Source organism: Arvicanthis niloticus, chromosome 16 (genome assembly GCF_011762505.2).
Source record: "Arvicanthis niloticus isolate mArvNil1 chromosome 16, mArvNil1.pat.X, whole genome shotgun sequence".
Classification (NCBI taxonomy): Eukaryota; Metazoa; Chordata; class Mammalia; order Rodentia; family Muridae; genus Arvicanthis; species Arvicanthis niloticus.
Window position 1 is genome coordinate 54,102,621 of NC_047673.1, and position 228,045 is coordinate 54,330,665.

The window sequence follows — 228,045 nt, forward strand, 5'->3', positions numbered from 1 at the left end:
TTCTCCCAGCCTCTACTTTCAGCTTCCCTTCTATTCTACTATTTCTATGTGTGTAACTTTTACTCTCTTCTTGCAATAGCCTGTCTACCATTAATCTACCCCGCAGAAATTCTACATCTGTCCAGCTGTGTGCTGGGGAAGGATTAATAGTTATCTGGTGGGAAACAACTTGATTTCAGAGCTTTTGCTGCACTGCATTATGTAAATTTTTACCATGGCAAATATAAAATCACCAATATGAAATTATCAAAACCCCTGCTAAGAAATATGCTAGAGCAAGCGACTACACAGAGCAATGATGGGCATAGGGTCTACATTCTCCTTCATTTAAAGAGACACGACTTAATTGCCTTCTATCGGAATGTAGGCAGGACTTAGTAACTCACATAATAATAATAAACAGAAATGATGAACATAATAAAGCAGAAATGATGGGAATTAGTATTGAAGATTTAGATCAGTGGTTAATTATTTATCTAGCACACGTAAAGCCCTGAGTTATGCCCTCAAGAACTGCAAAAAATAAAGTCAAAAGACATGAGGGCATATATCTCCCTAGATTACAAGATGACTGCTGTTTCCATCTTATTTGTCTCCCCCACCCTTCTCCTCCCTCCCCTCCCTTCCCCACCACCATGTACGTGTTCTTATATCACTTATTCTACGGGAATTGGCTCCAGGTTGTAGTGAGCTCCATACTGGAAAAACCAAAACAAAACTGAGATATGTTATCGGTTGTTTATCACTGTAACAAAATACCTGAAATTAACCATTTGAAAGAAAAATATGTACATTTGACTCACCATTTCAGGGATACAGTACTAGGTCATCTATATCCATGCTTTGGTCTAGGGCAGGGCAGCAACATGATGGTGAGCAAGTGTGCTGAAGGGAAGCTGTTCATCTAAGGTGGCCAAGAAGCAGAGAGAAGCAAGGGACCAAGGACCCACACTCACTTTTTACAACTACTTTCTATCCCCACAAAGCTCTGAAGTCATCACTAGATTAGTCTATTCATAACATTACTGTTCTCATTATCAATACTTGAAAGACCGCACCCCCCCCCAACCTATGCAGCCCGCATACATCAGAGGCCCAGCCTTCTTTTGTAGGGAACTTGATATTCATGACATGAAGTCTCCAGAGGACACTGAAAACAACCGACATCCTCTATCCCACAGTCACTGAATAATTGAGGACAACCAACAACTAACCATGTAATTAGGCTTTGATGTAAATTTCTCAGCCCAGCTTCCCAGGACTCCATCTCTGATGTCCGTTATAGTGTTGCCAGTAAGAAGGCAGAATAAGAACTCCTACATCCCATTTTCCCACAGAAACACATATTTAACTACATTACCAATCTAGGAGTGAGTTAAGAGGCTAATGTGTCCCAGGCAAGCATGAAGTCAAGGTTAGCCACACTGAAACAGGCAATAGCTTTACTCATTTTTAATCCCAACCCCAAACCCTCAAAGTTTAGAGGAAACTAAACATTACAACTTCTCCCTGGGATGAAAGGGAATGAAATACTCAGGGGCAGGGAGGCAGCTCCTGTCTTGCCTCACGCAAAGTGGTGTCAGAAAAGGTACAGGTCAGATGCCCAGGAAAACTAGAGGAAGTGAGCACCTTCCTGTATCTTGAAAAACTGTAACATTTGAAGAAAGTGAGAAATAGAGGATTTTCTCCAGGAGAGCAGGAGGGGATTGTGGCTGGGATGCCCCAGCCTCTCATGGGGGGCTCCTTAAGGTGCTGGTTTCTATGTCACTTCCTGTAGAACACTACTTCCTATATCACCTCTTTTAAAGCTCTGACAAAACTCTTCTAATCAGACCCCAGAGTAAACAAGAGATAACTGACTTTAACCAAACAGACAACAACAAAAAATAAAAAATCCCAAATAAAACATAACTAGGAATAAAGGCCCAGAATTGTATTTTTACCATGACTGATTTCTGAAGTTCTTTCCCAGTCAAGGCAGGCCTTGCAGTCCCAGAGAGGAGAGTGTTTCTTCAAAGGGATGTTTTTATCAACAGGGTCTCATGTAACATCCCAGATTAGCCTCAACACCTCTATATGGCTAGAAATGACCATGAACTCCTGCCTCTACTTCCTGAGATATGAGAAGGCAGGCATATACACCATGGTGCTGTGCAGAAGGGCAGGAGATCCGCATGGTCAAACGCAGAACCAGAGAAACCAGGAATGTTAAACTTGAAGGCTTCTCTCTTCAGTAGAAGGGTTTTACATCTATTTTTCCACCAAGCAGCCTAGAGTGAATGCTGTTACTAGCCTGGTACTCTTTGCTATTTGGTAGAGCCAGACCTCACCCGAATCCCCCAGAATCTTGAGCACTGTTTCTCAGTCAATAGACCCTATTCTTGCAGAAGAGGTCACAGGCACTTTGCAAAAGACATGTACTTTGTAAAGAGTTTCAAAGTAGTAATGTGTAGTAAGCTCTGTTGTGATAATTGTCACAAGGAAGTCTTTATTTATTCAAAGCTTCTCTGTGCTTAAATATGCCAAAAATAAACAGCTCAGGGTTAGACTCTCGAAGACTGACTCTTCAGCTAAGTTATGGTGAACTGAATTTCCTTCTTACCTCTTGTGGTTCATTTCTCTTTCAGCAGTAGAGCTTTTCAGACAGACAGACAGACAGACAGACAGACACACACACACACACACACACACACACACACACACACACACACAACACAACACAGTGCTGGGGATTGAGTCCAGGGCTAGGTAAGCAATCTACCACCTGAGATATATCCAAGCCCGTCTTTTCAGATATGAATACTTCACTGCAAAGATGCTAGAAATTTGAAGAGTCAAGGAAACAAGGCACGATTAAAGAATGAGATTATATTTTCACTAACACTGCAGAAATGGAGAACTTTAAGTGATAATGTTAATAAAGCTTGATAACTTATAAGAGAAACAAAACCAGAAAAACAATACATAAATGAAATGAGACAAATAATTTAAAAGAAACAAACAAATTCTGAAGCTAAATCGTACAGTAGTAACTTGACCAAAAAAAACTTACCAGAAGGGTTCAACAATAAACTTGATCAAACAGAAGAATTGGTGAGCTCAAAGAATGTTTATTTGAACATATCAAATATCAAAATGAGAAGAAGGAAAGAAAATGTTATAGTCTAAGAAAGTTATTGGACACCATTTTGCAAACCAAAGTAACTGTTGTAGGTGTCCAGAGAAAAATGGAAAAACAAAGGGTGAAAGGGGTTTTTCATTTTGTTTTATTTTGTTTCATTTTGTTTTGTTTCGTTTTGTTTTGTTTTGTTTTGCTTTGTTTTGTTTGAGACAGGGTCTCTCTGTTTAGTTCTGACTGTCCTGGAATTTGCTGTATAGACCAGGCTGACGTTAAACTTACAGAGATCTGTCTGTCTCTGCTGGCTGGGTGATAGGATTAAAGGCATGCACCACCTTGTCTGGCAGGATTTCCTTTTATTGTTATATATGTGTGAATGCCTGGGAGTGTATGCCACATTTGGGCAGGTACCTGTAGAGACAAGAAGAGAACATTGGGTCCTCTGGAGCTGGAGTTACACACGGGTGTACTCCATCTCTCCAGGCCCCCCCCAAAAAAAAATTTGTTGTCTTTGTTATTTTTACTTGTATGTATATGTCTGCATGTGGGTATGTGCTTGTGAGTACGGGTGCCTGAAAACACCCAGCGGCATCAGGCTCTTCTGAATCTGGAATTCCAGGTGGTTGTGAGACACCCATTGTGAGTGATGGGAATTGAACCTCGGTGCTCTACAAAAACAGTATGTGTTCTAATCACTGATCCATCTTTCCGGCACCAGAAAAGACTTTTCAAAAAGAAATAACAGCTAAAAATTTTCCAACTCTAGGGGAAAACACATCTAATTTACAACACTGAAAAACTTCCAAATAGGATGAATCATAAGTTTTCACTGTATACATTAATCCCACTATCAAAAACCAAAGATAAAGAGGATAAAAAAGATGGCTGATGCCTTTAATCCCAGAACTCTAGAAACAGATGCAACAGATCTCTGTGAGTTTTGTGGCCAGCCTAGTCTACATAGTGAGTCTCAATATATGTGTATGAATGTGTGGACATGTATGTATATGTGTGTGTGTGTGTGTGTGTGTGTGTGTGTGTGTGTGTATGTGTGTATGTATTACTCAATATATGTGTGCAATTATATGTACATCAGCTTAAAATAACCTATTATGTTTTCATGATGCTGTAGGTCTCAAAGGAACCATAAAAAGACAAAGACCTACAGTAGGTAAAACTAAGAGCAAAAGGGAAATAATCATATAATTATAAAAACCAACAAAGGACAGTAGAAAAAAGAGGAGCACATAAACTGCAGGAAGCAGAAGACAGAAGTAAGTAGTAAAGAAATCCTTACCCATTAACCATTCAAACAAAATGACATGGTTTGAATGAGATTGGCCTTCACAGGCTCATGTATTTGAATGCTTAATCACCAGGGAATGGCATTATTTGAACAGATTAAAAGGATTAAGAGGTGCAGCCTTGTTGGAGATAGTATGTCACTGGGAGTATGCTTTGTAATTTCTAAAGCACATGCCAAGCCCAGAGTCTCTCTGCCTATAGATCAGGATATAGCTCTCAGCTACTGTTCCAATGTCTGTCTGCCTGTATGCCACCGTGCTCCCCACCATGATGATAATAGACTTAAACCTCTGAAACGGTGAGCAAGCTTCCAGTTACATGTTTTCTCTTATAATATAGTTGCCTTGGTCACAGTGTCTCTTAACAGAGATAGAAGAGTGACTAAAACAAATGTAAATGAATTAGATTCTTCAAAAGAAAGAATGAGTGAAAGAAAAGAAAGAAAGAGACTGAATGGACGATGAAGTCACTAAGGGATATTTTGATACAGTAGTCCCACAATACCACCCCCTGCTGAGAGACATACTGAATGACTGCTGTTGTTTTGCTAAACGGGCTGCCTTCTAAACACTTCTATTTATAGCCATGGGTTAGCTCTGCTCTCAGCCATTGTCAGAGTATAACCATGAACATTGGGGTCTCACCTGTAGGGTTTTAGCCACATTAATAAAAGAAATTTTTTATTTGTTTAATGTGTATGCGTGTTTTGTTTGCACATATGTCTGTGCATCATATGTTTGCCTGATGCCCAAGGAGGCAAGCAAAGGGCAGCAGATCCCCTGGGACTAGAGTTATAGATGCCTGTGAGGTCTATGTAGATGTTGGGAATTGAAACTAGGTCCTCTGGAAGAGCAGACAGTGCTCTGAATAGCTGATGGCTCTACGTAAGTTCCTAAGGCATAAGAGACCCTAGAGCACTGCCTGAACCCCAGATATCTACCAAAAAACAAGGCAGAGTACGGCCGCTCCCTACCCAAATCAGGCTTTGGCCTACTCAACTCCATAGAAACAAAGGCCACGTCATGATAAAAACCAGTTAGACTTCTGTTTCCCTGCCAGACAAGACAACTGACTTTCAGAAATCAGACTAGAAGTCGGCTAATCTAGCTGATACGACTGAAAGGACTGAGACACCTCATCCCTTGTCCTCCTCCCACCCCCACTCCAGCTATATAAGCTAGCCCTGCTATTTCCTGTCCTCCGAATCAGTCTCCCGAATCAGTCTCCCCGGTCGTTCACACATCCGGTACTCACCACCGCCAACTGTCTGAGGCCCTGCTCCCCAGCTCCTCCGAATCCCGAGACCACATGATACACAAAGGCCGATCACGGACAGGGGACCCACATATCTATCCAGCACCCAAATAAAATACTTTAAAAATGGGCTCAAAAAGAAACTCACAATCAATTTCATCAGAGTTTGAGAGGAAAAGCAAGAAGGTCAGGAAAGCTGTCAGTGTTGGAGGCCGCTGAAAGAAGGGAGATGAACAAGAGGAAGAGAGAAAGTCAGGCTTTTGTTCTGTTGTTGTGATGGTCCAAGAAAGCCGGCATGTTTAGCAATGGAGGTTGGCAAAACGATTCATGGATAAGGGGAGGGGAAATAGTGAGGAAGCCTGAAGCATCAGAAAAAGCATATTCAGGCTTTTAACCACTATCAAAACGAGGGTGGGCGTGGGAGGGGCGTGGTGGATAGAGAAGTGGGCGGGGTTACTCTTTGAATAAGAACTCATGAAAGCCGGCAGGCTACTTGGCAGAAGTATTATAAGTGGCCGTATGGAAAGGGGCCTTCTGGAAAACATAAATATATTATCTTCATTAAGAGGATAATTATTCTTTCCATCTTCTTAGCATGCCTTGGAGTAAATCAGCTTTCTTAGGGGGTGGAGAAAACTCCTGATTAGATGATCGACAGGCCGAGCTGAAGTAACTATTAAAGGAGTAGACAACCTTATGTCATGTTCCAGTCTTTGAAACAGAGCCATTAGCCATTACATTCAGAGCCTCTGAAATGTATCTGAGGTCGAGATTTCATTCTTTTAATCAGAAAACCTGGGGGGGAAGGGGGCGTGTTTTCCTCTCTAGTGTTAGCAAAGAGGGATGTAGGGTTCCAAGCTGATCTATGGAGATGTCCTTTGTCCTTTTCTAACAATCTAACAAGAGAAGCTTTTCTTGGTAGTGGGCATGAGTTAGTTAATTAACATAGAGATCCATAAGTGGTCAAAGTATCAAGAATGAGTGACTGTTGAATGGGACGTTGGTCACTGATGTCATCTCCCTCCAACGCCCAGGGAATATGGAAACATGGGCGGAAAGACTGTAGGTGCAGAGAATGGGGAGCTAGGAGCTAGGCTGTGAAATGCAGTCTTCTGGCTGCTGCACATATGAACTCACAGCAGCCGTCACTTCCTGCACAGGACCTGAGCAAGATAGGGCCTGTCCACACATCACCGTGAGAGCAGCTCCACACCTAGGAGCCACTGGTAGTTAATAGTTGCTGGGGAATGAGGATGTCATTTCTTTTAGTGGTATAACCAGCAGTCACTTTTCCATCTCTAGTAAAGATGCTCATGCAAGCAACCCTAAGTAAACTCAGTCAGAAAGAAAGAAGGAAGGAAGGAAGGAAAGAAAGAAAGAAGTCACAAACATAAGATGGGAACTTGATGAGAATAGTTTCTTTAGGTGAAAGAGGGGTAAGAAAATATAAGGAGGGACTATGATCAAAATTCAATATCAACATCTAGTGAGCCATTAAAAATAATACTTTAAAAATGAAGGAGCAATCCTTAGAAAGCTGAAATGATTATGAGTAAATACACACACATACATGTTTACACATAAGCCCAATGCCCAAGCATCAAAATGATCTAATTAGAAATAGATAGGAACACAATAATAATTGGATATTTCAACATTCCACTCCCCCAGTTTATGAAACACCCAGACATAAAACGAATGCCAAAGAGGCACTTGAACAACACTGTAGAGAAAATGGTGTGTGTGTGTGTGTGTGTGTGTGTGTGTGTGTGTGTCCCTTCCCTCATAATGTCTTTATCCCTTCTTAAAATTTGAAAAGGAGGATTCAGGGCTGTAAGAATAGAAAAAATACTTTACCCTGGTCAAAAGAATGAGTCTGAGTTCTACCAGGGGCACTGAGTGGAGACCTGACATTCTTTGCTCCCAAAACACTATGTAACTAGTATTTCTTCTGTTAAGAGTTAAGCCATCCAGACCTGTCAGTTAACTGGCCAGAATCCTGCTCCTCAGGGAAGTTGAGTCATCTGAAAACATACTAGAGGGATGGAAAGAATAATTGACCCCTTAATGAGGTAAGGTACTTAATCCCTGCCCCGAAGAAGTCCCTTCATATGGTTACTGGCAGATTACCACTCCTAAGTTTGCCTGCTTTTCTGAATTCTAACTCAAGCAGTGTAATGTGTTCTTTTCGCCACTTTTGTTCTGTTCTTTGAATACCGGCCCAAATGGGGTTAGTCTAGTAAATGAATACAGTCAGGCTGTCAACTTCTCGCTGCTTCTCTAAAGCCCCCTCCCATGCAGCTGCTTACCAACCTTCAGTGCTCAATGTGCCTGTTCTCATGAGCCCTAACTCAAGACATGGCTATGTGTTTTCCTCAAATCCATCTGCCTTCTTCCAGAAGTCACCAAGTTTAGCTTGTCTGCTCTGTTGTTTTTTGTTTTTTGTTTTTTTTTTTTTTTCAAACTTCAATGGAATGGTTCTTCCTGAGGCTGCTTTTAAATTATTTTATTTACAAAGCTAAAGACCCACAAAAGCAAACTCCTGTTCCCCAGTAACACTCAGACACACATACACACACACACACTTACATACACATATGCATACTTACACACACACATACAGGCACACACTCAGATACACATACACACACAGGAAAGAGAGAGAGAGAGAGAGACTCACCATCAAACAACAAAAGCATACACATTTTTTTTTCAAGTGCACATGGAACATGTTCAAGAATTGATTGCTTATTAGCTCACTAAAGATGTCTCAGTAAATCTAGGAAGATTAAAATCATGCCACATAAATTTTCTAACCACAATGGAATGTAACTAAAATAAATAGAAAGAAACCTGGAAACTCACAAATATGTAAAAACTGTACAACACTTGTAAACATGTGGGTCAAAAAGACAACCATGCCTAATTTACATGGTCTGGGGATCAAACATCAGGCTTCATATATACACAACACTCTCCCATCTGAACTACATCCCATGAAAAAAATTCTGGCAAAATTCAGTGCTATTTATGATTTTAAAAAAAGCTTTTGGCAAACTAAATACAGAAGACTTCACCCCATAATAATCCTGTAAAGTTCATAGCTGATCTTATACCCAACAGGAAAAAAATGAAAGTCTTTCCTCTAAAATCTGAAACAAGACTAGAATGTCCAAGTTCATTAGCTGGTGTAGCGCTGGAGCTGAAAGCCAGTGCCCTGGTTGACATGAAGAGAAAGAAACCAACATCATCTGAAAAGGGAAAGAAGAAGTAAAGTGCAGAGGACATGACCTGACCCACAGAAAATCTTAAAGACAGAATGAAAACTGCTAGTCTACTAAACGAGTACAGTCAGGTTACAGGAAACACAAGCGACCTCCAGAAACCAGTTGTGTTTCTGAATATAAACAGCAAGCTACTAAGAGAGACGTGGTAAATATAATCCTACTTACAATAGCTTCAAAAAAGAATAAAATATGAAGGAATCAACTTAACCAGAGGACTAAAAGTCTAGCACTCCAAAAATCACAAGTCACTGGTGAAAGAAATTGAAGAAGACACAAATAAAATAGGCATCGTGTGCTGATTTCGCATGAGAAAGGATTGCTTAGATGACCATACCACTCAAAGCAACCTACAGATTAAATGTGAGGGATATCAATTACCTGATCAACGGCATTTTATAGAAATCAAAAAAAAAAAAAAGTCTAACATTTATAAGGAACCACAAGAGACCTGCAGTAAGCAATGCAAGTCAGAGCAAGAAATTGTTTTAAAAGCATCACTTCTTGGTTTCAAAAATCTATAAAAAGTGAGCAATTAAAGCCATGATGGCTCGGTGAGATTGCTCCAAGGGCAAAGGAGCTTGCTACCTGAATACGTAAGCCTGATAAAGTAAATTAAATCCTTAGAACCCAGGAAAGGTGGAAGAAGAGAACAGACTATACATGAATGACCTTTGACCTTCACATATACTCCATTACAGGTGCTTATAGAGAAGGGAAAGGGGACAGCAGGAGGAAATGGTTTAAAATAATTCTACTAATATATTAAATTTATATATAAAATGCAGCATGGAACACTAAAACAGCAACAACTGTTTTAGCAAACAACTGTGTAGGGTCGGGTCTGATGCTAAGGTTTTGTTGCCCAATTGGTTCTTAATCTGTCACTAAAGAAAGCCTTGGAGCCAATTGCTGGGTGGAAGGGATAGGCAGGACTTCTGAGTCCCTGGAGGCAAGCAAGAAGACAGCAAGCAAAGAGAGGAGAATTTGCAATGCTTTGGAAAGACCTGGCAGCCACATGAGGTCTCAGGAGGAGCTGTGGGCTGTGGCCACTTCTATAGACAGGTGGTCAGAGATGTTTAGCCAGTACTAGATTCAACTGACCAACTAAAGTTGGGGCAGGTGGGAGGAGCGGAGCTAAGAGTAATGATAAGGGCACATTTTTCCAGGCAGGAGATAGTAGCACCTAGCAATTGTGCAAAGAAGGCAAGTTGAAAATGGACAACTGTTCGTTGTCTTTTATCTGTGGATTAAAGGGAAGCTGTGAGTGTCTGGTAGTGTAGAAATTCGGTTAAACTTAATTTTTAGTTAAAGTTAATTTTTAACTGCCCCAGGACACATCCTGGGAGAAACATATTCCTTAGTCCCAGAACACCTGCTGGATTACCCTGCTGGATTAACATTCAGAGGAAAAGCAGATTAACATTCCTCAGACCACAGGGGAGAGAACCGACCTGTGGGTGAGAAAGGCCCAGAGCATGTAGACACATTCCACAGGACAGACCAATCCTTGCCACCTACAGACAACAAGGGAGGTCCTTGCCACCTCATTCCCCAAAGACCAATCAGTTTAAAAGTCACACTGTTCTGCCAATCATATTGTGCCTAGTCACTGTTTCTCTAGTCCACCCCTTAAACTGTATAAAAACTGCTCTTAACCTCAACTCGGGGTTCTTCTTACCTGCATGTGAGAGAACCCCAGTGCTCTGGATTATTATTATCATTAAACCTCATGTTATTGTAGCGAATTGTGTCCGTGAGTGTCTCTGGGGGAGTGTGTTGTCCCCTGGTTTGGATCTTAGAGTCCAACAGTAGCGTGGCCTTAGCCCAGAGCTAACCTGGAGTAGCACAAAACTACACACAAAAGGCCCTGAGGATATATTTCAAGGGTGAGGTGTTGGCTGAGCATGCACAAAGCCCCAAGTTGAACCCCGGCACCAGAAAAACAAAAGTAAAACAAGACAATCTACACAGCAGCAAAATCCTCAAACACAGAGACTACTGAACCTAATAAAAATCCCAGAATGAATCCACATGCATGGTCAACTGATTCCATTCAGCAAACAGTACTGGGGAAGTAGTTGGATCGTTGTTTTATAAAATACTCCCAAATTAATTCAAAGTGGGTTAAAAGATTTAAGTGTAAGACCGGGAACTGGATAGAGAGGTGACAGGTGTAATCCACAGAAAAATGCCTTTGATGAGCCGGACCAGCATGACTGACTACACAGCCAGCAAAAATGAATAACAGCACCACAGAAAGCCTCTAATAGTGCCTTGCACAGCTCACATAGTGCAAGATAGGAAATAGAGAGTTCCTGGGGGTTAAATGACAAAAGTCTGATGGAAACCAGGCCACAGAGTCCCATAGTCATCTCTCCACCTCTGCCTCTTTTGCAGAACCTTGGAACAAAGTAGGCTCCATTGTCTCAATGCTTCCTAAACAAACTCCCAAGAACATCTTGACCTAGCTTGGTTTATTTTCTACTCCCTGCCTGTCATCTCCCTATTCTTGTAGAGAGCTTCTTTAGGTATCTAATATACCCATGCTTTTTATTAATGACAGATTCCTGCATGGTTCTTCCTGATAGACCCACTAATTTCTTAGAAACTGGTAGCTGTCATTTTTCTCACAGCGGGGGTGACCCTAATGGAAATTGCCTCTAACAGCCTCTCGATACTAGGGGGTTCCGGGACTTCCCAAACGTCTATCTCTTAGAGATTTTACTAGTTCTCTAATTAATTAGCTATAGGCTTCCTCTCCCTAACACCTGTGTGAGGCCATTTAGACACATTAGGAGATGTTTGTGCACTGAATAAATATCCAAGTTCTTTAAGAGCTCAAGCCAGGTCCCTTAGCTGAAATCTGGTCCTCTGCTCTTTAAACTAACCCTCGATGGTTGAGGAAGGATTTGTTGCAGGATGGGGTGATGGGGTGGAGTAGGGTGTTTGGCTTTAAGGAATGTTTGTCCAGATTCTTTAGGCTGCAATCATTTCTTTAATTAAGGAGAACAGCTGGTGACAATGGACACAGGCAGATCTAGAGGAGTATTTTTCTGAGCTCACCCACCTACTTCCCTTCACACAGAAACACATTCTGTAACTTAGGGGAACCTGCAAGTCCTTGGCTTTGAAATCCTATGTGGGCAAACCAGTCAGATCTTGCTCTGTTGCAACCAAAATAAATAGAAATGGCTTACACACTAAGAAGGAGTAGAAGAAGGGAGGAAATAAAGATTCAGGTTATTATCTTGAAGATGAGAAAACCTTTATTTTTAATTTGTTCCTCACATCCCTTGGACAGGATTAGATGGTAATCTGCCAATTCTAAGCCGGGGACATTTCAGATTGTAAACAAAACTGCAGGACAGGGCTTGCTGACACATTGAAGGGAACTACTGTATTTACAAGTATGGTCTCAGCCTGGCCACCATCTTGTTACCATGAAACTGAACTCATGGTTTCTGGCCAGCTTGAGCATGGCAAGCATGGCTCTGGCAGCCTTACCCTCCCCTCCCATGCCCTCTGCCTGACTAAAATCCTTTAAAATTTAAAGGTATATTCCCTTATTTGGTCAACCCCTCCTCCTCCTGAGGCTGACTGCCATGACCCAGTTATCAAAGTATTGAAGTCAAATAATCAAAAGTTCCCTTTGGCTTACCTAATTAATATGCCCAATTAAAATGAAATACCTCAATGACTGCCTTCTCTGTATCCAGAGACAGTCCTTTGTCCCCTTTGTCTTCCTCCTCTTCAGGACAAATACTGCCCCCACCCAACACTTGTCCTCTATCTCCTGTCTTTGTCCCCATCTCTACTTTCTGTCTCTGTGAGGCAAATAAATCTTCTTTATGTTGAGAACTTGGTCTTGGGGGTCCTGAGCCAATACTTTTCCTCTTAGTGTCCAGAGAAAGTCTCAATCTGCACAGGAATTCTTTCTAAAGTTCGAGTTTAGTGGAGCAATCATGCATAACCAGAGAAAAATTCCTATCTGAATAGTAGCATAAATAAATAGTAAATTTTAAAGATCAAAAGATTAACTGTGGGTAAATTAAATTCTCTGGGGGAACTGACAACTAGACTGTCTAGTTCCATAGCTATTTGACTTTTTCAATCCGGTATAGAACTCCTTACAACAGAAAATCACTTTTGTTTTTTGGAAAAAAAGTGCAAAAGAGGAGAGAGGAATGGGAGGAGAGAGGGGACAAGATTCTTACGAACTAAAACGAGAAACATGGTGGTGGCTCACATCATTAATTAAAGTAGCACTCTGGAGACAAAGGCAGAGGCAGGTGGATTTCTAAATTTGAGTCCAGCCTGGTCTATAGAGCAAGCTCCAGGATAGCCAGGACTACACAGAGAAATGCTGTTTCAAAAAACAAAACAAAGGAAAGAAAAACAGAACTATAAAATGATGAAATATCATTTGAATGTAAAGTTTCCAATGAAATTAAAAAACACAACTAAAATGCTTTTTTTCTTAGCAAAACTGCTGTGTGCACTGTGTATATCTTAAATCTGCATGCCTATTTGGTAATCATATCAAGCCATTAAGTAATTAATTTTTGAGATAGGATCGCACACATTGGTCTAAAATTGCTCCTCCTTTTTTTTTTTTTTTTTTTTTTTTTTAAGTTTACTTGTGTGTGAGGCTTAGCTACTGTTCTATTGCTGTGAAGAGACACCATAACCAAGGCAACTCTTATAAAGAAGTCAATTAATTGGGGGCTGAATTGCAGTTTTATAGGGTTAGTCTGTGATCACTGATCATTACAGCAGGAAGCAGACAGGCATGGTGTTAGAGCACTTGCTGAGAGGCTTTACATCCTGGTCCACAGGAAAAAGAGAGGAGACACTGGGCCTGGCATGGGCTTTTGAAACCTCAAAGCCCACCCCACCCCCCCAGTGACACACCTCCTCCCAAAAGACCATACCTCTTAATTCTTTCCAAACTGTTCCACTTACAGAACCAGACATGAGCCCATGGAGGCCACTCTAATTCAAACTCTTTTGTGTTGGGGCGTGTGTGTGTGTGTGTGTGTGTGTGCACGCATGCGTGTGCATGTGCCTGTTGAGATCAGAGAATAACCCGCAGGGATTGATTCTCTCCTTTTACCAAGTGGGTACTGGGAGTGCCATTATCCACTGAGCCATCTCAAAAGCCCCAAAATCTTACATTTTAAGTCAGCATGAACTACATAGTAAGACTCTCTCTTTAAAAAAATCAAGTCCAACAAAGAAATAATGATGAATGTTGACTGTTGCCTTGGTTGGATTAGGAAATACATGGGTGAAATAGCCCACTCTAGATGTACTTGGTGTGATTCTGGTGTGTCTGTGAGGAGATTTCTGGAGACCATTAACAAGGGGGATGGCGAGGCTATCCCTGAATGTGATGGCAACATTTCATAAACTGGGGACTGGATGAATAAGGGGACCAGATGAGCTCATGGTGCACAAACACACATGAAGTAAAACTCCTTTACACGTAAGCAAATCTTTAAAAAGAAAAAATAAAGAAGATAAAATCCTGGCTTTCAGAGGAAAAAAAAAAAAGGATGTTGCTATATATCATGGGTTGGCCTAGAACTTGTCATCCACCTGCCTCAGCCTCAGCCTCAGGAGTGCTGGAACTATAGGCATGTATCAGAACACCCAGCTTTTGTCAACTATTCTCCAGGGTAGAATCAAAGCTATATATTGTGGCTTTGTATTTTAGCCTTCTCATCTATTAATTCATGTAACTTCGACACAGTTTTAGCTGAGTTGAATAATGTCTACTCTGTCTGAACATATTTGGGAATATGAATCTTTTGAAGATTTATTTTTATTTATGCGTGTCCTAGTTTTCTTTCTGTTGCTGTTATAAAACAGTCTGACCAAAAGGAACCTGGGGAGAAAAAGCTATATTTGGCTTATACTTCCAGGTTACAATCATTGAGGAAGTCAGAGGAGGAACTTCAGGCAGGAACCCCAAGGGGAAAACCCCAGAAAGAGCATTTGCTTGCTGCCTCTTAGTGGCTCAAGATCAGCTAGCTCTCTACAGGCCAGGACCTTCCTAGGGATGGTGCTGCCCAGAGTAGACTAGTTCCTCCTACATTCAATCAAGACAATCCTTTATAATCACAGCTGCAGGCCCATCTGATCTGGGAAAACCCTCAGATGTGATGCCCTCTGAAGAGTAGGCTGTTATCAAGTTAACAACTGAGACCAACTAGAGTAGTGTGTGCTTATGTGTATGGGTTCCCTTGGAGGCCAGAAGAAAGGCCTCAGAGCCCTAAAACCTGGAGTTGCAGTTTGAGCTGTCTGGTGTGGGTACCTGAAACCAAACATGGGCCCTCTGGAAGAGCAGAATGCTCTCTTTACGGAGCCATCTCCCCAGCCCTGAAATTATGAGTTTGTCACTTGCTGGGAAATTATCTTAGAATGTTCTTTTTCAAACATCACACTTTTTATAAAGTAGCTGCTGAGATGGGCTGTTGTATGCACACCTATAATCCCAGCTACTTAGGAGTCTGAAGCAGGAAGAGGTTAAATTTGAGGCCACTCGGGCCAACAGAGCAAGACTGTTTCAAAGACAAGACAAAAAAGGTAGAATATAGCTCAGTGGGGGTGTTTGTCTATCACAAGAGGCTCTGCCATTTAATTCCCAGTACTGGCAACATTAATTCATTAATTAAAAGTAATCTGAGATATTCAGACAGTGACACTCTTCAGTGTAGTAAGTGATTGAAGCAGGTACATGAGCATCTTCTGAAGTAAGAAGACTTCCCCTGGGACCATCACCTCTAGACATTTCATCCAGCACAGAGAACTGCAGTTAGGAAATAAGAATATGCCTCTTTAAAAGCCACATCCTAACTCAGGGGATGGGAAGTACTCAGAGAATACTAGCTCAGATTGTGTAGGTTGGTGGAATTGCTGTCGTAGATTGCTTGTGTAGCATGCACCAGTACTTAGCTTTGAACCACAGCATTGAGCAGAGAGGGAAAAAAAAAAAAAGTGAATGGCACACACCAACTTATTTAAGCATTCTTACCCACATTTCTAACAGGAAAAGTTGCTTTCCTCCCAGGTTTATATATTCCACAGGCATTAAAGTAAAAGTCAAATATTAAAAAGAAACTTTACAGGTGATCTCATATAACCAAACAGCACAGAACAAGTTTATGTCCTGCCCCAAACTGCTTTGAAGTAAAAGACAAATGAGCACTCACAAGCACATGTGAGCACACATGAGCACACAGGAGGCAGATGTAGAAGAAAAGTTTGAAACAAATGTGCCCAAGCATAGTGTGGTGGTTCATGTTTACAACTTCAGCAGCTGGGAGGCTAAGACAAGAGGATTACCAGCAAGGCCATCCTGGGCTAGATAGTAAGAACCTCTGCAAAACCATGCCTAGTCGATCATGGTCATAGCCTGTAACTCCAGCATTGGAAAGCTGAAGCTGGATTAGATTCAAGGCAAACCTAAGGACTGAGATGTAGCCAGTGGCCTAGAACATATATTTTTATACCTGTGTGGAAAACCACTGAAGGCCAGCAAGCTGTTCCCTAGGTCAATGGAGTCCCCCACAGATCAGTCACCTTAGGACACAGTGAAACCACCAGCAAAGCTCAGCAAGGAAAAAAAAAAGGAACCATTCCTTTATTGTAAAATGTACTTTAATGATTTCTGTGCTTTTCCTTATAAGAATAAAAGATGACAGCTAATCTTCGACGCTAAAAACCAGAGGATCAGACAAAAATCACATTTATTTCACCAGCTTCAGGTGCAAATAGAGAAGTGAATTCACAAAGCTCAAGGTACAACTTCAATGATCACCTGACACACAAAGACGAGGGGGTGGACAGCAGAAGTGGGGCTTCTCAATTTAAAAACACCACAAGTAACTTGAAAATCTTTAGGCTATAATATTCTATGTACATCAAGTAGGAAATGAGCCAATTTACAAGATGCCAATAAAATTACTACAATCAAACAATCCTTCACAGAAAGAAAAGTCCTGAACTGGTCAACCCCAGACCAGAGTGGGGTTTCAGTCACTCGCTCACCAGCTGATATATTTACTTTGTGATATTTTCATTTCAGGTAAATCCTAAAACACACTGTATCTTAAACTAGAAGGCAAACATTATTGTTGAGAATTTTCTGAACTGACCAGTGTATGCAAAAGGCTTAGAAGGCAACATCAACTTCAGCCTCGGGTGGCATGAAGTGGTGAGCTGGACATTAATACTTCTTCCAGTTCCTGAAACCTTTTGGTGAGGGTAGCCATATGGCCTTTAAAACCTCCTAATGAAAACTGTACTTAAATATATATGTCCATCTGTTTCCACATATACAGATCTTGAATGTAAAGTAGAAAAGTTCTGGAAGACAGTTAAAGGTCGTTAATGTTCTTCTTATCACTTAGCAGCCAAGTCACGGGCTTATTTCTGCTCCCCAGAAGCAATGTTAGTTGCCAGCTACAGTTGATCATGGCATAGAGCTGGGTATTCACTCAGACTTTTTCCCAAGCTTCGTCTTTTCCAGGTAGGCATGATACTGGGCATCTGTCCCAAAGATTCTGTCCCACCATGTGAAGGTGGAGGCGTAATTCCCAATGAAGTTCATGTGGTGGAAATCGTGGTGCCGAGCACCCGCATAAAAAGGGATGAAGTTCAGTGGGTTGAGAGGAAAATAATAACCACTGAAATGCAAAAGATACAGGTTATTCACGAGACACATGTTGAATGAATGGTATTTTCATTAATAGTCACATGCTCATTAACAAGAAACATTCTTCTTTACCCAAATCATTTAATTCCTCATATGCTTACAAAAGAAAAAAACTGGGCAGGGTGTAGTGTCAGACACTCTATTCCCAAGTTTTTGGGAGGCTGAACAGAAGGTATCTACATGTACCCAGGCTGCATTACAAGTGAATTCCAGGTCAGCATGGGCTTTGAGGCCCCAGCTGGAAAGACAACAATAACAACAACACAAAAATACAGGAGAAAGTACATGTTAGGAAAATTTGACCACCTTAAAAGATACATGGAAATCTGACAGCAGGAAATGAAAGGGTGACCTCCATAATGCTACTTGTGTTAAGAAAAGGTTGTGTGAAATTAGCATCAAGTATTTTTAAAATTAAAATGCTACTGTTCTGTTTAAGTTGGGAGAATAAAAGACTTTAAAAAGAATCTTGTTTGGTCTACTCTCTTTAATCTTAGTATCTAAAATTGTCTATAACTCTTTATCTGGTCTCCAATTTGTGGAAAGAAAGAATCTGAGATATGTACATATTACAAGAAGTGGTTTCCCTAAGTGCAGGCTTCGCCAGCCCTACCCAGAGACCAGCAACAACCTGATATGACAGGGGCTCCAGGCTTCCACACACTCTTGGGACTGAGTCACTGCAGCAGCACTTAGCACGCTGCTTGACAAGACAAGCTGGACGTCACTATCACTTAGTGAATGGGAACAGATCAGTCTATAAAAATATCTATTACTTGAACTTTTATTCAGCAATTATGATCCTCTTAAAAAAAAAAAAGAGAGAGAGAGAGAGACATGGCTAGTGCTTAAAGTGTTTGTCATGCAGGCCTGAGGATTGGAGCTCAAATCTCCAGAAACCCACATAAAAACTGGGTGGCCTGTCTGTAATTTAAGCCTCAAAAGGCAGGGATGGGATAGCCCCAGATGCAAGCTGGTTATTAGCAAGACTGTCCAGTTCTGGGTTTGACTGAGAAACCCTGCCTTGGAAGAGTGATCATGTTTACACATACCCCACCCCCCCACACACACACATAATAACATGCATAGACACACACAAGCACACCAACACACAGAGAAAACAGAAAAATGTCTTTTACCTGAACAAAAGCATCACTTACCTGTGCACATCGATGGTTTCTAGCAAACGAATGGTCACCCATGCCCACAGAAGAATGACGTGATCACACAGAAGCACAATTCCAATGAAAAATCCAGCCCCGAGAATCAGGGTTTCCAAAGGATGTGCATACTCTGCTTCCATTCCAAATGGAGCCTAAAACACAGAGCAAGGATTTCTTACTGTACTGTGATCGTTAATTCATGTGCTAAAACACAGAGCAAGGATTCCTTACTATACTGTGATCGTTAATTCATGTGTCAGCTTCCTAGTGTCCAACTGCGCTGTGATGTGCTTAATGTCTGTACCAGCAGATTTTATTCCCCACTTAGCTAGTCTGAGGACTTAAGAGCAAGAAAGAGACTTCCCAAGAAAGAAGGGATTCACATACAGCTACAGAGACCATCCCTCACTTTCCAGCTTTTTTCTCTGCAACACTTGGGCCTCATACTGAAAAATCATTTTTTTTTTCTTTTTGAGACAGGATCTATATAGCTGAACTTGGTCTAGAACTCATGATGCCCCTGCATTAGCTTAAGTGTTGTGATTATAGGTACATACTTACAGACTTCAAATAAACCTATGTTCATATTAGCTTTGTGTTGATGTTCTCTGGAGAAGCCTAATGTGTTCAATTTTTACACACAATTTTATAAAATTATATTGTTTCTATAAGTAATGATGGTAATCCAGATATATATATCAGTTCTCAGCAAATTTCTAATCAAAAGATCTATTGACATGAATGTCTTAGTATTATCTCTTACCTAGCTTCAACTCTAATTAAACACTTATTTACTATTTGCGTGTGTGCTCATGTGCACTGAGGTCAAAGGACAGGCCTTAGGAGTCAGTTTCCTCTCATCACCTTGTGGGATTCAGGGATCAAACTCAAGTCATTGGGCCCTTAGCTCTTAATATTTAACTTATGAATCTGCAGCTACTCTACCACAAGGGAGCACCTATACATGCACATTCAGGAGGCCATCCTTAATCATGATTGTGGTTTCCCAGGTTACATTTACCCCAGATTGACTATTGTCGTAAAGTATTAAGTGGGAACACTTAAAATGTTTTAAGTTGCGCACTGTTCTGTGTAACGTCCTGCCAGCCTCAGCCCTCCCAATGAGAATCACTCTTTTGCCCAGTGTTTATATCCTGGATACACTGTCTGCCCAGTAATTACTTTTAGCTGTCTTAGTTACTAGTATGGTACCTTATCCATGGTTTTAGGTATCCTCTGAGACCTAGATGAAAGCAGCTTTGACTTAAAACATAAATAATCCATTCTGAAAATGTACTTCAACTGAGTAGTTGCTATTGTTTATTGATGTCATTTATTTAAACCTAGTATTACTATGCCCACTACCAACCTGCCAGGCATCTAGCTGTATCAGGACAGCCATCTGAACATCCTGATGAGAACCTCAACTATTTGTGTAAGTCTTTAAAGTCTCGATTTACCATGAATTTATATGTAGCTCTACCTTTAATCATATGTATGTGTGCATGTGTGCACATGAAAACAGGAGCCTGTGATTATGAGTGGCCTGATACAGGTGCTAGGAATTGAGCTCAGATTGTCTACAAGATGGGCTCTTAACCACTCAGTTCTCTCTCCAGGTCCTACCATGACAGTCTGACACTGAAGAAACTGTTAGGCATGGTTCTGTATGTGCATGTCCATCATGTGATGCCAATAGGAAAGGAAATAAAGGAAGCCAAGAGCTGGCTCAGGGGCTAAAGATGCTTGCTGTGCAAGCCTGCAGTTGTTTTTGATTTCTAGAGCCTGCATCAAAGGTAGAAGGGAGAGGGCTGGAGAAATGGGCTGGTGGTTAAAAGCACTTGTTGCTCTTACAAGGACACAGGTTCCCAGGATTCATAACACCCTCTTCTGGCTCTGAGAGCATTTGAACACGGGGTGAACACACATATACTCAGGTACATAAAGATATTTTATAAATAAATTTAACATTTAATATATTAATCAAATGTGATATTAATTAAATATGATATTATATATACATACATATACATATATATCTTTTTTAAGGAGTTGACTCCACAAAGTTGTTCTCTGACTCTATATGTATCTTACCCACATCATGTGTGTGCATGCACGCATGCACACACACACACACACACACACAAACTCAAAAAAACCAAGGACATGAGACATAATATCACTGATAGCTCTTAAACTGTACAAACAATAAACCAGGTTTTTCCACCTCAGTAGACAAAGCCTGAACTGTGACGCTAACATACCTGAAACTCGTGATGGATTTTATGAATGTATTTATAAATCCTCTTGTGGTGAAGGAGTCTGTGCAGGAAGTAGTGCCAGGTATCCTCAATGACTGCACAGCCCAGACACCTTGCCAAAGTTAAATACCTGTGAGAGGCAAACTGGAGTGAGTACAGAGTAACCACGACCTAGGCTGCTGCTCAGACATTAAATACACCCAATACCCAGCTTGCTCGAACTGCACATATTAACCATCAACTTCTCCCAGCTTCTAGAGAGCTAAGCTGGGTGTGCTGGCTTGCACCTTTAAATCCAGCCCTTGGGAGGCAGAGCCAGGGAGACCTCCCTCTATGAGTCTGAGGTCAACCTGGCCTACACAGTGAGCTCCAAGGCAGCCAGGGCCACACAGTGAGACTTGGTCTCAAAGAAACAATACTGGTAGGCAAGGCTACATGTTTCAACATGAAAGTGGGGGTAAGGAGTGTGACCCCATTTCCATTTATGTCGTCAATGACCTGGGTACAAAATCAGTTTAAAAACCAATCTGAAGTTAACAGTAAAGCCACTGCTTTTTCTATCACAGAAATACTTAATTTAAATAAAGTGATAAAAAATAACTTATTATACAAATATGCCCAATCATCTTATTTAAATACTGAAATGTTTAGTAGTAGGAAGCCTTTGCAATCCCCTCGTAATTATCTCCAGATTACTCATAATATCTAACAATGTACACACTGTGTAACTGTTATACTGTTGTTTAGCAAATAACAAGAAAAAGCATGGACAAAGTTCAGAAAAGATTCAACTGCTTCATTTCATTGATTTTCATTTTTTTGAGACAAGGTCTCACTGTATCCCAGGCAGGCTATGGACTAGCTATGTGGCCCAGGAGGAGCCTGCAGCTTCAGGCCTGCCCACCCTTCACCTCCTGAGTGCTGGGACCGCAGGTGTGCTGCCACATCCTGTTTAAAAGAGTTATTTCAAAAAGTGTACCTCGGTTCTGGTACATGAATATCCAGTTACATCAGAACATAATAAATTCCAGGGTATTAACTAAATGAAGAAGATAAACATTAAGCAAAATGTAATTAAAAACTAAAACATGAATGAATATGAATGTCAAATTATCACTGACATACCATCTTGGCATTCTTTCCCAATCATAAGGAATACTGAAAAACTCTGTAAAATAGTATGTTCCACAAATCAGAGGCAATTGGATAAAAAAATGATTAAATAGAATTCCTTTCAAACACTTCCACTGGCCTTCGAAGGTTTCTGGTTTATCCTATAGAGAAAAAAAAAATCAAAGTAGTCAGCTATCAATAATTCAGTTGAACAAGTAGAAATAAGTTCTTAAAATTTTCTCTCATATACATAATCCCTCAGTTCTGTGCTGTGTTCAGGTTTTACTACAGTGGCAAGTGATCTTAACAGACACTACAATTACTTTAAACAGGTGTAAAAAATGTTAATAACAAGTATGGTGATAGGTACCTAAAACTAACATAACAACTAGCTATCCAGGCTTTGCTGGAACACTTAAAAGAAGTTTCGAAAGAAGTAAAGTTACATTCTGTTTCCATTGAGTGCCCCACAGAAAGCCTCACCAGCAGTAGCTGGAAGCCTTCCTTACAAGGGCAGCTCACTGCATCCAAGTGCTCAGTGGTATTCATCTGCAGAAATAAGTACCATCTGTATACACATGATGGCAGAGCTGTGAGTTGTGAACACTCCAGAGATGTTCCCTGACAATGATGTTCACAGTGAAGACAAAAAGGGAGGTGAGCATCTGTTCTTAAAATCTCAAGAACCCCCAACATGTGAACACACATTGGTTTTGGTGAACACACACACACACACACAAAATACAAACAATAAAATATATACGAAAAAAAACAAAAACAAAAACAAAATGAATCAACCTATAGGCCTGGGCTCGAATACTGAAGTAACTAAGCAGCGACGATGCTCACAGTGACACCAGCTTCCTTAGCAGTAAAACAAGTGACGGCACACAATGGCTCAGATGGCGGTGGCATCTCTACTCTAAGGAATCTTTGACCCCGCTCCAAACCTCAAGTCTGGGACCACAAAAGGTAACCTGAAAGCTCAGGCTTCTCTGTGACAGCGCCTTTGGTTTCCCGGCTAGACTCTGAATCTCAGGTAGCCTGATGTAGAAAAACAACAAAGCTTGGGCCACCCATGGGGTGGGAAGGGAATAGCAGAAAATAGCACCTAGTACATGTGAGGCCCTGGGCTCCCTTAGTGTGAGAGAATAATCAACTACTATTATTCTATTGTTACGATGAATTTCATATATATATATATATATATATATATATATATATACACACACACACATATATATACACACACACAAACACATATGTCTGTGTATGTTATGTATGTATGTATGTATGTATGTATGTATGTATTGTGGTGAGGGGGAGGTGTGCAAAATCTTTTGAGCAAGCCTCTTATGTATCTTATGGCCTCAAACTTCCTCTAAGTAGCAGAGAATAGCCTTGACCCTGATCCTCCTGCCTCTACCCAAGCACTAGGATACCATGTATAGCCACACTTGTTGTGGAGGCAAGGGCAATTTTTTAAATTAAAAAAAAAAGTGTTCTAAGTGTTAATTTAATTCTTGACTGTGTTATCTTGAACTTTCTAAAGCACTGAAGAAAAGACATGAATCATTTTGTATATGTTTTAATCACAGCCTGTGGTGCACAATTCACAAACAGAAGCAGCCTCCACCATTTTTCTTTTTCTTTTTGGTGTTTTCACTTAATTAATTGTGCTGTGGGGTGTGAGGATACAAACAAGGGTCTGTCTGCCTTCCTTTTTATTCCTTTATTTTACTTTACTTTGCTTTATTCTGTATCATTGTTACTTTTAAAATAAGGTCTCACTATGTAGCCTTGATTGACCTAGAACTTAGTTGACTACCCTCAAACTCCTTGAGATTCCCTTGCCTCTACGAGGCTCCAGGTCTTGCTCAGGCTAGGATGTTGATGGCCTTGAAACTTTAAAAAATGGCACGGAGTACTGACTTACGGCCATTCTATTCAGCCTTTCATTAAGTGTAACCAATTAGGATGTGGGTTTCGTGGCTTCTGTGTGTGTGCTGATGCTGAACTGTAACCCACAGCCTTTATGAGCCAGGCTAGCACTCCTACGTGGACTACATCCCCAGCCCAGTTTATTCTTTGTCTTGCCACACTTCCTTTTAATGCCATCCACACACCCTGAGCTAAAACAGCTTTTCTCTGGAAAGGGTACCGCCACCTATGACCAGGCAGTCAGCTATAGAGGGCAGCAGAGGAAGAAAGGATGCTTCAGCTTGGTAGCCACACAGTGACTCAGCCTTACTTCTCAATGAGTCAGTGGTGACACGCAATGGCCATAGTCACTTCAGAGACTCAGAATTCATGGCAATCTAACTGAGTTGTTTCTCAGCTCTCTCATCAAAAGCACCTTGGAAGTGTTCAGATGTTGACAAAGGCTGGCAGGAGCCTCTGGACTGCTCTCTTTCTCATTCCCTTTCCCTATTCTCCTCTTGGCCTAGAGTCCTAGGCACCCTGACGCCTAGGTCAGCTTCAGAGGAACCTGTGTGAGCCCTTCCTTAGGATGACTCACTAGGAGGGGCCACAAAGCCAAGACACTGATGAAACATGACCTGCATACCCAGCAAAGCAGACAAACACTCAGCACCTACATTTCGCCACTGCTGTGTGCCCTTGAGTTTAGCTGGTTATGACTGATTAGATTAGCCAAGGATGGCATTAAAACAAAAGTCAGAAGATCCCAAGTTGAAGGCCACCTGGGATATACACGAGATGTTTCTCAAAACAAGAACTAATATTGAAGTATCAAATGCTGATAAGTCCTTTCTGTCTCTATACTTGTCCAAATTCATCTCTATACTTGTCCAAACCATGCTAAGCAAATGGCCTATATGTTAGTAACAGTGCATTCTGGTATCTTTGTTTAAAACTAAGACAAAGTACAGTGCATACCTAAGTATCTTATCATGCATACAGTGGTCCTACAAGATACATCTAATACACTGAAACAAATATGAAGACACAGAGGATATAACCCCCTCATGTGGGACCATACAAAAGCCGCTGACACTCCTATGGTGTATATATGGAATCTTTGCATATTAACGGCCATTTAGATCTGCTGAGAGTATGGGAGGAGGGAGAGATGCAGCAGAACAGCCACTGCCCCATGCACATGTCCTTCCCCCCAAACAGTTTCTTTCTTTTTTTTTTTAAATGAGAATTGGGGTACACAGGTGGGGCTTAAAAAAAAAAAAAAAAAAAAACCAGGTGTGCTGATGTTTAAATCCAGGGCCTTGACCATGTTTAAATACATACACTGCACCTGCCAGCTAGTTTGAAAATTAGAATTTATAAACCCCAATGAGATAAGCCTTACAGCTTCTAAAGCCCACTTTTTACAGACAATTCTTTGAAACACCATCAATTATGATCTACAGTTATTTTGTGTTGCAGACCGTCAACTAGCAGAAAAGGCATGAGCACTTTCAAAAGTAGCGTAAGCACACACTGACGCTCACACAACTAAGAAACTTAAAACACCAGGATGTCTCATAAAGCAGTTTAATTTGGGCTAGTTAGTGAAATAATAGCCACGCACTACTGAGTTAAATAAAACATATTATGAAAATTAACTTCCTTACTCCCTTATTACCATCTTACGCTATCTATGTAAGTGGTTGCATTATATTTCTACTGGATAGTACTGTTGTGTCTCTCAAAGCTCAATGTTCTTGAAAAACAGCATCAATTACAGTATTTCACAGGTCCATCAGACTCACCTTTTGAATCTTGTACTTTCTCATGTAAGGTATAAACTGGAAGAGAAATCCAGGTAAAGAGAACAAGAAATAGATGACTTCGTGAACTATCAGGGAGCCCCAGGTTGCAATCTGGAACTTTGTATAGTTATCCAACATGTAGACCCAGGCATTCTTAAAGGGCTCCTGCAGAGGATTCGCAGGCAGCAGCGAGTCCACATACTCCACAGCCAGGGATGCGGAGCTGAAGATGCCAACACTGTTGTTTGTGGCCATTTTCAGATCTCTTCGAGGAGTCTTCTATTCCTGGAGTAAGTAAACAGATACACACAGCACTGAAGTTCTGAAAACCAGCATAAAGAGTCTACTGAGTGCTAACACCATCTCTACTTGTAGACATTACATTAAAAACTAAGTGTTCCTTTCTACCACAATATCTCAAACAACAGTGGGAAGGGAATTAAAAGCTATATTTAAAGAGATTTTCAGTCTGTAGTCTCTATGGAAAAACTTAATTTCATCAAACATTAGGCTTGGGCTGTCAAGATGGCTCAGTGGGCACTTGCTGCTCAAGTTTTATCCCTGGAACCCAAGTGAAGATAGAGAGAAAGCCCACTCCACAAAACTGTCCTCTGACTTAAACACACATGCACACACACACACATGAGCACACATATGCATGCAAACAACTTAAAACCAAAAAGAAACCGAGAAGTTTGCCCAATGTGACTACGTAAAAGTTCTGGCAGGAACAAAAACGCCACTGGGAAACAAGGCCAGAGATCAAACGTGAAAGCATCCCAACACGTGATAAAAAGGGGACACAGTGTGCTTTAGAGAAACCTAGTGGAAAAATATCAGAGGCCATTCACAGGCAGGCAGTTCATAGAACAATGAAGATAAATGGTCCACTACAGCAAACAGGCTGTTGGGGCGGCGGGATTGGCTCACAGGACCAGCTTCAGGCTCCCTGCTCCCTCATAAACACAGCAGAGGCATCTGTGACCCCAGCACTCACACTGAGGAACTCTAGGCTCAGTGAGAGCCATCTGAAAAAATAAGGTACTGAGCAAACTGAGCCAGTGTTGACCTTTAGCCTCCCCCTGGGCACTCACAGGCAGGCAAGCCCACACAAACCAAGAAACTTTCTTCCCTCAAAGGAGGAACTTTTGCCAAAATGGCAAACCTATTAATATTTCAGCAACACCCATTGCTCAGGCCTGGTGTACACAGGGGTATCATCTACACTGTTGGCTTGGGACAAATCAGTTTATCATTTGCCAAAAAACCTAAAAAACCAAAAACGAAACCAGCAGTGTTGATGTAATCCAGAAATAACTCTATCTTTTAACTCACATGAAGAAGACAGACATGCTAAACTTTAAAGAAGCATAGCTTCTAACTAACAACAGAGTAAGGAGAATGTTCACGTCCATAAGCAAGAGATGAGTTACACAGATGTTGTTAAATCCTTCCACAGGCAATAATGCAGCTGTTAATAAGAATGAGGGAGCTAAGCAGGATGCTCACATCTGTAATGCCAGTGGTGAGAGCCTGAGGCAGGAGGATTACTGACAGTCCAAGGTGAGCCTGAACTACATAGGAAACAAACAAACAAACAAACAAAATGATAACTTGCACAGCCCGTGAGAAACTGTTTATGCACAATCCTGCCCTCCCAGTACTTCAGCAACCAGCTATGCACAGCATCTGTCACTGAAACCTCGCTCTCCTCATTCTAAAATGCAAGCAGTTATACGTTCATTCTTTGATTTAAAAAATTTTATTCTTATTTTATGTGTACTGGTGTTCCAATTGCATGTATATCTGAGTAGATCCTGGAGTTACAGGAAGTTGTGAGGAGCCACGTGTGTGCTGGGAATTAAACCCAGGTCCTCTGGAAGAGCAGTCAGTGCTCTTAACCACTGAGCCATCTCTCCAGCCCCATACTTTTATTTTGAAAAGAAGAGGAAAAAAAAAGGAGGGGCTGGAGATATGGATTGGTGGTGAGTAACACATAGGCTCTGACTGGACCTGAGCTTGGTTCTGGGCATCCACCTTGGGTGGCTCACAACTGTCTCTAACTCCAGCTCCAAGGGATCAGATTCCCTCGTCTGGACCTCCAGGTACCTGCAGTTCCATGTATGATGTTGGGCCTTCCAACTGCCCACCCTACATAAAAGTAATCAAAATTAAATTAAAACCAATACACACTTACAGAATAGCATGTACAGGAAGAGCGAATATGACTATATAAGACAGAAGCCCCTGGTTTTTATATAAATCCTGTACGTTCTCTGTACCCAGTATATAGACACACACAAAAAACATACTGGAGAAAACTTTATATAGTGGTGATCTGTGAAGTGACAGAAGGAACTTTTCCCTGTTATATTTTCTATATAATTTTCCTTCCTTTTCCCTTTCTTCCCTTTCCCTTTCCCCTTCCCCTTCCAAGACAGGGTTTCTCTGTGTAGCCCTGGCTGTCTTGGAACTCACTTTGCAAACCAGGCTGGCCTTGAACTCATAAATCCATCTGCCTCTTGCTTCTGAGTTCTTAGATTAAAGGTACCATACCCAGCTCAATTTTAATCTCTTAAAGGAGAATATGTGGTACCTATTTAATAAATGTTAGCCTAACCAGTCACCAATCAAACATGATGAATTTCATTTTAAATCTCACTTTTGTGAAAATATCTCTGCAGTTTGTCATTTCTGAACTGATGTCCCATTCCATAAAGACACAAAGCTAGACAAGAAATGTACTTTAGGGCTCAGCTGGTAAAGTGCATGGCTAGCATGCACAAAGCCCTGGGCTCCACTTCTAATATCACACTAACTAGGTATAGTATATATGCAATCCAGAACTCGGGAAGTAGAGGCAGGAGGAACAGAGGTACAAGATGAGTCATAGCTATAACATATCAAGTTCAATGCCAGCCAAGAATACAGGACATATATCTCAAAAAACAATAGTGCTTTTATAGCCTTAGAAGACTTAACAAGACACCCTTTTAGAATGCTCTACCACTTCTACACCAGATCTCTTATCCTAGGCTATGTGACAGATGCTAGGAAGGTAAATCACCTTCTCTCAGACTTCCAAACTCACTCCTGTCCCACCTGTTATCCTCCTGTACCTGCTGGCCTCACAATCAGTCTTCATTCTTTTCAACAAAAGCCTTACTATGCTTTGTGCTGTGCTATGTTGTTTTGTTTTTCTAGACAGGGTTTCTCTGTGTAGCCCTAGTTGTCCTGAAACCCACTCAGTGGAACAGGCTGGCCTTGAACTCAGAGATCCACCTGCCTCTGCCTCCCTACTTCCTAAGTTTGAGTCTTACCAAGGACATGACTCTCCTTTATCCTTTTCCATTTCATATCCTTCATGGTCACAGGAAGTCTACTTCCTTCATTCTAAAAATACAGGCATGAGACGGGATACCAGGTCAGCAGTGAAGAGAAATTGCCCTTACGAAGGACCCAGGTTCAGTTCCCAGCACTTACACAGTAGCTCACAACCATATGACTCCAGTTCCAAGGGATCTGGCACTTTCTTCTCACACTAAGGGTACCAAGCTTCCACAGACAGAGATGCAGGCAAAACACTCGGTATCCATAACACAGGCCATTTTTAATTAATAGTAATAAAATAAAAACATATTTGAATCTGCTTTTCGAGAGAAAAACTTGCCTATCCCATCATTCACGAGGCTGAAATAGAAAGATGGTGAGTTTCAACTTGGCTTGAGTGAGATACTGTCTAGGAAAAAGGAGGGCAGGGGAGAGTAAAGGAAGGGAGATGAGGGGAGGGAAAAGAAGATGAGAGGAGGGGGGAGAAAAGAATTCCTAATCTGTCATCTTTTCCAGGCCACCTCACCCTTCTTACAATGAAAGTCCAGATTACAATGGCCACCCTCCTCCACCCACATGGGTCTCTTATCACTGAGCTCCCCACCCACATGAGGATCTTGTCAACCATCTACTGCAAAGTTATAAAATGCAAGACTATCATTCCAATCTTCATTTTTCCTGAGGTCATTACCAAATTTGACAATGACCAAATGAACACCCACTTCCTAGCTACATGCCCTTTGTAAAATGATAAACCCTGAGCCATAACTTAATCAAAAACAAATACTCAACAATAATTTGTCAAGAAACCCACCAAAATAGCACATTTTAAGTATTAAACATAAGACCCGGCACACAGCACCTAAAATAAGCTAACAGTTATTGACCACCTTCTGCATTCCCGGTATATGCTGTCATTTGAAGCTAAACCCTTGCCTCACTGTGAAATAGAGGAACTTCTATGATCCTTGGTTTTCAAATGATGAGCTGAGGTTTAGAGTGAATAAGTAACCTGTCCAAAGTTGCATAGACACTGAGTGGGGGAGGACAGCTTACCCAGGCCTCCTCAAACTGTGTGAAGAGCCCCTACTCACACTGATACCGTAGTCTCACTTCCCATTGTTTTCTATTCCCATCAGTATGCTCAACTTATTATTAAAAAAAAAAAAATCACAAAGTGCCCCTGGTGTCAAATCCAATACAATATTCTTTAGAACTTAACTTCATTTGACCAATCTGGATGGTGATAACTCTCTCTCTCTCAAGATGAAGGCTTTAGTTCAAGTTGGGCTTAAACTATGCAACTAAGGATGACCTTGAACTTCTGATCCACTGAGGGTTGAGATTACTTGGGTTCACCCACACACCCAGCAACAATCAAGATTGGACATTTCTCCACTTGACATTTTTCCTAGTCTCATGGAATTCACATAGATCCCTCTAACAATTATCTGTCTATGATGTGTTGTCCGTGAGCTCCCCCTGCCCCCACTCCTGGAGGTCCCATAGCATCACAAACCAAAGTGACATGGAGGATACAAGGGAAATTACGCCGCTGTGAGGACAGAGGGGCACAGTGTTTCCAGGCAGAAGCACTTTCTACACTGAAACCTGGAGATGACACTGAAGAGACCAGATTACAACAGAGTGCCCCGGTTTAAGAACCTGCTGTTACCTATCATCTGTAACTCCTATCCTGATGGAGGTTTTGATTATCCAAAGGCTGCTGGCCATCTCCACTCATAGACAGTCTGGCTTTGGGTCAAACTTCAATGCAACCTATTAAGTGCATCAGGTGCCCCTCCCAAATACACTTTCATGCCTAACTTGAACTTCATCACCTCCAGAGAAAGTGTCTAGTCTCTTAACTCGGCATCTTCGACTAAGACTCCCAACTTCCACTCAGTGTTGAGACAGAGTTTAGTTACCCAGAGTTCACGTTCTGTAATGAGGAGAGGAAAACGGGCATGTAGTTAAATAAAGCATCAGACTGAGAAAGTGATCAACAGGACAGGGAAAAGCAGGCTTTGTTGAAATGAATATCCTGCCTCCTCAGCTTTGACCAGCCTGCTTGCCTGGAAATCTGATCTGAATCAGGTAGACTATATCCTCATATTAAAAAAAAAAAAAAAAAAAAAAAAAAAGGATGAAAGAAATGAAGAAATGTATCCGTAGGTTAATTTAAAGCCTGGCTGACAATCCCAGTCCCTCTTTTGGCACTGCAGCTTAGAGAAGCCTTAGACAGACTGTCATGATCCATCTAAACATAAGTTAAACCTTCATAGTTCAAGCGTAGTTCTCCTACAGGTGAAGACTAGACCTCTCATCCCGTCTCTTTCACGGAACTACATCCTTCAGTACCTCTGGGACATCTTCCCAGATCCACAAACACAGAGCACACCTTACGTCCCCCACGTGGTGGTAGTCTTTTTGCTGAAAGTTTTTAAGACTCAAGTCAATGATCCAGACTCCAGATGACTGCAAACTCTTTAAAGGACAGGAAGTGTGTTAGCATTCCAGTTCCATCACTTGAGAACCTAGCCTCCCTGCCCAGAGTCTTGCACAGCCCGGCTCCTTCCCACCGCATCCTCACCGGCCTTAGAGGGACCCCACCTGGCCGGTCCCCATCTCTGCCACCCTCCACCCGGCTTTGGCTAGAGAGCTCCTTACCTGACGTCCCGCGATTGACAGCGGTCTAGGCGCAAGACCAGACAGGTGCAGCGGCCTTCTCACTACCTCTGCCGGCTCGGGGGCAGGGCCCGGAGGCGGTGCCCGGGCCCTCCTGCCGTAATTGGCCCGCTCCACTCCTGCCCTGCCCTCGCCGTACAGCGATTGGTCTGTGCCGAGGCCTGGCCGCGTGTGACTCACGTCAACGAATACCTGGCGACGCTGGCCATTGGTTGAGCGGATGGAGTGAGGATAGTGAGACCCGTGCGGCTAGCCAATCGTCGGCGCGGCAGCGCTGCTGGAGGCGGGGCGCCGCAGGAGCGCGTGACGGCGTGACGGGGCGGGGCAACCGCGCGCCCGGCGTCGCCTTGGCAACCAAACTGCGGGTTCCTAGGCTGCCCAGTGCTCTGGACGCGCTGGGTAGCATCTTGCTACCCACTTTGGCTTGGCTTCATCCAGAACCCGAGGGAAAAAAAATAGTATAAATGTTTTAAAGACTGATTTGAGGTTTTGGTCTTGCTTTCCTGTGGCTTATTCTGGATTTCGATCTACCTTGGGACAGGTCTCATGTACAGTCTGGCCTCTGAACTAGATATGTAACCTACGGATGGCCTTGACCTCTAATCCTCCTGCCTTGTATCATCCATCCTGCATGCCACGTCCTTTAATAAGTAAAGCTTTTTTAAAGTTTTGTTTTTTTATTACATCTCGTGTGTGTGTGTGTGTTGACAAGGGGAGTTGGTTCTCCCCTTCTACTTTGTGGTTCTGAGAATTAACCTCAGATGCTCAGGCTTATGCTCATTGAGTGTAATCTCTGCACTTGGACCAAAGGGTAGTAGTGCAATGTACATCCTGCAATAGCTCTAAGGGATATAGTTCCCAGCATTCCCATGTTGTAGATGAGAGAACAAAGCTCAGAGAGGCTTGGGGCAGGGGCATGATTCTGCTGAGGCCTTGGCAAGGCAGCTCAGTGGTAGAGTTTTTGCTTAGCATTGTAGGGGGCTGGGATTCCACGGGTGAGTGAAAATTGGTTCTAAGTCAAGGGAGTTCTCTGCTCCCTGGGGTGGACCTAACTCAGCAAATGAGTTAAGAATACCCAAGCCTGTGTAAGTTTAGTTGCTGTGTGAGCGCCTAAAGACAAGAGAGCTTAGACTATAGCTCTAGGCTCCTTTTACACCACTGAAAAAGCACATCTAGAGATGATGTGATAACAGGAAGCTAATCTTTTCCTTAAAGAAGGTGTCAAAAAAAAAAAAAAAAAAAAAAAACAAAAAAAAACAAAAAAAAAAAAGGCCCAATCCAATGTGGTGGTGTAACCCAGGTAACTTAGCAGGTAGAGCCAGGAGGATCAGAAATCCAAGATCAGCTTTGCCTACTCAACATGTTCAAGGCCAATCAGGCTACATGAGAAGGCCCTGTCTCAAAGCAAGAAAAAGCCCCCAAACAAAACTAAATAAGTAAACCAGAAATGGTGGTATATGCCTGCAATCCCAGTGTTTGGGATGCTGAAGCAGGAGGATTGTTCTGAGTATGAGGTCAGCCTGGGGTATATAACATGATTTTTATCTTTAAAATGGCTTTTTTTTTTTTGGAAGACTAGGCCTCAAATGCAGCTCTGGCTAGCCTTGAACAGATATCCACCTGCGTCTGCCACATGAGTGGTAGAATTAAGGGCACGCACTACCACAATCATTTAATAAAAAAAATTGCAAGAAGGCATCATTTAGGCTACCCTTGCTCCCTACTTGAAAAGTATACATTTTCATTGAAGTGCACACTGTGTGAAGGCCATCTTAGAGTTTCTAAAGAAAGGATGTCATTGTTCCCTTCCTGCCTGGAACGGACAGTCGTCCCTCCCCTTCAACTCTGGTCTCATCTTCTGGACAAATTCCATTGATAGGGGTTTCTGGTGAATCCAGTGTACTTGGTACTCATGGCTAAGGATTCCATACCTTTAGAACACATTTTCTTTGTAAAGTATTGGAGGCAGGCAGGTAGGTCACCTCAAAGGGAAAGAATGTGTCTCTGGTGAGGTTAAGGTCAGTTGTTAGGCCTGAGTCAGGTGAATTGTGTTTCATAGAGAAAGTGGGGTTCCCTAAGCATTTCTCCCTCCAGCTATTAAGGGTAAGCTGAGCTGCTCTCCCAGAACCAAGTCTTTCCACAGGGCAGTCTGAGACTGGTGATTGGCTGTAACTCTTAACCTCAGTTCAGGACTTCTTTGCTTGGCTATTCCAGCTCCAGAGCTCCTGCCTCCTATTGTCTGAGGCTGTGCACATGACTATGCTGTTGCTGAACTCTTCCCTGCCCCAGTCTGTGGTTCTGTGAAGTACAGAAAGGACCAGAACTGTGGGGTCAGACTGAGCAGGTTTGCCATATTTTTAATGGTAGACACCTCAGCAAGTATATCCACTCATCAAATTCAGCAGGCTGGGAGGTAGAGCCCTGCCTCGCATGTATGAGATGTTGAGGATCAAGCCACAGGTCAAAAAGAGCTCAGGAAACATTGGTTATGGATTGAGATTTAGCATTAAACTCCAGAAGAACCGTATGTATCCCTGTACTGTTCCCAAACCTTGGAAGTGTATGGCTGGACAGAAGTGGGAGATGGTAGCCCAATTGGATTATTCTCCTGCAGCAAAAGATGGACACAGGGAAATACAACCTATCTAGGGCTTCAGGCACAAAACATGCACTTGTGTTTTCAAATCCTCTGAAATTGTGACATAACATTACTGGCTGTCTTAATTTTGTCATAATAAAGTGAGAGTCAAAGCCTAAGAAATTCCTTAAAACTCACAACTGGCAAACATAGTCTGGGACATAAACCTGGGTCTGCGCGTTCAACACACTGGAGACTTCCCTTTACACAGTGGAGGAGCCTAGGCTTAGAGTCTTAAGAAACCCGATTCCAAAGTAGGCTTCTATTCAGCCATGTAACCTTCGCTCCAAAACGAAGCACCAGCAGCCATGAAAGTCTGCAGAAGGCCAAGTGCTTAAGAGCAAACTGAAATAAGGCACCCTTTGCACATAATCACGTAGTACAGTGTTACACAATACACAGCAGAGGGTCAGGGCCTTGCAATAAACAACCAAGTTGTCTGGAAGCACATACACTACTGACCTCAACCTTAGACCTCTCTGCTTTTAGCCAACAAGTAAATTCAAGATAAACAGGCAGTACAGATTCCTCAAGAAACAAGTATGCAGGACTATCCTTACACTTTACTCAAGCCCCGACTGCTTCCTTTTCTTTTTAAATATTTTTTTGAAATTACCTCATTTCCTTCTTTCCTACCTCCTTGCAGCCCCTTCCATCGACTCCCTTTTGTTTTCTCTCAAGTTCATAGCCTTTAAAAAAAACTGCTGTTAGATATATATTCATAAATAGAAAAATACAACCCACTCAGTCTGTATAATGTTGTTTGTGTACATGTCTTTAGAGATGAGCATCTGGTATTGAAAACCCAATAGGGTGGGGGATGGGGATTCTTTGAGGAAGACTATTTCTCTTGATCTCCACATTCCTTAGTTACCTATAGTTCTTTGTCTAGGTTGAGGCCTCCTAAGCTTTCCCTGTGTCATGACAGCATGTCTGTTGGTGTCATCTTTATTGTTCAGGTCTTGTGTAGGCAGCCACGGTGATGAGATCTCATGGGTCTTTTCTGACTCTTAAGAGACATAATCGTACAGCAAACTCCCTGTTCTTGAAGCTCATACAATCTTTCCACCCACTTCTGCAATGATCCCCCAGCCTCAGCTGCAGGAATTCTGTTATAGATACATCTGTTGGGACTAAGCGCCATATCTCACTTTCTGGATTTTGATCAGTTGTGGTTTTCAGTAATGGTCTCTTCCAGTTGGGAAGCAAAGTTTCTTTGCTGAGGGGGTGAAAACCACTTACTTCAGGGAGGAGGCTGCTTTCAAATTTCTATGAGCTTCTCTGCCTCAACTTCTGAACTCTTTCTTACACAGTAAGAGAACACCGGGGGAATTCTTCTGTATGTCAAGAGAAAAGCAAAACAATGAACTATCAGATATATTTCAAACTGGGAAGATGAAGTTTGCAACGGGGATGGAGGCATGTCCAAAGTCACCTACTATCAGTTAGGAATCCAGCAACTTACAAACCTTGGCAAGCAAGCTAGAACCAGAAAGCCAAGACAACTAGAACCAGAAATTCAAAACAAAGGGCTGTTTGACCTCCAAGAGTTAATCTGTTATTCTAATAGACTGAGACTAAATAGGAAACACATTAAAGTTATAGGTGTAACTTTGATAGACTCAGAGTTTAGAAGCATAGCACACAGAATGTACTTGGTCTTGGTCCCATCCCTGTTACTGTTCCTAAAGCCATTCTTCATAAAGTCTGATTACTCAGAGAGCAAAGGTTGCTAACTCCTCAGTTTAAGCTAGTAAGACTTAGGGTGTGGCATCTTCGATCCCCAGGAAGATATCAGTCACCAGATTGATTGGATGATCTTCTCGGTCCTACCCACACAGGAAAGGAGACTATTAAGCAAGCCCGGTTAGAAAGGTTGAAACAGTGCTGGCTCTGAGAATGACAGCTCCCTGCCTTACCTCAGAAACATCTCAATCTATATGTTTTGCAATATCTAAAGCCAAACCAGAATATAAGCTGTGAGTACTGGCACAAACTTCCAGTCCCAGCAGAGGAGGCAGAGGTAGGTGGATCTCTTAAGTTTACCACGTCTACATAGGACAGCTAAGGCTATATTTGAGACCCTGTCTGGCAAAAACAAAACAAAACAAACAAACATGTGATGCAAACCAGAATGCGTCTTCCCAAGTTGTGAGCTATCTAAGCAAATAGGGGTCACCCAAAGAGGGAGTGTCACCGCTGTCTGCTTCTAGTCAGTTGGGAAGAATTATCAGTGTTGACATCTGAAGTCAGGGTGGGGAGGCTGAGCTGTCAGTCTTGTGGGATCTGACACTTTCTCCTGATTGGGTAAAACTGAACTACTGGCTACCCAGGAAATAATCTTTGAAGAACTGCTGTGTGTGAGGGCCCTCCACACACATGTAGTCACAGGAATATTCCATGTCGTAATAAGAGAGAGAACTGTTCCTTCTTCACTCTAGGAACTGACAGGGAAAGAGAATGTCTGCCTTCTCTTGGTGCTGCTATTAGACATGGCTGAGTGCCAGATTCATTAGACCCCTGGCATGTTTGCTAATAATGGCTACGCTGGAAGGCTGTGCTAATGTGGAAACTCATGTTTCAAGTGAGCATAGGCCCTTTCTGATTAAATTCTATCTCCATTTGTAATGGAGACTTCAACTGTGTGATGTGGGCCTGTTGAAATGGGAACAGTTTGTATTAACTACAGAGAAATGTAACACGTGTTTCTTCCCTAAGTCTAACTTTTGCTGGCAGTATGAGCCAGCCCTTTGGAGTCCTCTGCTGACAACCACAAGCTTGTTTCTTCCTCCAATTGCAGCCTTTCTGCTGTCCCCAGTACTCCACCCACTCCCCACCCTTCAGTTCTTTGTGTTTATTATCAAAGCCATAGATCCTCAGTCGCTTCACAGCTGTTTTCCTCCTTCAAGACTACTTGCTGTTTCTTTTAAAATCTGTATTGATCCTAAAGAATGAGGAAATATGAAAAAGTTTAAATTTAGTCAATCTGTTACTTTGATGGCTGAAGTCAATTTTTTTTTCCCCCAAGAATAACTCCCAGCGGTATTGGTTATTGCTATAATAGATTAAGTGTATAGGTTACTTTAATAAAAAATTAAAATACAGATTTGTTCCAAACATGAAAAAGAGCTGTACTGATTTATGAAGAACCCAAGGTCTGCAAAAGGAACGGGCAAAAAGTCACACTGGTAAAACCAAAGAGATTGTGAAACAAATAATATACAAACTTTTATTCAAAGATAATTCAAGAAAGACACATGTTGGTCATCTTTAAAGAGATTAATCGAAGATCTCAGAAAAACTATCTGCTCAATATACATGATTAGTCACGGAAAGCTTTCTCTTCCATTAATAGCAGCTAAATTTATACACACAAAAAAATTCTTAAGACCATGCAAATTCAGTTGAATTCCACACATTCATTATATTCATCAAAAAACCTGCAGGTATGTTCATGCCAAAAGTGTTACTTTAAGAAAAAAAATTAAAAACACACACCAAAACATGGTCAAGATTAAACTAAAGAAAATAATAAATAAGCATAATTTATATTTTATTTTAAAAAGTTTGGCATCACACATATTAAGGTGTGTTACGCCATGTTCATTCATTCCTCAGAAGTGGCGTTTTAAAGTGTTAAGCATTGTTAAATATCAAAAAATACAACTCTGTTTTACAATGTAGTACTGGCATAATTCAAAGTACTGTGCCAATTATAAATAGATAATCAAACATCTTTTCAAACATATTTAAAGGAAAGCATATAGACACACATTTATATGCACACAATTTATTATAGTCATGTAATCAAAGATATTTATAAAAGCAAACAGTTTCACCCCTCAACAGTGTCTTATACTTACATAGATTTTAATTTGTCCCAAAGATTCTCTGTTCCCAGGAGATTTTTCAGGAGAAAGAATAAAGATAAAACTTAATTTTACAAGAACACACATTAACTTTATTCTCTTTCACAAAATAATCCGTAGTCATTCGAGGCTGCTAAGAACTAGTTTTTATGAAAGCGACTGTTGTGTGAAGACCACAGTGGAGGGACTGCAGTCTGGGTCTCTTGTAACGTCAGTCAGCTGCTGCTCGGCGCAGAGAAAGCCTACACAGTGCTTCTACCAAAAGTAATCTTCAGTATCCGAGGCCTCTGAAGGCAGATGGTCTCGTCTTCTGCTGAGACGTAAAGTGTGGCTCCAGGTGGAGTCTAGGCTCTCAGTCCCTTCAGAAATACTTGTTGACGCCTGGTTCTCATGGAATGATACGCTGAAAATGTCCTGCAGGCTCATAATGGTTTATCAATAACTGTGACCCCTGCATGAAGAAACCAAGAGATAAGACACGTCACAGGCGACAGACACTCTGTACTGCTACAGCCACAGGCAGAGGCCAAGTGCCTTCCTCCACCGAGCAGAGCCATGTTTTAAAACTCAAGATTGTTTTATGTGTGACTGTTTTGACTGCATGTATGTCTGCGTACCATATGTGTGCCCAGTGAACTCGGAAGTCAGAGAAGGGCATGGATCTCAGAGTGCTGGGTTAGAGATAATTGTGAACCACAATATGATTGCTGGGGACGAAACCTGGGTCCCACGAAAGCCCAACAAGCTCACTCAATGGTTGCACCATCTTCCAGCCTTCACCATTTTCTATCTTTCTGTTCAAAAAGAAAAAAAGAAAAAAAAGAAAGAAAGAAAGAAAGAAAGAAAGAAAAAAAAAAGCATTTTTTTTTTTAAACAAAACAAAAAACAAACCAACCAGAACAACCTTATCCTCATCATTTAATTCTATGTATATGTGTGTGCCTGCTTATGGGTCTGTGCACATATGCATACAGGTGCCCACAATTCTGGAAGAGTTTCTTGGTTGTCCTGGAGCTGGAGGTTCTGTGTAAAAGCAGTAAATACTCTTAATCCTGCCACGAGGAGTACTACTTCAACACATACAGCTGTGACGAGCCATCTCTCTTGCCCTAGCACCATTTCAACATACACAACTGCAAAAGTTCCACTGAGGCCTGAATAAATTCTACATCAGACTACCTGGCCTAGAACTTTCTTTTTCCCTATGAAGTTATTATTGGAGAGAATTTGTTTTAGTCAGAAAATAAAAATTGCACCTGATACTTGAAGGGTCAGCAAGCACGCTGGAGGGAGGACATGTTCCTCATCTTGGTCGTCGTGGTGACCGTCTTGTGGGCATGTATGAGTATCAATAGAAAGATACACTAAAATGCACAGTGGTTCTTCCATGTCAGTTATAACTCAATGAAGTTGTTTGAAATGTTTTCCTAACACTTCATCATTTTATTCTGTGATCCTGCTATATAGTTATCTGGAAGTGTCATTTTGGAAGGTGGATAGACAGCAGTGACGATCAATTAGTAAAAATTAACTTTCCCCTCAATATTATATTAACTATACTAACATTCTAATACTTTAAAAATAATCATCAAAATTAGTTAACATATAAAACGTAAAGTTTTACTGTTTGTTTTTGTGTTGGGTTTTAGCTTTTCAGGACAGGGTTTCCCTGTGTAGCTCTGGCTCTCTTGGAACTCTCTGTAGACCAGGCTGGCCTTGAACTCACAGAGATCTGCCTGTCTCTGCCTCCTGGGTACTGGGATTAAAGGTATGTACCACCACACCAGCCGATAAGATGTAGTCTTAAAGACATCATTATATTAAAGATTATTACAATTTCTCAATAATTCTCTTATTGAGAGAATGGACCAGAAATCCCATAATTCAACCACTGATATAGTAAAGTGAGGCATTCTACTGTGCGTCAAGGGCAATGAATAGAGCTGGTCCCACTTGTTCTTTTTATGGGGTGAAGAAGGTGTATGTGTCACAACAGACACATAGAGATAAGAAAACCACCCATGGGAGTAATTTTGTCCCTTTCATCATGTAGGTCCCAGGGACTGAACTCAGGTCAGGAAGCGTGGCAAGGGACTTTGCTCACTGAGTCCTCTTGTGAGCCCCTGAGCTACACTTTCTGTTAAGGAATTAAAGCCTTACTGCAGAGTGAACAGCTCACCATCATATACGGTATTTAGTCATTAAACTTTATTAAGTACATTTGAGCTATAGACTAGGGATTTTAAGTATTACACAATGAAAATGCCAGTGCTTCATGTGAACACACACATCCAAGGCACAACTATTTAAGCAAACGACATAGAAGATTTTCCTCTTACAGGAAAACTGATGGCAGCTGTATGCCAGGAGACAGAGAATGGAGTAGCCTTACCTGCGTAGCTTCTCCCCGTGCTCATACAAGAGGATACAACTGTCCATTTATCTGTGGTGGGGTTATAATACTCTACCGATGCCAAGTTACAGGAACCGTCATCTCCTCCAACAACATACAAGAGACCATTAACTGCACAGACACCTTAAAAAATTATGCAGAGAGAAAACAATTACTTACAACCCCCAAGTGAGTACAATGCAACCCACACATGACACAAGAGTTCATACTGACCTTTACTTTGATAGGCCCTAAGTGAAGTTTATAGCTCTGGAATTTCTCAAGATCAACAAACCTCATAACACAGAGAACACAACAAGGTATGTGGACAGCATGACCCTGCTCTGAGCCAAGTTATTTTTCTGTATCAATGTCTGGCAGGCACATTACAGCAACAATATGAAATAGCTGGTGGGCAGGAAACAAAATGGCTACAGTTGTGCTAGGGGGGCAGGCCTCAACAGAGGCAGAGGAGGGGATGATGGTATGTAAGACCTCCTCTATAAACAGTAGCACATGTGCAAAGCTCCTACTGTGTGCCATGACTACAGTAGCTGCTTTAGAGATGACGGATTCACTTAGTCACCACAACAACTGTACATATAGGTTAGGGAGTATTTCTACCTTCATTTAAAAAAAGGAAGGTAAGAAGGATAGAAGAGAAAGATGGAAAGAGGAAAAAAACAGGTCAAAGTGGTAATATTTTCTAGATTGGCTTTTTAGGGAATTATAAGAAAACATTTATTAACAGAAGGTTGAAATGAGCTACCTAGCACAGTGGTAGATCAGTTGCCTGGAAGGTAAAAAACTACTCATAATTTCAAGTTTTAGGCTGGATGGTTAAGCTGTCTTGTTTCCTTTAAAGGGAGCTGCAGCTGCAGTTCGGTAGCAGAGGGTTGCTGAGCACATTATGATGTGCTGGATTTAATGGCGGATGCTGTAATCCTAGCTCTCCACAGGCACAGGCAGGAAGACGTTAAGTTGAAGGGCAACCAACCTGGGCAATGTACTGAATCCCTGTCTTTAAAGAGGTGGCGGGCCAGACAGTGGTGGCACGTGCCTTTAATTGTAGTACTTAGGAGGCAGGGGCAGGTGGAACTCTGTGAGTTTGAGGCTAGCCTGCTATACACAAAGTTTTAGGACAGTCAGAGTTACACAGAGAAACCCTGTCTGGAACAAACAAACCAACACCAAAATGAAACAAACAAAAGGAGACATTAGCTATTAAATAAATAAGTAAATAAATAAATAGGTAGTTACTAGAATAACTTTTTTTGTTTGTCAAAGTTCAAAATCTTCTAGAGTAACTTGTAAAATATAGATCTCTACCAATGAACAACATAAACTGTCTTTAACACCCCCAAGAGAGAATACTAATTTTATTTTATTTTTTTGGAGACAGGATTTCACTTTGCCTTGAACTCATTATGTAGCCAAGTGGTTTTAACTACTGACTCTTGCCTCCACCTTGTAGCAGGATTACAGGCCTGTGCCATCACACCCAAATTCCTTTCTGTTTCTTTCTGAGATAAGGTCTCACTCTGTGGCCCAAATGGGCAAAACTCACTCTGTAGCTCAGACTGAACTCAGTCATGGTAACCCGGTCCTGAGTTCTGGGACTACCCCATGAGCCGTCATGCCTGCCTTACATATTTGACTTAGTTTGACTGTAAGAAGGAACCAAACTGAAGCCATTTTAAATAAAACTTCCATTTTGAACAGGAGTCAAATAAAGTTTAAGTTCCCGAGACCTCCTGGGTAACTGACATCCTACGTGGCAGAGAGAGACATGTACATGTGTAACTGACATCCTAGTTGGCAAGTTGAGACATGAAGGCCAGGCAAATGACCCTACCACAGTTGAATAACCAGACCAATGGGAACAAGGTAAGTATACCACAAAGAAATGTTCCTAAGGAAGTCCCCTACACCTAAATCCTGATTGGTGAGAAAAGGTACCTATAACTTGGCACAAATGTTTGTGGTTTTTGGGCTTAAAAACTCTGTACCATCCTGGCTCTGGGGTTGCAGTTCACCTCCTGTGTGTGTTTTGCAACCCTGATCCATCAGTAGCAGCCTGAGTATAGTAAGTTTCTGTCATCTGCTTAGATATTTACTAAGATGATCATTGGAAGACTGTGCTGTTGTCCCTGACTGGTCAGTTCTTGCTGCATAATTCAAATAAAGGTCTTGCTTTGCTAGACTCTTGTGACTGCTTGGGTTGTTCTGGATTTTGTGGACCCCAATATGACAAACACTATACATTGAACATTTCTCCAAAATAATATTGATCTGTATAATATTAATGGCTGCATACATTTCCATGTATGTAAACCCTGTTTATCTAATCTTCTCTTGCTGGTACTTATTTAAAATGAGTAACACAAAGAACCTATATATTTAAATATTCATAAAATTATTCACTATATTTTTAAAAGAAAACTTGGGAGGTAAACACTATATTCAACTTAATTTTGTTTGGGGCTGGAGAGATGGCTCAGCAGCTGAGAGCACTGGCTGCTCTTCTAGGGGACATGGTGTTCAATTCCCAACACCTACAAGGCAGCTGTCATAACAAGTGTGTAACTCCAGTTCAGTTCCGGGAACCATATGCACTCTTCTGGCCTCTACAGGTGCCAGACATACCAAGGGTGTATAGGCATACATGCAGGCAAAACATCCACACACATAAAACAGCAAACTTTCTGTTGTCAACTGGCTTCTTTTTCAGTTAAGAACCTAAGCTGGGCGTGGCAGCACACACCTAACTCCCAGCACGTGGATAGAAAAATAACAAATCCAGGCTAACCTGCTCTGGAGTGAGACCCAGTCTCAAACACACAAATGTCTGAACTTTTCAAATTATTCAAAATGCATATTCAAAACTACACTAAAATGGAGCAAACATTCTCTCTCTTTTGCTCAGTCTCTCAACTATTTTACTACTGTAGTCCTTTAACAAGAATCAAACTCACAGTCTCCAAACCACTCAGAGTACTCAAGAGCAGAAGCTCCTGAAGGCCCACATATGAACACAAATCCATGCTAACTCACTGGCAGACAGGTGATGGTTTGAAAACCAAATGGGTCCAGGATGGTCCAGTGAGTTCACGGCTATGCTGGCTCAGCTCCTACACAGAGCTATGACAGACACACAGGTGAAGGGCATCCCGCTGCAGAGTAGGTTGGTTTCCACATCCACCTGAACTCAGCGAGCCACTATCCTTTCCAAAGTTATGGAAATTAGTTAATTTAGGGTTGATTAACATTAAGCTAATGTCCTGAGTCACAGCAGTCCTTTAGGCAGTTGGGAACAAAGCATTCTGCCAAAAGAACAGACTTTGCTCAAGCACTTGACAGGTCTAGTCTGTTTGGTTTACTTTTCGTAACCAAACATGCATGGAGAACCGATCACAGGTGCCCTAAGTGTTACAAGGCTGCTTATTGTCATAGTCAGGAATTCCCACCTCCCTCCGTGTCATAATTTTACTTTTTTCTCCATTCTGTTTTTGTTAGTATCTAAGCAATATGTCCCTATGTAGTCTAGGGTTAGCCCAGAACCTGTTGTGTCACTCAGAGTACCTTTAAGGAAAGACTGTTTGGTGACATCTCCCCAGATCTGGGATTACAGGTGTGTGCCACTGTGTCTGGATTTTTTATCCAATTTTAGTATCATAGTTTACAGTATTTAGGATAACTTTTGGAATATGGTTTGTAAGTTGGTTGCTAGCCTAAACTTCTGGTTCGTGGATGAGGCCTTTATCCTAGATGAAGTAAAGACAGTCTGTACAGAGCTTATCAGATGGACATTTCAGAGGATCAGAAACAGAATAAAGGTTACCCATCATTTCTAATCCCTAGTCTTTATACCCTTGATCAAGCACTTTCTCTACCAAAGGCCCAGGCTTGTGGGGCCTGCAATGCTTCTAGATTATCTCCTGCTGGAAGACTTTTAATATCTTACCATATCGGGTAAAGTACATGGCTGACTAGTTAATTATAAATTCTGCTCTGCTACCGATAGTCCTTACTGTACTGTACTTTGTGTTCCCTTCTGGCCACAAAGAGAAACCAAGAGAACATTTTTAGGTAGCCCAACTAACAACCTAATTCTATGATACACAGAAACCTTGAGAGACACCAAGAGCTCAGACTATAAGGACAGGCAGGAGAAGGCTAACATTTCTCTCCCAAGAAGCTCTTGAGTACAGTCATACACCACATAGCTGTAACAGAAGAGATGAAGCCACGAGAGCAGAGCAGAGATGGAAAAGTCCTATCTTCCAGTGATGCCACAGCCTAGGACAGCTAACCTGACACTGTAGCAAGTGTATCAGGCAATGTTGATGTAAACATACCTGTCCAACTGGTCTCTGTGTAAAAACACCGCAAGCAGCGTTACAAATGGCATATGACACTTCACAGTAAATAACCATGCTACTTGTCGTATGTATTTTCTAGTTCTTTTGAAGAATATCCTTCTACTTATCAAAGAGACATTTACTGTAAAGCAGCGTGCTGTTACTCAGGCAGCAGCCCAACTGCCTACTGTGTTTTTTATTGCATCAAGGGACTACATGTGGTAATTGGCCTATCACATCTTGGATTGTGTCACTGTGATATTCACATTGTGAAACACACATGCAGTTAAACCCTTTTTCGAAATGTGCATCTTGTCTGTAGAAGACTTGTGATTGTAGTTCTCTGACCTTGAAGAGCTCTGTATTCTTAAACTTATTTTTTGTTGTTACTACAGGTTTCTCTATGAACCCTAAGCTATATTAAATAAGGGCAAGCTCTTCAGACTTTCCCTCCAGTTTCAGATAATAATTTGCTTTGTTTATAAAAAGTATTGTTAAGTGATCCAGACTGACTGGAACCCAGGATCCTCTTGCCTCTACCTCCCAGTGCTGGTACAGATGTGCACCATCATACTCGGATCAGGTAGCTTTTACCTGTTGTTGATATTTACCCAACTGGGTAATTTCACTAAGAACTGAGCTCACCAGTATGAGTTATGTGTTAGGCACTTGTCTTAGGGTTTCTATTGCTGCGACAAAACACCATGACCAAAAAGCAAGTTGGGGAGAAAACGGTTTATTAGGCTTGACACTTCAGACCACAATCTATCACTGGAGGAAGTCAGGACAGGGACTCAAACAGGGCAGAAACCTGGAGGCAGGAGCTGATGCACAGGCCATGGAAGACACTGCTTACTGGCTTGCTTCCCATGGCTTGCTCAAACAAGGGAACCCAGGACCATCAGCCCAGGGATGGACCTACCCACCAAGGGCTGGGCCCTCTCCCATTGATCACTAATTGAGAAAATGCCTTACAGCTGGATCTCATGGAAGCAATTTCTCAACTGAGGCTCCTTCCTCTCTGATGACTCCAACTTGTGTTAACATACAAAACCAGGCAGTACAGTACTCAAAAGTGAATGAATTCAAGTACCAAATAAACAGGGTTCAACTATCAGCCAATCAGTCTACAAACAATCACCAAATGATGGTAGACTATATATGGTCTCTAAAGTATCTCTCTCTCTCACGTGCCCATACACATAGACACATACAGAGACACACACAGCTAAAGATGACCGTGAACTTCTGATCTTCCTGCTTCTGCTTCCATAGACTGCTTAGATTAAAAGCGTTTACCACCGTGCCTGACTTATATGGCCCTACTGATTGAACTCTGGGCCTCACAAATGCTAGGCAAGCATTCTACCAAGTAGACTCTTCTATGTGTTTGTTCTGAGATAGTCGTATTCTGTAGCCCAGGCTAGCTTGGAACCCTCTATGTACCTTCAAACTCATTAAAATCTTCCTGCCTCAGCACCCCAAATGTTAGGATTGTAGGCATAAGCCAACATATCTGGTTTGTTAAATTCATAAAAAATTATGTTGGTGCTGGGGACCAACCCCGGGTCTTACACATGAGAAGCACGCCCTCTGCCTCTGCCGCTGAGCTGTGTTCCAGCCCTAGGTATTTACTTTAAAGCTTCTTAGATAAGTTTTGCAATGGAAGTGCTCAAAGTCTATCAAGAAACGGGATAAATAACAAAAACAAACAACAATGGAAACACACAGTCAAACTAGGAAAACATCAGCTAACTGCAGTATGGACAGCACAATCTTGGGCTTAATAGATACCTGCATTTCTTCTGCACATGTTCATATCTGCAACCTGTCTCCAGGCGTTTGTGGTGGGGTCATATACTTCAACACTTTTTCGTACTAAAGGGCCATCATGACCTCCTACAGCATATAATAAGTTGTTTAACACGCCAACACCTGGAAAACAAAACCAAGCAAATTATAGTAGAGCCAGGTAGGCAGGAAAGTTGCGGTGCAGTACAGTTGATGCAGATGCCCTGGGATGCAAACCTCTAGTCCTAACTCTCACTAAAAGGTGACAGGGAGGCTCAGCACTGCAGAAATGGAAGGGACTGGACTGGCAAGACCTCAGTAAGAAGCCCTATCCTAACACCAGAAGAGAGTCAAGGAGAAGCAACCGATGGCAAGCCCTTTAAGAAACTCCTTTTACAAACTACGTTCTCCAAAGCACTCAGTATGTAAAGGCGTCTGATTGGAAAGGAAAGACCATGAAAAACTCTTCCTCACTGAACAAATGATAAAACAACATTAGGTAAGGAAAGCAGTGAAGCTTTTAGTCTGTGAAGAACGTACAGAAGTGTGGCTTCTCACTGCCGCTTAGCCCGCTTAATAGAACCAGGAAGCAGCACACATTTTCAGTCCCCACATGCACATATCCATCTGTCAGTCCACCTCAGATGCTGCCCGGGGCTTCCAGTTACCTGCTCCGCTCCGTCTGGTGCTCATTTCTGCTATGTAAGTCCACTCGTTTGCGGTAGCATTATAGCATTCTACTGTGCTAAGACACTGGCGCGAAGCTCCATCGTAACCCCCCACAGCATAGAGCAAACCTGGACGTGGAACCACAAAGAAAGCCAAATAAGCAACCTATTTTCCTCTTATATACTATTATAACCTATTATATACAAATATAAGATATTAGTATATGTTGCTCTGTGGTAACGGTGCTTCCCCTTAAAGTATTTCTAATTTGCATGATATGTGTTAGTCTTGACAAGTGCTAGCAGGTGGAATGATCAAATCCTATTACAAAGAGTGCACAGAACAAAGGATGTGATTTTTACATATCTTATGCTTCCATCAGTGATCTGACAGACAGCACAGGAGCAGTGCACTGTGACTGTAGATAACAGCTGATCCATGAACAATATCTCACAAAACAGGAATACCAGTTGGGGAAGGGAGTTAAACCAAGAGTCAGTAGCAGGGGGCTAGACAGATGGCCCAACAGTTCGAGCACTGCCTACTCCTCTAATGGACCCATGTTCAATTCCTAGCATCCACAGGGCAGCTCACAACAGTGTTCAACTTCAGTTCTAGGGGATATGGCACCTTCTTCTGGCATCCATGGATACATACATGCACATGGTACACAAAACATACATGAAGGCAAAATACCCATATACATTTTAAAAAAGAGACAGTAGCAGAATGTAATACAGAATGCAATGACATATCTGACGAGAAAAAGCTATGACGTACTAACACTACATCATGGATAAAGTAGTAATCTACACCACGGATGACATTAAAAACAACATGCTAAGTGAGACAAGCCAGTCATAAACATGCTGTATGATTTCACTCACAAAAATGTCTAGGAATATACATGGTGATTGGAAGTAGCAGTTACTGGGGACTGGGGAGAAGAGGGGATAGCTAGGGAAGCAGGAATGGTTTTATTGGGTAACAAAATGTCCTTCAATGACTTGTGGTGACAGAGACATATGGAACTGTTTGAATCAAATGGAAAGCTTTTATGACATTTCAATTATGTTTTATGAAAGTCACTTTAAAAGAGGTTTTGTTTATTAATATGTATTTGTGAATGTGGATGTCAACAGAAGCCACTGGAGGCCCCTACAGCGGTAGCTACAGGCAGCTGTAAGCAGCCTACCATGGATGCTAGGAGTCTAATTTGGCTTCTCTGAAAGAACAGGATATGGTCTTAACCACTAAGACATCTCTCTAGCCCATCAAGAACTACTTTTCGAGGTATACAGGAAGCTGGGTCTGGTGGCACATGCCTTTAACCCTGGCACTCTGGAGAAGGCAGGCGATCTTTGAGTTTAAGTGCAGCCTTGTCTACATATCTACATAGTGAGTTCCAGAGCAGCCAGGGCTACACAGTGACACTCTGTCTTTAAAAAGGGGGGGCAGGGGGAGAGGGGAGGCATAGAGAATTTTACCACCAGTGAGGAGGAAATGGACAAACATAAATCTGAGGGTGAAAAAAAATCACACTGAAGAAATAAGACAAAGCTTTCCTCAGCTGTGGGCAAAGGGATAGAAACTAACTAAGCCACTAACCGCCTCCTGGGTGTTAAGGGCTCTCATCCAGATATAGACATCTGGAAGTGTAATGACCTGAATTGTTTTCGCAACAATTATCATAAGAACAGATGAAAAGGCTGGGTGCCACTTAGGGAATAGAGCACTTGTCTAGTGTCTGAGTCCAATTCCCAGTTAACATTAAAAAAAAAAAAACTTTAGTTGACAGTCTTCTATAAGTCACACACAGAGAGGAAGGGAGGAAGAAAAAGGGCGGGGTGAGGAAGTAGGTAGAAAGGGCTTGCTTACACAGTTTTTATACAAATGAGCTCATTTAAAAAGAAAACGATTACAATGTATAACCATTGCTTTTCCTCCATCCATTCATAAACCAGTTCTGAAATTCCAGATGAAGCACTCTCAGCAGCCCAGCAGCCCAGAGCACCTGCAAGTGTTCATCTGTTGGAACTGCCAGACCTACCTCCAACAACGCCGACACCCACACTGCTCCTCCTGGTGTTCATCGGAGCAACATGAAACCACTCATTAGATTTTATGTTGTATGCTTCCACAGACGATAAACCTGTGACAAAGGAGAATACCCTTCATTTCCTCTTCCAAGAAGACACCGTTGTTCTTATATATATATATCACTAGGGGAAATAACGTCAGGCATTTTATAATGGATTAAAATTAAAAAAAAAAAAAAAAAAAAAGAACATGAGAGAACCTGCTGATTACATGGTAGGGGCGGCTTCTCTGCTAGAACATGAGAGAACACGCTGATTACATCTACTAACTCAGGCTGTTGCCATTTATAAGGTTTTTAAACATGGAAGTCTGATGGATATTAATACATCAGATATATAGATCTATACACACACATATATAATCTGCACTGTCACAACTTTTTAAAACAGTTATTTAGGTGTTTCTATGACCCTACATAAAAGTTATTTGTGTGTGTGCATTGCTTTGTGCATGTAAGTGCAGTCAGTACCTTTTCAGGCCAGAAGAGGGTGCTGGGTATTCCAGAGCTGGAGTTGGAGCTGGAGTTGTAAATCAAACTCTGATGCTTTCAAAGAGCAGCAAATACTCTTAACCACATCCATCCAGTCTTTACTCATATCTCTTAGAGAAATTTTGAATTTAAGGTTCTGAGACAAGTTCTCAGTCTGGAGCCAATGCTACCCTCAAACTTACAATCTTTCTGCTTGCAAATTTCACCTCACTGGCCTTAAAAAAAAAATTCTTGGTGTCATTTTAAAACTTCTCTAAAATAACTGCTAAAAACACTGAAGTATGTGCTAATGTTTCTATAATGTCTACCATAAACGTGGCTACCATATCAGTGACACATCACAGCAGTGCAGGAGAGAGGAAATTACCTGTGCTGCCATCAAAGCCCCCCACTGCATACAGCAACCCATTCAGCACAGCTGCTCCCAGCGTGCTTCTGCGGTCTCGCATGTTCGCCACACTGGTCCACTGGTCTTTCACAGGGTCATAGGAGTCTACAGTGCGGACTCTTAGTGAGCCATTGAAGCCGCCAACAGCAAAGACAAGCCCGGCCATATAGACCATCCCTGCCAAGGAAGAAATCAATTCAGGATGAATATGCCATCCAACAGCTACCCTGATCTCAAAGCAGGCTGCAATCGAGAAAGCCTACAGTGTTTGTTAGGACATAAAACTCGTAAGAGTTTTAAATGCTGAATCAGTCTTGAAAATTTCTCTTCATTGGTAAGAAACATAAAATCAGAAGTGCACTATGAGGTGTGTACTAGGAACCCACTGTTGCACAGATTCCTGTAGATAACGATTAATAAGTTTAATGTCCAACTGAAAACAAGTGGGGCAGTTTTCGGTGGTAAGGTGCTCGCCTGGCCTTGCAACTCAAAAACAAAACTAGTATGACAAGAGTAGCACTGCTGAGGGAGGGGGGAAGAGAAACAGAGAGGGGAGGAAGGAGGGGGGAGAGATGAAGGGTGAAAGGGAGGGAAGGAGGGGGAAGGAAGAGAGGGGGAGGGAAGGAGGAAGACTGAGAGGGGGAAGGGAGGGAGACAAGAGAGAAGAGTATATATGTGATAGTGTACGTGTGTGGGGGTGTGTTGTGTGTATGAGACTGTGTATGAGTGTAAGAAAAAGTATACATGTAAATGTGTCGGAGAGTGTATGTGTGTGTGAGAGTGTATCTAAGAGTATGTGTGTGTGTGAATGTGTATGTGTGTGTGTGAGAGAGAATGTATCTGAGAGTATGTGTGTGTAAGTGTATCTGAGAGTGTGTGTGTGTGTGTGTGTGTGTGTGAGAGAGAGAGAGAGAGAGAGAGAGAGAGAGAGAGAGAATGTATGTGTGTGCATGCAGGATCACACTCCTAGCCCTTCAGTCTTACAGAATAAAGTGACTCTGGGTATGTTAGCTGGAAACAATCCCCAGGATGTGCTGTGGGATGCTACCATCCTGGAGAAACACTACACTTAGAGCTGCTTTTATAAAGGGAGATGAGAACAATGGGTCTGTATTTCAGCTCCAGTGGGGACTGAAGATTTGCACCTGCTTCTTTTGAGTCACTCTGGCTACATAACATCTGCTTCAGCATGTGTATAAATCAAGTGTCAGAACAGAAGCAACTCTTGCTTATAGCTTAGTTGGACACTTCCTAGAACTAAAGGGCCAACGTTAAAGAGTTTTCTCTTGATATTTCATTAAGGTAACTAGGAAATCAGGAAGCAAATCGCCAGCCCTGCCAGTTTGTCCTACAAAGTCGGAACCATGCCCGGAGGTAAGGACAGGGCAGCAGCCAGGCATAATGGAAGACACAGGTAATCCTAGCACTTGGGAGGCAGAGGCAGACAGATAGGAAATTCAAGGCCAGCCTGGGCTACACAGTCACAGAGAGCCTGTCTTTAAAAAAAAAAAAAAAAAAAAAAAGAATAAAAATAAAAAGAGCTGCTATCCTTTCCACAGAATGCGTTGAGTTAGGCGTCTAAACAACATCCTTCTCCTCCATCTTTTTTTCTTTAAACGGGGTTCTCATGCAGTCCAGGCTGGCCTTGACCTCACTGTGTAGTTAAGGATGACCTTGAACTCCTCATCCTCCTGCCTCCACCTCTGGAGAGCTGGGATTAAAATCACAGCCTACCATGCCTGACTTTCTACTAGACCTCTTTTCCTAATGACTGAAATAAGGCCTGGGAGCTCCTAAAGACCCAGCTCACCTGCCCTGCACCTCCTGGAAGGCAGCTCCGCAACCTGGTGCCATCGTTCCTCTTTGAAGTCGTAGCATTCCACGCTTCGGATAGCCTTTGGTGCCTGGCCCCCGACCACCACCATCAACTAAAAGGGAACAAATATAAGTGCTTGAACCAGTGGTATCACCTACTCAAGAGACTGACCTACAGAGACCCGAGACTGGATTGTGCCGGGCACCACAAGCTGGAAGAAAACGCCTCTCTAACCAACACATCAGTGATGCCAGCAAGGGGCATGTGTTAGAACAATTCTATCATCTAGAACATTTGGTTTAAAAATACAGCTTTCAGAAATGTAAAGAGACTTCTGACCACTCAAGCAAAAGCAGAATTTAAAGCAAAACAGTAGGGAACCAGCAGTGGCAGGGCTGCAGAGTGTCGTGGGGCTTGCTGTAAACCAGATCCTGGTTCTACAGCGATCAGAGGCAAGGCTGACAGGGCACAGGAGACGGAAGCAAAGTGTGTCACCAGGCGGCAAGTGTAAGGACAGTAAAGGATTCGAAGATGGAAAAATCATTTTAAAAAGGGAACCTGGAGTAGATGAGAATACAGAACCACGTACTTTGCTGATGCTCCATAAATAAACCATCATCAGAACATAACGGAGCCATCAAGCTCATACCGACCATGAGCATCAGTCTAGCGCTGGAGATAAACAAGCGCTGTGGAGTCACCCGACAGCTGACTGCCCAAGTCCTCGTCTACACCTTTGTCTGTCTAGAAGTATGCTCGGGACTACACAGGACACGGTTTCTACACACCAGCAGCTTAGAATCCTAAGGAACTAACTCCCAGGACAGAATTCAAGACCAATATGCAATTATATACAGTTGAATAACTATATGACAGTAACTGCTATTGGGGACCAGATAAAGGGGAGTGACCACAACTCAGCGAAAGCCTTCTAAGGAGCTGGAAAGATGACAGAACATAGAAACTTCTGTGTTTGTCATTTGCCATACACATGGGCACTTTCTGGTAATGGGGAATAAAAAAATGGTGACATCAGGACAGTGTCACAGTTAATGAGGTCTTGAATGAAAAACTATAAAGAACGAGCAGGGATTTGAGGGGAAGATGAGACCATGACAAGGGAAATGAATGTTGAAAATAAAAAGTCAAAACAGACCCAGTGTGGAGACACATGTGGCCTGTGGCCCTGGCGGCGTGATCACCTACTTGTACCTAACACTACAGGAAGGTGTGAACATAGAATGTGATTCCAGATTCACAGTAAACCCCAAGTCTCAAAACAAACAAACAAAAAAACCAAAAAACACAGCACAAGTTACCGAGTAAAACCGAAACCCTTAGACATATTAGGCTTAGTATAGACCAATGGTGTGAATATCTCAGGCTATTCCTCTAGCTCTGACTTCAAATAAATATGAATTAAAGAAACTCAATGCGCCCTATTAAGAAAAGGTCAGGCAAACAGTGAGAACAGTAGGAGGAAGACTGTAAAAGCAGTCTTGCATGGCACACACGCCCAGCCTGTGCATCCAGATGTGTGCTCACATCTCAAAGCTCGGTCTGACAATGACACAGTGTGGAAAGTGATGTATCCAGTGAAGATCAATTCAACCATCAAACCTCAGAACAGAATGTAGATACCTTAAAGACTGTGTTCTTAACTCTAATTATGTGCATAAGTGTGTGTTTGTGCATGCTGAGTACAGTGTCTGCAGAAGCCAAAGGACAGGAGTTCTGGGAACCACACTCAGGTCCTCTGCAAGTGCAGTGCACACTCTTGAACACTGAGTCATCTATCCAGCCCCAGAATGTTTTAAAATTCCCACATTGATTGACAGATTTCTCAATTCTCAAACTGAAATTCATTCTTTCCACACTGAAATGAGAACAGAGGAGAAAGCATGTCATACTACAGAGGACAGGAGCATCTTCAATTTGTGTCTCCGAGAAAGACAAAGTGGGATAGAAAATGGTACTCCAACACAGTACAAGCAGAAAGGATGCATTGGAGAGGAGAGAGCGGAAGATACTGAGAAACTCAAGTGTTGCAATCAGCAAAAGGGCTGTCATAGCCTAGACTGCCGTGACTGGTAACATTAGGGGACGCCAAGAGGAAGAAAAGGAAGTAAATTTATCCTAAATGCAGGTTGCTTAGACTTCCTTCACCCAGAAATACATCAAAAGGGAGGGGTTAACAGAGATAAGAAAGCACAGTAGCAGAACATATATGGTAGGGCTGGAGAGATGGCTCAGTGATTAGGGGTATGCACTGCTCTAGTTCAGTTCCCTGCAACCAGGCTGGGTGGCTCCCAAGTGCCTGTGACTCCAGCTCCAGAGAATCCAATACCCTTCTCTGGATTTCCTGTGTACCTTCATGCACATGCATATTAGTACATACAGACACATAAATAAAAATAAAAAATAAACCTACAGGGCAAAATAGATAGCTCAGTGGTTAATAGCATCGTCTGCTCTTCCAGAGGTCCTGAGTTCAATTCCCAACAACCACATGATCGCTCATAACCATCTATAATGGGATCCGATGCCCTCTTCTGGTGTGTCTGAAGATGCTACAGTATACTCATATATATAAAAAATAAATAAATCTAAAAAAAAAAAAAAACCTAAAAACCACAGTTTCTTGTTATGATATCCAAATGTAAAAATGCTTCACAGAATCTCTGCATAGTTTATACAGAATACAAAAGTCATGTGTGAGACGAACAAGCCAATGTGTAATTAGTGAGTGTAGTCAGTAACATAAGAAAACCCACTTCAGTGGGGATATATGAACTTATGGTAATTTCCTCAGCATCACGACTGTGCTTTATTCTATTCGACCCTTAGAGATTATGATAAAGATAACATGACTTTAAGATACATATGTATACAACTTTAATCCCACTTCATTCTAACCTACCTCCTTAGAATAAACCCTGAATATAACCACTGCAAAGTGATAAATGGTATCATAGGAAAACTTCCTACACAAGTATCTTTTCTAAAACCTGTGTGCACAAGCAAAAATACAAGAAAGGACGATGCATACAAAAGGTGCATACTCAATGCTGCAGTGATGCTCAAACTGCCGGCCACATTTGGGACTCTTCAACAAGGGAAATCCCAAGGAAGCTAAACACCAGAGAGCCTCCATGAATCCATACATATACCGCAAAAAGAGCTAACACATGGAAAACTCTAGAAGGATGGAACGGTGGGAAAGGCAGCCCATACCAATGAGGCCCAGGAGACAACTTAACTGACTAGATGGCTTACACTGTACAAAGAGAAAATAAAACACTTGACAGGATTTTACCAAGAGTTCCTTAGTGCTGCAAAATTGCTATGTTTAGCCTGGAAATTAGGTGAAATTAAGCTGAATTCATCTTTATTTATTCGAAAGGCCTCTCTGCAGTATAGCTAAAAATGCCAGAAGAAAGAGCATGAGCTAAAGAGGCCTATATTTTTTCCCCTCACAGACATGAAATATTTAAGAAGTATTTAAGTTAAGCGGGGGTGTTGAGGTGGTTCAGCAAGGAGAGGGGCTTGCCACCAAACCTGAGGATGTGAGTTCAACCTCCAGAACCCACTCAGGGGAAGAAGAGAACAGACTCCCAAGTCATCCTCTAATATCCACATGTGCGCGCGCGCACACACACACACACACACACACACACACACACACACACACACACCTTAGGAAGGCCAGCGAGCATGAATGAAATAATAACTTGGGGGGCTCTAGAGATGGCTCAGTGGGTAAGAATACTAGATGCTCTTCTAGAAACCCCAAGTTAGGTTCCCAGCACCCACATGGCAGTTCACAACCATCTGTAACACCAGTTTCAGCACACGCATGCGCAGAATTAGGCTGGAAAGGTAGCTTAGTGATTAAGAGCACTTACTGCTCTTTCAAAGGCACACAATTCCGATCCCAGCACCCACAGTGGGTGGCTCACAAACACTTGTAACTCTAGATCCAAGGAATCTAATACCTTCTTCTGACCCTCATGTGCACACATATACCACATAAATAAAACAATAAAATAAATCTTAATAATAATCGGAAAATGTTTTATAAAAGGTTAAATGAGCTGAACAATCCATATCTTAACATGAAGGCAACAGAAATTAAGTCATATATTCTATGATGCTCTCTTGGGCACTATCCTTAAGGTGTAGCCAATGGAGACTAGATCACATATTCTATGATGCATTCTTAGGCACACTGCCCTTGCAGAAAAACCGAAATAGTCATGGAAATTCAGGTGATCAAACACATTAACAGCGCACTGTGGGCCTTCGGATGGGGCAAGCACAACTGTGAACAATAGGTCCTACTTTAGGAAGGTTCATGGGTGTCCTCAGCCGGGTCCGAACGCTCTTCATTAACATGCGCTGCTCAGTGGGCAGCAAGTGGTACTTCATGGCTTCAATGAGGTAATCTTTGCACGCACTGCTGTTCTTCACCAACGCTTCCTCTTCAACCCTCTGTGGGAAGAGAGCAGACAAACCCTGTGAGTGGGTAACTGTGGGACTGTGAAAAGTGGTAGAGCACTGACTACAGATGGCTGGAGACCCTGCAAGGGATGGAATACATTTCACCACGCTCCCAAACTCTAGGCTCCTGACCTGCAGTTTAAGACCTCCATTGATCAGTAGGGCAACGCCCCTACATCCCCTCCACAGGTGACTACAGGCCTCAGACCCTCGAGAGATTTCCAGATTAATGAGATACATAAAGGCCAGAGGACGTAGCCAATTAAGAATTCCTTCCCAGACCCTCCTTTCTCCTATTTAACTCAGATCTGCCCCAACTGGTGGTGGTGGGGGGGGGGTGCAGCCAGATTCATCTATGTTTGCCATGACAATAAACCTTTTAGAGCCATGGACTTCCTCGTGTCTTTGGGGCCTGATGTGGAGAACCATGGAGGGGGCCTTAGAACTACTGAGCCGCTGCTTAATCTCCCGCAGAGGACTTTTCTATGATCCAGCCACGGACATACCGAGAGTCTCAACCCACAGGGCACTGTCGGGGTTTCCCTCCCCCTTGTTCCTCTCTCGGCTGCGGGGCCAGCCCATAGCCCCCACAGTCTCTGTTCTTCCGTGGCCTCTCAGCAGTGTCTGGGAGCCCCAGGACACAGACCACTGGCCTGCAGGTCAGCCATCAGCCAGGAGACCACCACTCAAAAGCCCTGCCCCCGCAGGACCTCAGACTGAGTGAGATCTCCCCGCGCCCTGGCAGAGCCCCATAGCAGAGCCCCATAGTGTCCGCCCCACGCTGGAATGAACTCAGTCAAAATCCTGCGCTTCTGCTCCCTGGAGCCGGCAGGAACCCAACTCCGCCCAACAGGACCCACACCTGCCCACACAAGCCCGCTCGAGAGCGCAAGCTAACCACCCCGCAGGTAACAGCTAGTATAGGAGAAGGCAGCTATGGAAACAGAAGAGAAAAAAATACAGTGGTAACTGTCCTGTCCATCCTGACTTCTGCTCACGCATTTGGCTACAGAGAAAAACAGCAATGAAAGCAAAGAGCTTCAATCTCAGCAAGAGAGAATGGAACTCTATGGACAACAGTCATGTCCACCCATTCCTTACATTTAAAGAAGCCAAAGAGTTGACAAGAAAGGAAAGAAAAACAAAAGGGGAAACTTGGGGGAAAGGTGGGGCCTGGGGATTTGGGGACTTAACCTTGGAGTTCACCCCCCACAGTGTCCCCACAAACATAAGTGATTACAGAGATGCAGAGACTTCGCTCTGGGCTATTCAGAAGTGCTGATAACAGCTTCAACTAGGCAAGGCTATTAGTTCCTGACAGTCTCTTCCAACACAGGAGGGCATATGAAAAGAGACCTAAAACACTTTCAAATGTTATACGTATGGGGTTTTGTTTTGTTTTTTGCTCTGGCAATGTTTGACCTTGGTACTGAGCTTTCTGCTCTTTTTCTTTTCTCCCCCCCCCCCTTTAAATATTATAGCAACCATGTTAAATAACAAGGTTCCAGTAAACCTTCAAATGCTGAAACCTACTCTGCTCACCAACAATATCTCCTTACAAGTTTCAATTTCAGAAACTCATGCTCAGATGTTCCTGGAAGATTGTTAATAAACAATGAAAAGTAAATTTAAAACACCCTGCTCTTCTTCACCTTAGAAATAAAGAAACCATATATATGTCCCTGTGAAATTATGAGGCAGAATTAAATAGCAATTGGTCAGATCTCAAGTCCATTCCCATTGTAAAATAGGAAGAAAGGAAGGAAGATGGTAGTGCGGGGTAAGCTCAGGCACATTTATTTACACACACTCAGAGGATCACAAATGCTACCTCAGAAAGTTCCAGTACTTTCCTGAATCGGAAAGAGGGTGGAAGCCAATTTCTAGAAACAGGCAATGGGCTGGGGTGGGGGGCAGCTGCCACAGTGCTAGGTGCCTTAACTGTCCTCATTCCTACATTCAGAGATTTCATCCTGCAGCCCTCTTCACTGTGGGACGGGTTTGTACATGCTGGTGGCCAGCAAGCAGGTACAGCACATACACTTACCTGCACCAAGTACTCCCGAGGAAGCAGGGGTAACCGGACATGCTCCATGAGTCGAGCCATGAACTCCTGCCTTACGTCCTTATCATGGTTTACCCAGGCTATTACTGCTTCAAATACCTTAAAGGGAGAAAGAAAATGAGCCGTATGCCAATCAGATGTGTTTCCTATGTCTGCTTGCATACATCCACAATCTGATGGAACACGTTGCACACACAGCATTGCTACCACTAAACTCCACGGAGCAAACCTTCTCACTTGCCACACACAAAGGTTATTTACTCTCTTTTCTTCTCTTTCTTTTGATATATGAAGTTTAGTGAGTACTTCATTAAGTGCCTTGGTTTGCTCAATAATCACTTTCCATTACGTATTTCCTAAGCATTTCACCAAGCTCATCATAAATCTTACTGCACTTGGACGGTAGCAGTGATGAATGATATCCATACCTTCCTTCGCTGTGCACCTAGTCCTCATTATAGACTTATGCTCCTTTAAAATAAACACCCACAATAATAAAGCACAGTTAGTTTGTTTTCTACTGCCATGACAAAAAAACGTCACGACCAAGGCAACTTATAAAAGACAACGTTTAGTTTGAGACTCATTGTTCCAGAGGGTTAGAGTTCAAGTCCGTGACATCAAGGTGCATGGCTGCAGGCAGGCAGGGAAGCATGGTGCTGCAGCAGTAGCTGGCCAAAGGGGCACATCTCCAACCTCAAGTAAGGCAGAGAGGACTCACTTGAAGCCTCAAAGAACCACCTCCAGGGACACGCCTCCTCCTACAAGGCCACACCTCCTAATCTTCCCCAAACATTTCCACCAGCTGGGGAGCAAGTATTCAAAAATACATGGGTCTATGGGGACCATACTTATTCATGTACTGATTAATCACCGCTTATGTGGCTGGCTTTAGAATCTTTCCTGGGAGTGCCTATGAAGTTGTTTTCACAGACCAAAAACAAACAAAACAAAACCAACCTGAGTGTAGGGGGAACCACCTATCTTAAGTGCAGATGATGCCTTTGTATAGACTGGGAACCTAGTTGCAGTAAGGAGAACTGCAGCAGGGTGCCAGTGTCCCCATTTCTCTGCTTCCTTGCCCCCGTGACACGAAACTGCTGCTCCGCCATGGTCTCCTGCTATGAGAGCCTGACCGCTCTGATACACACTAACTCAAACAAATCTTTTCTCCTTTATGAGGTTTCTGTCAGGTCAGAGCAACACAGAGCTAACAAATAAATGCACCCTTATAAATAACTCATGTTTGAAATTCTCTTTGGTTTTATTAACAAGTTTTGGATCATACACTTATAAATCAACAGTTTATAAAGTGGGTTAACACTCCTTTATCCCAACAGAACACATTTAGATACTGTATTCTGAACCCCTTTACAAACTTAACAGAAAGAGCATTACTATGCAACATATTCCTCTGAGAGAACTAATACACTAATTAAAAGGCACTGTCAAAGATCAAGTGGCCATAGGTGTGTGGGTTCATTTCTGGGTCTTCAATTCTATTCCACTGATCTTCCTTCCTGTCTCTGTACCAATACCATGCAGTTTTTATCATTATTGCTCTGTAGTGCAGCTTGAGGTCAGGAATGGTGACTGCCCCAGTGGGGGAACATCCTCACAGAAGCAGGGAAGGGGGTTTGGGGGGAGGAGGGAAGACCGAGAAAGGGGATCATATTTGAAATGTAAATAAAGAAAATATCCAATAAAAAAAAAAGAAGAAAAAAAAGAGGCAGTGTCTTTCTACATAACCTCTTCCCAGACTGATGGATACACTTCCTGATAATCTTTTAAAGGCTGAGGGACTGTATGGCAATATGCAAATGGGTTACTGGAAACAAAAACAGGTTATTTTGATATAGCACAAAACTAAAAATAGTGTGCATTCTAATTATCACCTTTAATGTATCTGTCACCCAGGACATATTAAATGCTTCTGTATGCCAGGTGCCAACTATGGAGAAGTGAGGAGCTGGCAGTCTGTCAGATGTATCCACCGCAGCTCTGCTCTGTCAGCTCCACGCCCCTGCTTCCCCAACCCTGCTTCCCTACAGCAGGCTATAACCTCAACATTTTCCTATTTGGTCTTCAGGCCACAGGAGGGCTCCAGCTCACCATCACCTTGAGAGCTAGCTCTGCAGCTGCTCCCTCTAAGACCTATCTCCAAGGACTCACACCGCCCTGCAGTTCATTTGCACTTTCCCTATGCAAACAACAGGACGTGTACAGAAGAAGCCACTCTGTGACCTCTGAAGGTGGGAGGATCAGAAGAGGCAAGCAACTTTCACCTCAGCCCCTTGAACTGCCATGTATGCCACATAAGAAGTGTGGTTACCTGCAGTATTTACCACACAATGAAAATCTACAGCAAGTGACAAGAGAGGGAGAAGATATACAGGGATTTGGAGACAGATCCCCAAGCCTGACATGTCATGAAGGAGTTACTCCAGACATTCCAGACTCACAGGACACTACATGATAAAGAAGGGAAGCCTTACATCTTTGATCCAATAGAATCAGGCTAAATACTGTTATCTGGACCAGTCTAACTGAAGTCTTGGATGCTATGGCACAGAAACAGGCTCCACTGACCACTGAAGTGTACACATGGTAAGTTGGTGTTGAGTATCCATTACATTTCAGAGTGGCTCATTGGATATCAGTACAAAACCAAAGCCGTCCTCATGACCTTTCTCTAATGGTATCCATCTCCACTTCAAGCCTGGAAGCAGCTCTTCAACAGCACAAGAAAAGTCCTGGTATTTAACCCAGCTGCAGACATTCGTGGCACTCTCTTCCCGTTTCATTTCCTGTTACTCTGGGCGGCATACTCTAACGCCAGCCATCCCTGAGCAACCATACTCTCTCTCACAGCCTTTCCATCTGTGTAGTCTGTTCCCGTGCTCTGAAATGCTGTTCCCACCATTTCCATGTCTCTGACAAGATCATTTTTAAAGGTGTGGATCCTACATCTAAACCAACATGAATTCCACTCCTCACCCCAAACCAAATGCTCCTACTGTGCCCCACGAAGAGCTCTGTGATCCCATAGTTGCTCCACTGGTTTCCCACTCGTTTATAACTAGAAGAGTCTACTTGGTCAGTCTCAAATCCAGGGCCCTGTGACAGTGACGGGTGTGCTCAGTCCTCATCTATTACATCAGCAGGAGTGTCACCCTTCTTTAAGCAGCTAAGACTGTACACATCACAGTTCTGCATATTTTTGTCACATTTTAAATCATAGAGAGAACACTTCTTTTTATCCTCACATGAGATGGATGCCCTGAGAAATAGAACCAGACTCCCTACAACTTTAAATGTGAACTACATGTACCATTTCTATGAGCTTTATTCATTGTTGCTGTTTCAGGTTTTTTGTTCTTGTTGTTTTGAGATATGGTCTCTCAACGGCCAGGTGGCCTTGGCTGTGCTGGGGCTACATAGACCAGGCTGGCTTTGAACCCACAAAGATTCTCCCATCTCTGCCTCCTAAATGTTGGGACTAAAGTTGTACACTACAATGCCTAGCTATGTAAGCTTTTGTCTCCAATTCTCACGAGCTACAAACTGCCCAGAGAAAATAGCTGAGAGACGCTTGTGTCTCCAACCATATGAAAGGTTCAGGAATGTGGCCTCAGAAAAAGCAACTGCATGGGAGGGAGGGAGGGAGGGAGGGAGGCTGACCGTAGAGGTGACATATATGTTTCAAAGAGCAACTTAAAAGGATGATAACATTCAATGATGTTCAGTCTAGAACTACTGCAACCTTAATGCAGAGTGTTCTTAGAGACTGGAGACATGACTCTGCAGTCAAGAGCACCTTCTGTCACAAAGGATCTGAGACCAGTTCCTAGCACCCAACTTGGGTGGACAATTGCTTTTAACTTCAGTTCCAGGGGATCCAACTCCCACTTCTAAGTCTCCCTCTGTACACACACACACACACACAAAACCCATCCACTAACATAGATACACATACATAAACAATAAAAATAACAATTTTTAAAAATTTAAAGAAAGGTCTTTCAACTTACAAGACAGCAAAACTAATGGGCTTTTGTCGTTTGTGTTTCTGTCAAATACTGTTAGGCATCTAGCTGTAGAAAGAACCCATTCTTCCAAAGGTACTTGGTTTAAATCCTTTGATATGTACAAACTTTTGCTATAGGGGTCAAATACATTTCTTATAGGTGCCTGAGGCTTCTATTCACACAGGAGCACAACTTATGAAAAAAACTGAAATGAAGTAAGAAAACACTAGTCTGGGGAAATATATCAGTTGTGTCTTTGCAAGCATCAGTACCAGACTTGGATCCTTGGAATCCTTTTGACCTATGTCAACATAGTTAAGACATGGTGGCATGCCATTGTAATCTCAGCAGTGGGAGATTCCTGGCCCGCCTGCTCAGCCTACTAGAGAATTCCAGGCCAATGAGGACTCTTAACTCAACATGGACAATACAGTGTCCTCTGTTCTACACACGTTTCCTGACTACCTGACCTCCCAAAGAAAAAGAAAGACAGGAAACTACCCAGCACCACAGAAGGAAGTGGGGAGAAGATGGAGGGGAGAGAAGACGAAAAGGAGAAGAGGCAAAGGGGGAAAAAAGGTGTCACTTGCCTTCTCCTCTGAGGAAATGGTGAGTTTATCACTTGAGATCAAGCTGCACACCTGCTCGATGCCGAGGTTGAGAAACTCTTCACTAAGTACCACATCTGCAAAATGTTGTTCTGTTGGGGAGCCAGAGAGAGAAGTCATCAGTCATTCCATCATTACACAAACCAAAAGGAGATATCTCTTCATTAACCTGAGAGGAAGGAAACCAATGGCCTCTCTTCTGGGCAAGAACCAATACGAAGGCTGCCTTCATGGACACTCACTGGACAGAACCGCATTAGGTGCACATTAAACAGCTATGTTGTAGCACGGCACATTTTATATTTAAATCTATAAAACCTTTGGTCACACAAAGCATGTGGTGGTGTAAATCCACATCTTTGAATATAGTATGGAAAACATTAGAACATTATGATCTGAGGAAACTGAAAACTAAACAAAATGCCTTAAATGCTGCTCAATATGAAAACGTGGGCAACAGTTACAAAAAATTAGTTCATTACAGTGAAACAAAAGCAAAGGTTTACAAGAAATCTAAATTCTGTATTATACCTCAAGTCCTTCCCAAAAAGCTGGTAAAACTGGTAATTCTTAAAATACCCAAATCCTCTCCTTGATTATGCTTATTTTTGAGAGGGTCAGGGAGCAACATAATGACATGACTTTATTAACATAATTAATGATTTTAAAGTTTATAAAGGATGCATTTGGTACAAAACATCTTTTTCTGCAAGCCCACCTCCCGCTCACAAAGTATGAGCTGGAGACAGAAGACTTCGGCCTGGTCTCTGCACTAAGGCACTCCAAGTTTGCCTCAGCTTTACCGTGTGCCGGCGTGTACAATATGGGGTGATTATAAGATCCCCTAACTATGGCTCCCACACAGTCAAGGCTCAGAAAGATGCTAACATAATAATGGTACGAATGGTCTGAACAGGTGTGAATATACTCTTAGTTTATAAAACATAAGGAACTATGTGTGGAGGAGGCTGAGAACTCTAACGAGGCCTGTTAGCCCTGGGACCTCCAAATGCTAAGCATGTGCCAGAAAGTCTACATTATCTCCAGCGTGGCCTTCACAATTGCCTATACTCAAACAGTACGTTTGAAAGGCTTTTCTATGGTGAAATAAAAGGTTCCTTTCAAGATGTATTTCAGGGTACCCTAAAGAAAATTATTAGCTTCCTCTTTAGAATATTTTAAAAAAAATATGATGTGTACTTCCACAAGCCTCCTGAATACCTATTCACTTCATAAAAGGCTCCTCACCAGAGGACTCTGAACGTAATGAGAAACTCGTGGGGTAATTACAAAATGATTGGATTTACAAAAATCCTACAGACACAGTGCTTTTCAAAGTCAGTGTCTGGGTTAGGCAAGTAAGATATAACACTGAAATAAACATGAAAATAAAGACTGAATTTCCTTTGTAAATGGGGGGGGGGAACCCTCAGCCCCAGAAATTGTTCACAAAAACTGACTCTGGCAAAGAAACCATGTGATTCAGTGGAGGAAGGGTAAACTTTTCCCAGAAAGATACTAAGACAAAAGTGGCCATCCACACATGAAAAACAATCTTGTTAAAGACCGTATATTTTTCACAAAAATTAACCCAAAATGGATCACACAACTGCCTTAGAAGCACAAAACGTCAGGAGAAAACCTAGTGGGCACCAGCCCTGTGATGACTACCCTTACTCGGCTGAGGAATCAAGACATAGGAAGGAAACAATTAATACGTTGGACTTCATTAACACTAAGTCTTTGACCCTGAAAAACTGTGCTATGAAATAAAGAGGTAAGTTGTAACTTAAAGAGAAAATTATATAAAACATTTATCTTACGAAAGACCATTATGTAAATCATGGAACTCTTAAAACTCAACAAGAAGAAAATAACCCCTGTTTTCAAATGGGCAAGAGATCTAAATAGATACTTCCTCAAAGATTACATAAAGGTAGAAAATAAGAACATCAAAAGACACTATCATCTTGTCCCACCATGAACTACAGCACCCTACAGATCCGCACATCTGTTAGAACAACTGAAACTCAGGCCACAGAGGCTTCATAGCGAGACCTGGTCTCCAAACAAAAATCCCCAAACACTGACAACATGAAAAACAGGTGACAGAAACTCTTGTTACTCTGCCTTCAGAAAGGAAAATGGAAAAAAACAAACAAACAAACAAACAAACCCGTGGAACATCAGGTAGAAGCCTTGGCCACTCCAGTCTTACGCCAGACGTTGATCTCCAGAACCCACATCTATGACAGCAGAACACCACGGAAAGATGGGCGGTGTAGACAGGAGCACGCAAAGGCTCCCGGGCCTGCTAGCTGGAGCAGGCATCCAGCAGAAACAGAACACCTTGCCTCAAATACAAGGTAGAAGGAGAGAACTGACTCTCCGGTTGTCCTCGGGCCCCTATATGTAACATGGCAGAGCATGCCCCAATAGGAATAATATTCACAGCCCCCACACAGTGATTACAACAGCTGAATAAACCTCCACTGTATATATGAACCACATTTTCAATATTTATTATTCATCTGCTGATGGATATCTAGGCTGATTTCATTCCTGGCTATTATGATAAGAACAGTGTTGAGCAGAGACGAGCAGTACCTCTGGTAAGGTATGAAATCCTTGGAGATATGGCTAGGAGTGTGATATCGGGTCATACAGTAGATCTGACTGTAGCTTCTTGAGAAGCCTCTATACTGATCTTCACAGTGGCTGCTAGTATATACGCCCACTAACAGTGAATGAGGGTTCCTTTTTCACTACATCTTTGTATTTAGCTATAAAGAAAAGTGAAACTATTGCATTCTATTAAGTGCAATAAATCAGGATCAGAAAGACAAATAGTGTGTGTCCTCTCTCATACACACACACACACACACACACACACACGTGTATGTATGTATGTATGTATGTGCATGTATGTATATATACTTATTATATAGGAGTAAATGCCAAGAAACTGCAAGGGGCCAGGAGATGGGGAAGAGGCAGAAAGGGAGATATGAAACTGGAAGAGATGGGTGTCCTACAGGTAGAAGGATACAGCAGGGCTGGGGAAAGAAACGGGCAAAGGCGCTGGTTGTGGGAGGAGTCATGCAAAGCTAGAACTATGAAAATGACAAAGGAAAGGGCTACTTTGTACACTAACTAAACATTTAAAAACAACAACAACAAGATTTACAGCAGTTATAAAAGGTGTATCACACAAAATGGAATCACTTCTATCATAGGTAAACCAAAGTAAACCAAAGTGGCTCGGGGACAAACCACTAGAGCTACAACGACTTCTCCAAATCAAATTGAACGAAGGGCCTGGCGCATACCAGGCAAGCACTACTGAGCCATAGCCCCAGCCCTCACTGCACTTTGTATTTTGACACAGCCTCTCACTAAGTTGCCCAGAATGGCCTTGAATTCACTTTGTAGCCCAGGCTGGTCTTGAGATTGCAATTCCCATATAGCAGCAATCACGGGCCTGGCTCATTCAAAAGACCATGACTCAGCTAGCCAACCATAAAGAAATAAAAGACTCTTAAGTACATATTACTAAGCAAAGGAAGACAATCTGAACAGCTATAGAGCTGTACAATTACAAGAAGATCCCCTAGAAAAGGCAAAACTAGAGAGAAAGTAGTGCCCATGTCTGACATGGAAGGGTGGGGGTGAATGGAGGATTTTCAGGACAGGGCAACTATCCTGTTATGGTGGGTAGGTATGTGCCTTACACATTTATCAGAACCTACACAATGTACAACGCAAAGAATGAATACTAGCATGCATTATAGACATTGTTCTTTAGAGATTATTTTCCCCTTCCCTTTCTTCTCTCCAGACTCTCCCATATACCTTCCCCAGTGTCCTTCAAATTCATGGCCTCTGTTCTCATTAGCTGTTACTACATATATACTTGTATATATTCCTGAATATTACCTATTCAATCCGTACAATGCTACCTGGATATCTGTCTCCTGAATTGACCATTTGGCAATGCACAATCAATTGATGAGTTCTTCCCTGGGGAAGGCCACCACTCCCATTCTTGGCTTTCCTTAGTTGCCCATAGTTCTTTGTTTATGGTTGAGGCCCTAAAGGCTTTTCTCTGTCCACTTTAGCATGATGGACTACAGACTTTTAATAATGTCCATACTGGCCTGTCAGCTGTAAGAAATATCCTACGGTGTTTATAACAGGAAACCAAGTGGAACAGAGGAACTAAAGAAATGTATGGTAAATGCATTTTCCTCTAGTATTTTCTGTAAACCTAAATTTTTCTAAAACTAAAATCACTTTAAAAAGAAGAATGTATTAATAAACAACATGAATGATAAATTTACAGTTAAATTTGACGTTGGCCAAAAGTTAATTGCAAAAAAAAGGTATCAAATTGGTATTGGAAAACTACAAAATGGAGATCCAGGGGTATAGTGTTTAGAGAATGGTTGTCTGGAACACTCACCCAGTGGGGTTTGGAATGAAAGAACAGACCACGCTCCTTTCTGTTTCTAAAAACACCACCCTCCAGTTCTTTGGCCTCACCAGATGTTTATGCAATAAATAAAATAAATAAATAACTCTGAAGATTTTCCTTTTTAAAAAAAATTATCCATTTCTCTCTCTCTCTCTCTCTCTCTCTCTCTCTCTCTCTCTCTCTCTCTCTCTCTGTGTGTGTGTGTGTGTGTGTGTGTGTGTGTGTGTGTGGTATATATATATATATATGAGGTGTGTGTGTGATGTGTATACATGATACATATGTGTGTGTGTATGTGTCACACAGCATAGTACTTGAGAGCTCACGGTCCACAGGATGTCCTCTGAGTCCACATTCTTGCTGTGACATGTCTCCACCCCATACAAAGTAAATAAAGAAATGTCAAAAAGGAAAAGAAGGCAGGAAAGCAGAACAAACTGGTGTGGTGGCACACACACTTGAGGGGCTAAGGCAGGTGTATGAAGAACCCAAGGCCACAGTGAGTGCTACAGAAGCCTAGGCAACATGGCAAGGCTCTGTGTCAAAAAAGCATTAACGGAGGCTGAAGAGATGGCTCAGCAACTAAGAGCCCTGGATGTTCTGGCAACACATGGTAACGTCCCTTGCAACTGCTGGAAACTGGAAATAAAGGAGTTACATCAACAACCACTTGACAATGGAACGTCACTTAGCTTTGTGTTTGAGACAGGGTCTCACCTCAGACTTACTACGCAGCCAAGGATGGCCTTGATCTCCTGATCTCCTTTTTCTGTATTCCTCTGTATGTTCTGGGATTGCAGGTGTGTACCACAACACCTGACAAATGATGAAATATTCTTAATTAATTGCTGATGCAAAACATGTCTGAATCATGTACTCATCTGGGTGGGTATGCTAGTATCACAGTGGCGATCCCTCCAACTCTAAGCTGAGTGAGACAGCACCACTTGTGCCAGGTATGGTGACAAGTACATTCAATCCTGACACTAAGAAGACAGAAGGAAAAAGGTGAGTTTGATGCCATGACTACATCATAAGAACCTGTCTAAATAATAATAAACAAACAAACAAACCTATTTTTTTTTTTATTATGAGCTAGAATCCTGAGAAAAACAGACCAGTGTCCCACAATGGGTAAGATCCATTATGAGGAATCGTTGCATATTGCATATACAGTCATAATACCACATACACAGTTATGTGGACCTGTGAGCTACATTACCCAATGCATGTGTGGGCCCTAGGATGCCTGCAGGAGTGTCCAACCTCTTGACACTGCTACACGATGTTATCATCTACAAAGTTAACATAGAAGTAAAATTTTTAACAAAACACACATGCACACATACAATCTCATGTTTTAAGTAAGTTTACAATGTTTGAGGTGGACACAATCATAGTTATCCTTGGGAGCATACAGCCTGCAGACAGGTAGGACACATCTTGGGGTAAGAAAAAAGACTATTTGTGTGAAAGTACCTATGCATATTCTCTTTGAAAATGAAGCAAAAGGCTATCGAGATGGCTTAGCAGTGAAGAGTGCTTGCTGTACACTCGTGAGAACAACACTTAGGTCCAATGACCCACATAACAAGCCATGCAGACTATGAATGCTGAACCCCAGGTCCGAGGGTAGGGCGGGAGACAGGTGAATTGCTGGGGTTAGCTGGCTTTCAGGCCAGCCAAGAAAATTGAAGCTCCCGGTTCAGGGACAGATTCTTCAAAGGCAGGAGTGGGAAGCAAACGAGGAGAGCTTAAAGCCTTCTTCTGTCTCCATGAATGTACATATGCACCATAGGCACACCCACTCCTATACATGGGCACACACACTCACGCACATACACACACAAATAAATAAAATGTGCCGGGCAGTGGTGGCACACGCCTTTAATCCCAGCAACTTGGGAGGCAAAGGCAGGCAGATTTCTTAGTTCGAGGCCAGCCTGGTCTATTGAGTGAGTTCCAGGACAGCCAAGGCTATACAGAGAAACCCTGTCTCAAACAAAACAAAACAAAACAAAACCAAAAAACAAAAACAAAACAAAAAATAAAATAAAAAAAAATAAATAAAATGTAATGCTTTACACAAATCTGAAGGCCTGCTTCTAATTGCCAGAACCCACATAAACGTGAAGGGGAGAAACTACTCCAGAGTCATCCTGCAACCTCCACATGCACCAACACCTACAGACATCACACATACAGGACAACAATAAATAAAACATTTTAAATAAAGCCAATCTTACAGTTTTCAGGGACAAATGTTCCATTTCACATTTGTTAAAGAAAAACAAGGGATCTCAACCATTTAAGGGCAGAAGGAGCTGTACAAGCTGTTGTGGAAACATGCACCATCCAAACATCTCCAGAGGGAACTGCTTGGCCTTCGCAGCTTTGATTGAAATGAACCACACTTAAAGTTTATATGAGACTCTCACCAAAGGGCAAGCTACTTCCCTAACATACATACATACATACATACATACATACATACATATTTATACTGATTATGTGTGTATATATATATATATATATATATATATTCTCCAATGTATCTAATCATAGCAATTTCTCAATGCCATTATATATAAAAACACATCTGGATAGAAACCATAGGAAGATAGGAAGGTTAACTGCCCGCCTGTTGTTTTATGTGTTTTTGATCCAAATGATTTATTTCTGGTACTCAGATCATGACATGAAGGGTTCTCACATTACAACTACTACTAATAAAATAAAAATGATATGACTGAACCTCTCCAGCTTCAACCCACAAAACCATGCAGCCCAAAGTGTCTTACAAACCTCCACTGTGAGCCTGTGTGTGAGTATGACAGTGTGTGTGTGTGTTCAAGTGTGAATGTATGTGAGTGTACATGTGTGTGAGTGTATGCGTGTATGTATGTGTGTGAGTATACATGTGCACACACATGCATGTGCATGTGTATGTGTGAGAGACACTGCAGGTTAGAGGAGACATGGACAGCTCTACAAAAATCAGCTCTCAAATCTCCTCTCACAAACATACTTGGCCACTTGGGCAATGACATACTTCAAGTTCCCCACTGCCATATTGTGCAGTGTGTGTAGAAGATGACGGGGCTCAAATCTGGAGACTTGAACTTATGAGGAACACTGATTTTAATTATTTTAAAGTTCACCAGTAAGCGTTGTTTAAAATATAGTATAGCCATGCAATGGAATATTCTCTACATGTTAAAGGGGAAGCTCACAATATAAAAACAGCCTTAGGAAATAAGGCAAAGTTCAGTATATATAACATACTAGGTACATACACAATGTTACATATGCCATATATGCTAGCCACATACAGAAGAGAGACATATGTATATGATAATATGCATAAAAGTAACTAATAAAATCTTGCAAGTAACAGGAAATAGTATGAACAAATCTCATATGCAATGAGTTTGTATCTAGAACAACAACCTAAACATCATATAACATGATTAAAAAATAGACATATCTCCAAAAACCATACACAAATGCCCAATAAAATTATAAAAACACAATAGCATAACTCATCAGCAGAGAAATGGAAATCAAAACCACAGACAGCTCCTCAATATCCTGTGTTCTCTTCATGTCTTGAGGGTTCTACTGATGCCAAGTCTAAATTAGTTGACTATTCTTCTCTTTCTCTTTTAAAAGAAATTCTCTCTCTCTCTCTCTCTCTCTCTCTCTCTCTCTCTCTCTCTCTGTGTGTGTGTGTGTGTGTGTGTGTGTGTGTGTGTGTGTGCGCGCGCGCGCACGCATGCGTGTGCCACTGAGCACAGAACTTTATGGAGCCTATTCTGTCTGCAACCTTTACACGTGTCCCAGAGATCGACTTAGGTTGTCAAGTTTGCCCAGCAAGTAAGTGCTTTATCTGGTGGGTCACTTCCCCAACTCCCCCCTTATGATTAATTGTGATGAAATGTACCACTTTAACTATCTTCTAAGGTACTGGTCAGTAATGTCACAAGCTCACATTGATGGAAAACACATCCTAGAACTTTCTCATCCTGCAGATATATGAATGGCCTGCTTGTCTCTCCCATCCCACCTTCTCTCCAACTCCTAGCTTGGATTGACAAATCTTGATTCTTGATCTTTTTTCTCAGTAGTGCTATAGGAAACATAATATTGACTGGCACAAGAAATTTTTAAAAAGTCTCCAGAGGCACCTGTGATCATGTGCACACACCCACATCCAAACATGCACCTACACATAATCTTATAAAATAATAAAGTATTTCTTAAAGTGCTATGTTTTCGTAAAGCTCTGGGTTATCTGGCCCTTGTTCGTAACTCTGTTACCAACACAAGCTATCACCCATCACTTCGGATCCTTTCACTCACATATTACCCAGTCACTTACAACACAGCTTTACTGACACATTAGTAGTTACTCTGCCTGGGACAGTTTACTACTGGCCACTCAATAAAGCCTAAGGGCATCTAATAATGAAGTTGCTTTTTTTTTCCTCTCTGAGCCAAGAAGATAATGGTCATAACAAATACTTGCCAACCATATGGATTATGCCATTAGTATATAATACATATTAGATATATATATATTGCATTATACATTACACAACACGCATATACTTGAGTGTATGTGTGTGAAAGAGCTTGCCCTTACTAAAGAGGTCAAAGTTTCCTCTTATGTCTCTCTAGCAAAAGACATGAGCTTAATGATAAAAAAAAAAAAAAGAAAGAAAGGCAGGCAAGACACAGCATGTGTGTGAGAATGTGCTAGCACCTGGATCTAGAAACAGCCCAGTCCATCAGCCAGAGCATTCTGGGGAAAGTAAGTACCTACTTCATCTTTATATTCCTAATTCATAAAATAACTGCATAGCTGCCATGGACCCTACACATGGTAACCCTAAGGCTTTAATTTTCAATCTCTAGGAAGAAAAAATAAACAAACAAACCTCACACACTCACTGCTGCCAGTTCCATTAACACAGAGGGCTGAAAACAGCTAACTCATCTCAGCTAGAAAAACTGCTAGCAAAGCAGAGCTTTCGGGTAGTTTAATAAGACATAAGTGAGGGCCATGATGGGAGTGAGGATGCTGAAAATGATTAATTCTCTTAAGAAGCACCATTCAGAAATGTAAGCTGAGTACTTGTGTGTTTTCCAGAAGACCTCTGCATCAATAAATGAACACCGCGCAGACCCTTGAATGCCAGCTTCAGTATGCACAGGACACAGTCAAGCCGCTAACGCCATTATTTAAATCACACACTCCATACAGTGTTTCTTTTGCGAGGGCAGCATTTGAATCATAGTTTATTCCCATAGACATTTACACCAAGCAGGGCTGCTTGCCTAATTATGGGAGGATAGACACAAAAATTTAACTAAGTTAAACTTTTTGCAGAATAAAATCTTGTAGAACTGCTTTTGGTCGGGGTGGTGGTGCAGAGAGAATGCACTAGAGCGACACTAGGGCCGCAGCCGCCATTCCCGGGTTGGTGAACGCTCTGTCCATGCTCCTCAGCCCCAGGGCCAGTGCTCACGCTTCTCCTTTTGACAGGGTGCAGAACCAAGGCTGGTGACAAGACAAAGCAGTCAAGAGGCTGAATGACTTCCCAATGAGCTGGAGCGAGTGGCCTCAAGGACCTCTGCCGGTGACATGCAGTCGTAGAGGAACACCACATCAAGACAAAGAAAAGCGTGTATAAAATATTGAGACATCTCAAACAATAGCCTTGGACAGACATAGTGGAGGCATGGGAAGGCCTGGGGAAGGGTGAGCACTGGCCCTGGGGCTGAGAAGTTCGCACAGACAACAGTGAAAGGCTGAGTGTTCACCAGCCCGGGAATGGTGGTGGAGACCTACAGTGACACTTTGTGGTGAGTCAGGTGGGGTATATAGTCCGATGAAGACTCCAAAGCTTTTCTCCCCTTGTTTTTGCATAAAATCATGAAATTCAACTGGCAAGGAAGGCTTTTAAAAGTTCATATTTCAATTTATAATTAAAATCCAATTTCCAAAGTATCTTTTTCACTAAAATTGTTAAAATGCATCCGAGCTGACGAGCTACACTTCCAGCTTCTTTGAATCTCTGGCTTGCTTTCAAAAGCAGCTTTAATCCAGGCAGTGGTAGAGCACTCCTTTAATCCCAGCACTTGGGAGGCAGAGGCAGGTGGATTTCTGAGTTCAAGGCCAGGCTGGTCTACAGAGTGAGTTTCAGGACAGCCAGGGCTACACAGAGAAACCCTGTCTTGAGGGGGGCCAGGGAAGTAGCTTTAAGACAAAGGTCTCATTGAGTTGGGAAATTTTTAAAATATACATATCACCTAAAAAACATGAGAAGACTGCCTCTAGCCAGCATAATCCTAGTAAGTCAGTAGGCAGAAGTCATGGTAAATGCTTCACTTAACAATTTTATTATTATGATTAATCCTTATCAATTATATCAATTAGTGGATTTTAGTGTGACTTCTTTTAAAAATATTTGATTGATTGATTGATTGATTGATTGACTGACTGATTGACTGACTGACTATATGGGGGTGCCATAGCACACACATGGATGTCAGAGGACAGCTTGGGGAAGTTGGTTCTCTACTTCCACCATGTGAGGCTTAGATTCCACCAGCCATAATGGTAAGTGTCCTTACCCACTGAGCCATCTCACCACTTAGTCCATTCCTTTCCTTGTCGTTTGTGACAGGATCTTCTGGAGTCAAGGCTGGCCTTGAACTCCCTATGTAGTTAAGGATAAACTATGATAACTATTTCAAAACAACAAGACTTTCTATGTGCATACCTCTCTATGGAGTTTGCATAAAAGGTAAGAAAAGAAGATTACAGTTGAAAGATTCTCTACCGTTGAGAGCTCTTCCAGTTGGATTATAAGCACTGTTCTATTTTTTTGTATATTTGTATCTTTTCACAGTAAAGGATGTTTTAAAATGTTACCTATAAACCTAAGAAACTCAAGCAAATGTAAATTTCAGAAGCAAACATAAATGCAACACAATCTTTACGACGAGACTCTGAATTAAAATATAGCACGCTAAAAATGAAGAATCCATGCTTCTGTGTAATTTTATAGAAAATGTCATTTTTTTCTTCTCAAAAAAAAAAATCTGTACAATCGTGAAGGACTCTACAGAGTAAAGACGTAGACGTTTCCACTCTGAGAGAATTTTGTTTTCCCAGAGTCTGCAGTATGCCAAAAGAAATCTATGACTTTCAATAAGAGAAAAACGTAATAGAACCCACAAGTCTCCTGAGAGCACAGCTAAGTGGTGCGCTGGTCTCCCCCTCGGAGCAGCACAGCCGCTCTGGTGCAGCACAGGCCCCGTCTCCGCTCTATTTTTTAATCTTTTGCATCCATCTTGCTTTACTCCCCTATGCGACCCCTCTCCACATTAAGAACCAACATTTATCAAGTGCAGTGTCAACAAGAAGCGACTGGGGGACACAAGCTAAATAATGATCGCTTTATACACATTAAAAAAAAAAAAAAACAAACCTGGCCCAGCCACCCTAATTAAATCACTTAAAACATACACACCCATCTAGCTAATGGAGACTGCATTTATAAGGAGTATTTTCTATTTGGCTGGAGAACAACGCTATTGACACAAGAACACATCGGCAAATTCAAAGCAGCACGTTATGGAAAAGGTTTTCTGGCCATCAGTCTGTTAGGGTCCTTCCTCCATTTACTTAAGTATAGGTTTTAAAAGCTCATCCCCAAATCAGTTCCTGGCCAGCAGGTGGCCCAAAGAAACCCATATGGCTCAATTCTATCAGGCCTGTTTTGAAGAGCAGTGGTAGAGCAGGGTATTGTGGCTCTGTCTGAAATCCCAGGACAAGGACACGGGTGGGTATCAGAAGCTCAAGGCCAGTCTGCACTACATTAAATTAAAGGGAACAGTACCAGTAAAGCAGTCGTGGCCAAGCACATATGCAAAGTTATGCCTGCAACTGAAGCTCCCTCAGCAGCTGAAGTAGAAGCATCCTAAGCAGGAGATCGCACGTCTGACGTGAGCTACATGAGCACAAGGCACCGCTAGCCCACTTAGTGGGAGGATCTCAGTAAAAGTAAAAATAACGGGATGTGGCTGAGGGAGACAACTTGCCTAGCACAAGGTCCTGGGTTCAATTCCCAATACTGGAAGAAAAAGAGCGGGCAGGGCTGGAGAGGTGGATTGGCAGTGAGAAGCACTTGCTGTTCTTCCAGAACTCAGGTTCGACTCCCCCGGCACTCATACTGCAGTTCCCAACCAACTATAACTCCAGTTCCAGGGCATCTGATGTCTTCTGCTGGCCTTCACTGGCACTGCATACATGCGGTGCACAGATATATGTGCAGGCAAGACACCACACATCAAAACATAGAATAAATGAAGGCACTTGCCACCTAGGAGTAGTACCAAGGGCTTGCAAGCCCAGCGCTCTGGAAGCTGGAGCAGGAGACGGGTTGCAGTTTGAAGACAGACACAGTCTCAAACAAAGAGAGATGAGTCTGCAGGAGCAGAGTGAACCACAGTTTCTGTCAGGTGTTTCCAGAAAGACGGATGCCTCCTGATGATCGCTTTAACATGCATTTTTAAATGTTTACAAACTCAAAGAAAGAATACAAATTCCCTCTGTGACCCCTAGCTCCATCCAAAGGCCTAACACCAACCTCTCAGACCACACACCAGCCACGGGTGTCACCCTGCTGATACCAAAGGCGGTCATGGCACCCGCATCTACAGAGAGGCCATAATTGGGTCCTACCTTTCCAGTCTATCCCCACACATCAAGATCTCAATACTTAGAAGATTTTTAGGCCACAAAACTGTTTCCATGGATACAGTGGAAAAGGTATAAAACATCACAAAGGCAAAATAATTTAATTATACATGCATACATTCTCTCACACGCCTATGCATTTCAAAGAATACTTAAGGATCCAATATTTATATGAAGAAGCTATTTTTATCATCCAGCCCCAATAACTTGTATTTTGATTTACTTTTTGAGACTAGGTCTCACATATGTCGAGTTGGCCTTGAGCTATAATGTATAAGATGGCCTTAAACTCATGATCCTCCCTCCCCAGCCTCCCAAGTGCCGCGGTTACAGATGTCCATCCCAGTCCCAGTTTATGTGATGCCAGAGAATCAAACCCAGGGCTCCACACTACTAAGCAAGCGAGCACTCTACCACCGACATCCCCAGCCCTATCGTTGCTTCTAAATTCAGAATTTTAAGAATTTATGTTTCAATTTTGCAGTTCTATCAATCTGAAAATTTAAACATAATTTTACACCGTGCAGCTCCAGAAGCCCGACGTGACTTTCCACTGTGGAGCCACAGAGCTCTCAGGGGCTTGATTCTCAACAGTCTCCAATTCCGTTAAGATCCGTTATACTTGCCTGCATACGTGTTGGCCTTGTTCAGGAGGTCTGTGCATGCGTGCATATCAGCAAAAGCCCGGATTCCTAGGCAGTTGACAGGGTGAAGCTGGGACTCTAAAAACTCACAGCATGTCCGCTTCACATCCTGCAGCTGCAGCAGGCCAGCTGCTGGGAGAAGGACCTGCAACACAAGTGACACAGTTAGGCATCTGGGCAGCCACCCTCCCCTGGCCGTCTCTATGCACGGTAGGTCCAGCCACAGATGACAGCTCGCCTCTACAGCCACATACCCCACACAAACGAATGAATGAATTATTGTGAAAATGGTGGCAATTCTTCCTGTTCTCCAGAATTTCCACAGACTCTTTCGAGGCTCTCCCAGTCACCTACGGACATCACGCAGGATTCTCTAAATGGTTCACTTGGATTTTTAAGCTTTTACTTGGAAGTGTATGCACATGTGCTATGTGTGAGGTTCGTGTGTGCCACAGCCTTTGTGTGTATATCAAAGGGCAAACTTGGTGTTTGTCACTTCTCTCGTCCACCTTGACACGGATTCCAGGGATGGAATTTTGGCAGCATGGCTTGCCAGGCAAGCATCTTTACATGCTGATCCATCTCTCCAGCCCTCTTTTAATTTTTAAAACACAAATTATTAAGATGCTAGGGGGTGCTATGGTTCAACAAAAAAGCTTTGTTCCCTTAGTGTAAGGAACCACTGACTTCTGGGATTAGCAGAGGAATGGGCCAGAGATACATAACGCAAGAAGACTGTATTCATAGAAGGCTCAAAGTTTTACTGCTTGACTAATGTAAAAACCTACTTTGCCTGGACTGAAGTAGGGTGGATATGCATGAAACAATTTCAACACAAGTCTCAAGTTACAAGCAGACAATTTCTCTAGAATATAATATGTATGCTAAGAATACATAAAAGATAACTGCCTGATAATGTTTAAATGTGTATTTGTGTTTAAGTAACTCCAAGCAATATAATACTAATCACAAGTTAACTATAATCACTGTGATATGACCACCATCACTTCCGTCCCTTTCAAATAGGTCAAAAGTGCAAATATTTTTCTCTGCAAACGAATTAGGATGCTGTCATCTTAAACACCACATTTGAAAGTCAAAATAAGAAGAAAAAATTATTTTAAAAGTCATGAAATTCCTGCTGTTCTTATGAAGTCCACCTCCCCTGTCCCCCACGTCAACTATTAGAATGAACAGTCGATTTTAAAAGAGAGCACATCAGCATGAAAAACAACCTTCTAAGTTCCTCCAGGGACTCTGGAAAGGCTGGGATGCAGCTCAATGTAGAATGTGTGGGGAAAAAACAGTATTACTTTAATATGCATTACACTGCAGACCAAGACAGAAACAATTCATGATATCTCTTGTGATTTTCCATGTACAGGTAATAAGATGAATGTGGAGAAAAAGAACATGTTTCTTTTGGGGGGGAGGGGATCACAAGTTACCCTTACTTTCCTACATGAAGCATGGAGGCTTTCACTCCAGGATGTGGAGGTTGTGTCGTGTGTGTGTGTGTGTGTGTGTGTGCATGCACACGCACACACATGTATATCAATGCTATACACAAGCAGTAGCAACTATAAAAACTAACACTAAGATGTTTAATCGTGATTCAGGCCCAGTCTATTAACTACCATATTCTCTGAAAACAGAAAGAACATCTATGGTGGTCACAGCCAAACCCGCACCGTGCACAGAGTGTAGTTCATTGTGTGCAGAGTCCTGCACTGTGTGCAGAGTGTAGTTCACTGTGTGCTGAGTCCCGCACTATGTGCAGAGTCCCGCACTGTGTGCAGAGTGTAGTTCACTGTGTGCTGAGTCCCGCACTGTGTGCAGAGTGTAGTTCACTGTGTGCAGAGTCCCGCACTGTGTGCAGAGTGTAGCTCACTGTGTGCAGAGTCCCGCACTGTGTGCAGAGTGTAGCTCACTGTGTGCAGAGTCCCGCACTGTGTGCAGAGTGTAGCTCACTGTGTGCAGAGTCCCGCACTGTGTGCAGAGTCCCTCACTGTACGCAGAGTGTAGTTCACTGCGTTAAGAGAATGACTCTCGTGGAAGGCTTTAATTGGCTGATCACGTTCACATTGAAAAGATTTTCTATGCTTGGTATAATTGTGCTCTGAAGCAACGTAAAACACCTTCCAAGACACTCAACAGCACAGCTATTTAATTTAGAGAACATACGTAGTTTACAAAGCGGTCTTCGGTGTAATATTCATCCTCTGGAATTTATACAAATAAACTGTAACGATCACCCATCTAACCGGCTTTTCCCCAGCAATGACAATTCCACGGTACTGATAGCACAGCAGACAAAAGGGAAAGGTGGCTGAGAAGAAAGAAACCAGCTTGCTTACACACTGGGGTACAGGCCCAGGGAACTGACCAAAGAACAGATTGTTTATTTCAACCAAAACTGCCAAGGCACATATCCTCTGACTCAGCAACTGAGTCCGCTGACTCACTAACATGTTCACAGGCTCCTCTGTAGAAGCCCACTTCAGCGTGATTGTGGGTAAAAGCAGAAGTTGGAGGTGGGGGCCTGAACCACACAGAGACTGCTTAAATAACTATTACCATCCTTCAGTGGAACACCTTGCACAGAAAAAATATACAAATGTACAGTGACTATAATATATTCTCAAGTGAAAAAAAAAAACCAGTAAGCATTAGATCTACTTTAACAGTCATCACACACACACAGACACACACACACACACACACACACACACACACCCCTCCAAGAAAGCAATGCAAGTTTTAAAACTTTTGTGCATGTACACAGTGGCCACAAGAGCTCTCTTTTACCTTTCTCAGCCCGTCACTTTGGGTTGGGGTCTCTTCCTAAATCTGAGGCTCTCACTTTCTTGGTTAGTCTATAAGCTATCAAGTCTAACACTCCTCTCTGTCACCCTCCTTCAGGCCAGGGTTACAGTCAGACACTAGATGTCAGCTTGTTATGTGGGTACCAGAATCTGTCCTCCCAAGCTCATGAATGCAAAACGAGCCTTTGCAACTGCTGAGCCCTCTCTTAGCCCCTCAATTTTTATTTATCTGCTTTACTAGTTTTAATGTAATTTATTAAGAAGTTCAGAGCTAGCCCATTAGAAGACTGAAAATCATTAAAATTATAAAAGTGTAAGTCTACACAAGTGTTTGAAAGCAGAGGTAGAAGGGTTCTTTTGAGGATAGACTACCTGGATATATTTTATGGATAGAACAATGAATTCATTGTTTTTACAGGCTTGAAAAACATATGTTGAACATGTGTGTCAATTCTATAAAATATTTATTACTGTTTTTATCTTGCGAGTAAATCCTTACTTAGTTTTGTGATGTAACTTTACTAGGACCAAACTGAAAGAACTCATAATTATGTAATTACATGCAGCCTCAAAACAAACAAAAAATTACTATCCCAGCTTGTCAACATGACATCGAGTGACCACCAGTCAGTCACTCATGACATCAACAGTAAAAGTAGCTATGTCTACATCAACCACCTACCTACAATTAAACAGCTGGTTAAAACAAAACAAAATATATCAAAGGAACCACACCCCATTACCAGAACCACTCAGTTAGCAGAGAGCCTGGGGCCATACACCTTAGGCTCGAATCAACAAAGCTTCCAGTCTGTTTTACAAAGAATCCAAACTCAGGAGAGGATAAAGAAAATGTCAAAGTCATACGGCCGTGCCATGGGAAGCTGGGAACAGAATACATTTTGGTTTACCATTCCAGGACTTTCAGTCCCATCTCTAGGTACAGAATGGAAGCGTTTGCATAATTTCTAAATATCCCACACTATCCTTTTCATCACAGTGCTAAACACTGCCACTTCAATAAAATTATTCTTAAAGTAGCTTCTATTTACTGGAGTACCAGGGCAGGCAGAGAGCTGGCAGCCAATAACGGCTCATTATCCTCAGTATATAGAAGTTAAGACAGAGCCTTGGAGAAGCAGTGTACCTCACCTAAGGCCATACACATGATATGGAGACAAGAGAAGCCTGTTCTGTGAGTAGTATGGGGTAACTATTTCAGATAGCACGTACACATTCTGTGTTCAAGGTTCACAATGTCAATCAGGGGCTGGAGAGAAGGCTCTGGTTTAAAAGTGCTTGCTCTTCTAGAGGACTGGAATTCAGTCTCCAGCACCCATGGTAGGTAGCTCACAATGGTTCCAGGGATCCAACACTTTTCTGGTCCACATATGCAAATACACACACACACACACACACACACACACACACACTCCTTAAAAATTAAAAGTGCTGTGCACCAATGTGGCTCAATAGGTTACTGAATTGAGAAAACAGATACAAACTTCAGAGGGCCTAGGAAATGGGGATGGATCTAGGAGTAGTTAGGAGCACTGTAGGCAATATGGTCAAGATACATTATATAAAACTCTCAAAGAGTCAATAAGGTATTATATTAAAAATATAAACTAAGGAGAGTGCATCTAAATGTTACCTTCTTATTTAATTAAATAATATAAGCACTCTTACATAAGTCCATTTAAGCAAAGAGTAAGCCAACGTAGAGAAAAGAATTAAAAAATGTATTAGGATTCATAATTCTGAACATGGCAGAATCCTGACAATGACATGCAAAGGGTCATACTGTGGAAAAGACTGGTTTCTGAGATAAAATCTATTGTCTCATTTTTCAATATTCAGTGTGATTACGTCAATAAAAGGGTACCTGGGCTATTATAACCCCGGGGCTTATCTTCTTCTGTGTCAGGTAAAGTGTACTATTAGTTTCAGACAGGAAGCACCCAGAAGTAAAACAGGAGGTTTCTTTCTTTAATCTTTTGAGGCAGGATCTCACTGCACCATAGCAGCCTCGAGCTTGTCTTCCTTCCATCCTGAGAGGCAGGATCCCAAGTGTGTGGTACCTTGAATACCTTAGAAGTAATGTTCAGATCTGCCATAAGTCATACAACTATCTAGTCATGGCCAGGCATGGTACAGATGCCTTTAATCCCAATACTCAGGAGACAGAAGTAGGCAGACCTCTGATTTCCAGGCCAGCCAGAGCTACATAGTGAGACACTATCTCAAAGAAAATGCACAAAACTTACTAAAAGATCCAACAGATAGATTTATGTTTCTAAAATTTGTTTTTAACTTTCTAGATAGGTGGTTCTCAACCTTTCTAATGCTTCCACCCTTTAATTCAGTCCCTCAGGTGCTGACCCTTCTCCCTGAACCATAAAATTACTTTGTTGCTACTATATAACTGTAACTTTGCTACTGTTATAAATGGTGATACAAGTATCTGATAAGCATGAGAGCTGAAATTTGACCCTCAATGAGGTTGTGACCCACAGGTTGAGAACCACTGGCCTAGATTTAAGAAGCAGTGGAACAATGGTTTGGGGATTTTTGTTTGGTTTGGTTTGGTTTGGTTTTGGTTTGTTTTGGTTTGGTTATGGACAATTGGGCTCAAATGGAAAACCTCATCCACACTAGAAAATAAATGCTCTACTGATCGCCAGCCCCAGTCCTCACACCTCATACGGAAAGTGGAATTACACTGACAAAATAACCTCCCAGACATCTCTCGTTTATCTAACAGAAAATTTCCATTTACTCCCACTTCGGTGGTGTTAGCCCTGAGACTGAGAAAAAATAATCCAAAAGCATCAGAAGATCCTTGGTACATTCTGCAACATCAAAGAGAGCAACTGTGACTTCCCGCAGATCTGAGTGACAGGACAGAGAGAGTGACTACATCTCATGGGCTGTGGATCCAGGGGAAGGCCACACTCTGCAAACCAAGACATCTCACCTGGGTGTGTGAACCTCAGAGAGAAATGTAGAGTGAGTAAAGCCTGTCCCTTCCTACAGCTTCTCCTTCTGTGCCATTCTGTCAGTACTGAGCCCCTCCACTGGAGCCCTGACACCGTCACTGCCAGCTCTTTCCTTCACAGTTCCGAACTGCATTTATACAGCGTGAACCGAATTATTCTTCTGCATTGGTCCCTGGTTGGTTGTCTATCTCCTTAGGGAGTGTGAATTCTATGGCAGTAAGATCAAATCAGTTTCATCTATGCTGGACTCTCAGGTCCTAGATGAATATCCATGCACCCCAGAAATCAATCAACTAGAATGGAAATCAATTTGTTACTTATATTTGCACGTAACATTTCTTTGGTCCTACCTCAAAATCCTTTCAACCTGACCTCTTACTTAAGCCACCACCATAGTGACCAGCTCCAGAGCTGACTGATTGCCTTCATGAGGATATCACAGAGCACCTATCCTGAGCTCTGCCACACTCCTAGCTAACATATCACAATAAACTAATTTCTAAGCAGAATATACAGTATGGTATCCTTTTTAAAAAAAAAAAAAATGATTTTATTTATTTTTGAGACAGGGTTTTACTGGCTGCCTGGAGCTCACGATTTAGACCAGGCTGGCCTTGGACTAAAAGCCAAGGAACTCATGTTGGCTCACTGCCTGAGTGAGCCAATGTGCCGGGATTCTATTTTTTAGTTATGCATATATGCATGTCTATGTGTGGCCACACACATGTAACAGCAGGTGTGTGGAGTTCAAAAGAGCGTGTTAGCCAAATTACACCAGCACTGGGGATTGAACTTGTGTCATCTGGAAAAGCAGCAAATGCTCAGCCACTGAGCCATCTTTCTGGGTCCTGTCTTTTCCCTCTGTGTGTGTGTGTGTGTGTGTGTGTGTGTGTGTGTGTGTGTGTGTTTAAACACAAAGATGGGTTTAGAAGGAATTACCACAAACTATCTCCAGTTAGTGGCAGTATAGAAGTTTTCTATTTATTTATAAAGTTTTCTTACTATTCTAATAGCTGTGCATTTGAGTGGTCACCTATTACTTTTAGAAAAGGCAGAAGCAAGTGAAAGAACGCCTTCTGTACCTTGAGAACTCTAGCCAACAAGGAGAGTACTGGAAGCCTTGATGAAGTGAAGCCTTGATGAAGTGCACTTCCCTGTGTGAACTTTGGCCACACCTTCAACCGAATGCCCATCTTTGCCCTGACACCTGAGTATCACAGGTTCTCCATCACAGGGCAGTGTCTTAGTTAGCATTTTTATTGCTGTAAAGAGACACCATAACCATGGCAACTCTTGTAAAAGAAAACATTTAATTGGGACTGGGTTACAGTTTCAGAGATTTAGTCCATTATCATCATAGCCAGAAGACAACAGCATGCAGGCAGACATTGTGCTGGAGACAGAGCTGAGAGTTCTACGTCGGGATTGGTAAACATCAGAAAGTGAACTGGCTTGAGCTTCTGAGCCTTCAAAGTCCACCAGCTAGTCAGACACCTCCTCCAACAAAGCTGTATCTTCTCCAAAGCCACACCTCCTAACAGTGCCTCCCTAAGGGCCTGTAGGAGGCATCTTTATTCAAGCCACCACAGGCATCATTCTGGAGAGGATCCTCTCCACAGTGTTCTTGTAATCGGCAGCATCTTACATGTTTGGGAAAAGATGAAGTAGAAGATCATGGCAGCTAATCAAATAAGCCTAACTTAAAGTGCTATCATTTTAGAAATAGCATTTTTTTTTCTCTTAGGTATGCTAATTTCAAACACATCAAGACAAATTAAAGCCTATACTCAACTATACTTCAGGAGAGGCATTCCATAATGAATAAAGAAGGCGGAGGCAGGGAGCACTGATTAGCAAAGACAAGAAGAACGCTAGACAAGGAAGCCCGAGCCGAACAATTAGCAGCCCTCTGCCACTTTCCGCAGCTGCACACTTTAAAGTAAGATGCTTTCAGCCCGGCTCACACTGACAAGACAAATTACATGCGCAGTGCTTTGCTCAGACAAGTACACTTCTTCTGGCTGACTATCGGACTCTGTAGTGTGTTTCCAGTTTGGGCGTTCACTCCACCGTGGGGGGAATAATTTATATAGTGTGTCGTTTAGATGGTTAGCCATTAGCAGTCTGTTTATGAAGAAAAAATTACAAAAGGTTCTGAGTATCTTTTATACAGTATCTATAATATTATAGTATATTTATATAGTATCTGTATACTATATATCGATATAGTATAATCTTAGATATAGACTATAGATAGTCCAATACCTAAGAAAACATGGATGTAAAATTGACAGCTCAGCTCGACACTGTAAACTCAGAAATGTGATACGAAAGTGTAGGCTTTTATTAATGTGCCGACACTTTTATGTTTATTTCAGAAGCAATGACCTGGAAGCAAACAAGAAAACAGCTGCCCAAGGGTGCAAACAGAGAGATGACATTATCACCACACTTGAAGATGCTGTAAGACTCTCCTTGTGAGGCTTTGGAAAAATAACTCAGTGGACAAAGAATCTGCCACATAATCAGGAGGCCTTGAGTTTAATCCCCTAGAAACCACAATTTAAAAGACAAACAGACCAAAGCCAAGAGCAGGGCACCCACCTCTCATCGCAGCACTGGGGAGGCAGAGACAAGAGACTCCTAGTTTGTTGGCTAGTTTACTTGGATTGGTGAGCTCAAGGTTCAGTGAAAGACTGTCTCAAATAAACAACTAACAACTAGATAAATAAATAAGATGAAAAATGATTAAGAAAGACACCCAACATGTTGACTTTTGACTTCTATACACACTTACAGGTGTGCATACATGAAGGGGGACACACACATACATTAAAAAACAACGCATTATGAAATAAAAATCAGTGTGTTTCAGCAGCATTCTGAAATCTGCACTCAGTTCCCAGATCCTAAGTCATTCTGGGGGGTTGTTTTTTCAACTCGCCGCTCATTTACAGACAAGATGGTTCTAAGCCCCAGCACCACTGAGCAGCACTACCACCTGACTGCTGAGACCTCAGTGGGTACATGAAAGAAACAGGAAGCCTGTGCTTCCTCTCTGGGATGCAGGACTACACCCCCATGAAGTTTACAAACAGGAAGTATTTGTTTCTGGCTCCCTGCCAGCATCTTAGTCACACTTCTTCCTCAGACCTGACGCCTGGCAACCAGGAAGCAGCCTTCTGCTCTAAGCACCCACCCATAACCTGCCACCCCTAAACACACCTACCTTGACTCCCTCCGCCCAACATACCCTTACTGTGGCTTGTGATATTTACCAGAAGCAGGGTTCAAAAGTCTTTTTCAATTAGTTCACATCATAGCTAATACTACAAACACCTCCAGATCAAGTTTTGCCAGAGACATTTAAAGTTTTAAGAGAGATAAGAGTCTTTAATGGGATATACCAGTGGTTGATGGACTTTCCAGTGGAACAACTGGGAGCTGGGAAGAAAAACCGAGAGGCAGCGTAGTCTTCAGGCCTGAAAGACCCATCCCACTCTAAGTATCCTCTTTGTAGCTGATATTTCCACCCTTTGCAACCCAAGACTTCCCTGACAGTGGCCCAACAATGCAGACAACACTTAGCTTGCTTGCAGCATTGCTGAAAACATATCCACCACTTAACACAGAGCCTGGCGGCCCGTGATCACTAACACTATCTGTAATACAAGGTTTTCTGTTTTCGGGAACAAGGGATTCAATCCCATGACAAAGAAGCACTAGGATCTGTTCTCTTCATTCACAAGATGAGACTGTTTCATGCACTTAGAGTTTCTTTTCTGATCAAATATTCTTAAAAGGAAACCCATCATTACCCATAATTAATATATGTTAGTAACACCCCTCCCTCAGTCCCTGTAACCCAGAGGCTATGCTCAATTAACAACTGTTGATAAAGGAAAAATCAGTTTTCTCCCAGAGAATCTGACTGGATATAAAAACCAGTTACAGGCAGGCCCCACACCTAGTAGGAGATGACGAGCAAGTATACAAAGATGGAAAACAAAAAAGCAGGGCACTGACAGACAGTCTCTCCTGTTCTGAATCAATAAAGAAACCAGCTAACTTAATGCCTCTGCTAATGTGGCCTTAGTTTTATGACATGATATTTCCCAGACCCAGTTGGAGCCCAGCTGCCCCTCCCACCACAACCCCAGTACTACTGCCTTCCAAGAGGTCTTCGAACTCCAAACTCCACAGCCATGGACAGACTGAGGTTGGGAGTGAGGAGTTGTAGATATTAACACCAGACTGTCACTGTGTTCCTAAAAGCTTCAGGGACATGAAGACTGAGAAGAATATAGAGTAGACACAATGCCACAGTACTCCAAGCACTCTGGCCTTGAATCTAGAACTATTCCACAGTAGCTATGTGATCCTGGAAAACCTCCAAGTCCTCCCGTGCCACAATTTTCTCATTTGTAAAACATTCCTCTGTCCAGGATGTTGTAGAAACTCAATGGGGTCCACGCTTCACCAAGTGGCTGAGATACGGGACCCAGGCAGCCCCTTGCTTTAGAAAAAGTCTTTCATCCTACTACCCCTTCTGGAAATTACTGTACTTTTGTCTCGTTGGCATCAGTGCTGCCTTCATATGTTGTCACTACAAATGAGAAAACATAAATATCGATAATCCTAGTGTTCAGGAGCTGAAGCAGGAGAATCACAAGGTTGAGGTCGGCCTGAGTAACAGTCCAAGATCCTACCTGAACACAAGATGAAAACACACATGGATAAAGCCTCTAAAGTTACCTGTGCCTTGCTTTGGTTTGTTTGTATATGTTGCTTTTGTTTTTGAGACAGGGTCATGCCATCTGGCCCACAATGGCCTCTGCCTCCAGCACACTGGGAACATGGTCATGTGCCCCCACAGTCAAATTTACCTTCTGTGTCTTTCAAAATCCTTCCTTTGCATACCTTTAGAACCTCTCAAATAACTAAAACTAGACCACCACTAAGTTCCTCTCCACCTTCCCAGAACACAATTTAGGGCTTTAAATGTTGCGTTCATAAAGTACGTCTGCCAGACAGGAGGCTCGGAGTTTGATCGCCAGTGCCACACAAAACTGGGCAAGGTGGAGCACATCTCACAGGAAGAGGAGAAGGAGGATGAGAAGTTAAAGGCTATCTTAAACTACACAGCGAGTTCAAAATCAGCCTGTCACAAATAAACCAACAAAATGACACCAGCTAAATGAGATTGGCAAGCTGAAGAACCAATTCAATGTCTAAAATGGAAAACAGAAAGCATTAAGTACCCTCAGGAGACCTCAAAATCTGCCTTTAAAACCTTAAAAGGCATGTTCAAGTTGCTCAAAAGACACTGGTAAGAGGTGTCTTCAATGAAGAACTAAGGATAGTCTTGCCTCTCAAAGGTGGAGCACAGGCACCTTTACAACTGTGGATAACAACTGCAAATTAAATGCCACATATAATTGTCAGAATAATTTATCTCCATGGCCTCGCTCTGTGGCAATCATTTCCTACACCAGGGGAAGTAATTCAGAGAGTTCCTTGGGGGCACTGACTGCTTCATTACTCCTCCCTTCTTCCTGATCTTTCTTCTCTTCCCCTTCTCCTTGACCTTTCTCCTACACCTGCATCTTCCTCTTTCCCCTCCTCCTCCTTCCCCCTCTTCTTCCTCCCCATTTTCCTCCCCCTCCCACTCTTCTTCCTCCTCTGCTTCCTTTTCTTCTCCTCTTCCTCTTCCTCCTTTTCCTCCTCTTCCTCTTTTTTTCCCTTTTTCTGGAACACATGAGTTCCACATGTAGCCCTGGATAGCCTGGAACTCATGTGTACAAAGCCGGGCTGGCCTCATACTCGGGGATCTGCCTGCCCATGCCCTCTAAGTACTGGTGCAAACCTACACCATCATGCATGGCTTCATCTCCTTTCTAAATCACACACAATTTTTTCTAATGGGAATCTTGAAAGTTTTAAAGAGGGCTAATCTTTTTTGTTGTTTTATATCCTTAGAAACAACACTAAATCAAAACAGGTACATAGATACATATAAACAATATAATCTTAACACTTGAAGAACTATGTTAGGGGCTGGTGAGATAAATCAGTTGGTAAAGTTCTTGCATTATAAACATGAGGACTAAGTTCCTCCCCCAGAACCCACATAAAAATGCCAGAGCCCGGAATGGCGGCACATGCTTTTAAGGGCTGCATGCAGGAGGCAGAGGCAGGTGGAACTCTGTGATAAGGTCAGCCTGGTCTATATAGTGAGGTCCAGGACAGCCAGGATTGCAAAGAGAGATCCTGTCTCAAAAAAGCAAAACAAACCAAAAAATGCCAGGCTCAGTACATGTGCTCATTAACCCAGTGCTGTGGAGTTGATGAGAAGGCTGAGACAGGAGGATGCTTGGGACTCAGCAGCCAGCTCTCCTGGCCTGTCTATTCTAGCCTATGAGCTCCAGGCCAATGAGACAACATGTCTCACTCAGGAGACAGATAGTGTTCCTAAGGATGACATATGAAGTAGTCTGTTGGCCTCCACAGTCACGCTCCAGAGCTTCCACACTTGTCTCTCTCTCACACACACACACACATAAAAAAAAAAAAAAAGGAGGGGAAATAGCTACTTGACAGCTGCATGTTGTTTTTCATAAGAAATTACATCTGTCTCCGAACCCTCTCTGCATTAAATATTCATACAATCACCTCCATACTTTGTGCCTCAAAGCTAATGTGAGACATAAAAAAAGATAGTAAAATTAAATTATTGCTAGAAAAAAATAGAAAGAAAGATACATAGCAAAGCACCTAAGGGGCGGGGGGAATCAAGTAAGATTGTACTTTATAGGAAATTAAATCCACCCATCTTACTGAAAGCTTGGCTGACCCCAACACATGATTAACTGCAGCGTATTTGTTAAGCTCAGCGTGGCCCATCAGGCTTTCTAGGTCTTTTTATAACACCCCAAACTGTTAACAGGCATGCCTTCAACACACCATATCATAGTCAATATATATAAAGGTTCTATTGGCAGGAAAGACGGAACAGGTTGTGGAAAAACCACCTAAATGAAGCTCACAAATGCTCCAGTGTGGGATAGAAGGCGCGTGCGCGCACGCGCGCGCACACACACACACACACACACACACACACACACACCGCAACCACATCCCATGCTTCTGCTTACAAAAAGTTCAAAACAGCTAAAACTATTCTCATAGAAATCACATCTGTGGACTGGGAACGGGTGGAACCTTTATTGGAAAGATGTCGAAGGTTCTGCATGTTCAGTATCTTGAAATCACTGTGGGTCATAAGTATCTGCACTGACTAAAACTCTGCAAACTACACAGTTAAATTCTGAATCACACCTCACTAAGGAAAAGGCAGCGAGCCCTTAAAATCCACACTGAGATCTGAGGAGGTAGCTCAGTGGGACAGCTGCATACAATAGGCCCTTTATGATCATCATCAAAAAACAAAACAGAAAGTACTCACTGGAGATTAGCCAGAAGTTAGTGGGTGGCATTCATGAGCCATACTACCTGATTTATTTTTAATGGAAAATTGTAACCCTGTCTGGTTGAATCCAAAATTTAAAATAAATCAAAACAAAAACATCAAATGTAGTTTTTTTTTACCTTCATATTCACAAACATCATTTAAAACATTAACTGGGGTTGGAAAGATGACTCACCGGGTAAAATGCTGCTGTGCAAACGTGAGGATCTGGATTCAGATCCGTAGCACCCACAATAAGAAGCTGGGTATACACTATAATCTAAGCACTGGGAAGAGAAGTCAGAAAGATCTAGGGGTTACCCAGACAGTCTGGCCAATTGGTGAACATCAGGTTCAATAAGAAACCCTCTTCTACAATGGAGGAGTGAGAGAGAAGACTGAAGGAGCTGAAAGGGTTTGCGGCCCCATGGGAAGAGCAAAAATGCCAACCAACCAGAGCTCCCAGGGTTTAAACCACCGGCCGGGGAGCAAATAGGGAGGGGCCTATGGCCCCAGCTGTATATGTAGGAGAGGATGGCGGTGTCAGGCATAGGTGGGTGAGGAAGTCCTTGGTCCAGTGAAGGCTGGATGCCTCAGTGTGGGGGAAATCCTAGGTGGGAGGTGGGAGTGGGAGGGTGGGTAGGGGCATATTCTCATAGAAGCAGAAGGAGGGGGAGTCAGATAGGGGGTTCCTGGGTGGTGGGGAAGGGGAAAGGGGATTATATCTGAAATGTAAATAAAATGCCCAATAAAAAAAGAAAAAAAAAAAAAAAACCTGCTCTATAAAATAAGACAGAAAGCCATAAAGGAAGACCTCAGTGTCAACCTCTGGCCTCTATATACACCACAGGCACATGCACACATACCACACACACACACACACACACACACACACACACCATCTATATCCACCACAGGCACATGCACACACCACACACACACACACACACACACACACACACACCAGGCACATGCACACATACCACACACACACACACACACACACACACACACACACACACACCATCTATATCCACCACAGGCACATGCACACACACACACACATACCACACACACACACACACACACACACACACACACAGAGCACACCACACCATCTATATACACCACAGGCACATGCACACACACATACCACACACACACACACACACACACACACACCATCTATATCCACCACAGGCACATGCACACACCACACACACACACACACACACACACACACACACACACACCACACCACTAACATCATGAATGCATATTAGTGATGGGTTCAGGTTTTCACAATACAGATTCCAGAATCAAACAGATTAGATGAAGCATAGGAATTTTCATCAAAGTTCACAAGATCAGATTAATTTTAAAATGTGTACAGCAATAATGCTAGGCTTTACAAAAATTTGTCTGATCTCAAACTTAACATGCCAGTTCCACAAATAATTGAATTTCAGGCCCTCCTAGCCACCAAGCTTGTTTGGAGAGACAAACTGTGGGTAACGGCAACTACATTGGTGCAAACATTGCTATCCACAGGCTCCATACCTGGACAACAGGAAGCAAATATCAAAGACCATGAAAGGCTCTGTCTGCTGAGGCTTTTACTGCTATATTGTCATTATTGTTCAAATGATTACAAGATTGTTATCATTTGCAATGTCCTAATCAGGGCAAAGTCACTTTTGTCCCCTTAGATAAATGTCTTTTATGTACCACATGAAGCTATTGAGTATGGCAGTCTCACAATGATTCAGCCAGGAGGACATCTTGAAAGATTATGTGCTTTAATGACACAAAGCCACAACAGGGAGTTAATTACCAAAGCTTCCAAAACACCCAGCTGTGCCCCAGACAAGCACCCAGCACACATCAAGGCTTAAACCCACCTAGTTCTATAAAATGTAATTATGCTAAGGCTTCATGTTCCTCCAACTAGCTGGTGACAACAGCTTTCCAGAGCAAATTTCAATAAGCTTTTTATGTGCTCTATACTTCTAACTTATATGGAATAAGACACAACTTATTCGGAATGACCGGAAAGAGCATGTTCTAGCTGCACAAATATTCAGCCAAAATCAAACTTCCACAGAGTAAAACACAACATTGAATAAATTAAATAAATGAATAAATAAATAAATAAAGCTTTTCTGCCTTTGGATAATACTAAAACTACATGTGTGCCATCTTTATACAATGGACAAAACATGTTAGAAGATAAGTGAATATTGGCATATCAGGTAACCCATGTCAATGACACAACCTCATTGATAAGCAGCTATAATGGTTGGCTAGAAGCAAGCATTAGCTCTGAGGGTTTATTCCAAGGGATTTTTCCGTATGATTTTTTTCAAGCTTTCAATTATGGTTTCTAGGCACATCATCTAACAAGGGATGGATTTTCTATCACACAGTAAAACAAAACATAAGAAGAAGGCAGTAGCCCTCCACATGCTGTGCTGGGAGAAATACTACTTTTTCTCCAGTCATTATGTGTCAAATCAAAGGAATAGGTTGTTATAAATCAAATATACAACCTGGTACAACAACTACTCAGAGTTTTATCTCAACACTAAGTCAAACTCAAAAAGACTCACTGTTTACAGAGACCTTTTTAAACAAATTAACAACAACAATAAATGAAACAAAGACAATAAACTATTAAGAATATAAGGTGTCAAAAAGGCCATGTCCCACCCAGTGATGCCAGGTAATCACAATGAGTCCTTCACTTTCCTCAGCCTTGTCTTTTTATTGATGGCCACTTCTTATTCCTCCTCAACGTTCATGATGCTTTTTTAATATTTTTGCAAGCTTTAACTAGTGTGTTTTACATTATTTCTCTGATGTGGCAAGACATTATTGGCTTCACTTAATGGCTGAGAAGACAGAAAGGTTAATGCCCTACTCAAATCTATTCTTGAAGCTAATGGTAATTCAGGACTTAAGCTGTAAATGATCATATGATAATTGGCCAGGGTCCATTGGCCCATGGAGTTTTCTTACAGAGAGCCACTCCAAGGGCTTATCATTATTTTCTGAGCTGTTCAACTATCATTTAAACACGCAGCTTTATACTCTTAAGTGATGATGCCCTAAGAGGCCACCAAGGACACTTAACAATACTGCTCACTGGATGCTCTTGTTCACCTAACAGCTAAGTCTCCATTGAACTTCCACTCCACTGTACTTAAGCAACTTCTAAACATAACCCCAGAGTGAAGCAAGAAAGGTCACCCTACTGAGATGACCAAAGGGTCCTGGTATGGGAGCAGACCTGAAAAGGGACTTTTCAGTAACCACAAAACATAACCAAGGGGTTGGAGACACAGTTCAATTATAAGTGCTCACCTAATACGCTCCTGAGGTTAAGGGTTCAATCCTCAGCATTAGTGATCAGGGAGAGGCCAGGCCATAATCAAGTACATGGTATTTTTTAATAGTTTAAATCTCCATATTATTAAATATCCACATGGAATATCAGAAGAACTCAAAATCCCAGGGCCCCCTTGGTTGAGAATCACTACCTTGGTGATCTACCGTAGCTGGTTGAGTTAGCAAACTACATCCACAAATGCCCAGAGAGAAAAAGCATAATTACCAACCTGGTAAACAAGTAAGCAGGTTATGTGAGGAGCAATTGTATGCTACGGTCTTTCAAGTTCAGCCTGGGAAAGGGAGAGGCACTGGGCTTCACGGTGAACACTCAGTACACGTACTGTGTGAAGCTCATGGGCAGAGGGGATAGTTCAATAGGGCTCTCCTCGCTTCTGTATCTTTGACAAAATATCTCTCCTCCCTGGGATCCGTGCTCCCCACCTGATGCTCTCATTACAAATCCCACCACAAAACTAACTATAATTCTGCACATTACATAATACAGACATATATTACACTTCATGGAAATGCTTGCGAGCCTACTGAAAGTAAGGTTAACTGAAGCTCATGTATTCATCTTTTAATTCTGACTGAGCTGATCTACTCTCCAAGAGCCCAATGGACCCCAAAGGGGCTAATGAAACAGTTTCTAACCTACAAAGCCACAAAACAGACTGAGGACTCAAGGTCCAGCCATCAAGAAACAGACTGATGACATCACTCTGATGTCATCCTCAGTGTTTCCCCATCTCAAGCAGTCCCCTGCATGCCTGTTCACTGAAAGAAAATGTCCTCCCTGGATTACTACTGAGTATTCATGCTGCCCTGCTGGTCAAGCAGCCACACAGCATATTAAGCACCTCCATATTAGAAATGTACCCAGAAGAATGCAGTCTGGAGGGGCTGGAGAGACAGACCTGAAGACATTGCCACCAAGGCTAGTGATAAAATCCCTGGGCCCCACATGATGAAAGGTGGAAACGGATGTCAAAAAACTGTCCTCTGACCATATGTGCACTGTGCCATGCACACACACATATACACATACAAACAATAAACAATAATGCAATAATGCAGTCTTGAATAAAACAGGAAACATAAAATATACCCAAAGAATAATGTGTTTATGCAGAGTTAGTAAAAATTCAGTCATGGACCTACTATTTATTAAATTTTTCCTCCCATACCCCAGGTAAACCCACACACGTAAGACTTTTACATTACAATTTGCAACTCAAAAGTTTCATAGAACATGGAAACTTTCTAGACCCTATTTCCCAATCTACTTAATAGGCTTGAGATAGTCTTTAGAGGTGAATAGAACTTTCTAGTTTCTTATGATGAGTTACTGAAATTATCCCACTAATTGGTTACTATCCACACCTAAAAGACAGCAGTGTTTCATGACAGGCAGCCGTCAATCCCCACCAGTATTTCCTTCCTCCTAAACCCAGTTTCCTTGAATCTCACATCCTCCCATGCTCCGTATGGGATTATCTGATGACATAAGTCACTGCTACTCATCTACCAATGGGTTATAAAACCTAAACCATGGTTTTCCTCTACAACACAACTTCTGACAGGGTTTGAAAGTATACAGATCCAGATAGAGGGAAAACACAATCAAATAACATTTTTAAAGTGGGCCGCTGCAACTGGAGATCGCACAACCAAGCCCCCCCCCCTTCTCTCAAATATGACAGTTATGACTGCAAATCTCCAGTGAGCTCTCAGCATGCTATTTCTACTTACTGTGCTTCGTAAGCAAATTCACGTTTGCCCTTTCTACAACGATGACTTAGCAATGCTAGTCTCTACCACTGTCTACATCTTCATCTGGGCTGGTAACTTCCCACCACCCCCATCTTCATAAACACGGGCAGGCTGACAGGAAGGACATCTAGCCTTGGATCTAACCACCATCCAAGCCACTAACTTACTTAAACCTCTAAGTATGTCTGCATTCCCTCTGGTTCAAAGGTGGAACATTTTCCCTGTCCCATCCCAGGTAAATCCAAATCCGTGTCCTTTGTTTCAGATCTTAACTTTCTTTAGCTTTGCCAAACCTTCCCAACCACACCCTTTTCTCACCCTCTGTTCTCACCATCCTTGGCTTCTCTGTGGGTCCCTCTGACTGTTGTAGAAACTTGCTCTACAACACTGACATTAAGGAACACTCCCTCCGTTACCCTCCTCATCCCTTCAACCAGCACATTTCTCTTGGATTTCGGAGCAAAATGCTTTAGATGAGCAGTCTGTGATCTCCACGAGCTCCTCAACCCACTCCAATCAAGTTCTCATTCTTAACATCACATCCAAAGAGATTTTCAGGGTCATTATCGACTAGTATGACCCTGTCATTCACTGCCACCCCCAAGAACATTCTGTGTATAGTAAGTACTAATCAGACAAGACACCAGATTATCAGCATAAAGCAAGACTGTGTGAAGTAAACTGCACAGTAATAACACTCACCCTGAGCATGCTGCCCCACTCAATGTCAATTCACTCTCCACGTTCCTGGCCTGTAACAAACACCCATGTCCCCTCCTCAGATGACTCGCCTCTCTAAAGCTAGCATGCACCTAGCTCCCTCTACATACCTGGCTTCTCATATGCTCGTGCAAACTACAGAATACTCCAGACTACCACTGGTTGCCTTGCATTCTTTTCTGTTCTTCCATTCTCTATGCAGTCACTTTAACATAGCACCTAGGGGCTCAATCTGTGAAATACAACCCTTTCCCAGCACAGAATCAAAACCCTGATCAGCATCACTCAAGAACACTTCAGCAGTCAAAGTGAGTATTACCAAAAAGAATCTCCAATCCCCACTACCCCAAAATGTACCTCCATCCCATGACTTCACCATCTGTCTACTCCACTGTTCACACTATTCCTGGTAAATCTTTATCACACCCTCAAAGCAAACACCAATATCACTGGCCTTACCTCCAAGCATCTCCCAAATCTAACCCTGATTCTGTACTTCACATCAAGCCCTGTTCTTTCAGGTGGCCTACGTCAGCAGGTATTTAAATGACCTCCTAGGCTCGAGATGGTACTCTTGCCACATAGTGGACTACAACTGTCCATAACTCTAGACCCAGGGGAGCAGACACTCTCTTCTAACCTCCTTGGGCATCAGGCATGCATGTAGTACATAGACATACATGCACACAAACACTTAGATACATAAATAAAAATAAATGCATTTTAAAAATAAAAATAAATTACTTCTCAATTTTCATGACTATATCTACAATCCATCTTCCATGTAATAACTAGAAGAAGGCAGTAATATCTAACATCCTATAAATGAAATAAACCTTTCCTCCTGACTGAAGTGATCACTTCATCTGGATCTATTTACCTTTCCAGTATCAGCTTTCTCTATTCTGTCTATAATATATTCTCCTCAAACAATAATCTCATGTTGGACATGGTGGCACACACTTTTAATTCCAACACTCAGAGGCAGAGGTCAGCCTGGTTTACACAGTGAATTCTGAGACAGCCAACAGCTATGTAGAGAGACTCTTTCCCCAAAACACAAAACAAACAAGCAATAAAATAAAATAAAACAAACAAAAAAATTAATCACCTTTTACTTCTTGAGCCTTAAACATGCCAAGCTTCCTTCCATCATGCATCGCTCTACCTGACGTTCCTTCTGCTGGAGACAGTCTCTGACTTCACCTCTGTATAAGTCCTTATTTCTCTTGACTCTGCTTTCAGTTCAGGCGAGCCCTCCTCAGAGCTTGGTAGTAATATAAAAACTGCCTGGTTCATCTGAGGGCTTATTGTTTGCCTTGCCTCTCCCCTCCTCTACAGCAACATAAAGACTTTCCAGACTGGGACCTTGTCTCCCTGTCTGACATTGAGTTGTTCATGGAGAGAAAACTGCTTAGCACATAACAAGTACTCCAAAAATGTTTAACAAATGATCAACTGAAAACTGGGATTCATCAAATCAATTCTGGCAGTGGAAAAACAAATGTGGGAGGTCATCAGCTCAGACTTCAGAAAGGCAAGGTGCAAGCCATGTGCAGGCAACAGTGGTAGTTACCAACCCTAACCCAACAGATAACCTGCCCCGTCCACATTCAAATTTTAAAACCCTCATGTCCTCCAGTGCACTGAAGTCCTATTTAGCCAGGAACCAATCCTGCCCAAGATCGCCAAGTTAACTAAACTCCAGATGTGCTTTTACCGTCTGGTCTGTCATGAACTCAGCTGTCCTATACATGAGTGTGCTCCCCTAAGCACACTATGCTTATTACTCAAAAGCCTCACATGCTACATCCCACATCTTGGGCTCGATCTCCACGCCCCCTACAGGAATAGGCATGCCACAATCCCAAACATACTTGACGTTTTATGGAAATCACTTATCCCTTAACCAAATCTCTTTATAGATAAACTAGAAGCGAATATAGACACTATAGGATTGAAGCCATATTCACACAACAGTACCCCATGATGGGCCAGAAACTACCGTCTGCCTGAGAAGTATAAACATATCACCACACCCACACTACCACCTCTCCCTTTCCACATCCACCATCTTTCTACCATCACCATTGCCTCCACCTACTACCTCCTCGTTCATCTCCTCAACAACCACTTCTACCATTACTACCAAGAGCACCAGCAGCAGCAACATCACCATCATCATCACCAGTCTTCTCTATCACCACAATCACTACCAACAAAATCTCCTCCACCATCATCATCAACACCACCTCCTCTACTAACATCACGATCAATATCGCCTCTGCCATCATCACCAACTCTATTAGCAATATCAGTCCTCTATCGTCACCACCGCCTCTAGCACCACTACCACCACCATCACAAACACCACCTCCTCTAGCAACACCATTATCAGTATTACCCTCTCCATCATCACCAACACCTCCTTCTACCATCACCATTATTGTGTATCCCCTCCTCCATCACCCTCACTAATATCACCACCTTGTCTCCACAATCACACTTTTTCCTTATATCATCACCAGCACCATTACAAGTACCACCTCCTCCACCACCACAATCATCCCTTACTGCCACTGTGATCATCCACCACCACCACTTTTTCTACCACCATCATTACCACAAGACTCGTAACATCATGCCCCCATAATATGTCATTCAAGTGTGAATTCGCCAGTTGCTCCTATTTTAAGTTTAGACTGCATGTTGCTGTAACTTTAAACAGAAGTCCCATAAGTCAGTGTTCCTACTCCTCCCCTAGTCATTTAAGTCTCAACTGATCTTGAACAGATTTTTACTAGTCTATTTGCATAAGCAAGTCACCCAACAAGTTTCACAAGCTCTTACAGTGGAAAGAATAGCATTATCCCCCCAAAATAAGTAAGTTAAGTAAACTGGCCACAGGACAGTTAAATCCCATCCAAAGGAATTTAAACACCGCCATGTTTTGTTCTTCATTTTTTGTAGCTCCAGGACTGTGTGCTTAGTAGCATATCCATCAATGTCTGGTGAAATGACTGTGTTTCATTCCTGTTTAAAATTTTGAAGATGAAAAAACACATATGTGTATGGGTATTTTGTCTGCACATATGCCTGTGCACCATGTGTGGGCAGTGCCCATGGAGGCCAGAAGAAAGTGGCACATCCCCTAGCACTGGAGTTACAGATGGTTTTGGCTGCCATGTGGGTGTCACGAACAGAACCCAGTCCTCTGAAGAAACAGTCAGTGCTCCTAACCTCTCCAGCCTTTAACAGAGGTGTCTCAAATGTCCATTTTTAATGATTGGGCATGGTGAAATATGTCTTTAATTCTAGCACTCAGAAGGGAGACTTAGGTGGATCTCTATGAATTTAAGGCCTATCTGGTTTATATAAGAGTCCAGGACAGGAAAGGCTACATAATATGATTTTGTCTCAAAAAAATAACAGTTCATTATTAAGACAAAATCTATCTAAAGAGAATTTTATTTCAATGTCTATGCATATAAGAAACGTACAAAACAAAAGCCCCATAACCAAGCCTCAAGCGATCTGTTCACAGATTAACCCAGACTTCCCCTGCCCTCGGTAAAGTGCATCCTGTACATGGTTACATACTGCTGTTCCTCCAGCTAAGCTACACTTCAATAGCTTGTACATGTTGGGTTTCCTCCCCTGTTTACAACAACTGAAATAACATAATTTAAATATATACATATAATCAAGAGACATGTGAACATAAAAAGCACAGTTTCTATGAAAACACTCTTGATTGACTCAGAGTGACTAGATCAGTGTGTGAGGATGAAGGAAAGAATGAAATCAGAAGCCTGAGCAACAGGAACTAAATAGCTCAAAGACCACACTGAGACTTCTTTGTAAGTGCCCCAGTTCTCACACTGAACACAGAAGACATGAAGTCAGGAGGGCACTGCACTGGGGTGACAGGAGCGGAGTTCGAGGCAGGGGACCACAGAGGATATGATCATATTTCATTGTATACGTGAGTGGAATTCTCAAGAGTAAGGGAAGTATTTAAGCTGGAAAATTACAGTTGATGTTGTTTATGCTGTGGCTCTGCAGAGAAACATGGAGGTCTCCAATCTGCTGAGTGCATTTAGTTTTAAAAGACTGATATACAGTCTTCTATCTACACATTTTGCTCAAAATAAAATTCTGATCAAGGTATGTTTTAACAATGCATTGACTTTAATGGCCTTTTATTGATTTAAGTAACTTACTTAAATTTTTTAAAAAATATTTTGAAAGATTTATTTTCATTTTTCGTGTTTGCCAGGATGTACATGTGTGTACCATAGGCCTACCTGGTACCCACAGAGACCAGAAGAGACTATCAGATGCCCTGGAACTGGACAGCAGTGCTCTTCCTGCTGAGCTATTTCTTTATTCCCTCCAATGCTTCAATTGCCAACAGACCTGGTAAAACACGAGTCCTTGTGCTGCCCCCGCCACCTATAAACCACATTTGTAGCACTTCAAATCCAATCTAGTCTATACCAACAAAATAGGCACATCACGGTGAACTTTCCACCGCACTGCGATCCCACAGAACATTAATGTGTTTGTTACTGAGACCTGATTTTAAAGCTCTCATGAAAAATGCTTATTTTCAATTCTGCTCCATTTCTTGAAGAAATGAGATATTCTCATCCCAGACAATTCCTACTGATGCAACATGTAAGTTTCATGACTTGCTTAAGATTCATCCATTTGAAACTATCAAACGGCTCTTTAAATCCCCCCACCCCCCACCCCCATGTGAGCATTCTAATACAACCGGAGCCTGTAGGTGCAAGCCTGAAGCATTGGTGTGTGAATGAGCACTTGTTTATACCAGCACTATTTATTATCATCCTTTGTCTTTCACACCTCAGTTTTATTTTTGATTTTCACACTTACATTAGGTGAAAAACACCTACTTTTAGCAAGCCAAACATACCCCGAAGCTGAAAAGTCAAAATGTATGGAAGAAAATTACAAATTTAACAAAGGAAAAAATGGCAAAAGAACTTGAAATGTTTTAGTCTCCAAATAATTGCCAACACCTATCTCTGGTAACTTTGGAAAATAGGAAATTTTCTTTTCTGTTATAGTTTCTTTTCCCTTTGGTGATACGCAGATCTAATCCAGGATCTTGTATATTAGAACTATATATCCCCAGTCAATATTTTCAATTTACAAATTTTCAATTTATAAAAATATCTTTATAGGGACTAGGGAAATGATTCAATAGGTAAAACATTTGGTGCACTAACATGAGGACTTGTTTGATCGCTAGCATCCGTGGGAAAAGAAGAAAGGAGAGAGGGAGAGAAGAAAGGAAAAAGACAGACAGACAGACAGACAGAGCGAGCCATCTATATGTGCGGTATAGTACAATCCATATATAACTCCAGAAGCAATACCAGAATGGCCTCTGGGGCGGGCTGGCCACACACGCTGGTCAAATCAGTAAGTTCCAGGTTCAGTGAGACTGTCAGTAACTAGTAATTCCTGGTGTGCAAGCATGAGAAAAGGAGTTTGGATCCCAAGATCCATGTAGGAAGCCAGGAATGTCCCACGTATTTCTAGAAGACCAGCACTGAGAAGGGTGGGTAGTGGGTTGCTGGATCCCTCCCTCCCTCCTTCCTGTTTTCTTTCTCTATGCAAGTTCCAAGTTCTGGGAGAAACCACATCTCAAAAGAATAAGGTAGAGAGTGCTATACAAAGATACCCAATGCCTGCCTCTGGTCTGTGTGAGTACACACACACACACACACACACACACACAAACACACACACACACTATGAAGATCAATAAAGACATCAATACTGACCACTGGCGCACACACACACAAAAGTGTACGTGACCACTGGCGCACACACACACAAAAGTGTACACATACATGTGTACACACACAAATAAAATAAAATCCCTTTATATGCAGGATGGTGTTGAACACATTATTTAAGATTTCTGAGCCTATTTTTCAATTGCAAAATAGATTAATATATGTCTTATATAACACTAAAAACATCACACATATATACAATGCATACATGGTTGAAGATATACCTGATTGAAACTTCTGCACTAATAATACTCATACACACAAGCATATACCTACTGTTTTCTATTTTTTGAGACAGGGTCTTACTATGCACCCTCCACCCCACATCAGAGGCACAAAGGTCCCTTATGCCCACAGATCACTAGGGAAACCAACCAGCAATGTTAAACACTCGGGGGTGGGGAGTGGAGGGTGAGGGTGGTTCTCCTCAGTAGAGGAGATGAAATTCCTGTTTTCCCATGCAGAAGGCTGGGCATGGATATTATTTAGAACTTGAAGACCTTTTTGGTATCTCTGGAGGCAGACCTAGATTCCGCAGAATGCTTATCCCAGACTCTTCCTCCCTGTTGAACCCTATCCCCTCTAGCACAGCTGCAGCCATTTTGTTCCATGCCCACCAGCTACTTCATATTGCTGCTATAGTATACCTGTCAGCCACTGACACAGAAAAATAACTTGGCTCAGAGCAGGGTCTTATATTCTGTATGTTATGAGGTTTGTTAGGCCTAAGAAATTCAACAACCAAAAGCTCCACCTAGGACCAATCAGAATAAAGGTCAGTTAGAGCTGTTTTGTCTAGCTAGCCAAATAGCTTGAGTCAGAGCTGACCACCCGGCAGCACTTCCTGCACCTGCACATGAGCTCATTGTGGATTTTTTCTGTATAAGCCAGCCCTGAGAAATGTTTGGAGCTGTAGCCTCAGCCCCCAAATTCTGAGCTTTGGCCCTGATGGTCAGTCTTAGAGTACGTGTTCACTAAACCATCCCTGTCTGACTGAGATCAGTGTTTATGTGGTTTGTGGGCTATTCCTGAACACCTGCACTTCCTAGATCTTATCTTTAGTCCCAGTTAGACTCATCCTTAGGGGAGATGTAACGTGTACTTTATGGTCTGATGACCTCTATGATATCCTGATCAGAGGCCACAACGATTCTCTGCCTCTTAGCTATGGAAGGCTTCATGGTCACATGCACTTTGTAAAGGAGTTTCTGAGTAGGCTTTTTTGTACACCTGGAATAGGAATGACTGTTACCTGGAATCTTTTCCCCATGTTTACTGTGTTTTAAATATGCTCACAATGAACTTCAAGGAGCATTGGACTCCTTGAAGTCTGATTCAAGTTGACGAAGTCAACCTGAACAAGGTTTTCCTTCTCATCGCTTCTCAGATCACTGTCCACACTGACACCTGTAGGGTCCCCCTCACCCCTTGGAAGCCTTGAACTCATGACCCTCCCAGTTAGCCTCCCTCCTGCAGCAGGTCTCAACCTGTGGGTTGCATATCAGATATCTTGCATATCAGATATTTCTATTACAATTCATAACAGTAACAAAATTACAGTTATGAAGTGGTAACAAAATAGTCTTATGGCTGGGGGTCCCCACAACATCAGGAACTGAATCAAAGGGTCCCTGCAATAGGAAGGTTGAGAACTGCTTATGCTAAGTGGCGCAGCCATGTATCCTACGCCACGTCACAGGCATGCGCCACAATGCTGGGCTTGCTAAGAGTTCTTAAAGCAGTGAGGAAGGAGAAAAGCCTCCACAGACCTTCTGAAAATACACAAAAGTTCACGCATGTTCTCCTGCACCGCCCTTGGGAGACACTTAGAGGCTCTGAGGTGTCTGTGACTCGCAGATATTTAAAAGCCTGCCTAACAGCAGGCTGCAGGCTTGTCTCTATTTCCTATATTTATAATATTTACAAAGTCTGCTAAAGAAGGAGTCTACAAATGCAGACATGTCATGGCACATTTCAGCCAGTAAGAGGAAGGCAGAAATTTGAAGTAAGGTGAAATATCATTTCTCTTTACTCTCTCCTTAAAAATCCAAATTACTCCAAGTTCATTTAGCTCAAATTATTTGCCAACTTTGAAATATATGAAACAAAAGTACCAAACTAAAGCTTTAAAATATCTAACACCACCTCCAAAGACAAAACAAAACAAAACAAACAAACAAAACAAAACCCAAGGGCTGGAGAGATGGCTCAGTGGTTAAGAGCACTGTCTGCTCTTCCAGAGGTCCTGAGTTCAACTCCCAGTGCCCACCAGCACCCACACTATAGCTTACAATGCTCTGTGATTACCATTTCAGAGGACCTGGCATCCTCTTCTGGCCTTCATGGGTGCTACATAGAGCACAGTTACATACATGCAGGAGATACACCATATTCATAAAAATAATAAAAGTCTTGGAAATTAAAAAAAAAAAAAAAAAAAAAAAAAAACCAAAAACCACAGTAATACTAGGTGGAGTTGGGGAGGGGGAACCCAAATCAAGGAAACTTGAACTAGCCCTATTGCTTATATAATACAGAAGAGACTCTTCCTTCTCTGGAGTGAAATCTTCAAACTACTCATTCCCCCATTCTGACTTAGTTAACAACCTTCACCTCAAATGGCTATCATGGTGTCTTAAGTGTGTGCAATAAGGAGACAGTGGGGAAGGGAACTCAAGCTAGAAGTCAGAAGAAACAGGGTAGAAAGTCTTCTTCTGTCCCTCAGCTGACTGAAAGACAGCTGGCCCACAGCATCCTAAAGCAGAGTCTTCCATGAAACACACAATCCCAGAGACACCAGGATTCTCCTCAGTAGAAGAACACAGTGCTCGGATGTCTCACCATGTAACCACTTACTCCTTCAGAGTAACCGTCCTGAGACCACCAGACACCCCCATAGCACTGCCCCTTTCCTTAGAACACGCTGGACTGGACAGACAAAAATAATCAAAACACAGTGAAGAGAAGCTTCACACACACTCAACTATAAAGCCTTATTCCAGGGCTCACTGAAACCTACCTGTTACAAAAAGGGAGGCTTGCTTTCATGAGTTTTATTTCCAAGTGTCCTTCCAAGACACGGCCTTTTCTGTTGGTTATAAGGATTTTATAAACTGGATACCCCTAAACTAAAGAGATACCCCTTCCACTCTAAAGAGAAGCTATATGGAATGGCACCAGGCCTCCCAGTGCAACTCTTAGAGTGTACTATAGCAACTGAGCAATGCACACAGAAGGCCAGCCATCATGACAAGTGGCTGGAATGTGACAGTTATTAAAAAGTCAGTGACTAATGTATTAAGGCTGGAATGTGACAGTTATTAAAAAGAACCTTAGCGGTGTCCTCACTCCTATCAGGCAATGTTCCTACTATAAGAACTGCTACAAACGACAGGAAGGACTGGACTCACGTTTAGACTCTCGGGCCCACACATCATTAGCAGATTCCCTCCACATGGCCATTATGCATCAGAGAAATCTGCAATCTCTTTGCTAGGTATAAAGTATAATGACATCATGCACATCAATAAAGAAAAAGCACAACAACAATACAAGATACTGTCTTATTGAAAACAATGCCTCCAGAGCCCAACAACAGCGCTAACACATTCCTTCACAGTGAAACAAACATTCACCTGAACTTTAGAGGATGGCTTAGTGGGTAAAGTGGTGGCTACACAAGCATAAAGACTTGGGTTCAAATCCCCAGAACCCACATAAAGCCAAGTATAGTAGTATGCTTTTGTAGTCTTGGAGTTCTTACAGCAGAGACAGGAGACTTCCTAGAAACTTGTTGGCCAGCTAACCTGAGGTAATGTGGAACAACAGAGTGGGAGGCAAGAAACGATGGCCAACGTTGTCCTTTGATCTCTATGTGTTTACTATGGCATGTATGCTCCCTCACACAGATAGATAGATAGATAGATAAATAAATAAATAAATGTTAGTTCTTTAAGCATAATGATCCAATCACCCTTAGTCACAACTCTTAAACTGATGGTGCATTTTTCTAACATCCTACCTCATACAGGAATTTCCAGAGAAGTTAAGAGGAGAGTTAAAAGAGCCCCCAGGAGGCTGAGCACCCTCCAGCTGGCATTTCACAGCAAGCAGAGAGCATGTGACATGCTACAGGCTTCACTTGAACATGAGGTAGCACATTCCAGCTGCTCAGAGGTACAAAATATGAAACTCATATCTTAATTTGTACAAGTAGAATTTAGAAACTGTTTCTTAAGAGTTTGGCTCTAGGGGCTGAAGAGATGGCTCAGCAGTTAAGAGTGCTTGCTTATTCTTCCAGAAAAACCAAAGCTTGGTTCTTGACACCTGTGTTGAGTACCTCACAAGCATCTGGAAATCCAGCTCCAGGGATCACAAGCACTTGTGGCACAGACTCACACAAACACTGACAGATGAATTAATCTTTTATAAAAAAGCTCTAAGTTCTCTTGGTTGCCGTTAAAACACAGTACACCTACTGAAAGGACTATAAATAAATTCCAACATTTAAATGTTGATAGGGCATCTCCACCCAGAGTTAAAAGATGCATGTATTCTTTGCTCAACCAATTCTACTTTCAGGAGTTTAGCCTGTAGAACTCTTGCACACAAAGATTAAGATGCCCATTCAGTGCAGCAATCCATAAAAGTGGAACATTATGCATACCCATTACCATATGAGACACCATACAAAAGAACAAGCCATTCTGTCCAGTGGGAAAAAAAGCAAAGTTTCCGGACAAATACAGAAAAAAAACACTCAAAATTTCAATTCTGTGCATGCCTGTCCTGCACTCACTCACTTGAATCAATGAATGGGTAATGGGCTGAAAGGACCTGTCTCAAGCAAAGAACAGCAGCTATCCTTCTCAGAAAGGAGAATATGGATATGGGGGCGAGGGAAAGTCACAGAGAAGGGCCTGTCCTAGTCTCTGTTCTATCTCTGTGAAGATACACCATGAGTGTGATGGTTAGAATATGCTTGGCCAAGGAAGTGGGATTATTAGGAGGTGTGGCCTTGTTGAAGTAGGTGTTGCCTTGTTGGAGTGGGTGTGGCCTTGTTGGAGTAGGTGTGTCACTGTGGGTGTGGGCTATAAGACCTTCACCCTAGCTGCCTGGAATCCAGTATTCTGCTAGCAGCCATCAGTTGAAGATGTAGAACTCTCAGCTCCTCCTGCACCATGCCTGCCTGGATGCTGCCATGTTCCTGCCTTGATGATAATGGACTGAACCTCTGAACCTGTAATCCAACCCCAATTAAATGTTGTCCTTATAAGAGGTGCCTTGGTCATGGTGTCTGTTCACAGCAGTAAAACCCTAAGACAATAAGTAGCATGCCAACTGTTATCAAAGAAAAGTATTTAACTGGGGCCTGCACACAGGTTCAGTGGTTTAGTCCATTATTGGCACAATGGGAGTGACATGAAGGCAGACACAACACTGGAGAAGAAGCTGAGACCGACCTACATCCTGATCTTCAGGCTTAGAGAGTGCCACTGGGCCTGGCTTGGGTTTTTGAAACCCCAATGATATACTTCCTCCAACAAGGCCAGACCTCCTCATCCTTCTAATCTTTTCAAACAGTTCCACCCACCGGAGACTAAGCATTCACCTATGTGAGCCTATGGGACCATTCTCATTCAGCCAGCACAGGCCGGTTTAAGAGAGTTTCCTTTCTGTGTTTGCCTGCAACATCCTTCTATGCCACCTAAAACATTTACATGTTTATTTAACAAGCATCTATAAAACACTTGTTCTCCACAGAAAAGATGAGCTACATCAAATTTTGACTAAAGTCCAGACTTATCTAAAGAGAATACGCAATTAATAAAGAATTAGAAAATGTTGGTAGTCAGAAATATTCTTTGTAGACTTTAATCTTCAAAGGAATAAAGAAAAACTGTGGGCCGCACGAAGCAGGAATTATAGAGAATGACAGTGTTGTCACAAAGAAAAAAGCATTACTCAGAGAAAGGATGTGTCTCAGATCTGCAAAGATATAAAAAGCACCGAAATCAGAAATGCCATTAAAAAAACGAAATCATCCCAAGTACCTCTCAGAAATAAAATTTCTACAATGAATCTTTTTACTTTGGCACAAACTGCATGCTGTGTGGGAATGTGGTTTGCATCAGAAAGAACAGGGCGGCGTCACGCGTGGGCCTTACCTGTACATTCTCCTCTGTGACCTGGATCTCTGCAGTGTAAACATAGTCTATCAGCATCCTCAGGGTCCAGCCGTCCACCTCTTTTATTCGAACTCTCTTAGCTCGGCTCTCGCTCATCTCACCTAGAACACCGAAGGGTGGGGTGAAGTTACATCAGGAGGCCGCTGCGGAAAGGCCGACACCAGACAAGCTGGTCCGTCTTCCGGCCACTCACACCATCAGACAGGCAACAGGATCTGCCATGTTTTGCAGGCCTCAGCCACTCCCCTAAAAGCTGCCTTGAGCAAACTATGAACTGTACTTCTGTTAGGCTCGCTGACCCTGAAGATAACCCTGCGGGAGTGAAGACTCCCTGCACCCAGCTGTAGGAACCGCTGTCTGTGCTGAGCAGGGTCCCTTCATGAATTCCTCTCTGGTAGATTGGTTATTTTAAAGACAGGGTTCTTCTGGCTATCCTGACCAGGATAGCCTTGATCTCAGAGAACTGCCTGCGTCTGCCTCCCAAGTTCTGGGATTAAAGGCATATGTACACCAGCATAATCTGGCTGGGGTTTTATTTTTTTAAAAATTTTTTTCTATGATTTTTGTGTGTGAGCACGCACGTGTGGGCGCGTGCGTGCGTGCGTGCGTGCACGCGCGCGCGTGCGTGTGTGTGTGTGTGTGTGTGTGTGTGTGTGTGTGTGTGAGAAAAGGGCACCAGATAGACACCCTGGAGCTGTATTTACTGGCAGCTTTGAGCCACCTAATGTGGGTATAGTGACCAGAATGCAGGTCCTTTAGAAGAACCGCATGCGACACCACCGCCATCCTTAGCTGTCTGCAACGGCTGTGTGTTCAAAGAACTGAGTCAGCATCATTCCTGCAAAGAGCGCCTGCCCAGGGCCTGGCCAGACACGAGCACTCTGCTTCTTAGTGAGAAGTCACAGTTCTCACAGAGGAACACAGTAAAAAGCGAAGTCTACAACCTGCTGAGGTTAGTCAATGGCCAAGGGTTATTACAGAGATCATCAGTATAAGCTCAGCTCTTACTTGCCATCTGCAGTTTCCTCAAGTCATTTCAACACCAGTATGAGCCGCTATAGTCTAGAGCCCTTTGTATCTCAGCCTGAGAAAGAGTGGTACAAGCCCTTCTTCCCAGGACTCAAATATGGACAGAAACTGAGGTAGAAGGAGAGAAAAAACAATGATGTCCCCACACCCTGGGGACTTTGTGAGGACAGGAAGCAGGTATGCACAACAGGACAAGACAAAACATCGTAGGATGCAAGGAGACACAGTTAAGTAGTGAGGAGGATAAACCTTAACTACCTAGCCAGGCAGGCCTGGTGCTACAAGCATGTGACTAGCCACTCAGGGGACTGAGGCCAGAAGATCACAAATCCAAGGCCTGTCTGAGTGACAGTAAGTTCAAAGCCAGCCTGGGAAATTTAGTGATACACTGTCTGAAAATAAAAAGTAAAAGGGAACACTGCAGCCTCAGTTTCCAGTATTGAAAGAGACGGACAGTGTGTCTGTCTGTCTCTCTCTCTCTCTCTCTCTCTCTCTCTCTCTCTCTTTCTCTCTCATTCTCTCTCTCCCTCCCTCCCTCCCTCCCTCCCTCCCTCCCTCCCTCCCACCCTCTCTCTCTCTGTGTTATAAACTAAAAAGCTACCCGAAGAAAAAACAACCTGCAGCAGAAGGTTTCATTCTAGAATTCACTAGGGTTTAAGGGTAAACTCTGGAACTCTTGGGAAGCTGTGCCACAGCCTCTCGCCTTCACTCGAATCCTGCATCTCACAAAGTAACAGTGGACCCAAGATTTCTGTTCCAGACATAGTATGGTTGTCCATACTATGTGTCCGTACCATAAACTATCAGAAGGCCTATGGGAATCTACAAGCCCTGAGTGGGGTAGATAGTGCTAATCACAGCAACTTCACTGTGTGTTCCGCTGGAGAAGGCCTGAACTATGTCAAACTGTGCCCTGTCACTGCCCAAGGAAAAAATGTCCATCTGGAGTACAAAAGAGGTCATTTTGCGAGAAGGAAGGGAATCCTATTGTTTCTGTGCTCCCACCTTTAAGCGGAATGATGAATAAGGAAAATCAATTCACCTGCATATACAGTGCCTTCCCCTATGCACTCCTCCTCTCCCTGGCTCAGGGATCTCTGGGGTCAGTACAATTTGAAGGGCTTTAAATTGCCAAAGTTAAGACACTCATCCCTAAAGAGTGTGAGTGTGAGCGTGTGTGTGTGTGTGTATGTGTGTGAGAAACAGGGCATGCTGTTGGCCTGCAGCTCGCCCATTAGACTAAGCTGTCTGGCCAGTGAACACCAAGGATCCACCTGCCTATGCCTTTCTAGTATTGACACTGTAAGAATGCATCACCAAGTGAGTTTAAATTTTTATTAATTCTTGGAGAATTTCATACAATGTACTTTTTAAATTTTACTTATTTATTTTATGAGTATTGATGTTCTGCCTGTATGCAAGTGTGATGGTTTGTATATGATTGGCCCAGGGAATTGCACTATAGGAGATGTGGCCTTGTTGAAGTAGGTGTGTCACTGTGGGTGTGGGCCTTAATACTCTCATCCTAGCTGTCTGGAAGTCAGTATTCTGCTAGCAGTCTTCAAATGAAGATGTTGAACTCTCAGCTCCTCCTGCACCATGCCTGCCCACTGTCATGTTCCCGCCTTGATGATACTGGACTGAATCTCTGAACCTGTAAGCCAGCCCCAACTAAATGTTGTTTGTATAAGAGTAGCCTTGGTCATGGTGTCTGTTCACAGCAGTAAAACCCTAACTAAGACAGCAAGTCTTTGTGCCAAGTGCATGCCTGATGATATTGGAGTTCAGCTGGGCAGTTGGTTATGAGCTGCCAGTGCTGGGAATTGAACTAGGGTCCTCTAGAAGAATAGCCAGTTAACCACTGAACTGTCTCTCTAACCCTCATTTATTTTGATTATAGTCACATCTAACTGCTCCCCTTAACTATTTCCCAGACCTACCCTGACATCCCTACTCCCAATTAACTGTCCTCTTTTCTTTTTTTCCTTAAATTTCATGAATTCCAATTTGTGTTGTTCATAAAGTATGGAGCTACACACCAGGCATGGTGGACCTATCAGGAGCCATGTCCATTAAGAAAACTGACTGACTCTCCCTCAGAATTCATCGACTGTCCACAGCTTCTCGGTTAGGGGTGAGGGCTCATGAACCCTTTCCCAGTTCATGATAGAATGCTGACTGCCTTGATTTAATACAAATGACTATAGATTCAGTGTGAGCAATGAAGCTGCTGGTGTTCCTGAGTACGTCAGTCCTGGGATGTCCAGAAGATATGGTTTAGCTCTGGTCCTCCCGACCTCTTACCCTGACAGCCTACGCTTTACATTTTAACCTGGGCAATGGGGCAAGCCCTTTACCAACTAAGCCATCTCCCACTGCCCCCCTCCCCAAATTAGATTTTAAATAAACACCTTACCTTGCTTCATCCACAGTGCCCTAGAATTTTGAAAAGTCCTTCAGAGCTTAGGGCAATATTAAGTGCAAAGCCATGTACTTAGTTCCCAGGTTTCAGCATGAGCTGGTGTAGACAAAGCCTTAGACAAAACCAAGTCTCTTAATTTATGTATATGACTGAAAAAACTGTCCTACACCAGGCAGTTTTCACTATTATGTTTTATAAAGAGGCACTTTGTTAAATCACATCTTTTCATTATATGTCATTTTTTAAAGATTATCTCTCCAGAAAATTCCTCTACTTCCAACAAAGTCAACTCAATTACATACTGCTCTTAAAACGATTTAATCTTTCTTTCTTCATCTTAACTTACAAAAAAAAAAAAAAAAAAAAAAAAAAAAAAAGTAGCAAAACCCAAAAGCTTGCCATCAAATGCATTAATAGATTAAAAATCCCAATAATCAAAGCACAGGGAAGGAGAAGTGAGAGCTATTTATATCCAATCCTCGGTGCTACGCTGTATCTTAGTTACTGCCCTTTGCTACAGTTAGAGAACACACGTTTAAACAGTATGGCTTTCTCAGATTTCTATTTGATAACGAATTTTTAAAAGCTATCACAGGCAGCCACATGGTTCACTGGTGAAATTGCTTGCTGACAACCTGAGGTGCATACCTAGGAACTACTTGGTGGGAGAGAACTGACTTCACCCACACAGCTTGACACACTTGGGTCCATACTAATAATGTGGTCTCAGGCCAGGTGCACTTACTGCTGTTACAGAGACCTGCCCTCAGCTCCTAGCTCTCATGTGGTAGCTCACAGCCATCTATAATTCTAGCTCCAAAGAACCCAGCACTCCCTCTGGCCTCCTCCAGCACCAGGCATGCATGTAGCACATACAGATGTGTAGGCAAGTATTCACACAGAAAACAGGGCAGGGCTCTATCTAATGATACTGTGCAGCTCTTCCTATATCACCTAGAACTTTCCACACTCTCAATGAACCAAGTTACTTAAGATTAACTCAGGAACTAAATTAAAATCTCCACACGGATGCTTGTGCTAACGCCCTGAGGAATGGTTACCTTGCACTGTTCTTTTCCGTGTCCACCAATCCATCCATCACTCACCAGAGCCTGCAGGATGAACTAAAGCTTGACTGCAGTTCAACCTCCCACCTCTTTAACCTCTCATTACAATGCAACCATCTTTGGGAGCCCTATGGAACAATCCCTTATTTTTTTTCCCAATTGAATATGCATGTGTCTACCATTGGTCTGTGCACACAAGTACAGGTGCCTTAGAGGATTTTGGATTCCCTAGAGCTGGAGTTGAGTGTCACCAAACAGATACTAGGAACCAAACTCAACAACCCTCCAATGTTTATCCTCTCTCAGGCACTAACTTGACACACTGGATGACTATATTGTACGTCGGTCCATTGCTCCTTGACCAAGCATGCAAACCTCTATGCAAGCACACATAACCTGCCTCTAATTCACTACCTAACCTCATATACACTCCCTCTCACTCCCAGGCATAAAATACACCAGTAGGAAATGCTTTGTAGTTTTCCACAGAAACCGAACAATCTCTTAGCTTGCTACCTGAGCTGAACTTCTCCTACTAGACTCTATATCCCTACTCCCAGGACAATCTGCACACATTCTTCAGGATTTTGCTAGAACTGCTACAGGATGCATTATCTGCTGGTGGCCCACAGACTCACCCTAGATATTGTTGGGTATCTCATGCATGTCCATTCTGTTATAATCATAGTCTCCCTAGATCTTTTGGGCTTCCTAATGACATGGGAGACAGCTTTCTTAGTCCTGTACTCCACAATGCCCAGTAGAAACCCAACATTGGTTGCATGAATTAATAACTAAATGAGAAATAAATAGCATATCGACTTAAAAGGAAGCATCTTTACTTAGCATAATAATGGTATGTTTATCTTGATCATGGATGCTATGAAGGATTTCAGTCATCGGACACTTACTAAGCATACGCTCTACCCTGTAAGCTAGGTTAAGTAAATTCATCAGCAAATAGCACAGCATCTACTTGATTTTTTTTTTTTTTAAATTAAGTCATCCAAGTTTAAAACCCCAAAGATATATCTATGGCTAAAAATGTTCCCATCAAAAACCTTCAACCAGGACTCCTGAGGCCCTGCACCAACTGGTAGCTTCATTTATCCATTCTGAATGAGATAAATTAAAAGTGAATGGGGGCTGGGGAGATGGCTCAAAGGTTACGAGCACCTACTAATTTTCGAATGACTTGGGATTCGGTTCCCAGCACCCACATTGGCAGCTTACGACAGTCTAACACTCAGTTTCTGGGGACCGAATGCCTGATTCTCCCCTCCATGGGTACTGCACTCATGCACAAGCCCATATGTAGATACATATGTACACATAACTAAACTGAAAATAAACCTACATGTGCAGAACTACCCTTCCTGGATCTGTGTAGCTACCTCCCTTCATCAAAAGCTCTCATTATAACAAATGGAGAGCATCCCAGAAAGCCACAGGGGGCGCAAGGCAAAGCTCAACAGATCATGAGGGGTTCAGACCCAGCAGACTCATGTGCATCACAGCTCCTGCATCTACGACTCAGAGAACACCACAAAAGAGCTAGAATATCAAAAGACATGAAAAAGTCTCTCCTAGAAATGGCCGCACAAATAAGGCCAGAACAATGCAATATAAATGAACCTGTTAGTTAGTGTGGAAAGGGAAATTTCTGTGGGGTCCCACTCCTAGACAAAGAACTACAGGCAACCAGTGACTACTGAGAGGAGAGTTAGCCTCTCCAAGGGATGAGCCCCCTTTTCTGTCAACCAATGCAGTGGTCAACCCTGAAACCTGAGAGGGGTTGGAGGGAGGGAAAGGAGGGGAGAAAGTGTGATGTAACTCTATGTCAATTAAAAATATACTTTAAAAAATAAGCAAAAGAAAAATCTAAAAAAATAAAGGTAAACAGGTTTAAAGTCTATACAACCTAGTCCATTAAAAAGTCCATTATTCAAATTTCTATTTTATTTATAATCAAGGGGTACTTAAAAAAACAAAATCTTGACAAGGAAGCTTTGATTTCACAGAGAACCTAAGAAACCAATGACAGAAAAACCAATTAATTACAGACTGAAAAAACAATCATATTTAGTTAATTTTGTCCCATCACTTTTCAAGTTCTACTTGTCACTGACAGCTATTCCCCATTAGTTTGGGCTACAACGAAGCTGTCAGCAATGTCAGTCTGGCAAAGTGACTCCACAGGCCACACCAGACCCGCTGTAGCAGTCAAGGCCCAACGCCCCGGTTCTTCAGCACCCTAAGGCGAACGTGGTCAACACATGGACTTAGAGCTTTAGTCCCATCAGGATGACTTGTGGCAAAGACTTCTTAGCTCCTAAAGAAGCAGGGAAAGGAGACAGTGTCCCTCCATCTCTCAGAAGCTGCTTCCACCCTTGTAGACATCCTCCATCCAGAGGACCAACCTGGAGGTATTTGTTGATGGTAAGAGGCAAAGAGACAGAAGGAAGCAGGCTCCTAACACAGCTCTCAAGGTGCAGCTCTGTGCCCGGTGCCTACTTCTCCCCACCTGGCTCAGCTCAGTAGTATTCCCTATCAGGTCACTGCCTGCAGCATCCTACGTCACTTCCGAACCTAGCCTCATCTCCCCATCGGAAGAACCAGAGCTCCTCAGCCTCATCACTGCCATGATCCTCAAAGCCTGTAACATCCAGCAAGTGGAAGATGCTCAGTTTCTTGATGCATGAAAGCATGAATCTTAGTCAGTGAGAGCCATGTATATAACTTTCAACATTTACATTCTTTAATCAGTCAACTAATAATCTGTTGGCTTCTTTTTTTTTTTTTTAATTTTCTTGCTACTTTCTATTTACTATGGCACAGGAAGTTATCAAAAAGTATTTACTCCCAATAAAGCACATAGTATTTCTGACTAGTGTTTAAGAATTGTAACCTGCGGGGCTAGAGGGCTAGCTCATTGGATAGGTACACTTGCTGTTCTTCTAGAGGGCCCGAGGGCAAGTGCTAGCACCCAGCCTGTAACTTTAGCTCTAGATGCTTCCAACACCCCTCACCTCTAACCTCCGAGGGTAGCTTCACTCATGTGCACATACACACACATACACACAATTAAAAAGCAAAAATAAAACTTAAAAGAATTTTAACCTATACCACCAAATACAACTAAATGGTTTTGTTAAGTAAAAGTGTTTTAAAGGCTACGTTTTTAACAAACAGTCTAAAAACACAAGAACCCAATTTGCTATGCTCTTTCTCGAGTCATAGTTAACCACCTGGCCTGGCTCTAAATAGTCCCAGATTTCACAAGATGAAAACCTGCAACTACGCCATGGAATTATTTATCACCTTCTTTCTCTATTCAATACTTGAAACTACATGGAGTAACAGAATTCTTTTTTACATCATAAAATTTGAATGGATTTTTCACCTATGGTCTATGGGAGATTAAAATAAGGGGCTGTACTGGAGAATTGGCTCCGTAGTTAAAAGTATTCACTGCTCCTGCACAGGTCCTAGAACCACAGCAACCTGTAACTCTAGATCCAGGAGATGTAAGCTGCTCTTTGGGCCTCTGTCAGCTCGTAAACACAGACCATGTACAGAAGCTCATGCAGGGTCACACACATACAGAAAATCAAGATGAATAAATATAACTTTATCCCCTCAAGCAGAGCCTTACTACATTGGTCATACTGTTTCAAACTCCTAGGCACAGGCTTCCATGTAGCTGGGACTACAGGCCCACACCACTGTGCATTGTTGGTAAAGCTAAGTTGTTAACAACTCCATTTTTGTTACTCTGGAATAAAAAACGATGCAAAGAAATATCTATGAATCCTCAGCTGCATGGTGAGTTCAAGGCCAGATTGTGCTATGGGAGACAAAGTCTCAAAAAAAAAAAAAAAAAAAAAAAAAGGAAAGGATGGGAGAGGAGAGGGGAGGAGAGGGGAGGGGAGGGGAGGGGAGGGGAGGGGAGAGACAAAGGAGGAGGGAGGAAGGGGACTATGAAGGTGGACAGGGAGTTATTACAGAAAGCATGGGGAGCCAAGGGAAGAGACGAGAAGGCATCAGAGGGAACATATGTTCATGTATGTAACATGCATGTGTGAAATATCACAATGAGACAAGTTATTTTATAGAATACATACTAAGAGCTTTTTAAGGAAAAAATTGTAGATGTCTAGCCTAAGGTTTGTTCACTCTCCTGTTATATAATACAATAGGAAATTTCGGTTGAGATGGCCATGATACTCAGTGCCGGCACTAACTGAGCAGTTTCTCTTGGTTTTCAGTTTGCCTTTAACTTTTAAAAGATTATTTTGGAGAATTTCATACATGAATACTATATTCGCATCATTTCCCCTCCTAGCCTGAACTCTCTGTCCTCCTCTGTTCCCCTGTTCCTTCTCAAATCCATAAGCACTTCTTTAATTACTGTAAACACACACACACAGAGGCACACATGCACACTAGCAAGTTTTGTTCTTTAAAAACAAGATGCCTTGCATCCCAGGCTGGCCTCAAAATGTGGCTGGGATTACGGGTGTGCATCACCACACCCAGCTTGACTGGGCATTTTCTAATGGCCAAGAGAAGTGCTAAGAAATTCACATATATAACCTCATCTAATCTTTACAGAAATCCATAATGTGAGCAATATTATCCATTTATGTTACCTACTTTTCATTTGGTGAGAGTGAAGTGAAGCTCAAATTATTCAGGTCAGTCTCCAGAGACCCAGTGGTTCCCACAGGTTGTGGTCTTTCCTAGATCGTTTCCAGGCCAACAGTCCAGAGAATGCTCACAAGCCAAGATCCTCTCCCGAAAGCATCCAAGATAAGAAGTACGATATATACCAAGAGTCCAAAGTAAAAGTTGGCACGTGAAAATGTGGCCACCCTCACCTCATCAGTATTGACTTTTCATTGCCCTGACTGACAATGCCTCCCCAACGCTTCCCCAACCCGGCTCACAACCCATTTGCTGACCTTCCTCCATTCCTGATGACTAAACTGCTCAGAATGAGCAAAGCAACAGACTCCAGTTTCTTGCACTGCTAAGACTCACGGGATGTTTTCCCTACCCCCACTCCCCCTGCAGGACCCATGTTCACCTGGGTAGACTCTGCATTCACAGCAAAGGTTAGAACCCTCCTCTCAATGATGCCCCACCAACCGGCTCACAGTGTGGCCCCAGGTTTCTACACCCTACGTTTAAATTAGGCGCCTCTCATCTCCCCAACTACACAATGAACCACTGAAACAGGAAGCAGTTATACCTTTTATATACACAGGAAATACTCAAGTCTATCAACTGTCACCAGAATTTGTTTCCTTAGAGAGGGTCTCTCTACATTAGCCCTGACTATCCTAGAATTTACCATAACAACAAGGCTAGCCTCCAACTCACAGAAATGCACCTGCCTCTGCTTGCTGGGATTAAAGGTGCATGCTACCATGCCTAGCCACAACTGTCTATGTGTTTCTTCCGGCATGTCTACCACATACTTTGTATTTGGTGCAGCAAGAGACGAAGACTAAACTGGCTGATCACATAATAAACATACTTCCTTGTGCAACACTGCAGTTAGTGGCCCCTTATCAGTTGTACTTGTGGCAGCTTCTATGGCTCAAAGTCAACCACAGTCCAAGCATATTAAATGGAAAGTTCTAGAAATAAAGTCACAAGTTTTAAACTGGACCCTGTTCTCAGAGACATCCTGTTTTCGCCAAACCTGGGGCATGAACCATCTCTCTGTTCAGCAAAGCTATACAGCATATGCTACCCATCAGTCACTAGTCGCCAGCTGCAGTATAGATCAGAGGTCACAGTATTGCCAAGTGTATGTCCATGTGACCCTTATTTTATTGAATAATATCTCGTAAGCACAAAAATGGTGACACTGGCTATTTTACCATAGCATATTTTTATATCCCATTTTACTCTTAGACAAAGCTGCTACTGTTGGCCTAATTTATAAGTTAAACTGTATAGGTACATACGTGTACATAAAAATGTTCAGTTTACATAGGGTTTAGACCTATTGCCAATTTTGGGTGTCACTGTAAGATGACTATCCGTGTTTCCCCTCTCCTTCCTTCCCCTCCCTCCCCTTCTCTCTCCTTTCCTCTCTTCTCTTAGTCCTTTACCTTCTGAGGACTGACCCCAGGCCTGGGCATGCTAGACATGTGCTGCACCACTGGGCTCCACCCCCTACTCCCCCGCTTTAAGGCAGCTTTGGTACTGTTTTCTTGTGAGGCTTCAGGCATCACTGGCATATATTAGCTCCCTTCCGAAAGTGCTAACAGCAGGTTACACACGCTCATACATGCCAAAGAAAACCTAAGCTTACGGATACATCAGCCTTCTTCTCAGATTTCCAAAGTAAATCATCTAAGACAATGCTTTAGTTTACTATAAATACTGAAAAAGGCAAATGGGAAAACCCACTTGGAGAAAACTATAAAACAGTAAAAGACATCTTTCGCATACACAAAAACAAACCAATAATTTTAGTGCCCAAAATACTGCAAACTGAGGATATATAGGAATGTAACCCTGCAGTGGCTGTATGGGAAGGTTTCCCTGCAGTGGGGATGGATGGGAATGTACCCCTGCAGGGGATGGATGGGAATGTTTCCCTGCAGTGGGGATGGATGGGAATGTACCCCTGCAGGGGATGGATGGGAATGTATCCCTGCAGTGGGGATGGATGGGAATGTACCCCTGCAGGGGATGGATGGGAATGTTTCCCTGCAGTGGGGATGGATGGGAATGTATCCCTGCAGTGGGGATGGATGGGAATGTATCCCTGCAGTGGGGATGGATGGGAATGTACCCCTGCAGTGGGGCTGGATGGGAATGTATCCCTGCAGTGGGGATGGATGGGAATGTATCCCTGCAGTGGGGATGGATGGGAATGTACCCCTGCAGGGGATGGATGGGAATGTATCCCTGCAGTGGGGATGGATGGGAATGTATCCCTGCAGTGGGGATGGATGGGAATGTATCCCTGCAGTAGGGATAGATGGGAATGTATCCCTGCAGTGGGGATGGATGGGAATGTATCCCTGCAGTGGGGATGGATGGGAATGTATCCCTGCAGTGGGGATGGATGAGAATGTACCCTGCAGTGGCAAGGCTGAGCTGACACCAAGGCCACAGTGTGCATTTACTGAGGACAACAAAGCAAGGTGAAGGGGCATGTGGATGCTGGGGACAACTGACAGATTCTAGACCAGTTGTCAAAGCAAGTTCTAGGATAGTCAGGCCTAATGTAGAGACTCTCTGGGGAAAAAATGCTGAGGATGGTTGAGGCTCTCCCTTTACGGTTCTTCATTTCATAAAAGCAAAACGCTGAAAAACAAAGCTTAATATGGAAAAGCCTCAGGTCTGAGTACACCTTAGAAGAACTCTCCTACCTGTAAACATGGCGTGGAAGTAAGGGCTGCAGGCCGCCAGCACCACCCGGTGAGCGGGAATCTCCATGTCCTCTGCCACAATCGTGACATCACACAGCAGATTCTGACTGTTCCCGGGGAGAAAAGGAAAATGTAAATGCCTCCAAAAATAAAAGTATTCAACGTTCTACACAAAACTGCTGCTGCTGTAAAAACCCATTCTTTTTTTCTTGTCTACTTTAAGGAAATCCCTTCCCTTCTAACAGAATGCCTAAACACAAGGACGCATAAAACCATAAGCTACAGAAAGGTCCACCTCATCACAGCCTGGCCTTGTTGCAGAAGTCTACCCACACTCGCTCACTGGCCTCTTGCCCTACAGGTAGTCAGGGAGGCAGATGAGCAATGACTATCAACAGGAGCCAGCTCAGCGAGAACAGTGTCAGCAGAAACACACACAGTGGTACGAGACAAGCTGATGCAGACAAGCAGTCTGAGCCAAAATCACCCCTCCTGCCAAATTAGAAAAGATATTCGAAATGACCCTGGGTCCCCACACAAAGGTAACATTATATTCAAACACTGGCTGCTTAAAAAGCATTTGGGCATGAAAACCATAACCTAGACCACTTTACCAACATAAAATGTATTATTCCTTGAGGCCAAACTACCAGTAACAAAACTTAAAAGCATTTTGTAACCTTACAGCAAACATTCTTCAATCTACAATTATCCTTATAATTCTAAAACACCCAATTTGATTCCCTTTAAAATGTGTGGTGAGCACTTTTTAGGTGCTTACATGATACTACACTCTCAAGGTAATTAATAAGCTTCTCACAGTTAGTTATTCTGGAACTTAGCAGGAAGGTTTCAAAGCCCAGTCGTCTGCAGGCAGTCATCTTGTGAAAGACAGAGACACACACTGTACAGGCACGCCTGCTATCCGTAAATATGTGAGCCCTGCGCTCATGTGTGTATAGGGTACACACTTCGCTCTCAGTCCCTCTGCCTCTCTCCTTCAAGGAGAGCCTATTGTCAGCTCACAAGCAGCATGTTCCTTGGAACTTAGCCAGGCCCCTGCAGTTTTTCACGTGTTTATCAACTAGTTCCTGCAGGGCTTGAATCAAAGCTTTCTGGGAAGTCTACTGTCACTTCTTCTCTCCTTAGTTGAGGAAAAACTATGAGCAAAAGGAGAAGCCCAACTCCAGATATGACAGTGTTCCATGGCCTAATTCCCGACAAGCCTACTGTGCCATTTAGACTGAAGTGTGCTTGTGGGTGGTGCTGACTTAAGGGCTCGTGATACCGAGTGAGACATCAGGAAGGCCCCATGTTAGAGTCATTAAAGGAGACACTCACTTGCAATTCCTCCAGACTGGGTGCACAGTGACAGAGTCTACCATCAGCACAGAGGATTAAAATGCTCTGCACTCCATGAATGGCAGAGCTAACAAGTAAACAGGCACAACAAGGGTGGAGGCCTGGGGAAGACCTTCTCCTGCGTGGCCCATTTCAGTCAGCAAGGTGCGTATTATTTAGATTCCTCAAAATGAACACTTGGAGAAACCAAGGTTAAAAACCAGGCTCAGGGTGTAGCTCAGTGATGAAGGACTACCTCGTATATAAGAGACCTAGGCATCTATCTCCAACACCACACACATAGGGATAACCTGATGACAGCCTCCCCACCTCACGTAATGATATCAATATTCAAACCCAGCACCCCCTCCCCATCACACGATCACCTAAGCAGGGTAATGACAAATTTTCTTAAGGCTTGAAGAAAACAAAATGGCCTTGAACTCTTACATAGCCCAGGCTAGAGCCAAAATCACTACATAGCCCAGTCTGGCCTTGAATTCTTAATGACCCTGCTTTGGCCTCCCAAGTGCTGGGGTTATAGATATACGTCACTACACCCTCGTCAAGAAATTACTAAGCGTTACATATCAAAGCTTTGATTAGTAATCGTTACTAATCAAAGGCTCAGCTGGACTATCTCTACAAAATATTGGCCAAAACCATCAAATAACATTTATACACTCATTTAGAAAATCACCCTAAGACCATCTCTGCCCTTAAGGCAACTAACCAAGGACAGGCATTATCATATCAGACAGAGTGCACAGCACCACCATAGAGATGCCATGGGAGACCGTGTAGCTCACATGTGTAACCTGAACTTGACTCAAGAGGCAGGAGGGTGACAAGCTCCAGACCAGCCTCTTAGGCAACACAGTGAGACTGCCAATGAATAAACTAACAAGAGCTGGCTCCATCAGGAAGAAGCAAGGCAATCCTAAATAGAAAAAAACAAAATAAGTATGTCCTGTGCAAAGATCACTGCAGCAAAGGGCAGTGGAGAACGTGGCCCAAGAAGAGCAGGCAGAGGCTGAATGTGAGCGAGCTAGGGGTCAGCAGGATGACACGGCTCTTCATAGAGCAGCAGAGCTGGCTCTCTAACAGTGAGTGGGAGTGTGGACTCCAGTCGAAGCCAAGGCAAGGGCATCTGCGCCATGTTTTCCTGGTGTCAGCAATCCCTCCTACCGCTCTCATTTAAAGATGGATCTTAAGTAGCATTACACTTGAATACCTCAAAAATCACGTAATTAATTACACTCCGCTTCAATTACAATTACTCATTGATCCAAACCTTCTAGCCTAACACCTGCTGGCTGCTGAATAATTAGCTTGGCCTCCCTGGCTTATTAGTTGATGTCAGTTAACTAATAAGGCTAGAACATTAACAAAATATTACACAGGCACACCCTGGGTGAGGTTGCAGGAAGTCTGAGGGCCTCATTAGAAATCAAGGACATGCTTGCTTTTAGACCTGTGTTTCATCCTTTTGGGCCAAGCAATAGTGTATTTTAAAACAAAGACCTGGCCATCTTCTTGCTCAGTACTGTTGAGTGTGCACTAAATATACATCAGCATTCACAGCCGGTCACCCCTTTCTCTTTTTTTTTCATTTTTTAATATTTGTATGAGCATGTGTGTGTGTGACTTGTAAGTATATGCCTCATGTCTGCATAACTGTGTGAATATATGCCTTGTGTGTGCACATACATGTCTGTGTGAGTATATGACCTCTGTTTATATCTGTATATGTGTGAATGTATCTGTGTGTGTGTATGCTTATGTCTATGTGTGCATGTGTGTATACATGTCTGTGTGAGTGTATGACCTCTGTTTATATGTGCATATGTGTGTATGTATCTGTGTGAGTATACGTCACAGGTGTTCAGGTGCCTATGGAGACCAAAAGAGTGTGTCAGATGCCCTGGAACTGGAGTTAGAGCTGTTGTAAACTGCCTATGTGGATGCTGGGAATCAAAGGCTCTTGTGTAAGACCACAAACACTAAAGGTGCTCTCTCACAAGCTGAATGAATGGGGTGTACAGAACTGAGAAGGAAAAAGTCTGTCCATAAAAACAAGACATCCTGAGTAGCTCACGCCCTGACTTTTACAGTGACTTTCGGGCTTGTGTTCCTAATACTAGAAACCCAATAAGAAAGTAGACAGAAAAGGACTTCAAAATAATGAAATAAAGTTGTCATGGAGCATGAAATACATCTATTCGTTTCTCGGCCTCTCCAAGGGTGCCTAGTAGGCGCCACAGGCTGACAGCTTACCACAAGAAAGACAGCATCATGACAGCAAGGGCTTCACAGGTGAGTGGGGAGGCACACCAGGAAATGGATCCACGTGCCTGCATGGTGACTCACGCCTGTAACCCCAACACTTGGGAGGTGGAGGCAGGAGGATTTCAAGGTCAGTGCTAGGCCAGCACAGCCAGACCTTGCCTCGGAATACTGGAGATGCAAAGAGACCCAGCCAGAGCTGTAACAGAGAGAAAGCCTGTGGTGTCTAGAAAGAGCCCGACTCTGAAAAAGCTTCAGAAAGCAAGTCAACCCTCAAGAGAGAATATGGAGATTACAGATTTTATATAAAATGCCAATGACACTGGGGAGGGGGAATTTCTCTTCTAAATCAGTGGTTTTCAACCAGTGGGTCTCGACCCCACAGAGGTTGCATAGCAGATGTCCTGCATATTGTATATTTATTTACACTACAATTTCTAACAGTAGCAAAATTATGGTTATGAAGTAGCAAAAATCATTAAAAAAATCATTTTAAAGGGATGCTGCATTAGGAAGGTTGAGAACCACTGCTCTAAATGAAACAACTTAATAAAAATTGTTCTTTCTTACGGAGTTAAAAAAGAAAAAAACTTTGAAAATGATGAAACCTGTCTGAATATATTAAGGCAATGTTTGGTTTGTGATATAAAATAAATGAATTCCTAAGAGCAGAAAAACCTATTAAAACCTTTTAAGTGCAGTGTGTCTTCTTAAAGTAAATGTGCTATCCAACTTGGAGATATCAAAGATAATTAGTTGTCACAGGAAACAACTTCACTTGTGACAGGAAGTGGGGGCAGCAGGAAAAGGACAAGAGTCTGCCCCCTCCCCTAAGGTGCCAGAGACGGCCTGGAGCACCTCCTGCCTCAAGGAACAAGTCAGCACAAGCCCTGAGGTGCCAGGCTCCTGGGAAAAGCTGGCGGTGAGAATCCCTGCACACCCGAGCCTGGTGAGCCTCAGCACCAGAGAGCAGCATCAGGTATTAGAGAAGCAAGAACATGAGGTTAGGAGAAAGAGGTCCAGGAAAAGAAAGCCAAGGAAATTAAAAACCATCAGGAAATGAGGCCAAGGGTTAGCCAAGTGCACTCATATCGGGACATGGCCCTGGGGTTCACTGTTGGCTCCTGGGCACTAGGGAGCTGAAGTGAGGAAGTAAGCTGCTTGTGTATGTCTGCATGTGGCAGTTCACTCACGTGTGTGCGTGAGTGCGTGCGTGTGTATGTGTGTGTGTGTGTCCCCATCTATCTGTTCATACGTTCCTCTGAGAGGCTCTTGCACCATTCTGGTGCTATCACTTTTGTTTTGGGAAACAGGATCTCTCACTGCCTGGAGCTCACTGAGTAGGCCAGGCTGGCTGGCCAGGGAGCCCCAAGGACCCACTTGTCTATGCCACTCCACACTGGGATTACAAGCACACACCAGTATCCTGGCTTTTTGGCTTGGTTTGAATTTTGTTTTTTTAAGACAAGATTTCTCTGTGTCTCCCTCGCTGTCCTAGAACTTCATCTATAAACCAGGCTGGCCCTGAACTCAGATCCACTTGCCACTGTCTTCTTGAGTGCTGAGATGAAAGGTGTGTACCACTACTTCCCAGTGTTTTATATGGATGGGTTCTAGGGACGCACCAATGTTTTATATGGATGGGTGCTAGGGTTCGAGGATGGCACTTGGCTGACTGAACTACTCCCCAGCCTCAGTTAAGCTGCTTTACAGGGCAGAGAGCCCCCACTTGCTGATTTAACAAAATCTAAGACCAACAACACCCTCACTAGAAAGCAGATGCAGATGCACTCTGGCTGGAATGTCAATGATCTCAGAACAGGTGAGCTCATACAGCGCATGTCACCATTTTCTTCTCAGAGCCATGCTGGCGGGCGACATCTGTGAATTCCTGTGGTAGCTACACACAAGAAAAAACAAAGTCCTAGGCTTGAGAAGACTCAGCGGTGTGGGAAGAGGCGTGGGAGCACTCAGCCCCTCAGGAGATTTACAACGCCTCAGACTTGCAGACACACATGAAGAGGGGACGGTCCACTGATAAACTTAGAGGAAACCCAGTTACAGCCAAGGCGACAGTCCACCAGGGAACTTAGAGGAAAGCCAGTTATTGCCTGTGATTTAGTAACTGCTTTACACTAGGAATGAGTCCCAGAATAGAAACTCTATCATCCCTCTCAGATAGACTTCAGACAGCTGAACAAGAATGAAAAAGAACAGAAGAGAGCCACAAGGAGACCCTGGGGAAAAGCACAAACTCCCTGTCTGTAGAGAAAGGACGTCTGCAGATCTGGGGACTAGAAAAAACACTTCGTTGCTCTTAAGAAAAAAAAAAGAAGGGAAATGACTTATGAATAAAGTAGAAGGAAGTCCGAGGGAAAGGGAAATGTATGGGAAAGGTGGAGAGTAGAGAGCAGTGTAGATGATGCCTCCCGGAGGGGAAACAGTCAGGCTGGGGGCTGGCTGGGAATCTGGACTATGTGGGTGAGGCTAGCTACATAGCAGAGCCTGCACTACATTCACAGGCCACCTTGCTACAAGTTGGCACTGCAACCCTGTAATCCTAGCACTTGGGGAACTGAGGCAGGAGTTTCCAGACCAGCCTAGCCACAGCAAAACTCTGTCTTTAAAGGGAGTTAGGGGTGTTAGAGAGATGGCTCAACAGTTAAGAGCACCTGCTGGCTTACTGCTCCTATAGTCAGTCGGCATGGATTCTATCCCAAACACCCTCATCAAACACTCACAACCTAAGTTCCAAAGATCTACCACCCTCTTCTGGCCTCCACAGGTAATACTACATATGCAGTGCATATAAATTCACACAGCCAAACATACAAATCCATAAATAAAGCAAACAAATAAATCTGTGTGACAGAAAGATGGTGCAACAGCTCAGACTAAACGGAAAGAGGCTGGGCAAGGCCCTGACTTCTGTTTTTGAGGCTACCAAGGGCGAACTGAGGTGGTGCAGTGGGTAATTCATGCCTCTCGGGTTTGCAGCATCTCAGGGAGAAGGAGAAGAGAAGGTTGTCTTAGTGAAGTCATTTTCAACTGTCCCTTCTCCATCTTCTACAAGAGTTTAATGATCCTCTCCCTGCTCAATAAAGACCATTAAAAAGAAATCAACCACCAGTGCTTATGAGACCCTGCAGACTACTGCTGCTTAATTCTGCTCGTGCTCCAGGCTGTCTCTCAATCTTTCTTACATAAATACATCTGGAAGAACTGAAGGGCTTCCTGCCCTTCAAGGAAGATCTCGTATTCCACTGTAGTGCACAAAACCAAAAGGTCCTGGCAACACTCTACCACATCAAAAACACTAGAACAGAAAGTCACACCCTATATGATTCTTCTAAAATCTCTTTTTAAAAATGTTGACAGAAAGGGATGAAAACCAAGGCAGCCTTGCTTGAGTTCACTGTTCAATCTGCTTGCCCTGACCTCTAAGTTAACAGAGTATGAACAGCCACCCAGGCACCCCATGGTTCGATTGTTTGCAGGTGCAGCACAGATAACAGACTCCCAGGAGGAAGCTGGGTTCCCCCTGTGTCAATCCTGGGGTACAGTGAAAAGGGGAGTGACAATCATTCCTTTAAGAGAAAGATTCCAGTCTTTTGTTCCTGGTCCACAATGTAAAAACCACTACTATTGGTGAATAACGAAGTATGTATGGATTATGTAAGACATACAGGTGAATCACAGTTCATCCTTACAGAACACTTTTGGCCTCTAAATTTAATTTAAGGGCCAAAAATTATATTCCTTCTAATAAAACTAAGAGACTGCCCATCACCCACAACCTCAGTGAGAATTACTGCAACAAGCTCAGACAGAATCACACATCCTAGAAATAAACTGTGTTTCTTTAATTTCTTTTGAAGATAAAATGCTGCCTTTTTTGCTACCGTTCTTTAATGTCTACAGAGCTGGCGATCAAAACTTCTCAGTAACAGTTCTGAGAACTGGGTTTGGTGGTGCATGCTTGTAATTCCAGTACTTGGAAGGTGCAGGCAGGAGGAGGAAGAGTCCAGGATTATCCTTACCTCCATCGTTTCAAGGAGGCCAGGGATACATTAAGACCTACTCAATGCTGCAAAAAAGAAAAAAAAAAAAACAGGGCAGGTAACAATGGCCTTAATGCCAGCACTTGGGAACTTGGGAGGTAGAGGCAGGAGCTTGGTTGAGTTAGAAGCCAGCCTGGTCATAAGTTCCAGACCAGCTAAGGCTACAAAGCGAGACCCTGAATCATAATATAAAAAGGTACCTGTGCCGTTCCCTGCTTCTTTGTCCCTCCTAGACTCATCCCTGCATAACACAGAGTAAACACAGACTTTTAAAAATATACCGTTCAGGAAAGTTTTACCTTGAAAAGATATAGTGAGAGGAAACACTGAACCAGTTCACAGAGTGTGGAGTTAAGGGTCCATTGTTAGACTCTGACAACACTCACACTTTAAAGTAACACCCCTTCAACTGCACTTGAGAAAAAAACAAAGTCAAAGTACCAGAGACTCCCTGCTGTACTAGAGCTAGCCTCCCAAATCCCTCATCTTACACTGTTAACTTGGTTTCTCAGAAACCATCAGTGAATAACACTGCCCAGAAGATTCAGTCAAAATCCACACACTCCTCTAGCCTAGCAGGATGCTGTCCTCCTCTGACTTCACACCCAATCTACACAGTGCCAGCACAAGCTTTATTCCCCTCATCTTAGGTCCGTCCTTTCCCGGCTGTGTAACTACTTAAACCACAAAAGACTGCTGCTGTGTCTGGCCCTGTGTGTGAATCCTGGGACTCAGGAAAGAAGGGATTGGGATTTATTTGGGTAACACTTTGAAGTTACAGTCCGTCATGGTGGGACGGAATGGTGGTGGGGCTTATTCACGTCTGGGTAGGTCAGGATGCAGAGAGAAGGGATACTGGAACTCAGACGGCTTTTTCCAGGACCACAGTCTGTGGAATGGTGCTGCCCACATCAGGATGTGTGGTCTGTCTTCAGCTAAACCTCTCTCCCAGAGCTCCTGCCCTTCTACCTCTATCCGGGGATAGACTGTAGGCAACCATACCTTACACAAGTGATTCATGAAAGAGATTTTGTTCTCAAGTGTCCCCCAAAGCCATCCCTAATGCGCAGCTGTGATGCTCTCTTCCTCGCCTCCTACCACTGCCACATTGAGGCTAGAGCCACAGGGCTGGAGGATGGAGGCCAAGCTCAGGAGAGAGAACAGGGAAGTTCTCCCTTCCCAGAAGTCAGGAAACCACCCTGGGCTACCCTGTTCTGGCAACAGGAAGCTGATGCAAGGACAGGAAGTAATTAGTGACTTTCAGCTGTACAATAAAAAGCTTCTTCAAGTTTCGTGTGTTTGTATTTTTAAAAGAATTACACAGAAAATAAGAAATAAAGATGACTTTTTTTGGAGACTCAGTCCCACTATGAAGCCCTAGAACTCACTATATAGACCTTAAACTCAAGACATCCTCCTGCCTCTGACTCCCCAGTATAAGAATTAAAAGCATGCAGTATCACACTGCTCAAAAATAACATTTCCAAAACAAACGAGTCTGTCTTCTTGCTTCTTAGCCTTTTCTATATATTCTTCAGAATAAAAGCCTTAATCCACTTTACCCACAGTTTATCGATTTTCCAGCTGTGCAGTCAGTTTGCTTTGTGTTCGTGTATATGCGGATGCGCAGTGGTGTGTGTGCCTGTGTGCATACGTGCAAATGTGTGCAGGCCAAAGGTTGACCGCAAGTGTCTTCCTCTGTTGCTCTTCCCTTGTCTTTTCAGACTGGGGCTCTCACTGAAGCTGCTGACTGGCTAAACTGGGTGGCCCGTGAGGCCCAGGGATGCTCCGGTCTCTGCCTCCTGCCTCGCTGAGGTGACAGACCTGTGATAATGTTCCAGGCTACTGATGCTCGTTCTGAGGATCCAAAGGCAGGTTCTCACTCTTGCACGGTAAGCACACTGTAAACATACTATCGGCTAGTGACATCATTAGAGCATGCCTGGTTCCAGAGCAGCAGCCAACTGCAACTACTCAAAGCTCTCCCTTGTTTGAAGATCAGCATGAACCCCTGGCGGCTGACTCTGGCTTTACCACAACACAACCAACAGCCATGCAGTCCACACCCACACCAGGTTGGGAATGGCCAGAGCCAAACAATCCTGGGATAAAGCAAAGACTCAAAGGCAAGTGTGGCTCAAAATGCAGTCACTGCCTCAGGGGAAGGAGCAGGAGGTATTGCGCTCCTGTGGTGGAGTGAATCACATTCAGGTCAACCAGAGACCAAGGTAAAAAAGGAAGCCAGAGCTACTGCGGCCATCCGGAGCAAAGGGGAGGGGACAAGGGGAGGGAACCTGCTAAAAGCCAGTCTTTTAGTTGGTTTGGCTTTTGATTTATTTGATTTTATGCATGACTGTTGTGCTTGAGTGTACGTGTATGCACCACATGCATGTCTGATGCCCAAAGAGGTCGAAAGACAGCACTGGCTGTCTTAGAACTGAAGTTATGGACTGTTCGAGCCACGGTGTGAGTGCTGCAAACCAAACCTGGGTCTTCTGCAAGAGTAGCAAGCAAGCATTTTTGTTTGTTTGTTTGTTTGTTTGTTTAACTGCTGAGCAATCTCTCCAGACATGATTTAATCAGCTTTTAATGTCATCCTTATTACCAAAGTCTTTTGTTTTTAACCAGATCTCTTTACATAGTCGACTCTGGCTTGACCACAAGCTCTTCCAGCCTGTCTGCCGCATGCTAGGACTGCAAGTGTGTAGCAGGAAGGCCCAGTGTGTGGCAATGACCCTTAACATACATGAGAATCACCTCAGCAACAGTCAGGTACTGTCCCCAACAACTACAACTGCCACCACCAAAGCAAGTTACATGTCTCCCTGTCTAAAAGTCTCTCTCCACATTCGTTATGGCTGGAATTAGAAGCCGGTCCTCAGTATTAATGAGTAGAAATACAATACAAGAACAACTTTTCCAGTAGTCACATTGAAAGGTAAAAATAAATAAGATTAATTTCAATAAAATATTCCATTTAAACCTCTAAATCCCCAGGCTCAGAGGACAAAAGCATTTGCCACCAAAGCTGAAGACGTGAGTTCAAATACCCCAACACTGTGGTAGAAAACTGATTCCCACATGCTATCCTCTTCACTGCCACATGTGCCCACACATGTGCACCGAGTGTGTACGCCACCCACCCCCTCCCACACACATACACCCCACACTCACACACATACCCACACACCCCACACACACCACACCCACACACACACATACCCACACACACCCCACACACACCCACACACCACACACCCACACACATACCCACACATCCCACACACACACTCACACACCCCACACATACACATACCCACACCCCCACACACACATCACACACACATTAATGAGCAAATGAATAAGCAGAATATCTGATAATGTTTAACATACTGTATTTTAAAGATTAAAAACATCTTTAACGTATTTATAAGCAGGAGCATATTGGTAGAACATGCCTGTCACCCAGCACTTGGATGGCAAAGGGAGGGTTGGGAGTTCAAGGTCATCCTCAACCTGGAACACACAAGACCTTCTCTCAAAGGTACTAAAACTTAAAAAGAAAGGGCAAGAAAGAGAAAAGGAAATGAACTATTTTCCTTGGAAAGTCACCGTAGACTTTTCTTAGAGAAAGCCTGCACTCACGCCTGCCACGCGTGAGTACACGCTATTGGACAGAGGAGCCGTCTATCACCCGCACTTCCCAAGCCTTGCTTCTCCTAAAAACCTTGCAGAAAAGCATTTGATGTTCCCTGTATCCCAGCAACAATGGGGGGGGGGGTCCTACAGACAAAGAGAAATAAAAGGAAGGCTAATGGGTCATTATGCATTAGAGTGGGTACCGGTACCTTCTTAGTTCGTTCATGACTTTAAAGGCTTTCTTCATGTGCCAGGGGTTCACCGTCAGTGGGCAGTGTTTCTCGGGATTCTCATCTTTTGAATCGAGGGACTTCTGATGACCCTGCTTTGTGCATCTGTACACAGGGAAAAGAACAAAAAGAGAAGACAAAGATCTCATTAAAGGATAATTCAGTTCCGGCTTGTCAAGCTGCGAGAGACAAACTGAATGCCTGTCGCCCTCCCCTGCTCATTTGGAAGGCGGCTGTCCTCAAGCGAGAGTAAGACACAATTTCCAGCGCTTTCCTACGGTCACTATGGTTTCTACAAAAAAAAGGTGGGTAATTATCTCCCTGGTGTCAAAGGCCTGTCAAATATAAACATGGAAGATTCAGGGAAAATGGCTTAATAGAGCTGTCTAAATAAAGACAGTGCAAAATGATCTCTGTTGGAAATCAGCTTGCTTTTACAATCAAACTACAGTCATACACATGCATACATGTAATATACATGTATACACACACACACACATATGGAGTGAGAGAGAGTTGTACTTCAAGCAAACTTCAGATACAGTATCTGATTTAAACTGCTCTCTTTGCAAAGACACTCAGCCCATCTTTTTGGGCCTACACTGGAAAGAGATTAATCATATTAACTAAAGTTCTCGACACACAGCAGCTTCTGCGAATAATAGTACGTTCTCATTATTTATAATCATCACAACTACTCTGTAAACTAATTACCATAATTAGCCCATTTCACAGATGAAGAGACTGAGGCGGGGAGGAGGCAATGAGTGAGTGACACAGTAAGTATAAAGGCACAGTGACTGCTCTCTATGGTGCATGCTCTCTACCACTTCCTGCATCAAAGTAGTTCATATTCAGATTTTTTTTTTTTTTTTTTTTGCTTTTTTAAAGAAAAGCTTTGTTTCCTTTTTGTGTCTTTTTATGGATGTGAATATGCATCTGGGGGGGTGAGGTGTCAGTGAAAGCGGGAAGAGAGCATTGGCTCTTCTCAAGCTAAAGTTCAGAGTAGTCAGCCACCAGTGTGGGGACTGGGAACCCAACTCCAGTCCTCTGCAAGGACAGCAAGCGCTCTCAGCTGCTGAGTGAGCGGCTTTAAGTAATGTATGTGAACTGTTCTTTTGAGAGGCGGAGGCAAAAAAATGTGTCAAAAATAGGAATGTGGTGTGAGAGCTAAGAACTGCAAACTCAATGGATGCAAAGGAAATTTTCAAAGTGATACATGCATAACTCAGGACATTTACTACAAATCATTGAATTACACATATGTTACAGAATATAAATTATACGTCAAAAAAATGAGGTTCAAAAAATGGGCTGGAGAGATAGCTCAGAGCTTAAGAGCACATGTGGTTCTTGCAGAGGGCCTGGGGTTCAGTTCCCAGAACATACACATACTGTTTTCTCAAACATCTGTAACTTCAGTTCCAGGGGATCTGACACCCTCTCCTGTCACCTTCCCTGAGCACCAGGCATACATAAGGTACACACACATACATGCACTGATACACGTAAGGTGCATACTGATATACGTAAAGATAAAATACATCAATTCTTAAAAATTAAGGCACCACAGTAAGTCTCCTGAAAAGCAACCACACTTGTGTATGTGGCGTCCAAAGCACAGCAGCAGGCATCCCTCACAGGGTCCTGCTCTTCTCCTCCTGCCCCACTTCTAAAAGGGCGGTTCCTTTGTAAAACAAAAGCAAAAAACAGTACCATGCACTCATTCCTACAACCAACGTCACTAAGTGTACTTGTAAAACATCAATGAATAAAGCAAAGATCTTTGCAGTCTGTGGGGAGAGGGTACAATAAGTATAGCAAGTAAAAACACTGGGTAGGTAGCATGTTACGGAAACCAGGCTACAGGAAAAGGCAGGATGAGATAGGGAGAAAGTCGGAGAGTAAGATCATGGCAATGAAGGGGTGGATTTGCAGGATTAAAAGGAGTGATGAAGGACAGTTAGTGGGAACTGAGATCCTCACAGAGCCTAGCCAGTGAGAGGAGGCTCCAGGGGAAGGCACAGGCAGAGCCAGGCTGTGGTGCCCACCCAGCCCCACAGCCAGAGTACACAACCGAGAAGTAACAAAGGCTACAGTCTACATTTTCAAAGGCCACTGGCTGCCAGGTGAAGACACCTGGGGAAGTCAGGTTTTACTGTCAATTCGACACAACCTAGAATCACCCAAGGGACCTCAAACAAAGAAAGCTCTAACCCAGACTGGCCCATGGCCATGTCTGTGAGACTGCTTTTACTGATGTAGAAGGGCAAGTCCACTGTGAGCGGCACCATCCCTAAGCAGGCGGGCTGGGGCTGTATATATAAGGAAGCTAGCTGGGCAGGACCAGAGAGCAACCCAGTAAATGCTGTTCCTCATGGCTTCTGCTTCAGGGTCCGCCCTTGAGTTCCTGCTCGGACATCCTCGTGGACAAATGATTAGGTGGAAATGCAAGGTAAACTAAACCCTTTCCTCCCCTAAGCTGATTTTTGTCAGAGTGGGTTGTTTTGTTTTTTGTTTATCAGAGCAACGGGAAGCAAACTAGGATAAAAATCTATAGGGGTCAAGAGTGAAAAGAAGAAAGGGATTTAGGGACCTCAGTGGCCTCTAAAGCCGTGGTTCTCAAGCTGGGGGTCTCAACCCCTTTGGGAGACCAATGATCTTTTTACACGGGTCGGATATCCTGTATATCAGACCTTTACATTACAATTCATACCAGTAGTAAAGTTACAATTATGAAGTAGCAACCAAATAATTTTATGGTTGGGGTCACAATATGAAGAACTGTATTAAAGGGTCACAGCATTAGAAAGATTGAGAAGTACTGATCAAAAGCATTCTTGGGAGGCTGCCTTGGGTAAGAGAAGTGGCTGGCTTTTGCTATGTTCAAGGAAGGGGCAACAAGATGTGTTCACAGACTGAATGTGTATACCAAAGAAAGTCAGCAAGGACGAGTATTGAGTTTCCATTAACAGCAAAAGAAAGGCTATAGGTGGAACTAATCTGGGGTGTAGGAAAATCATTTTCATACAGGTTGGTACTGATGTACGGAAACAAAAATCAGGAGAAAAATATCAAGATAGCCTGGAGTTGAAAATTAAAAATCTAACTAGCAGATTGGTAAGACGGCTGAACAAGCAGAGACATTTGCCAAGTCTGACAATCTATCACGTGGTAGAAAGAGAGAACCAACTCCCAAAAGTACACATACACACACACACACACACACACACACACACACACACACACACTATTATTATTTAGATTAGTGACAGAATTCTGAGAATCATGGGTTACATGAGCAAAGCCAAAACTACATGGCCATATACAAAGCTGAGACACAGACTGTCAACATTAAAGAAACCTAGAAAATTCAGCCTCATCTGCTGTTTCCCTAGACCCTGAGTAACACTAGTGCAGCCCTTGATCCCTTATCAGACTGTCCACCAAAACCGGACCCAAACCCTACTTCCCTGCTGATTTGTTTCTTAAGGCTGAACAACTGGGTGAGCAGAGGGCATGGCCTCGGAGGCGAATTCCACTGCTGGCGTGAGGTAAGAGGGGGCACACTCCATTAGCTATTGGGGAGAGTATAAAATGATTCAAGAAAGGGTCCTAGGACTGGAGAGATGGGTCAGTGGTCAGAGAGTACTGGCTACTCTTCCAGATGACCTGAGTTCAATTCCCAAACACTCACATGGCAGCTCATAACCCTTTCTGTACCTCCAGTTCCAGGCGATCCTCCACCCTCTTCTGGCTTCTGTGGGTATCAGCTATGAGCGCAGTGCAGACAAGCATGAAATATTTTGTTTTAAGAAAGGGTGGTAGAGAGCTGGGGAGATGGCTCGATTGGGAAAGTACCTGTTGCACAAGCAAAAGACCTAGACTGAGATTGCCAGCACCCACATAGGAGCCAAGCGTCTGATGTACGCCTGCAACCCTAGCAATGGCAGGACAGATGGAAGATTTCCCCAGAGCTGCCGACCAGCCTTCCAGCCAATGAGCAAGCTTCCAGTTCTCTCAAAAACTGAGATGGACAGCTGTAGACAGAAGCATACAGTATTAACCTGGTCCAAATCACACGTGCAGTACACTTGTGCACAAATGTTAAAAAGGAAAAATATCTTGAAAAGGAAATAATTTGGTATAGTTTAAAAGGCAGACAGGTGAGTGAGAGAGACACATGACTATAGAAGATAGATTTTCCCAGTCTTACAGCACAGGAAAGAGCAGGATTCCAACAGAGAGTCTGTGGAACGCAGGCAAACCCCCTCCCTAGCCATGCAATATGCAATTCGTACATGTACAGCATATATGCACAGATATAGTCCAATCAGGCTTCAGTAGGTAGAAAATATTGTAAGTGAAAATTAGTGAAATAATTACAGGACAGTGGTCAACGTTCAGAACAGAAGAAACTGGACTCTATTCTAAAAAAGGACAGCATTATTTAACATTCAAAAGCTTTAGACCTACATAAGCAATCAGGAGCCACGAGATGCCTCAGTGGGAAAATGCACTGCCCCTAAGCTAAACAACCTGACTTAAACCCCAGGGACCCAGAGAGTAGAAAGAGAGAATCAACTCCCACTTCCTGTCCTCTGACCTACACACACATATATGTGTAGGCAAGCACATACCATAGACAGACAGACAGACAGACAGACAGACAGACAGACAGACAGTTTTAACATTTTTTTTTAAGTAATTAAGAGGGGCTTGAAAGATGACTTAGCAGTCAAGAGCATTTGCTCCTCTTAAAAGACCAGGGTTTGGTTCCCAGCGCTGACACGGCAGCTCACAACCACCTGCCTCAGGAGATTCAACTCTTCTGGCCTGTGCTGGTACCAGGCATGCGCATGGTGCATGTACATGCATGTAGGCAACACAGCCATGAAATAAATAAATCTTCTTTTAAAATTACGATTTAAGAGTAAGTGTGGTAGAAACACACCTGTACCCCCAGCATTTCCATAAACTAAGGAAGATCACAAGTTCAAGGCTACCCTAAGAAACACTGCATGGCCCTGTCTCAAAAGAATAAGCAGAAAGAAAGTCCTGACTTCACAGAGTGAGTGCTAAGGCTGCCACACACAGTAAGGCACACAGCAGTGGTACCTTCTTTCTTAAAGCGATTCTCAGCTTCCATTTTGTTTATATAAAGACCTAACGCTGGCTTTCCATTCCCTAATGTTCCTTGTATTGAGAGCCACTTACGAGCACAGCCCTGCTGCACAGGCTAGCCCACTATTAAGTCCTTCCTTCCCATAAGCCCGCCCTTCCTATATGGCTTTGTGTTAGATGTCCTGGTCATTAGCAGAATGGAGCAAGAAATGGCACAACATGTTAAAACTGCTGCAGTGAAAACTGCAGCTACTAAGGGCACCCCGCTTGGGGGGTGTGGGGGGTGTAAAGTTTACCCTAGAAACTATGCCCTGTGTGCCCAGGTTCCTGTCCTTCTGAATGGAGAGCAGCCTTCTCCAGGAACATGGGGCAGGTGCTGCCTTCTTGGGAATAGCAACAGGAGACACTTTTCCACCTTTCACCTTTCTTTCCTCAACTCCATAACCATTCTTATCTAATAGGTGCCGATTAATACCAAAAATACATCTAAAAGAGCTGCCATTTCTTTTTGTTTTTTTTTTCTTTTTTTTTGGGGGGGGGGGTTGTTTGTTTGTTTGTTTGGTTGGTTTTGTTGTTGTTGGGTTGGGGGTTGTAATGTGTTTTTGTTTTGGGGGGGGTTTGTTTGTTTGTTTGTTTTGGTTTTTTGGTTTTTTTGGTTCTTGTCTTGTTTGGTTCAGTTTTTTGAGAAAAGGTTTCTTCTATGTGTAGCCCTGGCTGTCCTAAAACTTGATCCATAGACCAGGCTAGCACCAAACTCACAGATTCACCTGCCTCTGCTGAGATTAAAGGCATGAGTGACCACCATCAGCCCCAGCATCAGTTGCCATCTGAGAGTTTAAGTTGCAGCATCCAGTTTAACTAGGCTCCATAGGCAATACTCCTCAGGAGTAACCCAAATGCCTGACCTCCACAGACTCCCAGGCTAGCTTTATAACTGAGGGGACCTTATCACCCTGCCTTGTGTATTCTCAGACCTCAGGAAAATACACTAACCTGAAGAATTCTCAAACAGTCAAGATTTCAAAACCAGGCAAAGGGTTCCACTAACAACGCAGACAGGGCAGATAATCTCTTCTGTGTCATTTGATTAGAAACAGTGGTTTCTGGGTTTGTTTTAAAGCATGGGGAATAGAAATATGAGAAAAGGGCTGGAGAGATGGCTCAGAGGTTAGAAGAACTTGTATAAGCATGAGGATCTGAGTTTAGATCTCAGAACCCACATGAAAAGCCAAGCAGGACTGTTCACATGCCCCTGATCCCAGCATTGTGGGGACCAGAGACAGGGAGCCATTACTGGAACTTGCTGGTGACCAGCCTAGCTCTAAGCTCAGAGAGAAACCCTGTCTCAAAGCAAGCAGGGAGAGAGTCACCAGGTTTATATGGTTAACTATTCACTGTCAACTTGACATAAACTAGAGTCACCTGTAAAGCAGGACCCTCATTTGAGGAACTGCTCCCCTGAGACTGGCCTGTGAGCCTGTCCATAGGAGCTGTTTTGCTTGTTGATTAGGGGATGGTCCAGTCTGCTATTGGTGGTACCACCATGGTACCTAAGCTGGTAGGGCCTGAGCAGAAGAATAATATCAGAGAAAGCCAGAGCCATCCAGCAAGCAGCACTCCTCCATAACTTCTGCTTCAAGTTCCTACCCTGACTTCCTTCAAGGATGAACAACTGTAACCTATAAGATGAAATAAGTCCCCCACCCTGACCCCCTCTTGCTTTTGGTCATGGTATTTATCATGGCAACAGAAAGAAAACTAGCACAGGACACCCAGCATCCTCCTCTGGCACAAGAATGCATGCTCATGCCCAGAATCCATAGACCACACACATATAATACCACACTCACACACAGAAAGGATAACAGAAAAATCCAATCCAGGTCTGGAGAGATGGGTCGGAGGGTAGCACTCATGCTGCAGGCACACAGAGACCTGAATTTGACTCCCTAGTGCCCACAAAAAAAAGCAAGCACAGTAAAACACACCTGTAATCTTTGCACTGGGAGGCAAAGAAAGAATTTCTGGAGCTTGCTGCCTAGCCGAGACTAGCAGAATGGAACCAGCAAGCCTCGGTTTCCAAGAGAGACCCCGTCTCAAAAAACTAAGATGGAGGATCACTGAGATGGCTCAACGGCAGGTAAAGGCAACCAAGCCTGATTCTGAGGCTCCGTGTTTGATTCCTAGGACTCACTGGGTAGGAAGTCAACCGCTGATCTACACACAAGCAGACAGACAGACAGACAGACAGACACAGACAGAGACACACACACACACACACACACACACACACACACACACACCACAAAGAAAAACCCAATCAGACCGCAAAGATCCATCTGTCCTTTTACAGGGAGTCAGGCAAGACCTTTTCAGAAATACGTTATGTCAGAACGGTGGTGTCTCTGGAGGACAGGGGTGAAGGCAGCCATGCATGATTTTTAAAAACAACAACAACCGGTGATGTAATACGCCTTACCACCCACTTATCCTCCCACCCCAAGCAGATCATCCCAGATTGAGAACAAGCACTTCAGAGAATCTGGGTTGTTTATAACTTTAGTGTTTTCTGGTGCTACAAGTCATGGAAATGCTAAGGTTGCAAATTTTCCCAGGGGACCAAAGATACTGTCACATTTAGGATGTAAATCCTTGGCCCCTGGGTGGCCACCATCTCTGCTCTACCCTCTGCCTGCTCACCTCAAAAGCTGCAAGACTCCCCGGCTTGCAATGAGTCAGCCACCATTACTCACAAACTTCTGCCAAGTTCACGTCAGCAGCTGTTGTTTTCAAAGTCATCATCCGTGCCACCGTACTGCTCTGAAGTTTCCTCAGTACTTTGTAATATTTCTCCTGTGCCCTCGCTGTCTTCCTTGCCAAATGTACTTTCAGAAGCTTGGCAAGTTATTAGCAGCGATCCACTTAAAACAAGACCAGATATTGGAAATACAGACGAGAACCTAATGACTGTCTTCACAAGTATTTATCACACCACTCTATAATAAAACTTCGATCAAAATTCCCTCAGAGTCCCCTGCCCCATGGCATCTCCCAATAATCGGCACATCACTGAGAGGCTGAGAGAGTAATAGGTTTTCCTCATTCCTAACTAATACTTAGTTCATGCTAACGTTATGGTTGAAGTTGCTGCAATGTTCTAAAGGCAAGTTTTCTACAAGCGTATGGAATTTAAGCCTTACTTGGGCTTTAGTTGTACGATTGCACAAACAGTAATCAAGAAACTTAACAGTATTCAACAAATAATATGGCCTTTTAAAAAACATTGAGAATGTCTGTCCTATTACACCCGGAGCTTGGACTGGGTTGAGGATGTACTACAGAGGTGGTAGATACTGCTTAGGATGTGTGAGGCTCTGCGTGACATTCCCACCCCAGCAAAAAGAAAGACTGTATCTTCACTGTGTATATCCTCAGAACCGAGCATGAGGCACCTTGTAAGATTAACTCCTATCCTGTATGTGGCATAACACCTCAGGATCTCATACGCATGTCTTTGAAAATGTGTGTGTGTGTGTGTGTGTGTGTGTGTTGCTGTTGTTGCTGTTGCTGATGCTGATGCTGATGCTTCTCTTATTGTTTAAGAGTACAGCTCTGATTACTCAGAGCTGGAAAGGAAACACCTAGAAAAGACAGGTTTTTAACTAGAGTTAAAAACCAGAGCCCTGAGCCTACTGGAGGGCAGAGGGGAGACACCTCCAGGCTGGGCCCTGGCTGTGTGGGGAGGTGCTGGCAGGGGAGGTGGATGGGCTGTCTGAGGTTGAGGGGCTGATGGAAGTTGGAGCATAATTGCTCTCTGATAGTAGAACAATGGTGCTGTAAAAAGCTCCACTTCAGTTCAACCCAGCTCCGTCCTCTTTCCCTCCCACCTACATGACAAACACTGCACAATCAGGCACTTTTTGTCCCTGACAGTAACTATTACCAGGAAAGGGATGGGGAAAGAGCATGTCTTATGCAAGATCAATCTTTTAAAGAATATCTCATAAACAATTAACAAAGTGCGATCAGAGAAACATTTTCATGAGACGATAAAATGGAGACATGGAGGGTAATGAGCCATTTCGAACATTTCCGGGTCTTTCATCACTCACTTTTTACCCCCCTTTCCTACTTTTTCTACAATAGTCATCTCTTCAAAGCAGCGACCTAACCTGGTAGCTCAGAAGATGGGCTAAATTGTCTATCATCTTCATGGGGAGATGAGGGGTAGGGAAGAACCACTTGAAGACGGGATCAGGGAAGATGAAGCGGTAGTCCTGTCTATGCCGAGCTCTAAACAAGTGACCCTGAATCAATGAGAGGGGATTCCAGCTCATCTACTTTTCTCACAGATCTGTTTAAGCATCAAATACCATATGGATACAAGCATAAAGAAGAATGTTGACATTAAGAACTAAATGGAATACAACCATTTGCCTGTATTCACTCTCTTGGCCTTCAATTTCAATTCCAACACTCAACTTGAAATTGAAATGTATAGATAACCAGAGCTGTTAATAAATCAAACAGGTAACGGCTGCCGAAGTGCCCAGTGCATGCCTATAATAAAACAAGATAAGAGGGGCAGACCCAGGACCTTGCTCTAGTTTCAAATCTAATAGAGAAGGCAAGGCCAAATGCCAAGGGATAGTACGAGTCAGTATACATACACAAGACTGGAAATTCCATAGGAAGCTAACAATTATCTAGAAGGTGCTGAAGTCAAGAATTAAAAAGATAATAAATGAATGAATGAATGAATGAATAAATAAATAAATAAATAAATAAAGCTATAAAGGAGGTGGGGCTCAAGTGGGCCCTGCAAACTCCAAATCATTTTAAGCAGAGATGGGAATGTGTACAATAGGCAGGGATGGAGAATCCTGGCTTATGACAGCAGGAAGAGTTTAGCCTCAGAGGCTACAGCACATAGCCATGGACTTAAAGTCAAAATGGTGGCTGCTCATGGCTTCCTGATTGAGTATGTGGCTTTGGTTACCCATGTCACACGATTCTAGGATGCTGATGGACTAAAAGGTGAAGAACAAAACCAGAAGCATTTAAGGGGAGATGACTGAAAACTTCCAGGTTTGAAGTGATGAACTCTATGAACACCAAGCCTCTCTAGCTCCTGCAGACAGACAAGGTGTGGGGGGCGAGGGAAGGAGACAGAGTCACAGGCTGTGTTTTCAGTGCCAGGAACCAGAGGGTAGTCATTCCATTCCTACTTTAAAAAATTATATAGAAAGCCAGTTTGAGAAAAGGTTACAAAGTCATCCTTAGAAATATGGAGTTTTACACAGGAGCTAAGAAACTCCATCAGAGGCCCAAGATCCCACAGCCTTTAAGCACAGATGTACGTGTTGACTTAGGATACAGATGTCTCAGTGCTCCAGAGGCTGAGGCAAAAGTATTCTTGCACACTGAAGGCTACCCTGTGCTATACTGGGAGACTGATGCCAATCTGAGCTACAAAGTGAGACACCCTGTTTTAAAAAATAATCAACAAAAAGATACAGATGGGCATACAGATGAGGTTAAGACCCACTTCTGGGAGGAGTGACTATTGCCTGCAAATTGCAGAAACCACAAAGCAAAGCTTGGTGGTGCAGTTCTATGATCCCAGCACTCAGGAAGCTGAGGCAGGAGGATCAGAGCTTCAGGCCAATCTGGTATACATAAGCAACATCCTGTCTCCAAAAGGAGGAAAACAAAACAGGTGATCAACCCTGAGGGACTAGATAGAACACCAGCCTTCCAAATCTGTAAAGTTTGGGAAAGCAATTTAACTTGCATTTCCTCCGCCAAGAAGACAATAATAGGAGACCTACGGGGTAAGATTGTTGAGTAGATTAAGTAAGTATGAAATTATGTAAATCACATTCCGAAACTGAAAAACTAAAGGAGGAGGCCAAAACAAGTGGTGTCATAAAAAGCAAAGGCTGTTGCTCAAGACAGAATCTGTGAAAGGATCTAGTCAGAATATGTGAGCAGATGTCAACAACCCAAAATGTCGGAAGGTGCAGTATACAGCACGCCAAGTACGCTGGCTGGAACGGTGTCACCTCCGTGTAAAACCAGGCAAGGGTCTCTGTGCTTGCTTGAGGGCCTGCTCTTCCCTATCCCTTCCATGTCGGTCCTCTCTTTGGCCTCAGTTCAGTTATCCTCGTCAGAGACACCCCTGGGGTTATGTGAATGGCATACCTGTACACACACACACAGACATACACAGACACACACACACACCCTATCCTCTATCATAGCCAACATTATATACCTCTCTGCCCCTCACTACTCTCTGTCATGTCCCACAATTTTATGTCTGGTTACTATCAGTTTCAGCCATGAGATGAAAGATTTTGTTCTATTTTCTGAGAAATCCCCAGAATTTAGCCACACTAGGTATGCAATAAATATGAATAAAAAATCTGAAGTGAGCCACTGAAATAGTTCAGCAGGCAAAAGCACTTGCCTAGGTTCAATCCCTGGGGCCCACACAGGAGAGAGCCAACTCCTGAAAGTTGTCCAATGACTTCCACATGTGTACAACATGTGTATACATAAGCATACACACACACACACACACACACACACACACACACACAAACGCATTTCACATAAAGGTTTAACAAAAAAAAATGTTTAAGGAAATAATAGTCACTCTGCTTCAATATCTAGGACTAATGAAGTGAAAACAAGAATGTACTCCAATGGGCTTTATGAAGGATGGGCAGAGACAGTGCATGCTAAACTGCATGGCTGGTAATTCACCATACTGAATCTCAGAACGAGCACTGGCTGCTACACTTCAAAGCATCAAACTTCAACACATTACTTTGTTTCTGTGACAAAATGAGGGCAATGGAACAAGTTTTCACAAAGCTACATGTATACCACTAAAGAACTATCCCTTCAAGACCTTCCTTCTATTCCAGAACAGCATTACAATAGCCTCTGATAGGTGATAACACTCGCTAATTGCTCTTCAACAGACACTTCTTTACTTGGCAAAACCAGAAACTTGGCAACTCTATCCTGGACTTCACTTTTTCCTTTAAACAGGTCAAAGAAATCCAAAGCCCTGAAACCTTTGCTCTGATCTAACCCATCTTCGGTGGGCTCCATGCCCTTAGAGCATGGCTCACAAGTTGTCTGGCTGTGCTGGTCCACCTCTGATGACAGGTGTCCCCAGTGATGCAGAATCAACCAATGGGAACAGATAAGGCTGCACCTGAGGCATGATTACTCCGCTGAATGGAGAAAAAGCAAGACCGCAAGGCCAGGAAGATGAAGGCAGCTTGGGGGAAGAACCAGGAAGCAAACAAGAGCTAAGAAAACTGTTCCAAAGGGGTTGTCAGAGGGATTCCCATAATCCAAACTTCACAGGCTTTGGTCAGCTTACTAATTAGGAAACTCCTATATGCAAATAACCATAAAGGCTAAAATATGCAAAGCACCCCAGAGGTCAAAGCCATTTAGCCCTCATTCTGTCTGCACAGCCCACTTATTATCTCCAATTCCCTGACTCATTTTCTTGGTTGCACATCTTTCAGATCTGACCAGACATAAATAAATGTCCCACGGTGTTAATATCACCTAGACCTCCAAATGCAACAGAACCTGAATGCCATATATACTCAAGCATGCAAAAAGACAACTGGAAATATGACGGACAGTGGCAATCAGTGAGACTTACCAGAGGATGAGAAAAAGTTGGAGGAACTAAGAGTCTAGGCAGAGATGCCTGCCATCCCTCCAAGACAAGGGAGAGGATGGGAGACAGTGGGACCAGAGAACAATATAGCCTTGGCTCTTAAAACAGAAGCCCAGACAAGCATCCTGAAAAGTGCCAGGCAAAGACAGTCATCCAAGAATTTGCACACTGAATGAATTACTACACAGACACACAAAGAGAAATCTGAGTCTGCTTCCAATCATATTATCTAAGGCCCTTTAAGTCCAGGTCAAACATCATTCTTTGCCTTGAAGCTTAGGCTAACACTCAGTGCTTATAAAGAGCTGAGTGCTCCCAGTGAGTGCTCCTACCTAGCTCTAGGTGGGCCAGCAAAGCCCCTCCCAAAGACCTCACCTTCAATTGCTTGCTTCAGACAGCGTGACCCAAGGTAAAAGGGAGTTAAAGGGAACAGAGGCAAAGAAGCCTGAGGGTAGGGAGCCAAGATCTGTGTCTAATCTATAGAAATCTAAGCAGCAAGGTAACAGGTTCTAGAACAGGGCTTGAGTCTTGGATCTACCTAATGCAAATTAAATGTCTTTGCATTGTTAATTAAGTGAATGTAAACAATGAAGAGGTCTCAGCAGCTTTCCAGCGACTGCAAGACATTTCTACAATTCTTTCCTCCACTTCAGCACTCCAGGATTCCTCCTCTACCTCAAGCCTCGGATCTCGCTGCAGAACTACCTATGAGGTATCAATAGCAAAGAACAGAGCTGGTCATCTACTTTAGTTTTTGGATTTAAACCATTTTCTATGCCTCTCTTGCTCTAGGGCCTGTTTTCCACACCCATTTTTTTTTTTTTTTTGAACCTTCATCCTAAGGTCCCCTTGTTCTCTCCAGTTCACTCTGCTCCCAAAGGAAAAAAAGGACCACATTTTAATCGCCAGAAAAGTGGGGAGGGCAAGTTCTCCATATGTAACTTAACCCACACATCCTATATCACACCCAGCATGTTATCTATATGCAGCGTATACTCTGCCATCAGTGCTTCCCTGGCTAATTAGCAACCTCATGGGCTGGCAACTCAAGCTTCAGAAGCCTTCTACCTTTCCCAACCTTCTGGGGAGCGCGAGCAGATCACACAGCCTCAGAGCTGCCACCATCTGCAAGCATCTGATCCCTTGCTTTTTCTATCATTTCTATCAGCCCTTCTAGGAGGGGCAAGCCAAGACTCAGCCACTCTTCAGATCTCCACGACCTGTTCCTCTCAAGCTCAAAATCCTGTAATGCACATACAGACTCTATCACTGTGGCTCTATCATCCCATTCGATCTCAGAAAAGACTCAAAATACGAAATTAAAAAAAAAAAAAATGTTCAGCCCAAACCAAATATCCTCATTTTAGCTGGAATCCTGCCAACTAGCCACAAGAGGCTGGTGAGGAACAGCGGTGTAGAGTGAAGCTAGCTAACCAAATCTCACTGAAAACCGATAAGGTTCTATGAATCAGATCAAATGAAAAGGTGCGCCCTTTTTGGAGAGAGGTTTGTCTGCGGTTTGAAAAGTCAGATGCAAAGGGCTCTCTACTCCTTCATAAAGGTTAAACTGATGAAGGCGGCGTGGGGGGGGGGGGGGTGGTGGGGAGCACGAAACGTTCAAACTCCTGAAGATTTACAGGCCACTTTTATAAAGGTTTTTTTTTTTTTTAAAACAAAAACCTTGTACCATATAACATCTGCCACATGATTTTTTTTAAGCTCTTATGTCTAGAAAGTAATTTTGTTGCAGGTGATCTTGAATGCACTTGGGCACCAAGGAAAAAAGACACCTGTGCCTAACAGGTCGGTAACACTATCAGCGTGCCCCCAGTACCGAGGGAAGGAGAGATGCTCTGATTTCTGGATAAAAGATTTTCTGCAGTGCCAGGTAGGAGATCACATGCCCTAAAACGGCCGCAGCTCATTTGGAGTGATGTAAAAAAGCTCCTTGGATATTAATTTTATTAGAAATTCCAAGAAGCAAGCAACCTCAGATTGCATTCATTTTAGACTCCAGGCGTCTGGTACTTTCCAGTTTTCTGTGCATCCTCTCGCTCCCCACTAGAAAGGGGTAGGCGAGATGGGCAGCAGCAGCCCAAGCGTCCCGGGGGTACGGGGGGGGGGGGGACCGACAGGGCGATCACAGCCCACCCCACCCCCGCGTGCACACACCCCGCCATGCCCCACGCACAGCTCCATCCGGAACGTTCCAATTCGCCCCGGGACTTAGAGGCCCCTACCCACGCCCGGCCGGCCAGGCAGAGTCCGGTCCCGCGGTCGCCCTCCGGACTGCGGGCGCCGCGCCCCGTCACGCCCCGCGCCTCCCCTCGCCCGCCGCCCCCCGCGATCGCGGCGTGTCCTCCGCAGCGCCGCGCGCCCTCCGCAGCCGTACAGAGCCTCCGCCGCGCGCCCGGGCGCCCGCTCAACTCACGCGGGAGGCAGCGGCGGCGTCTCCATTGTGGCTCCTCGCGGGCTTCAGAACGCAGGCACCGACCGCCGCCGCCAGCACCATACCAGCCGCGGACGCCGGCACTGTCCGCCCGCCCAGCCGCGTTCCATCCGCCCCGAGGGGGCGCAGCGCTCCTCACCGCGCGCTACCACCTGCGGCGGCGGCCCCCGCGGCCATGGCCCGTCGGCCCCGCGCGCTTCTGTGCCTGGCGCGGCTCCCGCGCTCCCCCGAGTGCCGAGCGGCGGCGGCGGCGACGGCGACAGCGGCGGCGGGACGGACGGGCGGGCGGGCGGGCGAGCGAGTGCGCTACTCGGCCACTTCCGGGTTCTCCGGGCCGGCGCCGGCGCCGTGACGGGCGGGCGCTGCAGCCTCCCGCAGCGGAGGGACCCCTCCCTCGGCGCCGCCCCTTCCTCCGCGGCGTCTTAGAGGAGGCGGCCGGCGGGCGGGCGAGCGGGCGGGCGGGGGACCCGGGACCGAGGCTCGGAGATATAGGAGGCGGGGAGGGCTCGCGCGGAAGGGGTGCTCGCCTGTGCACGGCTTGCTCTGATTCACCGGTGTGTTCACATCCTCCACTCGGCGTCGGAGTGCCTGCCCCATCCCCGGGGAGAAAGGGGGCGGGAGGGGGGAGGGCAAACCGAGCACTGCCTTTCCAATGGGGGAAACCGAGGCAAAAAGAGATTAGATCGCCCTGACCGATGTCCCGAGCCCGAAGCTAGCGGGCGTCTTTCCTGGGTGTTCCCTAATCTGGTCCTTGGACAACTGAAGATGAGCACCTGCTAGGTTGAGCTTGGGGACGTGACTGAGCAAACGTGGGTCCCTTAGCTGAGCAAGCTGCCCAACTGAACGTGATAAGAGAGACAATGAGCCCAGGATGCCCACTGGGAAGAAGAAGAAATTTCGGTGAGATAGGGCGTGCTGGAGGATGAGGAATGGTCAGGGAGGCCTCTTGAGGTATCAAAGATGAAATAACGTGAACCTTGAATAACTCAAGGGGTGGGTGAATGCCCAGGGCTAAGGCAAAGACAGTGAAGATCCCTGTCGGCAAGATGCCTGTCATGTTGAAAATAGGCTGGAGGGTTCCGAAATCTCGACCAACGCCTGCTAGAGGAAGGAACAAGATGGGAATTCACCAGTTCCACTCCAAACTTAATGTCTCCGCACCCTCGAGGTAGGACCAGGATTCCCAGCTTGAAGAAGTGCTCCAGATGGGGCTGGTGCCCACTAAGGTCTGAGACTCTCTCTTCTCTAGATGAGGCAATGCGAGACCATTACTGGCCAAATGGTTACTGTGATCCACTCGGTGAGAGAAGGGAGCAGTCAACCTTAGCCTAGCCAGAATGAAAAGGAAAGATGGCTGGACTGGAGTCAGAGGGATTGAAAGAAGTGGTCAGATTCTAGATGAGAAAGAGCTCAGTAAGAATTCCTGATGGATTAGGCTTCAGAAAAAGTAGCATCCGGAGTGAACTTAAATTTGGAGCTTGACCCATGTTGATGGTATATACAGTCACGAGACTAGTTGAAGTAAGCTCTGTAATGTAGCCACAGAACAAAAAGACCAAGACATGGTCCCTGGGACTCTCCAAAATTAAGAAACTAAAATGAGGTTTCAGATGCATCTCAGGGACAGACTGCTTGCCCAGGGAAGCACAAGCTTCCATCCCTAGCACTGCCAGTGAGTACATAAATAAACTAATATCAAAAGTGGTGGGGAGTGCCTATAATCCCGGCACGCTGGAGGCCAAGAAAGGATGCTCACTGGTGGCCTATTTTAATACAAGAAAATACACCTTGCCATGATGTCTCTGCATCCTGAGGCCGTTACTGACTTACCTAATATGGAGGAGTGCCTGCATGATGACTTATTTCCTTGGTATTAGTGATGGATCTGTCTGAGCCATAAGAAAACGTCCTGCTTTAGAAAGTAAAAATTGAGTGAAAAGGTGGGTGTGAAGCACGTTTGAGCTCACTCGCAAAAGGTAAGCCTGCTACGGAGGGAGTTCGAAAACTGCCTAGGGAGACTGTCTCATAGTAAGTTAAAATAAATTAAGTAGGGGGCTGCAGCACAGTGATAGTGTCTGGCATGTACAAAGCTCTAGATTCAATCCCAGCACTGAAAAGCAATAATAATAGTAATGTCTAAAGGGTATGTCAACATGCTAAGCACATACTTTGAGTGACAGCCCCCATTATATCTTCCTCTGGCTCACCTCTGTCCATCACAGTTTTCTAACTAATATTCTAAATGTCTAATTTTTTTTTTTTAACCACCACTCCATATGTAGGTTTCAGGAGTAAACTCGGTAGGGTGCTTATTTTTATTTATTTCTCCATTATGATATTCACACATGTATGCAGATCCCCAAAGAGGTCAGAGAAGTAGGTTGAATTACCTGGAACTGGAGTTCCAGTATTTGTAAGCTACACAATATGTATGCTAAGAACCAGACCCCAGCTTGCTATAAGAATAGCGAAAATCTTAATGGTTGAGCCATATTTCCAGATCCCTGGTTTTTCTTCAAGAATCAAGACCAAGGGATGAAACCCTGTAAAACTGCATCCATTTGTTATACCTGTAAAATAAAACAGTCCCTAAGACACTAGAATCTAAAATTAATGTGACATCGCCAGAATGAATCGCTTGCAAAGAAGATGGCACACACAGGTGAGCAAGTGCTTGGCAGTATCAGTGTCAGGAATTACTTAATTGAAATCAGATGTTTCAGTAGAGCTAGTGGCAGGATGTGGCAGGCATAAACTTTGTGTCACTGCAAGACTCTCAGGGCTAAGAAAGCCACTGTGAGGAAAAGACTCCACACCCCTGTGGAAGATCAAACAGATCATGTATTGGAATCCCCTCCACCAGAAAGACAGAAAGTACAAGAAAGAAAAAAAAATCACTCATTCAAAAACATAAGCTGGTGGCTGGGGAGATAGTTCAATCAGTAGGGTGTTTTCCTAACAGGTAGGAAGCCTTGGGTTTGGTCCCAGTACCTCATAAAGCAGGGCATGGTGACACACACCTATAAAACCAGCCCTGTGGAGGAAGAGGTAGGGTGATCAGGAGTTCAAAGTTATCCTCAGCTATATTCTAATTCAAGGCTAACCTAGACTGTGTGAAACTGTCTTTAAAAGATATACACGTTTATGGTGACACGGGCCCAGGATTCAGGAGGCTGAAGCACAAAGGTCATTAGCATTCTGACGCGCAGGACCCTTGTCTAAAACAGAGACAAATAGGTGCTAAATAAAATGGAAATCTTTTGAAAAGTCTTAATTTCTATCCTACAGTTAGCCTTAAGTGCATTACTTAAACTGCTGCTTTTTTTTTTTTTTTTTTTTTTTTTTTTTGCGACAGAGTTTTACTAAGCAGCTCTGGATGACCTGTAACTCCATAGATAGAGCATCCTGGCCTTGAACTCAGATCTGCCTGCCTCTGTCTCTCCAAGAGCTGGCTGGGATTGAAGGTGTGTGCGACCATCCCCTGGTGCACTAATTCTAAGCTCAAGTTTTTGCTTTGATACCTACAGGTTGGAGGCTTACAGGTTGGAGGTTGGTTGAACGTGGAATCTTATGAGGCATTTCAGAACATTCTCATGAATCTTTGTCGTTCAGCAAGGGAATCTGACAATACATGAAGGTATTTGTGGTAAGCCTTACCATGTCAGACAGGGTAATGTGATTCTTCTGTCCCTAAAAAATAGAAAAACTCTCATTTTGACATGTCTTTTATGCCTGTGAGTTCGGTTCACTCTACAAATGCTTGTTTTTCTGTTTTTACCTTGAGGATACCCACTACAGCTTCAGTATGCCACACCTGCCCATTACCCTGTGTCCAGTGTTCCCAGGGAAACGAAAGAAAATCATTTGCTGTGACATTTAATTAAAATAATCTGTTTGAGTTGGTCCAGGAAGTAGCCCAAAAAAGGCTTCACGCTAATATATATCAGGTAAGCATTTTCTGTGCCTTTTTAAGAAAAGAAATTGACTTAATTTATTTTTACTTGTATATATTGTATATAGTTGTTGTATAGTATCTATTTATATGGTCTGGTGATGCAATGCCTCATTATAGAATTATCTAGAACTAAACAACTCTCTACACGGTCAGCAGTGCTGGAGGAAAGAGAAAGCAAGGCCAAATTCTTGATAAATTCTGTGAAGTGCCATTTGCTTTTGGCCATTCATCTCAGATCACACACATGTGCATATACATCCAGTTCTTCACAGGTCACCCATATGTGCACACACATAAGGAGCACTCCCCGTCCTCACAGCTTCCGGTTGCCCCTACAGTGGAATGTGAGGACAGACCCCAAGCAAGTTCTGAGTCGGTTTGATCAGATATTCTTAGTCTTCCCATTCTCTCTTTTCCTTGTTAGCATTAATACCTCTCCCCTGTAGCCCTCACTGTATGGACCACATGTGTTCTTCTGCTATTCCAGTGAACATTTGCAGTGATGTGGTAGCAGTCAACAGAATGATTAAGGGGTGATGCTCCAGTACATAGAATAACTTTATATTAAGACAGACAGACAGACACACACATACACGCACACACATTGATTTATTGATACGTTGAGACAGGGTCTCATGTAGCCCAGATTAACCTCAACCTCATTATGTAGTTAAGAAAGAGGCTGAATTTCTGATTCTCTACTTCTGCTGCCCAAGTGTTGGAATTATAGGTGTGTGCCATTGTCCTAGTTAGAGTTTCTATTGCTGTGAAGAGACACCATGACCAAGGCAACTCTTATAAAAGCAAACATTTAATTGGTGCTGGATTACCGTTTCAGAGGTTCAGTCCATTATCATCATGGCAGGAAGCATGGTAGCCTGCAGGTGGGCATGATGCTGGAGAAGGAGCTGAGAGTTCTATATCTTGATCCAAAGGTAGCCAGGAGAAGACTCTTTGCCACACTGGGCTGAGCTTGGGCACTAGGAGACCTCAAAACCTACCTACACAATGACATGCTTCCCCCAACAAGGCAACACCTATTACAACAAGGCCATACCTCCTAATGGTGCCACTTCCCATGGGCCAAGCATACTCAGACCACTACAGGCATCACACCTTGTTTGCATGGCTGAACAAACCCAGGTTGTTGTACTTTCTAGGTAAGCAGTCTACCAACTGAACCATATCCCTAACACCATATTGGTATCATTGTAGCTAAATAAATCTCAATTTCTTCTTCTGTTTACTCCAGGATGCATACTAATGACTTCTATATTATTTAAATCACATTATAGGCAGGAATCCTAATGTTGAAATGTTGTTTTCATTAAGTGTTGTTTTACTACACAACACCATGAAAAGAACACTTTACTTTGCTTGCTAAGAAGCCATGTTGAATTTAGCGAGTGGAACATATTCTTTTTGACCCACAAACCTTTTGAGAGTGAATCTGTTGAAGTTTCAATTGCTTCTTCAAATTGTTCATATGGTAATGTTAAAAGATACATTGGAATTTCCACAGAAATCCCAAAATGTGAATTTGGCCCAAGTCTTTGAATTCTTTCTGCACATAAGGATCCTTTGCCAAGGAATCCTTAGTTCCTAGCCTGGGGCTGGTGAACTCTGAGGAAGTATGCCAGTTATACAAGATAAGTTGTTAGTCAATAACTGTAGCATCTATATTTCTTCATTTTCCTTGTTGGATCTCCATAATGATCCGGAAAATCCATAATGAGCCGGAAAAGGATTGACTCTGAGCCGCATGTGTACGAGAGCTATTCTTCACTGAACTAAAAATCAACATGAGCTGCCATTTTGAAGTCTTTGTTAAGAACGAGCTAAAATTAAATCATAAAGACAATATTTCTAGCTATGTTTTCTGAGGCACAATGATTCAAGCCAATCTTAATTCTGTTATGCTTAGAGATACTGACTTTTTTCTATGCCAGAAGGGAAAATACTGGACACTCTATTTTAAGTTGTAACTACTACCCCCTCACCATACCTCCTACACTTCCTAAGCACCTATTCTAGTTTATTAAATTCAACAAACTATTTGTATAACTTATTTCGTTTACTGTCTGTGCTTTCCTTTGGAATACAAACCACATGAAGGCATAGATTTTCGTCTATTTACTCATATCCCTAGGGTCTAGCAGCGCATCAAACATGCATTATGTATTCAACAGACATTACTGAATGAATGAATTGATACTAAAACATCTACCTCTTTTTATATACATTCCAACTCAGCCTCATGCAGTGTGCTTTTTAAGTATATCTAGGTAGTTCTTTTTATTTGTTGCTTTATTCTTGGACGTGCATACACAATGCTTCCCACAAATAATAAAAGTATGGAGAAATGTCCTTTGTCTTTCGGTCAGCCAACCACATAAGATGCCTTCTTCAGTGATCATACTATGACCAAAGAATAGACTGGGGAAGTCATTAGGTCTGACATGAAGGTTAGGGCAAGGATTCTACCTTTAACACATTGTAATCAACAGCAGACACACACACACACACACACACACACTAATAAATCCAATATATTAAATCAAAGTAGATAAAAAGTAAGGAGAAGTGCTTGGGACATAGCTCAGTGGGGGAGGTCCTTGCTGTATAAGTGTGAGGACATGGGATCGGATCCTTAGAACCCACATAAAGCAGGACAGGACACAAGGGAGCGTCTGTAATTCAAGTGTACCTACAAGTAGATGGAAGGTGGAGACAGGAGAGTCACTGGAATCTCAAAGAGCAGCTAGCCTTGATGTTTGCTGGTACAAACAGCAAGAGACTCCTGTCTCAAGCAAGGTGGAAGATGATGACTGACCCCCAAGATTGTCCTCTGACCTCTACACACGTATGCAGCATGCACATGCTCATGATCATAATATATGAAGTAGAAGTTTCTGGTTTTGTCATGTGATGCAGACTCACATGATGTTTTGCTGAGGCAAGACCCATGGGAGAATACATGATATTTGGAGAAAGTATAAGTGGAATTCAACAGACAGTGGTAGGGCTCTTGCATAGCTAGCTGTGTAACTCTTCCTTGGTCTTGAGTCTTTGTTGATCTTCACTTCGTTGAGAGAGGCACAGAAGGCATTCCTGCTGGTCCTGGTTGCTCCCGCTGACTTGTGCCTACTCAGCGGAGGCCTGGCAGTTTCTGCTGGATTGTGCTGCCATTGCTGATTCATGTTTGGTGACACTTTTGAACTGGACTGTTGCTATCATGACACTACTGAACTGGACTGCTGGTATGCTAACAATGGAGACTGTAATCAGCCCAAAGAACTACTTCTAAAGAAGAATCACCCCAAAGAACCTAAAGAGGCTTACGTCCCCCGTCCTGTCCTATTTATCATCTTTTCTACCCGACCTTTGGATGGTGGGCTAGAAGGGGGATTGAAGCATTTCAGGACCCTTATTAAAGTAGGTTCTGAAAATCTAAGCCTACACATATCCATAAACATATGCAAAGAGACAGATTTTAAAAAAGAAAAGGATACAAGATACCAAAATCACTGGGAAATAATGTGTTGAGTATCAATGAACAGAGAAAAGAAAGTATGTTTAGTGACTAGAAAGAAGATCTTTGAACACATGGTCCCAAGGATGAAGCATAGAGACAATAAGGCAGAGTGTTAATGTTCAGGGATTTTGAAGGAATCTCAGACTTTCTATGGAGCAAGTAGGTAATTCTTGAATCATTGTGTCAGTGTGTGTATTGTAAGCATGTAGGAGTATGTTTGTCCAGGTACTGGGGTAATACTGTAAACCCAGTTGTACAAATAGGAGAAATTGGAAATGAAATTTGTCAAAAAAAAAATTACACAAATTTGAGACATAATGAAAGCTTGCAGTGCATGTTCTACAGGAAAGGAGACACCAAATGAAAAAGATGGCATACACCTGACTCAATCAATGATTCTTATATGGAACAAGGAAGGTAAAATGGCCAAAAGATTAACACATGAGCATGAAAAAATGATGGTTCAATTCACAAAACTAAGAAAATCTATGGGGTGCATAATAGTAACAGTGTATGGTTTTTTTTGGGGGGGGGAGCTGTGGTGGTTTGAATAAGAACAGCCCCCCCCAAAGGCTCATATATTTGAGTACTTAGGGGGTGACATTATTTGTTGGAGTAGGTGTGGTCTTGTTTGAGAAAGCCTGTCACTAAGGGTGGGGTTTGATGTATCAGGGGCCCAAGCCAGGCCCAGAGGCTCTCTCTCCTCACTCTTGCCTGTGGATCATGATGTCGAACTCTCACCTCCTCCAACACCATGTCTGCCTGTGTGGCACCATGCTTTCCACCATGCCGATAATAGACTAAACCTCTGAAACTATAAGCAAGCCCCAATTAAATAAAAGTTTATACATTTCCTTTATAAGAGTTACGATGGCCATGGTGTCTCTTCACAGCAATAGAACACTAAGACAACGCCCAAGGGTTTTTAATCATAGCAAGATGTTCCAATGAAATAACCAGAAGAATAAAGACTCATGATACAAAGGCACAATAACCACTTAAAGTTATTAGCCCCTGCAGAAAGTGGTAATGCAACTTTCCGCTGTGAGCAACTTTGTTACTGGCTGAAACCACTTCTCCAGCCTGTTTTTGACATTTTTTTCTGCATGAGTTGACACCATAACATTTCTTTAATTGCTCATTTTTAAAATTTAAGTAAATAACACATGATTATATTCTTACAGGAGAAATACAGCTTGGAGAACCCCCTCCTAACCTTTCATCAAATGTGGCACGCATCAGTCATACTCCCTGTGTCTTCATACTCCCTGTGTCTTCTCATGAGTTTGTCTATGCACTTGCATTGTGGGCGTTACCTAAAGAGCTACCTGAGTTTGCATTTGTTTGTCTTTGGTAAATGGAATCATGCTGATGCTACCATTAGCCATTAGCAGCTGCTAAGAAAACTTTACTGCCAATTTGCTGTAGCTGTAGGGAATCCAGGCAGGGAAAGCTCGGCTGCCAATTACCAGTGTGTCTAGGATTTAAACTAATGCAAATTTGAGAAAAGATGATGGGCATGAGATGATAGACTAAAGCATCAGATTGCTGCCAGGTAAGAATGTTCCATCATAGCTGTACACCCGGGTACCCCAGAGCAGTCCATCCCCTCCCACAACACATTCTCTCAGAAATCTCCTCATTGTTTTAATCATTACATGTGTGAATACATGTGTATGTGCATGCATGTGTGAGTACAGGTGCCCTCACATGGTACACGTGTAGACGTTAGATGACAACTCTGGGTACCAGTCCTCAGATTTGCCTTCCATCTTATTTGAGAAAAGAACTCTTGATGGGCATCACTGTACATGCCAAGCTAGCTGGTTGTCAGGCTTCCAGGGGTTCTCCTGTAGCTGCCTCCCATCACTTCTGATATACAAGTGCTGGGGTTATGCATGTGTGCTACTCTGGATGGCTTTATGTGCGTTCTGGAGATCCAACTCCTGTTCTTATGTTTCTTTGACAAGAATGGTACCACATGGGTCCCGGGGATCAACCTCAGGCTGTCAGACTTAGCATCAGTGCCTTTGTCCACTGAACCATCTTCCCATGCCCAGAACTCTTGATTTATTTGCATTTATTTCTTTGACACAGGGTCTTGTTCTGTAGCCTACGCTGGCATTGAATGCCAAGGCAAACCTGCCTTAGCTTCCCAGGAGCTTGGATTACAAATGTACGACACTGTGCCTAGCTTGGAAACAATATTGTTATGATTTTTAAGGTGTATTCTTATTATTTTTAATTATGTGAATGTCTGTGTGTGGGTATGTGCACATGAGTGCAGGTGCCCTTGGAGGTCAGAGGCATCAGACCCCTTGGAGCTGGAAACTGTGAGCTTCGTGGTATGATGCTGGGAAGCCAACTCGGGTCCTCTGGGAGACCAGCAATTGCTCTTGACTTCTGAGCCATCTCCTCTGCTCTTTGCTTTTAATTCTTAAATTAAACTCTCAGAGTCATTGTCTCTCCAGTAAAAATGTGAATGTTTCATTGGGTTTTACATTGCTCAGAAATCCTTTATTTTTCTAGATTTTCTAGTTTACGATACCTCTTATTCTAGCCTGTGCGCCTTCCTTCCATGATGTTTTTCGTTCCCCTTGCCTTTTCGGAGGAGACCTTGAGTGTCGGGGCAGCAGACCTGAGGTATCTGGATATCTTACTGGTCAAATGGTACTGAAATTTTATTATTTTTGTGTTTTAGTTCCTGGGCAAGCTTCCCAAAGCCATGGTAATTACATGCTTACTTATAATAATGATGTTCTTAAAGCATGCTTAAATATTGCAGCAACATGCATCTTATTTAGCACACTCCATTTTTACACTTCTAACTGTGAGAAGCTATATGTATTCATAATTATGGTTTATTTGAACGTGTAGTATTTTTAGAACAGTAAAGTACCATATTTTGGGGGGGGCGGAATGAAAATAATTTATGTATTTTTAAATGAACTAAGCTTTTTAACGTTCAGTGTCTAGGATAATTTTAAAATTCATTGGTTTTTTTTTTTTATTATAAGCCGTGAATAAAAATATCTTTATACAATGAGCCTTATTTGCAATATCCATGTCACGTGTCCACCTCCAGCTATTTTTGTCATTGTTCTGATTAAATTATCTTTGAGGGATTTTTTTCTTTTATTCTGAATTGCACGCCAAGTTTCTTTTCACATTTATTTGTTTGTATATTCACACAGGCCTGTGCCACAACTTACATGTAGAAGTCAGAAGGCAACCTGTGGGAGTTGATGCTCTCCTTCTGCGCTGTGAATTCTGGGAACAGAGCTCAGGTCATCAGACTTGGCAATAAGCACCTTTACTTGCTGCAGCATCTAATTCACTGTCAAACTTTTTTTTTTGGTAAATGGAAGTATCTTTGATTGCACTAAAAAATTCTGTTTCATGATAACTAATTAGTTCACATAACTAAATTCACATTGTGAGAAAATTTTCTGAAATGTGCTCAAAGACTCATCTTGTTCATTCACTTAATTTTACATAGAGGATGACCTTTTTGAAAGGTATCCAGAGGCCAGGCAAGATGGTTTGGTGAGTAAAGGTGCCTGACACTAAGCCTGATGAGCTGCGTTTGTCCCCAGGACCCACATGGCAAGAAGGAGAGAACCGATTTCGGTAAGCTGTCCTCTGACCTATCTACACGCTGAGTGTGGTGTGTACACGATCAGATACACACATGCACAGTAATAAACTTTTAGAACATTCTGAAAGGACATCTGAGAGCCAAGCATAGTGACACAAGCCTCTCATCTGAGCATTTTGAGAGATGGCAGCAGGAGTTCCAAGTTCTGCCATCAGCTACATAGACAGGGTTGAACCTGGCCAGGCTACAAGTTACCCTGTCTCAAAAAAACAAACAAACAAAAAATAATAAAAAAATACATCTAGGGACTATTCTGGATTTGAAACTTCCTTCAGTACCCCCTCACATTGTCTCACCGTCCTTTTAGAAGATATAGCACATAATCCTCTTGTTTGCAGTGGAGGCAGATTTAAAAAACATCTAACCTGCCAGAAACAGCCTGCCCACCCCAAGGAAATTTTAGGTATATATCTAAAATTACAGAGGGATATGATTCATGTGCAAAAAAGGAAAAAAAAGAGGATAATTTGGGGTGGGATTATCTCAGCAGCACTTTCTGCAAGAGATATAATTTTGATCTATACTTTGGGTGACATAGACAGTCAGATTCATAAGGAAGAAAAGAGCCTCCTCATTCATTGAGAGAAGATAAAACAAAAAACAAAATGAACATGAGAGTTGGCAGAGACGAAGGGTTTGTCCTATCTTAAGCTGGAGGTAGAAAATGAGGTTGGACAACGACAGCCATGTGCTGTCATTTCTCAGGGGTTCCCCCAAAGCTGGGATGCTTTAAATTGATCTACTTATAAACAGCTAAGGCTTTTAAATAAGGGAATTACTTACGCATGAGGTCCTTAGTAAGAATGGTGTAGCTGAGCCGGACAAGTTACAATTGAGGACATTTATCTTTTTAATAAATGTTTTGAGGGTTTTTACATACAAGAATGTTTTTACCTGCATGTATGTCTGTGCACCACATGTGTGTAGTGCCCGTGTAGGCCCAAACAGCATGTCATTGAGAGATAGCTGTGAGCCACTGTGTGCGTGCTGGGAATCTAACCCAGGTCCTCTGAAAGAGCTGTCAGTGCTTTCAACCACTGAGTCACCTCTCTGGGCCAAGAGATTTAATTTTTTAGATATTGATCTAACAGTATCAAGTATAAGAGGCAATGCCTTACCACTAAGTTTCCTACCACCCCCCTCCTGGGACGGGGGATTTTAAAAGGAAAGTTATTGATGGAGTGGCCATTATATATGCACCAAGCAGCTTTAAAAAGAGAAGGACCTTGCAACCATCAATTCCACTTCTACAAATTCACTCTAGACAATTAATTATAGATACACTTGAGTCAGCTTCCAAAAATGTTAATAGAATATATTTACATAATAATAAATTGAAAGTCCAAATTGGCCATTGGATGGTGGGATTCACATTATTATAATAGTACCACAAAATGAACTACTATGGGGCCATCATATTGATAGTGTGTAATGATATTTAATGTTATAAAAGATGGCACTGATATTTTTGAGATTTATTTGTATGTGAGTGTGGGTGTGTAAGAGAGAGAAAGAGAGAGAAAGTGTGTGTGTGTGTGTGTGTGTGTGTGTGTGTAGCACATGTGTGCACATGCCTTCAGAGACCAGAGAGGGTGTCTGATTCCTTGAAGCTGGAGCTACAGGCAGTTGTTTACTGCTCAGTGTGTGTCCTGGGAACCAAAGAAGCCAATAAAGTTGTTTAAAGACAAATTAAGTTATAAAACACTATATGTTGTTTGATACTGAATATGTAACAAAAGAAAACCAGCATCTATGTGTGTATGTGGTAAATTGAAAAAAAAAAAAATCTGACACAATTTGGCTGCATAGAAAATGTGAAGTTTTTGGCTTCTGTTTTCCTTCCAGATGTGTATTTATCTGTGTGATCTTATCCTACCATGATATAAAATATTGAGGAGGACCATGACTCATTAAAATGACAACTTCTCCATCCTATTAAAATTGTAGCTATGACATAGTAGCACACACCTGAAATCCCAGCACTCAGGAGGCTGAGGGAGGAAGACTGTGAACCTGAGGTTAGCTTTGATGACCCAGAGAAACACTCTCAACAAGAACAAAAACCAAACCAAACCAAACAGAAAGCACGGCTAATTCTATGGCTCAGCGGGTAAAATTCTGGCCTCACCAGCATGCATATCTGAGTTGTATCCATAGAACCCATGGAAAAAGCTGGGCATGGTGGCATAGACATCTCAGTGCTGAGGAGGCAGAGATAGGACAATCCCTGGAACTTGCTGTAGTCAGGCCAAATAAGTAAGTAACCAGAAATTGTGTGTGTGTGTGTGTGTGTAATAAATGTGTGTATGTGTGTGTGTATATATATATCACACATATATAGCCACAACTCAGTCTTAATAGCCAAAACTCCCAATTTAACTGAGTTTTTTTTTCCTTCTCTAATTTCTTTTTTCTTTTTAGCAAAGTAAAGAGATTTCTGAGTCAAAAGTGAGAAAGAAGAACAAAACTACTGAGACTGGGAGGAGTTCCAAGGGAGGAGAAAATAGCCTCCTTCTGTAATATCTGACCTCTTCCATCTGAATCTTAAAATAGGGAGAATGGATATGCCCAGGAACCCTTCTGCAATGCTCTTTAGACTTAGACTGCCAATCTAGAACCACCTTTTCCTTGCCTCAAGGAGCAATAAATCAACCACTCTAATTTCTCATTAACTTGTGTGGAATATGCAGCTCATAAAATTTGCCTGACCTACTTCTCAGGCTTATTGGAAACATCATGTTATATTATAGATGCAGAATTTGTGTACAGAATTAAAAAATGTTTAAGTGGTATGTTATCAATATATGTCCATATATCACATTATGGACTGGAGAGATGGCTCAGTGGTTAAAAGCACTGGTTGCTCTTCCAGAGACCCTGGGTTCAATTCTCAGTGCCCACATGGCAATTTACAACTATCTATAACTCCAGTTCTAGGGGATCTGATGCCTTCTTCTGGCCTTCTCAGGCACTGCACACCCATGGTGCACAGAAGTATGTGTAAGCAAACGTGTGTATCCATACACATAAAATGAAAGTAAATCATAAATTATGTGTGTGTTTATATACATATACATGTTTATGTATCACATTAGACCAGTAACCCAGCAACCAAATCCCTATAGGAGGCCATACAATTGATCGAGATAATTAGGTCAGGCCAGGGTGTATGATCTGACCCTAATTTGTGGAGACAAAACATAGTGATAATGATAGTAGAAATGGTAACCATGGCAGTAGGGAGTGCATCCATCTTGAGAGGGAGGAGCTACCTTGGGTCCAAGCTTCCTGGCCCATGCTAAACTAGACCATACATACTGCTGGATCCTCTGATATATTAAAAGTCTCTTGAAACCCTGATTTTCATGTTGACTACTGATTTAAACATCAAGCCCCACATAGACCAACACAGTGTGAGTCCATCTAGAGCAGGAAACTAATCACAAATAAGGGCAATGTGATGGCTGTATTCCTGGTTGTCAACTTGACTACATCTGGAATGAGCTACAGTCCAGAAATGGAGGGCATACGTATAAGAGATTTGGGGCTTGGTTTGGTTTGAAGTGAGTGAACCTGCTTCTAGTCTGGACTTTTGAGAGAGGAAGACACACCTTTAATCTGGGCCATTCTTCTGATGGAAGCCTATATAACACTGGCTCTCAACCTTCCCATTGCTATGACCCTTTAATGCATGAGAATGTTGTGGAGACCCCCAACCATACAATTATTTTTATTGCTACTTCACAACTGTGATTTTGTTCTTGTTATGAATTGTAATATAAATATCAGATATGCAGGATATCTAATATGCATCCCATGTGGGGGTCATGACCCACATGTTGAGAACCACTGCTATGTAAGGACACGGAAGAAAGAAGCTCTTGCTCTTTGCCTGCCTGTTCTTGCCATCCTGGCAAGTCTATTCCTTCTCTGCCACTAGAACCTACTTCTTCAGAATTCCAGCATCTACCGAAGACCAGATGAGATATCCAGCATTGTGGGCTGAGCAACTAACTACTGGATTCTTAGACTTTCCGTTCATAATATGACATTGTTGGATTAATTGGACCACAGCCTATAAGTGATTCTAATAAATCCCCTTCTATATATACAGAAAAGAGATTCATTACATTCTGCTATTCTCTAGAACCCTGACTAATACCGGCGTCATTTAGTCAACAGGGCAGTACTTTATAAATCTTCAGTATACTTGAAGGCAGTGACCTTGACTTCTGTATCTCTTTACTTTTTGGTACTTAAATTCTATTTCATTTTTTTGGTTTTTGAAATGTGGTCTCACTTTATAGCCCCAGCTGTTCTGGAACTCACTACTGTTGGCCAAGCTGGGCTTGAACTCAGAAATCTGCCTGCCTCCTCTGTCTCCCAAGTGCTGGGATTAAAGAATTGTGCCAGCACACCTGGCTTTGCCCTTTGTACTTTATTCATAAATGGATGTGTGTTGTCTGATTGGGAGACTGCTTGAGGGAAAGATGTCAAATAGCATTTACCTATGCAAGATATATATATATATATATATATATATATATATATATATATATATATATATATATATGTGTGTGTGTGTGTGTGTGTGTGTGTGTGTGTGTTCAAGTCTTGTTTTAATTTTAAAAAATAGGTGGTTAATATGCATAGGAGAATAAGCAGAGATGTTCAGTTGTTTTGGTGCCCTGATAAATGCTCTAAGATTGGACTGAGCTGACTAAAGTGGGAGAATGTTGTTGTGAAGAGTGGATGAGTGACAGCTAACTCAGGGAAGTAGATGTCTGTTTTGAGGAGAAAGTGTCTTCAGAGGAGACTTCCTAAGCTTTTAAGACTGTTTTGCAATCCAACAAAAATAATCTATTCAGTGGGGTGCTGCTGTTTTGACAAGGGTATCGCGGAACTCAAGCTGGCTTTGAGCTTATTATGTAGCCTAAAATGACATTGAATTTCTAATCTTTCTGCCTGCACGTACTGAGTGCTAGTGTGCTCCATGATATTTGGATGATGGGGATAGAATCCTGGGCTTCATGGTCTGAATGAGCTGTCTCCCATAGTCTCTGGCATTTTAATGCTTGGTTCCCTGTTGGTAGATGTCTTTGAGGTGGCTTAAAAGGTGTAGCCTTGTGTATCTCACTGGTGATGGGTTTTGAGGGTTTTGTGCTGTTCAAAGTCACACTCTCTGCTTCCAGTTCATAGTTCAAGATGTGAGCTCTCAGATACTGTTGTAGCAGCCATGATTGCTTGCTGCTACATTTCCTTGCCATGATTCTTGATGATTGACATATTCCCCTGGAACCATAAGTCCCCAATAAATCCTTCCACACATGCGTGTCTGCTGCCCTTAGAGACCAGAAGAGGGTATCCAATCCCCTAGAACTTAGATTACAGACTGTCGGTGACCCAGTAGGTTTGAGGAATGGAATGCAGGTCTTTTGGAAAATCAGTCAGTGCTCTTAACCACTGAACCATGTCTTCATTCCTCAAACCCTTCATTCTATAAGCTGCCTTGTGTTTGATCACAGCAATAGAAAAGTAACTAATACCCAAGCTAAGGAATCACTCTACTAACTGAGCTGTCTCTCAGCACTACAAAGTACTTACTATGCAATATATCAGCAAACAAAACAAACATCCCCAACACCTGTTGAACTTGAATTTGTTTGAGGGTACTGGAAATAGCCATAATAAATTAGAATATCACATAGTATGTTAGAATGCTGTTCAATTATGCTAGCTAATTGACTAGGATATGTTCTGTACTTGATCATCCATAAATGTACCCGGCCATGTGGTATACATATGTAATCCTAGCTACTCAGAATGGTGAAACAGAAAGACCACTAGACCTAGGAGTCCAAGGCCACCCTGAGCAACACAGTGAAGTGTATGAGTGTGTGTGTGTGTGTGTGTGTGTGTATACATGTGTACACATGCATGCTTATGCCAAGGACCAGCATCAGCTTAGAGAGGAGTTCTGAGGTAGGGAAAAGAGTGACTCAGATTCAAATTGTAGGTACAAGTTGATGGGCTTGTAGTCTGCCTGAGGTGGCTCCCTAGACAGCTCTCTGCAGATAGCTCTTGGCTCTGTAGTCTGCTCGAGATAGCTTTCTGCTAGAGATAGCTCCCTGCTCAAGGCAGCTCTCTTGTACTAGAAAATATTCTTGAAGAGTTATGTTTGCTCTCCAAGCAATTCTCTCTGGGTAGCTGCTAGAAAAAATTCTAAAAGAGCTGTAAACTTTTCTAAAAGAGCTGTATTCACTTTCCAGAGATCTGCTGACAGCCCAGCTCTTCCTAGAAAAAACAACTTTAAAAGAGCAGGTATGGCTCTCTGCTAGCTCATCTTATGCAGACCAAAAGCCCAGTCTTTTATTTACATATCAGTTCAGTCATTTACTCCAGGTTCCCTTTTGACCATCCTACGAATCCGCATTCCATGACCTTAGCCCCTTGACTTTTAGGAAAACACAGCAAGTACATTTTTTTTTTTAACATTGCAAATAAATTCAGAGATCTGCCTGCTTTTGTAAGCACAAACAATAAATTTAGCTGGGTGGAATCCTGTCCTGAGATTACCATTCTGACCATGCCTGGACCTAAATTCTCTCTGTCCCATGCTGACCTTGAACTCAGGAATCTGCCTGCCTTTATATCTTTCTGACAAGCTGACTCATAGTGCAGCTGCCTCTGTTCTTTTAGGTTCATGGAGCCCCTAATACAATTTATATTGCATCCTTATATTTTTCATAGTTGAGAAATCCTGTTTATATATTTTTAAACTCATCTTTTCAGAGTTCTTTCCCACAGCCTTAAGGGCTGACCTAAAGTCACAGTGTTTACCATTTTTGCTAAGGGCATAGATGTACCCTCGCCTCCCAGACTCCTGCTGTCTATGAATATCATGGAGTCATTAATCTTGGCAGAGAGAACATTGCCCCAAAGGAGGAACATAAAGTAAAAAATATATTTTTTTTATACAAACAAGCCTCATGTCCAGCAACTATCAATAGTCAAGGAGGCCTATGTCCTGCTGCTTCTGCTCCAGGGACAAGAAATCATGTCACACCATCCCTTCCACGTGGTCATGCAGGATTTGACATGTGTGTGTATGCACATCTGTCTCTGTGTGCATCTGTCTCTGTGTATATATATGTGACTACATCTGTGTATGTGTATGTATATCTATTCTGTATGTGTGTGTTTACATTTGTCTCTATGTATGTATATGTGAGAACATCTGTGCATCTCTCTGTATGTGTATATATCTGTCTCTGAGTATGTGTACGTGTGCACATGTCTCTTTGTATGTGCATGCATGTGTGCATCTGTGTCTGTGTCTGTATATCTGTCTCTATGTATGTGTGAGTACATCTGTGTATGTGTGTGTGTGCACCTGTCTCTGTGTATGAGTATGTACATTTGTCTCTGTGTAGGTATGTGAGAACACATGTCTATGTGTGTGTGTACATCTGTCCCTGTATATGTGTGTATGTATCTTCCTGTGTGTGTGCATGGTCTCTAGTTCTCTGGTGGGTCCTCAATTGACACTGAAGTAAAAAGGTGAAAGAAGGCTTGGGAGTGTAGGGTATTGAGAGGGAGCTAGGGAGCCAGAAGGTTATAAAGGAGAGCCAGGTTAGGTTTCCTGTAAAAGTGAGATTTGAGCAGGATGATGGCCAAGAGCAGGTTCTAGTCTTTGTGAGACTTCTGGGCCTGTGAAAAAACTTCACATCTTACTGAGTGAACAAGAAAATGGTTGTAGCATTAGATTTTCCTCAGGGTAATATAATCTGACTTTGGGGAGACAGTGTTTACATATGTAGCCTAGACTAGCCTCAGAATTGTGGTCTTCCTGCCCCTGTCTGCCTTTGTTTATTTATTTGTTTATTATAAACGCTCATCAATCCCCTGCTGGCCTTAAACTTGCTATGTAGCTAAAGATGACCTTGAACTTCTCATCCTCCTACCTGTATCTTCCAAGATCTGGGAAGTATAGTGTCACACCTGGTTTATGCTAAGGATAGAACTCAGAACTTTGTGTATGCCAGGCAAACACTCTACCAACTGAACTACATACAGCTTAGCCTCTGACATAGGATAATTTGATTTAAGAGACGTAGTGTGTGAAGAACAGTGTGGGGCTGGGGTTAAGTGACATACAAGCCAGAGCAGAGAAATCTGATGTGCTGTTGGGATAAGCCAGCTGACACGCAGCCTGACATTGAGGCTTGATCTAAATCTTGAAGAGGAGCCTGCCATCTGAGTGAATTACACAGCACTGGTCAATGTCCATGCCATACTGATTAGGAAATATTCTGAATACTCCCTGTCTGGAAGACAAGGAAGAAGGTAGGCGGTGGGCAAATATGGAGGTGCAAGCTTCAGACATCTGCGAAAGCACAAGGGTCTAAGAAGCCTCAGCCTAGACAGAAGTTTCCAGAATGAGAAAATGGTTGGTTCAAACTAATGCTAAGTAGCAGTAAATAGCTACTGACATATCCCAATCTGGACACGTTCCTGAACACTGTCCGTGTGCCATGTAAAGAAGTTTATTATTTTTGTGTCATTCCATCACTGCTACAAAACAGACTGGTCCCAATATAATGACTCAGTCATGGATTATCTGTTCAAGACTCTGCGGATTGGCACTTTGAACTGGGAAACTTTACCTCTGCTCCATATGGTGACAGCTGGAGTCACACATATGGCTATAGCCACTTGGCAAGCCAGTGTGGACTGGCTAGATTCTGATGTCCCATTGACTGACTTAGTGGTTGACTGATAAAACAGGGCCAACAAGTATCTCAGACTCCAGCAGGCTAAGCCAGGCTTCTTCAGGTGGTGGCCAAGTTCTATAAGGCAGCAAGCAAGTAAATGCAAAACATAGTATGTGTGAGAGAGTTTCAAATCTCTGTGCTATTGGCCAAATTAGGCCACATGGCCAAAGCTAAAACTAACATTGCAAGGGATAGCTCAGGTTGAGGAAGCATGCCTCACTAAGTTTGCCATTAATTCACTGCCATCTTTATTAAAACCTCATGTATTAGATGCTGTCTCATTGCCCTGACAAAATACCCAACAAAAGCTTCTTAAGGGAGGGTGCATCTTGGTTCACAGTTTGAGAGTATTGTTCATCAGAGTGGGGGCATCATGGCCACTGCTGGTCACATTGCATCCAGTCAGGAAGCTGAGAAAGACGAATGTGAGCACTGGTATTCATCTCTCCTTTATTCCTTTTTACTCAATTCAGGACCATAACAGGTAGAATGGGCTGCCCATATTTAGGGAGGGTCTTCTATCTTAGCCCAGTCTGGAAACTTCCTTACAGATATTTGTCTCCTGAGTGGTTCTAGGTTCTGTCAAGTTAACAATCAATATTACGTATCCCATCCTGTGATGTAGGTACTATTAATATCCCCCATTTTTAGATAGTTTGGATAGTATATATCTGTAGTCTCAATTACTAGGGAGGCAGATGTGGGAGGATTATCTGAGTCCAGGAATTTGGGGTCAGCATGGGATATAAAAGAAGACCCAGTTGAGGTGATGTCAGGGATTCCCCTCTTTAGGTTGAGAAATTTGAGCCTACTAAAGCAATAAATGTCCCATACCTAGCACAGGGCAAAGCCAAGATGTGAGGCACACACTGTCCTCTGAATTGCTTTGCTGTAGGACAGGAAAGCCACTGAAGTTGTGACTAGAGGGGTGAGAAGGGACCTTGAACCCTAGCAAGTCCTTCTCTCCAGGTGACTGATGCAGACTCCAAGGGCTGGGTAAGCCTTAGGCGACAGTGGGTGGAAGATCTGTAGGCTGGGGTTCCTGGAGAAAGAAAAAGAAAAGAAAGAAAGAAAAGCTTCAAACAAAAAATAGCATCAGAGTCATGGGCTGGGAGAAAACCCTGAATCAAACTACAGAAGGCAGATGGTGCCAGAAATAGAAGTCAGCCCAGAAGGAGGTCAAGAGAACCCAGCAGAAAGTTGTGTGGCATGCAGCTGCCAAAGGACTCAACTCTCATAGCGCCTATCTGGGATGAAGGTGTACCTGAAAAATCAATAACTGGTGTTGGAGCGATTTTCTGGGATTGCGGTCAGGGTGGCAGAGTTGAAATTCACTTTCTCCTTTTCTGTGAGGGTGTATGAGGAAACCCGGAATAGGGAAAGTGCCAGAATAACAGTGAGCAGCTTTGAGCAGCCTCTGAGGGTATTTATAGATATCAAGCACACGAAATACGCCCACATCATACACCCTCTCCCCAGGAATCCAGGATGTATGAGGAATAATACAAGGTGTGCGGTTAACAGTCTGTACCACACACAGGATGGGTTGGGTGTAAATCATCCTTTAACATTTCCTTTTTAGTATCTGACCACTGTTCTAGCAAAACTGCAAACTGACTGATTGGCAGGCACACAGACAGAATTGTTCGGAGTGTAAGGTTTTTCTGTTTTCAAACATTACAACTGAGGTGATGGATCAGAAATCTCTCGGGCCAAGATGGTTATCCACTGTGACCTCTAGTGACTGGGTGGAACTGTGACCCTGGCCCATAAATCCCCTACCCACTTCTGCCTAACAGGGAGGTGGGTAGAACCACATCATTTTTACCCCATACAGCTCTCTGCTAGCACTTCTTATAGTAAAAATATGTTGATTTTTCTGAAAATGACCTGGGGGTATGGCTCTGTGGGTAAGAACAATGGTCTGTAAGCAGGAGAGCCTGAACTAGAATCCCTAGCACAATGGGGCTGTGGAGATATGGTTAAGAGCCCTCTTCTAAAGGACCCAGGTTCGATTCCCAGCACCTACACAGTGACTCAACCATCTGTAATGCTAGTTCCAGGGGAGCCAGTGTCTGCTCTTGGTCTCTGTAGGCACTGTGTGTGCAAGTGACTCATATGTATGTATATATATATATATATATATATATATATATATATATATATATATGCTCATATACATACATACATACATACGTACATGCCAAGCATGACTATGCATGCCTGTAGCTCCAACATAGGGGTAAAGATCAACAGGCAGACACTAAAAGCTCACTGGCCAGCCAACCCAGACAGAACAGTGAGCCTCGAGTTTAGTGGGAGACCATGTCTTCAGGCAATTGGGCCAAAGGTGATAAGAGAAAGTCACCTGATGTCCTGCTGTTTTCTGCATGCTCCAATGCACACACCCCCATGTGTGTTACACTCATACATACACAAAATTTAAAATAAGAAGAAGGCTATTTTACTAGAGGTTTGTTTTTTTTTGTTTTTTTGGGTTTTTTTTGATGGGGTGGGAGGCATTACTGGGTAGCCTGGACCTCATAAATGTCCTGCTTTGGCTTCTGAAGTGTGTTGATGTATTAACTTGCTTTCTATTACTGTGATAAAGACCATGTCTAAATCAACTTGGGGAGGAGATGGTTTATTTCCACTACAACTTGTAATTCATTGTTGGGAGACATTTGGGCAGAATTCAAGGCAGGAACCTGGAGGGGTACTACTTACTGGCTTGTTTGCATGGCTTGCTCAACCTACTTTCTGCCACAGCCTGGGACCACCTCTCAGAGGCAATACTACCCATAATGCCAAGCTAAGAAAATTTTATTTTCAAGACATTTAATTGGCTCTCTAGACAGACTATCTGCATGTGTGAGACAGAAGGATCAATGAAGAAATAAGAAAGAGAAATTCCCAGTAACAGAGGGACCCCTGTCTCTGCAACCCCTGGTAATTGAACCATTAAACTCCAGAACCAAATCCACACCAATAATAGTCTAGATATGAAAAGATCCTGGGGCATTCATTATTCTTATTTTATTTTTATTACACTTATTTATTTCTGGGAGACAGAGAGAGAGACGGAGACAAACAGAGACAGAGAAAGACACACATATGCAGAGAGAGAGAGAAAGACATTGAGGTTTGGGGGGGGGGGGCATGCATGCCATGGTGTACATATGGAAGTCAAGGGACCACTTTTTAAAAGATTCTCCTTCTACCATGTGGGTCCCAGGGATTGAACTCAGGTCATCAAGCTATGGAACGTGTCTTTACCTGCTGTGCCACCTCAGCAGCCCTGATCTACCCTCTTGAGAGGCAGTAGTGACATACATTACTTACTCAAGAGCTCATCATTTCTTTCTTCATTCAACAAACGAAAGGAAAAAGTTCTGGTGAACAATAGATAGCACATAGGTCAGAGGTCATCTGCTTTGCTGTCACCAACTTGTGAAGATGTGCAAAGATCAGAAAACACTGGTAGAGTCTCGGAGATGCCTGGCTGAGATGGGTGCCCTTTTCAATACAGAATGCCTCAGTATTAATGGCAGCAAAGATTTCTAGAATGGACTAGAGGCTTTGGGGAAGGTGAGACCAACCCTCAATCTCCAGGAGGCTCTCTAACACATGTTTCTACTTCTTTGAATTAGAACAATTGATTTCATCTATTCATTCATTCATTCAATCATTCATTCACTCATTCAGTGTCTCATACTATACTTGATGGGTGGTGGTCTTTCATCATCATCATCATCATCATCACTACCACCACCACCACCACCACCATCATCATCCAGGGCTGGAGTCTTGGTGGCCTCAGCTTTTCTCCTCAGCTCTCTTCTCTCCTTTGAATGCAAGTCAACTAGTTAGTTTTACATCCAATTCAACTGTGATTAGCTTCATGTTGCTAGTTGTCGGAGGGCCAAACAGTTGCTTGATAAAGTAGCTAAATGGCTGATGATGATGTTGTTGATGATGACGATGATGACGGCGATGGCGGCGACGACAACTGACTGACTGAGTGATTTGAGTCGCAGCACAGAGTTAATGGAACGCTCTGGGTGGGAACTTTAAATGATCTACAGCCTGGATTCATGAGAAAAAAGAGAAGTAAACAGGTGGAGTTTATATATGGCATTTACTGATAGGAAGAAAAAAAGTAATGAACCAGAATACCTTTCTTATTTTGCTTTCCCTGCAGCAAGAATAAGCTATACAGATCACCCTGCCGTCTAGTCTGCAAGGACCTGATCAGAAACACGTGCCAGAGAGAGAGTGTGTTTCCCTAACAGCTCAAGTGGGCCACCTGGATCTTAAAAAAAGACAGCAAATCAGGAAAACCAAAACAAAACTGTTTCTCTTTTAAGTCTGGACTAGGTTAAGAAATATGTCCATTAAAAAGAAGCCCTGGGAGTTATTTATTAAACACTCATGTCAACATCCAGCTGATGTATGTCTATAATCCCAGCACTTGGGAAGCGGAGACAGGATGGTTAAAGCCCCATTCTAGCCTGGGATACATAAAGTGTTAGAGGCCAACATGAGTTCCATAGCAAGACCACATCTCAAGATAATCATATCACCAAAAGATTTTTATTGATACTTATACAGTACTCTGTTAGGTAGACTGAAGACTATGTAATTTAGAGTGTATACACATGGGTGACCAATATTCAAAGAGAAAGCATTGTATGAACACTGTAGAAATCCCTAAAGGAGAGGGATTACTTTTAATTAGAAAAAGTAGGGAAGGTTACAGAAAAGCTGGCTTTTGAGGAGAACCATAAAGGATGGAAGAAGATATCCATGGCAGAGGCGATAAAGGGGAGATGGGGACCTCTTGCTTCTATGCTGTGAACTGTAGCTCCAACTCTTCCTCTACAAAATGTACACTTGAGGATCTGTCTAGAAGGTTCACTGTGGGAAAACTCTGCTAATTAAGGTTGAAGTCTAGCATTAACCAGATAGCCTCTGAGCTCATCACAATGGAAGATTTCCTTCATTGGCAGGGCTTCCCCTTCTCTGACCTTCTCTGGGAAATTCAACCACTACCACCACACACACAAACCCTCTACCTATAGGATGTCACATATCCTTAGTTAGATCACAGGTTCAGCTTCCTTTCTCCTGGTAAGAAGCTGTTCAGCTAGCACCTGAGATTCCCCCAAGTTCTCCAAATTACGTAAGGCTGAATGAAATAAATCACCTAAGTAAAGGTGATGGGCCTCCCTACAACAGTCCTGGTGTGCCGCCTTCACCATACATACATACTCATGGAGCTCCCAGACACTCTGTCAATTGCCTGGCTCTCTTTGCCTTCATGAACCGATATCCAAGGATCCCTGAGGGCAAGGAGGAGCACAACTCACCTCCCTCCCTGACTCATCTCCTCTATGTACAGTACAGAGTTCTGTTGAACTTTGGCTGGTACTTACCTGGAGTCTGGCCAAGCTCTTCTCCGAACATTTTATCTTTAGATCAGTCTGTTTTGTTTCTCTGTTTCCTTCCATTTGTCCTCTGTAAGCTAATGAAGGTATCACACAGATGCACACATAACGGTCATTACTGTAATTCTCCTAAATAGAAGGAACCAGTCCATGGTGCTCGGGATACAGCTCTATAGGAAGAATGCTTGCCTGGCCTGTGTGAAGTCCTAGGTTCAGTGATCTCTAGTGCTACATAAAACTGGTCATAAGGTACACACCTGTTAACAAAGCACCAGGCAGGTGGATCAGAAAGGCAGGGTCATCCTCAACTATCTAGAAAGTTAGTGGAAACTACATGAGACCTGAGGGTGTGGGTAGAGGAGACACAACAAACCACTTGATGGTTGAGTGCCTTATGACCTTCTTCATAGTTCCATGCATTCTGAGGAGCTCATCCAGCTTGGACACTGCTGGGTGGCCTGTTCTTAAACCCCTCACCTCAGTGGTCTATGGCTAGTTTTCATCATTTTCAAACAATTTTTTTTGATTCTTACATTGTCTGCACTATCTTCCAGCACATTGCTCATGAAGACAAAGATGCAGATAAATATTCATCAGCAGATCAACCTGAAACCTATACTTTCCAGAATCCTGGTTAGCGTTGAACATAAATGTCGTAGACATAGCTAGAATGAAACCATTAGGAACTGCTCTCTGGGCTTTTTGTCCCATGAGGTTTTAAATACATGGCACAATTACCACTCGAGTAATAGAATGATGAGGACTGTAGTGACCTGTCACTCAATAATCAGGGTACCTAAAGAGCTGGATGGTTCTACCATAGCAAGATCGCAACCACTGTACTTTCTCTGAAGAGCGTTTGCGGCATGAATTGTTTGTGGAGGGAAAAAAAACACACCACGGAACTACTAGCTTTACGGTGGAAGCCTTTTGAAGGATGCCTGAAGTTCTCCAACAGCATTGATTTGCATCTGAATGATAGGCTAATTAAAATGATTTTTATCTATTTGTCAAAACCGGTCCAAATAATACCCTTCTTGGAAATTGTGAGAATGTGTGCGTTATTCCAGAAGTGCCTTAAAGTGCAAACTTACAGATCTCCAAAGGAATTTTATAAGCCAGACTTTAATTTGCTTGAGTTCTTCAAGCAATCCAACATAATTATTCAGAATTAAAGTTTTCAGAGGGCTAAGTGATTCTACCCACTGACTGATGACTTTCAACAAAGCATTTCGGGAAGGTAGCAAATGAGGAATTATTCCTCATAGTCTAACTCAGATAAGTCAGGCTACACAAACTTAGCATGTAGGACCCAACTCAACCTTACTACAAAAAAAAAGAGTTATAAGAAACTCAGACATGATATTGTCTTAGTTATGGTTTTACTGCTGTGAACAGACACCATGACCAAGGCAACTCATAAAAACAGCATTTACTTGGGGCTGGCTTACAGGTTCAGAGGTTCAGTCCATTATCATCAGGGCAGGAGCATGGCAGCATCCAGGCAGGCATGGTGCAGGAGGAGCTGAGAGTTCTACATCTTCATCTGAAGGCTGCTAGTGCAATACTGACTCCCAGGCTGTTAGAACTAGGGTATTAAAGCCCACACCCACAGTGACACATCTACTCCAAAAGGCCACACCTCCTAATAGTGCCACTCCCTGGCTCAAGCATATTCAAACCATCACAGATATTTTTCTCATATATTTTTCAGATCTCTCAGATATTTTTCTAGAATGGCTCTGCTTGTATCTTAACATATGTCTTTCTGGGCCTGGGGAAATAACTCAGTGGGTAAAACACTTGCCATGTGGACCTGAGTTGAACACCCATGTAAATACCAGGCAGGTGTGGGGGCCCAGCTGTGACCCACATCCTCAGAGGGTGGAAACAGGGATCCCAAGGGAAGCAGGGAGGCAGAGCAGCCACGTGGGCTTTAGCCTCAATTGACTCTACCTCAACACAGAAGGTGGAGAACAGTTGAGGAAGATAACTGATGTCAACCTCACGCCTTTATGCACACAGAAATGAAATACACACATATACACATACATACATACATACACACATACATACATACACACATACATACACATATACACACATACACACACAACATACATACATACATACATACACACATACATACATACACACATACATACATACACACATACATACATACACACAAACATACATACACATATACACACATACACATACATACACACACAACATACATACATACATACACACATACATACACGTATATACACATACATACACATATATACACACAGAGAGACAGAGAGAGAGAGGAAGAGAGAGAGAGAGAGAGAGAGAGAGAGAGAGAGAGAGAGAGGTTCCTTAGTGGACTATAGAACATTTCTGCTTTCTCATAGTGTAGATCTCTAGCCAATTCAGCCTAATTTTTATGTGGTAAATGTATGTGTGTATAAGAACATTACATGCTTGCCATTCAATTTGCCTTCAAGCAATATGTGCTTTTAATTACAATTTTATACTTCCAGCTTCTGGTAGCAATAGGCTTGTTACTATGCAATGTCAAATTTTTATGCCTTGTAGAGAACTTATTGCCGTTGTTGTTGTTGTTGTTGTTATTGTTATTGTTATTATTATTATTATTATTATTATTATTATTATTATTATTATTAGTGGTGGTGGTGGTTTTTTTGAGACAGGGTTTCTCTCTGTAGCCTTGGCTGTCCTGAAACTCACTCTGTACACCAGGCTGGCCGCAAATTCAGAGATCTGTCTGTCTTTGTCTCCCAAGTGCTGGGATTAAAGGCGTGCATCACCATCATCCAACAACCTATCTTCATTTTAAAATATGTTTCTATTTCTCCTCTCTTCTCTCTTCTCCTCCCCTTCCCTCTCCCCTTCTTCCTCCTCCGTCTCTGTGTCTCTGTCTGTCTCTTTCTTTCTCTCCCCTGTCCTTTCGGTGGCCCAAGGGATAGATCATAGATATCTTAAGAAAATGCTCTACAAGAAACTGTACCTGCAGCCCCTGTCTCTTTTCTTTTAAACTCATTTATTCAGAGATACAATCCCATTGATCCCAGACTGACCTTGAATTCAGTATGCACCCAAGAGTGGCCTTGCTTTGGGTATCCCTGTCTCTCCAGAGCTGGGATTACAGTGTGTGCACTCTATCAGTGTGTGCAGTGCTGGGATGGAACCCAGGGCTCCCGCCTGGTCGACAAGCACTCAACCAACTGAGCTACATCCTCAGCCTGTGGGTTTCTTTACAAATTTAAAAATTAAAAAACTTTCCCTTGATTTTCTGTCTCCCGAAGCTCTCATTTGTTCAGCCTTCCTTTCCACCCTCCTACTTTTCCTTTTACTCACTACCTCCCCCTCCCCCTCATCCCTACCCTTCCCCCTTTTCCTCCTCTCTACCCCTCCCCTCCCCCTTCCTTCTCTCTACCCCTCCTGTCTTCCTCTTCCTCCTCTTCCTCCTCTCTCTCTCTCTTTCCATTTCTCATTACCGGTTCCCCTTTTCACTCTCCCAGTCACCTGTATAACAAGGAAAATGCCTAAACTTTAGAAACTGCCACTTGGCAAGGCCGGTGTTTATCTCTATCCGTTCTGAAGTAGAGTGCCAAATCTTTCGGCACAGCTCGGCCTTTAATCACGCACATCAAGCCACAGATGAAGCGGTCCAGATTCACAGCTCGCTCGTGAACTAGACAAGTATGGGATGGGGGAGGAAGCTAGGACAGAACGCTCTGGGTACTGCGTGATCCTTCTTGTCCCTCAGTCACCTCCTTAACCAAGAACACTTTCTTATGCTCCCAGCTAAAAGACCAGATCTTTCTGACCCCTTTTCCTCTACAGTAATTCTTATTATAATAATGTTTCTTGGCTTTTCTGTGGGAACGGAGGTTTGTGGGTGGCTCTTCTGATACATGTGTGTGAAGACCAGAGGTCAGCCCTGAACATCATCCCTCAAGAGCCACCCACTTTGAATTTGGTGACAGTCTCCCCCTGAGACCTGGGGCTAGGCTGGCTGGCCAGGGAGCCCCAGAAATCCTCCTGTCAGCCTCTCAAGCTCATACCACTGCACATGGCTTCTCTCTCTCTTTTAAATTATTTTATTTCTTTTTATTCCAGATGTTGCCCCCCCCCATCCCGGACCCCTCCTCCTCCCTTTTGCCTCTGAGAGGGTGCCCCCACCCACCCCAGCATTCCCCTTCCCTGGGGCATTAAGTTTCTACAGGATTAGGTGCATCCTCTCCAACTGAGGCCAGACTAGGCAGTGCCCTGCTACGTTCACATGGCTTTATTAAAATACGGATCCTAGAGCCCAAGCTTGGCTCCTCTGCTTGCACAGCAGCACCCAGCAGATGACGGAGCCATCTTTCCAGACCTTCTGCCCAGACGGTTCCTTATCTTTTCCATGTTATTGATTGAGTTTTCTTTTTTTTTTTTTCAGAGCCTTGCCCACTGTGGCTTTATTACAATAAAATAAAATAAAAATAGAAATTAAAAATATTTTCTCCAAATTATAAAATTGTCGTAATTGAATTATTTTGCTCTCAAACACAAACTGGCTCTTTCAAACTCACCCGCCCTGTTTGGGGAAGAGAGGGGAACAAGATTTGGCTTTCCACTCTTCCTGTGGACCTGCGTATGAATCGATGGAACGACAGGATTGCATGATCAGTGGTTTAACCTAACTTGAACTGAAAGGAAAGCCTAAGGAGTCAGCCATTGTGGCTTCAGCTTCCCAGCTTGATTTGAACGAGAAGTTTGTGGCTATGGTAGGAACTTCTTGAGCCCCTGGGAAATGTTGGGGTTTCTCACAGGTTCCACACTTGATCCTGGAACCTTACAGTAATGACTTCAACTTTTCTTTCTTTCTTTTTTTTTTTTTCCCACGAGATGACGCGGGAGAGACGGGACGGGAGAGAGAGAGACGGCGGGACTCAAACCGGCGCACCAAGAGACGGGGCGCCCTCTGCGGGCGGGAGCCTTAAGGGCCGAGCCACCGGCGGTTCGCTGACTTCAACTTTTCAACAGTAAAAACTAGTGGTCCAGGAGAATCCTTGGGCTTCCAACTGTACAGAAGAGAATTTAGCATTGTCTAGTCTTAACGGATGTCTTATCTTGAATTCCTCTCCCCACACGTGTGCATCTGTATAGTAGCTTAAGTTGTAAACTGACCTATTCGTATTCCTACAAAAACATAATATTCTGAAATTTTAATTGGTCAATGGTTAAGGCTGAACACATTGAAATAATGAGGTGCCACAGCCAGTAGTGCTCTGGCCTCGGGGTTTGGAGTGTTCTGCATCTGAAGGGATTTTGTGATAGTTTGTTTTTCCTTCTTCAACAAGGTGCTAGGTCTATCTTTGAATGTGGAACACTGAAAAATATTTAAGTTTACACATATTTTTTATTTGTGGAACTATACTTTACCCTTTAGTTATCAATGCATGATAAACATATCCATGGCATTTTTTTTTTTCTTTAAGCAGGGTCTCACTATGTAGCCTCGGCTAGCCTGGAACTTGCTCTGTACACCAGGATGGACTTGAACTAGCAGAGGGCAGCTTGTCTTTGCCTGTAGCATTATAGGACGTGCCACCATGTTTAGCTTTTTCTTCTCCCTTTATTTTGCTAAAAGATTGTCAATATTACTTCATTAGCCCTCAGTAACCCCTGTGGACTATTTGGTCACATTTTAGAGGAATATAACAGTTTGACTAGGACTTGAAGGACAGCTCAGTCAGTAATGTGCCACCTGGACAAGCTTGACGACCTACTTTGGATCCCAAGACCTATAACAAAAAGTTAGAGCGTAGCACTGTGCTGAAATCCTGACACTGGGGATGCAGAGACAGGATTGTAGAAACATCGACAACCTAGTCTGTTTCTCATTGAGCTGCAGATTCAATTAGAAACCCTGCCTCAAAAAGTAAGGTGGGAAAAAACTGAGGAAGACACTCGGCATTGACTTCTTCTCACCTCTGAACACTTGTACATATGCTATGCCATATGCACATATGTGCACACACATATTTCTTTTAGATTTATGTTATTTTATGTATATGAGTGCTTTGACTGCAAGTGTATGTACATACATATACATGGTGTATGTATACCATGCGTGTGCCTGATGTTATGGAAGTCACACACAGTTTTAAAAATGTGCTGGAATATATATGATTTCATTCAAATTCATTTAATAAACAATTTTCTTAGAACGTGCCCCTTTGTATCATTACACAGAGAAACCACCCCCTGAATAAGTACATATGAAGATTTCCCCACTGTCTGAAGTGCTTGCAGTACTGTGTAGAGCTGGCCTGATAGTTACCGGTGTGCAGAAATGCTTCAGGCCAAAAGGAGAAGACCAAATCTATTTCTGATCTGTTCTGTTCCCTCTGGAACATAATACCCTCTTGAAATATGTTGGATAGTTCAGTTACCAGCCCGTGTTTTCTTGCCAGAAATGTGTTTCTGAAAATGATGTGTAATGCAGTTGGCACTGCACGAGACATGTTTTTGGCCTCTGAGTGTTGATGTTAGCTTCCTGCATGGGAGTGGATCATGCTTTACAGTGACACTTTCCCCAGCTGTGGGAATGTCATTTATACACATATATACATGCATATATGAGATGCAAATGAATATATATAATGAATATATATACATGCATATATATTATGAAGAGGGACAGAGAGACCGAGACAGAAAGATAGACAGAGACAGAGAGAGAGATGACAGAGACACAGGGTGGGTGTTTTTGAGCGCTGCTGCTTTTCAATGCCAATGTGATAGTAGACTGTAGACTATTTTAAAAGGATTGCATTAAGTCTGTCTATGAGGCCAGTTTGGGGTTGAAGGTAATCTAATTGATTGGTTACTCCTTATTTCTAGTATGCAAAGTATTTCCTAGTATTCCCCCTGTTCACTGGGCATGGTTACATTTTGCTATAGGGCCAGCTGTGTCTTTGATCATGGGACCAGGCTACTGTCATATACCCTTCCAGTATGAAACGGGTAATATCTAAGGTCAACATACTGCAGCTTCCTGTGTTTAAACATGATGCGTGCTTGCTGTGGACAAAAGAGAGTGTATGAAGCATACCATCACCATGACAAAATCTCCTGTCACTAGGATGGCATTCTCCTGACACTGCTTCATGAATATGTGTACACTTGCCAATAGGGACACTAATGACATCATACCTTTCTACATCCTGCACCTTTTCTCTTGTAATTATTTATTTATGCATATGTATTATTTTATTTTGTGCATATGAGTGTTCTGCCTGTGCATATACGTGTACCCTGTAGATGCAGTACCTGTGAAGACCAGAAGAGGAAATTGTATACCAAGGAACTGAGGTTGCTACCCTGTGGGTGCTAGGAATCCTGCCTTCTGCAAGAGCAACAAGTGACTTGAGCCATCTCTCCAGCCATCTTTCTGAATTACTACCAATGAGTCTCAAAGCCATGAGCAGTATCAGGGTCGGTCTGGTCTCACTTATTCAGTTTCTTCTTTGGAACCTGTCTCTGTGTGGGGGCAGTTTTTTTTTTTTTTTTCCTCCTCCCTTTTCCTCTTCTGCTTTCTCTACTTTTTGTATTCTCTGTTGTTGGTTTTTTTCTGGATCAGATCTTTGTATGTATCCCAGGCAGGCTTCTGCTTCCTGGAGTCTGGTATTATGTCTAGAATTATGGGCACGCACCACTGTGACCACACTACATGTGTTACGTGTGATATTTTATGTGTATTGCCAAACTATCTTCTAGCAATATGATAGCATTTGTACCAATAAAACATACACATATCTGTTTCCTAAGAATATCTCCAACTCTGAATGGTATTAAACATTTTAATATAACTTAGACAAGGTATTTTAACTCTATGTATGTATATGCTTTAGTTAAGGACTGAGGACTAAACCCCGTGCAAGGCAAAGGCTCTGAGATACATAAATGTATCTCCTGAGTTTTTACTTTTACTTTGAGACATAGTCTCACTAAGTTGCCCATCTGCTTTTCAGCTCTGAGTCCTCTAGCTTCAACCTCCTGAACAGCTGGGGTTTCAGGTGAGCCACCAGGCCTGACTCAGTAATATTTTTGTAGCATTTTCCAGACTAACAAGGTTGAACATCTCTGTTAATATTAGCCACGTATAACTTAATTTTCTTTTTTTTAAGTATAAAACAACAGTTTTATTAGATGAACTCATTTATTTGACACGTTAAGTTATGCAAAGATAAATATATGCAACTGCACAAAAAGAACCATGTTTTCATATTATTAAACACATCAGTGGCCGAAAATAACGAATTGTAGAATGGACCCCGGGATTTAATGCATAAAAACACCCCGTAGAGAAAACTGTCAGGCTTCTAGCTTCACGGAATCCAGCACTATGCAGGCTTCTTTATACTCCTCGGCTTCTTCCAAGTCTTTTTCACTTTCTAATATCTGCTGAAGATCAGTATATGCAGCCTCTAACCGGCGCTGGCAATCTGGGATCATCATCCGGGACTCTTGCAGGATCTCTGCCTGCTTCTTAACGGCGTAGTTTTCACGATCTTCAGCCTTCATTTTTTCAATCTTTTCTTCTTGCTACTTGGCTTCTTTTTCATACATCACTTTTTCTTTGACCAACCGCTTCACCACTCCCGTCTTGATCTTGATCTGCCTCACGAGAGGATTGGCCATGGTCCCCAAGGCGCCACAGCATAACTTAATTTTCTTGAGAGAGAGAGAGAGAGAGAGAGAGAGAGAGAGAGAGAGAGAGAGAGAGAGAGAGAGAGAGAATGCAGTGCCAGAAGAGGCCAGAAGAGGATATTGGGTTGCCTAGAGTTGGAATTATGGGTAATTAGCTCCAGAGATGGGTGCTGTGAAGTAAACTTGGGTCTCCTGTAGTGCTGTTGATGGCCCAGCTGTCGCTGCAGGCCCTGCAAACCTTTCTGTTATAAACTTCCTATTCATATTTTATGATCCTCTTGCTTTTATTTTTGCTGCATATGGGAAATATATTTTAGAATTTTAGCTCCTTGGTACATTTTATGTTACAAAACATGTTCCAGATTTGTCTTTCCCCCTTTTTGTTCTGCAAGTTGTAAATGTTTCTTTTATGTTTGTTTCCAACATAGAAGTTTTAAAAGTCAAAGTTATCAATCTTCTTTTAGCTTCTAAATTTTGGTGACATGATTTTTTAAAATGCTTGAAATCTTCCTAAGGGAAAACATATTTCTTTTTTCTTTCTTCTAATACTCTCAACATTTCAACTATGATGCTGACATCTACACATATGTGATGTGTCCATCCAAGATGCAGTTATATGTAAGAGTTGAATTTATTTTGTATTTTCAGTGCTGGGGTTCAATCTACCGCCATACACATGCTAAGCAAATGTTTTATTACTGAGTTACATCCTTAGTCCCTGACATCTTTGTTAGTTAAAAACAAATTGCATATTTATGGTATACAACATGAAGTTCTGAAGGATGTATACATTTAGGAGTGGCTGCATCAAGCTCACTAACAAACATGACTTCACATACATTCTATTTGTGGCAAAGCATTTAGAATCTTCTTTCTTGATGATTGAGGAGATGGCTCAATGGGTGGAGTGCTTGCTGCACAAACCTAAACACATGAGTTCAAATCCCCAGAACCCACAAGGCAGGGAAGTGCACATCTGTAATCAAGACACCTTATAGAGTGATGAGAAGTGGAGTCAAGAGAATCTCTGGATGCTGTCTCAGGCCAGCTCTGAGTGCGCCTGGCGTATGTAGCACTGAACAATGAAGAGACTGCGTCTCTTACAATGTGAAAGACAAGGACTGGAGGTTGTCCACTGACCTCTTTGTTCTGTGACACGTGCATGCACGTGTGCACACACAGAGAGATGCACATGCTTACATACCTACTTATACACATCATACACAATGTTTTAAGTCTGTTCTATTAGACATTTTCAAGTATACAACACTCATCACTCTCTGTAGTCAACACATTATATGTCAGCTTCCATGAATTTACATCTGCTGTCTAGTGTTTTTAGTTTGGTTTTGATTTTACTTTTCGTTTTTGAGGCAGGGTCTCAGTCTGTACCTTCATTCTCCTCTCTGCCTCTCTGCCTCTCTCTGCCTCTCTGCCTCTCTCTGCCTCTCTGCCTCTCTGTCTCTCTGCCTCTCTGCCTCTCTGCCTCTCTGCCTCTCTGCCTCTCTGCCTCTCTGCCTCTCTGCCTCTCTGCCTCTCTGCCTCTCTGCCTCTCTGCCTCTCTGCCTGCCTCTCTGCCTCTCTGCCTCTCTGCCTCTCTGCCTCTCTGCCTCTCTGCCTGCCTCTCGCCTCTCTGCCTCTCTGCCTCTCTCTCTGCCTCTCTGCCTCTCTGCCTCTCTGCCTCTCTGCCTCTCTGCCTCTCTGCCTCTCTGCCTCTCTGCCTCTCTGCCTCTCTGCCTCTCTGCCTCTCTGCCTCTCTGCCTCTCTGCCTCTCTGCCTCTCTGCCTCTCTGCCTCTCTGCCTCTCTGCCTCTCTGCCTCTCTGCCTCTCTGCCTCTCTGCCTCTCTGCCTCTCTGCCTCTCTGCCTCTCTGCCTCTCTCTGCCTCTCTGCCTCTCTCTGCCTCTCTGCCTCTCTGCCTCTCTGCCTCTCTGCCTCTCTCTGCCTCTCTGCCTCTCTCTGCCTCTCTGCCTCTCTGCCTCTCTGCCTCTCTGCCTCTCTGCCTCTCTGCCTCTCTGCCTCTCTGCCTCTCTGCCTCTCTGCCTCTCTGCCTCTCTGCCTCTCTGCCTCTCTGCCTCTCTGCCTCTCTGCCTCTCTTGAATGCTGGGATGAAAGGTGTGTACTACCTCAATCTGGTTAATGTTTTTAATTTTGATTTAATTTTATGTGTATGGATATTTTGCCATATGTGTATCACATGTGAGCTTGGTGCCTTGTAACTTTGGGGGCCAGAAAAAGGCATTGGGTTGCCTGGAACTGGAGTTCTAAACAGTTGTGAGCCGCCATGTGGGATCTCTCTTCCTAAGCACCGAGGCATCTCTCATGTCCCATGCCTAATCAAAAAAAAAAAAAAAAAAAAAGATTTATTTTATATTTAGTTGTGTATGTGCCAGAGCATGTGCCCACAGAGGATCAAAAGAACATTCTCTGGAGCTGTAGTTACAGATGGTTGTGACCTGCTGTATAGACTTGCGGGCTCTAACACTGACCCCTGGAAGAATAGGCAATGCTCTTAACCACTGAGCTGTCTCTCCGGCCCCTTTAAGTCATTTTAAATGCCACCTTTTTTTTTTTTTTTTTTTTTTAATATACATGAATGTGTTTGAGTCTACATACCCCAGCTCAATAACTAAAGCATTGTATTTAGAGCCAGAAACAAATACCTGTAAAAGCCTAGTCTTTTCCTCATACGGTGTGTTTCTAATGAAATTAGCAGTTCAGTTGTCATTGAAGTTGTATGTTTTCTTCTAATGTGTTTTCTCAGTAGGTTTTATTTTGTGACTTAGTCAGGGCTTTATTGCCGTGAAGACATACCTTGGCCAATACAGCTCTTGTAAAGGAAAAGATTTCATTGGGGCTGGCTTACAGTTTCAAAGGTTTAGACCATTATCATTATGGTGTCGATCATGGCCCCACGTCCAGGCAGAGGTGGTGCTGGAGAAGGAGCTGAGAGTTCGAAATCTTGATCAGAAGGCAACAGAAGGGAACTGTGTGCTACACTGGACCTCCCTTGAGCATAAGAGACCTCAAAGCCCATCCCAACAGGGACACACTTCCTCCAACAAGGCCACACCTCCTAATAGTGCCACTCCCTATGAGCCAAGCACTCAAACATGTCAGTTAATGTGGGGGAAGGGGAGCATACCTATTCAAACCATCACAGTGTGTGTATGTGCGCGTGTGCGCGTGCGCATGTGCGTGTGCGTGTGCGTGTGTGTGTGTGTGTGTGTGTGTGTGTGCGTGTGAAGGTGGGAGCTAGTCCTTTCCTTCCACCACATGGGTCCTGGAAGATGAACCCAGGTTGTCAAGCCCACTGAGCCATCCCCTGGCCCTCACCAGGTATTGTAAAGACAGGATGCACCTGTTACACTGGCACTTGAAAGACTAAGACAGGGAGAGCTTGAGGTTGAGGCCACCTTGGGTTATATATCAAGGCTTTGTCTTAAAGAAATAACAGCTATTCAGGCCTGTAGTACTTGGAAGAAAGATAGTCTAAAGCAAACTTGAAGGGACTTTATGTCTCAAAGAGTTAGGGCTGGAGGGCTAAGGTTTATTTATCTATTACCCCAGTGCTTGGGAGTGCAGACTATAGAGACAAAAGTTGTTTTGTTTTGTTTTTGTTTTGTTTTGTTTTGTTTTTGAGACAGGGTTTCTCTGTGTAGCCCTGGCTGTCCTGGAACTCACTCTGTAGACCAGGCTGGCCTCGAACTCAGAAATCCGCCTGCCTCTGCCTCCCAAGTGCTGGGACTAAAGGTGTGAGCCACCACCACCCGGCTAGAGACAAAAGTTTATATCTACCTTGGTCTGTATAAGATCTTGTCTCAAAAGCGAAGTCTGAGGATATAGCTCAGTAGTTGACTGTTTGCCTAGCATGCAGAGCCCGGACCCTCTGGAGTGACAACCAAAGGGCATGTTTACATCAGAATCCAGAAATGTCAGTTCAGTAGTCAAGCCTTTCCTCAGCAAGTGTGAGCTTCTCAGTTCATGCTGCAGCACTCTCTTTTCTCCCTTCCCCCTCCCTCCTTCCCTCCACTCTCCCCTTCCCTCCCTCTCTCTCAGTGTGGGGCATGGGGGAAGATTATTTCTCAGCCTGCTTCTGTCTCTTATTTGATTCCTCGGATTAAGATATAAGTGGCACTTCTGTTTCACATCTGACTTTAATGAATTATGAAACAGTAATCTAGGGCTGAGCATTATGGTGCACGCCTTTAATCCCAGCACTTGGGAGGCAGAGGCAGGGGAATTTCTGAGTTCGAGTCCAGCCTGGTCTACAGAGTGAGTTCCAGGAAAGCCAGGACTACACAGAGTCTCGAAAAACCAAAAAAAAAAAAAAAAAAAAAAAAAAAAAAAAAAAAAAAAAAAAACCAAACAAACAAACAAACAAAAAGAGTTATCTAATGTTACTTATCCTAGTGTTCTTGTTGGAAATGGGTGTTGAATTTTTTAAATGTTTTTTTTTTTTGGAATGTATTAATATGCCCATATCATTTCTCCTTGTACTTATTAATATGTGAAAGCCACATTTGTGCTCCTGGAATAAATCCTACCTGGACAAAAAAAAAAGTATCAGTTGTTTAATGTACTTCTGAATTTTATTTATTAATCTAAGATTAGGTTGAATTTATAATTTGACCAGAAACAATGTATCTTAACCAGGAGGTGAAGGAAGTGGGGGTATTGTACACCTTTAATTCCAGTACTCAGGAGGCAGAGGCAGGCAGATCTCTGTGAGGTGGAGGCCAGCCTGGTCTACAAAGTGAGTTCCAGGACAGCTAGAGGATAGAACTAGTACACACTACGTAAGGACTCTACCAACTGAGCTGCCTCCCTCCCTACACCCCCAGGCTTCACTGCATTATTTAAAAGAGCTCAAAATTAGAAAAAATGCCCATCCAGTGATGGTTAAACAAAATGGAACATAGTCATATCAAGTCAGCTTCTTCAACTGTAGAAGGTATAAAGGATTGATGCATGCTACAACGTGAGTGAGAACCTGGAAGAAGCCAGCCACAGCAACTTATACAATTTTATGAGTCCATTTCTATGAACTGTACGTAATAGCCAACCCCACAGAGGCAGGAAATAAATTAGTGCTCACCGGTAGCTGGGGAGTGGAGAGAGACTACCCACGTCACCAGGTTTCTATTTAGAGGCATAACATGCTCCAAAATCAGGAAATCATGCTGGTTGCAGAACTCTGCAGATGGACTAAATATCACCAAGCTGGTCAATTTGAAAGTTTAAAAAAAAATATTATGCATAAACTGCATCGCAGAAAAACTATTCTGTTAGAAAAAAAATTATTTGAGAAAAAGTGTTAAGTCACAGGTAGAAAGCAATTTACTCCAGTTTTTGCTCCAGTTTTCAAAGGCTGGCTCTGGGATTTTTTTTTTTTTTTTTTTTTTTTTTTGACCTTATGTTGAATACTGAAATTTCACTGCAAGAACAAAGAAAATGCTCAATCTCCCTTACAACCAGCCTTATGTTCCAGTTCTCACTGCAGTTCCTAAAAGGCCATATCAACTCATGCAAGTCACCAGGCAAGATCCACACCATGGGCCAGCAAGATGGCACAATACAGCCTGACCAAGTTACGGTTTTACCAAATAGTAACTGTAGATCAATACTTGAGAAGGGGTGATTTTCTTGGTCTGCCAAGTTTTATCAGCACAGGTCTTGAGGTTTTAAAAGATTGACCTTTGACTTGGCCTTGCACAAAGTTGGGGCTCTGAGTCTTCCTGCTCTGTCTATTGCATTGTTGACAAAAGTGCTCACGATGGTTAGGGGAGTGGGGAGGACAACGGCAAAGGTCAAAGAGGAGATGTGTGTAACAGGTACATCATCAGAGAATGTTCTCAAGTTCATGAATTTTCTCCAGGCTTTCTCTTTTTCCTAGGAGGGCCCCCTCCCTGTCATCAGACCACAAAACCAGCCTTATGTTCCAGTTCTCACTGCAGTTCCTAAAAGGCTATATCAACTCATGCAAGTCACCAGGCAAGATCCACACCATGGGCCAGCAAGATGGCACAATAGGGGCCCTGGCTCCACAAGTTTGGGGACCTGAGCTCAACCTACATCAAAGCAAAGGTTGGTATAACCAATATACATTGTACACATGTATAAAATTCTCAAAGAATATATATTTATGATATATATGAGTATGAGTGTGTGTGTGTGTGTGTGTGTGTAAAAGAATACCAAGTAAGGGCTAGAGAGATGGCTCAGGGATGAAAAGCTCTTGCTGTTGTAGAGGACATAGGTTCAATTCCCAGCACCTACATTGCAGCTCACAAATACCTGTAACTCCAGTTATCCAGGAATCCAATGCCTTCTCTGCCTTTCAGGAGCGCCAGGCATACACACAGTACACAGACATACAGGCAGGCAAAATACTAACAAGTTAAATTCAAAACCCATTTGGATAGCTCCTAAGGAGCTACACTCAGGATTGATCACTGGCATTCTCTCTCTCTCCTTCTCCCTCTCCCTCTCCCTCCCCCCTCCCCCTCCCCTCCCTCTTCCTCTCTTTCTCTCTCCCCCCTTTTCTCCCTCCTCCCTCCCTCTCTCTCTCCCTTGCCCCCTCTTTCATCCACACCCATGTTCTTTCAAAAAAATTAAAAAGCAAAGCAAGGGGAAAAAAAGACCCCAACTCACCATTTTGTTGTTACTGTCTAACGATCAGGTTATCCTAAGTAATCAGAATTTGGTCCAGGGACCTCTTAGGAAGAAGTAATCAAATCTTCATTTAATATTAAATTCCCCATTCAGGAGGACATGTTAATGAGCTGAGCTAATGTGGAACTTACGGTGCCTGAGGGTGCCAGTGGCTTTGATTTCAGTTCTTGAGTAGAAAAATAAATCTGCCTGTGTGTTTGCCCTCACCTGCAAGCACTGTGCACGTGGCCATGTGTCTTCAGGAAAGTTGGCTTTGATTTTTTTTGTTGCATCTGATTGGAGAAACAACAAATAAAATATTTCTTTAATTTAAATAAAAAGCACAGCTCTGTGCCAAAACCACCACCGCTCTACCCCGACACTCTGAGTAGTAAAAGAACAGCGATTCAGCCATTACAGACAGCTAGCCTGCTCTTATGTGATGCAGACCCGATTATCTGTGCATTAAAGGAGGAGCATCCCTAGACATCAAATGAAGGTGTCTGGATTGTTCATTATTATCGCAGGCACCAGAAGAGCGGGAATTGTGAGACGCAACTTCTAAGGATAAGCATGGAACCCCTAGCTTTCATACCAGTCCGTTTTGCAAGCTTAGGGTTTCATGAATAGACACCTGTCCACTCACTATTCTTCTTTGTATTTAGTTTGGGAATAAGGTCTCCTGTAGCCCAGGCTAGCCTCAAGGTCACTATGTAGCAGAAGATGACTTAGAACTCCTGATCCTCTACCTCCAGACACTGGCTTTTTAGGTGGGCAACTTCATGACTGTATCCCATTCAGTGTTCTTTCTTTCTCTTTCTTTCTTTCTTTCTTTCTCTTTCTTTCTTTTTCTTTCTTTCTTTCTTTCTTTCTTTCTTTCTGTTTCTCTCTCTCTTTCATCCTTCCTTCTTTTCTCTCTCATTCTTTCTTCCTCTTCTTCCTTCTCTTCCTTCTTCTACTCCTATTCTTCACCTTTTGAGAGAAAGAAGATCTCTCTATGTAACCCAGGCTGGCCTAGAACTTAGTATGTAGACCAGGATGGCCTTAAACTCAGAGAAATCTAGGTGTCTCAGGCTCTCAAGTGCTATGACTAATGACATATGACACTACACCCCCTCACCTGCCCCATTCATTATTAACAGGCTTGAAAATCCAGTTTCTTTTCTGTAACAGTGACATATTCCTGCTGACCTGTATTTGTTTCTTGTCAAGATTTTCTTGCCAGTGGAAGATTTATGTGATAGGTATTGTAACTGGAATTCATAACTCATGAACCAGAACTGTGTCACCTAGATGTCACACAGATGCTGCTGCACAGAGAATATTGGCTGAGAAGGTCAGAGTTATGGTTCAAATGGGGTCAGTCAACAAACAATTTCTACTATAGCATCCCTTCTCTCAAATTTCCCCAACCACAAACTCTGTGAGTCTTAGTGAGAGATGAACAAAGAGAGTTTGAGGCCCGTAAGGATGATAGGGATGAGGGCACGGCCTGAGTAATGAGCTTTCTGCACAAATGTGAGAACTGGAGTTTAGCTCCACAGAATCCGTGTAAATGCTGGCTGTGTTAGTGTATACTGTAACCTCAGTACTGTGGATAGGTATGCACACAAGGGGAGCCTGAGGGCTTGCTGGCTAGCCAGTCTGTCTGAAACACAAGCTACAGGTTCAGCAAAAGGCCCTGTCTCAACAAAATAATGTGGAGTGCAGTAGAAAACACCCAACATCAACCTCTGGTCTCTACAGTTACATGTAAGATTGTCTATGCCTATGTGCGCATGTGAGCTCTTGCACATGCGAATGCACACACACTTACACGCATACACTTACAAACACTCACACATGCACAAAAGTAGAAGCTTATTTAACAGATTATCTGATAACTATTTTTCGCTTGTAAAAGCTTAATACTTTCAACGACAAAGTGAAATATCCGTTATCTGTCCTGAAGACCTAACACAATGCTACAGAAACCAAAGAGTCTACGGTTGAAGTTATGAGAGAATTGCAGAGATCCGAACTGACAGAACAGAATAGAAAGTCTGTAAATAGATACTCACATAAATGGTCAAGTCATTGTCAACAAAGATCGTTTAACTGAAAAGAGATGACCTTTTTTCCTTCTCAAATGGTACTTCCAGGGACTTGTGATATGGTCCAGCATTTGGGTACTTGCCCACCATGTACGCACCTAGCATTCTGTGTTTCAACTCCAGCATGCAAAAATAAATAAATAAATAAAATTTTTAAAATCTGACTTGACTTCCATACGAAAAATAAATGAACCACTGCTGTATTTTTTATCTTAAAAATATCTCCAGAAGACTCCAGGCTCAGCCCCCAGCACGTGGCTATTGGGCAGAGACAGAAGCTTTAGATGGAGCCTAGTGGAAAGTCTTCTAGTCATTGGGGTCGTGCTCTTGAAGGAGTTAGTGGGACCGCACCCTCTTCCCTTTTTTTCAGTCTTGAACTTTAGATAAACTGGTTAGCTCCCCACTGTGCATGTTTCAGGATGGCTATAGACATAAGGCCGTGGGTTCAACCACTAAAGAATGGAAAACTTCAGAACAGTGATCCAGAATATGTCTTTATAAACTGATTAGCTCCTGTATCTGATATAAGGGCTGTGACGGTTACTGTTAATTATCAACTTGACAGACTGTACAATCACCTAGGAGAGCTCTGTGCCTCTGGAAGGCTGTCTGTGGTAACACTTTAGTTGAAAAGACCCTGCCCACTGTTGAGTGGCATCATTCTTGGAAGACACTGGACTCTCTAAGTGGAGAGAGCCAGTGAATTGATTCAGCGAGTGAAGGTGCCACCTGCCAGGCTCGATGACCTGAATTCAACCCCTGAGAGCAAGAATGTTTTCTGGCCTCTCTATGAACATGGTTATAAAGATGCATATACAAGCACACATTCATGAGCACATGCATACATGTGTTCACGTACACAAATAAGTAAAATGCAACGTTAAAGCTGTATATACATGCACATATGCACACACATACACACACAAATAAGTAAAATACAATGTTAAAAATGGAGACAGTGCATTGAGCAGCAGCATCCGTCCATTCCTATGTTTCCTGGTTTTGGAGGTAATTGGATTAATCCCTACTGCCTTGGCTTTCCTGCTTTCAGGGACTCTAAAGCCTTGACCCGTGAGCTACAATAAAACCCTTCTGTCTTTGGTTGCTTCTGTCAGGGGATTGTCATCGCAGCAACAGGAAAAGAAACTAAGACAGGAACTGACACAGCTATGCACATCACAAGCCAATCTTAATTAATCTCAAGACTAAAACTTCTGGAAGAAAACATAGGAAAATAATTTATGAACTTGGGTTAGATAAAGACTTCTCAGAGTACAAAGTATAAGCCATAAATTGTAAACATTATGAATTAGATATCATCATGATTAGAAAGCCTCTGATCTGAGTCAATAGAGAAATTGGAAAGGCAGATGCAAAGCCCAAGTCCCCTTCTTGCTGGTGATCTGTGGCGGCTGAGAGAAGAACAGGGAGGGGCAACAGGAAGAGAGATGACGTAAGAATCTCTGCCATTTCTGATAGTGCTTTGACTAATAGTCCTGTTCAACCACACACAACATATAATAAGTCCCATCTGGGAGCCAGGCCCTGGCAGACCACTCAATACAACATCAGTAAAGCTAATCACTGATGGACCAGTCTGACTCCATCTTAAGATCAAAAGCCATCTTATTACAAAATCAAAAAAAGTTCTGCAATTTGACATGTTCCATACCCTATAGCCTGACCTCCAACCTCATAAGATGATATGTTCTGCCAGATAGTTTTGAGATATTCTGCTAAATTCTTCTGGAAATCCTCCAACCCTTGGAAATCCCCTAGCCTTGCAGTTAGGCTATAAGAACCCCACCTCTATGTTCAGGAGGACCTCTCAAATCCACATTTCTGGAGAGGCAGTTGCTGGACCAGCTATGTTGTATACATATGATAAAGCTTGCTATTGTAAGTTTGGCTAATTTGGGTGGTGGTGTTTATCTCGTTCGGTGGGATTAACATCACAAACAGACAACTGGAGCAGAGGATGAAGCAGAGGATGAAGAGGATGGGGATGCATCAGTATTGAGTCCAAAACCAACCAACGATGATTGAAGGGAGAAGGTGATGGGTGATTTTACTCTTGAACCTAAATAAAAGATTAGTGATCTGCTGTCCAAGTGGGTTATTAAAAAGTAATACATCACAGTCTGGCTGGAGTCATCTTATCAAAGCAGGAATGATTCAACGTCAGGGAAACGTGTAACGTGCCACTTCAGAAGAATGAAGACAGAAAAAGTACAATTACAGAAATCGATGCAGAACAAGGCGTTTGATAGTCTTCAACAGCCGCTCCTCATTCGAGCCATTAGCAAAGAGGAGTAAATGACAGGCCTCGTAAAGGTTATATACCAACTCACAGCGTTAATTTTGATGGATGCGTTGCTTAAAGACCAAACGCTAGGGAAAAGAATTCTCATTTTCCTTTGTGTTTAACACAGTCTGTTGGCCCTGCACAGGCTGGTGTAAATAAAAGGAAAGACCGTCACTGCACAGTTGGTTTGGAAAGCTTGATTAGCCTGCATCAGCCCTAAGTTTGATCCTCCAGGACCACATACACTTGGATGAGATGGCACACATCCTAAGGTGCCTACTGACTTCAAAGGCCAGCCAAGGATGCAGGAGACTTTGCTGTCAGAAAGAAAGAGAAAAAGAAAAAAGAAAGACAAAAAATGTGAAAATAAAAAAGGTAAGAGACAAAACTGTCATTATTATAGATAATGTGCATTCCCACTTAGAAAACATAACAAAATCATTGGAAAAACTCATAGAAATTGATTTAGCACGGTTACTGCATGTGTCATTAACTTTTATGAATCAAAATTATTTCTCCACATTAGAAAATGTTGCAAAAATGAAGATGTCAGTTATAATTATAATACATATGTAAGACGTTTAGGAGTAAACAAGAACATGTAAAACTCCTATAAACAAATAAAAATTAGAGCCAGGCCTGGTGGCACACTGATGATCCCAGCAATTAGGGAGCAGAGGAAAGAGAAGTGGAGCAAGTTCAAGGACAGCCTGGATTGTGTAGTGAGACCCTACTTTAAAAAAAAAAAAAAAAACTGCAAACACAAAAGAAGTTGTGAATTCAGTAGAGTGCTTGCTTTGTGCGGTAGTTTGAATAGAAATGGCTCCGGTAGACCCACAGGGAGTGGCACTATTAAGAGGTGTGGCCTTGTTGGAGGAAGTGTGTCACTGTGGGAGCAGGCTTTGAATTCTCAGACCTAGTGTGGCATCTCTTCTGCTGTCTGTGGATCAAGATGAAGGCCTCCTCTCCTCCTTCAGCACCGTGTCTTGCCTGTGTGCCACCGTGCTTCCCACCATGACAAGAATGGACTAAACCTCTGAAACTGTAAGCCAGCCCTGATGAAATGTTGTCCTTTACAAGAGTTGCTGTGTTCCCGGTGTTTCTCCACCGCAATAGAAACCCTAACTGAGACACCTAGTATGAATGGAGTCCTAGATTCAATCTTCCCAGCAACACACAAACCAGGCATTATAGCACATACCTGTAATCCCTAGCACATGGGAGCTAGAGACAGGAGGATCCGAAGTTCAAGGCTGTTCTTGTGGACACAGCAATTTTGAAGCCAGCCTGAGACTACATGAGATTCTGTCTCATTAAAAGAAAACAGAATCCTTGGGTCAACAACAGCTACAAAGCACTACAGTATTTTTGAGGCCACAATAATGAACTCATTTGGAGCTCATTGTACACAGGGCACAATGTGCTCTTTGTGTAATCCTTCATTTAATTCTCCAGCCGTGTGAGGAACACGTTACCTTCACTGAGTGCAGAATGTGCCACTTATACCTGCTGCTGGGAATGGGCCTGACTGGGCAGCCTGGCTGCTATACTTGGAACCAGCACCTCTGAAGCCATAGTTATCATTTGTTGCTCCCAGCCAGGGATGAGTAAGACAAAGTCTGCAGGCAAGTTTCTTCCTGTCGGATGGTGATGTTGGCTTAAGGACTCAGTGTTATCCTAGCTAAAACATTCTGAAGACTGTGCTGTGGGGTTAGGGTGTGGCTTGGGAGTATCGTATTCATCAAGCATGGTCAAGGCATAAAGAACACATAAATTGCTCCAGTCTGAAAACATTCTCTCTAACTCTTCTTCCCCCCTCCCCCGCCCCCGGCCTTCGCAGGAAGAAACCTAACCAGATCACACACAACTCTTCTTGTAGCTGGCAGCCTCTGGAGTGGCATCCAGTGATCTTCACCATCTGGTACTCATATCATTGCGTGACTCCTCTGTGAAGCTGACTGGACCAGAAGACCAACCTCCAGCTAATGGAACCCAACAAAGAGATGAGATGTCAGCTAAGAGTACATTAGAAAAACAGAATCCCACAAATTACATGCAACCAAACTGACTTAGGGATTGGGGGTGTAGTTTGTACTGGCTGGTTTTGTGTCAACTTGACACAAGCTAGAATCATCAGAGAGAAATAAGCTTCAGTTGAGGAAATGCCTCCATGAGATCCAGCTGTAAGGCATTTTCTCAATTAGTGATTGATAGGGGAAGACCTAGCCCATTGTGGATGGTGCCATCCCTGAGATGGTGGTCTTGGGTTCTATAAGAAAGCAGGTTGAGCAAGCCATGGAAAGCAAGCCAGTAAGCAGCACCCCTCCAAGACCTCTGCATCAGCCCTACTTGAGTTCCTGTCCTCACTTCCCCCAGTGATGGACTATGATCTGGAAGTGTAAGCAAAAAACCCTTTCCTCACGGTATTATTTTGGGTCATGGTATTTTGGGTCACAGCAATAGAAACCCTAACTAAAGCATAGTTCAAATGGTTTAGTGTTTATCTAGCATGCACGAAGTCCTGGATTCAGTTCCCAGAATCCACAAACCAAGTGTGGTGGTATATACCCATGATCCCAGCATTCAGGAATCAGAGGCAAGACATAAGTTCAAGGTTATTCTTGGCTATATAGTTAGTCTGAGGCCAGCTTAGGACAAGTGAGACCCTGCCTCAATTGCAAGTACAAGGAACCTTTTTAGAGAAGGATGTTATGTGTACAATGAATGGGGGAAACTCTTCATTTATAGTTCTAACCTCCATAAACTCCAGAGGGAAAAAAACAAAACAAAACAAAACAAACAAACAAAAAAAACAAAAAAACAAAAAACAAACAAACAAACAAAAAAAAACTCTCACCTCCCAACCAAACCTCACCATGACTCCAAATTTGAATGCTACATCTTTCTTCTTTGCTGGGAGGAAAGACAGCTCTTTCATCACAAGATGATCTCCAGGGAGAATCACATGGGATGGAACTGTGGGCTGGTGTTGGACAATGCCAGTAAAGAACCTAAGGCCTTCATCCAACAACCTTGTGTAAGGGTCCAAGAACCGCTGAAGACTGATACCCAAGACTCAAATAGTATGCAAAGAGTGATTGTTCAGCAACATGTCCTGCATGCAGGGCTATCCCCATTTGGAAATGGAGACCCCTAGTGGGCTTGCAGGCCCAGCTTTTATTGTCAGTTAGGGGAACTCCAGGGAGGGGTATGTGCCCTTTTACCTTGATTGGTTAGCTCTGTCTCTAGGAGTCTGACTGATTCTATAATTGGTTAGGCTCTGGAGACTTCCCAGGGTGGTTGCTTACTCATTCTAGCTACCTCTTCTTGCTTCAGGCCAGATGACAAGGTGTTCTCCCATTGGCTGCCCAAGGCTGTGGTTGGCTGACCTCAGGTTCCTGGATCTGGGTTCTCACTTCTGGGAAACAGAACCTTGGGCCTAGTCTCTCAAACTGCCAGTTTGCAGCCTGTCATGGAGTCAGCCTGGCTCTGGATAACTCAGTCCTCTCAATTTCCCCTCTGATTTGTAATTGAATCAAATCATTAACTTGCCAGTTCTTTTTCCCAAGGTTCGAGTCATTGGCCAGAGAGTCAATTGGGACCTGAGAATCAGAAGTTATTGCCAGAATGCAGGCCTTTTTGACTTAGCATTTCAGCCTGTTCTGTAACTGCTTCCTGCTGACATTAAGACATTGTCTTCTGAGGGGCCCAGAAAGGCTGAAATGCTAGTCAAAGGCTGTGCAATGGGGTATTTATCAGAAGCATCTGATTAGATGATCCAACTGAAAGACAGGAACTGTTATATCGACTGGGCTGGTTAACATCAGCTTTTAGCAGGTCAGAGTTTAGCGGTTTGCAGTCCTCAGGTGATCCCTGGATGAAGTCTGTCAGCATCAGTCAGGTGAAAACCTACTGAGACAAATATAGACTAAGGACAGAAGTTAAAATTATCTAGTAATTGAGGAAGGTAAGAAATCCCAAGACCAAGGGGAAAATTCCATTTTTAAGGACAAGTGGGTGGACTTACCTGAAGTCCATTTGATCTGTGGCAGGCAGATCCAAGTATTAGAACTTTTGATTCCCTGAAGCTTAAGTGAGCTCTAGTTTACAAAAAGATGTACATTAGTATTTACCATTGTATTGAAATCCATATTTTAGAAAAAGTAGTTAACAGGTGTCTGTAAGACAACAGACCTGCTGGTCATTCCTTCCTGCAAAAGATGGTTAGTTTCCTGGACTGTACAGTTAAGCTTAGATTCTCTGCCAGAAATCTGATGTCTTTGAGATGTAACCAGACTATGACCAACAGAGTAGAGCTGCTGAATCCTTGCCCGTGGTGTCTCTCAAGGTAAGAGGGGAGAACAAATAATCTGTAAGCACATAAAACGCACGCAGATAGAGAAAGAAGTTCCTGAGAAGCAAAAATCAAAAAGAAAAGGCTGTCTCATACAGTCTTCCTCCCTGGTCACACAAGGCCACAGACCCACAGCTTATCCAGAAATTAGATGAGCAAATTCTCCCACATGGGAGGCTCAGGAGGTTGTCCCAGACCAGGTGACAGAATATGCATCCTCTGTGTCCCTCTCCGTCTCCAGATCAACAACAGACAGAAAACCAGACACAGATACAGACACACAGATAGAGCACTCCCAACTTACTGATCCGTGGGGAGAGAAATTTCCCCCAAAATGCTCAGCTTGAGTAGGGGGTGGGGTGGGTGGGTGTCAAACTTAACAGGAATTGATAGTCAGGCTCAAATCTAATGCAGTTAATTATAAGTTAAAGCTTTATTTAGATTCCTGTTTTATGTTCGCAAGCTACAGTTTAGAACAGATAACTAAAACAGACAAAGATTGTTTAAATCAGATATGCTAGGTAGGTACTCAAATCCGCTGAATTGGACATTTAATATGTTGAAATTTAGGATGATAGACAGAGACTCCCAAATTCTAACAGTAGCCTCCCAAGGCCTCCAAGAAGAAAAGAACACAGCAACAAAGGTCACCACAGAGATTGTGGTATGCTAACCACTGGGTTTAACTGCCTCAATGTCTTGCCCAGTGCCAGGGCCTAGGTCTGAACTGTGAACACAAGATGAGATCATCTCTTCCAAGGCCTCTCAGACTTGCCAGGCTTGGCAGCTGAAGATTGATTCTATCTTGAGACCTGTGTCCCCAATAAAGCCATCCACATCACAGGAACCTAATAGGGTGACCGTCTGGGTAATGGGTAAACCTGTCATTCTAACTGATATATAGTCAGTTTATACAATTTACTCTTCTGATCGGAAAATGCTGAGTGAAATTGGATGGATCTACTCCCCAAGTCAAGTATGATCAGAAAAAGAGACCACAGCTCTGGCTGACATTGAGGACGTGAGCATGAGGATGATCTAACTCCAATAACTGCCACTCATTGATCACTGGATAGGGGTCCCCTTCCTCTGTCACTACTCCTTGTACCACTCCTGGAGCTGAGCATGGAAGAAGAGAGAGACCTTCCCACAGTGTGGCTGCTGGGAACCAAACTAGTGAGCCATCTCTCCAACCTCAGGAGGATCATCCTAGAGTTAAAGGTAGACAAGTAGCCATGCTCCTTTGCTAGGATCTGCAAAAAAAAAAAAAAAAAAAAACCTCTTCTCATTTATGGAGCCTTGTGAAAGACTGAAGAATGGAGGCCATCTGAACCAATCTCTATTTTCTGATCTACGAAAACCTGAGATTATAAGTGTGTATTACGGCAGGTCAATCGACCATGTTGTAGTAGCCGGTGAGGCCGACCAGCTTGTTTTCCTCACAGATGTTTTCTCCAAGGAAAATTTCTCATTAAACATTGTCTTACAACCTGCTTTTTTTTTAGAGGACACAGTTGTAAATCTCTCATTACAGACAAGAAAACTGGTATAAAAAGGGGTTAAAGAATCCACCCCCCAGCGACCCGGTGGTGGCGCAGCGGCTAAGGCTCTGTGCTGTCTCTCTCTGTCTGCCTGTTCGAATCCTGCTCCGTCCCGTTTGTCTCCGCCCGAGACTCATGGGAAAAAAAAAAAAAAGAATCCACCCCCCAAAATAAATAAAAATTAAAAAAATAAATTAAAAAAAAAAAAAGAGAGAATTTTTCCCAAGATGAAAGGAGTATTAAGTAGAAGGACAAGGATTCATACGTGCACTTCAAGGTTCTTGCTAACAAGACAGCAACCATATGGGCATTAATGTATGTAAATATTAACTGGAAACGTACTTCTAGAGTATTCACTAGAATATTCATAGAAACATATTCACTAGATTGATTTTTCTCTGCAGACAGGGAAAATAAAACAAAGCTAGGGAGAGGAGTGTCATAACTTCTCAACTTGTAAATATTTATTCTTTAGAAAGTCACGTTTCATCTCAAAATCATCTTGCAAAGCAAGAGGCTGGATATTTTATACCATTTTTATACAATTCTGTATCTATTAATATGTTGATGAAAAATGTTTCTAGCGTGATGAGGTGGCTCAAGAATTTAACCCCTGCACTCAAGAGGCAGAGGCAGGTAGATTTCTGTGAGTTCGAGCCTAGTCTGCATAATGAATTCCAGGCCAGCCAAAGATACGTAGTGGGACTCTGTGTATGTGAGGGATAGGGTCCCTAGAACCTTTTCAAGCCTGAGAGAGACAATCTCCGGGAGGTAAAAAGGAAGTTCAGTTTAACACAACTAAGTAACTGGTGTTGGTTTGAACTTTTGGAGTCTGACCCTGAGTGGTTTATTTTAGACATATTTAGCCGCAGCACAACTGGTGAGAATTATTTTGGTGATAATTAACTCAAACTCTTGAGTACAACAAAGCACTCATAAAAAAAAAATATCCTTAAGGAGCAAAGCAAGCTAAACATGGATTAGACGCGACTGCATCAAAGCTCTGTGGAAACTCCGTAAAGACAGGTTCTATAGATTGACTGAGAAAAACAAGTTTATGATGAGACTCTGGTGGATGATCCTGTGCCAGAAAAGTCTCTAGACACACAGATAAAGCAAAGAAAGGTCACCAGGCTAATAAAGCCTGTTCCCAGCCTTCCCAGTGGAGCACAATATTGCACTGCTTCCCTGGGAGGAACAGCCTCGTGTGGATAACATTCCGGGTTCTGGGAACACAAACACCTCCATGCCTCCTGCAAATTGTGATGGTTTGAATATGCTTGGCCTATAGGAAGTGGCACTATTAGGAGGTGTGGCCTTTTTGGAATAGGTGTGGCCTTGTTGGAGGAAGTGTGTCATATGATAGGTGGCCATTGAGGTCTCCTCATGCTTAAGCTCTGCCCAGTGCAGAAGAGATCTTCTCCTGGTTGCCTTTTGGTCAAGATGTAGAACTCTCAGCTCCTCCAGCACCATGTCTGCCTGTACACTGCCATGCTTCCTGCCATGATGATAAAGGACTAAACTTCTGAAATCTTAACCCGGCCCCAATTAAATGTTGTCCTTATAAGAGGTGCCTTGGTCATAGTATCTGTTCATAGCAGTAAAACCCTAAGACAGGAGGATTTTCATATAGGTTGGTGTTTACCTTACTCCTTTGGTAGCATGAAGAGTACCTTCCCGTACCAAGTACACTAGGCAGTAGGGGTGAAGGTTCTCTGTAGGTACCAGTTCCACTTCTCCATGGTCAGTGAATTGTGCAGGTATTATTTCAGCAATAGCTTATAGAGAGTAACCTGTAGCCTTTGCTCTGGGTTGTTTGGGGTTTCCCATGGGACTACTGTGGACAACAACTCTATTAAATGTGACCTATTCCCTGTGCTCAAGCCTTAGGTGATAATGACAGATGTCCAGCTAGGACCCTGTTTCTCCTGTTATTTGGTGATTTTGCTTAGATCAACTTTATGTATGTATATATCTTAGGATATATACATACATAATGTGTTGGGTTTTCATACTACACCTCAAATGGCTCTTAATTTTAGATGTCCCTTCCTGTGTGCCCCCCCTTCACCTGATTTTATCACTCTAGTCTCTACCTGCCAACACACTATCCATCCATAACTATCTATTCTATTTCCCCCTCCTAGAGAGATCTGCCCCCCCAAACCCCAAGTCCCTTATCTTTCTATACATAACCTCTGTGGTTCTATGCAGTATAATGATTATCTTTGACTTAACAGCAGACATAAACATACCATATTTTTCTTTCTAGCTCTGGCATACCTCACACAGAATGAATTTTCCAGTTCCATTATTTAACTGCAAATTTTATGAATTTTTTAATGGTGGATTAATATCCTATTGTGTATATATACTACATTTTCTTTATCCATTCATCCACTGACAGACATCTAGGTTGCTTACAGTTTCTGGTTGTTATGAATAGAGCAGCACTGAATATGGATGAATAAGTTTCTCTGTGTTAGGATGAAGCATCCTTTGGGTATATGCCCAGGAGTGGTATAGCCGGAGCTTGAGATAGATTGAAGATCAGTGTGTTTTTAAAAGACGTGGTTATAGTCTTACGTACAGTGAAATGTTGCTCATCTGAAAAATAATAAAATTCTGATTCATGATTGAATCTTGAAAACATTACGCAAAGTGAAATAAGGCAGACAGTAGAAATGCCTTAAAATTCTTTTTCCACAAAGTGCCCACAGTAAACAAATTTACGTAGATAAAAATTAGAACGGAGAGGAACTCTCCTCGACAGGACAGGATTTTAGGAGCCAAGGAGGGATGCCAGGAGACGTAAGATGGGCTCCAGCAATCAGATTAGTGTTGCGGTCATCATAGTCAGAGAAGCTTCTTTCTGCAGCCATCAGCAATAACTGCAGAGCCTTATGACTGGTCAAGGTAATTAAAATAAATCACTGTTGAATGCTTAGCCCCAAATGGCACATCTGTCTCACCCCCTCCAAGGAGAAGAGGACACGGGGGAGATCGTGGAAAGAGCATACGAGCTAGAGGAAATTCTGGAATGTCCAGAACATGGTTTTCCGGGCATGACATAGTTGATGTGTTCTCTTTAATTTTAGGTCTATTTAATTTTATTTCTATATACGTGTATGTCTGTGTACTGTAGAGGTCAGAAGTGGGTATCAGATCCTCTGGAGCTGGAGTTAGAGGCTTTTGTGAGCCACCCGATGAAAGTGCTGGGAACTGGATTCTGGCCAGCTGTCTGTCACACTCTTGAGTTTCCTCAGAGAAACTGTGACTACCTGAACAGGGTCTGCACAGGAGGGGAGGGGCTTATGAAGGCTGGTCCCTACCCACCCCTGAGGATCTCTAACTAGTTGGTGGTTGCTAGGGGAAGGAGAGATGTTCTCTTCAGTTGTTTGGTTGTTATGGATACAAAGTGATGAATGTACTCAATGCTATGGACCTGTGTCCTGTAAATGGCTAATGTGGGCCAAGTCTGATGGTTCATACCTTTAATCCCAGCACTAGGGTGACAGAGGCAGAACTCTGTGAGTTCCAGATCAAATAGGATTATAAAAAAACAAACCCTGTCAGCAACAACACCAAAAGAAAAGGTAAATTTTTTGTTGTTGTTGTACGACATATTGTATTAGTTACTGTCCATGATTCTGGGGCAGGGTACCCAGAACAAGCAGCTTAAGGTTGATTCTAGCTCTTAGTTGGTGGATAGAGTCCATCATGGGGGCAGCAGGAAGATGAGCTGGCTGCTTACATTGCAACCTAAAGTGTGATGTTGCTGATGCCCTTTCAGAGCAAGAGGAGATGGAGTGATGCCCAGGGAGTCAAAAGTAGCTTATCTAATTTTGAAATCCTCAGAAAAGCTAAGGCCACCTAGAAAACAGCTCTAAAAACATTAGCGTTTTAACACATTTAAGATTCAAAAGGTCACCGAGAAAATCTGAAAGTCACCAATGAGCTGAGATGATGGTTCGGTGTGAAAGTGCTCACCTGGAAAGCACGTGGACATGAGCCTGGATCGCCAGTACTCACATCATAAAAAAAAAAAAAAAAAAAAGCTTCAGTGTGGTACCATGTAGCTGTTACACCAGTGTTGGGGGGACAGAGACATGAGGATCAGGGAACTCACTGGCCAGCCAAGGGCGTGGCTCAGTGGCAGAGCACCTAACTAGCACATGCAAGAGTTCAAGTTCAATCCTCCCCACCGCACACAGACAACAATATGAGAAGCTTGTCCTTGTCGTGAGTTTGACCACGATTCTCCATCCTCTCTTAGGGTGGAATATAACAAAGAAGTTTTTGAGAGTTCCAAATAACAAAATGGGTGCCTGGGTACCTAAAGAAAAAGAATCTTGTGACCGGGAAGGAACAGTAAATCATTGACACAGAATTATTTTTTAAGTATTAGTATGAAAGTAGCTCCAAAAAAAAAAAAAAATCATGAAATCACACCGATTTGGCAAATGAAATGTCTCGGGATGATGTATCCACGGCATTCCTTCAAGCCAACCCCAGCTTCTTCAATGAGTGCACTTTGGAAACATTCCTAATTCAAAGGAGAAGTATTATTTGTAAATGAGGTCTACCTCATTGCCCTCTTCCCACTCTATTGCTTTTAAAATATAAGCTTGGTGGCTTTATTAGTTACCTTTGTTGTTTCCATGGTGATAAATACATGACAGAAAGCAGCTTAAGGGAAGAAGGCCTTGCTTTGGCTGACAATCCCAGGGGATATGGTCTCCCATGCCTGGGAAGCCAAGACCTTAAAGCACTTGGTCCCATTGCATCTGCAGTCAGAAAGCGAAGTGTGATCAACGAGTTTTATTTCTTCCTTTTATTCGGTCTAGGACTCCTGCCTATGGGACGGAGCCACCACCTTTTGACTTACCTAATCTGGATGGCCTTTCTGAAGCACACCGCCATCATGCCGAGGCACATTAATCATCTACAGGACACAGGTCCTTCACACTGAATACATTCATCACTTCGTATCCGTAACTATCAATGTCCAGGACATTCTCAACGTTTCAGCATAAGCCCTGTATCCATTAAACCAGACTTTACATCATCATGATCATCACGGTCCTCATCACCTCCAATACCAGCACCAGCACCAGCACCAGCACCAGCACCAGCACCAGCACCAGCACCAGCACCAGCACCAGCACCAGCACCAGCACCAGCACCAGCACCAGCACCAGCATCAGCACCAGCACCAGCACCTCCACCATCATCATCATCATGACAGTCACATGGAAGCATACAACTTATTCTACAGATAATTGAAGTAAGTAAAATATGTTTTAAGCTCCTCATTGTACCAGTTCAGCTTTATAAAAAGAAGTACCTACAGGGGCTCATGAGCCCCCATCTCTCCCTGAGGGACTATTGACATTTCATGGTTGCTGAGAAAGAAGTGCACATGCTCCACAGAACACCCTCCCACCCACAGGCGTACAACAACTCTAATTAAACTCAGTGGGTCACACGTGAGAAAGAAAGGCATAAAAGTATGGAGGGGGGTCTTTGCTGGGAAGAAGAAGCGGGAATGAGAGTGGGTAATGGGCCATGAAAATGGCTAAAATTCATTATGTACATGTAGGAAACTATCAAGGAGTTTAAAAAAATTAAGCCCATATAAGATAGACCAGTAGCAGGAAAATATGCATGCATTTTAGTTTGTGTCACTATTTTAATTTTGGCATAAAGTAAAATAATAGAGTAGACGTCACAGCAGTTGAGCTAAGCACCGATCACACAGCTGTTTGCCAACCTTCGTCAGAAGACAGTTTGGAAGACGGAAACAGGTTCCTTTCTTCCCATTTGTCTTTAGTGCCTTTTCAGATGTGTGCAGGAAGTGAGAGATGCAGTCACTGTGCTGTTCCGATGCTTCGTCAACATGACTCGATCTAGACTCTTCTCAGAGACAAAGCTGTGGGCGTGGCTTCGAGCGATCAGGGAAATGAAAAGGTGGTGTCCCCATTCCATAGGCAGGGGTCTTAGACTGAATAAAAGGAAGAATGAGCACTGGACAGCAGCATTTATCAGGCTTTGCTACCTGACTGCAGATGCATTGTGACCTTAAGCTCTGGCTGCCCTGGCTTTCCAGACGTGGGGGACCACCACCTGGGACTGTCAGCCAAAGCAAGGTCTTCCTCCGTTAAGCTGCTTTCTGCCGTGTATTTATCACCATGGAAACAATGAACATAACTAATACAGCCGCCAAGCTTACTCTTGAAAAGCAACATAATTTACAAAGCCTAGCTGGTTGTAGCACTTCTGTTGCTGGGATAACATGTGGGAAGTAGCGATAGAAGAGTCAGCTCAAATGTCTCAGCTAGCTACCCTGGAGTATGAAAAAACAAGAAAGGCCCTGCCTCCAAAATGTGGAACCAACACTCAAGAGTTGTCCTCTGACCTACACAGTGGTGCTGTGTCATGTTTGTATTCACATACATGTTGACACACAGATCAACCAATCAAAAAAAAAAAAAAAAAAAAAACCAGCAAAATTTCTTTTATGCAATTCTACAGAATTTGGGGCTGGAGAGTTGGCTCAGTGGTTAAGAACACTTACAGCTCTTCCAGAGAACCTGAGTTGGACTCCCAATGACATGTCAGATGGCTCACAATCCCCTTTAATTGTGGCTTCAGAGGTTCCAATGCCTCCGGCTTCCTCTGGTCCTGTACTAACATTCTTATACCCAGGTGTTCATGCACATACACACACACACACACACACACACACACACACACACACACACACACACACTCGCACACAGGCATGCAGGCACACAGGTATGCACATGCATGTATTCACATGAGCGCACACACACACATGTGAATACTCACATACATAATTTAAAATAATTCTCTTTTTTATTGGATATTATATTTACATTTCAGATGTTATCCCCTTACCCCATTCCTCCACCTTGCCACCCAGGAACCCACTATCCCATTCCCCCTCCTCCTGCTTCTATGAGGATGTGCCCCCACCTACCCCCCACCTCCCACCTCCGCACCCTTAAATTCCCCCACACTTGGTGTCCAGCCTTCATGGGACCAAGGATCTCCTCTCCCACCTATGCCCGACAAGGCCATCCTCTCCTACATATACAGATGGAGTCATGGGTTCCTCCCTATGTACTCCCAGGCTGGTGGTTTAGACCCTGGGGAGCTCTGGTTGGTTGGTATTGTTGCTCTCCTTATGGGGCCACAAACCCTTTCAGCTCCTTCAGTCTTCTCTCTAACTCCTCCATTGGGAACCCCTTGATCAGATCAATGGTTAGCATCCGCCTCTGACTATGTCAGACTCTGGCAGACCTCTAAGGAGACAGGTATATCAGACTCTTGTCAGCATGCACTTTCTGACATCCACATCAGCATCTACCTTTGGTGACTGCAAATGGGATGGTTACCCAGGTGGAGCAGTCTCCAGATGGCCCCTCCTTCAGTCTCTGTCCCACACTTTGTCTCCATATTTGCTCCCTTGAGTATTTTGTTACTCCTTCTAAGAAGGACCAAAACACCCACACTTGGTCTTCCTTCTTCATGAGCTTCATGTGGTCTGTGAGTTGAATCTTGACTATTTCAAGCTTTTGGGCTAATATCCACTTATCAGTGAGTGAATGCCATGTGTGTTCTTTTGTGATTGGGTTACCTCACTTAGGATGATATTTTCTAGTTCCACTTTCACATAAAACCAGATGCACTGAAACTAATAGAAGAGAAGGTAAAAATGACCCTCGATACCTAGGCATAGGGGAAAAGTTCCTGAACAGAACACCAGTGGCTTATGCTCTAAGATCAAGAACTGACAAATGGGACCTCATAAAATTGCAAAGCTTCTGTAAGGCAAAGGACACTGTCAACAAGACAAAATGGCAACCATCAGATTGGGAAAAGATCATTACAAATCCTACATCTGATAGAGGGCTGATATCGAATATATACAAAGAACTCAAGAAATTAGACTCCAGACAACCAAATAGCCCTATTAAAAATGGAGTACAGAGCTAAACAAAGAATTCTCAGCTGAGGAAACTCAAATAGCCGAGAAGCACCTTAAGAAATGCTCAACATCCTTAGTCATCAGGGAAATGCAAATCAAAACAACCCTGAGATACCACCTCACACCAGTCAGAATGGCTAAGATCGAAAACTCAGATGATAGTAGATGCTGGCGAGGATGTGGAAAAAGAGGAACACTCCTCCATTGTTGGTGGAATTGCAAGCTGGTACAACCACTCTGGAAACCAGTCTGGTGGTTCCTCAGAAAACTGGACATAGCATTACCTGAGGATCCAGCTATACCACTCCTGGACATATACCCAGAAGATGCTCCAACATATAACAAGGACATATGCTCTACTATGTTCATAGCAGCCTTATTTATAAATAGCCAGAAGCTGGAAAGAACCCAGATGTCCTTCAACAGAGGAATGGATACAGAAAATGTGGTACATTTACACAATGGAGTATTACTCAGCTATTAGAAAAATGAATTCGAGAAATTCCTAGGTAAATGGATGGAACTAGAAAATAATTCCCTTTTTAAAAAGAATAATACAAAAAATGAGGGAGGATAAAGAAAAAGCATGTTTTGATTTCTTCAATTGCTACTGGAATTTATATTCTGTCTCCATGGTTCAAGTGTAGTTATGAAATTCAGCCAGTTTTTCCTCACCACTGCACCTGCAAACACCTTTGGACAGCAGGGCAGTTACAAGACCTCACAATCATGAGGATGACATTTTGGGAGTTTTTCTCCATCAGAGATGAGGCAGGAGGTTTTTTTCTGAGTCTGTTCATCTGTTTAATTGCCAATGGTTACTATCTTTTATGGACAAAATCAAGCCAGCTACCAGTGAATCAAAGCAATTGCATCTGGCTCGCTTCCTTCTAATGAGAACAGATCTGCTAATGATAGAAAAGCCCACCCTTTCCCTGATGTATTATCCACATTTGTGGACATTGTGTATTATCCACAATGGTCTACCTTAAGCCTTCTCTGCCACAGGATGGAATGATTGGGAATTGTTCTGGTAAACCAAGCCCCCAGAATAATTTGAAAGACAAAGTACATCTTTTGAAAGTATGGTATGTACTAACTTACCCTGGCTGCTGTTTCTTGTTGCTTTTAAATAATATCTTTAGTACATTTATCTGTCTTTGTTGGGGTTGGGCACAAACATACACACACATGATAAGGTCAGAGGTCAATATTTAGGAGTCAGTTCTCTCCTTCCACCACATCGGTCTTGGTCATCAGGCTTGGCAGCAGGCACCTTTACTAACAGAGCCATTTCAATGATTCATTTTGGCTTTTGTTTTGAGACAAGGTTCCATGTGGCCCAGGTTGACCTTGAACTCAGTATGTAGGCAAGAATGACTTTCCAGTGCTCTATCCTCCTACTTCCTCCTCCTTCCCCGAGCTGTGATGGCCACTACACTAGCTGCTTCTCTTAAGTGGTTAATATTCATGAGCTAGCTTGTGCACCACTGAGCTGCAGAAATTAAAACAATAGTTGCAACCAAGCTGGCGATGCAGCGGAGCTCAGTTGGTAGAGCACTTTCCTAGCCGGCTTGAAGCCCTGGGTTTGATTCCGGGCAGCACATAATCCAGGTAGTGCACATCCGTAATCCCCGCAGGATTATTGGGTACCAGTGGGAGGATCAGGATGTTCAAGGCCATCCTCAACTACATGGGGAGTTTAAGGCCAGCCTGGACTATTCAAGACCCTGTCTTAAAAAGAAAATAAAAATATGGAAGAGAAAGCTGAATTTCTGTGGTCTAGTATACATGACCAGCTAAGGTGCTGGGTACCTTGAAGGGCTCCAGTGTCAAAATCTGATTTCAAATAAGACTGAAATCATAGCAGGTCTACAAACTGATACCCAGTTCTAGTTTGATGGCATTAAAACCACCCTCAAAATTATAATGAATTGTGTACTGGCCACAAGTGAAATATTACTTCGATGTTCTTCTATTTTGTGTTAAGGTCTAAAACTCTCCGGCCTTAGAAGGAACAGAAATGGAAACTAACATGTTTGACCCCATGCCAGCAGGAGCTGAAGTCAACTTATGCAATATTCGATTTGTATATTACATCCTGAATCAGGATGGGTGCTTGTGCACCCATACACTAATCACACCACATCACATAAAAAGATATGTAAGTGGGGCTGGCTGGATGTCTCAGTGATAAAATGTTCTTCCCAAGGACCGTACTTTAGTTCCCAGCACCCAGGTTGGGCAGCTCACAAGCATCTGTAACTTCATCTCCCAAGGAGTCAACACCCTCTTCTAGCTTGAATAGGCACCCACATGCAAATAGAAATGATTCAAAATAAAATGAAGTTTTTAAAGTCATATAAGGACTGGGTGGTGGTGGTGGTGGTGCGCGCCTTCACTCCCAGCACTCGGGAAGCAGAAGCAGGCAGATCTATGATTCCAGAGCACCCTGACCTACAGAGTGAGTTCCAGGACAGCCAGTGCTACACAGAGAAACCTTGTCAGAAAAAAAAAAAAAAAAAAAAAGCCATATAAGGGCTGAAGATGTATCTGAGTGGTACCATTTTTGTTGACATGAGCAGTCCTCTGAGTTTATCCCAGCACCTCAGAAGCTGAGCATCATGGCACATGTCTATAATTCTGGCTGTCTTCTCACGTGGATGCAGGAGGATCAGACATTCAAAGTCATTTAAAAAAATTTTTTGAGACAAGTCTGGATATATTGTTAGGAGTTAAATGAAACAGACACCTTTAGGGTCAAGCTCCCTTATCGACACTTTTTTTTTTTTTTTTTTTTTTTTTTTTTTTTTTTTTTTGGTTTTTTGAGACAGGGTTTCTCTGTGTAGCCCTGGCTGTCCTGGAACTCACTCTGTAGACCAGGCTGGCCTCAAACTCAGAAATCTGCCTGCCTCTGCCTCCCAAGTGCTGGGATTACAGGCATGCACCACCACTGCCCAGCTATTGACACATCTTTAAAGTGTCTTTTTATATTTTCAGCTAAAAGGAACACAAATGAACATACCTAGGGGTGTTCCTGCACTCCATTTTTATACCCAGGCTGAGCGTGGCCAGTGGAAATGGAAGTAGATATGATTAAATTATATTATATAGAGATAGGTAAATGCCATGCAAAGCCATGTGTGAAATTAATATGTACTAAGAAAAAGCAGTCCAAAATAATTTGCTTATCAGATATTAACATATTTTCTGTTCATCTCACTTATTATACTGGCTGTCCATGTCACGTTTGTAGTTTGACTGCTAAGAGAGATTCATCTGGACCTGCATATATTGAAGGAAATTCCAAAATTCCTGTGCTGAAATCAAAAAGTAATTTAATTTAACAAATTGTAAGTACTCCAAATTTTAAAGGATATCGTGGTACTTAAGATACACGTTGCCCATGATTCTAGCACTTGGGAGGTGGAGGGCAGGGGGATCAGGGATTTGAGGTCACTTCAGCTACATATAAAGTTCAAGGTTGACCCTGGAGACTTGAGACTCTGTCAAAGGAGGGAGGGAGGAGGGAGACACACAGAGTTAGAGAGAGTGGCTAATGGTATTTGCTAGCTCCATGTTTTGATTTTGGTTTGCGACAAATTCTCAGGTGGCCCATGTTGGCCTTGAACTGCGTACGTAGCCAAGAATAAAGAACAACTTCAGATCACCCCATACAGGCATTTGTCCTACAATTCCTGGTACTACGTGGTGCTGGCGATCAAACCCAGAGCTTTGACCATGCTAGGCAAGCACTGTGGGATCGGAGCTGCTCCCCACTCTGTTGCTCTTCTCTTGTGCCTCAGCTTTTCATTGGGGCCCCTTCTCTTCAGGCTGGCCTCTTTACCCATTTAATACAGAGTGCCTTTGAAAGCATCTTTGCTTTCTAGGGGAAGAAAAGGTCCAGGTTTATCTTGATTTTTTTTTCCTTTCCCAAGATGTAGGATCAGATATTTCGAAAAGTCCTACTTGTTTTTAACTGTGAACAGTATTAACGAAAGAAAGGGGCAAGCAAAGCTGGGCACTGGGTATAGGAGATAGCTTTCTGAGAATGCCGGGAGGCAGGATGACGTCAGAGAAGGCGCTACTCAGGTTACCATGGCAAAAACAAGAAACTCAAAAGAACAGGGAAATCATATCCAGGTTTTAAAATCCGTCAGTTCTATTTGGTCTTGCTGTGTTAAAGAAAACTTAACTTTTCTAGTTTGGTTAATGTCCTATTTGTTTGTTTAGCTCTGACAAGTGAACCAAAGACTCTGAGGCGACACAGTAATGCTAAGACCTATCCTTAGTGCAATTTTGGTGGTTTTTATTTTAAGACAGAGTCTCATAAAGTTCCCCAGGCTGGCCTTGAACTCATTCTGCCACAAAGGCAGGCCTTAAAACCTGTGATCCTTCTCACCCTCAGGTATAGCTGAGATTTGAGGCCCTGTGCTACCAGACCCATTTTATTTTTACATTAATCATAACAGGCATAGTATAAAACTATCACACTGGGCCGTGGCTCCTAATTTTTATTTTCTCTGAGACTTCCCTTCCTCCTTTCGTTTAATTTATTTATCAGGCACCAGCAAAGGCCGGAAGTGGCCATTAGATCCCCTGGAGCTGGAGTTACAGGCAGTTGTGAGCCACCCAGCATGGGTGCTGAAAACTAACTCCTCTGGAAGAGAAGCAAGCACTCTTAACCTCAGAGCCATCTGTCCAGACCTTTCTCCTTCATCCTCAGGTTAAGTATCCTGGAATTGCTCCCAAGATGTGCAGACCCAGGGACCCCAACTGCATGCCCCCTTCTCTCCCCTACCAGAAGTGACAAATATATAAAAAAGGTAGCCGATCCTTCAGGTGCACCTCTCAGATTTAGACCCATCTAACAAGAAAAAGCAATAGACAATAATGGCAGATAACAATATTTAATGGCAGATCATTGCTCTCCCAAGCGTGTTTCTTTGTGAGCTCCCCGGCTTCCTTTCACAGCCTCCCAAGTGTTGGGATTACAGGCATGCACCACCAGGCCCAACATAAACCTTTTTTTTTTTTTTTAAAGTTGATTTTTCCATTATGTTTTTTGTTTTTTTAATGTTTGTGCCGAACAACCAATATGCTTTTATATGTGCGTAATCATTTGTTCAGGGCTGTCTGAGGACTGGTGATCCAGTTTCAGAAGTCCTCAGACGCAGAGAGCTGTCTCGATGTTGTAGAACTTGGTTCCCAAGCAGACAAAAGTAACCGAAAATAAAACTAAACTCTATTTCTACAAAAAGGAAAACGCCTAAGTTATAAGCAGAATGATTGGAAAACTATATTAAGCAGAATAGAGGAGTCTTTCCTTAGAAAACTGATTGCAAACCATCTCTATTTTTATTGCTGTCGCTGCTATATTTCATGGAACCATTTCCTAGGACCAGAGCTACATCATGTTTCTGGATTCAAGCCACTTTTAGATAGTCCTCTCACAATTCTGCAGGCAATTCCCAGACACCTTGGCCCATCTGCAGAGACTTGTGCAAGATTTGTTTTTAACTCAGCAACTTCCAGATAGAGGCAGTTCTAGTAGAGTCGTGCTCAGATTGTTTGTAAAGAAAGGACTCTGCAGTACTAAATTCTGAGATGACTGCAGCCCCTGCTGCCTCCTGACTCCTGGATTCCAGCCTGCAGCCCCTGCTGCCTCCTGACTCCTGGATTCCAGCCGTTCTGCCTTGGTCTCATTTTAGCTAAAGCACAGACTTCCATGCCCAAACCAAAATCATTTGGGGATGTTTTTGGTGGGTGAAGGGTGGTAACTGAAGCCAGGGAATCACACACTGAGGGACAGCACTCTCCCACTGAGCTGCATATTCTCAGTCCATATTCTAAAAATATTTCAGGGCTGGGCATGTATCTCAGTGGTGGGGCAAGGTGGCCCAAGGCCTTGGGTTCGAAACCCAGAACCAGGAAAGAAAGTAGAAAGGAAATCTTTTAATTTTTTTCTCCTTTTTAAAATTACTTGTGAGCACACACACACACATAAACACATATACACACACGCATGCCTGCATGTACACATGTAGAAATTTGCCAGAATTAGTTATCTCCTTTTACCATGTTGGTCCCAGGAATGGAATTCAGTCCTCAGTCTTGGCAGCAAGCACCCTTACCTGCTGAGCCATATCACTGGCCCCTTAAAAACATTTTAAAAGAAAATGAATGAGGAAGAGAGAAAAGGGTGAGGAGGGTGTCACTTCACTGAAAAGCATAGACAGGGATATCTTACAACTCAGAAGCATCAATTTCTTCAGTTTTATTTCATAATTCAATCATAAATGCCAATCTCTCTCTCTCTCTCTCTCTCTCTCTCTCTCTCTCTCTCTCTCTCTCTCTCTCTCTCTCTCTCTCTCTCTCCAGGAGTGGGAGGGACCAAGATGGGGTCTTATAATACTTTCCTGGATGACCTGAAGCATGCTTTGTAGACCAGCCTTGAACTTTCTATGATCCACCTATCTATGCTTCCTGAGTGCTGGGGTTACAGACCAGCACTGCTGTACCAAAAAGATGAACCAAAAAGATGATGGAGAGAGGCTTCCTGTTTGTAACTAACAAGAAAGAACAATAGTGAAGACCCACATAGGCAGCTGTATAGATGGATGTCAGGCCAATAACCAAGCTGAGTCTCAGAATTTAATACATTGTCAGGTGTGGGGTTCATATGAAGAGTACTATGCAGAAGAGAGTGCAGTGGGGTTGCAGGAAGACTAAGAAGCAAATAATCAGTTACCTGGGCATGGTGCACACCTGTCATCCAGCACTTAGGAGATGGAGAATGGAAAATCAGGGACAAGAAGCCAGCCTTGGGCTACAGAATGAGTTTGTGGCCAGCCTGGGCTACATGAAACCCTTTGACAAAAAAAGAAAAAGGAAGAAAAAGAGCCAGGTGGTGATGGCACATACCTTTAATTCCAGCACTCAGGAGGCAGAGGCAGGTGGATATCTGAGTTTGAGGACAGCCTGGTCTACCAAATTAGTTTAGCCAGGGCTACACAAACACTATCTCAAAGAGAAAGAGAGAGGGGAGGGGCAAGGAAAACAGTAAGAAACAGAACAGACTTGTATGTAAGAGACTATGACCATGAGTTTAAAATAAGGGTATTTTGAAGCGGAAACTTCTAGTTCTTCGGAAAGTTAGTTATATCAAATGATGTTTTGTTGGAGCATACAGGTGAAAGGACGTCTTGCTAAAGCAAACACATGAAAGAATGTTTTCCTGAAGCAGACACAGGCTAGCCAGGGCCATATAGTAAGACCTTGTCTCAAATAAAAAGATACGCACACAGAAAGAGATGATGTGGCCCAGGAGGTTAAGAATGGTATTTAAGAGCACAGGAAGGGGGAGCTGGGGAAACAAGATTTCAGAAAGTTGAAGGCTTTTGTTGTTTTAAACATTGGCATTGTGATAGGAACATTTGAAGTGATTTCCAGAGATCAGGTATTTAAAAAAAGGTCATTAGAGATGTCTTGGATCTCTTTCATCCTTACATCTTAATGCATTGTCTAAGTTAGGGTCTCCATTACTGTAAAGAGACACCATGACCAAGGCAACTCTTATAAAAGACAACATTTAATTGGGGAATGGCTTACTGGTTCTGAGGTTCAGTTCATTATCATCACGGTGGGAACATAGCAGCTTCCAGGCAGGCATGACGCTGGAGGAGCTCACAGTTCTCCATCTTGTTCTGAAGATACACAGGAGAAGACTGGCTTCCAGGTAGGTAGAGGGAAGGTTTCAAACCCCATCCCCACAGTGACACACTTCCTCCAGCAAGACCACACCTATTCCAACAAGGCCACACCTCCTAATAGTGCCACTCCCTGGGTCAAGCGTATTCAAACCACCACATGCGTTAATAGAGTAATATTAGTAAAGAACAGTGGTGAGGGTGAGCCTCCCTGGATCATCCCTTTCTGCTCAGGAGTCTTTTTCTTCACTAAACAACATGAAGAGGAGGAGGAGGCACAGCAGATAAGGCATTTGACACCAACTGACTAACCTGAACTCCGGCCCCATTATTATTATTATCTTATAATAATAATATCGATTGTGTTTGTGTCTTATATCTAACAGCCTTATTTATTCTAATTATCTTTCTTTTATATGTGTGTGAGCATGAGTGTGTGTGTTTGTCTGCACGCATGTGGTAGTATACACACCCACACATGCACGCACGCATGCATGCACGGTCAAAACTAGAAAATGCTATCAGATATCCTCCTTTATCACTCTCTGCCTTATTCCTTTGAGGCAGGCTTTCTCCCTGAACCCAGAGCTCATGGTTTTTTTTTTTTTTTTTTTTTTTTTTTTTTTTTTTTTGACTAGCAAGCTCTAGAGATCTCCCTGGACCACCCCAGCCTGTGATGCCAGATTGGGATCAGGACTCAGCCCTCATGTTTACATAGCAAGCACTCTCACTGGGGGACCTTTTCTCCAGTCTTGCTTCTCATTATCTGAAAGTGCATTTGTCCTGGACAATTCAAGAGAGCATCCTGTCACCTACCCACAGTGGTAGGGTCGTCTAGCCACCCTCTCCCAGTAAGTCTATCTCTTTTCTTGCTGTTGTAGTTAAAATACCCAGGAAAATGATGAATCAAATATTAAAGAGTGCACAGATGGATTCCGGCTCCTGACTTTACCAAGACTATTTCTACTGTTTTGTTAAATGTGACCTTAGCTACGTTTTTGGGTTTTGGTTGTTGTTGTTTGTGTTTTTTGTTTTTGGCATGTTCTTTTTCTCAAACTACCTTCTCAGGGTATTACTGGTTTCTCAGTTCTTGCTTGGCAGTTAAGGTTAGTCCATTTTCATTACTTATTAAACATATATTTCTTTCTGAATTTCTTAAAAATAATAGATACAAATATGAGGAAAAGCTTCAGGTTCAATCCTCATCACAGGAAAACACAGTTTAAGTATGGTTTTAAGTAATTAAACAGATGAGACAAAGACATTGGATGCTGATGATACGGCAGTCCCTCACTGAAGCCCTGGGTATTCTAGTAGAACCAATTTTACAGAAATTATTTGTCTTTGTTAGTATAGTATAGCCAGCTACAGGGACACACACCTATAATACTGTCATTTGGGGCTAGCTGAGACAGGACAAGTATGGGTTTGAGAGTAGCCTGGGCTGAACAGTGAGCCTCTGTCTCAAAAACAACAATAAAGACAAAAGTGTACATGGTAGAGGTCTGTTTAACCCAGCACTTCCACTCTAGGGATCTATTCTGTGATGTACTGAGTTCCTTCAATACTTTTTCCATTTTCTTTTATGGGGCATTGTGAAATAAAGCACAGACTGGCTTTAAACTTATTGTGTGACCAAGGATAACCCCGCTGCCTCTCCACTTTCAAAATGCTTAAATGTTGGGATTATAAATGTGAACCACCATGTTCAGCTTTCTATAAATCCTGAAATCCACATAGGCACAAATAAAATCCCGCTAGCATTTTCTATCTCAACGAACAGCTAGCAACACAGAGTGATAGAACACTGATAGGAAGCTAAGGAGCCAATAAAAGTCTGAGATCAAAAGCTGGGCATGGTGGTGCGTGTCTATAATCCCAGCACCCTGGAGATGGAGGCAGGACAAAAGGAGTACAAGGCTATCTTCAGCTGCAGAGTGAAAGGGCCAGCCTGGGCTACATGAAACTGTCTTAATGAAAAGAAATTGGATAAGGCAGCATCTTGGCAGGAGACACAGTGGGAAAGAGGGGTGAAGGAGAACAAATATGTATGCCGATGTTGTAATGAAACCCATTACTGTGCATGCTAACCTAATAAAAAAGGCAATAAAATGAGCATTCATCACCAAGCCATGTGTGACAGATGTGTGTGCCTATGATATCTGTGTGCAGAAAATGAAGTGAGGGGTACGGCTGACACTGTCGGTGGTAGTTAACTCTAGAGGAACATTAGGAGCGGGAACGAGGTAAGTTATGATCATCCCTTTATAGATTTAGTACTGTGTGAGCCATGATTTGCAATGATAACATATTTGTGTTTCCTTTGTATGTATATTTTAATAACGGATAAGGAGGGAAATAGCACGGAGCCTCAAAGAAGCCAGAAAAATTCTGACAGATGGCCTTTCAGAACAGTGGGGAAGGAGGGAAGCATTAGGAGGAAAACAGGAAGAAATATCAAGTCAATATCCTCAGTTAATTAAAGTAGGAGAGGGAGAGGGCGAGAGAAAGACAGAGGAAATATCAAAATAGCCAGAACCTAAAACCAAAGTGGGAAATTAGAGAGACCTTGAAGCTGTGCCCTGTGACCACAGCTCATTACATCTGTGATTTATGAAGATTGTTTTGTCAAAACCTGAGCACGGAGAGTGTTTCTTACAGCTCTATTTCAGAGGCTGGGAGGCATCATTTCATTTCAACACCCAAGAGGGAACAATCATGAGCCAAGAAAGATTTAAATATCCCCAGAGACAAGAATTTTGCCTGCCAACTTCTAAGGAGCTGGGATTTTCTTGTCACGATGAACCAGAGAGGCTGGGCACAGAATGAATTCTCAGGAAAAAAGTCAGAGACTAACAGGGTGGTACATTGACAAGTCAGGCATTTTTATTACAGTCTGGCTGGGTTTATTTATTTATTTATTTATTTATTTATTTAAATTTACAAAACAAACTATTTTGTTTAATGCATGCTATTGCAGGCAAATATCACATTCTAGTCAGCAGTTCTGGGTCTTTAGCTGTCCATTTGAATTTTCATATTACTGCTGTAACCTAGCAATTTATAAAACACCACCGCACAGTTATCCTAGGTGGCTCTCACAACAAGCCTAGCTGGTACTGTCTGTCTTAGTTTATGAGTGAGGAAGCTGAGCGCCTGAAGGAGTAGGGTCATGAGGTTCCACTGCGCAAGGCAGAGCTGGGTGCAAATCTGTCAGCTGTCAGTGTCCTCCATGTTGCCCAGGCAGAGGCAGTGAGTGTGTTTGATATTTCCTTGGATAGTGTTTATATGGTGGTGTAAGGGAAAGACAGTAGATGGTTCGTGGAGGAACAGGAGACATAGGGTACTAGATGACGTACACAGGCTTAGAGAGGGGAGATGAATGAGCGGCCTTGTGTTAGTCACAGGATTTTAAAATCCATTATGCAGATCCGTTTAAAACGCAACTGTCAGAGTGAACATGGAAAGGCCCTAATTAACGCTGTGTTCTGCCACATGTACTATCGAAGACTTGAAATTCTATGACTTGGGAAGAGGAAGCAGAAGCATCAGGTTCAGGGTCACCCTCTCCTACACATGGAAGTTGAGGCCAGCCTGGGCTACTGTCTCAAGAAACAAACAGACGTGACAACAACAAAAGCCAAGCAAAGTAAAACGAAACAAAACCCGACAACTGTCAGTGCTTGTCAAATTATAGATGAACGTGAGGATGGACATGAAGTGGCACAGGAGCCGTAGGAGCGGACTGTACCAACGTTAAGTACAAGAGGTGGGCAAGTGTTAGGAACCTAGTCTGTAGCTGTGTGTGTTTTCTTGTTGTTGTAACAAAAGCTGAAGGTGGGATGTTTTATTTGGTTCAGGATTTTAGAGTATACAGTCCAAGATGGAGGGACCTGCATGGCAGCAAAAGCCTAAGCAAGTTGGCTACGTTGAGTATACAGTCACACATAGAGTCCGCAGATGTCCTGTTTTCATTGCTGAGGCTGTGATAAAACAACAACAACAACAAAACCCTGGCAAAAAGCAACCTAGGGGAGAAAGGTTTTATTTTAGTGAAGAATCCAGGTTCCAGTTCTTCGCTGTGTAAAGGCACAGAAGCTTGAGTCTGCCACTGATGACGGCATTTATAACCCACAGTAAAGCACAGAGAGAGGGTGAATCATTGGTTCCTGAATCTCAGCTCATCTTCTCTACTCTTCGAGAATCCAGGACTGAAACCCAGAGAATGGCGTTACCCACGGTAGACTGGGTCTTCCTACTTAAATTAGTGCAATCAAGACAGTCCTGGAAAATATGCCCAAGGCTGGCTTAGGCGGGTTGGTAGGTGATTCTAGATCACAGCAAGTCCACAAATGTAGCTCAGGATGGCCTCAAACTTTTGAAGGGACCAAATAAAATCTTTTGATCCTCCTGCCTTGACCTCTTGAGTGCTGGGACTACAGATGTGTGTCACCATGCCCAGTTTATGTGGTGCTAGAAACTGAACTGGGCCTTTGTGGATGACAGACATGAATTCTACCAACCGAGCTACACTTTTACCACAAGCATGCAAACACGAGTCTCAGAGGTTCTTTCTTTCTTTTTTTAAAGATTTATTTATTTTATGTATGAGTACACTGTTGCTGTCTTCGGACACACCAGAAGAGGGCATCATATCTCATTACAAATGCTTGTGAGCCGCCATGTGGTTGCTGGGAATTGAACCCAGGACCTCTGGAAGAGCAGACGGTGCTCATAACTGCTGAGCCATCTCTCCAGCCCCTGAGTCTTAGAGCTTCTATTGCTGAAACGAAACACCAAGATCAAAAAGCAAGTAGGGGAAGAAAGGGTTTGTTTGGCTTATACTTCCAGATCATAGGCCATCACTAGAGGAAGTCAGAACAGGAACTCAAGCAGGGATGGAGCCTGGAGGCAGGAGCCAATGTAAAGGCTCTAGGGGAATACTCCTTCCTGGCCTGCTTCTCCTGGCTTGCTCAGGACCACCAGCCCAGGAATGGCATAACCCACGTGGGCCCTCTCACACTGATCACTAATGGAGAAAACGCCTTACAGTGGGATCTCATGGGTGCATTTCCTCAACTGAGGTTCTTTTGTCTGTGCTGAGTCTAGCTTGTTGTCAAGTTGACACAGGAAACCAGACAGTACAACCTGTATGTGGGGTGTGTGTCTGTGTACACATGTGCATGTGGGTGTGGAATCCAGAGGTTAACGTTAGACAGCTTCTCCTGTTACTTTCTACCTTACTTTTTAAGACAGAATCTCTCCCTGTCACTAAACAGGGAACTTACTGGGGACGTTTTCAGCTAGGCTAGCTGGCCAGCAAGCCCCTAGGATCTACCTACCTGTGCACCTTCCCAAACCCCACCACCCCCAGCACTGAGATTATAGACATACGCCCAGGTGCTGGGGAATCAGAACTGAGGTCCCAATGCTTGTACAGCAAGCGCTTTGCTTACACTGACCCCTCTCCCCGGCCCTCCTACATGACTTCTAAAATCCCTTCTTAGGGCAAACTACAGCAAACTAGACTCCCAGAAGAGAGCTGTGTGAAGATGAGGGCCTTGCTCCAAGTCCCGTAGGCTCGTGTCTGCATAATAAAGGCATTTGGCTTCTGCTCCTGATAGCACTTCATTATTTAAATGGTAGGATGGAAAACTCTAGTGGACACCTGAGACTCAGCCAGTAACAGAGCCTCTGTTATTCTGAGTGCTAGTCCCTAGTCAGTCTTCCTGTCAGCTCATCCGAAGACTACAACTAACAGACCCCTAGCTTTTGTTTGTTTTCAGACTGAATCTCCCTATTTAAACCAGGCTGGCTTCGAACTCATCACCTATCGTGTTGGTATTAAAAGGTGTGCACCTTTACACCCATACCAAATCCTTTCATCTTTTACTAGTTATGACTGAGTAGGCTCCTTGCTTTCTTCAAGTCTGAAAGAAGACACTGGACATTGCGATTCTAATAGGCCTTTTGTGGGGAGTTGAGGGGAGGTGTTGAGACAGGGTTTCTCTGTGTAGCCTTGACTGTCCTAGAGCTCACTCTGTAGACCAGGCTGGCAGCATTCATTTTCAACCAAAGCTGTCAGTACATTATTTTTTTTTTCCTGAGTAGGGGTTGTAAGGAAAGAAATGTAGAACTCTCAAGCTAATTTTCTGATTTATAAGGATGAAAGGATTTATTGTTGTTTATGTATATGCGTATTTTGCCTGCATGTATGTATGTGTACTGTGTGTGTGCCTGGTGCCTGTGGAGGCCTGAGGAGGGCATTGGATCTGGAGTTACAGGCAGTTGTGGGCCACTAGGTGGGGGTAGGGGGAACTGAGCCCTGATCCTCGGCAAGAGCAATTATGCTCTTAACTGCTGAACCTTCTTCTCTAACTTAGCCACAGCTCTTGCTGTTCTTGTTGCTTTGATTTACTTATTTGCTTTTGGACATAGGGTCTTATGTAGTCCAGGCTGGCCTTGAACTTGCTATGAAGCTAAGAATGACTCTGGATCCTCCTTCCTGGTGCGAGGATTACAGGCTTTTCCCACCACACCCTGCCAATGAAGGCCTTTTGATTTCTCAGATGTGTCTTCTGGAAATTTTTTCTCACTACAAATCTACTTAAGTGACCATTAATATGGACATCTGTACCCAAAGGAGTAAAACCCCATTGTTAATGAAGAGTCCTGTTGGTGGGTCAATAATCCTGTAGGCTAAGAAAGATTTGAGCATTGTCTAATGGGTGCAGAGACTGTTCTGGAGTCCATCCCAGCACTGAAAAGAAAAGGGAATGTTGGCAGCCATATTGCTGGAGAAACAAAGGTGTTCAGTGGGAGGAGATAAGAAATCCAGTGAAATACTTGCTTCATGGTAATGCTACAGGCTTCTACTCTAGTCTACTGTATATTCCTGAATAGTGGGCTTGTCCCTCTGTGTGTGTGTGTCTGTCTGTCTGTCTGTCTGTCTGTCTGTCTGTCTGTCTGTCTGTTTTTCTCTCTCTGTGTCTCTCTGTCTCTCTCCCTCTCCCTCTCCCTCTCCCTCTCCCTCTCCCTCTCCCTCTCCCTCTCCCTCTCCCTCTCCCTCCCCCCCCTGTGTGTGTGTGTGTGTGTGTGTGTGTGTGCATGCATGCACGCGCACATGTATATGCCATGGCTAGGGTTTGGTGCCATGGCTTTCAAACAAAATGCTTCTAGTTAGCATACTCATCCCAATCCCTTTATCTACCACACTCTCTGCAAGTAAGGAGCTTGTGTGCTGGGGAGATGACTCACTGGGGTCAACACCTGCTGGGCCAGCCTGAGCAGAGTTCCACCCTGCAACCCTCGGTGGGAGGAGGACTCACTCCTGAAATCTGTCCTCTGACCCCACACACGCACCATAAGGACCCTGGTTGTTTTGTAAGCTAATTTTGAGAAGATGGAATGGAAGGGAGGAGGAAAGAAGAGGAGAAGGAAAGGTGTGGATGGAACAGTTCAGGAAATCGGACAGTAGTGAAACTGGACTTCAGTCTCATCTCTGTCCCCATAGTGCACCAAGCCTGCTCTCCCCTTCCTAGAACCCGTGTTTCCTGTTGAATCGAAAGCCAGAGACAAATCTTGTAACAAAGCTAAATTATTAATGTCCTTCTAAAGTGGACCCTTCGTCACTGACAACACATTTCCCGTCCTTCGCTTGTTAGTGGCTGCTTGCAAGGCTTACCTTTCTCTTTGTTCCCCAAGCAGTGCACGAAGAATGTTTTGAATCCTTGCCATATTAGAGAATGACAGGATGAGATTTCCTCAGTGTGCTGGGATGGGTCTCAATTTATTGCACAGGCAGTCAAGCAAGAAACTGTCCCTGAATCGGTCCCTATGCCAGACCAAGTATCTTGAGAAAATGAACTCTTTAGCCATTCTCTCTCTCTCTCTCTCTCTCTCTCTCTCTCTCTCTCTCTCTCTCTCTCTCTCTCTCCTCCCCTTCTTTTTCTCTTCTCTCTCTCTCTTTCTGTGTGGGGTGTGGGGGAGAGTGTACAGGTGCTCCCGGAGGTTAGAAGGCATCAGATCCCTATGAACTACAGTTACAATTATGAGTGCCCAGTGTGGGTGTGGAAGCCAAACTCTTGTTCTCTGGAAAAGCAGTACATCCTCTTCTTAATCACCGAGTCATCTTTCCAGACCTAATATTTACTAATATGCAACATCATCATCATGGTATCAATATTTCCATCCCAAACTAAAGTTGAATATGAGCTGAGTATGGCAGCATGCAACTATATTTTCAGCATTTGGTATGTGAAGGTAGGAAGACCATGAGTTCGAGTCCAGCCTGAACTACGTACTAAGACTTTGTCTCCAAAAATGAGGTGAGGGCAATCTGGCTGAGGTATCTGTCACCCAGTTGATAGCCTGTATTGATTGAGCTGATCTCTGTGACTAGGCTGATGCCCCCCTTCAATGCTACATGTGGGAGCCTCTGAGGGTCCATGATCAGAGGTTGACCCTTCTGGGGGTTTGGTGTGTGTGTGTATGTTAAGTGTGCAAGTGTGTTTCCAGATAGGTCTTATGATGCATGTACATGCAAAAGCTAGAGAAGACCATATGGAATTTTGTTCTATTAGCTCTGCCTTATTCCCTTGAGACAGAGTATCTCACCAAACCTGGAAGTCGGTGGGCAGCCAGCAAACCCCAGTGATCCTTCCATTGCTTGTCTCCACATATGGGGGTTACAGGTGTGCACAAGCACATCCATCTTATTACATGGTGCTGGGTATCTGAACTCAGGTCCCCATGCTAGCAGAGCAAGTGGTCTCACCCACTGAGCCATTTCCTCGGTACTGTTCTTGGGTCAAGAGTCAAGGGTTAAGGGTCAACCTTCACTCTCCAGCTAGATCTTCCAAAGAACTTTTCCTGATCCTTTCGTATTATTGCCGTACCCATAGATCAGAGTATTGCTCAGCCCTCGTCAGAGAAACTTCTTCTTGCAATAGTTGTTAATGAACACAGAGACCCACAGCTGGACAATGTTCAGTGTGAGAGACCTTGGAGCACTCAGCCCTACATGTGATATCTTTTTTAAACTCAGAGCTCAGGGATAGATGCGGGAGAGGAGATTGAAAGGTTGGAAGAGCAGAGGTGGCAGATGATTCCATGGAAACCATGTTCTCCAGACACAGCAGGACCGATATACACATCATGCACTGCACAAGATCTGCACAGGTTTAAGCCAGACAGGTTGGTGGCCCTGGGAGAGGGAAGCGGACATGGTGTCTCACTCATAACCACGAAGCCATTCCTGATTGATGCCTGCTGGCAAAGGGAAAACCAGTTTTCTCCAAATAGGAAACTATATTGTTGGCTAAATCAACCATGACAGGCTCCACGCTCAGTAGCTGGCCAACACAAGATGAACTCTACGTTCTAGTGTAGTATTTGTTTTGTTTATGCAAGAGAGAGTGAGAACATGAAGTTGGGTGGGTAGTGAGGTGGGGGGATCTGGGAGGAGTTGGGGGAGGGGAATGAATATGATCAAAATACATTGTATGGGTTTTTTGTTTGTTTGTTTGTTGGTTGGTTGGTTGGTTGGTTGGTTTATGAAGACAGGGTTTGTCTGTGTGGTTCCGGCTATCCTGGAACTCCCTCTAGACCAGGGTGACCTCGAACTCACATAGATCCACCTGCCTCTGCACACAAGAGGTCAATGGTATGCTCCACCATTGAACAAATTTTTAATGAAAAAATAAAGGTCCTTTTGAACGAAAACATAAAATAGCCCCATGTCTGAGACTGGGGACACACCCATGTGATGTATTGCAAGGAGGACCCTGCTTTTGTCCCTTATGTTTGTGCGCACACACAATTTCCTCCCCACCACCTCTTTCTTTCATGCTTAGGCACAGATACGGAGGTCAGAGGAGCTCTCCATGGAGTCAGTGCTCTCCTTCTACCTTTACAGATACTGTTTTATAGGTTGGAACTTAGGGTGCTATGCTTACTCAGCAAGCTCCTCTAGCCGTACCCCGAGCCATCTCATCATCCCGGTGGTTAGAAGATTGCAGAGGACTGTGGACCGTGGCTTTGCAAGCTCCATAGGCAGTTTCGATCGTCTGTCATTCCTCATCAACATTTTCAAAGATAAGCTTGTCCGTCCTTGTCACAGTCTGAGTAAATGGCTGCCCACGATCAGTGGCAGGTACATAAAAATAGCACCTGCTGGAAACAAGGCCCATCAATCAATCACCAATGGCTATGGGCAAAAAGCTGTTGTTCTCTTAATACTAGGTAAAAATTCATGAAATGCCCGCCATGCATCAAAAATAGTTGTAAGTAAGCCTGGCGGTGGTGGCACACGCCTTTAATCCCAGCAATTGGGAGGTAGAGGCTCGTGGATCTCTGAGTTTGAGACCAGCCTGGTCTACAGAGTGAGTTTTAGGACAGCCAAGGCTACACAGAGAGACCGTATATCAAAATAAATAAATAAATAAATAAATAAATAAATAAAGTTATAAGTATCTTATCTAACGTGTACTACTAATTCATTTAGAATGTTTCTACAACTCTGTAAGGTAGACATGATTAGTGTTTCCATTTACTAAATAAAAAAAAAAAACAATCTAGGTGTTAGCCAGTAAGGGCAGTAATAAATAAAACAAGCGAGACAATAGCAACCATTGGTGCTCAGAAGGGAGGTGTGAGTATTGTGAATTCAAGACCAGACTGAGTTCTGTACCAAGTTCAAGGCTTGCTTGAGATACCTCACTAGGCACTGTTTCAAAAAAAGAAAAACTAACTGGGGTAAGGGATTCAGCTGAGGGACAGTCAGGAAGAGCAACTGAAGATGGAACAGACAAGGACATAGTGACACAGATGTATGACAATGCCTTGCTGAAACACCAGTGTTAACCTAAGTCTCATAAAGGCCAAAAGCTGGGGCCATCTTCCTTTTGTTTGGTTGGTTTTGCTTTTGCTTTTTGAGACAGGGCTTCTCCCTGTAGCCTTGCCTCTCCTGGAACTCACTCTGTATAGACCAGGCTGGCCTAAAACTCAGAGATCCACTGATCCTCAGGTACTCTGAATGCTGGGACTAAAGGCTTGTGCCACTCCTGCTCAGGAAGATAGGCTCTTATTATGTCCTTCAGTGGCAAAGTATTTGCCTAGCATGTGCAAGGTTTTGAATTTGGGCCCTAGTATCATATGGTGGGCGTGGCTGTGGGGATGGCATGGGTATGTGTTGGGGGGATACCTCAAAATGTAAAAGCAGGTGGGTGGGCTTGGTTAGTTACTTCCCTCTTCCCTGCAGCCTCCTTTTTGAAGCTGAAATGTAGAAGCTTGGGTTTTTTTTTTTTTTTTTTTTTCTCTCTCAGTAGTCAGTTCTAAGGTACGTTACCTTAAATGCCTTATCCAAATGCTCTAGGACCATCATGCCTTTGTAAGAATCCTGTGGGTGGAGAAGCTAGAACCTCTCAGACTAAAGTAACTGATGGAAAGTCTCATGACCTGAAAGGCCAGGAACGGAGTCTGATTTTATTCAGTATGAGGGCAAATCCATTGGAACATTCTGAACAAAGGAACATCATAATTTGATTTTTTTTTTGCTTCTTACAGATCACTGTGACTAATGTATAGAAAACAGCCTGGGATGAGAATTGAAACTGAAACAAAGAAATTGCTTACAAAGCCATGGAAATACCCAGGAGCACCAGGATTGCGGCTCAGGCAGTGATCCCAGCCCATGGGAGCTGCAGGCAGGAGCTGTAGGCCAGCCTCTGCTAAGAGCTTCAGGCAGGAGCTGCAGGCCAGCCTAGGCTCTGAGACAACATGACAAAATAAATGACAAACAAATAAGCAGAACTAGTCCTGGTAAAAGCATAAACAGACTGTGACAGGGTAATAGCAACAGAGGAGCTAGGAAATGGGTTTTCCACACATTGCATGACTAGAGCCAACAGGGCCTACATAGTGGCTTGGCTCTGGGCTAGCTCCATGTTTTCAGGCCTTCACAGTCATTTGAAAAGAAAGTTTTTACTTTTCTGCTTTTCGCCAGAAAGTGAAAGGACAACATTAACCCCACTTGTCTCCATTTAAAGAACAGGTCTGATTTCGAAGAAAGGCCATACCAGCTCCAGGAACAGACCATAAAATCCAAAACAATGTCATAAAAACCCTCCCAAAGAACACCCTGGAGATAACCACAAAATGAAGAAATATCTTATCTCAGAATGGGTCATCCATCTGTGTTGGGCAGCCCCATCTCATCCTATGATTAAGTGTTCATGACATAAGAATGCAGACCACTGACCACCTGTGACCCCCTAGCACCCAGCAATGAAAATTTTAGATTATATAATCCTTCTAGAGAGTTCATCTGGTTCCCTATAAGAAGACCTGTGTACCTTTGTCTAGATTGCCATTTTGGAGAATGGTTGCCCTATGCATGCTGGATGTTTCTGAAGAATAAATGCTCTCTGTTTTTGCTTATTTTCTGAGTCTTAGGTCTTCCTTCAGAGAGTTTCAGACTCTTACAAAAGAATATTTATAATTGCACAGTTCACTCATTTTTATTCCCAAGTATTTTGAAATTATATGTTAAATGTGGGTCAACTTAACCTTTTGCATGCCTTTAAGTGTGAGACAGAGGCAGGCTGATCTTTGAGTTCGAGGCCAGCCTGGTCTACAGAGTGAGTTTCAGGATAGCCAGGGCTACACAGAGAAACCCTGTTTCCAAAACAGAACAAAACAAAAAGTCAATCTCAACAAGGTGGTGAGTTTAAGCTAGCCTGGGCTGTGTGAGAAACTGTCACCTAACAAAATCCCACCCCCCACTCCCTCCCATCTCTACTCCACCCCTGCTCCCAGTGATCTGAAGCAGAGACTCGGAATTCCGGTCTCTGACCAGCATTGCCACTGTTGGTCTTGTTCCCGCTAAAGCATGAGTCTTGGAGAATGAAGCTTAGGGAGACAGTCCAGTCCTTCTCAGCGCGGCAGCCGGTCTTGTGGCACGTGTGAAGTCAAAATCCAGGGAGCAAAGGGTAGGCTTTCTATCCGATGATATGGAGGAATCCCCATGAAAGAAGGGTAGGAAGTGTGGGGCTGGACAGAAGGTTCATACGCGATTCGCACTTGGTGCTCTTGCAGAGGCCCGGGGTTCAGTGCCGGCACCCACATGGCACCCACAACCTTCTGTAGCTCCAGTTCTAGGGCACCCGACGCCTCTTCTGACCTCTCGGAGCTCCTGTGTGTATGTGGTGTACATGCGCATTCAGGCACACGCGTACATATTAAAAAGTAGTAGAAACTTGATTTTTTTTTGTCAGTTGGAGCAACAGTAACTAGCCAAATCTTTCCCCCCAAGCCATAGAAACTGCAGAAATGTGAGATCCAACCCTAATCTAAATATAAACACCATATTTCAAACACTTGCAAATCGTTTCCCTTTCCTTCCTTTTTTTAGAAACAGATGACAGAAAATCTTAAATGTTATTTCATAAGTCGATGAAGCAAGAGAAGAGTGTTTATAAATCTGGAGTTCAAACAACTTTGCTTTGGTTCATCTTGTCACTGTTATCTAATTATGAGGGGTAAGTATTTGAAAAGCTCGTCAGATTGCTAAGGGTGGGGCTGGAGGGACAGCTTGCTTCTTATGTGCATTTGCCGAGCTTTCAGAGAAGTTTGGCTCCAAGAACCCTCATTGGGCAGTTCCGCAATTGCCTGCAACTGGCTACTGGATCCAGGTCCAGGGGATCCAACAACCTTCTGGATTCTCCATGCACATAAGCATGCACACACACAATCATAATTTCAAACCAGG

General features: G+C 43.0%; 2 protein-coding genes, 1 long non-coding RNA gene and 1 pseudogene across 11 annotated transcripts; 1 reads left to right on the forward strand and 3 right to left on the reverse strand.

The window, feature by feature from the left end:
* Positions 1-16,698: 16,698 nt before the first annotated feature.
* Msmo1 (methylsterol monooxygenase 1) lies at positions 16,699-32,096 on the reverse strand. Of its 2 annotated transcripts, XM_076914199.1 has the most exons (7): positions 29,432-29,581; positions 29,269-29,341; positions 25,949-26,233; positions 22,233-22,381; positions 21,111-21,237; positions 18,844-18,998; positions 16,699-17,654 (listed from the first exon to the last, which is right to left on the reverse strand). In XM_076914199.1, exons 3-7 carry the CDS (start codon positions 26,201-26,203, stop codon positions 17,462-17,464), a joined length of 879 nt encoding a protein of 292 aa, XP_076770314.1. In that variant the 5' UTR covers positions 26,204-26,233; positions 29,269-29,341; positions 29,432-29,581; the 3' UTR covers positions 16,699-17,461. The 2 variants fall into 2 exon arrangements, with proteins under 2 accessions (XP_076770314.1, XP_034376732.1); XM_034520841.2 differs by lacking the exons at positions 29,269-29,341; positions 29,432-29,581 and adding an exon at positions 31,949-32,096.
* Positions 32,097-37,807: 5,711 nt separating this feature from the next.
* On the reverse strand, positions 37,808-147,821 carry Klhl2 (kelch like family member 2). Of its 3 annotated transcripts, none has more exons than XR_013104424.1 (16): positions 147,508-147,821; positions 132,218-132,343; positions 120,682-120,788; positions 108,746-108,867; positions 77,552-77,714; positions 63,664-63,773; positions 59,028-59,144; positions 56,822-56,971; positions 52,475-52,592; positions 50,644-50,841; positions 49,737-49,838; positions 47,686-47,814; positions 47,021-47,161; positions 40,866-41,009; positions 39,091-39,263; positions 37,808-38,924 (listed from the first exon to the last, which is right to left on the reverse strand). XR_013104424.1 is itself a non-coding variant. In XM_034520540.2 (15 exons), the coding sequence occupies exons 1-15, from the start codon at positions 147,531-147,533 to the stop codon at positions 38,896-38,898; spliced, it is 1,782 nt and encodes a 593-aa protein (XP_034376431.1). In that variant the 5' UTR covers positions 147,534-147,818; the 3' UTR covers positions 37,808-38,895. The 3 variants fall into 3 exon arrangements, 1 of the variants encoding a protein (XP_034376431.1); XR_013104425.1 differs by having other exon boundaries at positions 39,091-39,267; positions 147,508-147,820; XM_034520540.2 differs by lacking the exon at positions 39,091-39,263 and having other exon boundaries at positions 147,508-147,818.
* A 178-nt stretch (positions 147,822-147,999) lies between these two features.
* LOC143434707 (uncharacterized) lies at positions 148,000-163,053 on the forward strand. Of its 6 annotated transcripts, none has more exons than XR_013104427.1 (4): positions 148,000-148,693; positions 151,053-151,472; positions 156,200-158,645; positions 161,095-163,053. It is a non-coding gene; the product is annotated as an uncharacterized LOC143434707 (long non-coding RNA). The 6 variants fall into 6 exon arrangements; XR_013104428.1 differs by having other exon boundaries at positions 156,200-158,302; positions 158,515-163,053; XR_013104429.1 differs by having other exon boundaries at positions 151,053-151,171; positions 151,310-151,472; positions 156,200-163,053.
* An 18,029-nt stretch (positions 163,054-181,082) lies between these two features.
* On the reverse strand, positions 181,083-183,071 carry LOC117721924 (tubulin-specific chaperone A pseudogene; annotated as a pseudogene).
* Between the last annotated feature and the right edge of the window lie 44,974 nt (positions 183,072-228,045).

What these genes read in the sequence shown, in the direction of transcription:
- Msmo1 (XM_034520841.2), bottom strand. Translation starts at nt 26,203, where the DNA reads ATGGCCACAAACAACAGTGTTGGCATCTTCAGCTCCGCATCCCTGGCT. An exon ending in TGGGAAAGAATGCCAAGATG is followed by an intron (nt 21,238 to 22,232) that starts GTATGTCAGTGA and finishes TGCCTCTCACAG; the next exon opens with GTATTTAACTTTGGCAAGGT. An exon ending in GAAACCATCGATGTGCACAG is followed by an intron (nt 17,655 to 18,843) that starts GTAAGTGATGCT and finishes TTTGCATTTCAG; the next exon opens with TGGTTATTATTTTCCTCTCA.
- Klhl2 (XM_034520540.2), bottom strand. Translation starts at nt 147,533, where the DNA reads ATGGAGACGCCGCCGCTGCCTCCCGC. An exon ending in CTCGGGAGTACTTGGTGCAG is followed by an intron (nt 56,972 to 59,027) that starts GTAAGTGTATGT and finishes CTCTTCCCACAG; the next exon opens with AGGGTTGAAGAGGAAGCGTT. An exon ending in TTCCAGGAGGTGCAGGGCAG is followed by an intron (nt 50,842 to 52,474) that starts GTGAGCTGGGTC and finishes CTTCCTTGGCAG; the next exon opens with GGATGGTCTATATGGCCGGG.